The sequence below is a fragment of the Balaenoptera musculus genome, chromosome 3, assembly GCF_009873245.2.
Source record: "Balaenoptera musculus isolate JJ_BM4_2016_0621 chromosome 3, mBalMus1.pri.v3, whole genome shotgun sequence".
Lineage (NCBI taxonomy): Eukaryota > Metazoa > Chordata > Mammalia > Artiodactyla > Balaenopteridae > Balaenoptera > Balaenoptera musculus.
This window is the reverse complement of record NC_045787.1, coordinates 37,244,138-37,532,495: the sequence shown is the minus strand read 5'-3', so window position 1 is coordinate 37,532,495 and position 288,358 is coordinate 37,244,138. Positions and strand designations below refer to the sequence as shown.

The 288,358-nt window shown below is 37.7% G+C and overlaps 2 protein-coding genes across 5 annotated transcripts; one reads left to right on the top strand and one right to left on the bottom strand.

Moving 5' to 3' along the window:
• The first annotated feature begins 65,566 nt into the window (after positions 1 to 65,566).
• LOC118892938 (RNA-binding protein 4B-like) lies at positions 65,567 to 66,637 on the top strand. The gene has a single exon (XM_036848007.1). It carries the CDS (start codon positions 65,567 to 65,569, stop codon positions 66,620 to 66,622), a length of 1,056 nt encoding a protein of 351 aa, XP_036703902.1. The 3' UTR covers positions 66,623 to 66,637.
• Positions 66,638 to 86,295: 19,658 nt separating this feature from the next.
• On the bottom strand, positions 86,296 to 262,015 carry PARP8 (poly(ADP-ribose) polymerase family member 8). Of its 4 annotated transcripts, none has more exons than XM_036848604.1 (27): positions 261,940 to 262,015; positions 261,291 to 261,392; positions 260,273 to 260,327; positions 169,388 to 169,425; positions 162,119 to 162,208; positions 161,480 to 161,550; positions 159,908 to 159,985; positions 158,201 to 158,295; positions 148,763 to 148,823; positions 148,236 to 148,326; positions 135,377 to 135,443; positions 133,288 to 133,413; positions 132,197 to 132,761; positions 130,509 to 130,559; positions 130,308 to 130,403; positions 118,103 to 118,195; positions 111,594 to 111,719; positions 110,263 to 110,328; positions 107,384 to 107,451; positions 105,426 to 105,474; positions 104,193 to 104,305; positions 103,884 to 103,956; positions 102,186 to 102,255; positions 99,182 to 99,255; positions 97,979 to 98,048; positions 97,029 to 97,113; positions 86,296 to 87,292 (listed from the first exon to the last, which is right to left on the bottom strand). In XM_036848604.1, the coding sequence occupies exons 2-27, from the start codon at positions 261,379 to 261,381 to the stop codon at positions 87,190 to 87,192; spliced, it is 2,565 nt and encodes an 854-aa protein (XP_036704499.1). In that variant the 5' UTR covers positions 261,382 to 261,392; positions 261,940 to 262,015; the 3' UTR covers positions 86,296 to 87,189. The 4 variants fall into 4 exon arrangements, 3 of the variants coding, with proteins under 3 accessions (XP_036704499.1, XP_036704497.1, XP_036704498.1); XM_036848602.1 differs by lacking the exon at positions 261,940 to 262,015 and adding an exon at positions 261,479 to 261,755; XM_036848603.1 differs by lacking the exon at positions 261,940 to 262,015 and adding an exon at positions 261,479 to 261,755 and having other exon boundaries at positions 110,263 to 110,325.
• Positions 262,016 to 288,358: the final 26,343 nt, after the last annotated feature.

The following is a 288,358-nucleotide window of genomic DNA, read 5'->3' as shown; positions in this document are numbered from 1 at the left end:
TAAAACAATAATTCCAAAGACAAAAGAAAAGAGTGATTACATATGAATGAGCAAAAAATCAAAGAACAAAGAGCATTTTGAATCTCTCCACTCCCCCTAGAGTACCATTTCAGGTTGTAATTTATTTTAAAAGTACTGTGCTTCAAATGCATTTACTCTCTCAAAGGCATTTGTCTCATAATTCTTTAAAATCTGCAAGTAGATCTTGTAGTGTACCCATTCAGGCTTATATTAGGTGGCTTGAATTATATATTGTGGGACAAAGTGATCTTCACAAGTCAGGAACACTATAAATCCTCTCCACATTCAATATTCTTTATTATAAAACTTTTCTGGAAAAGCTGTCCCAAAAAATCTTAACTCCTTTATGGGCACCTACTCTTCTTTGTTACATGCTGTGTTCTTCAAGACTGACTCCAAGCTTTGTTCATCTTTATTCTCCCAGCTTCTACTCTGCTTTGCTCATTCATTCATACATATTAGGCAGCAAGTACCCAGGATGTGTTAGGCACTGCATAATGAACAAAGTATAACTGATCCTCACCCTTTAGAACCTGCGTTTTGATCAAGGAGGTAAACATAAAAATATAATTACACGAGTAATTATTTGATTTCAGAGCTGATAAATGCAACAAAGGAAGGAAGTAAAATAGAGAATTAACCAGATCTGGGTCGACAGAGGGCTGAGGTAGAAAAATTTAATTTGAAGCCTAAGGAAAAAGCTTTCAAGCAGAGGAAATGCATGTGTATGTGCTGTGAGTTGGACAGATGTTGGTGCATGTTAAATATTTGGCTGTTCCAATAATCATGGAGACTGAGAGTGGTACCTGACTACTTATCCTTGAGCATTCAATTTCAACTCATTTTTAAAATACCAGTTCAACCCCTTCTACACCATTCTTCTGGGATTTCTGGCATCCTTTAAATAATATTAAATGCAAAACACAGCCATTATTTCAGCATATTGTTTTCAACCATTTGTAATTTTCTGCATCAGTCTTCAGATTATATGTTCTTTGAGCACAAGAGCCATAGTTTAAAATCCTCCATGTCCCAGTCCAAGGTCTAACACGTTGTTGAACAATATATACTTGCAAATTGGGTCTTTGATTGATTTTTTTTCCTTGCATTTGTTTGTAGTTTCCAGTTATACTAGTTTGAAACTATCTCTGGAAGTTAAATAAATAGTAAAGTTTAATGTGTGGAAATTATATGTAGTTTCCAAATATGACTTGTGAAACTGTCTCATATCTATGAGAAAACTAAAAATATCATCATGGAATACAAAATCAACTTAGAAACTGGGACAAAAAGTGCTAAATCATTTCCAAGTGATCTCAGTAAACAATGGGGCACAGGCTTGTTCAGGGACCCCCAAGTGAGTTTTAGCAATCTTTCTTTTTTTAAAAAATTAATTCATTCATTCATTTATTTTTGGCTGTGCTGGGTCTTCCTTGCTGCACGCAGGGTTTCTCTAGTTGCGGCGAGCGGGGGCTACTCTTCATTGCGGTACATGGGTTTTTCATTGCGTTGGCTTCTCTTGTTGCAGAGCACAGGCTCTAGGCACACCGACTTCAGTAGTTGTGGCACTCGGGCTCAGTAGTTGTGGCTCGTGGGCTCTAGAGTGCAGGCTTAGTAGTTGTGGCAACAGGCTTAGTTGTTTGGCGGCATGTGTGATCTTCCTGGACTAGGGCTCGAACCCATGTCCCCTACATTGGCAGGCAGATTCTTAACCACCGTGCCACCAGGGAAGTCCCAAGTTTTAGCAATCTTGATGGTAATAAAACATACATAAAGAACTGTAATCGTGGGCTTCCCTGGTGGCACAGTGGTTGAGAATCTGCCTGCCAATGCAGGGGACACGGGCTCGAGCCCTGGTCTGGGAAGATCCCACATGCCGCGGAGCAACTAGGCCCGTGAGTCACAACTACTGAGCCTGCGCGTCTGGAGCCTGTGCTCCGCAACAAGAGAGGCCGCGATAGTGAGAGGTCCACACACCGCGATGAAGAGTGGCCCCCGCTCGCCGCAACTGGAGAAAGCCCTCGCACAGAAACGAAGACCCAACACAGCCAAAAATAAATAAATAAATAAATAAATTTATAAAAAAGTGAACTACATTTGAAATTTGTTTTAAAAAAAAAAAAAGAACTGTAATCGTGTGCATGAAGATAAAGTTAATACTTCTATTTCATTTACTATAAAACCAGTTTGAACAGTGGGGCAAAAGCAAAGGTGTATCTTGTCTCTGGCTAAAATAAACCATGCAAATCTATAGCCAGATCATTTGAGCTCTGTTTGATTTAAACTCAATTCTTTTCGTTGATAAAAGTCTATCACAATGAAATCTCTCCCCAGTCTGATAACTGTTCACATTCTCAAGATGAGGAATAAGAATAAGGTGGTCATGAAAGAGCACTTACTGCTGAATATTCAGGGACCAAACAACTTGAACAGTCTATGCATATACTAGATTCTTTCCTCAGAGGAGATAAGTTCACTAAAATCATCATTGATATACGAATATGCTTCCATTATCTGAGCAACTACTAAGTACAGCATCTTCTGTTAAACCCAAGAGATAACTTCAAGAAGTAACACACAGTGGTTCTGCCCTCAAAGATCGTACAGTCCTCTCCAAGAGAGGTTATTTATATAGAATACAACATGAATGATGTCACCTCACGCTTTGCAGCTGGGTGGCCCTAGATAGGACGTGGTCAGAAAAATGACAAATAACTATATAACATATGCTAAGAGCCAAGAAATACTAATGAGGTGTGTGGCACACAGTAGGAGCTCAATAACCATCTGCTGAGTGAACTGTGACACTGGAATTGTCAAAGAGACAGGTCAGCATGTGTTGGTGAGGTGAGGAGAGTCTTCAGAGAAAAACAGACTTCTATGTTCTTCAGCCAGGACACCTGACACCAACAATTAATGACGCAGTGAGACATCTTTGAGGAAGACTTGGGTATGAGAGCCTATGGCCAGGAGACTGAGTATCTCTTTGCTCTCTTATCCAGAAAAACTTTCTGCTATGAAGTCTCTTTCTTCCTATTCCTTCTCCGAATGAAGCACTTCCACTGATTGTATTAATTTTGAGGAGTCATTGATGCTAACCCAGAGGTCAGTAAATAGACTTTGAAATCTAGGTATCCTACAATTGACAGATGCTAAAAACAAAACCGTGGCCTCTGGGGAGTATTCATTCCCAACAGCACACTTCAGTGCTCAAGCTCTGAGATGGCTTGTATATATGTGTATTTTTCCCCTACAAAAAGACTGGGCCTTTTGTGGAACTAGGGCACCCCAGCCGTGGGTTCAGCTCTGAAGGCACCACACAAGCAAAACCTTGACCTTTTTCTCCTCGCTTGCCCAGAAGAGTCTCCACAGACACCATCAGACTTCACCTTGTGCAGCTGCTGTATTCTTCTTTAATTTTCTCTCTCAGCAGGCTGGCCCTGGCCGCTCGCCAGCCTGCACTGAGAGGCCAGTGTGCTGACTTGGTGCTACTGCACATTTGTTTTTGTAAAGAATCATCCATAGAAGATGGGTTTCAGTTTCCTTACATAAAGGCATTCTCTCCCACAGCTAGGCTATAGGTGTATTCAAACCAGAGCGGACATGCTTTAGCTGCTCCTGAGCGAAATAGGTCCCAAATTTTATTAGCTTGGAGTCACACGATTTCCACGTCAATTCCTTTGCATCCTTAATCAACTGAACTAAATAGATGTGTTTCTAATAAAATCTTTATTTTGATCTCATGTGCCATGGGCCTGAAAAAAATCAAAGTCTCTGCTCACAGATATATCATTTTCTTATCCAATATCAATACATCAACATCTAAAATATCTGGAGTAAGAAGGCGGGGGGAAACTGGTATTTTTTGCATCAGTTTAAATATCAGATGATCTGGATCTTTAAAATATCAAAACAACGATCTCTTGTTGAAATAGCAAATAATAATAATAACAACTAACCTTCATGGTTATTTGTTGTTAGTTGCTTGGCCATATTTCCATTATCAATTAGTTATATTGCAAAAATTAATTTTAAATGAATATTTAAATTTTTATTTAAAAAAATTAAAAATGAATATTTAAGAATTTATCATTGAATTAGTTTGGATTCCTCTCTGAAGTATGTGTTGGTGCATCATGTAAGATAACTAGTTTTGCTTGTCTACAATAATTGTGTCAATAAAATAATAATCATCTACATTAAGGAAGTTGGTTTCCCCTGTCAGATGCTGCAGGATATAAAAGCCCATTGGGCATTAAGGCTACTCATGTCCACCCCAGGTGACATACAGGCAGAAGTAGATGGGAGGTCGATAGCCCAGTAAAGAGAACAGTTAAAGAGACTCCTTCTCCCAGATGACCTGTAACTTTGCTCCAAGGGAAATGAAAAGCTTACTTTTGAAGAAGAAAAACTCGACTTAGACAAGATCTTGCTTTTTGATTCTTTTATTACAAGTTTATATATTATTCATTTTTGTTTATACTTGTCCTGGGGTCACTGTGGATAGCTCTGACTAGGTAGTAGACAGGGAAAGCACATAGATTATGTCAAGGTATAACACCTGCCACCCCCAGCAATGAACTTTTATATTCATGAAAGGTACTTTCACTTTCATCCACATGTTTCAGCTGACCATCCCTCAGCCCTTGAAATGGAGATGGGGATTGGGGAGGAAACCAGAATTCTGTCCAGAATTTATACCTCCAAGAGTTGCTCTGCATACCAGGGTACTTTTGGCTGTGAGACCCATACTATACTAGGTCCTCAAATGTGGACTAAGTGAGGTCATGGATATCAGATGACCTTTTCATTAATGTGGCCTCAGGGTCACTACTTGGCCCAAGGTTAACTGTGCAGTGAGGAGGTTCCTCTATACCTCATCTTCTTAACTCAACCAAAGTGGAACCCACGGCATTCCTGCCCAAACATCAAGAAAGAAGGAGAAAAAGCCAGTGCATCATTTCTTGTGAACTTTTTAGACATATGCTAGGAATGCTGCAAGTTGACTTCTCCATCATATGTTCTAATTAAAATTCCTCCAAAGTTTTTTTGAATTTTATTTTATACAGCAGTTTCTTTTTTCTTTTTCTTTTTTTAATGGGAATTATTTATTTATTTATTTATTTATTTTTGGCTGTGTTGGGTCTTCGTTTCTGTGCGAGGGCTTTCTCTAATCGCAGCAAGTGGGGGCCACTCTTCATCGTGGTGTGCGGGCCTCTCATTATCGCGGCCTCTCTTGTTGTGGAGCACAGGCTCCAGACGCGCAGGCTCAGTAATTGTGGCTCACGGGCCCAGCTGCTCTGCGGCATGTGGGATCTTCCCAAACCAGGGCTCGAACCCGTGTCCCCTGCATTGGCAGGCAGATTCTCAACCACTGCGCCACCAGGGAAGCCCCAGCAGTTTCTTATTACTTGTCTATTTTATACATATTAGTGTATATATGACAGTCCCAATCTCCCAATTCATCACACCACCCCCCGCTTTCCCCCTTGGTGTCCATATGTTTGTTCTCTACATCTGTGTCTCTATTTCTGCCTTGCAAACTGGTTCATCTGTACCATTTTTCTAGATTTCACAATATATGCATTAATATACAATATTTTCTTTCTCTTTCTGACTTACTTCACTCTGTATGACAGTCTCTACGTCCATCCACGTCTCTACAAATGACCTAATTCCGTTCCTTTTTATGGCTGAGTAATATTCCATTGTACATATGTACCACATCTTCTTTATCCATTCGTCTGTCAGTGGGCATTTAGGTTGCTTCCATGACCTGGCTATTGTAAATAGTGCTGCAATGAACATTGGGGTGCATGTGTCTTTTTGAATTACGGTTTTCTCTGGGTACATGCCCAGCAGTGGGATTGCTGGGTCATATGATAATTCTATTTTTAGCTTTTTAAGGAACCTCCATACTGTTCTCCATAGTGGCTGTATCAATTTACATTCCTTACAACAGTGCAAGAGGGTTCCCTTTTCTCCACACCCTCTCCAGCATTTGTTGTTTGTAGATTTTCTGATGATGCTCATTCTAACCGGTATGAGGTGATACCTCATTGTAGTTTTGATTTGCACTTCCCTAATAATTAGTGATGCTGAGCAACTTTTCATGTGCCTCTTGCCCATGTATGTCTTCTTTGAAGAAATGTCTATTTAGGTCTTCTGACCATTTTTTGATTGGGTTGTTTGTTTTTTTAATATTGAGCTGCCTGAGCTGTTTATATATTTTGGAGATTAATCCTTTGTCCGTTGATTCATTGGCAAATATTTTCTCCCATTCTGAGGGTTGTCTTTTCATCTTGTTTATAGTTTCCTTTGCTGTGCAAAAGCTTTTAAGTTTCATTAGGTCCCATTTGTTTATTTTTCTTTTTATTTCCATTACTCTAGGAGGTGGGTCAAAAAGATCTTGCTGAGATTTATGTCAAAGAGTGTTCCTCCTATGTTTTCCTCTAAGAGTTTTATAGTGTCTGGTCTTACATTTAGGTCTTTAATCCATTTTGAGTTTATTTTTGTGTATGGTGTTAGGGAGTGTTCTAATTTCATTCTTTTACATGTAGCTGTCCAGTTTTCCCAGCACCACTTATTGAAGAAACTGTCTTTTCCCCATTGTATATCCTTGCCTCCTTTGTCATAGATTAGTTGACCATAGGTGCATGAGTTTAACTCTGGGCTTTCTATCCTGTTCCATTGATCTATATTTCTGTTTTGTCCCAGTACCATATTGTCTTGATTACTGTAGCTTGGTAGTATAGTCTGAAGTCAGGGAGTCTGATTCCTCCAGCTCCATTTTTCTCCCTCAAGGTTGCTTTGGCTATTCGGGATCTTTTGTGTCTCCATACAAATTTTAAGATTTCTTGCTCTAGTTCTGTAAAATATGCCATTGCTAATTTGATAGGGATTACATTGAATCTGTAGACTGCTTTGGGTAGTATAGTCATTTTCACAATATTGATTCTTCTAATCCAAGAACATGGTATATATCGCCATCTGTTTGTGTCATCTTTGATTACTTTCATCAGTGTCTTACAGTTTTCTGAGTACATGTCTTTTACCTCCTTAGGTAGGTTTATTCCTAGGTATTTTATTCTTTTTGTTGCAATGGTGAATGGGATTGCTTCCTTAATTTCTCTTTCTGATCTTTCGTTGTTAGTGTAGAGGAATGCAAGAGACTTCTGTGCATTAATTTTGTATCCTGCAACTTTACCAAATTCACTGATTAGCTCTAGTATTTTTCTGGTGGCATCTTTAGGACTTTCCTTGTATAGTATCATGTCATCTGCAAACAGTGACAGTTTTACTTCTTCTTTTCCTATTTGTATTCCTTTTATTTCTTTTCCTTCTCTGATTGCCATGGCTAGGACTTCCAAAACTATGTTGAATAATAGTGGCGAGAGTGTGCAACATTGTCTTGTTCCTAATCTTAGAGGAAATGCTTTCAGTTTTTCACCATTGAGAATGATGTTTGCTGTGGGTTTGTCGTATATGGTCTTCATTATGTTGAGGTAGGTTCCCAAAATTCCTCCAAATTTTTAGAAGCTCTTGTTAAATTTCTCCGTCGGTTAGCTCCTTGGACTTTTGCAAATAACCTAAAGGGAGTATTCCTGTAGCAGGTAGCTCTCAGAACTCCATCCCTGAGCTGAGTGTATTTTCACTAGGAAACCAAATGTGGTGCTCATTTGTCCATGTACTAAACAACTATATTTGACTTTGACTCTCAAGTGTATACATTTGAACATAAGGGAAAAAACCAATGAGGGTGAGTAGGGAAGAAAAACTTAGTACCTGGGGAGAGGGCAGGGGACTGCAGAGTGGGTAAACTTGTCAAGATTGTTCTTTTAAAAAGATTTGTGTGCAGCAAAAATCTGCACTTTGGACTGATTTCACATCTATACTTAGTTATCTTGAGATCAGGACAGTAACTCTGCTTAAAAAAAAAAAATCTAATGCTCAGGTAGATACAAAATGGTCAGCTGAAGGCAGAAAGGGTAGGGCAATGAAAATTATCTTTAAGCTCTCTTCTTTGACTCAAGATAGAGAAGCCAAATTCTACCAGTGAAAACTTGGGACATAAAATTGAGACCAGTAAAAATTTAAAGAGACTTCTTAGGTAAGCCAGAAAGAAAACCCACAGTTTTCTGAAGCCAAGGCCAGTACCATGTGGTCTAGAGGAGCCAGCTCAGTTCAATGGCTCCTCTCTTAATCCAGAGATTGAGAGGGAAAGGAGGGCCTGGCAGGAGCTAAGAGCCATACTACAGTTCCCGCTGTCTTCAGGCAGAGGGAGACGCCACTCACCTCCTCTGTTGGTGATTCCCAACCTTCCAGGAGATTTCTTCCAGACTCTGCAGTTGCGCAGCTGGAAGAGGAATGGTCCCAGTGCTGGGAGAGAACCAAGATCTTGGGATACAGGGATCCCTAAGAGAGGGAACAGGACTTGCCTCATGATGTCCAGGATCATCTGGTCAAATTTGGAGAACTCCAGGATGAATAGAGAAAAATATGACTCTGATACCTAACATCTACGTTCTTAGAAATTTGGTGTCGGAAATGGGAAGAGAGTACAAGGTTTAACAGGAAGAGAGTAAAACAGGTATAGTATTTTAAAGTACCTCCAAATTTTGGTTCTCTTATCAGTAATTAAATCTCACTTTTATATCTACATCCAATCCAACATTAAACTTTAGTCATAAGGCTGAAGCTGAAGCTGTGACCAAGGAAGATAGGATCTAGAGGGATGAAAAAGAAGCCTATACTTTCTATCTTGGGAGATAACAGAGAGAAGGAAGACATGCAGGTGCTGATATCCCTTTTCTAGGTTTAAGCCCAGAAGTAATTTGACGGGGAGTGGGAGGGATCCAGAGTGCCAGTAACATCCAACAGAAGGCTGAGTCATTGGGATGCTTCACAGGGAACTAATGAAACCGAGAGAAAAACCAGTCAATGCCTGGACCTGAGCTGAGATGCCAGCAGGGCAAGCAGGGTAGAGAAAGTCATCACCATGGAGATGAGAGAAAAGTACAAGGATATCACATGGATCTCTGGATGCTTTCTTCCCTGATGCAGTGAGGACACAGTTAATTTCACCCACCCTTCGTGTATCTGATGCCATCTTAGAGAGCTGCACGGGAAGGGGGATGGAAATCTGGAAGACTGATTATTTTTATCTAAGAAGGCCAAGCATTACCTAAAGGGATTGTTTAAGTTGCAATGAACTAAAGTTACCAGGTTAGTTCCTGGGGTTCCTTTTTGGTTCATGAGGAAGACCAAAACAATTTTAGAAAGAAAAAAATCTATTTTTTCGCTACATCTGAGAGGAGTGTGGAAAAACTTACAACATTAAATTTTATGGACTGCTAACTATGCGTCAGGCATCCATAGCACCCATAAAAGATAGATTAATTATCATCCTCATTTAACACACAAGGTTACTAGGACCTGGGAAAATAAGTCCCTTGCCCAGAGTTACATAATCAGTAAGTGGAAGAAGCAGGATTTTAGTACAGGCTATTTTAATGTCAGAGCTCATACTCAATAGCTACCATGCTATATGGTCTTCCTTGAAGTATACCGTGGGGTACCCAGAGCTATTCCTAAGCCATGCCTTGTATTATTATTGAGTGATGTGAAGTAGAGGCTCTTGAAGAGATAATACCTAAGTGTCCTCTATGTTGAGTTAGGTCACTACCTGTAAGTTGTATAGATTCTGCCTTTTGAAGAATATTAATGATTAAGAATACTTGCCCTGAGTAAATTAATTTTAGGGCACAAATAAATATAATAGAAAGGAAAATCAAGAGAGTGACTGTGTAGCAATAGTTGAAAACTTTTTTTCTCCCTAACTCTAGGTTGATTTAAAATAACTTGGAAAGGCTTTTTTTGAGAGAATGCAACCATCAAAGCCACTTCAAGGGACTTCCCTGGTGGTGCAGTGGTTAAGAATCCGCCTGCCGGGCTTCCCTGGTGGTGCAGTGGTTGAGAATCTGCCTGCCAATGCAGGGGACACGGGTTCGAGCCCTGGTCTGGGAAGATCCCACATGCCACGGAGCAACTGGGCCCGTGAGCCACAATTGCTGAGCCTGCGCGTCTGGAGCCTGTGCTCCGCAGCAAGAGAGGCCGCGATGGTGAGAGGCCCGCGCACCGCGATGAAGAGTGGTCCCCACTTGCCGCAACTAGAGAAAGCCCTCGCACAGAAACGAAGACTCAACACAGTCATAAATAAATAAATAAATAAATAAATAAATAAATAAAAAAGAATAGTCTTTAAAAAAAAAAAAAAAAAAAAAAAGAATCCGCCTGCCAATGCAGGGGACACGGGTTCAAACCCTGGTCCAGGAAGATCCAACATGCCGCGAAGCAACTAAGCCCGTGCACCACAACTACTGAGTCTGCACTGTAGAGCCTGCGAACCACAACTACTGAGCCCACGTGCCACAACTACTGAAGCCCGCGCGCCTAGAGCCCGTGCCCCGCAACAAGAGAAGCCACTGCAATGAGAAGCCGGCGCACCACAACAAAGAGTAGCCCCCGCTCGCTGCAACTAGAGAAAGCCTGCGCACAGCAACGAAGACCCAACGCAGCCAAAAAATAATTAATTAATTTTTTTTAAAAGCCACTTCAAGAGCTCCAGAAGGACCTTTCTGTAATCACCTTCAGATATGACTGAGAGTGATTCACAGTTACAGAACTGGTTAAGGATTTAGCTAAGAATTGCCAAGAAAAGAACAAGGGATGCTGGAGACTCTGCACAGGCTGGCAGTAAAGAGGGGCTTCTGGTCACAAGCCAAGAACAGTAAACATTATAGGTTTAAACAGTTCCCCCTCCTAAGAGCTGCAGGAAGACGCCAGGAGTCAGGGTCATTGAATCTCACTGCTGAGAGAAGCTGATTCTGAGAGTAGACTACTAATTTGAGAAATCACTAAAAGCAGGGCAGCCGCTGCCACAGAGAGTTGTCGAGAGGCTCCTCTGGAAATAGTGGGAGGAAAAACTGCTGAGAGTACATAGGAGGAAGATACCACTTATGGGCGGAATCGAGGGAGCTCCTGAGAGAGAGTGGAGACTCCCAGAAGTGGGCCTCTCTGTCCTCTCAACCAAAGCTTCTTGGAGAGAGACTAGCAATGGGACAGAGGGAGGGGCAAAAAGCAACTCCATTATTTGCTTGTTAATCATAAAGCATGTACACGATGTGATGTTAAAGTATTGCTCAGTCGGAAGACAGAGTAATCATTTACTTATAAGGCTACCGGATTGAGCTGGAGATCCAGAAATTCTGGGAGTAGTTTGAACCATCCATAGAAAGAACAGCTAAAATCCAACCATCTAACACTGTGAGAGAAATGCAACCTGGGAAAGAGGATTATAGACAATTACATTTTAAGAAAGACTGCACTGTTACAACAGTTTGTATCTGACAATCAATATACCCACAGAACTCTGTAAGGAGATCAGTGCAAGTAACACATTTTATAGGCAGGGAAATGACAGCACAGAGCACAGTGGGAGCCATATTGTGAATCAGGCCTTGAATCGGTTACAGAGCTAAGAATAGACCCCAGTGTTGTTTAGCAGTGGAAGACAATCTCTGACAACACCCTAAAGGCTATTAGGATTTTCCCAGCTTTAGATAAATTTATCATCAGAGAAGTATCTTGCACTTCTGAGGAACTGTAATTTAGTACGGTGACTTGAATTTGATTATGTCCCATTGGTTTCCCAGATTAAGGAAAGAGTGAAGATATTTGAAATCAGTCTTGAGATTACAATTCCAACATTGTGTGAATTGCTGTGGAGAGGAAGTTCAGGAAGCAGCCCAGCTAAAGAGATTTTTATGAAAACAAGAAGAAAAGATATAAATATTTTCATTTTGATCTTTCAAAAGTTTTACACATTATTACACAAATTTGCACTGTATTTTCCCAAAATTTTCCTAAATTTAGAAAACATTTTTAAGGGGCCAGGTGAAGTACAAATCTCATTATAAAATAATTTAGAAATGTATTTTTCCATGACAAAAATTGGAAGAATCTTACAGCTGAAAGGAACCTTAGAATTTATCTCACCCAACAACCTATCTCATATATGAATCCCCTCTGCCTCCCCCTAAGGTCATGCATGAACTACATGTCTCTAAACTCAGTAGACATTACAGAGTCTTGACTTCTCAGATGCATGCAACATTGTTGACTTCTTGCAACTTCTTAAAATACTCTTTTCTCTTGGTTTCTGGTAAATAATAGGTTTCCCCTTTGTCTCTGATGGCTTCTCTTCAGATTTCTTAGCAAGCTTATACTCTTTTGCCCAGCCACAAAATAGTGAAGCTTCTCAAGACTCGGTCCTCTTCTCACTCCATAGACTGTATAATTCATTCCCAATGCTGTGATTACAATCTATATGATTTGATTCATAAATGTTAGCTTTGGTCTGTATTACTCCTCTCAGTTCCAGATGAGTATAAACAAATCCCTGGTTTATATCTCTTCTTTACTCCTTTAAAGGCACCTCAAAGCCAAGGTATCTGCATCCAAACTCATGATCTTCTCTCCCCCCCACACCCTCACATTTCATCTAACAGTCCCTCTATCTGAGTTGCAAGCACCTCAGTCACCCTGAAGTTCTCCCACACTGACACCAGAGCCTCCTGGTTGACTTCTCAAGTACTTTTCAATTCTATCCCCTTCTGTCCATCTCCACTGCCACCAGCTAAATCCAAGTAGGCAACACCTCTCTCTTTGATTATTTTATTATTCAAAATATTGTATCCACTCCCCACATCCACTCTTGCTCCAGTCCAATAAATTCTCTACCTCATCATTCACAGAGTGATCTTTTCAAAACCCAAATCTAATCATAGTACTCCCTTTAAAAAAAAAATTTTTTTTAAGTCTATCCCAGTGTTCTAGGGATAAAAAACAAAAACAAACACCAGATAATGCTTAACATAGCCTGCAAGATCATACCAAGTCTCACCACTGATTGCCCGCTTCACGCTGCACTCCCCCTCATTCTCCCTGCTCCTATATTGGCTTCTTTCAGTTTCTTGAATAGGCCATACTTGCTTCTACTTCTATTGCTTTGCCTCTATATCCAATATACCCAATTAGCTCTTTCTTAGCCTTGCATCTCAACTCAACTGTCACCTCCTTCCCTTGACATTCCAGACTAAGACGGCCCTTGAGTCACGTGCTCACCTAGTCCCACCTCTTTCTACTCCTGCAAAGCAGTAATTAGAACATCTATTCAATTTGGGTCTATCTCCTCCACTAGCTTGGATGTTCCATGAGGGCAGATATTTCATCTGGATTTATTCACCGTTTTATTCCAGTGCCCACACAGCATCTGACGCACAGGTTAGAGGCAGGCAATAAATATTTGTTGAGTACATAAAGGAATTCCTTCCTGTTCTTGAATATTCCCAGTGAGAGAGATAAATCACAGCCTCCTGAGTCAGTTCATCTTCTTTCTTTTTTCCTTTGGGACAGTTTTGATGGAAAATTCTTTCCTATATTTAGGCTCAATCTATCAGTTCATTCTTTCCTCTGTGAACGTATAAAATTATTCTATTCCTTTCTCCATATGATAGTTTTCAAATATATGATTTCAAAATCATGATGCTATACCCTTCCCTTCTCACTCTTATTTTTTCCTCCACATTTGCCATCTTCTTTATGCTCTTTAACATATAACTTTAGTCTTCTATTAAGATAAATAAATAGGTAATTTTATTAAACACCTAATAATTGGCTTATTTTTATGTAGACAAACTGTCTTACCTCAATACTCAGAGGCAAAGTTATTGGCTGGATTTCTAAACACTGTCAGTATCGAGAGTGTTCCCTAAAAATTTAAGGATGATTTTGAAGTTAATTGCCATATTAGTATGAATATTTTCTATTTGAATTTTATTCAAAATAACTTAGAAGTATAGATTAAAATATAGTCCTTGAAAACACCCATTCAATTGACCATGTCAACATTTATTTGAATTTAAAATATTCCACTTTTTATGCTCTGGCAATGAAATGAGAGCATTACTGAAAGGCCAAGTGTCTTGGCAAAATTCAGTGCACATATTTTGGTTTATTTGTATTTTATATTATGAAAATGGAGGATTTTGGTTCATTGCCATAAAGACTGATTTTGGTGCTTAGTATAAGATCAGCATATCAATCCTCAGTGAATGCTTTTTGGAGGGAGGAATGCACAATACAAAGATAAGATGGCTTTTTACTGTTGGAAAAGTTGGTGTATCTGAGGAGTTGCTCTGAGAAGCTAAGGACCATCTTCTTATTTGTGAGTTTCATTTGTAAGCAATATTTAGAAAATTATTGGGAAATAGTCATGACTTAATTTGTATGCAAACTGATCCTCTGTTATCAATTCCAGAGAATTTCATTTCTCAAGTTTAGAAAAAATGGCATTGAAGACATATTCAAATTCTGCCTTTAATTCTCCTTTGCTCAAAAAATTATCCTAAGCTCTATGGGTTTACTCCCTTACATTATGAATTTATGCTCAACATAGATTAGAATTTGGCCAGATCCAGAAATTATATATTTAGGATTAAAACGTTCAAATGGACTTTTAAGGGATCAATACTTTTCAGTTCTAAAACAACACAAAAAAATCATATACTTAGAAAAAAATTAAAGACCCCAAAATTTAGTTTTGCTGACTCCACTTCCTTCCTCAACTGATTCTCAAATCTAAGCTCCTTCCTTATCCCTACTTCCCACATATAAAAGTTCATGCTAGAAAAGAATTATTAGAAAGAAATATTAGTAAAGAAAGAAATACTATCTTTGTGTGTTTACCGGTTTGATTAAAATTGGAGTAAGAGTGTTCTCCATTTGTGAAATGTATGGTATTCATGAACAGAGAAAGTTGTGTGTTTGAGGGTGGGTCTGAAAGAAAGATTTCCAAGGAGGTGCTGACTTGAAATAATACAACTTATCCTGATTATGTGCGGAACATTGACTTTTAACAACAGCAAAAAAAAACTTTATTTATCTTAACTTTAAATTTATACTGTTTTTGAAAATATAATTGCCATATTATCTTTTTTTTCCCAAAAACTGTAGAAAACACAACCATTAATATTCTCATGTATCTTTTTTTTCTTAAAAAATCTTATTCAACACATTTAAATTGCTAAGAATATAAGGAGACTAGATTTAGACTGAACAAGGATTACTGCTGAGGACAGTCAAAGCTACATCTGCCATGTTCACTGATGTCTGTTTTAAGAAAAAAACCCAAACCCTTTTATGCTTCAGCTTGAACTGTGGTTATCATGGTCCTAATCATAGTGCTTATAATCAAGCCTTTTTTCCTCTAATTTTCTCTTTCCTTCAGGAAAGCACCCTCACTTCAAGTCGAGTTCATTCCACAATCTCAGATTTCAGATGCCTTGGCTGGAGGATGTGTCATGTTGTGTTGGAGCTGAGAAGAGGCGGTGCTCGCCAATCAGCATTTTCCGTGTGCTAATCCTCACCCCAGTTAGCTGATTTGGTCCTCTGGATTGTGACCACTGCAATGGTCAATCACACAGCTGCTCTATTCAGCCTCATCATCTCCCTATTCTTATAGATTATTCCATCATGGCCACCAAGACAAAAAGAGAGAAAGGGCATCGAAAATCATCAAAATCATGTGTCCTGAAAGAAATACTCAACGTGACCAGAATTTTTTATCTAATTGACAGGATGTAGAAGATGATTTCTACCAAATACTTGGCAGTCAAATGCATATGATTATAAGAAGTCAGAAGTTGAATGTTGCTGTTGTGGTGGTGGTGATTTGCTGTTTGCTTTGGTTTTCATTCGTAATAAATCCTAACCTCGCCTTTTTATTGTGAGGCCATTTCTCTAACCCTCAATAAATCCAGTATTTATTTAAACCTCATGCTAAGAAAGCAATGACTTCAGGAACAATCAGTGTTGCCCTACTTATAATATGCCCAACACATTTTTTCACTCTGAGGCTGACATTGATTTAATCATTCTGTGAAAAATTATTTATCACCTGCCAATTGATTTCTGCAGTAATGGGAATCATCTGGCATTTTGCTGTCTTATCAAATTGCAAAGAAATATAATGAGGAATCACTTATTATAAATATCTTCATTATATTTATGAAATATTTGTTAAACACTTTAATGTTTGTGACAATGTCAGGAGTAATTACTGCAAACATCTTACTGAACTGAGCTCATGACGATCAATTTTTATTACATAATATGTGAAACAGTATTTTCTGTGAAAGAATGGCAAAGTCTTTTGAAATAAGTTTCTATAAAGAGTTTACTTTTTATCTCCTTATCTTGATGAAAAGAAATTTCAGCGCTAGGTAGAAGTATTTGCTAAATCTTTCTCCTTAGTGATAAAATGATCCTTACAAAGACGGTTTTCAAACAAAAACAAAATTTCATTTTCTACCTCTTAACTTCTCAGCAGTGCATTTCATCATAAATGCAAATGATGATAAGATGTGGAAATCCCTCTCCTATAAAGAATATTAAAATAAAATAGTGTCAATTAAGATTGTAATTTATTCACAACGAGTCTTATTTGGTCTTTTCTTTACATCACTTTCTCCTGGAAGTCCAACTCCATATTCCAAAGGATTTGCTATGAGCACAAGATTTATAGACATACTGAATCTGCAAATCGAATGTTTCTTTTCTTTTCTTTCTTTTCTTTCAACAGATTTAAAATAAGTGACATTCTCTTAAGTGCATGTTACTTGAGGGGGTGAATGGCACATAATTCCAGCTATGAAATTCTTAGTGATGTAAAGAAGGTAGAAAACGACATTTGATCACATTTCCAACGACAACCCTCTGCCTTAGTAGAAAAGAACACATCAGATCTTCCTTGAGGATAAGGTTTGAAAGCTAATAAAATGGAGCAATCCAAAGGTCAGTCAGCACCTGTGGGGATGACATAGTTCACACTGGGAGAATATGTCTGTGGAATGAGTTAACTGCCGTTTCTAATTGTTACGTTTTTATACAAGGTGGACCATCCTAGGTGTTTCCTAAAATGGTGAAATTTGCTGACCTCTCTTTCAGTGTTTTCTCACTACGAATGATAACTCTGCTGCGGAATAGGCAGTGCTGTGTTCATTTACATCATTTCCTATGCCTGGGAGATACTTCCTCCTCCTCTTTGTAGTAAGGTAGACAGCGAGACTGAGTTCTGACCAACAGGATGTGCGTAGTGGTGGCGCACGCTGTGTCCTTTGGCAGAGATCATGGATGCCGCTTCTGAGAAGGCAAAACAAGGTGGAAGCAACCTGGATCCTTCTGTTACCACATGGACAAAAGGTGTCTCGAGAGTCACCTGATCTGCATTGGCAATCTTGTGAGTGAGAAATAAACCTTGTTGTGTAAAACCATTGAGTTCTCCAGCTATATCATTTACTCCAGTAAATGGAGTAATGGACAGTATTATTTAGACTGTCCTTTTAAAAGTCATATTTGGTTTCCATGTTTCTATAGTTGCTTTCTCCTAGTCAGTAAAGTGCTATTTTAGCAGGGAAAAATAGAAAAAGAAAGAATATCTTTTTGTCCAAACATTTTGAACAGTTATAATTCTATCAAAAGAAAAGATTATAAAGTGATTTATTCTAACAGGTGCATGCACCAAATAACTTAGCTTCTTAAAATAGTTCACAATGAAATCATTTAGATAATAGGCATTGTGTGAGTTCACTATTGTGCTGAGAATCCTTTTGTGCTTCTCTCTATGATACCTAGGTTCTTACAAACAAATTTCAGACAGCAGGTCACAGTTTTTGAGTTGTTTTCTCTATAGCTCCATCCATTTCAACTGCATCCACAAATTCCCAAGTCTGTTTATTTTGTCATTAGGGACTGTAAGAAATATTGACTCTGAAAGTGTGGCAGTTTGGAAAGAGCATGACTTTTAGCATCAAACCTTGGTTTAAATATCATTCTGTCATTTACTAGCCATATAAGTTTCATGGAGTAAACCTAGAGTTTCAATTTCTTTGTATGTTAAAATAAGGGGAAAAAAAACTATCCCATAAGGATTGTTAGATTTGTTTACAGATACTACTTATAAAGCCACTAGCACACTGCCTGGTAGATAATAGAAACTCAACATACAAGAATCCATTTGAGAATTATTCTCTATAGATAAATAATTAATGTCAAAAATGCACAGATTTTAAGATTGTGATAATCTATACATCCATGAAACCATCACCCAAAACAAGATCTAGAGCATTTCTATCACACCAGGATGTTCCTTCAAGGCCCTTTCCAGTCAGTCACATTCTCCTCCCTCCCTACCCCACCCCCATTTAGGCAACCACTTTCTGATTTCTGTCATCATACACTTGCCTGATTTTGGACTTCATATTAAGTTGAATCACAGAGTATATACTCTTCTGTGCCTGGAATCCTTTGCTTAATTTAATGCTTTTTGAGATTTAGTCATGCTGTTTCATGTAGTAGTTAGTGTTTTTCATTGCTGTATAGTGTTCCATTGCATTACTATACCACAATTTTTTTTATCCCCTCATGTGTAATGGACATTTGAGTTTTCATGGACTTACATTTTCATTTCTCTTTAGTGAATACCTAGAAGTAAAACTGCTGGGTCATAGGGTAGATGTATGTTTAACTTTAAAATAAATTACCAAACAGCTCTCTAAAATGGTTGGACCATTTTATACTCCTACTCGCAATGTATGAGAGTTTCAGATAGCCTACAGCTTTGCCAATATTTAGTGTTATCAATCTTTTTGATTGTATTCCTTCCAATGGTGTGAAATGGTATCTCATTGTAGTTTTACTTTGAATTTCCTTGATAACTGATAATAGTAAACACCTTCTTGTATGTTTATTGGCCTTTTGTATATTTTACTTTATGAAGTATTTATATTGCTATCTTTTTCCTGGGTTATTCATACTTTTGTTGTTGACTTTATATATTCCAGATGCAAGTCCTTTGTCATATATATACTTCAAATATTTTCCCCAATCTGTGGTTTGTATGTTTTCTTCATAAGATTTTTGATGAGCGCATTTAGTTTTGATGAAATCAAACTTGTCTTTTTTTTCTTCTATAGTTATTGATTTTAGTGTTCTGTTCAAGAAATCCCTATCTATCTACCCAAATTTTTCCTCTACGTGTTATGCGTTATGGTGCTGGGATTTACATTTGTTTGTGATCCACCTTCACTTAACTTTTGGGTATGGATTAAGAGATCAAGTTTTATTTTTTTTCCACACAACTAAGGATGATAGTGATTTAATGCTGGGTTTACAAGCTTAGGTCTCTTTTTTGTGTGTTTTGACTCTAGATACAGCAAGGAACATAACACTGTCTTCAGAGTCCCTAAGGTAATGTTAAAAGATTTCAACAGTTTTTGAACAAAGTTTAATTGTATTAGTAAAATCTCTTCTCAGAAATGTTATAAAATAACCATATTTAAGCAAAATTGTCAAGTTAGTGATGATTTCCATGGAATTTGCATTAACTCCCTCTTCATTCCCCAATTTGGTTTTCTATCGCCAACCTTTAAAGTCTTCCTCTCAAACTCTTGCCCTGTGTGGTCATCTATGTGGATTAGGTCTCCACAGGCAGGTCCTTATTCCAGACATTTCACACAGTGTATCCTCTTCTCTCCTGGCTCTTCTCTGTTGTAGATGAGAGCAAACTGATCTGATAACTAATAGAAACAAATGTGTTGATGTTTATTACCCCATTTAGCTAACTTATCTCTAGCTAAACAAACCATATCTTCTGGACGTGATGTCAACTCAAAATGGGAATTTAATGGTAGAAATTTCAGATGCTGTGTAAGTTGATGGGAAGATAAGTTTGGGGTCAGTCAGCTCTGTGATAGTTCTGAAACCCTTCTTTTTGGGGGGTACCCATTGTTTGACTTTGCTTCAGCCTGGTCCTTGTGTTCTAATATAGAATGACCTTTACTTTCATCTGTACATTCACCACGAAAGGTACTTATTCTTGATTTGATCAGAATGATACTAGTTTGATTACATATTACATTATTTACAGTCATTTTTTGAAAGGCCACAGTCTTGCAAAATGAAATAGCTGTTACTTTGGCTGAGTCTTTAAAGTTAAAAGTGAATTCAAGGACTGTTAATTATCTCCTGATTGCTTATTATGTGGTGAATGTGAATACATAGAAAGTCAATCTGGATGATTTTGTACCTGTGCCAGAAAAGAAATTTCCAAGGTTAGTGAACTTCAAAAAGTCACTGTGATGGGAGTATTTTCTCTAAAATGTTCACATTTATTGCCTATACAGTGTTGACTCACCTCGTTATTCATGACCCTACATAAATTTGGTGCTGCTAGAAGTCACTAAAATCAGCAATTCAATCCAAATGTTAATATTTTAATACTTAATACACCCCTTGTTAAATTTCCAATTTATCTTTCATTTTAGTTCACAAGCAATTTTATAATTTGGTGACATTTTTGCTGAGAACATTTTCTTCATAAGCCTAAAGTTCTCAAATTCTTTCTTTTCATGCACATTTTCTATTGCATTTTTATTACCCAAAAGACTAATCAGGCAGCCATTTCTTATCAACAGCTTCTTTTCCTGTTACAGAAGAGTTGAATGACTACATCCATTTGTTTCACTGTTTCTGAGGGAAGACACTCTCCCTTGAGCATTGCCCCCTGCGGCATTCTGAGGACATTTTTTATAAATCAAAACCTGCCACTAATTCCCTGCCCAAACCTTCCTGGAGCTGTGTTTGCACCCAGGGAAAAACAGGGACAAGAACAGCAGCTTCAATATCTTCAGTAATTTGGATAAAACCCATTCTAACTTTAAAGTAGCCGCGTTCCTCTTTGACAATTCTCACATGTTTGCTTTGCCTCATATTCTGATTTTATTCTGCCTATAGATCTACTCTACTACTTTGGGACTCCAAATGCTCTTGAATATTACCACGTTCTTGCTACCAAGAAGGAAAATGACATGATAAATTGTTCTATATTATAATTAGCTTTGGGTATTATTATTCTTCAAATAAAGATGTTTACATATTTTAAACTCCCTTCCAATTTAAAGGTGATCCATTGGAGAGGAGATTTCTAAACTCAGAGTCTCATGGCGGGTTTTAGTCACGGGGAACTCTATGGGAAAGGTATCAAGCAAGCCTAAAATCACACTCCATCTACACAAAGCTAGCCACACTTAATGTAAACCAATTGTAAATGAACCTAGCTAGAATCTCACTTTACTACTCTCACATTAATGAATAATGCTGCTGATCATGTTAATACTACTGATGATAACGATGATGATGATGACGGTGATAGAAGTTCATATTTATTAATCACCTTGTGTCAAGCACTGTTCTGAGTGCTTTCAAAATATTCTTTTTTTTTAAATCTTCACAACGGCTCTCTGAATCAGATAATATAATTATCCCCTTTTTTACAAATAAAGAAATTGAGGCACAGGGTAGTTAAGTCAGTTGTCTAAGGTCACACAGTTAATGATGAAAATATTTTGCTCTTCTTGTCCACTTTCTACAGGCACTAATGTTAGTGCTTTCCATGTCTTTTGCATCATGTCTTTTGTTCTCACAAACCTGATCAGAAAGCACTGGAGACTTAGGGAGATAAAATCATTTGTCCAACATCACCTTGTAAGTAGAAAAGACTGAAAGCAGACACCAGCTCTGTTTGGTACCTAAATTTATCCTACTAATTACTATGCTGTTTCACAATAATGTACAAAATTATTGCAGATGATTTTTGCTGATATAAGAGCAGGAAATGGCAGTTTCATCTTGAGCTCACAGAGGAATATGTTATGGGGCTGATATATGAATCACAGTCTTTCCATTTCTCAACACAAATAAGCTTTGTGGATCCCACTGCAATATGTTCCTGAAAATGTCAGTTGCCCCAGTGAGCAGTTTGCTTTGGGATAAGATAGCAATAGTACAACAAAGGAAGAGCCAGAGAGGAGGAGGACTGGAGCCCAGGAAAATGGCGCCTCCATGGCCACAGCTCTCTCCAGCTGCCTGACCTTTGAACTTTCCCCAGCCTAACAAAAAGACAAAGATACTTTCTGACAAGACAGAATGAAATTCAGCTAAGGTTATGGTCAAGAACTTAGCCATGTGAGGCCAATATAAACAGGCTCTCTTGAAGAATTGGACAGTAGGGAAATTTATCCATCAAAGCTGGAGCCTGTTATCTGATCCAGTGTGTTATTTTTCAAAAATACTTTTCTTTCACTAAGCATTGATCCATGTAAGATGCAGAAGATAAGGCAAAATGGCAATAAGCTAAACATTAAAACATATATACAGGTATATGGGACTGGTAGAGAGCCACAGATACTTTCTCTGGTTTTTCCACTTATCATTTAACAAAACATTTTCTCTTATAATTATATTTATTTTTTTCTATTTTCTTCAAATCACAAGCCTCTGACTTTGTAACAAAAGTCACAATATATATTATCTTTCCTCCATGTTTTAGGGTATAATTATTTCCAGATATTCTACTTAAGCCTGTTAAAAATCATGCTTCGCTTACTCATTTTTCATTGTTTATGTTCATTTATTCTAATTTTGACACATTTTGCATTTTCTTACTTGAGATGATACATTATAGTAAAGAACTCTGTCAGGTTTTTGTTTTCTTTCTTTGCTTGTTTGAGGTAGGGGCAAATTACTTTTATTCCTTTGAGCAACCTTACCAGAAATTATGGCATCTTTTTAAAAAATTCTTATTTTGAGAGTCACATAGTTACTTTTTATGTTAGCATCTGTTCATACAAGCCATGCACCATGGAGCACTTATTTGATGGTTCTATTGGTTGAATCTCTTTATCTTGAAATATATAAACCATGAAGCAAAAATTCTCATGTGTTAAAAACTGAAGTGTTAGGAAATTACAAACACAGAAGCTACATATTTTTTTTCATCTTCATAATTTTCCCATGTGTTATGTTCTTTGTAGCTTAATGGAAGGAAGGCATATAACAGTGAGGAAGGGCTCAGATCTGACAGAATCATTATTCTAACACCTTTAAGCTGCTGACTCCCCATCTGTAAAATTCTGGCTATGATACCTATGTTGCAGAAAGGCTACTTTAGAGATTTGGGATAATGTAGGTAAAGTGTCACATAGTCAATGCTTAATAGTAGTAATACTATGGATACTTCGTTTTGCATACTCACCCATAGCTGCCCCATTGCTACATTTAAAAAAAATATTTTTTTCAGAATGGAACCCAAACTCTAGGCAAGACTTTAAAGTTATAATTTCTTACAGGTGTCCCCCACTTATCTACAGAGGATATGCTCCAGGACCCCAAGGGGATGACTGAAACCACAGATGGTATTGAATCCTATATACACTATGATTTTTCCTATGTATACATACCTATGATAAAGTTTAATTTATAAATTAGGCACAGTAAGAGAATATCCGGGGGCTTCCCTGCTGGCGCAGTGGTTGAGAATCTGCCTGCTAATGCAGGGAACACGGGTTCGAGCCCTGGTCTGGGAAGATCCCACATGCCACGGAGCAACTAGGCCCATGAGCCACAATTACTGAGCCTGTGCGTCTGGAGCCTGTGCTCCTCAACAAGAGAGGCCGCGACAGTGAGAGGTCCGCGCACCACGATGAAGAGTGGCCCCCGCTCGCCGCAACTAGAGAAAGCCCTCGCACAGAAACGAAGACCCAACACAGCCAAAAATAAATAAATAAATAAAAGAGCCTTCCCTAAATTAAAAAAAAAAAAAAAAGAGAATATCCGAATTGCCAGCATCGCTTCTCTTGCTCTTTGGGGTCCTCAGTCTGATAACTAAGACGGCTGCTAAGTGACTAACATGACCAACAGGGGAATATACTGGACAAAGAGACGGTTCTCACATCCTGGGCAGGACAGAGCAGGATGGCTTGAGATTTCATCACCCTACTCAGAACAGCATGCAATTTAAAAGTTATGAATTGTTTATTTCTAGAATTTAATATTTTTGGACCGTGGTTGACCATAGGCAACTGAACCCACAGAAAGCAAAACCATGGAGAAGGGGGCAACTACTGTTTTGGGGAACAGACAGTGTGTTCATTTCCTAAGGCTGCCGTAATAGAACACCACAAACTGGGTGGCTTCAAACAACAGAAACTTACTGTCTCGCAGCTCTGGAGGCCAGAAGTCTGAAATCAAGGTGTCAGCAGAGCCATGATTCCTCTGAAACCTGGTGGGTGCCTGTAACCCTTGGTGCCCCTTGGCTTGTAACTGCAACACTTCGGTCTCCGCCTGTGTTGTCACATGGCTTTCTCCCCTTCGGTGTCTATGTTTCTGTGTCTCTTCTCCTCCTCTAAGGACACCATTTATAGAGGGTTAAGGGCCCAATCTACTCCATTAAGACTTCATCTTAAATAATTACCTCTGCAACAGCCTTATTTCCAAATAAGGTCACATTTTGAGATACTGGGAGTTATGATTTCACCGTATTTTGGGGGGAAATACAATTCAACCCATAATAGATAATAATAAACCCATTATATAAAATATTTAAGTTTTATGATACCTATCTCTTAAAGAATAATATACATATCCCTTTGTCCAATTCCTTCTGGAAAAACTTTCCTCCCATAAAGGGCATTATTTTCCCTAAAGTTCTAATTCCAATTTAAAGCAAAATCACATTATGACTTTGCAGTCTGTTGCCACTTCTCTTCTAATACAAAAGCCTCTTGCTAGTTGATTTTCTTATAAATTGTGTAGAATCACTTGACCCTTTCTGAGCACTATCAATTCATTACAATCAGTGCTTTTTCTTTACGCTCATAACAGCTGGAAAAATCATGTTCACTGGCCAGGTGAGCCTCTTAGGTATGAAGTCTCTTCGGTAATTGTCTTCCCTTTTCTACATCCCACTCAAACTGTGACCTCTTTGAGGTGCTACTTTCTTTAAGTAACAGTTATAATATGAATTATATGAGATGCTGTAATCAAAATGATGTAATAAGAAGTTCAAAAACATACTTTTCAAATATTATTTATAGTCATTTTTATAGTTATATTTTATATCTTTATTTCCATCTCCAGCTACCATCTTTTTTTTTTAATTAATTAATTTATTTATGGCTGTGTTGGGTCTTCGTTTCTGTGCGAGGGCTTTCTCTAGTTGCGGTGAGCGGGGGCCACTCTTCATCGCGGTGCGCGGACCTCTCACTATCGTGGCCTCTCTTGTTGCGGAGCACAGGCTCCAGACGCGCAGGCTCAGTAGTTGTGGCTCACGGGCCTAGTCGCTCCGCGGCATGTGGGATCTTCCCAGACCAGGGCTCGAACCTGTGTCCCCTGCATTGGCAGGCAGATTCTCAACCACTGCGCCACCAGGGAAGCCCTCCAGCTACCATCTTATTTCTCCTTCCCTTTACAACGAAACTCCTTGGGGAGTTGTCTATACTCAGTGTCTGCAACTTCTCATGCCCTCCACTCTTTTGAACCCACTCTAGGTTTATCCCCATCAAATGACCTTATCCCATCTCATGGCATTAAATATCATCTGTATGCTAGTGATGCTCAACTACTTCATGAGCCTGAATCTTTCACCATATAGTCTAACATCTTCACTCAAATGCCCAAAGACATCTCAAATTTAACACATATGAAACTGAATTACTAAACTCACCACCACTCCTAGGCGTGGGACAGGGGAGGGGAATCTTTCCCTGCTTTAGTTAAATATTCCCTACTTTAGTTCAATGAAAACTGTTACTCCAACACAATTAACCCAAAACCTTGGGGTCATTCTTGATGCCTGTATTTCTTACACACTCCATATGTATATATGGTCACACTATCTTGTTGACTCCAACTGCAAAAAAAGCTTGGCTGTTTACCACTTCACCAGCATCATACCTGACATATATCAGTCATTGGGACAGCCTCTCAACTAGTCTCCCTACACTTTCCCTTGCCATACTGCAGTATATTTTAAAGACAACAAAGTGATCCTATTGAGACACAAGTCATGTCATCTTGCTGCTCAAAAAATTCCAGTGACTTTCCATGTCTTTTAGTGTAAAAGCCCAAATTCTTACAATGACCTATAAGGCCATGTAAAATCAATTGCAAAGGTAATAGATGCCTCATTGCCCCTCTAATCTCTTTTATTCACTCCATCTTGTTCTCTCCACAACAGTCATATTGACCTCCTTGTTATTCCTGGAACACTTCAAAAACAACCCTACCTCAGGGTCTTTGCATTTTCTATTGCTTTTGCTTAGGATTCTACTTGTCAAGATATCAGCTATTTCCCAGATATAGTGGTCTGCTTTCTTCAGGTGCTTACTAAAATATCATGATCTCAGTTAATTTTACCCTGGCACCTTATCTAAAAGTTCACACACACTCCCCAACATTTCATACCCCCAATTCTGCTTTATTATACATCCTCTTAGCAATTATTACTGTGTGGCATGCTATATATTTTATTTATCTTACATATTTCTGTCTTTATCAGCTAAAATGAGGACAAGGAATGTTTTCTTTTTAGTTCATTACAATTTCCCAGCTCCAGAAATAATGTCTGGGACATAATAGTGTTAAAAAATTATTTTGAATGGTCTGTTTTATTCACCAACATATCCCCAGAATTTAGAATAGAGCCTGACACATAGTAGATGCCCAATAAATATTTTTGAATGAATAAATGAATATCCTAAAATACCCATTGCATTGTCTTGTACCTGGTAATAATTTGATAAATATTTCTTGAGTTATTAAAGGTTTCCAAAAATAAAATTTTGATTTTATTTAATTAAATAATTATTTCCTTAAAAAGTTGTCTGAATATTTTTAAAAAATTATTCTAGGTGGTTTTCCTCTCTATTATTTTGATTTGTCTCCAAAATTAGAATGATGGTATTTCTTTTTTCTAAGCAATCAATACCTTCAGAATTTAGCTATCAAGAAATTATTACAAAGTGAAGTAAGTCAGAGAAAGACAAATATCATATGATATCACTTATATGTGGAATCTAATTTAAAAAATGATACAAGTGAATTTATTTACACAACAGAAACCAACTCACAGATCTCAAAATCAAACTTATGGTCACCAAAGGGGAAACGTGGGGGAAGTGATAAACTGGGAGACTGGATTAACATATACATACTACTATATATAGAATAGATGACTAATAAGGACCTACTGTATAGCACAGGAACTCTACTCAATATTCTGTAATAACCTATATGAGAAGAGACTCTGAAAAGGAATGGATATATATATATATACATATGTATAACTGATTCACTTGGCTGTACACCTGAAACTAACACAACAATGTGAGTCAACTATACTCCAATAAAATTTTTTTTAAAAAAAGGATTATAAAAGCTAGAAGCTGTATTAAAATCACTTAGACATAGCAATGTTGTTATGTGAAATTAAAAGAAAAAAGGCTTCTTTTGCTGAAAAAATCGGTGGTTCTAGGGCCATCATCTAAAATAAAATAAATGAGATTTCTACCAGAAGACTGTCTTGAAATAAATAATATCTTAAGTTCTTCAGCAACACTCACTTCACCATTTCTAGACTTTTATTCAGTATGGTGGTATTTCAGACACAAATTTATAGGAGCTGATTTAAAGACATACAATGGCAAAAACTAAGATTAAATTAATAAAATAAGTAATCATGTGTTTTCTTCCTTAACTAAAAATTCTATTTATACAGAGCAGTGAGTGCCTCAGGACATTCATATTCCATTTTATTGTATTTTTTATTATAGGAATCGTGAAAAGCGAAATAAGCATTGATTGGATTTGTCATACTGTATACAAAACATGAATGCACAATCATCACACTGCTGAAATGCCTATTCTGGAAACATACTGCTCTAAACATTTACCAAAACAAATCCACTCACTCTACTAAAATAAGTTTATTTGCAGATGATATATAGATAAGATACACATAATCTATGATTAATAGATGCTACTGAATGTCTACCTTGAGAATTTAGTGCCATGACTGATTTTTATTTAATCCCAGTGTTCTATTGATCTCATTTTACAAATCTTTTCCACAGGAAAGGAAGGGAAAAAAACAAAAGCGTTCTATAGTCTAGTCAGAGAGCTATCTCTTTTAGTGTGTTTTAGATGCAAAACAGCAAACAGCCACGACCTAGAAAAGGGGAAAATGCATTCTAAAACCCAAAGTGAAGACTGTGCAAAAGAAGCCAGATGAGTTTCTCAAGGCACAGACATTTTTTCAATTACAAAGTTAATACCAGGTCATTGTTTAAAACCCAAAAAGAACAATACAGAATTATACATAGAAAAAATTAAAAATTTCCTTCTCAACCCCTGTCACCATCCCCATCTCTGCCACTCAACTTCTTTCTCCAGAGCTAAGTACTATATACAGTTTCTGTATACCCTTCTAGAACCTTTTCTATATATTATATATAAATATATATATACCCTTCTAGAACCTTCTAGAACTTTTTCTATGTATTTATATAGAACATCCTAGAATCTTCTAGAACTTTTTCTATATATATTTTTTAACAGATGATTTTATGCTATCTTACATGAAAGCTACTCCCAAACAATACTTAAGCCAAATAAAGAAAATGTTTTGGCAGACTTCAGAAACCAAGTCAGTCAAATAATTAAGCAACTTGTATATTATATCCATCATTTTTCAAAAGAAAGCAGCAGTAAATTATGAGCAATGCTACCTGATGGGATTAAATTATCAAAAATAACTTTTTTTCCCTACATGAACAAAATTTATCAAAATCTACACACTGAAGAATTACATAGAATAAGTTAATGCCACAGGAATCCATTCTAAGTGCTCATTACTTCAATAATCACAGAGGACATGGCTTGGCAATGCACCTTAAAACACATCAGGAACTCCCATTGCCCTGACAGTTTGAGGACATCAAGAGTCAAAAAAGACCTACTTTTGTCACTTGCCAAGTGAAATATCCACATAATGTTCTTAGATACATGTATGATGGAATAAACAAAAGAATTTTAAGGTAATTTGTACAAATTTTCAAAATCAGATTGGTTTTACAGATTGATAATTTGACAATAAGTAAGAGGATATAGGTGATCGTCCACAGTTGTTAATTTTATCCAACAATGATAGCCCCAGTCTTCTATCTCCTCTAATATGTTATCTGCACCATGCATGCTATTCTTTTTTAATTTAAAAAAAATGGCACTTTCTGGTAGAGGTGGGGTTTCTCATTTCAAGGTCACATGCAGAACCTCCTCTCACTAATTACGTTCTAACATCGGAGACGATGTGCAAATGAATTCTACTTTCTTTGGACAATACCCCGATCACCTTGTTTGGAGCCTACTTTTCAGGGTAACCACGAGAAGGTTTTCCTTGCACAATCAACGTTCAGTGCATCCTCGAATGGTCACTGAACCACGTACAAGCTGATGTGACTCCCACTGGGCTTCCTAGCATTGGCAAAGATGGTGCTTGACGCGGTAGCTCTTAGGCAGTCTCCCAGAACTGACTGGGGACCTTTGGATCTCTTCATATATTCTTCCTCTATGATATAAAGTTCAGACTTTTGGCACTCAAAATATCCAGGTTCATTTATTTGAAAGCTATAGGTTCTGTCGTCCTTGTCACTAGTTTATTTTGAGACTCACAGTGAGCAATTACTCAGTAGTTTTGCAATGTCAATAGTGCCCCGAGGGCAGGGCATATAACAAAGCCTTGGCTGTTTCCTGAATAGTCATAGGAAGTTCAGGAGGAAAATAGAAGCTTGGGAAAGTAAAGACTGGAACAAAAATGTATGACGGCTAGGCTGACTTCATAATATTTGCTAATCAAAGAACAATGACTGCCATAACTTTCTTATAAATGTTGTGTGGCATGGATACAGCCTTATTTTAAGGATGGCGATGATGGAAGTTTGGCTCACTCTTATGTGTATCAGAAAAACAAAACAAACAAGCAAACAAACAAACAAAAAACCCAACAACCTTGTAGAGACTTCTTCGAACAAGAATTTAATTTTAAAAGAAAGATTTAATAATACTACAGGAAATAGGAATTCTCCTCCAGTTTCTCCTCCTATTAGTATTCCACAAACCTTCCAGTGCTTTTATTTGTTCATCCATTAGATTTTGAGCTCCTGGTGAGTAACAGTACTCTTTTAGAGCCTGAATAATTATCACAGATGCTTAGACAGGATTCAGAAGACAGGGGCTGCTATTAAAGGTACTGCCTCATTAATTGATTAACCCAGGTCATAGAACAACTATAACAACAAACACTAAGCTCTGAATGAGCGCCTGTGTTTGCTTACTTATTGCACAAACTTCCTTTGGACTTCTTTGTAATTCAAATTTAAGCCAGGATCCTAAAGAAAAAGAACAGCTCTAAAGTCTTAGAAGACTACCTATGCTGTTAAATAAAAACTTTCTCATTTTCCATAGGACAAATAGTCACATTAAGTAATAAAAGCACAGCAGTAATAAATGACAGTGGTTCACTCCTTCACTGGATATTTCCTTCGGTATTTAAATCTTTCCTATTTTTAAACAAACAAGCAAAACAAATTTTAAAAATCTCATTGACCTCCTTTCTCCTGAAGCTAGAGTCCTTTCTTCATCCTCTTTTTCACAAACTTTCCAAAATGCTGTCTATATTACAATATTTCTATTTCCTCACCACCCTTATTATCTCACCCAAACAGTTCTTTGTAAGACCTTCAGAACACAGCTGACATCTTCAGAGCTCATATTTTTTGGCTTCTTATTATTTATTTATACTGTGAACCGTTCCCTTCTTTTCAAAATATTCTTTTCTTGGCCTCCTTGCCACACTTTTTTCTTTCAGTATCTCTGGCTACTAAAAGCCTTCTTTGCAATATTATCCTGCAGAACTAAGCACTGAAGAATCTGATATCTTAGATTGTTTCATACATACCCATGGCTTCAATTACCTTCTACAGGTCAATGAGTCTGTCTCTGTGTAGACCTACATTTTTAGCTTTGAATCAGTACATGCAACTCTCTACCTGATATCTCCACGTGGTTGTCTAAGGCTTTTCCTAACTCAAATTTGTTCACTTTTGGCCTCCACTGCTAATACTCAACTGTGTACTGCCCACTTCTCTCTCCAGGATTACGGCATTGCATTCCTAACTGGTTTCCACATTCACTGTTGCCCTCTCCAAGCCCAGCCTCCAAATTGCAGGTTGAATAAGCTTTCCAAAAAAGCAAATCTGATCACATCAGTCATTCCACCTCTTCTCCACCCTACAACACATTAAAAACCCTTCCTGAGGTCTCAGTGCTCTTAACAAAAAGACCAAACATTTACAGGGCCTGGTTACCTCTCCAGGCTCATCTCAGTTCATTCCCTTTCTGAATAGCTACACTCTAGCCAATCATATTCTTTCAGTTCCTTGAATCCTCCCCCTTTCCTTCCACCCCCAGGCATTTGAGAAGGATGCAACCTCTGTCAGCAATCTTCTTTCCTATTACCCCCGTAGCAGACTCTGATTTCTTCGTATGCTACTTCCTCATGGAAGCATTTCCTGACCTCTGCTATGTAACAAATTATGATAAACATAGAGGCTTAAAATAACCCAAACTTATTATCTCACTGTTCCCATGGGTCAGGAGTCTGGGTTCAGGTTAGCTGAGTCCTTTTTATAGAGTTTCTCTAGACTGAAATTAAAGTGTTGATATGTACAGCCTCACCTAAGGCTCAAGATCCTATTCCAAGATCATTCATGTTATTGGCAGAATTAATTTCCTTGTTGTTATAAGGCTGAGGTGCTCATTTTCTTGCTGGCTATCATCAATAAGTGAGTGGGTAAACATATCATGGTATATCTATACAGCTGAATACAATTCAGCAATAAAAGCAGTGAGCTATTAGTACACACAATATGAGTGAAACTCAAGCTATCTATTCTGAGAGAAAAAAAGCCAGACAAATAAAGAATACATACTATATGATTTTATTTATATAAACATCTAGAAAATGTAGTCTATCGTGGCAGAAAGCAGATTGGTGGTTGTTTGGGGATGGAGCTGGTGGAAATGGGAAGGAGAGTTACAGATGGGCAAGAGGAAACGTTTGGGAGTAATGATAGGTTCGTGATGAAATTGTAAGCTTTAAATATGTGCTGTTTATTATGTGTCAAGTATTCCTCAATAAGGCTATAAAAAAGAATCATCATCATCATCAGCACCACCATAGGATGTCTTTTATGCCTTAAATCACTTTGCTTTCTCTCATTTGATCTTGGTCAGGAACCTAGGTCTTCTTTGAGTATCTTTTGAGACATGGTCTTGGGGGTACTCAAGGCTACCAGATGACCAACCATTATATGAATTCCCAATTAGAACGCTGGCAAGTATGGAAGAAAGGAAGAACATGCTTTTAAACATGTCCGGCAAATTTTCATCCTTACCAAAGAGACCTTTTCATACCTCTAAGTCAAGAGGCACCTTGTGTTAAAATAGAGAGTATGCTATAAAACTTTGCTGAAGGTAGCAGTGAAATCAAACTCAATTTCTAAAATTTATTTTATAGTGACCAATAAATCAATTCAAACTAAGCTAAGAGCTTTCTAAGTATATACCCAATAAATTAATTTTAATTGATATAAAAGTTATGTGTTTTCTGAAACCACTGAGAAGAGCAGAACTAGAAATGTTAAAATGTTACCACAATACTGAACTTGAACTTAAGTTTATTTAGCTCAAGTGGTTCAAGTTCCTGCCCCTGACCTTGCTCCCCTTGTTACAGGTAAAATAATGCCCATGGTTTGTGGACATATCAGTGGAGCTCCAACAGGATGATATCTTGGTAGAGAAAAATTAGTATAATTCCCCAATGTGCATAGAATAATTCCCTAATAACTACAACTGATTAAATTCTAGTTAGAGCCATACTGGGCTTCCAATAACCACAATTAGTAGAGTGCAGTTTCACCTCCCAAATCTGAAGAAAAATACCTGTATTGAAGAAAACTCTAGTTACTGTCAACTACATAAATGAAAGTACTTGAATACCGCAGCATGTACACAATTAGCTAATAAACTTCAGCTCAATAATTATCTGAAATTAGGAAAGCATAAAAGAAAGGAACGTGCTGCTTACCAACTCTACGTTTTCCCCTAAAAGCACTGCTCTCCAGTGGTGACAGTCACAACATGTTTGGGAAAATGTTATTGGACCTTGTGGAGTTAACGATGTAGTGTGGCTTTCAGCTAGAAGGAGAGCTTTAGAGCAGAGTCATAAGAATATAGTGGTAATTGTGTTCAACACCAGGGAAAAGACGTAAAACAGCGAGATGCTGAGAATAATACGTTTTAATGGAAAGAAACATACAACAAACTTCACAATGGTGCCCTTTTAATGTGCTCAAGATAGCTGTTAATTTTGAAAAGGTAAGTAGACTGTTTATAGCATATTCAGAAGTAGAAGGTAAATGTTAAGAAGGGCTATTCGGGGAAAATAGAAAGTATGATACTAAATCTTAAAGTAGTAGCTGCTTAAAATCTTGCCCTTTTCCAAATTTAGTCTATGACCTAAAAAACTTTAACAGCCCAAAGCCTGTGAGCATCCTTAAGCAGATCGAAGAATCAGCCACGCATTTGGAATTTATAATCAGGATAATGAATTCTGCACAAATTAAAGATATCAAAAGGTGGAAACATAGAATTATTAAAATATGGAATGAATGGAATCATTAAAGTTATAGAAGTTTAGAGCTAGGAAGACCTTTACAGGTAATATCATACAATTCCCTTTTCATACAAATAGAGAAAACGTGGCTCAAGACATTACATGCCATGCTCAAAAGCACATAGCAGAAAACCTTTACAATCATGACTTTCTACAAGTGATTTAAATGCCTGGAACTCAGGAGATCATTAATAAATATTTGCTGACTGAATATATACAAAAGTGCTTTAGCCTTGTATTAAATATTTAATTATGCATAGCCAAATATTTAGCAAGTAATGCCAGTCTGTATATTAAGATTTTTTGAATACATAGTACTCTTTAATTATTAATTTCATAACATGGTATTTGTAACCATTATGGCCAAGATTAGGGTCTCTGACTCTGAGAGCAGCCACCTACCAGCTCTAAGATCACCAAGGGTTATACGCCCTGAGGATAAGGTGTTCTTTGGATTCAAACTCCACTGTAGTCTCCTTATGAAGTGTGCTGGACCATGCCCAAGTCCTGAGCATCCCTCATCCCTCTGGCCTGTCCTGTGCCCTCTATTGTCGGTCTTCATCTTGATTTCCACCAGTGAAATGCAAGAAGCCAAGAGTGGTATTCACAAAACAGGGACTACAGCCGGACAATGAAAATATAAGGAGGAAAAAGTGGAAAGGCTTCAGAGCGCACAGGATTGATAACTATTTGTGAGTAAATTGATGTCTGGTTTTTCTAAAAAGGGGTAGAACCAGAAAAACACTGATATTCTACCTTAAAGTTCTTAATGCACAGTTGATATGGCCTAGAAAACATGGTGTGTTAGTTTGCTAGGCTTGTTGTAGCAAAGTACCATAAGCTGGGTGACTTAAAAACAGAAATTTGTCTCACAGTTCTGGAGGCTGGAACTCTAAATTCAAGGTGTTGGTTTCTTCTGAGATTTGTGAGGGAAAGATCTGTTTCAGGCCTCTCTGTTCGGCTTTAGATGACCATTTTCTCCTTTCGTCTCTTCCCATCATCTTCCCTCTCTATGTATCTGTGTCTGTGACCAAATTTCCTCTTTTTATTTAAGGACACCAGTCATTTGCATTAGGGCCCACACTAATAACCTCATTTTAGTTTAATTACATCTGCAAAGACCCTGTCTCAAAATAAGGTCACATCTGAGGTACTGGGCATTTGGACTCCAACATACCATTTTGGGGGACATGATTCAACCCATAATACATGGGTTACATAAAAAGAAAGATTTAGCTTTTACATTTTTCACTTGAAAGGTACAAATGAAATTGTCAAGTGGCCATAACATCATTACTTTTGGAGCTAGATGTTACATTGAGTTAACAGTTTGCCTCATGAAAACTTGCTCACCTCTAACTTGCCATTGACTTTGGCAAGAAAGTCTTGTGTTAATTTTCTGCTTGTTTCACAAGATCTTGGATTTAAATAAAGCCTAAGAAGCCTCCTCTATGGTTAACATTTTCATTTATGCGTAAATGACACTTATTTTTTGTAATGGTGAGAATCTTGCTCAGCAAAAAAAAAAAAGTGATTTCCAACATTTTAAAGACTGACTAGAAATTGGAGAAAATTAAATAAATGTAGCACATTTATTTGCTAAAATATTTATGAAGAATTATAAACAAGGTACCACAGTGTCTAAGAGATGCCTTTGGAGTGTGATGGATCCAGATTTAAAAGTCTGTCATTTGTTAATTTATGACCTTGAACCTACCTCACTAGGCTTCAGTTTACTGCTCAGTACATTTGTATTATTATGTATTATTATGATAATACTAACCTTATATGCATACTGTGAGAATTAAATTAGAAAATGTGTATAAAATGCTCATAATAAATACCTAGCTCATAATAAGCCATCTGTCTGATAGCTCTTGTTATTAAGTAAAGGATGAGAGTTGGAAAATTAAATTACTATGTAAATATGAGCCCAATATTATGATATTAATAAAGAACTATAACATTCAAAACTTGTGATGTACTCAAAAAGAAAACAACAATTTGGAACTTTCATTTCACATTTCCTTCTGAATTAGAATAATTTGTTCAAGAAACACATACATCCTTTTTACCTAGATTATCAATTTGAAGCCAGTCACTTGTATTCACTCTTGAAGTAAAACTTCTCAACCTGTATTCTCTTATTTTTATTGGTAATTTTCTATCACAAAAATAGTAATTATAAAATTATATGTTCAAAAAAAAAAAAGCAATGAAAAGTAGCCCACACTCACCGCAACTAGAGAAAGGAAGCATGCGGCAACGAAGACCCAACGCAGACAAAAAAAGGAAAAAATCATGTGTTTCTAGAAATTGATATTAGAGATAATTTTGTTCAGCCCTTTCAATTTGCTGATGAGAACACTGATATCCAGAAAGGTTAAGGGGCTTTCTTATTATTACATATTTAGTTCATAACGAACCAAGGCTTTTTGATTACAGGCCGATAGTCATTGAAGGCAGTAACCCTTCAAAATAATACTAACATGTATTATATTGAACCACATAGTGTTGAACTTCCAAATTTTTTTTACTTAATTCTACCAAGAAAGAATATTTCACTGAATTTACCAATTGACAATTAAGTACAGCTCTAGCACCTGATACCGTTTAATGTGTCCCCATATGGCAAGAGTTTATAAATCCCTACCTTTTGGGTACATAAGCAGGTATAACTAATCCTATCCAATTGAAATCTAAAATAAAACCATACTAACCTTGATTTATTTAAAAAGTAAAGACACTTCTAAACTGACAGTATAACGAAATGAAATTAAATTGGTGGTGCAGCCTTTGGCTAAATTCACCTGATGGATCAACATGAAAAACTCACTTAAAGATAAGAGACACTGGTTTTTAAGATAATCTGATCTGTGCACATTAACTCCTCTTGGAGACAGAAAACCCACAATGCTTTGCATTATTTGTTTGCTTCTTCACTGATCAAGAGATTAAAAGAAACTGATGTAATTTCTATTGACAAGATTTCTAATCACTCTCACTTCTCTGCTTTCCCAAGGGTTTCGAGAATAATAGCTAGAAGAACTAGATGAAAATTTAAGTAGTGGTGCCAATTTGGGGGAGAATTTGTCTGTCTTCTTTGGGGAGAAGGGAGTAGGAGAGAATAGTCTGGTTCTTGTCAAAGACATGCTCCTAAGGATGGGTAAATTGTTGACATTCCAGGTACTTTTCCCAGGGCTAGAGGAATTGCAGAGGGCACATTTTAACAGAGGGAGAGGTCAGTGGACACTAATAGTAGGAGGAGCAGGAGAGAGTCAGAGACAGGACTTCAATGGAGAGACCATGTAAGTATGTGCCAAAGACCCACTGGGGTCATGTCACAGCATTAACTATGGGCCTACAATTGTGGACTGGATACACAGGCAAACCTGTTAGGGGAAACAAACAAATACAGTCTCTATGTTGGACTGAGGAAACTTGTATTTGTAACATCACCAACCTATATTGTTTGGTTTTTTTCTTGTGTTTAGAGTTTGCAATTGGCCACATTTTATTTATAGATGTGTTCACAGCGAGTGGGTAGACTCAGCCTAGTTTACAAAGCAATAGAAATAGAAGCTGGTTCTAGTTGTATGCATTTCATCTTTAAAAGTAAATATAGCCAGATGCATATTGGTCTTTAAATTTAAGATCTTCCTAAATAACCTTCTCATTACTTTGGTCTGGTTGCCTGGAAGGCCTGCTGGAACTGTCCTTCTGAGACACTATTCCATGTTTCTTAGATCTATTTTTGTCTCATTTTGGTTTATTTCCTTATTTTGTTGGAGAAACTCTTCCAATAGCTACCCATGAGAAAGGATCTTAAAATTTATTTCTTTAAATTTATACCTGACTGATAATTTAGTTGATTTTAGAATTTTAGGTTGCAATTCATTTTCTTTCAAAATTTTGATTCCTTTGCCCCATTATATTCTAGCTTCTAGTGTTGCTGCTGAAAAGTCTATTATCATTTTGATTCTTTATCCTTTCTGTGGGGAATATTTTTATTTTCTTTCAAAGCTTTTAATATTTTTTTTATTCCCATTATCTGAAATGTCACCATAACATGAGTTGGTGTGGGTCTTTTCTCACTTATGATGTTGGGTTCATTCAAGTTGGAAACTCATGCCTTTCAAATAAGAAATAATGATATTATTATCATCATCATCATTATTAAATTTTCCTTATTCTCTTTTATTTTGGAACTCCTATTATTTGAGAGTTGAATATCTCATATTGATCTATCTCATATTGATCAAATTTTCATTTATTTGGACTCTTCTATTTTCAATGTTTTTAGTTTTACTTTTTTTTTTTTTTTTTTTTTTTAACTTTTGGGTTTTATTTATTTATTTATGGCTGTGTTGGGTCTTCGTTTCTGTGCGAGGGCCTTCTCTAGTTGTGGCAAGTGGGGGCCACTCTTCATCGCAGTGCGCGGGCCTCTCATTATCGCGGCCTCTCTTGTTGCGGAGCACAGGCTCCAGAAGCGCAGGCTCAGTAGTTGTGACTCACGGGCCTAGTTGCTCCGCGGCACGTGGGATCCTCCCAGACCAGGGCTCGAACCCGTGTCCCCTGCATTGGCAGGCAGATTCTCAACCACTGCGCCACCAGGGAAGCCCTAGTTTTACTTTTTTGAAATATATCTTCAATATTATATTCCAAAATTATATTCAATTTGTTTACATGAGGAATCATTTTTATTTTTCAAAAGTTCTTTTTTACTGTTATTTGCTAATTTGTAATAGTCTTCTATCATTCCACAGATATAATACTTTCTTTTGTCTCCAAGGAAACTGATCAGAGTTCTGATGTTTCCTTGTATTCCCAGCATTACCTCTGTTTCCTTCAAATTCCTTTTCCTCTCTGTGCTTGTTTTCATCTCTGTCTCTCAAGGAGGGACTTTCCTAAAATTAATAAAACACTAATTCAGAATCTCTTGTGCTTTGGCAAAACTTTGCAGTTGGTAGACTTCAGCACAGAGGGACTGCGTAGAAATCTGACCATTTCATCAGAGGAATTTTCCAAATGCCAGTAGCATTCGATCTTTTTTTTCCTTTGAGAGTATTTGTTTTCTCCAGAGAAGAATCTTCCAGTCCTCTGGCTGGAATATGTGCCTGGTTCACAGTATTCTTGAAACTGAAGAGTGCAAGGTTGCTGAAGAGTTTCATTTCAGTTTGTAGAATTTCAATTAATTCTCCTCTTTCCAGGATAGTGTCTCTTCCTTCCCTTCAATGTCCCAGGTGTCCCCTCATGCTGAGCCCCTCTAGTTCGATTTTTTGCAGAATCCCAAATACCCTGCTGGGGTGGGGGAAGAATCACCTGGCTTTACAGCGTGGGACCCGCACGGAGCTCCAAGCAAACTGCCCAAGAAGGTCCCTGTGTTCTGCCGCCTGCCTGGCTCTACCTTCAGCCAAGTGTGATGAAACATCCTGAGCCTCTTCCTGAGTCTGCAGTGGGGATTGGCTTGCTTCTCTCTGTTAACTCCTTGCACAGTGTTTTCCTTCACTACCTACATGGGTTTAACACATCTGATAAGGTTTTATATAGGATGTGGGCCTTTAGCAAGACAGGAGCCTAAGTTCAACACTTAAAATAATGGAATGAGGAGAAAAAGAGCATTGCCTGCAGGGAAATATCTTGACTAGAGTCACGGAGCTGAAATGAACTGGGGTTATATGTATGCTTTGGGTGTGTAGGGGGCAGATGCAATGGGAAAACCAAAATGATGAAAAAGGAAGAGATCCTTTGAGGAACAGGGATGCAATGGGAGCCAGTTAATGGGGGCCTTGAAGGCTGAGCTGCAAGATTTGAAATAAGTACAAAAGGCGGGAAGGAGCCATTGTCAACTGATTTGGAGTGAATGTTTCATGTGATTGGACAGGGAGGCTAGAGGGAAGTGCCTTTTCTATAAACCATTTGAGAGCCAAAGTACAACTGGGAAATCCCAAATGAACTGGATATGAAAGGTGAAAGAATGCTATTGGGGGATGCTCTCAGGAACCCCAGTTCTAATTGCTACAGTGTAGGCATCACCCTGTTATTGTAAGGTCTCTTTAAAATGAAGAGTAAGATTGAAGGATCCAAGGTTTGGCTTTATGATTCTGGAATATTTGCATGAAAAGTAAAGTGTTATTCAATTATTCAAATATATCTGGGAACAAGCATCTAGGGAAGATCTGAAAGATGAACAAAAGATTACACACTTATGATAATAGTAGATTTATAAATATTTAAGCCAAAGTCCATGAGAAGAGAGAATACTTCATAGCTTTAGAAGAGAAATCTTTATAACCTAAAGGTCATCTTTCCATATGCAAAAAGAGTTCCTAAATGCATCCCATGTGCCTGGCATAGAAGTGATGCTGAAATGACTTTATTAGAAAAGTAGGTTTGGATGGCAAAGTTAATTCTTAAAATGCTACCTGATATAAGAGGATTGATTGCTAGTACAGTTTTAGACATGTAGTTATTATTATAATGCTTATTTGATTATGAATAAAATGAACTTGAGAATAATTATAGACTTATACTGGTTTTACAACAACAAAACAGATTTGAGGTTAGGCATATTCAAGTACAAAAAAGGGTGAACAGCTATAGAGAAGATTTTGTCTTCGGTTTTGTGCATTTGGAGACATTCAGGCAAAAGTCCTATTTCAGGTATAAACTTATGCTTCTTAAAATACATTTTTGCTCTGGTCAAACAGAAGCTTTTCTCCTGAAATTACAATGGCCATTTAGACAGACACAGTGTAATCACTAAGTTAGCATTTGGTAGGAATATTCAGAACAACGCCATCCCCAGGGCAAATAACTGTCAGTTATTTATGGAGCTAAGTTCAGGTGCTCAATTTTTTTCTCATCTGAAGGCAGCCACCTCAGCAATTCAGTGTCTCTTGCCACCACAGCAGGACCTTGATTAGTTTGATACTGAAAAAGAAAATGCCACCTATGGAATAATCAGTTCTATTTCTTTATTGGTGGCAAGAGGTTATCTGCTCCTCGCCTGGCTTCATGTGGAGAAGAAAGCCATCTCACGGTCTGTTCTTCCTGCTGGACCCACGTCACGCTCTTCCCCCACCTCCAGAAAGAACCAGTGGACTACAGCATCTGCTGCCTCCAGGGGGTCCTCACTGACCTCAGCTGCAGAGCCACTCAGAGTTTTATAGATGGGAGGGACCTGGGAGCAAGCTACGGGGAAGGCCAGTTCTGGGCAGACATGTTGGGTAGAGAAGTCAGGTATCAACATCCCCCCCAACTTCTTCGCCCACCAAACCTTCCTTCATTAAATTAAAGATGTATCGGGTCACTTTTTACATCAACTTCAAAACCATTTTTCCTGGGATTAATCCTTAAAAAAATAATCAATATAATCATTTCAGTTTTTAAAGCTTGTCATGATTGTCACTTTTTTTAGATTAAAATTCAAAATTATTATTTTGGGCTAAAAGAGCCACACAATCCAACCACTAAACCCCCGGGGCAGCCTCATCCCCCATCACTCCCCACGCTGGTCAGTCTGCTCTGGCCAGACCCCCGAGCTCCTGCCCACCCCGTTTCCACCTGGCTAATTCTGACTCACCTTTATATGCCAGCCTATGCCACTTCCCAGGGAGGATGCTTTTACTGCCAAGTTCGATTCAATTCTGTTAATATGCCCTCTATACCCTCTGTATTTTTCCTCCATGGCATTTAACAAAATTGTTGTGATACAGTGATTTGATATATAATTCTTTGTTTACTGTTTCTCTCTCCTACCTCATGTGAGCCCCATAAGAGCAGGAACAATATCTTCTCTGCCACACTGTACCCCCAAATCTTAGCACGGTGCTTCATACATAATCAAAGTGCACTAAGTATTTGGTGAATGTAGAATGGCACCAAATCTTTACATAGCCTAGTAGGTCCCCCCAAATAGAAATACTGTTAACATCCACACATCCTCTCCAAAGTAAGTACTGAGCTCCCTAGACCTTATTTCTAATGGCTATTATTCTCTGTCATTACAGGAGAGTGGAAAATTTAGACCGGACATTATTTAAATGGCATTCGTATTCTTCTTCTAACTTGCAGAATATATATGAGAAATTAAAGCAGTGTTATTTTGTAATCTTTTCACTGAGAATTTGAGCTGATGCTTTTTGTGTTGTTTAATTGTTCTTTTGGCCAAAAAAATCCAGATGTGAGAACGTCCACATTTTTGGTAGATTTTTCTACTCAATGTATAATTATGAAGTTTGTCAGGTCAACTCAGCCAACTCTGTTTTCAACCAGAATGACAGAAGCTAATTCTAACTATATTCTGGTTGTTTATAACCACCTAACAAACCACCTAAAGCTTAGTGGCTTAAAACAACAAGTATTCATTTTGATAAAAAATATGTCTGTGGACCACTCATCTCTGATCTTCAAAGCATAAGTTGGAAGTGGCCTGACCAGGGTTGGAGTTTCCACCTCTGTGATGGCTCATCTGCACGGAGGCAGTTGTGCTGGCTGCCATCTGGGAACTCTGCTGGGGCTCTCAGCCAGGGGTCTTCACTCCTCTCCTGTGGGCCTCTCCATGGGACTGCTTGGGCTTCTTCAAATAGGGTGGCTCAATCTCAGATGTGAATGTAAGAGGCAGTGGAAGCTGCCAGTCTCTTACAGCATCGGCCTGGAAAGTGGCACAGTGTTACTTCTGCTGGATTCCATTGGTCGGTGATAAAGACTGAATGTTTGTGTCTCCCAAAACTCATGTTGAAATCTGATCCCCCATGTGATGGTATTTGAAGGTGGGGCCCTTTGGAGATGATTAGGTCATAAGGGCAGAGTCCTCACCAATGAGATTAATGCCCTTATAAAAGAGACTCCAGAGAGCTCCCTCACTCCTGCCTTGTGAGCACACAGAGAAAAAATGGCAGTCTATGAACCAGGATGTGGCCTTTACCAAACACCCAATCTGCTGTCACCTTGGTCTTGAACTCTGCAGCCTCCAGAACTGTGAGAAATAAATCTCTGTTGTTTAAGACCTATAAAATTTTTGTTATAGCAGCGCAAATGGACTAAAACATCAAGGCAGTTACAGCATCCCCTAGATACAAGGGGAGGGATGTGTCAAATAATTTGATACATCCCTGGCCTTGTCCCTGAAAGGAAGCAGTTGAGTAATCCATACCCGTGTTGGTCTCCTAGGCACTGAAAGAAGCAGCAGAAGCCCAGCCATCACTTACTGCTGTTATTGCTTTTGCCTTATTTCCCACTCTCCTTGCTTAGGGTTTTGAAGAATCTTTTGAAGTAGTTGGGAAAAGAGTGTTGTCAGCAATTTGGAAATAGATCGTGACTCTATTTAGTCCATCACTTCATCGTCTCTAGGTCTGATTTTTAAAATTATCAATTAAGATAAAATTATTCTGTATTTTTACTCTGCCCAACCTTTTGTCCCAAGTAATACAGATTTCAGCTGGACTTTAAGAAAAAGAGTCCAAAACACTTATTTAAATGGTAGGATTTACAAAGTTTGTAGCAAGACTGAAGTTCTGCCTTTAAAAGTCATCTATGACAGTATTGCAGTGCCAGAAGCAGAGTACAAAAAATAAAAGTTATTGATGTTGAGAGAAAACAAGGCTACTGAGTCTCCATCAGGCCATAACGGAGGCTGCTTGGAGAGGGTGAGGTTTTGATTCAACCTTTCAAGATGGCAACATTTGAGATGTGTGGAAAGGTAAGAAAGGCAGAGATTATTCTAAGCGGGGAAGATGTGTTGGGTTAAAGAATAAATTTAGCCTGAACAAAACGTTCCCATGAGGAGAGGTAGGCAAACAAGCCTGGAGGAGATTGGGGTCAGACTCTTGACCTTGGATGGCAGCCCAGGACCTCGAGCATTGTGACTGCGGCCCCAACAGGAAAAAGAAGTGAGCGCCTGAGGCAGCAGAGGCAGAAGCAATGGGAGTGGGGGCTGGAGAAGGGACCTGATGACTCTTGGCAGCAGAAGCTGCACCAGCATGAGGTGGTCTGCCCTTCAGTGGAAGACAGACACAGACCGGCAATAGGAAGGGATCAGAAGCCCAGGCTGATCTGTCAGATCATTGCACAGCCTCATGGAAGTGCCTAAAGAAAGAGTGGAGAAAAAAGAGTGCAAAAGACTTTGGCGTACACAGTTGACGACCGCTGAGAGGCAGATGTTGAGTCTAAACAGTATCTATGACCTTGACCTTCAGACTACCTGTGTCAAGTAGTGGGAGCTATAGAAGGTTTTTGAGCAGGGACATGGCAAGCTAAGAGTGGTCCTTTAAGATTCACCCTGTGGGTAAGCCAGTGAGTGACATATATACTCTGAACCAATGAGATCTGTCATCACAAACTGCGCTATGACCACCACGTACCAGAGATGTTGAAAGTAGTTTTCTATCTGGGTACAGTGCAGGAGGTGTAGGGGTGTCTTCACAACAATCTGATGAAATGATTAGAATCAATATTATTCTTCCCTCTTGGCCAAGGGGGAAAATGTGAAATTGACAGTGTAAGTAGCTTGTCTAGAGTAATAATTCAAATTAGTGTCAGAGCAGGGAGTAAAACTCTTTAGTTCTCAATCTCTTTTCATTAAGCTGTGATTATGGTTAAGTGTAGTCTGGGGCCTGTCAGTTTAAGGGGTGTCTCACAGGCTGCTGGTGGAGCCAGATGATCCTTGGTCAGAGGGACCCACCTTTCAGTCCTTGTGTGTTGTGGAGCCCACAGGTGCCCCTTTACCTGCAGAGACCTGAAACTTCAAGTAAAGACCAGAGGTTGCACCTGCAGCCAAGTCCACACACCTGTCATGATGATAATTCAACTTTTTATTTTAAAATACCTTTTGTGGAGAGTGGCCCCAGGAGCTCATAATTATAGCTGAAAAAAGATCTTATAGGCACATAATTTCTCACACATGGTAGCCCCATCATTTCATAAAAAATGAAGATCTGAGATCCGGGGAGGTCAAGTGACTCGTGTAAGAGTACACAGCCACTCGCTGGTGGATCCAAGACTAGAATCTAGGTCTTCTATTTTAAGTTGTGGCTTCAATAATGAGCCTTTAAAAATTCAGATTATTCTGTGAGAAGGTTTGAAAAGTCAGAAAATGAATCCGGAATCATTCTTTATTGATATCTTAAATTTCCCTCAGTCTAATAGCATTCTATGTGGCTGCAAGTTCTAATACAAACAAAAAACATTATCATTTTCTGACTGATTGGCTCAAATCAGTCTCGTAGAAGAAGAGCTAGTTACACAGAGCAACAAACAGTAATAGATGGCCGGAAACAATCAACTGTCCCCTGACCTGACCTGACCTTCCTTAGGGTACTCTCAAAAGTCCTTGAGGTCAAATCATGGCATTTTATGTTTCTCTATGACCTTAATGCTGAGTTTATAGGAGATACTCAATAAACACGAACTTATCAATTGAGGAGGAGAAAACCACTCTGAGTAACCCAGTGCTGGAAAACAGTTATATAGAGTAATCCAGCCTGGTCCAAAGGCTGGCTTCCCAAAGCTATGAGCTGCAAACTGACAACAGCGGCGGTAAATGCAAGAGGTTGGGCTTCCCTGGTGGCGCAGTGGTTGAGAATCTGCCTGCTAATGCAGGGGACACGGGTTCGAGCCCTGGTCTAGGAAGATCCCACATGCCGCGGAGCAACTAGGCCCGTGAGCCACAACTACTGAGCCTGCGCGTCTGGAGCCTGTGCTCTGCAACAAGAGAGGCCGTGATAGTGAAGAGGCCCGCACACCGCGATGAAGAGTGGCCCCCGCTTGACACAACTAGAGGAAGCCCTCGCACAGAAACCAAGACCCAACACAGCCATAAATAAATTAATTAATTTTTTTTAAAAAAATGCAAGAGGTTAACCATCTCTCCTGATGACTGTGTGGTTTGGTAAATAAACTTGTGAGTGGAACGTGAGGATGCATCATGAGGATGCAAAACTTGGGAGTTTTCAAGAACTTCCAAATTCATTCTGAATCATTGTAATAGCCTGAGACAAAGCAGGGCTGGTGGTCCTCTAATCGTTATTATGGGATAGTGTCCGAACATAAAGTTCCTCTCCAAGTCTCCTTGAGAGACAGCATTCACGCACAGGTGAGTTTGAATGGAGCCAGAAGAAGAGCTTTTGTAACTTTAACATCTGTTAACAGGCGTGTTTGAGGTGAGCTTTGAGTTGCTAGTGAGGCCACATCTTAGAGAAGGTCAGTTCTTAAAGACAGAACTTCAGGTAAAGAGCATTTAAATGGGACTCTGCTGATTTAATTAACTTGGGGGAGAAAGTCACTGTGTTTGTTTTTGTGTTAGTGCTTACAGTGACCCTTGAGAAGGGTCACTCATGGGCCATTACCAAGGGGACAGTCCTGATACACGTCGGCCCCATGAGGACAATCAGACTTTAGAAGGGACGGTGAAGACAGGAGAGGTATAGCAGTGCCATGCCAATTTCATTCTGCTTCCTTGTGCTCTGGCTTCCCTGGTCAAAATCCCAGGTAAGTCAAAATGCTTTTAAAAAAAAAAAAAAAAAAAAATGCTTTAGACTTGGAGTCATAAAGCCTGGGTTTGCTGCCACTGGCCAGCTTTGACTTTTGGGGGAAAGTCCTAACCTTTCTGTCCATCAGGTACCTCCTCGGTAAAATGGGCATAATATCCATTTCAGATGTTAGTTGTAAGGATTAAATGAGATAATGGGTAAAGAATGCCTACTCGGGGACCAGCAGTGTAGGAAAACTTAAGCATTTATTATCACTAATTGTCACTGTAACCCTTCGAGGGTGGGCTCACTTTGGAGATAAGGAAACTGACGCTTAGAACAGCTAGCAAATGCAGCATCTCGGATTCAAACCCACATCTCCCAGACTCCTACATCCATGTCCTTAACTGGTATATAATATTGTCTCCTTGACACTTGATATGTTGTTTAAAACTCTCCATTCTTCCCCAGAGGAAGGACATTTATCCCACATGATTCTCAGCATTCAACATAGTCTCTTTCATGGTAAAAATTATATCACATTTATGAATATTCCAGCAGAGTGCCTGATATGTTTTGGCATTCTGAATTTTCCTTCCTTCCCCTTCTCTTTCCTTCTCTGTCTCCCCCTCTTTCTTCTTCTACTACTTTAATGCACCTAGCTCTTAAACTGTCATTATGTCTATTTATTTCTACAGAACACAGGGACATTGTGGCTCCAGCAAAGAGAGTAATTAAAAAATATGGAGGAACTCTCATCCTGCAGTAGAGGTGGTGATTTTGCAATTCATTTTCAAGTCATATCCATACATCCAGCTTGGTGCTTTAACACACACAGACACACACACACATTGTATCTTGGAAAAGAAGTCCTCTAGTTTTTAGAACAATGGAGCTATTCCCCAACACTCTTTGTCTCCTTCAAGGTTCTCCTAAGGCTAGTCCTAAGCTATCCTACTAATTCCATGTAAGGTAACCTTTTACACTATTTCTGATTCACTTTGTTTCTCCAGCGGAAATCTTTTGTTCTGCATCCTTGTGTCTCTGCCTTTTTCTTTTGACTCGTCTAGCAAGCTGGGATTTATGATCGATGTAACCTTGCACAGGCTATCAAAGAGGTAGGTGTATTTACCATCCTCTCTCTCCCAGTGCTCCTACACACCTTTCATTTCTCTGTGAGGGCACTTCCACCACTGGTAAGAACTTCAAGAAAGTCTCCATTCAAGGGACTCCTGGAACACTTCAGCAAACACAAATCAGATTTTCAACAGCTAAATTATGTCTTTCCAATGTTCAGTCACTGATATATACCAGAGGCAAGTTTGTAATAGATTTTGGGTCCCATACCTAGAGGAAAGATTCATTTCAGCACACTGTCTTTTTTTTTTTTAAATCCATAGTAAAAAACCTACTGTTTTGAAATCCTGTCTTAAGAAAACTGCCCATTTGCACTTCAGCTTATAAGAAAGATTGTTAACGAATGTTGATTTATAATAAAAAACATACAGACAATAAATTCTATGCATAGGGGAAAAACAAAATAAATGAATTAGCTACCACAATTTTTTTTGTGTGAATGCTTTTCAAGAAGGAAGAGAACAAATGTAAGATATTTCTAGCTTCACAGAAATATGTTTCACACCCAGAAACATTGCATCTTGTCCAGATGCCTCATTTTACAAATGCAGGTAAGGTCCTGAGAAGGTAACAGATATGACGAAAGCCACCTAGCCATTGAGTGACACTTCTTATTCAAGTGGACAAGTCCACCTGGGATGAAAAATAAACACCGTGGTTTATCCTTTGGTTACTATTTGCAAAGCGATTGCTCTGGAAATAGAGCCCTTGCTCATATGGTTGCAAGTTTTCTTACACCTAACCAATCATGGGTACTAAAGGGGTCACTTTAATGCTATTTACCCAAAGTTCAGTGAGTCACTACTCATCTCATGGATGTCAATCTTACACGGTTGTAGTTTGAGGTCTCCAGGTATTGCTCCTAAATTCATCTGCCTGCACCATTTTCCTTTTGGTAACTACTGACCTGACCCTCAAGGGTCAATTCCAAGTGTCCTTGCACTGCCATTGCTCATGGTCCCCTCCATCAGAGCCCTGCTGTCTATGCCAAGGATGCTTCCATGTTAATGTGTACATGCCTTTCTCCTCTCTGAGCTGCCCTTTGTCACTGAGAACCACTGGAGCACAACTTGTGAACTCAAGTTTCTGGTACATCTACTTTACTCTTCAGCTCTTTTTGCTTCCCTTTCACAAGACAGACTATATTGTTGTGATTACAATGGTTTATATGATTCAGTCCTGTCGAGAGACTTCCTGGTCATCCTGGAATTTCAATTCCAGATTCTCAAGAAAGAAAATCAGACTGACCTATCTTGAGTAGAATGTCCTATCCAGGTCCAATCAGCCATGGCTGGGATTATAGAATACAAGTATATCTGCAGGGCATCAGCCCCTAGGGGATGGCAGTAAATCTGAAAGAAGGGGAAAAGACCGGTGGACTGAACAGATAGCCAATGGGTCCACTATGGAACCCCCTACCTGAGTCAGATACCATGATGCCCATCCCAGTTCTTTTCCACTTTTTCTACACAAATATTTTTCTCCATGTGAATCAAAGAATGTGAGTGAATATATGTGTGCTGCCTATTTTACCAACTTATCAGACATTCCTCAACATTTCTGAATCCCAGGAATGAGCTGACCTTTGGCTCAAGCTTACATAAATTAGCCTCCCAATATTTAAAATAATAGCTGAATAGTTCACCCAGAAAGTCTCATCCAATATAATAACGGGTATTGGACTAACTTGCACTGTTTAGCTCTCTTGCTTATCAGAGAAAATATCCAAAGCCAATACACATTGTATGTTAGGTAATGAAAATTATCCTATAGTCATAGTTTCTCCACTCTGCAAAATCTACCCTGAGATTCTTAGTCTTTGAACCATACATTTGAACCACAGCTTCTCCTCATATCCAAATACTTCAAAAATCCAAGTATAATTTTAAACATCAGAGTGTAATTATCTCCAAATTAATTCTCCTGTGGGTTTACTGGGAGAACATCTTAACTTGTTTTCATAGTGCCAGAGAAGAGGAAATCTTTTATCTCAAAATTCAGATGTCCATAATAACTGTATATTTCACTTTTTATTTGAGGCAGAACTTTTTCAGTCTACCCAACCCAGAGAGTGTGTGTGGGGCTGTGTAGCTCCAGAACAAAAATGTTTTTGCCGCGGGTGCTGGGTTCTGGCTTTCAATGTGGACTATGCAGGCCAAATCGACTCTCCAAGAGAAGAACAATTTGGAGAGAAATTCATCTCATTTATTGTAAAACATGAAAATGCAATTATGTAATTTGCAATTAAAATGAGGCTTTCAGTCTTTAAATTTAAATTGCTTAATCACTTAGCTTGGTGCTTACACATTGCCTTACACATTTTGTATTTCCTGTGATTGTGTCTCTTCTTCCCAGCGATGGCAAAGACCCTGCATTAAACTTTGCAAATCTTCCACAGCTATTTTTGTGGTACCTTATACATAGTAACATCTATTGCCTATTGACTGAAACACAAAGCACTTAACATTTTAATTGCATTTTTTAGATTAAATTGAATCTTCCAACCAAACACTGAAGGGCACAAGCACAATGCTATTTACCATTCCTTATTTTGTGGGAGTCTAGTTTGAATTTTGAAAGATCTTTATAAAATGCTAAACCTCCATCTTTCTACAACATTTAAAATATTTTAAGTAAAATAGAAGACAAAATTATGCCATGCCTCAGGTAAAATTTGCCGTCAGCAATCATAGGTTCTGTCGCCAGCTTCACCTGAATTTATCCCTGCCTCTGAAACAATTTTCCCTAATCAGAACAATCTTCTAAGAGGATAAGTAGCATCTCCTGCTGAGAGATACTGATCAGGATTCTTCTGGTAAATGCTATTAAGGTAAACAGTTGGTAGAGACTATGTCACTGAAACTCTCGTTATCTGCTCAGGGACATTCTCGTCTTGGGTCTTTAATCATCACAGAGCAACCTGGACCAGGTCACAGTCTAAGGCAAGAGTCAGAAGGAAGAACCAGTGTCTTCCTGGTTGTACAACATCGTTGGAACATTCTTAGAAGTTACTGAGGATGCATCTACCTACTCAACTTCTCCCTTTTTTTTTTTCTTTTTTTTTTCTGAGCAGAAGAATGAATGCCAGGGAAGAGCCCAGCGTTCTTCTGCAAAGCAGAGGTGGGAAAGATGAGAGGGCCATTGCTACCAGGGCATATTTTGCACTGAATTTACCCCTGATACGTGAAGTAGATGTCAGCACAAGTAACTGATCATTATTTGGGTCATCAATGACTGCAGCCTACGTCACTTAACAGAGACCTCTGAAACTTGCTGCCTTTCTTCATCTATTACTAATCCTTTCCCAAGACAGCTATTTCTTTGTCCAGTCCTTCCTTATAGAATACTTTTAAAAAATATGCTTATAAAGAAATCTACCCTTCAAGCTCCAGTAAGCATCCCATCTTTTCCACAGCATTTTCATTAATTAAAAGAATTGAAAGAAATATGGAAACAAAGTGTCAGTCAACAGATGAATGGATTTTTTTAAATGTGGTATTTGTGTACAATGGAATATTATTTAGCCATGGAAAAGAAGGAAATCCTCCATTTGCAACCACGTGGATGAACTGGAGGACATTATGCCCCGTGAAATAAGCCAGACACAGAAAGACAAATTCTGCATGATCTCATACATAGAATCTAAAAAAAGATGAACTCAGAGAAACAGAGAGTAGAATGGTGGTTTCCAGGGCCTGGCAGGGGGGTGAGGGAAATGGGAAGGTGATGGTCAAAGGATACAAACTTTCAGACGTAATATGAGTTAGTTCTGGGGATCTAGTGTACAGCATGGTGACTATAGTTAGTAATCCTTGAAATTAGCTAAGAGAGTAGATCTTAGGTGTTCTCATCACACACACACACACACACACACACACACACAAAGGTAACTATGTGAGGGAATGGATGTGTTAATTAGCTTGATTGTGGTAATCACTTCACAATGCATACGTATATCAGAACATCATTTTGTACACCTTAAACATATGTGTTTTACTTGTCGATTAGGGTTTACTCTAGAGCTTTACCCCTAGTATTTAGGAAATAAATATTTACATACTTATAAAATGTCTAATTAATAGAGATACATACACATATGCTTTACTAAGACTAAAAACAATAAAACTAATAAAACACCTTAATACATAGAATGCAAATGCATGTTCTCTCAAAATCTTTTTCTTGTGGTTACAGTGTACCTTTGCACAAATTTCCCATCATTTCCAGGAACCAAATAAAGTTTTTTTCCTAGAATTTTGGACCATTTTTAATACAGTGGAAAGTTAGAGATAAGATTCATTTTTAGAAAACTGAAATATTGCTTTGCCACAAGCAGACATCCCAAGAAGTCTTGCTCCTGTGTTGTTCATATGAACAACATTACTTACTGGGACTTCTATAAAGAGAAAAGCCAGGGTAGAATTTTTAGCACAAAAAAAACAGTTGCTCAAGAAATCTCTTACATATGGTAATTACTCAAATCTTTTCAGATTTGAAAAGATTTAAAATAGCCATGTTCTTAACAGGAAAAAGAAAGAGTGATTCAAGAAAAACAATCTGAAATCTTTATTTGTACTTGCAAAGTTAGGGAATTTAGAGTTATTTAGGGGAAAGGGGGGCTCTGCTTCCTTGTTTGTGTGTGTAAATTTGTCTTCAGCTGGTACACTGTTGAATCACTTTAAATTCCATCTACAGATGATGCAGGGGCCAAGGGCAAGGAGACCAGACTAGATGGAATGGCCAGCAGAGTAGAAAAGATCAAGCAGACCAATCCCAGATCCCAACCCACACATCTGGTAGAATGGAGGGTATCCTCCCATTCATTCATGCATTCACTCATTCATTTATTCCCAATTATCACTGAGTACACAACCAGAGACACTGCTAGGTACTAGGTCTACACCGATAAGTACAAAGACCACCAGCTACTCTAGAAGAGCTTCTAGTTTAGTGAGGCCAGTCAGGCAATAAAATAATCAACAGACAACTGCAAATAAAAACCATATTCAGTTTAGGCCATGAGAAGGTTTCTCCTTATGAGATTATGTAGAGAGGTTTAACTTAGGGCAGTGTGGTTAGAGAACATTTTGCAGAGAAAGTCACAGTTTTTACTGAAAAACGAAAGGAGTCAGTAATATCGGTGGTGATGGTTGGGAGCGTTCCGGGCAGAGAGAGGCAAGAAAGCCTTGCGTTGGAGAAGATGTTAGTGCCTGGGAAACGGAAAGAAGCCAGTGCACTGGGGCATGGAGTCTGAGGGCATGACGTGGAGATGAGGTCAGAGAGGCAGAGGAGAGACAAATTATGAGAGACAAAGTATTTGTTTAAGTCATGTAAGGAGCTTTGATATATTTTTTTTCACAAAGTGAAATAAGAAGCTACTGAAGGTTTTAAGTAAGGGGGAATCATGATTCCATTTATATTTTCAAAAGATTATTGAAGCTCTTGTGCTGAGAACAGAGGGGAAGAGTGGAGGCAGGAAGACCTGTTGAGAGCTGTTGCCATCATCAAGGTCTATAGGGGGAAGGAGGGTGGTCTGCACAAGGGGGTGGCAATGAGGCCAGAGAGAAATGGATGGGCAGGAGCTATATGTCGAAGGTAGAAACAACAAAACTCAGTCATAAAGCCACTGTGGAGGGTAATAGAGAGGAAAGAATAAAGGATGCTGCTTAGGTTTCTGATTTGATGGTGACACCATTTTTGCCAAGGTGGGGCAAACTAGGTAAGGAATGGGCAGGAGATTTTTTTTTTTTATTAATTAATTTATTTTTGGTTGCATTGGGTCTTCGTTGCTGTGCGTGGGCTTTCTCTAGTTGCAGCCAGCGAGGGCTACTCTTCGTTGGGGTGCGTGGGCTTCTCATTACGGTGGCTTCTCTTGTTGCAGAGCACGGGCTCTGGGTGGGCGGGATTCAGTAGTTGTGGCTCGTGGGCTCAGTAGTTGTGGCTCGCCGGCTCTAGAGCACAGGCTCAGTAGTTGTGGCACACTGGCTTAGTTGCTCCACGGCATGTGGAGTCTTCCCACACCAGGGCTCGAACTCCTGTCCTCTGCATTGGCAGGCAGATTCTTAACCACTGCGCCACCAGGGAAGTCCTGAGCAGGAGATTAAATGTCACAATGCTTTTTTTTTTTTTTTTTTAATTTTTATTATTTATTTATTTATTTATTGGCTGTGTTGGGTCGTTTCTGTGCGAGGGCTTTCTCTAGTTGTGGCAAGCGGGAGGCCACTCTTCACTGCGGTGTGCGGGCCTCTCACTATCGCGGCCTCTCTTGTTGCGGAGCATAAACTCCAGACGCGCAGGCTCAGTAGTTGTGGTTCACGGGCCTAGTTGCTCCGTGGCATGTGGGATCTTCCCAGACTAGGGCTCGAACCCGTGTCCCCTGCATTGGCAGGCAGATCCTCAACCACTGCGACACCAGGGAAGCCCATAATGCTTTTTTTAAATGTTATTTTTATTTTATATTGGAGTATAGTTGATTTACAATGTTGTGTTAGGTTTAGGTGTATAGCAAAGTGATTCAGTTATACATATACATATACCCATTCTTTTTCAGATTCTTTTCCCATATAGGTTATTACAGAATATTGAGTAGAGTTCCCTATGCTATACAGTAGGTCCTTATTGATTATCTATTTTATATATAGCCCTTTTTTATAAACAGAAAAAGCATAATACAGACAAAATTCATGTAAAACTCCTCTCTCTCTCCTTTCCCTCTCTCCCATGCACTTTCTTTCTTTCATACACAATTACCTGTGAAAAACTACACATTTAGAATATTTTGAAACCTGTTCTTCAATTGGCAGCAGGTACCAATGCAGCCATAATCTCTAGCATAAAGGTTTGCAAACTTTCTCAGTTCATTGTGCCCTTGGTGTAATTTTTTCATGGCAGCAACAAGGCCAAAAGAACTACCTAATAGTTTTTTAAGTAGCTTAGTCCAAACAAATTAGTAAGTATTTTTGTTCCAGCAACTTAATAGTCACTTAAGTACACACACACACACACACACACACACACACACACATAAATACACACAAACATATACACATAAACTGGAAGAAAAACTTTATTTCATCCTTAAATGACTAGAATTATATACTAATGCATTGGATGTATGTGCCTCTTGGGTACTGCACTGCTCCTCAAACCCTGGAATCAGACTGAACACTGCCACTTTTATATCCTCTTTTATATTCATTCCTGCATGCTACTTGCTTTTTATCACAGCAACTTCAGAACACTCAGCTTCTTAGATATGACATCATTAAAAGGAATGCAGTACAATTTAATGTTGAAACTGTGAAAGTCCTTAAGTTAATAATTTGCTTGTGTCTGACAGATAGTAAGCATTGCTGTGTTTTCCTTGAAAATTTAAAATATCCTGCTATGACCCTGTGAGTTCCCTGAGGTGCCCTGGGGCCCTGTAGTAAATAGTGTGGGAAATGTGGCTTTCATGGGTTGCAAGAAATTTTATGTAAACCTTAACCCAGGTTCTCAGATTAGGGCAGGCACTAGCTCGGTCCTGATCTTTCCACAGATTATTGTAAAATAGTCATGTAAATAAATGCATTATTTAATCAGTATTCTCAGAGTTTTATGTAAATGAAGTTTTCTCAAAACTGACTTAAACCCATATGTATGCTGAAACTTAAAAGAAAAAGGAAATCAATCTATTTGGAAGTTTTCTAAAATATTCCTCTGAAGTATTTCTGAAATACTTTCTAAATATTTCTCTAAAATACTCCTCTGCTCTCTTAAAGAGAGGCTACCAAATATAAATTAAACTAGTTTGACTCAATATTACCAATACAGACACCACTCCCCACCTTTGTCTTGTCTGTCATTGTTTCTCCTTGGAACTCTCTCCCCTTAAATCACAGGGAGAAGACCTACAAGCTACCTAGTATATAGCCTCTCCTTTCAATTAAGAGTCTGTTCACCAACACAATATATTATGGCCTGAGAAGGCACATACGTGGGCTTAGTGAAGAGCAAAATAATAAATTAGGACAAATGAGGCCACACACAATGGCTGAAATCATAAAGCACCAGTTATAGGTCAGGGGATTTGCAATAGGTATCTCAAGTTATCAGAGAAAATATTAGCTTTTCTCATACTTTGGAGTGTATTCTGAAGATCTGATATCACCCATATGTGAACTACAGAGAAACAAGCCCTTTCCTTACACTTACAGTAAGATGTAAAATCGGCACAGGTAAGGGCCAGTAGTGAAGAATCCACTTGCACCCACATACTGTTGTTACTCCATTTCATTATTTGTTTATGCTTCCAAATTTCATTTGAAGGAAGGGTTCAAGAAGCTCCCACCTCCAAAATGTGAATCCCTTCCATAAAATGGCATTGGGATAGAATCATACATGGTACATGATGGATTCAAAACACCAAACTAATGGCAAGAGGTCATGTGGTATGGTTCTGTGCCTCCAAGAAGGCAAACTTTCACAGTACATAGCCACTCTCTGGGTGGCCTTCTTGCATGCGTTATATAGCTGGCACATGTGGAAGAGTTCATTATAACACGGACTATTCCCACATTAACATGGCTGTCTGGCAGATCAGCTGACAACACTACCTTCATTGGAGGCCTAAGAGTGGTTAACTTACAGCGAGAACATGAGCCATGCTCTTGGACATAGTGTCACAATGAGTTGTCACCACTGTATTTTAAAATCCACCTGTGATGGTTAATTCTATACGTCAATTTAGTTAGGCTATGGTACATAGTTGTTTGGTCAAACACCAGTTTAGGTGTTGCTGTGAAGGTACTTTTGGATGTGATTAACATTTAAATCAGTAGACTTTGAGTAAAACAGATTACCCTCCATAATGTGGATGGGCCTCATCCAATAGGCTGAAGGCCTTAAGTGCAAAGACTGAGGTCCCTGCAAGAGAAAGTAATTCTGTCTTAGACTGCCTTTGGATGCAATACTGCAACATCAACTCTTCTCTGGGTCACCAGCCAGCCAGGCTGCCATGCAGATTTTGGACCTGCCAGCACCCACAATCACATGAGCCAATTCTTTAAAATAGATAGATGATAGATAGATGGTAGATAGATAGATAGATAGATAGATAGATAGATAGATAGATAGATAGATAGATAGATAGATAGATAGATGATAGATAGATAGATAGATAGATAATAGATAGATATAGAGATAGAGATACATTTCCTCTTGGTTCTGTTTCTCTGGAGGGCCCTGACTACTTCTAATCTAGCTTCTCTCTCTGGTTAAGTGTGGATCTTCCTTTTCAAGTATAGAAGCTAGATGACCACAAGTCTTTAAAACTTGACCTTTAGCAGTCCTACCTCCTGGGTAACTCCATTCCAAAATAGCATAGTATTTATTTAAAGTAAATAAAAAAAAAATCAGAACAGTAACACTGCACCGACAGTGCCCTCTAGGATACATAAATATATTAATCCATCCTAAGACAAAGAAAAAAGCTCTTCCAATTTCCAATAATAATGCTACTCATTACATCTCAGATGTAATGAGAAGGCTAATGGACATTTTCATGTTTATGTGGATAGAAAACCAGATCATGCTAGAAAAGATCTACTGTGGCTACCTGAGGAGGGTTTTACCAAAACACAGGTGTTAGGGGCTGAACCGTGTTCCCCAAAAATTTATATATTGAAGCCATAACCCCCATTATTTCAGAATGTGACTGTATTTGGAGATAGGACCTTTAAAGAGGTGATTAAATTAAAAGGAGACCATTAGAAAGGGCCCTAATCTAATATGACTGATGTCCTTATAAGAAGAGGAAATTTGGACACACAGAGAAACATTAGGGGCGCATGCACCCAGAGGTGAGACCATGCATGAACTCGTGAGAAGGGGGCCGTCTGCAAGTCAAGGAGAGAGGCCTCAGAACAAACCAAACCTGCCAGCACCTTGAGCTCAGACTTCTAGTCTCCAGAACAGTAAGAAAATAAATTTCTGTTGTTTAAGCTACCTGGTCTGTGGTGTTTTTTTATGGCAGCCCAAGCAAACTAATACAATGGAAAATCAAAAGTCCTATTTAAAACTCTCCTTCTATAGAGCAAGAAATACTGCTCTTGCTTTTTTTTCCGCACAAAGACTTACGATGTTTTTTCTGATAGAGTCCTGACAGTCTTTTCAGATGGTAGACTATTGAGTCAGATAAATCTGGTCTTTTCATTCTTTGATTACATTTCTTCAGAATAACGAGGAAGAAGAGGAATGTGGAAAGAAGGGGATAATGCCCAGTTGCAAAAAGTTTTGAAGTCACCCACAGAAATGTAGTACATGACACATAGTAGCAGATTGACCAAAGGGAGATGGGGATTATATGGATGAAGAGGAGGGGTGGAAAGAAAAAGTAAAACTAAGAAATTAAGATAATGGTGGAAAAGGAAAGCAAAAACTCATCACCATTCTAAATCCAGAAGCCTATAAGCATTTGAAAACCTTGAAGTAATTTTGTTTGGTTTTGTGTCAGACCAAGCAGTTGAGGTCATATTTTTTCTTCCCAAAATATAACCATCAGTTTTGTTATGATCTTCAAACCATGCGAGTAAATGGTTGGGTGAAATTCATTTAATCATGTAAGAGTTTATGCTGAAATTTACTTCAGGCAGAAAAGTTAGAAGCACAAGGAATATGTCAAATTCTCCAGTGACTTATGATAAATTCTTAGAGTGTGAAACTACTCCTCTCTGTTGTTTGTAGATAAGGGCTGTTCAAAGTGGTCTGTGCATTTGATAAATAAAGTGAATGGAATACTTCTCTAAGTAGGGCATATTTCTGATGACTAAGATTAGTACATTATGTCTACTCCAAACTAAGTCAATAATGGATTGTTCCCAGATAAGCACACAAAAATGGGTCATATGTAACTTAGAGCTGAAATAGCAGACATAAATTTACTAATTTAGCTCCCTGCAGAACTGGTCCAAAGAAACACAAAAAACTCCCCAAAGACCCCCAAAATAACTGACTAAGATAGCATGACTTTCATCACGTGATCACATTAAGGTCATTTATAATTGCAGGATATGACTAACCCATTCATAACTTTTGTGGAACAGCGAAGAGTATAGTATCAAAATTGCAAAATGCTGTTTAACTTTCAAGTTTTTTTTCATGATCCAAGTGAAAAATTAAGTACTCATCACATGAGAAGAAAATCAAGCTAGAGAATGTCACAAATTTATAGAGAGCTATATTGGAAGATACATCTTGAAAGTGACACAGCTATGACTAATGAGAAAAATCTCTTATGTTTATAACAGTTCTTCATTAAAGATTTTAAACCTTGTGATTTTGTTTTAAACAAAAGTGCTACTGTGTTTTAAAAGGTCTCAGAGAAGTTTGAACAGCAATTTCCAAGTTCCAGAGAAATTGAATTCAAACACTATTTTATCTAGAATTGAAATGAGCATATTTTGCCTCCTTCCTAGGAGAACCTAAGACAGTAGGGCCATGCATTTCATTATGTTTTAAACTATAAACATTTGAAAATGCTAGAGCTTTTCTAAGTATATATAAAACTATAAGATGGAAGTTAAAAAAATCACAACCTCCCTCTCATGAAAATGATAATTATAGGTTACTTGAAACTCTTTCAATTAGAATGTATAAGATGCTTATACAGCAAAAGTTGGGGGTGGGCTAGATTCTTGGAGTGGAAGCTGGGCCAGAGATGAAAACAGAAGTTCTCTCTCCTCCCAAGAGAATTGTTCCTTCAGGAAATATTTTGTGTTGTAAAAACATATTCCTAGGGCACTTACTAGTATTGGTGTAGTCAGTAACAAAGAAGAAATCCATTCTCTGGAATGTAAACCCAAGAATTCAGGTGATGAATCAAAATCCTTGCATTGAAGCTCTGTCTCTTTTATTGTGCTCTTTGTTAGTATTCTCACACAGGTTGTTTCACACATCTATGCTTCAATATTTACATTGGCAAGGTAGAAAGTCTCTTGTCTAAATATTTATTAAGCTGAGAAAAAGAAAACCGGACATATAAGATCGCAAAGTTAAAACATGCTACTTTGTTGCAATATTTTAATGCTTTGATTCACCTATAAAATGTCCTCCACCTTATTTAGACCTTGCAGTTCTTCTTTTTTTTTTTTTTTTTCTTACCTCAATAGCAAGGCAAATGTTCCATAAACTCCGATGGAGTAAAGAAACTTCTCTGTCAGGTTCCTGGATTTTCTACTGAATCATGTTTTATCAGATCAAGGCAAACTTGCTTCTCTGGAGTTAGGGATCCCGTTAAAGAAAGTGTAACCAAGTGTTGGCTGGAGGGTTGTGTTCATATATCAAAGCCACAAGGACCACCCAGAGAACACAGGAAAATTCTCTTCACAACTTCTTCACTTAGGATAGGTGTACAGCTTTCATCTCAGATTCATTTGAGACAACCTCTTCAACTCATAAATTTTAGAACAAAAACCAAAATTATATTGTCTTAGTCGAAGTAGACATATTTTCCTGTCAGGATCCCTTTCTCTTCTGTCAAGTTAGGGCTGGAAAGGCCTTTAAATCATCTAGTCCAGTGGTTTCCAAACTTTTTCATGCAAAAGGGCTCTTTTATCAAATGAAGTCTTATCCCAAACTCTGATCTATAAGATGATCTAGAAGTGGCTCTGTCTTGGTTGAGACAGGGAAGGAGGAAGTCTACGCACCCTGTCTCTCATTCCACCTGGAACCACCGTCACGTCTTCAGAACCATAAAAGTCTGTGGAATGTATTTTGAAAACAACTGATCTCCTCTTTCATTTTCCAGACAAGGAACGTTAATTTGCTCCCATGGTGAGAGGATGAGAGCCCACATCTATTGAACACATCTATTAAACACCTGTGCTCTTTTTATTACACTATCCCTTTTGATTTTTTCCATTGTCCTCTAGTTTCTTATTTCCCACAGCATAATTGAGTTGGTTACCTCTGTGGGTCTGTTCCACACACCTGGGGAACCTGGGCGTAGGGGGAGAGTCACGGTTTGTGGACAAAGTAGAACAGAAAAATGTAAAGTGTAGCTCGTATATAAGAGTTAGCCACCCAAAGGTAAATTATAGAAAGAGGAGACTAAATTAGGGTAGAAGAAACTCAGAACAGCCGTTCTCAAACTTCTGGTTTCACTTCAAGATGTTCAAAGTCATTAAGGACTCCAAAAACTTGTAGTTCATGTAGTTAAACATCTCTTTGATGTTTACTGTTATAATAAGTAAAACTGAGAAGCGATAAATATCATTTCAAGTAAATAAGCAAAAACCAGGCAAAGAGGTAGAACTTACTGCCACCACTCTACTTGCAAAATACAAAAGAAGGTTGTTATTACATGAAAGAAAAACCAGCAGAAAGATTTCATAGCCTTTGCACATCTTAGTTCCCTAGAACAGGCAAAGTTTCTATGATTCCAACATGGAATTGCTGTGAACAAATACAGTATTGTAAGAAATCTATTTTACTTAGAGAGAAACTAAGCTCTTTAAAAGTTCTTGTAATTTGTTACAATCTGTGATTATTTGGGGTTCTAGGTACTTTCACCATAAGCATCTTTGCGGTAGATATCTTTGCTGGGATCATTTTCACTGCATAACTAATTGCCATAAGGCAATTTTACTGTAAAAGATAAAATAACTGTATGACACTTTGGTTTCCTTCCTCCATTGACCCAGTGCTCCCATTTTTGTATTACATAGATCTGGGACCTCATAATGGTCTCTACAGTGATGAGTAAAGATGGTGGTCTTAAAATAGTAGATAACAACCACGTATGTCAACTTGATAGGAAACACGGTGATAAAACTTACTGGAAGTGCGAAATAAGAGGGTAAAGCCAGATTGCATACCTTACAAGAAAATGATAACATACCAGTTCGCAAATCCTTCAGCTGATTTGAAGGTGCAGAGTTGAACCCACATTTCCCATAGGACTTTGGAACATCCATCAACGGACAGGTGACAACATGCCAAGAACAAACAATATGTAGAGGCTCTCACAATGCAACACCTCAGTTACAAATGTGCATCCTGGTGTTTGGAAACTGATACCTCTCTTAACGAAGAACTTTTAACAACAAAGAAAAAGTGTGATGCTGAACAAGGAGATGAATCAACAGCAAAAAAAAAAAAGTAGAAAATACTATAAATGAACAAAAAGACTTGGAAGACAAGTGCTTAGGTTCAACCCACAAAATAAAATCAGTTATTTGCACAGTATTGCCATTAGTCTACACACATTTTAAGTGTATTCAAATATTTTGTATTTTGCAGCAAAGTCTTTTTAACTTTGTTATTCACTTTTCATGTTCCAGTATGTCTTTTTTAATGTCCCTCTTTTATTTTTCGTTATTTTATCTTTTACAGCAAAAAATGTCTACAGCAAAGATGCTATGGCAAAAATAGCAGACCGGATCATTCCTATGTGCTCCATGCCAGGCATGTTAAATTCCATAGTCATCTTTAGAGTGACTTAGGAATCTGCCCACTGTAGTCTCTGAACGTCAAACCTTCTACCATTCTCTTTCCTTTCGAAAATGAGTTGCATGCTGAGCTGATCCACTTGCCACCATTCTCCTAATGTTTCCTTTGTGTGCTCCCCACAGCAAACTCTCAAAGCTGTACAAAGACAGGTGCCCGCAGAACAACCCAGGTCTCTGCAGGGCACAAGGATGAACAACTCAGCCCAGGAATGCTGGACCCATACACACACACACACACACACACACACACACACACACACTCACACACACCAGACTTAGCCTCAGGATGTTTTTGTTTTGTGAAAAGGATGCTTTCCAAAATTTCACTCTGTTCAGGAGAATAGCCGTAATGCAGTTTAAAATCTGAAATGTAGCCATATTTTTTTCTGCACTAATGCCTAAGAAAATGATAAATATAAGGAATGACACTGTATTAGAAATTCAACTCATACAACCCTAGGTAAGAAAAAATCAATCATGTGAAACCATACACATTTTTCAAATTTTCCTTTTCAATGCACTGCAAACAATACATCTTCAGTATATTACAAATAATACCTTGTTAGGGGAAATAAAAAGAAGAGAAGAAAAATAAAAGTAGGAGTAGGAGAAACTGAATACATAAAAACTTTTTAAGAATACAATCATTTCTCTTGCTTCTACCCTCTCTTTGTAAAACCCAATCAGCCAATAAAAAAAAATGATCTTAAAGTTGAAAGAAAGTTATGAGAAGTATCTCTATGATTACTTTTGAAGTTTCCAGCCTCCAGTACTCATTTCTATGATTTGAATGTTACTGTGACAGCTACAACATTAACATTTGCAGAATCTGATAGAGATACCAAGAGTGAAATAACGCAACTGTGCACAAATAGAATGTCCCCACAAGAGGAATGCGTCAGGTGAATAGTGACATATACCAGAATACTGCTGGCATTTCAGGACTCGTGTAATATGGAAAAACTAGTGAGGCATACAGGAAAAAAATAGGTTAGGTGAATGTGTCCTAGAGAAATGCTAGTCTGGAAAATTTACATTCCCCTTTTCATTTTTCTAAACTAACAATACACGGTGTGGTTTGACTGGAAAAAATGTGTGTGCATATTTTTAATAGGAGGCACTGGTCTGCCATGTAAATGGCCCATCAGGGAACACAGGACAAAGGATCAGCTATAGAGTTAAAATGACCTCATGGAGGCTGACACAAGACAGAGGTGAGAATTCGCTGTGTTCTGTTATTGGTGCCCACTGAGTACTAGCTGAACCCTCTCCCCTCCCTGGTTAGTGCCCACAGCAACGGCCCCTGAATGGTCTTTCTGGGGGCTATTTAAGCAACTGAGAAAATGTGAGTATAAATACATTAAACCTGATGGGAGGGCAGGGAGGCAAAGAACTTGTGTGCTAATCTCAAACTGAGTAGTTCTAGCCATGTGGCCTTGGGCAAGTCTATGAACCTCCTTATTTTATCTGTGATAATAATACACCCAGGAGCATCGAGATAAAGCACAGGATGTAAAGTCTTTCTTTCTGAGATGTCAATCTCCTAACGTCCCTTTCTTCTCTAAGGGCTATCTGGTCTTCTCTGGGCATCGATTCAGTGACATGTTTGTTTGCACACCAAGTTTCACAGGTTTTTATAGAATTTTATTAGAATCCTTAACCAAGACTTATAACAAATAAAAGGATCTGCTTCATAAATATAAAGCTAATATAGAGTCCTCATATTTAAGATTCACTCTAGTACATTTTCATGGGCTACTAGAAAAGTCTGAGTGTTTAGCTGTTTTTCAGAGAGAATTGATCAATGTTCTCTCTCCGGAGTCATGGGGACATGACTGGGACCTAAGGACCTAATTTCTCTTGACTTCCCATTCTGTTTTCTTTTTAGATAGTTTTTCCCTCTTCTGGCTCCAGAGGGCTTTCCTCTTCTCTTTGACAAATACTTTTAACAGCACTCAGCTCTTGAGGTGTGTGTGTGTGTGTGTGTGTGTTTGGGCCAGCAACTGTATTCTCTTTTATTTTTTCTGTATAGCTTATGAAGTTTCCATTTTTTATCTTGTAACCATTTATGTGAGTTTCTGTTCTCAGCTTGCAAATAACTCTTGCGCTTGGCTCACCGTTTCTATTGTGAAGCATGAAACTCACTTGCCCTGGAGTTATACACACAGTCATAGATCTGCCTCAATCTGCACCAAAACCTGCCCTCTGGAGAACGGAATGCTTCTGGGGTTTTCTTCCCAAGTAATTCTTGGCAGAGCTGAAGGCTCTAGTTGTCCCTAAAGAAATTCTGTTGTCTAGGCTTCCTGGCAAAGGGCCTCTGTGTAAAGCACACCCTCCAGGAAACAAACCTGCTCTGCTGGAACTTTCTGGTTTCATTGGTTTCAAACATCCCTCTCACAGCTCAGAGACAGAAGCAATAGGGCTACTTTGGGAAGCTGCTCTTTTTATCTCATACTCTCTCCTATCTGGGCATTGTTTATAAAATAACGCTGAAATTTATAAAATGCTGTAATATTTGAGTTATTTTTAATCTACCATTGGTTGTGTAGCAATAAAAATACAGGCAGTGATGAGGCAACATTCAATAAAACAGCATTTTATTGCTATAAAACTAGCCAATGGGAGCCTTCCTCTGAAGTCTGTAATTCTAGGGAACCAACAACAAAGTACACCAAGGAAACTCCGGTTTTTACACAATTCCTCTTCCTTAATTAATTAACATGTGATTTTTAGGCTGTCTGATAAATAGGCAACATTACATAAGACTGAGGGGAAAAAAACACCTGGAAGCTACTACTACCATAATTTGTATTTATTCCCTAATATTGTGAGCATACTATTTCTGGTCTTGCTTTTTTTTCCACTTAATTTACCCCCAAAATATTTTCCACGTTTCTATGAAGTCTTTACAATTGTCATGTTTAATAGTAACACAACTGTTTTTCTCACTTCAGGAATGGGATTCCCCTTTGTGACTCCATTTTTGAGTTACCCTAGTTAATATACAATTGTGAGTTGTCTCTCTGATGTATTAAGCAAAGAAGAATTGTTATTTTATTCAGTCTATGGCTTTGATGAAGACGTAGAAGCACAGACCAAAAAACAAACAAACAACAATGGAGCAATGGCAGAGAGCTCTAAAGGACTGATTTTAGCAGTATGCCCACTACCGCAGAATCCCTTCCTGGTGTTTCAAGACGGCAATACCACACTGACACATTTGTATTCTCGGAGATGATTACAGAGTTCCTGGCCTCCAAAAGAGTAGCAAAAAATGACCTTGGTTCAGCCCTAGAGTGCCTAACAAAGACTAACACTTGTGAGGGAAACTGAAGGAGCCATAGTGCACACTTGTTTGTCTTTCAAAACTTACCTAAATTCGAATCAAGACGCTTGAAGTATTAACTTCATTGATATTTCAGCAGAGCTGATTTCTGTTGCTAAGCTTCCAATGGTATGTTACATGATAGGAGACCTGGTAAGATGGTTCAACCAGTATCCTCTGACAGCCCAGTCGAGGAATCCATCGGTCCGGCTCCCGCGAGACTGAGGGGCGGGGCAGCGCGCATTCGCGCGTGCGTGAGCCGGCGCACGAGAAAGGGCCCGGTCGCGCTGAGGCTCGAGCGGCCGTCGCCATTTTGCAGGGTTCTCTCTGACGCGGGAGCCGCCGCCGCCGCCGCCGCCACCCGGAGGCTCTTGTCAGGATGGTGAAGCTTTTCGTTGGAAACCTGCCCTGGGAGGCCACAGAGCAGGAGATCCGCTCACTCTTCGAGCAGTATGGGAAGGTGCTGGAGTGTGACATCATTAAGAACTACGGCTTTGTGCACATAGAGGACAAGACGGCGGCCGAGGATGCCATACGCAACCTGCACCACTACAAGCTGCACGGGGTGAACATCAACGTGGAAGTCAGCAAGAGTAAGAGCAAAGCTTCAACCAAGTTGCATGTAGGCAACATCAGTCCTACTTGTACCAACCAAGAGCTTCGGGCCAAGTTTGAGGAGTATGGTCCAGTCATCGAATGTGACATCGTGAAAGATTATGCTTTCGTACACATGGAGCGGGCAGAGGACGCAGTGGAGGCCATCAGGGGCCTTGACAACACAGAGTTTCAAGGCAAACGCATGCACATGCAGTTATCCACCAGCCGGCTTCGGACTGCCCCTGAGATGGGAGACCAGAGTGGCTGCTATCGGTGTGGGAAGGAGGGGCACTGGTCCAAAGAGTGTCCGGTAGATCGTACGGCTCGTGTGGCGGACTTGACCGAGCAGTATAACGAACAGTATGGAGCAGTGCACACACCTTACACCATGGGCTACGGGGAATCCGTGTATTACAACGACGCGTATGGAGCGCTCGACTACTATAAGCCTTACCGAGTCCGTTCTTATGAGGCAGTGGCAGCAGCAGCAGCAGCTTCCGCGTACAACTACACAGAGCAGACCGGGTCCCATCTGCCTCAAGTCCAGAGCACAGCTGTGACCAGTCACCTCAACTCCACTTCTGTTGATCCCTACAACAGACACCTGTGGCCCAACTCAGGCGCTGCTGCCGCTGCCACCGCTTCCTCCTATTATGGAAGGGACAGGAGCCCCCTGCGTCGTGCTGCAGCTGTGCTCCCTACAGTTGGAGAGGGCTACGGTTATGGGCCAGAGAGTGAGCCGTCTCAGGCTTCAGCAGCTGCGCGGAACTCTCTGTATGACGTGGCCCGGTATGAGCGGAAGCAGTATGTGCACCGAGCACGGTACTCAGCCTTTTAAAAACTGGAGGTAGGATAACTGCGGACTGAACCCTCGGGCTGCGGTCGTATATGAGAACTTGCTCCGCGCGGTCCCCTTTGCCGGGATGTTTCCATTGCTTCATGTTTCAGTAAACAAAGGAGTTTGTGACCAACTATGTTTTCTTTCTTAGTTCTTCTAAGTTGACTTTTCTTTCCTCCTGATACTAGTCTCTGTAGCCTTTCACTCTATTCCTTATGTTCTCAGCCTCTGAGCAGCCCTAGGTAAGGATTATGCTGGCATCCCCTTTTTCCTGTACAGTGGAATCCCTCTTATCTTGCTGTCCTTAGGAGTTGAACCCTTCTCCCTGTCTACCTGCAACATCTCCTTTCCCTTTAAAATGACCATGTAGTGGCGAGCAGCCTTTTACTCTTCTCTGTTAACTCTGGACTCTAACATTGACGCTACTCTTCTGAAATTGCTAGGACCATTGGGGTTTTGGTGGTTGTTGTTTTGTTTGTTTTGTTTTGTTTTTTTATGTCTGACCTGTGATCATGGTACAGCATTAGCTGAAATTTAGCCTTGTTTTACTCCACTTCTCCCCCTTTTTTTTTTTATTTAATATTTTGACAAATAAACGTTTCTAACACTTAAGTAAAAAAAAAAAAGGAATCCATCATCACCCACATAAGTTTTTCAGCATGGCCATTTTCCTGGGTGTAACAGTGCAGGCAAAGTTCCCTTCCCATCATCCTCAACATGAACTGAGGTGAATGCAGACACATTGTTAGGAAGGCTGGTACTGCTAATCCATGGAGTAAATAAATGATACAGTCTGTCATTTTTGCCGCAAGATTTTGTACTGGCTTAGAGAATATTTGGAAACATTTTCAAGTCTTCAACACAGTCAAGAATTCTTCCCCTAAAAACATAGTTCCAAAAATTTCTCCTCTAAGTCTATAGAAAAACATTAAATCTAAATATTAATATCTAAAATATGACACAAATGAACTTATCTACAAAACAGAAACAGACTCACAGACATAGAGAACAGACGTATGGTTGCCAAGGTGGAGGAGGGGAGGGAGAGGGATGGACTGGGAGTGTGGTGTTAGCTGATGCAAACTAGTATATACAGAATGGATGAACAACAAGGTCCTACTGTGTAGCACAGGGAACAATATTCAATATCCTGTGATAAACCATAATGGAAAAATAATTGAAAAGAATATATGTATATATATAACTGAATCACTTTGCTGTACAGCAAAAATTAACACAACATTGTAAATCAACTATACATCAATAATAAAAGAAAAATATTAATTTGAGGTGGCTAAAAGAGTTAAAAGTAAAATAAAATGATAAAGTCATTTAAAAAATCTAAAAGGAATTATGTACAAATGTTTACCTGATATTTGGATAGAGAAAGACTGTTTATGTTTTACGTAAGGGAAAAAATCATATGGAAAAACTATCAATGGATTTAACTCCATAAATATTAAAACTTTTATATTTCAACCTTGTGGACAAAACTAAAAGTCCATCAAAAAGCTGGTAAGATATTTGCAACCAAATGACATTGTTAATAACCTTAACTATAAATAGGTAATGAAATAAAAATAGCAATGATAATTCAATAATTGAATACATAAAGATAATAAACAGAAAATTTATGAAAGAATAGGACCAAAAATCTCACCAAAAAAATGAGGATCAAATCAACTTCTATTTCCCAGGAGATGGAGTAGATAATATTTTCCCTATTCCTCGACTAAGTACAAATGAAAACACTGAACATTCTATATGAGACAAATATAAGAAGTCTATGGAAGGTGAACAGAAGAAAGACTCACTGGAGACCTGAGGCTCCAGGGGACAAAACAGTGGTGAGTTCTCTGGGGTTTTTTGTCTTTTTCCCTCATATATCACAGAGCTGAAGAAACTAGCAACCCAGAAATGTCAACAGATGCAGACAAATGAAGCCCCAACAAAAGCCCTCTCTCCCTAGCCAAAGGACCAAGAAAGGGGCAGCCTAACAAAAAAGAGAAGTTTTAGATAATAATCGTTCCATCGTAAGCATCACAGAAAACACACACACACACACACACACACACACACATACACACAAACATACAAAACCAAAAAAACAAAACCGTCTGGTTCCACCCTGCCCACACCAGCAAAGGCCTAGTGGAGAGTCTAGACTTCCATTCCCACCTGGCAGTCATGAAGTATCCCTTCCACTCCCCAGGTGGGGTGTTGTCTGAGGATACCCAGTTGTCAGAGCTTTCATCATTGCCCAGGGAGTGTGGACAGCCTCCCTGTGTGGGTTTAGTGGTGGTCTTATAAGGAGCAGTTGCAAGGCACTCCTACATCGGCCAGCCAGGGAGGCATTAGTGGAGGCCCAGTGTGGAGGCAGAACTCCCACTCCATCCAACAGCGAGGAGAAGTCCACTTGCTCAGGTGTCTATGAGGCTGAGTGGGGAACCTGCACTTCCACCCTCACCTGGTAGTAATGAGATGACAGTCCAACATTTTCATCACATTCTCAAGGGCCCCAGGACCCAAAGATGTTTAAACCATAGCAATATCTTCAATGATAAAATCACTCATATTAACCCCTTAAGCTGGCTTAACTTCTTCAAGGAGTTTCTTCTTCTGGTGGATAAACTCGAATAAAGAGGTAATCATTTAAGAAGACGAACATTTTATCATTTAAATTCCTTGTTAAGTATCCTGGTAAGAGAGCTGATATATAGTGGCTGGGTAGCTGGTGAAGAGCCAGTGAGAAAATCCCAATGACAAAGTGGCTGAAAGGATGGAAGAACTTGCTAATGTTGACATGGAAATCATTTGCATTGCAATGCAGCACCTGCCCCAATGCAAGTGTGGAAAATGAGGAAATGACTGAGTTCCATGTCTGAATGTAAGCATGTATGACACAGAAACAGTACATGTCAGGATCTAGGAGGTGAAGGTGACCTGCTCACATGAACAATCCACAGAAATCTTGAGTCAGGCTTTGGATTTCCATAAGGTTTTGACCTAGGCATTTAAGCCAATCATATTTAAAGTTCAAGGAGGGCTTCTCTGGTGGTGCAGTGGTTAAGAATCTGCCTGCCAATGCAGGGGACACGGGTTCGAGCCGTGGTCCGGGAAGATCCCACATGCCGCGGAGCTACTAAGCCTGTGCACCACAACTACTGAGCCTGAGTGCCACAACTACTGAAGCCCTCACTCCTAGAGCGCATGCTCCGCAACAAGAGAAGCCACCATGATGAGAAGCCCGCTCACCACAACGAAGAGTAGGCCCTGCTCGCTGCAACTAGAGAAAGCCCACGCGCAGCAATGAAGACCCAACGCAGCCAAAAAATAAATAAATAAATAAATAAAATTAATTTTAAGAAAAAGTTCAACGAGTATGGAGGAAATAAGATATTTGTAAAAATCCTTTCAAAGTAGGTGGGACCACAGAATCTTTGTGCTTCACAGACCCAAGTCATCATGATTTGCTTTTACTCTTCCAAATGCACAAGTAAAATGGCTCAGATGTTGCTTCCAGCAATTGGGGCTATAAGTATTAGTATTCCTAGCAAAGGTTCCAGATTAACATGGTTGTAAAACCACGGCTTCCTGATACCCTGCAGTTTCTTTTCCAATTTCTACGTGATTCTAGTCTGTACATGACATTTTTTTGTGGAGTTTTAGGCAATTGGCACATTGCGGCCATCTGGCAGGCAGTGGAGAAGCACACTTTTGACATTATAAGATGATGCATCAGTGATTAAAAACAAACCAAAAGGTGGTTGATGTTTATTGTAATGGAGCAGCACAAACCCTGAGGGGATTAACTAATCCGTATTCACAAAGGCACCTTCAGACTGAAGCACCCACTGTTACTGAAAATCATTTTTAACTAGATGAAATATTTCAGCAACAGTTGCTTTTTGAAACAAAAATAACAGACAAACAAAGAAGGTAGAAATTAAGTAATCATAAAATGCTCGCTTTGGTTTTGGAATAGATATATCACGGGTAGCAAATTTGTGTGTGTGTTTATGTAATTTCCTTGCTTGTAATTTTTCAGTAATTCTGCAGGATAAATCCAATTCCTTAGTTTGGCCGTGAGGCCCTTTGTAGTCTAAATCTCACCATCTTTTAATTCAATTTCCACAATTCTCAGGCAGTAATCTTATGTCCAACCCATGAAGAAATACTAAGTAGGTCCCTGTGCACTCATATCTTTCTCTTATCTTCTTGTCTTTACTCACGTGGTTTCTGATTCTTGGAAAGCACATTACCTACTGTTGACCTGAAAATTTCGCCTTCAAAATTCCATTTCCCTAAACTCTCAAATACACCAAGAACTTCTTTGTCTTTTGTATTCCTGTGGTATATATCCATTTTATCACCCCTAATGTATATGTTATAATCATCCATATATTTGTTTGTCTCCCTTTATTAATTTATTTGTTCATTTAACAAATATTGAGCAATAAATATGTGTGAGACTCGTTCTATGCATAGGGAATACACATCTGTAGTCAGGGTCTGGAATAGAAAGCACTTTGAGTATTTACAACAGAGGGGATTCAGTGCAGGATATTGGTTACTCGGGTGATGGAGGAGATTAGAATCCAAGCAGGGCATGAGGAAACGGTCCAGAGGTTAATAATATCAGTTAGCGTGCAGTGCAGGAGCTAGCTGGAGCCACGAAGGAGAAACAACTTCTGCTGGAGAGGCCGCCAGAGGAACAAATGGAGGGAGGAATACCCCACCTTCTCCCTTCTCCTGTTTGCCAATCTCCTGTTCTGCTTCCCACTGTCCAAGTCCACCTGGAAGGCGGCTGACGCGGGAGCATGAGAAACGAAGTAGGCTCAGCTCCCCCTGCAACGCAGGGCAGTGGAAGAGTGCAGAATGGATCTGAAGGCCAAGATGCCCAGGACTGGCACAGAGGTAAACAAATAAAAAGACATTTCCCTGTCCTCATGAACATATGAGCATATCATTGTATTTCACCTCTGTATTCCTAACTCCTCACATAGTAACTGCACATGATAGGTGGCCAATTTACATCTTGAATGCCTTAATTGATGAATGAAAAAATAATTCAGAACAAATCATCTTTATGATCCTATGATTCCCTCCACAACTGACCAACAACTTCATGAGAAAATATTGGGTGGCAGCTTTATCTGTTGATACCAGATTTACTTCCCGCGTGGGTATCTGTGATTCTTATTACAGACTGTATTTTCTGTGGTGTTTTGCTCTGGACCTCATAAATCTGATACCATTCCAAGGCTTTAGAGTCCTGAGGATTATCAAGGTTACTGTATTCCAGGAGATGTGAATTGCTGTGACAATTTTTGGGTTTTGTTCTGTTGTATTTTGCAGGACACAGTCTGTAACAACAGCTTTTCTGGCAGATACTGTACTCAGCATTCTGTGAGCGGAGCAATTAGATTTACCTTCAGCAGCCTGGTCAGGGGATAGGGCATTGGAACTGACCTCAAGCGCTTCTGGAGCAGACATACCCAGGATTCTACTCAACTTGTTGGCAAAACTCTGTAAGTGTTGTGCAAAGCATTTGTATTAGCAGCTGTACTTCTTACTCTATAAAGATCCTCTCAGTGGTGAAGGTCTTTTTCTGGGCCATTATAAATGCCAAAATTAGTTCAAAGGGCATAGATTTCATAAACATTTTGTAGAAAGAGATTTAGTTCAGCAAACACTTTGGCATGTTGAGCCTGTGCTTGGAATTGTGCTGATCAGTGGGTGAGAGAGACAAAATCACAGAGCAGTTAAGCATCTGAGCTCGAGTTGGATGGCCTTGGTTCCACCATTCACTGAAATGTGACCTTGGCCAAATTCCTGTACCTTTCTGCTTCAGTGTTCCAATATGTAAAATGCGGATAATAATGGTATCAACCTCAGAGGTTACTGTGAGTATTAAGTGAAGTGAGAACATTGCCTTGTATGTAGTGTTAGTAAACATCATCATCATCACCACTCTTACTAATAAGCACTCTTATTAATACATTCCTGCAGGACTGAGGCATCTTCCCCTTTGTATCCACCTAGTGCCCAGTGGAGAACCTGCAGCGCAGTAGCTACTTAACTTTTTTAGAGATATTAAAATGCAGTGAAATGCCTCAAGTTGCTTCCTCTATCCTATTAGAAATGCCCTAATTTCAACCCAGATTCATTCAATTGGGGAAAATCTGTACCATATACAGCATCTCAGCCTCTAGGGTGTCTCCTAGCTCTCACTCTCCGTCCACCCTCAGTTTGCATTTCAGGATAACAGGAGCTCAAAAGAAAGAGTGGAGAAGATAAGGGAGAAAACAGAGATAAGAAAGGGAAATTCAAAGTGGATGGAGCATGGCCAAAGCAAGACACAGAGCAAGGCCCCCAAGGGGAATAAAATTAACAGAAAACTATACTCTTCTCCTGCTTGTGCATTGTGCACTCTGTTTCCACTCTCATGGGGCCCTCACGAAGGTCCCCTTGCTTAGTAGAGGGCCTGCCTGCTCCTTCCTCCAGGCACTCAAATCTAACCATCTCTGTTGGTACAAGGATGTGCTCCTCCTGGGGCCCATAGGAAAATTTTCAACACAGAACATAATTCCCTGGGAAGCTTGAGTAGGTATTGCTTAGAGGCCCAAATGTGATCTTGCTGTTTTCACTCATTAATTCATCCCGCACTGGGTAACTTGCTCATTTACGGCATATGGAGCGTCTTACGCTGTAGCAGCCACTGGATTCAGGTGCACAAGACAGATGTATAAGTCTAGGGCTTTAGCGTCAGAAGACACAGAGAGACATCAGTGTAAATGAATAATTATGTTAGTGAGAGAACTTTAAACAAAAGTATATACTGGTGCCTTCCTCACACCCTAACTTTCTCATTCTCTTCTCTTCATGCTCAGTTAACTGGTCAATTCAGTTTGCCTATTCAATAATTTTTTATTGAGTACTTGCTATATGCTGAACGTTTCAGAAATTTGAAGTATAAATAATATTTTCTTTCTCCCTGGGTCTTTACAAAATGTTAGGGAGACAAAAAAACCTTAAGAAGCCCCTCTTAACATACATTGCAGTCTGGAAAGAGTTCATGGAGAAGGTGGAGCTTAGCTTGAGCCTACAGGTAGTGGATTGGAGATTGGTTGGTACCTGGAAGTCAGAAGAAGAGAAACTTCTAAGCAAAGGGAGAAATTTGGGGCCCTCAGGAGAGTGGACAGGCTCACGGTGTGTTGAAGGGACATGGGGAAAAACTAATGGCTGAATTCAGGGTGTTGGGAGGGGGAGGTAGTGGGAGATAAGGTTGGATTGATGGGAGAGGTCAAATTATGCAGGACCTAGAAATCCCAGGAAAAAAAACAGTCTAATTAATTAGGGTATGTAGTACATACTCTGCCCAAGACCCCATTCTCCACTTGGTGGGAAAACAAAGGGCTAATGAATGAATTACAGGTTTTCTTTGGCAAATTGAACACACTAGATAGTTCTGTTGTGAAGAGAAGTTGATATCTTCTAGCCTGGACTTAATATTTAACTTCTAGCCATGGCCATCTTTATCAAATGTCAGTCCCCACTGCTGCCTTTAAACCTGTTCACTTTGATATCTCTGTTGTTGTGAGATCTCTTTGTGGCTGCATAGAACATCGTGGTTACCTGGATTCCTAAATTGTGCTCACGTTGCTGCCTTTTGTCTGCAAGTCCTAAGAGGATGACAGCTCGTCAACAATGTCACAACCCAATATGGGCCAACCTTTCACCTTCTCACCTTCCAGAATGAGGCTTTTGAAAATATGTCAACACATATGCATTGGAGTGTGATTGTGGAGATAGAGTGTGGGTAAAAGTGCAGTTTCAGTCACGCTGAGGAAAATGCTTATTTACGTGGATAAATATGAAAAATAGCAGATGAATAGAAACATACATTTTTTTCACTGGAGTAGCTACACAACCTGAAAGAAATAATAGCAGCAGAGCTACAGAGAAAAACCCAGTGAGTTACTAAGCATTTAAACAAAAGTTGAATTTTGTTTATAAAAAGTAGCATGAGAAATGTGTGGGATAGAGTCAGGATTAATATGATTTCTCTAGCTAGAGGGCTGAGAAACAAATTTCTCTTGGAATTCTTCTTGGTTTCAGAAGGCTCCCACATTATGCCAGAGACCTTCTTGCCTTCCCACTTTCCCTGTCATTTTTCACCTGGGCTCCTTTCCTTTGTTGGCTGCGTAAGGAATGAAAGGCCTCATGCCCACCTCCTCACCCCACATTAATTAACAAAACAAAACAAAACAAAACACGTGGCTAATCTTTCCAGGTTTTCTGAGGGCTTTCCCAATTGTGTAAAAGGACTTTAGCTTATTAAAAACCCCCTTTTCAACACTTTTTGTTTGTTTGTTTGGCCTACAGAAAAAAAAGCAGTCCCCTAAATACTCAAAGGAATGAAGCAACCTCATCTAATATGTCAAAGGAGATTTTTTGTGTCCTGTGAGTTTCCTGGGAATTTGATACCGAGGGCGAAACAGGAGGTTTATGGCTAAGGAGGAGGGGAGGCACCAGTGGAAACTGGAGGCTACACAGCTATAAGGGAGAGACTGTTCAGGGTTTACTCCACTTTTCGTTTCCTTTCTGTAGCCAACAACTACGCTCATCCTGACCAGGCCTGGCCAGGCTTTGACATGAGCCCAGGAAATGCCTTTGGTGCGCTTAGGACCTCCCCTGCTGGCGCCTTCCCCCCCGACCCCCCCCCCCCGCCTCTTTCCCCAGCCACCCCACTGCCTGCTGGTCCTCCGCACTCTGTGGCCCCTCATCAGCCCCCTCCTGTCACCTGGACGGTGCTGTTGGAATCCTCACTCTACTATTTGATGTGAGAAACAGGTTGTGAGAAAAACGTTATCAAGGTAGGTATATTTTCAAGGCAAATTAGGAAATATAGAGAACAACCGGATCCCAAGTTGAGGTTCAACTATTTTCTCTTTTCCCAGAGGGGTTTTCTAATTGCTATTTTCGAACAGTCACCATTTTGTTATAGTGAATTTGCAAAACAAGATTTAGATATATGATTTTCCCTCAGTTTATAATTTGGTACCATTGGGGTAGAAGGGCAGAAATCACTGAAGGGAGTGTCTATAGCATACAGTAACACTGCTTTGCCTGCAGTATTCTCACATTATAGTTCTTAATTTATTCATCCAAAAATATTTGCTGCTCACTTACTCAGGGTGGTGGAGGATACCAAAAAACAAATATAAACAGGTTTTTATTTGGAGGCGGTTCCGTTCTAGTGGAAGAAAGGAGGCAAGCCTGGTGCTGTTACCTACAGCAGAATGTGATGGAAGCCACGAGAAATGTTCAAGTTAATGGCTATGAAATTGTACGGAAGAAAGAGATTGTATCTGGTGATGGACTTCGGGGAGGAGATAGGATTTCTTCTGAGATTTTTAAGAAAAGAGGATTAAGGCCAGCTGATCTGACAGTGGAAATGGGTAGAATGATTTGGATCAAAGAGAAACAGTGTGAGGAAGAACATAGAATTAACAATGTCCAAGGTTTAGTGGATCCAGGGATTAGTGGGGAAACTGGTTTAACAGAAAATAAGTCATGTGTAGTGATTTTATGATAAATAAAGACGGAAACTCTTTGGTTTCTTCATAGAGGGCTTGAATGCTGTGCTAGGATGTGTGGTTTATACAGTAATGAGAAACCACAGGATCGTTGAGCAGGATAGTACCCTGACAAAGAGGTCTTCAAGGCTCAGTGAGAGGTTTCCTTCCATGTACCCACCTATCACATCATGCAGCATCCTGGATTGTAACTACCTCTGTATGTACTCTCTTAAAGACTGTAGACACTTTTAAGGCAGGAACTACTTCTTGAAAGTGAAAGATGGGCATCTGGAGAACACCTGTCACAGAGTCTGGTACATACCATGGGCTAAAAAAAAAAAAAAAAAAGTGTTTTGAAGAGATAAATGAAAATATTAGTGCTGACAAATACTGTAGTAGTCCAGGGAAAGCAGAGATTTTTTGGATGGAGACTTGACAGTTCTTGGAGACTGAGTGGATGCAGTGGGGAAGAGAGATGGTTTTCAACCTGGTGAGTTTGAGAACGAAGGTTGTCTTGAACAGAAATAAGGTTGTCAGTGAGCCCTCAGCACTGCTATTTCAATGGGAAATGTGCTGGTGCACACTTCCAAACCCTCATCCTTAGAATTATGCAAGCTGAAATAGCATTCCCAATCCCTGAAAACAGATGTCAGTCAGACATTACAAAAGAAAATCAGTATGTGTATGAAAGTTCTTGTTTGCTTACACATATTTTTTAGAACTTTTGTATACTAAAAAATGAATCATGTATTTGTTGATGCTTTTTGAATGTCTCTATGCAGCTTAATATTTTGCCTTAGGTCCAATGTATGAACAGTCTCTTTCACTCTGAACAAATTAAGGAAACTTAAAGAGGATGGAAAGTGGTGGATCTCTTATTCATTGAATTGTTATATTACATATGGCAATAATTGTTATACTATTTATGGTAATAAATGATGACTCTGCCCTGTTACTTCCTCCAAATCATCCTGGTTGGGTAGCAGAAGTGGAGAAGGTATGAAAGAGGTGGAGAGAGACTGTGGTCACCTTCAGTCCAAAGTGGTTGTACTTACTCTTCATCACTTTTTTCAGTAATACTAATAAAAATTTAAATATTATTTAATTTCATGGTTTTAAAAAATTAAACACTTAAATGTTTAACAGGTTAAATTTATGAAATTAAGCACGTTAGCAAAGAAAGATTATTGGTGGTGGTAGGTAGAGTGTAATTTTGAGGAATGCAATTTTTTATACAAAAAAACCCAGAAGTAGTGGTAACTATAAGTCAGTTCCCCAAAACCACAAAGTATTGCAGGAATTTGGAGCAGGGAGACATCATTTATGGCTGAGTGATCCAGAAAGTATTCATGTACTTGAGGGTATGAGAATTATGGCCTTGAGTTATAGATAGATTTACAATAGGCAGGAATGCAAGGAAAAAGATTCCAAATAATAAATTGCAGAAAGCTATGCTGTTCCACGGCTGCTGCAGATTAGAACTAGAAAACTGGTTATGCTCTAAGCCTATAACTATTAAGAAATATGTATCCCTCATGTATATGTACGGCCGAGTCGCTTTGCTGTGCACCTGAAACTACCACAACATTATTAATCAGCTATACTCCAATATAAAAATAAAAAGTAAAAAAAAAAAAAAAAGAAGAAATATGTATCCCAGAAGTTAACCAGGAAACACATGAAGGTCATAATGTTCCCAATTACACAGCTGCAAAAATTAAGTTAGATGTCACAGAGTAGTAAGTATATATAATAAAATTCAGGTTCCTTGCAATTTATACCAAGTTAGAAGAATGTAGTTGCTTTGGAAAGAACCTTATTTCCTCACTGACATAATTATAGATGTACTTAATTCCATCACTGATTTATTTTTATTGGTAATGAATATTAGTACTTTAGCCTAAAATATCTCTCTTCCTTGTATGTCAAGTAGTTAACGACCTGTAAATTAACTCTTAAATATGCTAAGGAAGCTCATTATTTAAAGTAATTATTTAGCAAAGCAATGATACTTTGGTTTTGCAAATTACTGACATTAAATTATAAATTTGTAGGTATCCAGTTTTATGGTTCATTCTGGGCTCTCAAAATGACCTAACAATCCAGGTATTGCTTGCTCCAAAGTTAAGATAAATAATGGGAAGATGAAAAAACATAATTCAAGGGTGACAGAGAAAATGTTACCCACATCTAGGGATTCCTCCATTTTCTGCAGGTGATAGAGCTGGAGCCCAGGGTGATGATGATGACGCTAGCTTTGGCTTGTTATATTCCCCCTGCTGGGTAGTTGTTTAGATTTATGAATACATTATGTGCCAATTATAAGACATATTTTTGGCTTTAATGTCACTTTATTTGAAGACCATTTTCATCAGATGGACATTTAAAATTTACTTTTTTTGTGTGCCTACTTAGTGTCAAACACTTACTAAGTACTGGAAACAATCTGTGCCTGGTGGCATGGAGGAGGGTGACCAGGAGAAAGAAGCAGGCAAATCAATACACCTTTTCACTGTGTGCTGAGACAGATGAGTGATGGTCAGATGCTCTGAGACTTAGAAGAAACATCTGGTCCAGACTGAGAGTACAAGAGGAGGTTTTGAAAGAAGTGAAAACAGGTTGAGGGCCAAGAGGAGTAAAAATTGGAGACTGGGAGTGGGGCTGTCTTACGCAGAGAGAAAAAGCCTGTGAGAGGAGATGAGTAGCAACCGGCTGTCCTCTGGACTGCAAATCATTCAGGGTGGTTCCAAAGCTAAGTGTAAGGATCATTGTGGTGGTGGTGAACAACGAGGCTGGAGACGGAAGAGGGAAACAGGGGCCTGAAGTTTTTATTTTATTGAGTAATAAATTGGAAGACATTGAAGGATTTTAAGTAAGGGGTTTATAAAATGAGATTTGCATTTTAGGAAGATCACATTAGCTTCAGTATTATGTAAGGGGGTCAAGACAGTTGTGATATTAATGGATAAACAACAAGGTCCTACTGTATAGCACAGGGAACTATATTCAATATCCTGTAATAAACCATAATGGAAAAGATTATGAAAAAGAATATATATTATTAACTGAATCACTTGATGTACAGCAGAAATTAACACATTGTAAATCAACTATACTTCAACAAAATTAAAAAAAAAAACTAGTAGCTTATTTAGTGGGGACCAAAATGTAGGAGGGTCTGCTGTGTGCTGAGTTAACCCTTTAGTTGCTGCATCTGGGCATGTGGGACTGAGGCAGTGTCTCTTCACTAACATACAGAACTAACATTCAGAATCTTAACAGTCATAAGGCTGTACTCATATGTTCTAGCTGAATGTCTGTTTTGGGGAGAGGGTCCCGGATTCAGTTAAGGAGAATCACGGGAAGATATTGATATAACCCACATAAAAGTTAACAAAAGAAGTCACAGGAGACATCAAGAAAATTGAACGCACTCAAGACACTCACACAGAGGAATTAAAATGACCTGGCTATTGATTGGTGGGGATTGAATGACAAGGAGGCACTAGGGGATGACTTGCCTCCTGGCTTGAGTAAACGGGTGGATGGTGTTCATTGGTTTTTTGAGAGGAGTGCAAGAGGAGAGTCAAATGGTGGGGGGTTGGGGGCACTGGTTAGAGTTGATTTGAGGTATCCTAGGAGCACCGAGGAAGAGATGCTTGTGTGGCAGTATTTGATCATACGAATTTGAAGCTCAGGGGAGAGATAGGAATAACAGCTGCAAGTTTAGGAGTCATCAAACTACAGGTGGGATCTGGAGCCACGGTGGACAGTGTCTTCCAAGCAGAAGAGCAAGATGCCACCATCCTGGGTGATGAGTCTTCAGTGTCACCCAGGCTACAGCGCATCAAACACACACACACACACACACACACACACACACACACACAAGTTGACAATATGATGGATCTGGGAAATGATAAGTCACATCACAACAGACATGAAACTTACTAAACTACTACAACCATTCTCTTGCAGATCTCAGTACTGAGCAAGCCTGCTTTACAGGAGGAGGGTGAAGTGTGTTCACAAATGTCCCCTTAGGGTCCAGAACATCCCTCCTCTACCTTTCCCCTTCACTTGGCTAAATGTGTGCTTTTAGGCTTCTTGGTGTAGAGACAGCATCGTCAGGCCATCGTCTTCAGGTTGTCCTCTCTTTCCTGAATACTAAAAGGAATAGGAGAATTTTAATTGATCTCCAATACAAAGTCCAGGGGGAAATTCTCGATTTATATCAAGTTATCTCTAACACACAAATTGGGTCTCTTGTTTCCTAATATACTGCTTTTTCCGAAATCCTCTCCATCTCTTCTATCCACTCTTTCTCAGTTCCTCCTCTCCAGGCCTTTGTACCCGTCAGAATTACTAAAACCAATTTCTAACGTCTCTTGCTTTCTGCCTCCTCTGAAATCCTTCTGAATACAGCTGTCAGCATGCTTCCAAAACTCCACTTTCATGATGTCACTCACCCAAGGGCTGACAACGATTTTTCCACTGCAGTCAAGTGCAGACTTCTTTCCTTCCAGATTCTCCAGAATAAAACCACACCCAGCGTGTGCAATGGTATTTAATGACTCCTTGATAGAACTCTTCAAGGCAACCAGACTAACTCTTCCCTGACTCTTCCCATCAGTCTGCTGTAATTCTTACACTCGTTACCCATTTTGCCAAGCTAGGACCTCAACAGTGATAAATACGGTTTATTAGAAAGAGCACAAAGATGAGATTCAGAAACACTGACCCTAGGTTTGGAGCCTAGAGATCCCTTTGGCAAGGTGTTTAACTTCTCCTCTGCAAGAGATAAAGATATCTGCTAACACATTCCACAGTTATGTGGATGGGAGAATGAGACAATCTGTGTGAAAGTGCTGTCTAAATTATCAAGAGCTCATAAAGCAAATCCTATCTAATTAAAAATTTCTCTTATCTGAAACTCAAGAATACCCGGTTTTTAAACTATTGATATGTATATATATTTGGTATCTTTGAAAATTTCAGTCTTCTTAGATACAAGTTACAAATCACTATTATTTGAAATAATTTTTAAAAGGGACCCGGAAGTTAGGAGCAGAAATAGAGGCCAAATACTCAGCAAATTCTCAACATTGGCTTTGCAAAAAAGCAGCCTGTGTAACTTTTAAGTTAACCTGGAATGTAGAACTATACTCTTGCCAGTTATATTCCTATGAGGAGAACTATCATTCCCCATGAGAGGGAATGACAGCTCCACAAGTCTGTAAGATTGAGCCATGAAGTCAAAAAGATAATTATCAAAAATTTGGTTGAGGAATCAAAAACTAAAAACTCAAAAAAAGTGCTTTCTAATATATGTGTTATCTACAACAAAGCAAAAGCAGATATACAAACAAATAAAGCAAATCATTGTAACTTTGTTGCAAAAAGATTACAAAAAGTGCTGAATAAGTAAATGGAAATACTAGTAAGACACTACTCGTTAACACTAATTTAAGGCTTAAATGCCTTTTTAATAAAGGATTAAAGGATCAAAATGTCATTTGGATTGCAGCTTTTGTTTCAACAAATATAAAAGTATGAGTTTTTGTAGGTTCACTCAAGATTCTTTCATCTGTAAGCCTACTTTCCATCCTATCTTTGTTTTAAAGACCTTGTCCTCAGACTGGGGACAGTCTATTAAGTGTTCTGCTAATGCCCAAGGATCTCACATGGTATTTCCCCCATTGCTATGATGTAGATGATCTGTTCCTTCCCTAAGAAGTATTGTTGGTCTTTCCCATTCAGCATCACTGGCCTTGTGCTATTCATGAATTATTTATTTCCAAACGTGTGTGTTTTCCTTTCCCAAATAGATTGAAGGCTCCTTAAGGTCAACACAAAATCTAATACTCTCTATTCCTTATACTGAATGTCAAGATGCATATTAGACTCTAACAAGTATTTCTAGAGTAACTGAAATCAAGTCTAAAAACCAGAAGTTTGTTATCGATGGTTTTGCAGCTATAAATGTAACATGGGTAAAATATTTTATTACAAGAATATAAATTTAGCTCCTCATAAATATTTACTATTAAAGTGTTTAGAGAACCATATTTATTTATGGACTAATATCTTATTCAGTTAATGAAATGTATTTTATAAAGTGGTGCTTTAACAATTATTTTCCAATTACTAACCAAGTCAGAAATGCTTAGAAAATTCAAGACAGTTCATTTGAAATGCTCCAGTTGATATTATGCCAAAGTGTTTATAAATAGAGCATATATATAAAATGTACAAAAATCTTTTGTTTCAATCCTGTATTTCTTGACAGAACTTGAAACTAAAATGGTACTCACATGACCAATTAAATCTACTGCAACTACTTGGGGAATACTGGCAAGAAGAGTTTTTTCTTTTATTCCCTCTTATTTTAAAAGTATTTTTCAGTGAAAAGGGCAGCATCATTTTTAGAGTTTATTGAGAACTTCAAATATCTAGTCCCCAGAAGCAAGATTCATCATGAGGAGTATCTAAGGCCTAACCGAGTTTTCAAAATAGTGCCCACATATACCGTACTTGTTGAACAAATTCAGATTTATTGAAAGTAAACATTTACATCGGCTACAATGTTAGAACTATTACAAAGCTGGATAAAAGAGGCTTAAGTAGCAATAGAAAGCAAGTGCAGTAAAAAGTGAATAGAGAAAATATTTGGCCTTAGTGATCTTTTGGCAGTTATTTACATTATGTACATATTGTTAAATATTTATAATAACTCTAAGGCACCAAAGGCTAAAGAGCAGGTTGCAATACTATTTTGTGCACAAAAGTCAAGAAATTTATTGTCAAGAAGGCTGTAGAATTAAAGAAACATAGGCATATCTTAATGTTTACATAAAGGAGTGGCTGCGTTTTTTAAAATCTCAAATGACACATTAAATATCGAGCAGATTGAAGAAATTATTTTTAGAACATTAAATTATGTTGACTATGTAAATAAGCACTATTTTTTACTGACTTGCTGGTAAATGTGTAATGTAATCTATTCTTCAACACAGCTTCTTCACACTCATGGATATGATATGTTTTGTCTAAAAACTACTTGAAATTCCTTTGAACTACAAAAACTTATCCTAATATATCAGAGTGTATACAAAATTCCCAAGAAAAATTTACTGGGTAATAATATACATCAAATTTATATATAATCTGACAAAAATTTAGCAGGCATTCAAGAATATTTGAATATTCAGTCTGCCATTCTGGCACAGCAGTTGGGTATTTTAATCCTTTAACTGTTTAGGGTGGGCAATTCTTTGTGGCTTCAGGTGAAAGGACATAAAATTGGCCCACGAAGAAAACCAATCCTAAAGGGAACTAATTATTTTCAAATTTTGCAACTTGAAACCCCTTCACTTACTCATTGGGTGAGAACTATGTTATTCATCACTGGTGATTGAAATATCCATATCACTGTATTGTCAAGAGGTAATTGACAACATAGATGTAGCATGGTCTTGACTGTCATATTATTTGATGACTTCTATTTGTAAAATTTTATTTGATCCTTATACTGGAAACCCAAACTTATCTTGACAAACAGTCTATCATTTGTCTTGAGGTAGTGTAATAATGAAGAATTCAGCAGGACAATAGAATAACATCATAATATTTTAAAAATGTGCTTCAAGTGCCACCATGAAATCCATATATTTAGATGGTAGACAGTCCAAGGTTGAATGGCCCTTCATGACGTATTAAATCACTATCTGATGAAGTCATCCAGACTTTAACAAGGATGATGAGGTCTTCCTTAGAACTTTCTGAAACCCCATGCCCTAAGGCAAGTTATGGTATTATGGTACAAAGTACTGATAAAATTCTTTCAGTGATAATAAAGATTCATAGACTTACATATTAAAAGTTTCCTTTCTTTTAGCTAAGGGGAGAATAATTGAGGGATTTCTTCTCTAAACTCTTAAATTTTTCAATGAGAAATATTCATAGCATTAACAATAGCTTGAGTAGGTTTCTTATATCACACAGTATTTGAGAGTGAATTTAAGGATGTGGCACTCTTATATTTAAATTTTAAATTTAGAAACCACCTTCAAATCCAACATTTGACTGAGATTTGCTGAGCAACAAAATAAAAATCATTTTAACATAATGCAATCTAAGGCACCAAAGTACCTTACCATAATGTATTCTACAGCGCTAGGTTATATGTATATTATTACTTTTTCTCTTCTCGAATGTTCAATCATTTTCTTCTCTTTTTAAATACAGTGGACAATGAAAGAGGACAAATTATTCATAGTGAAATGTTTACAAAATCAGTAATGCAGGAAAAAAAGTAGAACTAATAAATTAAGGCTCTTCTTCTCCCACTTGAAGAATGAAAATAAATGATTGCCTTTGCTCAGTGGGTTAATATTAAGTAGTAATGACTACATAATTAGTATAACTATTACAAAGAATCAGTGAACAGACTTCGAATGATTATAGAAGTACAATACAATATCACATGTTTGGAATTATCAAATAAGTCAAACGATAATATCTTAACGAGGTAACTGAATCAAGGCATGATGATAATGTTTAAACTTCTAAATTTTAATGACCTGCTTGGATTCTGAAAGCATGATATTCATCTACTAATGGGTATTGAAATTAGATTCTTTAGAAATAAACATCAGTTTACTGTAGTATTCCCAATATCAAAAGTCCAATGAGAAGACTGGCTTTATTTTTAGAATACAGGCTTAAAAAGTTTTGACAATTTTTCAAAACAAACTAAAATCTGTCATTCTGCATTGCAAAAGCATTCAATTATCATGAGAAGACATCTTACTATCATAAAAGATGTTTATTATCTGTAATATTTAGTGGACATTAAAACTATCAATTACTTTCCTTGCTCTGATAAATGAATCTACTTTTATTCTTGAGTTGACAGTAGAAGTTTGTATTATAATGTTTTGTCTCCCCTAAATAGTCTCCCTTGAGTCCTCCAAGCTACCCTTCCAGTTCAGATTCTAATACTATACTCCTTACAGGTCACTCAACTGTTGAGTAAATCCTTAGTGGATTAGTGGTTTTTAAATTATGCTTGGAGGCACTTTAAAGAGTTTTTGGAGGTGCCTCCGTGGTCCTAGGGGCCAAACACATGGGGTTTCAAGATTTCAATCTCCAAATCCTACTATTACATCCTCATATTTATGTCATATATACATGAATGCCCCACAAAATTAATTTGAAAATGTAATTTTGTTGCTTTAAAATATTTTTAAAACACAGTAAAGGGATTTGGGAGACTTGAGAGTCTTGGCAGAAAGAAGCAAGGAGTCCTCTTGTCCCATGTAAAGTCTTCAAATATTTGGTCACAGAACTGAATAAGATACTGTATCTTGGCCCTACCACACCAATATTATCCCTCAGTCTGGCCTTGAGTTCAGAGGCACAAGTCAAAACAGATCAATGTTTTAGGTGGATCCTATCACAATGATGAATATCCCTTTAAGTCTATTTTTGCAGAAATAAGTGGCATATCAATTATTTACAATATAAGAAAACAAACAATTAGTAAATGCTTCCTAGATAGCAATCCTTAACAATGTGTATGACCTTTGTTCTCACCTTTTATACCAAAGGGAACAAGCACAGAATTTATATTACACTTGCAAATGAGTATACATTTTTATTTTTTCTTTCTAAATAAATTAGAGTCAGATATGAGCCTTGATTCAGGGTTTGAATAGAGTGGCAGACTTGCTAATTAAACTGCTCTCATGAATGGCCTTATTCCAAAAACATCATGTAGGAAAAGAAACACTGTCAATTAAAACTTGTAATGAATAAGAACTTAGGTCCCAAAGAAATAATAATGATTTTGATGCACACATGACTCTTGAAAAGAGAATGCTGAGAGCTGGTGTTATTGTTCTCTATATAAACTTATTCATGTTCTTTTAATATAAAAGAAACTTCAAAGTTTGTCTTCTTTCTCAATATGAAAAAAAAATAAGCAGAGGTATTAGATGAAAAATATAAAAATGCTGGTGTGGTACAAATAAATGTAAAAAACGTTCCACAGTAGGAAATAAAAATATATATACTGTTGTTTTAAATTCTGAGGCCTTTCTTTTAAACATATTGTCATTTGAATAAAGATGTTCCCCAAATTATAATATTATAAAGAGTTAAATTTTAACTGAAGGGAAAATTCTTTAAACAAATAGAAAACTTGTTTGCAAATATTTTCAGTGAATGAGCAGTGGTGAATTTGGCTCATATCTTGGTCTATGTCCAGAGAGAATATTATTTTCTTACTGAACATTATTTTCTTTCCATTGAATGAGAACAGAATTGTGGAGCTGTGCCATCTCTGTTGTTAAAATACATGTATGTGTACATACACACATATATGCACGATCATACATTTTGATGCATGAATCTATAAATATGTATATTACATACTTTTGGGCAACGCACTGTATCTAAGACCTAATTGTTTTTGTATATGGAAAAGTAACAGATTAGGAAACATCCCTCCCCAAAACATTCGAATGTTCATACCGCTAATTATATAGCACATCAGAATGTGCAAACATTACACTTATTGCAAAGTATCTTATAGATTTAGATGCCATTATAAAATGCTTTCAGTTCTATTTTTGTACCCTAAGATGTCGGTATATAATACCAAATTTCCAATTAAAGAGTTTAATATAAAAATATCAGCACGAAACTGTTTTTTCAATCTGTTTATTGTGTGAGGAACCCAAACTTCAGTTTAAGTGCTGTTGTAATTTTATTACTAGATTCCATAACCCTACAATTGATAAATTTTATACCATTTTAGGTATTTAATGAGAAACTTAGAAATACTAAGAAAAAAATCAGTATTCAAAGGGTTAATTTTGTTTATAATAACAATAAATTATTTTATCATCTTCTTCAGTTCAAAATCCAGCTTTGAACCCGAGGAAGGCTTTCAAATCATGTTAATTAAATGGTGGTCCTTTAACCAGTAGCAGTTTGATTACCAATTACTCGAAGGATCTCTTTGTGAATGCCTCCTTCTTGTGTGTTAATATTTGTGTCTCCCACTTGGCCATCTTCGTAGCTAAAACACAAGACACAGAAACATAAAACATTCGAAAAGAAGAAACATTCAAAAACATCCCCAAAGCATTTAAGACAGCTTAGAAATGCTGTCTGGTACCTAAAGTACAGCCCAAGGGAATCAAGAGCAAGAGACAGTTGCTTCTCAGTTGTGTTTAATAATGTGCTCACATTACTGAACACATGATTATTCTATGTCATGCCCTGATTTGACCCTTCCTTTTTAATTTTAACTTTTTAACCCCACATAAAGCATTGCCTGAGATGCGGGAAGCACCCCAGTGTCTTTGGCTCTGCAAACATTTTTCACAGCAGTTGTTACAAGAAGCCTGCTGAGAAAGAACATACTGACTTCAGTTTTATGTTCCTTGGGTTCTGGACTTCTTAACTCCACTCCTACTTCAATCATTTATTTTCGGATCAGTGACACTCTCAGAAAAATCACTTCACTTTCCACCATTGCTCCTTTGCCATTCCTGCCTTCTAATTATTATTCTGTTGTAATCAGTGCTGCATGTTTTTTTATCACTGGTTGCTCTATTTAGTCTGACTACAACAATATTCTTATTTATTCTGGTACTACACACAAGAATGCCAGTCTGCTAAGTTTAGCTAAGCAACAGAAGTGAAAATATAACATTAAAGGACAGCAATTACTAAGTCCTTTAGAAAGAAGTAATTACATTTTAGATGATAATTCATTTCCTCAAATAAACTTACTTGGGCAATAAGAATTTCCCAAGAATGAATTTTTAAACTGCCATGATAATATTCAGAGTAGAATAGGTGATGAATTAATTTTACTTCATAAAAATGACTTCAAGACAGAAGCTTTAGAGAAGTGGTAATTACTTCAAAATAGATAACCAGGGGTGTAAGCATAGTGTCTCAAAGATTAATGTGTGCCACTGTCTTTTCCTCACCATGCTTAAATTCTCCTGAAATAGCACAATACAGAAAAATGAAATAGATGACATATAACAATGAGAACTTAGGTCCTTACATAATCAACTGCTTAAAAATCTAGTGACAGTTGCATCTATATCGAGTTTAAACTCCTAAGAAATGGCCCAAGGTTGCCTACTTGGTTAATTTTTACCGTGAGAATACACACACACACATACGTATACATAAGGCACCCAATGGTGAGACAGACATTATTGTAAAAAAAAGAATGGGATATGTGGTACAAAGCCCAGTTGTAATTATTTTCTCAGGAGTTCAAACAGTAAGTGCTCTGTTACAAACTAGAGAATGTGTAAAGTGAAATGCCTTAGACCTAGATCTAATCGGGTGTTTTGTAGCAAACTGTGTAAAGATATATTTTATTGGGCAAGTAAAATATGTTAGCCTGGTTTTTGTATAAATCCAGGCTACTCACTGGACCAAGGGTAAGCTAAGCCATCCATAATTCTGAGCCAAGGCTGGGGAGGCAACCTGGCTTGCAGGCTCGGCCCAAATGAGATAACGGTGGTTTATCAAACCAACTGGCCTAGCTCCTCTAGGATACAGATTATGGAAAACAAAAGAGACTGACATAAAGAGAATGAACCAGACACAAAGGAAACCATAGTGCTTTGAGAGAAGTGGGAAGAGTGGCAGGTCTTAGAACTGCTTTGGTTCTTGATGGCCTCCCAATTTCTGATAGCAGCCCACCATGTATCTCCATCCTAAGTTTCCTAATAGGTGTTTATATAAGGTATTTTCAGCTTAATACCAGCTTACATATTACCATCTCTATTCTTTTGAATTTAAAGTTGACCTTGATTAAGGTTTGCCTGTAATACATTAAAACTTCTCATTTTTTCCTCAACCCACTGCAATCATTCTTCAGATCCTACTACTCTACTGAAAAGTACTGACAATGGTTGCCCATGGCCTCCTAGCTGATAAATTCAGGAGATTGTATCTACTATGTCTGCAGCATGTGATACAGCTGACTGCTCTTTTTCTTAAAGCTATATCATCTCTTCCCTCCCTAGTTGGCCCTTTGATTATTAATTCTCAGTCTCTTTCATTGCATTCTCTTCCCTGGCCTCCCATTTCAATGCTGGTTTTATCCACAATTCCCTCCTCAGTGTTCCCTCTTTTTATGATATGCAAACTCACTTTACTTTAGTCTGTCCCATTGTTGTAACTATCACCTACATGCTGATTCCTAAAACTGTATCTCCAGTCCTTACCTCTTTCCCTAACTATAAATTTCCTACAGAAATCACAGAGGTGGTATATTCAAAGCTGAACTTAACTTCTTAATTCAAAACTGACTGCTCTTTTCTACTCTGTCAGGATCTCAATTTGAAGTACCATCATCTACCCACCCTTCCAACAAGAAAACTTCAGTCATTCTTGGTTATTCCATGTGCCCAAATCCAATACATCATCAAGTTACGTTGCTTCCATTTCCCTAGTTATTCCCACTTGCATCTTCTCTCCATCTAATACCATCACCTTCGTTTAGGCATTCATTATCATTCATCTAAACGGGTGATTTTCAAGTGGCAGGTTGTGTACAGTTAGCAGGCTTTGAAATTAGGTTGTCCAGGCTAGCATTTTCCAATGAAATTAGAATAAAGTAGGACAGAGAGTATTGACTGCACCACACAAAGTAAGATTGTTCTTTCCCAAGTCACAATGTCAAATTCATTTCTTTCTGTAGTGAGAAACGCTGACCTAGACTATTGTAATAACATTATAACTGATCTTTCTATCTCTACACTTATCCCCCCATCCCTCCTACAAGACTATTCTCTGCCCTGCTAGAGTGATGCAAATGGCCTTCGCTTCACTTGCAGAACAAGATCCAATGTCACTGGCATGGCACACCTGGGTCCTTCATAATCCAAACCTAAACTTCTTCTCTAGTCATGACCCATCACTCCTCCCTCACTCTATTTCCCAGTCAAACGGAAGGGTTTGCTATATCCAAGTATTACACATTCATTGACACTTAAAAAGCATTTGAAGTTAATGGAGAGGAGATGAGACTCACATTCTTAAAATAAACTATAATAATTTATAGAAAGAACATAGGAGGAGGAGAGAATACAGAGCAAGAGTGAGAGATTGAGATTGAAAGTATTAAGAAAAATGCTTATTTTTCCATTGTCTATGAAGCCCGCAAGGAAACACAACAGCTGAGGGCTGAAGGATAAAATCAGTCAAAGGCATTCAGGTGTCTTAAATTATGAAGCATCTATAATAATAAAGGTAAAACCAACTACCATCTGAATTGGTCAACCAGCAGGGCTTAGATAAATGAATTACTAGTGACATTAAGACATTTATTACAATATAGCATACAGACTATTTTGCAGCTATTTATTAGTATTGCAGACAAACACTAAGTTGTTAATATAACACTGAAGTTCACTTACGTCCAGACAGCAACAAAATTAAAAAAAAGAAATACAGCAAGAATGATATCAATAGGGAAATGATACACTTGACTGGGGTTTTCTACAGAAGGAAAAATGAAACCATCTAAAAGAAGACAAAAATTACTTATGTTCCTAGGAGTATAAAAAGATTACTGACATTTTAATAAATAATAAACCAATTTGCTTTAAAAGCTATGAGAGGAAATAAGACAATAGATGGATATTGGCTATCTGGAACTCTCTTGGGTATGTTAGGAAATTTCATGGACAAAAACTTAAATGTATTGACAACCTTTATTTTCAAACTGATTATAGCAGCTCTGTGACAGTTTTAAGATTGGTTCACATACATTTGTTTTCTGACTCCCTAAATCTGGAAGCCAGAAATGATAGCACTGTTTTTCATTAGTCACAGAGAGGAGAAATTCACTGTGAACTGAATGATATCCAGAACTTCTCCAAAGTTCTTGTAAGAAATCTGATGCTGTAGTGTACTGTCTGCTTCATAGCCCATGTGTAAATCTCTCTATTAAGTTAGAACATTCAGTCTTTTGTCATTGCTTTCATTCAATATGTATTAAGGGTTTCTGCACAAGATGTAAGATTCCCAAACATGGACAGAATTTGCATTTTACTAGGGGAGATAATAGAGTTATGCAAATAACTGGAGGACAAGGCAGCCTGGGTGATACAAAGAAAGGGCAAGCAGAACTGAGAGTAGACAGATATCCTGTCTGAGTGGGACGCCGGGAGAGGCCCCACGGAAAAGACCATACAGTTAAGCCTGGAAAGATTGGCTAAAGGCTGAGCTGGTGAGAAAGCCAACCATTCCTACTGACTGAGCAAAGGCACATTAGTGGGGAAAAGAATTCCAAGTTTTTTTCAAGAAACAGCTTGGATAATAATTTTATTCAATCAGTGGTTTGTATGGGTAACTGAAGTCAAGTCAGATGGGCACTGTATTGCAGAATGCCATGTTTTTATTTGTTAATAACTATCAGCCTGTATGAGCAAGGAATAATCAAACTCTCCTTTTGGAAAAATAATGTGGTATAAATTGTATGATCTTATTAACCATAGTTAACTCTAAGTGGGAATATGATGGGTGATTGTCTCTCTTTTTGCTTACCTTTGATTTCAGTTTCTGTACATTGAACAGGTATCACTGGTGTAATGATGGTAATGTTTTAAAAATCTGGCATTTTAAAAAACAGATTAGGAGCAATGAAGAAATTAGAAACATGGAAAATAACTAGTAACCTTTTGGTGTACTCTAGGGGAGAGAACGATACACACAGAAACAAAGGTGTTTATAGAAGAAAACTGTGAAAAGATGTAATTGGGAACTGATGACTAGTGAGCAAGGAAAAAGAAATCGAAAACTACAGCAATAATGGGTTCCACTTTGTGCATATGATTTTAAGGTATTAGTGGACTTTGGGGGACAAAATATCCAGCAAGCAGTTATAAAATGGGCATTTTATTCATTCTTACGTATCTGCCAAGCACTATGCTAGGTACGCAAACACAAATAAGCTGTATAGTCCCTGACCTCAAGAGGTATACAGAGTAATGAAGAAGACAATACATAAAGAAGAACAAGCCAGTAATAAACACATGCCCAGGGTATTACATAGTAACAAAAGGGAGCAGCACAAAGGCATCAAGGGAAGTTTCTGGGAGGAGGGAAGACATACATTAAGATTTAAAAGAGGAGTGGGAATTAGATAAACAATACGAGGGAAGAAAATGGAAGAGAGAATCCAAGATTAATGGACAAAGGCAAGAGCAAGAGCATGGAGTGTGGAAATCCCAGCACACAGCTCAGGTTGTGCAGCATAACATCCTGGGGTGAGAAACAGCGGGCAATGAAAAATGGCGGGCCATGCAGCTGGAGATTGGATCTCCTCCACCTTCAACGCAGTGGTATTGAAGGAAGAACAAAGCACCAAGGAATCAGTTGGTTCCCTTTGTAAAGGAGACTGGACTTCATCTTATAAGTAGTAAGCAGCTATCAAAGACTTTTAAGCAGGGGAGTGATGTGGCAGTTTCAATCTTGGAAAGAGATCTGGGTTAGAGACAGAGAAATTGGATTCATTATAGACTTGGGATAAAGCAAAGCTCCCAGATCCTATCAGCTTGATGTCACACAGTTTATGTCACTGAGCCATGACTGAATGTCCTGTCTTTTAACTTCATAAATAAGCTGTCTCCTTGCTATGTTCCCATTCAAACCCTGTGTATCTTTTGCAAAATCATGATGCAAAGTATCTCTTATTTCATGTAACAGCCATGATACAATTATTTTATAAATTTTTCTTGTAGCTACCTTTTTAGATATATTTCAAACTTTGACCTAAAATTAAAACAATACATATTCCAAAATATTTTCCTTTTTGCCTTCTTCTGTTCATTCATTAAAAATTTGCTGACAAGCAGCTGTACGTCAGGTACCCTGCAAGGTGATGCAGGGCACGCAGGACAGTAAAAAAACAAGAGTAGGAGTCTGCCTTTTAGGAGTTCACAGTCTTGTGGAAGAGTCAGATACAATGAATAAACTGAATTTTAAATTGAAGTTCTGCACTGAGTTGTAGGAATACCAGGAAGAGAGATTAATTTTGATTAGGAGCTTCATAGAAGAGGTGGTATTTGAGCTAGACCTTAAAAGATAGAATAGACTTTAGATAGGAATTCCTGAAATTTATTTAGCACCGACATCTGCTTGACTCAAGAACCTGAAAATACCCCGCATCACTTTTCTGCAGATAGTCTTGTTTTATTTGGTCCTTCCTGCTTCTAAATTTCTGAACTTCTTGAAATATTTTGAGAAATATATACCTTAAATCGACGTTAGAGAAAATATGGAAACGATTCATTTGCAGATCTGCCTGCTCTAAATCAAAGAACCACTAAAGCATTAAACATGTAGGTTGTAACACCAGATAAGCAAGATACAAAAACCTGGCAGTTCTTAACCTTTCCTTGGTCCCAAACAGTTGAGGGAGAAGACACACTCCTATCTCTATGAGTTTTCACTATGGCAGTGGTGGGGGCAGTGTAGCATGGAGTGCCCATGGCACTAGATACACCTAATCTGTTAACCTGCCAAATCATCAATTACCTTCCTTTGGATTTTATTATTTATTCCTATTTATGGAAAATACCAATAGTAAGTTTTCCTCTCTAGCTTTAAAATCCCCATTTCATAACATTTTTGTTGTATATGACTACAGCACCATATGTCTATGTGGTTTTCACACCCCCTGTGAAACTTCTGGCCCTTTTTTTTTTTTTTTTTTTTTCTGGCCCTTTTTAAAATAGCTGCCTTATTTCTACATATTGACCTTAATGTCTTTGTACACATGTGTCTCAAGGTCAGCAACGAAATCAAGCTCTAGCAACAATTCCTAGACCCTCAGAACCGTCTGGAATCTGTTCTTAACATCTGAATTATTACCTTTTGCCTGAAGCACTTATATTTGATTAAGTTTATTCATTTTTGGAGTTTTCCAACAAATTTTTTTTCAAACTTCTTATTCTCTTATTTTTTCCTAACAGATATCTTCCTTTAAATTTTACTTTTAATTTTTTCTGATACCCTGTTCTAAAGTTTCCCCCATTTTTCTCTCATTCTCTTTATTGTTTCCTTATTGGGAAGAATGTGATTAGGATATTATATGACTGTTTTATTTATTTATTTATTTTTATACATTTTATTATCTCTACTCTGGAAATCAGATTAGCATAGAATTTATATAATTTTTAATATTTTCAGTTAGTAACAGATAAAAAGGAGGCCTCACCAATTTATATCCTAGTCATCAGGCAAAGCATCTAACTTTAGAGATCACATAATGTGTTAAAAAAAAGAAAGGATGAAATAAGAATAGAAATTGAGTTTCTGTCTGATTATGGTATATTTGTGATAACTCACTTCTTTCTCCTCAATTTATTCTTTTCCTAGATAGGGCCATTCACCAGGGAGGCACATCACTAGCAGAACTCTGTGATTACATCTTTTATAAAGAAGGAAAACTGATGGTTGTAATTAGAATGTACATTAGTGAATGGATTCTCCTTTTCATGTGTTTTGAATCTTATCAATTTTCCTTAATTAGTTCCTTCTCTCCTGAGGGAGCAGGAAAAAATGATGAAGTCTCATTTGTGTTTATGAAGGAATGAAAATCATTACCTTAATAGAATTTTTTCCTTTGCATTATTTGGAAAGTGTCTGAGTGTACTGAAGGCTTTTTCTTCTCTTTTCTTCAGATGGTCTTTCCTCACTTTTTTCTTATGAAATATAGAAATCCTTCTCTCCAGTCAACACACACATACCCAGACATATACCTCCACTGATTTAGTTTACATATAATTTATGTAAAACTGCAAAGAAATAATACTAGAAATGTTTACTGCCTACTTCCATATCTAATGTTATTTAGCTCAACAACTATGAATTTTAGCAAAACGCTAAAAGGAGCAGATTAACTGATTAACGACAAGCTAAGGAAAGGCCTCTGGAGTTACTTTTCCATGAAAATCTCCAGCTCACACAATGAAATAACTTTGTGATTGGAGGTGTTTTTTGGAAGGCTGACCTTCTAACAATGGATAAGAGTCAAGATGAGCAAGAAAGAAGAGGGGAAATGATATTCAATGAGTGCCTTTCAGTGGAGACCTGCACTGTGCTATACCTTAATCTGAATCATAACCTTAAAAAGCAGACAGCTATCCTGGGAGCCTCCAGAGCTATGGTTGTACACTTCTCTACCTTGCCTTCTGCCCCAGGAGGGCGACTTCTATGGACTTGGTCAATATGCTCCCTTGCCCTCTAGTTTCTGGTAGAGTTTGGCCAATGGGGAGGGCGAGGTCAAGGTTTTGCTTGGTTCCAGCCCCACAAGGTCACCTTGGGCTGCCTATGTCCCTGAACTGAAGGCCATGACTCCTGTCAAAGCTGATGAACTAGAAATGGCTCACCTACCAGGTTCTGATAACTGCTTCTTATTCTTATCATTTTCGACCTGAGGATGTATAATAGCTCTGGTGCTACTAGATCCAGGTTACTGTACTAGACCTATGATTCCCCTATAATCACACTTTTGTAAGTGATCTAACTGTGAATGATAGAAATTATCACGTTTCTTAAGGGCCAGTGGTTTCCTGTTGGGATTCTCACTGATACCGGTATATTGTTCTACTGTATCTATTGATGATGTTATATTGCGTCTACTGAGGAAGCTTAGAGAGGTTATGCAGCTTGGCTAATGTCACCTCACTAATAACTGGTGAGCCTAGACACAAACTGTCTGATCAAAAGCAGCAGGGTTCTTTTTACTATCCTCATTGCTGTCTTGCCACTAAGAATGAAATCTATAGGTATGTATATGTCTCATACTATGTAATCTATACATTAATATGTATCATAAACACAAAAGATAGATAAATACATAATATATAAATCTGGATCATAAGAAAGTCACACTTTTCAGACCAACCAAAAGAAAACCAGGCAGTTCCTAAAATTTTCATTGTGAACCGTCAGTCAATAAGCTCATAGACCAAATGCTGCAGATGTAGCACGCTCCAGCTATGCTATATATTGAAGTAATCATGATACCGTCATTTTGACATGGCTTATAAAACAAGTCAGTGCCTTTTTCCAGCTTCCTTTTAGAAAGCTACATAAACGTACAAAACAGATATACTCAACTCTTCCTTGAGGTCCTTTCTGTGACAGGACCGTGGATGAGGAAGGCTCAGGCATGGGAAAAAGTTGAGAGTTAAGCAAGGTGGGTAAAAATCAGACAGATCTACTGCACTCATTTACTTAGGGAAGAAAAATACCACTCTTGTATTTTAATGCAGCTCTTATGCTGTAGCTGTGTCAAAAAATCCACATTAACATGCCCTGCATTGCCAGCCTATTATCATATGGAATGCAGATCAACTTTTTATAGGAAGAAGACTTTCTCATTATTGTTTTCCTCATTCCCAGTTCTAATATTTTTTTAAATCTATAAATAATGTATGTGTATATTTATGTGTGTGTATATATCTATCTAGATACATATAAGATCTGTATGTATGTATATATACACTTATATACACATGTATACATACATACACACAGATAGTGGTTAAAGAGACCATGTTTTTCTTCAATTCTTCTAAGTTATTAATAGCATTTAAACACCCCCATTTTTCACAGCTTCTTAAAATAAAACAAAAACATTGAGTTGATGAGAAAATACCTGTCTGCTATATGTTGGCAGCTAAAGTGACCAAACAATAATGTAGTCACTACTACCTCATTTATGGAGAAGACAGTAACATAGGATTTTAAGTTTTTACACTTACACAAAAAAGAATCGTGTGCAGACATGATCAGTATTTGGGACGACCCATATCTCTCCATGTTTGTGCAGGTCAGGTGAGGTGATCACTGTGAATGGAAGAGAAAATTAAAGAACTATTTATTCTAAGTTACTATATCTCTTCTCTTAGAAATCTAAAAGCAAAAATGCATGCACAAATTAACATATGAAAAATGTTTCTTTCACCTTATTAAGCTATCAAGAAATGTAAATAAAAACAGTGAAATGCCAAGTAACAATTTTATGTCTGGAACACGATTAGCATAACAATAGGAAGGAAATCACTTTTGTGTTACAGTGGCAAATAGGTCCTGACTTGGGAACTATGTAGAAAGCAACTTAGCGTCCTCTATAACCATCAAACGTTGAAAACTTGAAAGACAGTAAACAGTGGCTACTGAAACTCCCAACACAAGAAGAAAAAAATGAACTTTTAGCCAAAGTCAGATTTTAAAGCAAGAACAAAGGAAAGTATATGATCTTGCAAATCGCCTATCAATTTTCTGTCCTAAGTTCAGAATCGAAGAATAATTTCAGTGTAGGAACGAGAAAGACCTACTGGGTTATCTACTCAGCACTTGGTTCATCTTTCAGATTTTTTACGGTATTATACATTCAGAAACCAACATAAAGAGGAAGGGGTATATTAACAAAAGAGATAAGCAATACTTGATCAGAAAGAGATAATTACCATTCTGAAATATCTGCCAAGAATAAAATATAGCACTATTTGAATTCTTGCCAATTCTGCTTTTTTGGTTTTAACCTTTATGGTCTCTGTTGTAAGTATTTTCCATTTGTGCCCTTAGAGATGGTCATAAGGAATAAAGCTTTCACTAGTCCATTGTGAGCATTTTGTAAACATACTTAAATTCTTAAATACAGATAAGAGAGAGAATTAACGCTATGAGAATTGTAAAACTTTCAACTTACCTTCACATAAGGCTATGCATTTTAAGTTACGGCTTTGCAGGAACTGGGATTGCTGTCCTTTTTTCTGTGACTAAAGTCCAAAAGAATTTAAAAATTAGAGTAAAAATGGGACAGTCACTCAAGTGAAAAAAAAGAATCATCATTAAAAAGTAATAGTCACTAAGATAGCTCCAGAGGTTTAAAAAAAGGCCTATCTCGACCAGCAGCAATATCCTTGAATTCTCTCTTAATGTCAATCTATATTTGTTATATCACTTAATTTCTGTACATAATCATAATTAAATCACTCTCAAAAATAAGCAAATTAAAAAATACTAAATTAAAGTTCAATAGCCTCACAACATAGAATTAGAACTCAAATTTATTTTTACCAGAAGTCTAGCATCTCTATTTAGAGGGAAACAAAATTAAAGTTGCATAATCATTTCAAACATTAAAATCAATTATTCTAGATCATCTAACTACCCAAAACCAACCCATTTTCATAGCATCATTAAGCCACAGAGGTTTCAGAAACATTTCATGTAGAAAATCTGGGGTTTTGTTTTTGTTTTCAGACACTAGACTAGCTATACTCTTTTTAAAAAAATATAAAGTCACATTATTCATCAGATGGATTTTAATTTGTCCAGAATGCTTGTTTTCTCTGAAACAACAAGGGATTTGTGCTTGCCCTTCTCTATGCCTGGAATGTTCTTTCTCCCAGAGAGCCATATGGCTCGTGCACCCACCACCTATAGGTCTTTACTCAAATAGAACCCTCTCAGAGCATCCTTTCCTGATCACCCCATTTAAAATTCATTCGAGTTCCATCTGGCATCTCATAGGCATTCAACATACCTTTCCCCTGATTTTTCTCTGTAAGATTTACCGCCATCTAGCATTCTTTCTATCTAAATATATATTTAATTTATTTATATCCACTCAGTAGAATGCAGGCACCAAGAGGATTTGTCTATCGCTGATGATCACTGTAGCCCAATATCTAGGAGATGTCCAGCACTCTCGTAGAAGAAGCGCAATACATACTTATTGAATATTTATTGAATAAAGGCATTTTAGGGTGAGTTTCATTCCTGTAGGAGTAATGGCCACTTAAAATAATTCCGCAGACTTAAAAAGCCTGAGTATTTATCGAAGTCCTGCCAGCTAAGGGAGCTAGAGTTCACTCATCAGAGGCAGTCACCCGATTCGCTACAACACCTGTGATGCGTTGCTGTTTTTACTGCTTGAAGCTGCCTCATCCTTGGCTGACACCTTCTGCTTCTTGTTCATCCCTAAAAACATCAGCAAAATAATAATTTAGGGACAAAGCTGTATGATGCAGCTCAAAATACAATCCATCTACACTGCAAAGTTCCACTCTAGGCAAAGGTTTGACAGCATCAGGACACAGACCATCACAAAGGGCTCCTGAAGGAGCAGCGGCTGTGCCCTGAGCAAGCAGGGTGGAAAGCTGGCGGCTTCTGGAAGTCCTGGTCAAGATACAAAGTAGAAAATACAGTTTGTTTTTCTTTGCATTGAAAAGAAGGCTAGAGGGGCTTCCTGGTGGCGCAGTAGTTGAGAATCTGCCTGCCAATGCAGGGGACACGGGTTCGAGCCCTGGTCTGGGAAGATCCCACATGCCGCGGAGCAACTGGGCCCGTGAGCCACAACTACTGAGCCTGCGCGTCTGGAGCCTGTGCTCCGCAACAAGAGAGGCCGCAACAGTGAGAGGCCCACGCACCGCGATGAAGAGTGGCCCCCGCTCGCCGCAACTAGAGAAAGCCCTCGCACAGAAACGAAGACCCAACACAGCCAAAAATAAAAAATTAATTAATTAATTAATTTTAAAAAAAAAAGAGGTATCTCTAAAAAAAAAAAAAAAAGAAAAGAAGACCAGGACCTTCCCTTGCATAAAATTGATATCATTAGAAAATTCTTAAAACTTGATTTTAAAAGGCGTTTAGGACCTAAATTTCATTCTTACCATCTGGTGACTAGAAGAAGATAAGGGGTGTAAAATATGAACAATTTCAGAAAAATATATTTATACAGCAACTTAACTTCATGCTCAATTCCTGTAGAATTTACTATTCCTCCTAATAAAGGAAAACTATTTAAGTCCTTTTGTCTATGATACTCACAAGTCTTACCTTACCCTGTTAATGCCATGGCTTTTCAATGTGAAATATTTCAGACAAAACAGAACTAAAATTCCTGTCTGTTTTAGAATAGGTAGATTTGTAGCTATAGTGTGTTTAAAAATGCTCATCTACTATCCTAAAGTTGAGAAGCCTGTTTGTTTGTTGCTGTTTCAATAAAAGGCTTAATGAAAATGGGCAAAGCCTATGGACCAAACTGCAAATGGTGCAGACGCAGGCATTTTCCAAGGCAGACATTCCCGCAAAGGGGCAGAAGTGGGTGCATTCAAGCTGAGGAACAGGCGAAGGCTATTACGTGCAGAAAGACTGTTCTGCTCTCTAACTCCTAGACCTGAAGCCCTCCAAACCAAGTATGAAGCCACTTCAACGTACTGTAGAGGTTCTTACACTTTTTCTTTCAGATCAAGGACACTGAAAGAATTGGATGAAAGCTATCGACCCTCTTTCCAGACAAACATTCACACAGACAAATTTTACATTCATCTGAATCCCTCACAAACCTTTCCACGAACCCATCTAAGGAGTCAGTACACCCGTATAAGAAGCAGAAAATCACAGGACTTGATGATGTGTTGTGTTGTCCTTATCTATGCTGAGATTGTATTTATTTATTAAAACTGGTTTGATATTACTTTTTTACTGTGTTCTGTTTTAGTAAGATTTAGAGTCTGATTTAAGCTGATTCTGATCATCTTTCCCATTGAACTACATTATTTTATTTCCTATACTATCTTATTCTTCTGATACTTATTTTCCTAGCTTTATTTTGGCATATTGTATTTTCAAAGATCACTGCAACAATATTTCTCAACAGTATGTTTTTCTACAATGTGACTGTGCCACTCTTTCATCAGGAGATGGAGTCTAATTCCCCAGCCCCTGGATATGGAGGGGCTTGTGACTGCTTTGACCAATACTGTACATGGGAAGTGGCGCCACGTGAGTTTTGAGGCTGGGTCAGAAGAGGCATACAGATCCCACCTGCTCTTCTTAGGACATGTGCTCTGGAAAAGGTCGGTGTGGAACACTGAGAAACCACTTGCTGTGGCTGAAAGAGCGTGAACTTGGGCAAAAGAATCAGACAGGTAAGCCTGCTCAATGTTCTCCTAGTTATTAGATCTCTCTAAGTCTCCTTTTCTATAATATATGGATCTTAAGACTTACCATCCAGGCACCATGTGAGCAACATCTCCTGAAGTTGTTTAATGGAATCATGTAACCCCACACAACACAAGCACATAAGCAAAACCAACTATATATGCAGGTATACGAATATAAAAGCCTTTAAGTCTAAAGGGGAACTCACCAAACCCTGAGGTTGTTAGGAAAGGAGGAAAATTTTTCATTTGTTATTTTATACAATTCTGTGTAGTTTCAATTTCTTTACAATGGGCATAATTATTTTATATTTAAACAGAATAAGTTTCTGTTCTAAGAAAAAAATCACACGGATCATTGTGAAATATTCCAAAAAATTTTTAAAGTGCAAAGAAAAAATCACCCTGAATTTTACTACCTCAGGATTACAAATGCTAACAATTTGGTAATCGTTCCTTCCATATTTTGAATTTATGAGGCTCCTCCTCGGCACATGGTTTCAGTTTATTCCAATATATTTTTCTCAAATAACCTCACCAAAATATTAACAAGAAGTTGTCAATAAGTAGGATGGTTCTGAGGGTGTTTTTCTAATACTAAATTTTCCATACTGCTTAAAACTTCTTTAATATAATATGTACATAAACTTTTTTCAGTGCTCTACATAATATTTTGTACATGCTATATTTTCAATGTTTACTGTAGACGGAATAAATGTAGAAACTATTGAAACAAAATTAAAATTAATTTTGAAACTGACAAAACATATGCTCTATCTTATATGCTAGGGGAAGTATTATAAATTCATCTTGACACGTGAGCTTTGTTTTTACTTCTGACATTTACCAAATGAATTTAATACAAATACATCAAATAAGCTTCATTTACTCAATAAAAAATTGTGCCTAGAATATACAACAACAAAAACCTAATATATTTGAGGTTGAAATGAAATACAAGCTTACCTGAGTAACCAAATGATATGCTTGACATTGGACTAAGATAGATTCCACTTCCATACATTGCACCGTGGAGCTAGAATGAGAGGAGGTGGGAAAGGAAACGGTCAGTTTATGGTTTCAAATGTTAATATTTCACAAAAAAGACCATTGGTCTTATGCTGGAACATTAGCTCTTAATAAAATGATAAAGCTCTGATTTCAAGGTCTAATTTGAAAAGAGTACTAATATCCTTGTTCTTAAAATTCAGAGTGCATTGATATATGGAAAATGACAGCCAGAAAAAATCCTTAGTAAAGATTTTCCACCCTGCTGATGACAAAGAGTCACTTAGTATCAAGTACTGGAGTAGGCTTTTTTTTTTTTAATTAATTAATTTATTTTTGGCTGCACTGGGTCTTCGTTGCTGTGCGCGGCTTTCTCTAGTTGTGGCGAGCAGGGGCTACTCCTCGTTGCGGTGCGTGGGCTTCTCATTGCGGTGGCTTCTCTTGTTGCGGAGCACGGGCTCTAGGCGCGTGGGCTCAGTAGTTGTGGCTCACGGGCTCTAGAGCACAGGCTCAGTAGTTATGGCACACAGGCTTGGTTGCTCTGCAGCATGTGGGATCTTTCCTGGACCAGTGATGGAACCTGTCTCCTGCATTGGCAGGCGGATTCTTAACCACTGTGCCACCAGGGAAGCCCTGGAGTAGGCTTTTATGTTAATGACTCTAAAATACTGAAAACAAACGTGGCTGAAACACATGTGACAGAAGGTTGATCAGGACTCATCTGCTAGTATATCAACAAAATATCTTATTCAGATTTTCACTACACGGCACTGTCATCCCATTCCTTACTTCCTCTAAATTTTTCAAGATACGGAGAGTTTCATTAACTGAAACTCTTCGACTAGTCTACTACTCAGAACAACTAAAATTCTCTCTTATTATCTCCGTGTTCTAGGGCCCTCATACCGTATTTAGTATGCACCAAATATTAATTCAATAAATGTGTATTTATGGACATTTATATTTATGGACATTTTATATATATGGCCATTTATATTTATATTAAATGTGTATTTATGAACATTTATATTTAGTTGTGTCATCCCAATTGTCAACAGAATATGAGATCTAGCACAGGTGACTGGGTTGAGGATTTCATCTCCCGACCTCCTTACATCATCAGATGAAAATCAGCTGAATGAGAGTGAGGTGGGATGCTGGAGATGAAGGGCATAAACAAAGATGAGGACCACACCCACAATATCCTGCCCGTGTGCTGCCCTGCGGGCTGAAAAGCACGAAGCCGATGGCTCTTGGGTGTCCAATCTCCATTTTGCTTATTCTTAGCCCTACCTTTTCTTCTGTTAAAGTATTCACACTGAGGTAGTGCTCAAAAAACTTGAGTTGGAGTAGCAGAGAGAATTTGTGTAAGGTTTTACCTCTTTTGTGATCATTTTTTTCTATTAAGTTTAAAGTGGTTTCACTATTTTCTCATAGGGGAACTCAGTTTTCTTTTTCTTTTCATCCCTATGTTGTGTATAGATCAATTCTGCTTGACTTATTTTGTGAAAATTACGTATGCCTATTAGAAAAGTCCACATAATTTTTTAAAGCACACATGCATCCCCTTTTGCAAGTGAAAACAACACCAGGACTGCTTACTGAACTCCAATACTGAAGAATAACGAGTCTCTTTAAAGCATGCAGAAAATTTACCTGCAGTCGTGTATTAGAAGCAACAACCAGACCATTTCTCAGGATGGAGTGCCAGTTTTCAATGTGCGAGCCACTAAAACACAGGGGAGGGGAAGGAAAAAGCAAAATCAAAAATCAATGACCTTTTTACGGGGTCTCAATATAACAAGTCTTGGTGCCTTCTCAGAGTTCTGGGTTTCCTAGTCAAGTATCGTGTAGTGAACTGTCCAGTGCTAACAGCCAACTACTAAAAGAGGATGCCTTCCTCCCCACACATTTCTGGAAGACTAAGTGGGGGACACAGCCCCCTAAACACTAAGCCATACTCACTGAAATGCAAAGGTGCTTCCGAAGAGTTTTTTAGCAGCTCTAAAATTGGATTCTTTGGCTGGTGGACTGCTGAGAAGAAGGAACTGATGGGGAGTGTGCATGAACTTCAGTTGCTGCCATTTAAAATAAGGATGCAGGAAAACATGTCAAATTTAACATACAATCAGGCTGATGACAATTTCAAACTTTACTGGTTTAAGAATTATCTAGTTTCAAACCATAATAATTTATATTAACAGGGTCATTCATTTAACAAAAACCCTGCATAAATGATACATCACATGGAATTGCTGATATGAAGGATAATTCTTTAGGCTAATGGAAAAGGAATAGGAGACAGACAATCCAAAGTCGTTTATATTTAGCTTTGGAATATGCTATGTAATCACATTCAAGCAGATCTGCCTTCCTAATTACATTTCTTTTTGAGACTTTTATTATTGAATTCCCTAAGTATCCACCAGCTATTCAACTGGGGAAATATCTGAATTTGCTAAGCAGAAAAGTTAGTTCAAGATTTTAAAATTGCAAAAATTATCATCATCATGCTTTATTTACATATATTTGTAAAATTAGAAATTGCCTACATTCAAATTACAGTTTCCCACTTTGCTCATGGAAAAAATTGAAACAAAATCTTTTGAATCAGTCGCTTAACAAAATTTTCTAATTGCTGCCCTTTCACCTAAGAATATATGTACTTATACAGGAATCCAATATATAGGAATCTCATAGTTTAGAGATTCATAGATGGGAGAGCTGAGATTTTAGATACTGCTCCCAGGTGACGATCAGAACTGAAATCAGAGTCCATTAGCTTTTTCTTTGTTTTGTAAGCGTATTAGGCCGATAAGCAAGATATCTGGAGGCAATATCTTCTCCAATATAGAAAAGTAAAGCTGTGCCAGTATTAAACTGACAATGATAAAAAAGCACACTACCTTTTCCTGGTCAATCTCTAGATAATGTTCTCTCTATCACATGTGGAATAACTAAATGATTTCACATTGACTCGTTTACTTAAAGGTTCAGGGCAGCAGCCTGAAACTGAATTTGATATCTTGGAGAAACTTAGAGCTGGGGCACATATGGTCATTTCTAACTGAAGAATTAGGCTTGGCCTGAGTTAACTTCAATTTCCTGGAGAGGCTGCCTAAAAATCACAGGGGTCAGTTCTCCCAACTAGTAAGTATTCCTCACATTTCTGTATGTATATGTGAAAAAACAACTTACCCTGTTAACTGGCAGTTTCACAATATGTGACCTATTACTTGAAATAACCCTGAAATTAATTAAAATAAGCCATCAGTCACAAATATATGCCACATATATTTAAAGTATTTAAATATTTAAATATATAAGTATATATATATACTTATAAATACTTAAATATAAGTATTTAAATACTTAAATATATAAGTATTTATTTATAAGTATAAGTATATATAAATATAAGTATATTTAAATATTCCCCTCAGTTGGCAAGTGATTAAAACTTATTTTTGCTGTGACATAAACTAAATTGAGTAATAATTTTATTTAATTACATCATTTTGCTTTGCTTCCTGAAACAATTTAAAGAACTGATATAATAAAAAAGATACTTTAATCTGAGAAAACACAGAAGTAGCTCTTGAAAACTTAAGAGATATAATTTTTAATAACCACAACCTCAGATATCAGCAAAGTGAACATTTATGAATATGATTTCAAATAATGGTAATCTAAATACAAAATTTAGGAGCTGATTCATACATCTGCTTCCTCTGCTTCTCCCTACACTGTCTAACTAAGAATGAGTTTTTATGAAGATATTTTTCCTTTCTTTAAATATTTGAGGATCTTTGTGCTGATACATACAATGGTTTATATACAAACTGTTGTTCACCGTATGTAGACAATGAAGTTGAAAAAAAATCAAAACCTCAGGTATCTGAAAGGACTAAGTGTTTTATGCTTTTCAGTATAGAAAATAATAACTAAAAAAATTGTAAAACATGTTGGTAAATTTTCTTCTCCTTGAAGAAAGAGTGACTAACAAGCTGAAGGAAATGATCACAAATAATTAAAAGTGAACAATCAGGCTAACTTCAGGGAAAAAAAGAAAGAGATTAGATATTTGAAATTTTTACCTTCATTTTGAATACGACTTAATATGAGAATTTTAAAAGTTAAAATAAAAACTATGTGTTATTTTACTCAATTCGTCAGAATTTTAAAAATAGATTATAAAAGATACAAAGAAGAAAGGCTTCTAAAACCGAACTTTTGTCATGGTTTTACTAGACTAAATTAAATGTGTTTTGTAAGGTTCTGCCTAAGTGAAAGTTAAGTAATTAGAGTCATGAGGTGGCCGGATTCTTCCTCCTTTGCCCATCTTTACATATTTTTTAAAAAACTTCCTGGTTGTAGCATGGAATAAGTACTCATTCAGACCAATCTCTTATAATCTTTACATTTGTATTACTGCCTGATAATCATGGTAAATTCCAGTCTTTGAGTTGTCAGTGATTTCAAAGAGACGCACCTAAAACCCCCATAGGTACGGTGAGTAGGTAAGTAGATACTACTGTTTTCTTTTTGCAGATGAGAAACCAGAGGGCAAATTATTTGAAGTAAGTGTTGTAGAGCAAGGGGAGCTCTCCATCCACCCCTCAACTATAGCCTAACCCTTCTTTTCTAGGGTTAGGCTGGACTAACGTTGTGTCCCTTACCAGACTTTCTCGGAAACAGTGCCTCATCTGCAGTCATCAAACACAGAGTTTATCAAATTTACACTATCTTTGTTAAGGGAGTAAATTATACAAAACACACATTATAGAGAGGTTTTCAGTAAGCGTTTGAAACAGTTTTATCACACAGTTAACTAGAAAATTAAATGAGCCAAAATGGCTTCACCACGTAATCTAACCAATTAAATTTTTAAAAATGATAGATAACAAACTGCTGTCGACTGCACTGTATATCCCTGTAGTGCATATGACAGCACTTTCTTCCCCTTGTGATGTCGAAATTTTAATTAAAGTGAGAGTCATTAAGGACTCTTGGACTGTAAAATCACCAGGCCTCATAGGCTTGTAGAACTGTAGCATTGCAGGTCTTGCAAAATAGGGTTTTGTTTTTTTTTTTTCCTTAAAGCAGGCAGTAGGAAATGATGCTGTTTTCATTAAGAGGAAAACTAAATTTTATACCATTGCAGTAAGGGATGAGCAAGGGGGTCTTGTTTATCCATCTGCTTCTTGATTTCCAGATACGGTGCCTGAAAAAAAAGTCATTATACGTTTTGATTTTTCTTAAAAATTCCTTTTTTTCTTTTTTTGCAAAAGGAAAATCAGATTGAACAGGTATGCCTAATCCAGTTAAACGTGAAGACCTGTGGTTGTGACATGATAATGGCAGCCATTACCCTAGTTGCTTCTCCCCAAGATGATATGAACTCTGACCTTCCATGCAGGACAAAGGACTTGCCGGAACATTTTGATAAGAGGCTCAATCAAATTTTAGCCTGGCTTCCATGCACTAGGCTAAGTCCCTGGACCACTGCTGAGTCTTTGCTCAAGAAAACCCAATGTTGCTAAAACACAAAAGGTACCAACCCATACAGTTAACCTTTCAGTAATTCTCTTATCCCCACTGAAATTTCCATTTCCCCAGATCCCCCCTATTTTCACTTCTCTGTAGCCCCTTTTTGTTCCCTCTCTGTTTTCACTTTAAAAACCTCAGTCACCTTGCCTTACTCGGAGGTGATCTCAGCTCACACTGCAAGTTTCTCTCCCCTACTGCAGTACTTGAATAAATCTGTCTTGTCACCTTTATCAAGTGTCTGGTTTCTCTTTGACATCTTTAACATTTAACTAACATTAAAGCGAAACTTGTAATAGCTACTACTCATGCTCATATCTGAGGGTACTGGCTTCGGGTAGATCTTTACATGAGAAAATTGGACAAAATTTACATAAGATGACGACCCCTTCTTTTAAAAGTATTGATGGAATTCACCCAGACAATTAACCTTTTCCTAGAATGAAAGGCAATCTGTCTGTGACAATTTAGGCCAGTATAATGTTATATTTATTTGGAGAGGTTTAAAGAATTTGACAGGATAAAACCTGACAGCATCCCTATGAAGTGTACGCTGAGGGAGAAGGCGGCATTACTATTTACCATCTTGGCAATGAAGAAACTGAGGCATCAAGCAATTAAGCAACTTGCCCAAGGTTGCAGGCCACGTCACTGATGAGCAAATTATACCACATGGGCCTCCAACTTCCCAAGCTGACACTCAATCATTTCCATTGCCTCCTATTAACATAGCTTACACATGACCCAGAATAAAGGATGCAATATTTGGCACAGAGCTGATCCCAGAGTCAGAGTTTGTAGCTATTTTTAGATGCAAGAATGGTCTGGATCTACAGTACAGTATAAATATCCTATACCAAAATCTTTGGTGACCAAAAATGTTTAATTGTATGTAAGGTACTGCAATAGGTTCTTTTTTCCCCCTAAGTGGAAATGCATTTATTGTTTTCTTTTCCTTATACAAATAATAAATGTTTGCTTGAAAAGGACTTCTGATAATGTAGAAAGGGCATAGAAAAACAGGTGGAAAGAATGACGGCTATTAAGCAAATAATATAACTTGTGAATTAAAGGATCTCTTGTTTACCACTGTCTGACACATACCATTTGTTGAATGGATGAATGAGTATTTGACCTCATAAATAAATAACTATCAAAAGAACCAAGAATCAAATTTGGGAATGTAAAAATGTACTTTGCGCTTCCCTGGTGGTGCAGTGGTTAAGAATCTGCCTGCCAATGCAGGAAACATGGGTTCGAGCCCTGGTCTGGGAAGATCCCACATGCTGCGGAGCAACTAAGACCGTGCGCCACAACTACTGAGCCTGCACACTAGAGCCCACGAGCCACAACTACTGAGCCCGTGTGATGCAACTACTGAAGCCTGCGTGCCTAGAGCCCGTGCTCTGCAACAAGAGAAGCCACCATGATGAGAAGCCCACGCACTGCAACGAAGAGTAGCCCCCGCTCGCGACAACTAGAGAAAAGCCCGCGCACAGCGATGAAGACCCAATGCAGCCAAAAAATAAATAAGTAAAATAAACAAATTTTAAAAAAGAATAAATCTTTAAAAAAACATGTACTTTGGATGCACATCTGCAAATGGAGTAGATGGGGTAGTGGGGGAGGGGGAGTGGCACAGAAGCTTTGTGGGCCCCGAGACTGGAAAAATCACTATTCCCTCCCTCCCCAGAGAAAGGCAATGACTCAGAGTAATACTTACCATAAACTTGCAAGGGCCTCTAGGGGCAGTGCAAGCCTTGAAACCACCATATGCAAACTCAACCCATAATGTGTGGTATTGTCAATTAGATTATTAATTTCTACTTATAATGATGAGCTTTAAACCTTTCTCCAAGTGTTTGGCAGTGGAAAGGCCTCAATAATTCAATAAGACGTGCTTTTCCAAGTGCTGGATTCCAGCCCAGGGATATATTGGGCTTTCATAATAAACCCTGATCCTTGCTCATCAAACTCTTCCAACAAAACCTCCCTAATGGCCAAAAATATAAACTCATGCTCTCAAGGAGTCTGGTGTCTTCCAAAGTTCTTTTGAGATTCTGTGTTACATCTGAACTATTTACGTGTAATTTACATTTGAAAGAATATTAGTTTTGATTTTAACATTAAAATGTTTTGAAATTACTACCATTAATTAAAATTGGCAGTCGAGGAAGATGGTACCAGATTTAACTTTTGCCTTAAGATATTCCAACAAATTCTTGTCTGAGTTTGAGAGCCGAGCATTCAGATTATGATTATGCAATTACCCTCCAAAGCCACAGTGGTAGCATGCCAAAACACTGATGTAATTTAATTAAAACATCCTAGTACAAAACAATTTTCATTTTTTTATGATTTTAATTATACTCTCATATAATAGAAAAGTCTACACTTCACCACATGGCCAGTACTCTCAGATATTTTAAAAATATCATTTCACTCAAGCAAAACTGAACTGTACAAGACCACAAGATGATATACTTACTTGTGTCATTTCTCTAATAGAAGTTATGCTGTCCAATGCTTTCATTACTCGATCATAGTTCTTCTTCTGTTTGAATGGGGGAAAAAATAGTATTCACCATAAGCCTTTGCAAGTCTGCACATTACTGGAGAGACGTATTATTTCTGTACCTGAGTTTTCCATCAGGGTCAATTTGAAAGCAATGACTGTGTTGTGTACACAAAAGGGAAGACTTTAATAAGATGGCTCAAGGACATAGGATTTATAACTGAGCCAGAGGGAAGAAAAAAGAAAATAATGCCAGTTTTAGTGTAAATACATAAAATGATGTTCAGCTTACAGGGGAAAAGCTATAAATACAAAAAAGATATTAGGCTCCTGATTCTTGTTGTCACCACTAAAAAATTAAGCCATGATGAATAAAGCAAGCACAGAATCCTTCTAAAACACAAAAATCCACTTTAAATCTTACAGTTTCATTTTGCTTTTAGTTTCTTTTGATTGGAAGATTGTTACCAAACAAGTATGATTAATAAGTGTGTAAATGACAGCAGACACTCAACTGATAACTCATTTTTAAGCACACTGAAAATATGTGCACTGTTGCCACTTATGAAGGAGGGAAAGTTTTTCCAAGAGAATTTTATATAGTCATTGTTTCCATAAAATGATTTCAAGATGAATAGTAATAGAAACTAAGGCAATTTTGGCTCTCATGTAATTTGAAAATCATGTTATTTCAGAAGAATTCTGCCAAACTTCTCTGAATATTTATAAAATTGTTTTCTCAAGAAATGTCAGTTGATCAACAATACGAAATAAACTTTCACTAACCTTCAGATAACTGGGGAGGGAGAGAGGGGAGGGCAAGAAAGGATGAAATAAAAATACAAAAGAAAAGGGAAAATTTGTCCCTTTACCCATGATCCTTAAAATTAAAATGAGATTACATAAGTTAGAATCTCAAAAAATATATGATGAAATTAAAATAATCATATTGACCATTATAAACCAATTTATTACAGTTATTTACCTACCTTCCAGGCAGATGGGATGTGTAAAGATCAGAATTTGAGGGGATTAAATGGGTCTAGTTTCATGAAGGCAAAGTTAGGAAAATGATTTTAAAGGAGAAAAGGAGAGGAGAAGTAACAGGATACATGAAAGACAAGGTGGAAGTAAATCAAATTGGTGGAAAAAGAATCATATTTGCTAAATGGATACAGAGTTCGTGACAGGTCATGGATATGATGAGACAGTAATTTAGCTAACACAGAAGAAAGCTAATGAGACTAAAATCTCAATTATTGTTAAAGGAAACTTGTGATTGATGTGCCAGGATAACTACTTACCCTTGGATTGAAGGCCAGCATCTGAGGATCGTTAGGATCTACCACAGAAGGATATGGCTCGAAAATGACAACTTTTCTAGGAGATTCCAATGCAGACCTACACATGGATACTAGTAGATCTACCACCTTGAAATACATACATAAGATAGTTACTATCCTTCAGGTTTTATCAAATGCTTTGCCATTGTCTCTCCCTCTCATGGTAGTTAATTAGGAAAGATTCAGGATGGCTAGCAATCTCTGAAATCTGTCATTTGTGGCTTTAGATCAAATTTGACGAAACCTGACTATTAATTTAAAGTAACTAATATTTAAAGTTACTTTAATATGTGTTATTTAAAGTAACATATATTAAAGTAACTAATATGTGTTGCTTCCAACTACTCACGTCTTCATATCTGTCTTTAACATGTCTTTGTCATTAACACATACTACGTGCTAACATTGTTGTAGGTTCTGTGGAAAGACAATGAACAAGACAGGTCCTTGAAAAGGTCTCATGAAATTTTCCTTTCAATGGAGAAGATGTGCTGAAAAATCAGTTAAATATATGCTTAAAGACATATAGTGTCTGGTAGTGTTAAATGCTATAAAAATAAAGCTGCCATTAGAGACTTAGGCAGTAGGGGGGACTATTTTAGCGTGGCCAGGAAACTTGGTGACGTTTCAACAGAGACCTGAACGAAGTGGGAGATGGAGACGTGACTATCTTGGGAGAAACCATTCCGGGTGAAGGAAACTGCAGAAAGTGAATCTGACATGCCCCAAGGACAGTAAATCTCCTGACACCATCTTACTTCTTCCTACTCTCCTCTGACAAAGGCTATTAATGTCCTCTGATTTGTTAAATAAGATGGCTTTATTCCTACGTGCGTCTATGACTCCTTCGCACAATTCACTAAGAGGCAAGGCGACATAGCAGTTAAGAGCGTGGCTCCCCTCCCTAGTTCCCACAAACAACACGCTCTAGCAACTGAATCAAGAAAGCCGATACCGTTTAAACGGAGAGAGCTCATCAGAACGGACCTACCTACAGCGTAAAGACAAGATACTTCCTAAGGAAGCAGCTGACTTAATCTTTATAGGGGAAGATATTTCCAGAAAGTTTTGAAACAGGCATTTAAAAAATGCACAGTAAGAGTAGGACAATTTTTGATTCTTATGGTTAACGAGGGGGTATTGTGACCTAATGACTGTAGGGCTCACTATGTTGTGTGTATACTCACAAAACACATCCACCCAATCACAGCATCCAGAATTTCCAGTGACCTAAAATAATTAGCAACACTCAAGCCATCGGGTATAGGATCTATAAATAACACATTCCAAAGTACACAGACATAGATACCCACAGGACTTACTCAGAGAACAGCAGAACTGAAACAGCTAATATGATTCTACCACACTATTCCATTTATGTGTGTGTGTGTGTGTGTGTGTGTGTTTGCAATAAATTGGATTCAAAGCAACAGATAATAATAATAAAGACAAATTAAAACCCTCCTTTTTGTTTTCCTCTCCCATACTCATACTCCTTCTACCCCAGAAAGATGCACCATAACCCAGATACAAATTGTTTTCAGCATTATCTGGTCTCCTAATATAGTAAAACCCAAGCAAGAATTTCTGAGAAAGAATCATCAGTAACATAAAAGAGCCTTTTTTGAAACTTTTGGGGCCATGAATTGGTACAATCTTATAAATACCTTAAAAAATTATATGTCATAGTATGCACTTGAAGCTTTGTAAAAATACATGCTCTTCATGTATGTATGATCAAATGATCTTTGACAAGGGTGCCAAGACCACTCAGTGGGGAAAAGACAGTCTTTTCTACAAATGAGGGTGGGAAAACTGGATATACGCATGCAGAAGAATGAAGCTGGACCCTTATCTTATACCACACACAAAAATTAAATCAAAATAGAATAAAAATCTAAACATAAAACCTTAAACTGTAAAAGTCCTAAAAGAAAACAGGGGGAAGCTTTATGACATTGGATCTGGCAGTGATTTTTTAGATATAGCACCAAAGCCATGGGCAAACAAAAACAAAAATTGGCAATAGGACTATATCAAACTTTTACGCATCAAAGGACAAAATCAAGAGAGTGAAAAAACAACATGGAATGGGAGAAAATATTTGCAAATAATTTATCTGATAAGAGGTTAATAACCAGAATACATAAAGAACTCCTATAACTCAACAATAAAAAATCATATAACTTAATTTTAAAATGGGCAAAAGAACTGAATAGACATTTCTTTTAAGAAGCCATACATACAAATGGCCAAAAAGCATATGAAAAGATACTCAACATCACTAGTCATCAGAGAAATGCAAATAAAAACCACAATGAGATATCACCTCACAACCATTAGGATGGCTACTATCAAAAAAACAGAAAATAAAAAGTGTTGGTGAGCACATGGAGAAATTTGTACCCTTGTGCATTGTTGATGGGATTGTAAATTGGTGTAACCACTATGGAAAACAGTATGGAGGTTCCTCTAAAAACCTAAAAATAGAAATTCCATATGATCCTGCTGTAAGTGACAATCCCACTTCCGGGTATATATCCAAAAGAATTGAAAGAAGGATCTTGAAGAGATGTTTGCACACCCATGTTCACAACAGCATTATCCACAACAGCCAAGAGGTGAAAACAACCAAAATATCCATTGATGGGTGAATGGATAAACAAAATGTGGTACACACATATAATGAAATACTATTCACCCTAAAGAAGGAAAAGTCTGTCACCTGTTACAAAATGGACATTGAGGACATTATGCTAAGTGAAATAAGCCAGTCACAAAAAGTCAAATACTATATGCCTACACTTGTGAAGAATCTAAAGTAATCAAATTCACAGAAACAGAAAGTAGAATGGTGGGTAGGGAGAAAATGGGAGTTTTTCAACAGGTATAGAGTTTCAGTTCTGCAAATGGAAAAGTTATGGAAATCTGTTTCACAACAATGTGAATATACTCAACACTACTGAACTGTGCACTTAAAAATGATTAATATAGTAAATTTTACGTTATGTGTTTTTTACCACAACAAGAAAGGCACAAATGGATACAAAATAACCTGAACAATGTTCTCCTTTCAATCAAATACTTTAATTAAAAATCTTGTGCCCAAAACTTCAAAGCAATCAAAACTACCAAAAAAAGCAAATGCATTGTTTTGCCAATAATTTCACTAGTGGACTTAAGTAAATTATAATGAAAATAATGGATGTAGGGGTAAAGAAGTTAATTAACAGAATATTTTTGTTAATGTATGTCTTAACCTAACTGAAAAGAAACAGTGTAACTACCCTGACAAAATTCCTTGCTGTCCACCGAAGTTTCATACTCCTTGCTTTCAAGGTATAGGGCTACTACTGCCTGGAAGCAACTGCACTGCAGGGGACATTTCTACCCCTTTTGTTTAAGTCAGGCCGTAAGACTAGTTTTAACCAATGGACAGAAAGTGGAAAGAGGCTGAGCTGATGAAAAAACAGGCGCTCCTTCTCCCTTTTTCTCCCTTCCCCTCTACTATATGCCAGTATTGAAGACAGCGGACTCATGTGATGGACGGAATCCGGTTCCCTCAGTGATCACACAGTTGCCCAACAAACATTCTAACCGAACAGTCGTGTGAGTTAGAAATAAAAGCCTACCATCTTAAGTCACTTTAATTTTATGGTTTATCTGTTATAGGAGTTAGCATTCAGAATCTTTGAACAAAGAAAGGTTTATATTACACTGTTAGGATTTGTACTCTATTTACATATGCTAATTTTTCCACAGAGTAAAATGATGTACAATGTATTCTGGAAAAGAAGTGAATTTAAAATTGTAGACTAATGGCTTTCAAACATTTCAAGAGTAATTCCTTTTATCTTTTCTTTTTTTAAAAGAAAATTGTATTTGAGAGCCCCAAAATATAAAAGAATAAAATGGAGCTGCTGTTCTGGTTACAGCAGTACTCGGAGGCCTGGAATCCCGGCTGCTGAGACACTCTGATCACAGCCCAGCCTCCTGCAGATCCCTCTAAAGAATGTTCTTGCAATCTCCAGAGCTCCACAGAGCACCACTAAAAATGCAGGAGTCAACTGATGCAACAAGGCTACAGAGATACAGTTCTTATTTAGAAAAGGAATCCATTTCCATGTAATCTCTAGGATTATAACCAGAATATTGGGGTATCTCCTTTAAAGTGGTGAAAAGAATATTCTGCATTGACTTTGGAGTAGAATCACTAAATTCTCTGAGTTTTTTGGATACTGATCTTTAGAGCTGAATCACTGAATTGATCTGATCGAGTATTTGTGCTTTGTTACTATCATTATATAATCCAAAAGTAATTTCACTTTAAGAACCATTTTTTTTAGAGATGTATCTATAATAAGAGGGAAAAAAGCACCTATTATTCTTTCAACCTAGCCTACTGTTAATATGTTAGTTTTCCTTCTAATCAATTATTCCCTATTTCTAGGCTTTACTTCCTTCCCTTTTCAAATTGTACGAGGGATACTTTACTTCCAGTAAAATGCATAAATATTAACTATACTACTTGAAAAATTATACATATATATATACACACATACATATCCATGTAAATATACACGTATGTGCGTATGTACACACACCTGTGTAAAGTTTATTTTTACATAGCTATAAATAGCATATATTAAAGTACCTTTCTTTGAGCAATATTAGTTTCAAGGTATGAGAAAAACGTTACCATTTTTAAAAAGAGATAAAGACTCACCATGGATAGATACGTTTGAGAAACCCTCTAAGTATAGGCTAGTCATTTTCTTCAGTTTTAGGCATTCTCAGAGCTTTTAGTATGCAAATTTGTACACATTAGGTATGGGGCAATATGAAGCTGCATTTTTGGAATTTATTTTAATCATGGAATCATTTTTCACATCGCATATGATCAATGTTCTGTTTGTGTTATTTTCATTTATAACTCATTACATCACAAATATGGTCCTTAAAATTTCATCAAGTGGATGCATCTCAGTTTAGTTAATCAGTGAAATAACGACGTTAAGGGAGGCTAAATCCATGAGGCATGGGTCGTCTGTGTTAACTGTTGTACCTTAGTCTAGTGTACGGCCTGTTACATCATAGGCATTTGACACTTACTGTAAGAATGACCAGATGTCTGTTGCATGATCATTCTTCCCACCCATCTTTGTGAATTTTATACAATTCTTTTACATTTAGCTTCCTTTGATTTTTAGTGAGGCTAAGTATTTTCTCATGTTTCTTTACTAACTATAGGTCCATATTTGTGAATTGTGCATTCATTTCCTCTATTAATTTGTGATGATCTTCATGTTTTTTGTCTCAATTTTCATGCGTTTCTATGTAATTAAGTTTGTAGCAAAACATACTTTTTCTTAAGTGTGTTAGCTCTTATTTTTTCAAGTAAAAAATGTGAAGTATGTATGGACTCAGATCTGTTGATATTTTTCTTTATGATTTTTTGTATCTGCATAAATGCATGAATCTGAGGCCCTACCTAGGCTGTGCATGCTCTAGTGTGGGTATAATACTTTTAAACAAAACTATTCTTTAAGCCATTTGGAATTTGTTTTTGCACACAGCATAAAGAGCTAACCTGTTTTCCCCCCCATGTTGCAGGTCATTTGTTCCCACCTTCACTAAACCATTTTTATTTTACAACATGATGTGATACCTCCTTTAATATGTATTAAATGTATTTATAACTTGACCTATTTTGGGGATAATCTGACTTTCTACTCTTTGCCAGTACTATATTTTTTCAAAATATCATAGGATTACATAATATGGTTTTGTATTTGGTTGGTCTAGTCTCACTTAATTAACACTCATTATTTTTTGTTTTCTGTAATTTTTTTCTCATCTGTTTATTAGTATTTCAGTCAGGTTCCATAAATGAACAAAAACTAGTTGAAATTTTAATGACATTGCATGAAGTAATAAATTTTGGCATCTTTACAACTGATTTTTTTCCTTTCCAGAAACATGGGATTCTTCTCTACTTTCAAGTTGTTTCTTTGTTTTTATATTTTTCTTCCTATGTCATAAACATTGTTATTGTAAAATTGAATGCTCTCTTTTTATTACATGTTCTGTCCATTATCTTTTCACCTAAGTTTTAAAAGTAAATTGGCTTCCATTTTATGGCACTATAACTTTACAAATAAACATTACATAATGCAAATGCAAGGGTTTCAGTATCTCAATTTCACCATATAAGAAAGGAACGTATTACTTTTCAAACAATTAAAGTCAGTTTAACTTCTCCTCTTGGCAATTGCAAAAGGACAAAAAACACACATTAGATAAAGCTGGCAAAATTTAGTTTCTATCTAGAAATATCAAATGCTGGTTTGCTTTCTTAATCTATCAAGAAACTATCAAAAATTCACCCCAAAGAAGGGTAAAGTTAGCTAGTGGATCAGAATAAACTTTTCAAATCAAAATATGGAATAGTTAGTATCACGTGTTACTACCTGAGCTCCAGTTGCTATTTCATCAGCAGCTTCGTTCATTACTCCCAGGGTTTGAAAAGCAAATACACACAGCTCTCGTTCACACACAGTAGGCTACAAAAGAAAGGGGAATCAATTCAACATTTTTTCCCCATCCTCCAATTCCTAAATTAAATGTATGACATTCTTTATAATAAATAGAAAATGCAAAGTTTTAGAATATTAAAAAGAAAGAAATATTATTTACAATAGCCTAGATGTGGAAGCTACCTAAGTGCCCATTGACAGATGAATGGATAACGATGTGGTATATGTATAAATACAATGGAATATTACTCAGCCATAAAAAAGAACAAAATATTGCCATTTGCAAGAACATGGATGGACCTCGAGGGCATTATGCTAACTGAAATAAATCAAACAGAGAAAGACAAATGCTGTATGATTTCACTTACATGCATCTAAAAAAAGAAACAAATGAACAAACATAACAAAATATAAACAGAGTCATAGATACAGAGAACAAACAGGTGGTTGCCAGAAGGGAGGTAGGTGGTAGGATGAGAGAAATAGGTGAGAGAGATTAGGAGGTACAAACTTCCAGTTACCAAATAAATGAGTCACAGGGATGAAATGTAGAGTGTGGGGAAGGTAGTCAATAATAATGCAGTATCTTTGTGTGGTGACAGACGGTAACTAGACTTACCATGGTGATCATTTTGTAATGTATAGAAATTTCAAATCACTATGTTGTGCACAAGGAACTAACGAAGTGTTGTATGTAGGTCAATTATACTTCAAAAACAAACAAATTCATAGTAAAAGAAATCAGATTTGCCGTTACCAGAGGTGGAGGGGTGGGGGGAAGTGGAATTGGAGGAAGGTGGTCAAAAGGTACAAACTTCCAATTATAAGATAAATAACTACTAGGAATATAACGTAAAACATAATTAATATAATTAACACTAGTGTATGTGAAAGTTAAGAGAGTAAATCGTAAGAGTTCTCATCACAAGGAAAAAATATTTTTCTCTTGTTATTTTATTTTCCATTAATATGAGATGATGCATATTCACTAACTTATTGTAGTAATCATTTCATGATGCATGTAAGACAAATCATTGTGCTGTACACCTTAAACTTATACAGTGCTGTATGTCACTTATATCTCAATAAAACTGGACGGGGGAAAAAGGAAGAAATATCACTTTAAAGAATTAAATTTCTAAATTTAGGTACAATTAGTAAATAATCATTTACTGATACAGAGTCACAAATATGATTTAAAAATTCATTTTAGTTAGTTTTAGGCACATGGAATGATTTAGCAATAGATGAAAATATCCTTTAATTGGAAAATCCATCTCGCCTGCTTAATACACATTTACACATGAGGTGTACTAAAAAAAAAACAGATACCTAAGCTGGTGATATACTAATTAAACCACAAAGCTGTGTAAAACAGATATAAAAAGGAGAATTCAGGGCTTCCCTAGTGGCGCAGTGGTTGAGAGTCTGCCTGCCAATGCAGGGGACACGGGTTCGAGCCCTGGTCTGGGAAGATCCCACATGCCGCGGAGCAGCTGGGCCCGTGAGCCACAATTGCTGAGCCTGTGCGTCTGGAGCCTGTGCTCCGCAACAAGAGAGGCCGCGATAGTGAGAGGCCCGCCCACCGTGATGAAGAGTGGCCCCCGCTTGCCACAACTGGAGAAAGCCCTCGCACAGAAACGAAGACCCAATACAGCCATAAAATAAAAAAAATAAATTAATTAATTAATTAAAAAAAAAAAAAAAAGGAGAATTCCATTTCTTCCTAGGTAATTTTCTCTGGAAGAAATAGCATGACCCTGCTTACTTGCTACCCAGCTCTTGAAAGATTGGTTTTATTGCAAAGACTTTTGACTTCAATAACCTCCTAGAGTCAACAGCACTGAAATATACACTCTGCAATTGCTTTGGAAGAGCTCTCATCTTTCAAATCTGATACAGTGTCATCTGTCTGATTTATCTTATCTCCCAAGTTACATTGCATTAGGTAGCTGATGAGGCCTAACACGATGCAGCCTGTGGTGCCCGGCACAGCAGACAGACGCATTTGTTAGTGCCAGTGCTCCTATGTTCACGCATTTCAGAGGACAGTTTCATCTACTGCTTAACTAGTGGGGAAGGATGGCCCCATTCTGAGCATCCTTTATGATCAGAATAGGCCCACATGGTAGCTTTGCAGACGAAAAGCATGACCAATCACACAAAGATTTCTGATTGACATTCCCCAAAGAGAATTTTCTAAACAAACTGATATATTTCCTTTGCCAGCCTTAAAAGGACAGTTTGATTCTATTTCAGAAACATCAGGAAAAACCACCTATGGTAGGAAACTCACTGGAAAAAGTTCTTCATCCAGCCTCAAGCGATATATACTGCTGCATATATTTGGATATACTTAGAGCAGACTGTTCAATTTCTACCACTTTTTCTTCTACTTTAGCATTTAACCTATTCTTAATCTATTTTTTCATGTGTATGTGCATGTATGTTTCTTCCTCAACTTCCCCCGCTGACATTGGGTTGTTTCTTTTGTTTACTTTAGGGGAGCACGGTATGGTCTGAAATAATAACATGAACCGTTTTATTGCATATTTACTATAGTGTCAAACACTGTATTGGTGTCTGAGGATAGTGAAACTATACACAAACAAGAACCCAGGGAACATAAACCTTGGAAATCATAAAGGGCCATAGGAATTAATACGTGTACTCTACCAGACACCCAAAGTTCACTGAGGAAGTAAACAGAGACACAGAAGGTACTTTGTTTTTGAGAATACTACTGCCAAATAACCATACACTTTTTTATGACTAAAATCCATCAATCCCAAAGCTGAATATCAGGATAAGGCTCATTTAGTATATACGAGTAATGATTGGTTTTTATTTTTTTATTTGAACCCTGGATAATTAATTATACTTACTTTGTGATCATCCTAAAATATATGTATGTATGTATGTGTGTTCACACACATATTCAGGGAATATAAGTAGAAACCACCATTTTGGTACCAAATTGTTGCCTTAAGCAATATAAATGAAAATGAAATAAAATACTCTGCTAAACTAGATTGGAAGATAATTTTTTTGGAAGATAATTTTTTGAAATTTGAATATTCTATCACCACACTTTGTAGCCAATCCTAGGTATTCATGTGCCACCCTGACTTTGTCTCAAATGATTTTTTACCAATTTCACCCAGACCTCGTGGTCTTTATCTTGGGTAACAAATGCGCAACAACAGTTCAATGTTTTCTGCTGAATTACTATTTCATGCCCCTCCCACATCTGTTTATACTCAAACCTCTAAATCTCCAAATTACATGGACTTACCAGCTGACCCATTATTTTAAATAATAAACCTACGTTCCTAATGTAAAGCTATGGATTAATTACTTTATAGACACTCCTTTTCTTTTCCGCATTTTTTTTTCACTGAAAAGTGGCCTTTCTTCCCATACTCAAATTTGTAAGGCTGATTTCTAGGAATATCCTGTTACTGCAACTGTTTGAAGAAGGAAATCAGGTATGATAGAAAACTTGCTTTTGGGGGGGAGAAAAGAAAGTTTGCTATCATACTGAAAAATTTGAAGTAGAACTATGCATTACATTCTTATAAAAATAATTTTATCTTCCTTTTTTTTTTGGTAAGGAAAGTGCTTTATTATGAATTTCTTTGATTATTCGTGGAATAACCTTTTTAGACATGTTCATTAGCATTTGGAATTTCCTCTTATAACGGTTCTTTTTTTTTTTAATATCTTTATTGGAGTATAACTGCTTTACTATGGTGTGTTAGTTTCTGCTTTATAACAAAGTGAATCAGCTATACATATACATATATCCCCATATCTCCTCCCTCTTGCATCTCCCTCCCACCCTCCCTATCCCACCCCTCTAGGTGGTCACAAAGCACAGAGCTGATCTCCCTGTGCTATGCGGTTGCTTCCCACTAGCTATCTATTTTACATTTGGTAGTGTATATATGTCCATGCCACTCTCTCACTTCATCCCAGCTTACTCTTCCCCCTCCCCGTGTCCTCAGGTCCATTCTCTACGACTGCGTCTTTATTCCTGTCCTGCCCCTAGGTTCTTTAGAACCATGTTTTTTTTTTTTTAGATTCCATATATATGTGTTAGCATACTGTATTTGTTTTTCTCTTTCTGATTTACTTCACTCTGTATGACAGACTCTAGGTCCATCTACCTCACTGCCAATAACTCAATTTCATTTCTTTTAATGGCCGAGTAATATTCCATTGTATATATGTGCCACATCTTCTTTATCCATTTGTCTGTCGATGGACACTTCCATGTCCTGGCTATTGTAAATAGTGCTGCAATGAATATTGTGGTACATGACTCTTTTGGAATTATGGTCTTCTCAGGGTATATGCCCAGTAGTGGGATTGCTGGGTCGTATGGTAGTTCTATTTGTAGTTTTTTAAGGAACCTCCATACTGTTCTCCATAGTGGCTGTATCAATTTATATTCCTCCAACAGCGCAAGAGGGTTCCCTTTTCTCCACACCCTCTCCAGCATTTCTTGTTTGTAGATTTTTTGATGATGGCCATTCTGACTGGTATGAGGTGATACCTCACTGTAGTTTTGATTTGCATTTCTCTAATGATTAGTGATGTTGAGCATCCTTTCATGTGTTTGTTGGCAATCTGTATACCTTCTTTGGAGAAATGTCTATTTAGGTCTTCTGCCCATTTCTGGATTGGGTTGTTTGTTTTTTTGATATTGAGCTGCATGAGCTGCTTGTAAATTTTGGAGATTAATCCTTTGTCAGTTGCTTCATTTGCAAATATTTTCTCCCATTCTGAGGGTTGTCTTTTCATCTTGTTTATGTTTTCCTTTTCATTAGGTCCCATTTGTTTACTTTCGTTTTTATTTCCATTTCTCTAGGAGGTGCGTCAAAAAGGATCTTGCTGTGATTCATGTCATAGAGTGTTCTGCCTATGTTTCTTCCTTTCTTTTTAAAATAGCAACTATGGAGGTAGTAATATTGTGAATAATTTATGTACTATACTAACACCATACTAAGTAAATGCCAGTGAATTTTTAAAGTAACAATGTTATATCTATCAATCATTTTTTATTAGAACATTCTATAGAGTATTCAAGATATAAATGAGTTTAATTTTGAGATAACAATTTGTCAACTAGTTTTTGTAGAGCACTGATCCTCTCCCAGATCCTCTCCCATGTTTATCCACATTTTATTTGAAAGGAGTTCAAAATGTCAACACAAGATGGCGTACTAAAAGAAAGTTCTCAAATTGTAAGTAATCAAGATTAGATGTCTCACAGAAAGGACATCCTATTCAAGGAAAGAAACTGATTCATTTTTCCTTAATAAAATATGCAGTTATACTGTAATTAGCATTCTCCCGCCTTGAGCCGACTGCCAGCCAATAGCGTGCTCCCAACAAATTCTGCTATAACTATATCATTTGCACAGAAAACTACAGCATCAATTCAAAATAAAATGTAGTCATTGAATAGCTATCGCTGGATAAGTGAAATTGTGTGTTTTATTAAACATACTTTAATACAAAGTATGTATGCCTAAATATCACCCAAAATGTACATTATTTACTAATTCGAGTTTACAATAAATCTATTAGTTTCAATTTATAAAATATTATCTATTCTTAATGTTATACTATTATATTGCCTTCAAACAATTAGTCCCTATAACGTAAACTGCAAAACCATGGCAAGTCAGTCCCTCCTGCCATTACACATAACATACATAATATATCTGCAATATAATATTCATTATGCACCATTTAAAAACATGGGGAACTTTATATGTCCCTAAGTTAAGATTCATTTTAGAAATTTTTAAGCTAAGATGAATACATTTTTAATTTTATTTGAATCAAAGCAATTTAAATGTGAGCAGTAAAAACATGTTTCCAAAAAATGGCTTTAAGCCCTAAAGAATATTTTAGAACCTAACTGCACTTTAGAAACTTTGTGTTTTCAATGAATTTAAATTACTTCCTACTGAAAATAGAAATGACATAACTCAAGAGAATCTAGCTATGTATTTATATATAGCACAGTGTAGGTGAGTGGTTTTCAAACCTTTTTTTGCCATGGTCTTTTTTTTCAAACAAAATATTTCATGTAAGCCCAATATATAAAACAGATAAAAGTGGATACTGTTCCAGTTGGAGCATATGTGCACAGTTCAGTTCTCCTAGCTATAAACAGGGATAAAATCAGATCTAGTTCACCAGGTTGATAAAAGGACTAAGTGAGAAAGAGAACCAAGTGAGATATGTTTTATAAAATCTCCTTGAGGTATAGAGAGCTGTTTAAATATTAACAGTATTAGGTAACCTGGATAAGCTGTCTCTTCTACTTGTTTCAACCCAACGTATATACAAAAATTAGTGTTTAATAAGAATTTTCATTGAGGCATATCATGAAGTGGTATTTTTTTTTCATACCCGTGGTTTATCAAAACTCTTAATTTGTTGCTACACTATTTCTTGCTAAAAAAGAAATGAACAATGTAAATACAACTTCATAATTTAAAAACAAGTGTTGAAAACATATGAGAATAATTAAGAGTATCTAGTGGAAACACAAAACCTACATGACTTTAATTCTCTGTGTTTCCAGTTTTATAGTCAGTACTTTGGGTGCTTTTCATGGTTTGGAAGAGAGACACATTTGGGGTAGGGAAAGATTTACTGTCCATTAAGAAAGACAGGAATCCCACAGAGGTCGAGACAGATCCACAATAAGATAGGATCAGGCCTGGTTAGGCCCCAATATACATGGTGATCCCTATTGTCCTATAAAACTAAAGTTGTTTGAACATCAAAACCAATTTCTGCTCAATTTGGATGTAAAAATAATTATATTTTTGAACTGAAAGTTTTTTGGCATAATTATTTAGTTTAGCCTGTATTTCAGAACCTGAAATGTTAACTTCTATGAAATGCATTGAGGGGGAGCAGGGAGAAAATAGGCTATGCTTTTTCATCCATTTTGTAACATCAGACCTAAATACAAGAAGACCTACCTGTTTTCCTCAAGGTAAAATGGGACATATCCAGGTTGACCCACACACTCAGTTTCCCAAAAAATGGTCATGCGAGTGCCTTATACTATGACCAAATTATAGCTGGGTATTGTTAATTTTCACTCTGAAAATAAGAACCTTAGTTACAGACATTTGTCTATGGTCCACAGCAAGGTTTCTCTGACCTTGCTTTAGTAGGAAAGAGCATTATTCTCAAGAGGTGACAGTAGAATCTCAGGCCTGATAATCCAGAGCAAGTAATGTGGGACATTTTCACACAGCAGGAGAAGAAAATGAAATCATAATTCCCACATCACATATTGATGCGAGAAACAGGAAAGTCTGTTAACCAGGGACACAGAGAATGAGCCTCCAGTATCACTGACAAAGTTCCAACTTTGTAGGGATACTAAGCCACACAACCACATGAGTGGTTTTATCCAACAGGATTCAGCAGCTCATGTACAGGGTTCAAAGAAGAAGACAAACACCTGCATTGATCCAAGAATTGGGTGTTTAAGGTGACTCTAACAAAAAGACAAGGGCACTAGGAATTTATAGGCTGATGAAAGCAGTGGTGATTTTGGCAGTAAATCCTTGTTTTCTTGTTTTGCAAACACTCTTGAAGACCAAAATCAACATTTTAAAGCATCTCCAAAACAGTCTAGTGCATTAACACTCTAGCTGATTCCAAAACAGAGAACCAGTGGTTTGGTTTTCTGATCACAATGCAGACTGTACTGCCGAACTGAAATTCTGGGACTCTGAACAACCCTCCTGATAATGTGAGTTTTATGCAGATCCACAGTATTACATGTCAGGACTCACACCTGAGAGTGATATTTATAACCTTTATAAATAAAAGACAAAATCAGAGCATTGTGGTATTTCTAAATAAGTAGTTTAGTTCTTCATGTTGCGAAAGTGTGACATGCTTACCTAGACCTCTGAGTAAAGTGGCAGAACAGGAAAGCAGTGAGTAAAATTTTAGGACTTTTGGGAAATAGGGGTAAAAGGGGACTTATGTCATTTAAAAAACAATCAGGCTTGAAGAAAAGAGACAAAACATAAGAAACAATTTGAATTTTGACAGAGAAAGATCTAACAAACGTAATAAACATTAGGCAGAGAAATCTATAGAAATAGAGTTTTATCTAACCTATTTAATCATCCTATGGGGCTATGACTTATCCTCTTTATAGCTCGAGGATTTATTGCAGCTTTTAATGTGTTATATGGGCTGAATATTATATTTGTAATAATTGTTATACCTTATTGAAATTATAGTAAAACATATTGTGATGTAAATATAAGAGAGAGAGAGAGAAAATGAATATATACCTGATTTAGGTGAAATATCTGTTTAACAGAACCAGGAGGTAGTTTTGTTTACTTTTCTTCCTTTGAATATGAGATGTTTCTCTATTTTCATTTCCCAATCTGATTTCATAGGTCACTTATCTTACTATTTAAGAAACCAAAGTAAGTTTTCTGATTTCCTTAGATATCAGTCTGAACTGAAGCAACATAAAACCACCTGATAACTAGATATATTTATTTAGAAAACGTTTTCTCTCTTGTTTACAAAAGCATTTCCATTTCTAGAAAGAGACAGCAAATTTCACTGGTGCAGAAAGATAAAGTAAAACAGAACTTGAAGCAAGGTAAAGAGAATACTAACATCAACTATGATATTTCTATCACCTATTATAGGAATGAACTGCCAGTAATTAAACCGTAAAGAGCAAACTCCCAACAACATGTGTGGTAAATTTCCAGGACATAAAAGTAGTCAATTCAAGCACATGAGTCAAGAGTAGCATCATGATTAAGAACTGTGGCCTTGGTGCCATTCTGCCAGGGTTTGAATCCTGTCCCTATTACCTACTAGCGGTGTGACATAAAAAAAATTACTGTTTTCCTCATCTATAGAGCAGGGACAGTATTAATACCTGTCTAATAGGGTTATTATGAGGATTAAATAAGATAATCCATATAAGGCACTTCAAAAACATGATTACATAAAAAGCACTCAAAAAGCTTATGCCATTAATAACATTACTATTATCTACGGCAAGGAAAATGTCATTGCCATGGATCAAGAAATAAATCAAGATCCACAGATGCACAATGACAAAGTAACAATAGGCCTCCTTAATGGGATAAATTGACATGGTTAAAGGATCCTCTCTCCTCTCATCACAACTATACCTTTCCCTGTATTGACTAAAAAATAACAATCTTGCACAAATATTTAGTAAATTCTGATTTAGTTAAGTTGGGTTTCAGAATAATAATATATCTCTTTGAGAGGAATAACTGACTGTCAAAAAACAGCATATGGGTGGCAAGAAAAATCTCTTTTATATGTTTCCCATAAACAAATAAAATGAAACAAATATATCATAAAGCCTGACAGTGGTTATGGCCATAAATGGATATTACATATGTTTTTTAAAGTATAAGTCTTGAAATACAAAAAAGTTCTAATAAAATTACCTGTTTCTAGGCTTTGCAATTCATCTTTTCAAACATATATTTCTAAGGACAGGACAAATCTCTCTTAAAAAGTGCAACAGATTCTAGTATGGTGCGTTATACTCATAAAGCCTTCAATAAATGTTTGTGATGCAGTTTTGAAGTCAGACAAAACCAGGTTCAAAGTTCAGCTTCCACTCATACAGCTGGGTGATGCTAAATAAATTACCTAACTTCTTTGAATCTTAACCCCCTTATTTGCACCATGGGCACAAAAATACCTAAACCACAGAGTTTTGTGAAAATCAAACAAGGAAGCAGTATGCAAAATGTCTACACAGGGTGCCTGGCACACAGTGCTCAAGTCATCTGCAAACAGATTGCTTCAGTTTTTCCTGTCCAATACGGATACATTCTATTATTCTTCTCTTCTTAATTGCCTGGCTAGAACCTCCAGTACAATGTTGATTAGAAGTGGCAACAGCATCAAAAAGAATAAACTACATAAAGATAAATTTATCCAAGGATGTGCAAGACTTGAACACTGAAACTAAAAAACAGTGTAAAAAGAAATTTTAAAAGATCTAGATAAATGGAAGGATACTCTGCATTCGTGGATTGGAAGGATTAATATTAAGATGGCAATACTTCCCAAACTGACCTACAGACCCAAAGCAAACCCTATCAAAATTCCACCTGCCTTTTTGGCAGATAAGCTGACCCTAGAATTCATATGGAAATGCAAGGGATCCAAACAGTGAAAGCAATATTATACAAAAAAAAGTTGGAGGACTCACACTTCTTGATTTCAAACTCACTACAAAGCTACAGTTAATCAAGACAGTATAGTACAGGTATAAGGACTGACATACGAATCAGTGGAGTCAAATCAAGAGTTGACCAGTGAATCAAAACATCTATGGTCAAATCATTTTCAACAAGAGAGAGACAAGATCATTTAATTGGGGAAGAAGAGTCTTTTCAACAAATGGTGCTTAGACAACTAGATATCTACATGCAAGAGAATGAATTTGGACAACAACCTCACACCATAAGCAAAAATTAACTCAAAAAGGATCAATGTCTTAAATGTAAGATATAAACTATAAACTCTTAGAAGGAAACATAGGTGCAAATCTTTGTGACCTTGGATTAGGCAATGGTTCAACTGAAATTTGAATTCCATTAGAATTAAAAACTTGTGTGTCACAGGACACTATCAAGAAAAAGAAAATAGGAGAAAATATTTGCAAATCATATCTCTAACAATGATCTAGTATTCAGAATATATAAAGAACTCTTACAACTCACTAAAGACAAATAACCCAAATAAAAAATGGGCAAAGGATTTAAACAGACATTTCTCCAAAGAAGATATACAAATAGCCAATAAGCACATGAAGAGATGCTCAAATCATTAGTCATTAGGGAAGGGCAAATCAAAATCACAATGAGATACCACTTCATGAATGCTAGGATGGCTATAACTGGGGGAAAAAAGAGGCAAATAACAAGCGCTGGTGAAGACGTGGACAAACTGGAACCATCATACACTGCTGGTAGGAATATACAGTGGTACAGCCACTGTCAAAAATAGTTCGGTAGTTCCTGAAACAGTTAAGTAGCGTTAACATATGTCCCAGCAATTCCATTAACTGAAGAATGGATGAACAAAAGCCACATATCCATATAATGTAGTCTTATTCCACCATAAAAAGGAATAAAGTTCTGAGACATGCTACACAGATGAACCTCGAAAACATTTTACTAAGTGAAAGAAGCCAAAAACAAATGGCCACATAATGTATAACTTATATGTAATGTCCCTTTATATGAAATGTCTAAAACAGGCAAATTCATAGAGACAGAAAATGTATTAGTGGTTGCCAGGAGATGAGGTGAGGGGAAAATTGGGAGTGATTACTAACATGCATAGGGTTTCTTTTTTGGGGTAATAGAAATGTTCTGGAATTAGTAGTAACAGTTGCACAACATTGTGAATGTAATAAAAACCACTGAATTATACACATTCAAATAGTGAATTGTATATTTATACAAATTTTATCTCAATTAAAAAATTGCAAAAAAAACTTTTGAATTGGATAATTCTCCCCAAAAATACCACTTACACTTTGATTCTTATTTCCGTACTCCCTTAATAATGTCACAAATGTGTCAGTAAGCTGGCATTTTTTTGAAATCTTTACTCTAATTCTCCAGATTCTACTATATACCTCTTCCAACTGGAACAAGGACTACCCTCTACTCTCTGTATTAACTATCTTTAAATTGTGCTGTTTTGAAAAAACAGTGTTTACAAGTTTACATATATATATATATATATATACATATATATATATATATACATATCGATATGGATGGATATAGAGATAGATAGATGAATAGACACTGAAGTGATAAATAAGCACAGGTGAGAAATAAGAAACATTTTGCTAATATGAAACAGCTTGATTTTTCACAGACTCCTTCAGAAATAGTGACTCATTTGTCAAAATTATATGACTTTGTGTATTTCGTAATTGGCTCAATAGAGAGTATTTACTGTAAATGCAGTTATTTACTTATTTATTTTTATATCTTAACCCTCTTCATTTATATTCTAAACTGACATTCCACCAATGAGAACTTACCCTAAGCATGGGGCCATTTTGAAACACATGTGGCTCGTCACAAACCACACAGTATTCATTCAACACAGGGATCCGCTGTTCAGCAAACTCAATTGTCTGAATAAGACAATAAAGAGAAAGAATTAAGTCAAGTTCATGCAGGATTTGAAAACCCACTAAAGGCTAAACTATTTCTACAACGGATGGAGGCTTGGCTCATACCTGCACTAGGAAGCCACGGTCTCGTATTGGAATACATTTGGCACCATTTGGCTATAAAAAGCAAAGTAGAAGAAAATAATTTTTTCATTAGGAAAATAAGTAAACTATAGCCTTTTACTTTTGCAACAGTGAATACAGATGTGATCTAAGATCACCTGTAATGTGAATTAAATCACTGATCATGACATCGAGATTTTAGAATTTCTTATAATGCCCTTTCCTCCATTACTATTGCAATCTTTGTTTAAACTAAATGAGCAGCATTCTTAATTTCTGATCTTCTAATAAAAATGAGTGGCATCTTTAAACGATCACAAAAACTCGTTGCCTCTATTACTCATCACTGATTGCTCCCACTTCCTCATTTAGATGATTTCAATCTCATTTTACAATCAGATAGAATTATTTCTCCAAGGACGTACTAGACAGCTGCTTGCTGTAAGGGGTACAATACTAAACTACTGTATTAGGCTTAACCATACAGGAGGACATTAAGACATTTTCTTTTACAGAATATCGGAAATTACCTTTCTTAGGTGAAACTAACCATGGGAAACTTTCTACTATGTAACTCTGACAAAATTACTTTTCTATATGTCTTTAATACTTAGTTTTGAGAAGAAATGGGCTTTGGGGATATCCACCTAAAATTACCAACATACTCATATACATTTTCTTAACACAAATAAAATTTCATGGTATAATTTACAATGTAATTTTAGAAATAAATCTATATAAGAACACCACAACTTTCTGAAAATGTATCCTCTTATTTTTTTTCAGTTTCATCTATTGCTTGGTATATCTGTATTAATAGTTAAACAGTTAAATATGTTCCTCCCTAACACACACACACACAAATTTACTAAAAGCAAACAAAACTTTTGGTCAATTATTTTATGTAATTAATATACATAAGATAGGTCTGTTTCTTTATCTGAAACTGGCTATAATGCTGATTACTCTAGAGGTAAACTTTGTGTAAGACTGACTCCCAATAAATACCACCCAAAGTACTTAAGCTTTAATACAGTCACCTCCCAGGCCCATCTCCCCACGCAAAACAGCTTCAGGACAAAGTGACTTCAGTTTCATAAAGTAGACACTGAGAGCAGCTTTAAGTGAGGCTCTGGGATACAGCTGTAACTGTCACTTCTCTCCACAAGTTCACGGGCAAAGTTGTCCTCTTACATACAACAGGAAGGACACCACTCTTAATTATTAGAAATAAATAAATAAATAAAATAAAACATCAACAATTTTTATTCTAAAAAAAAATTATTAGACAAACTCTGAGCTCCACTACTTTTGTGAGAAAACTAGAGATTAGATAAACCTACTTAATAAAACATTAAAAATGCTATGCTTGCTTAAAAGGACAGGCTTTGTGAATCCAATGGACTTCCTTCCACTTTTAGTAGCATTCATTCCCGTGACAGGACTCTGGACTAGACCTCAAATTGACGGCCACATTTATTTTTTCAGAATCAAAATGAACATTCCAGTACCAGTTGCAAACGTCTGATATGCAAAATAACATCCAAAAGAAGAAAATTGTAAATTTTAAAAAACAAAAACAAAATTGTGCTTCTTTCCTTTACCAGATCTTACAAAACAAACAAACTAACGAAACCCTCTACTGCCCCTTAGCTGACATTTAAGAACTCAAGATGAAAATATGTACGCACAGCAGGCTGGGAAGATGAAGATGATGATGGTGTTAAGATACCAATGAGCCCTGAGGTAAGAGAGAGCCTCCGGCCCTCTGCGTTGGGTTCCTTGAAAAGCTCCGTTTTGGATGACTTGGGGGCGCTGGAGTAAGACTTGCTGAGCAACTTGTGATTCTTGAGTCCATATAATTCTTCCATTCTGAGGTTACTGGAATAAGACCTGCTTAACAGTTTGTGAGGCTTCAGGCTGGCGTTGTGCTCACAGCGCGGGTCTCCAGAACAAGAGCGAGTCAAGAGTTTGTGCGACTTGAGAGCGAGGCAGTCCTCCTGCTTGACGGCTGCAGGGCAGGGACGGTTCAAGAGTTTGTGCGACTTAATGGTCGTCACCGCCTGCTCAGCCCGGGGGTCGCTGGACAGCGAGCGACCGAAGGTCCTGTGTGGCTTCGGGGCGCACACGTCCTCCGTCTTGACTGTGCTGGAGCAAGTCCTCCGCAGCAGCTTATGCGTCTTGGAGATCCCGTCTTGCTCCGATTTCAGTTTGGATTTGCTTTTTCCACAACCAGGGGGGGGATAACTTGGCGACCTTCAAAATGCAACAATTAACAGGGCAAATCGTGAGCGCAACAGACCATGCAGAACACTTGTCGGGCTCAATCAACTCAGCTCTGCTGCAGATACCATGTCTTTTTAAGCCAGCTTATTCAGCCAAAATTGAAACCAAATATGTATGGAAAGATCACAGGGACTGAATGCTATGTTTCCTGGAAAGCAAAGAAGGTTTGTCCAGTTTGTTTGTGTTTTTTTTCCCCCTCCTACCTATCCCAGAGCCCTATAAACGACTAATTTTGGTAGGGAAAACTCTATGTGATTAGAAACCAAAAAATGTAATTTTAGTAAATTTATCCCATGTAAAGGAAACACAAACTCAAAACACAGAAATGAGTATCTGTGTTTTTTGATGGAATGGATGTAACTTGGTCTGTTCTTTAAAGTCATAAAGAAAATAAACAGATGCCAACACTGTAGCAGGAATGCTTTGAATTAAATAACCATGGAATATCACAGGTGCAGCGTTTAGTAAGACGATGGAAAGACGTCTGGTTACCCACCTGCGCAAGGTAGAAAATAGATGCAGGGGAGACTTCACTTTCTTCTCTGACAGCTTCTTATTGTGCAGGCAACTGGATTTTTCTTTGCTCTGTTTCCACTGCTGTGTAACAAATGTCTGCATGATTCTGTCAAACCAGAGGTAAGTTTGTTATCACAGTTCCAAGGTAATTTAATATCAGATTTCTGTATGGATTATGTAGAGAATGCATTTATCAAAGGAAAATAAATGCATGGTAATTAGGCGGAGTTTAATTTTGAACCATACAAGATGTCTTCTTGTGTAGGAAAGCATCCTATAGAAAATTTCTATGATTTTACTGTGTTACAATTAATAATTAATTAATTACTGTGACATAATTAAAAATACAAACGATTAAGAAGTTGATAAAAGAATAAGGATATAAAGAGATTTATAAGGACGGCCTTTAGGATCAATACCTTTAGCTGAGGTGGCAAAATAAAAGTCTGAATTATTTTGTTGGTGCCAGCAACACAGGTTTTAAAAAATGTTTTGTTAGTAATTATGATTTATTAAGATACAAGTAAAGTTCTTTTCCTTCTCCTTAATTTGCTTAGTATTTTTCTTCATGAAAAAGAAAACAAAATGAAACTACAAAATCGTAAACAAAAATAAGCCATGCAAAATTGACTCTATGGAGAATTAGGAGGTCAGCAAGTTTTACATTCAGCACAGCTGCCATTCACTTTAAAATGTGCTGGTTTTTTAAAAGATGGTGAGCCTCTAAGAAGTTTTAGTTCCTTTCCTAAGGCAGGAATTTGGTAACTTCTGATCTCAATATTTTCTAAGTCAAGACCATGGCATCACTGTTTTGTGATAAAGAATTCTAGAACGTCAACTGTGGATTTAAGACACAGCCTTGTTTTCTGAGAAGGGTCTCAGGCTGTGACAGCTTCTCTGAATCCCATCCCTCCAGTGACAATGGAGGAGAGTCCCCTAAGGCTGATATTTAAGCAGAGGCAAAATTTTACAATTAAACATTGTACGCAATAAATTAAACATTTTGATTTTCTTTCCCATGTCAATTCAGCAGGTCCTGCTTTCCTGCTCTTCTCAGTTGTTTCTAACATAGACTGCTTTTGGACCGGGAAGATGGTACCAATATCTACTATTTACAATACAGCAGGGTGTGAAAGAGGAACTTTATACACAGATTTTTTTTCTCCTTCCACACATTTCACAAATAAGGTAAGGAAATGAAATCTCTCCAAGTTAGCCTGGATAGTAAGCAGCAGAGCTGTAACACCTATGTTATGAAAAAAATCATAGGGGGAAAAAAATCATAGGGGAAAAAAAAAAAAGATGTGCTAAGATGAGGTGGTGGCCAACTTGAATGGCTTAACATAGAAGGCAGGCTCCATGCTTAGTTCCAAGACCTGTAAGATACTGGCTTGAAAAACAAAATCCAATTGAAAAAACAAAGCCAATTGCACTGGAAAAGGATACCTAATCCAGTACAGGAAACTGAGAAAATTTCCCCTGTGATTTTTTTCCCTCACCCAATTTTCTCCCTCATTTAAAAAATTATTTTTAATTTAATGACTTTATTTTTTTAGAGCAGTTTTAGGTGCACAGCAAAATTGAGAGGAAGGTACTGAGATTTCGCATATGCCCCCTGCCCATAGCTTCCCTATTACCAACATCTCCTGCCAGAGCCGTGCATTTGCTACAACTGATGAATCTATATTGAGTCCTTAAAAAGAAAACACTGCATAATATAATGTGCTAAATATATGTTGCAAATTGAATTTAGTTTCAAAGATGTGGAATTCTAAACATTAAGGGTTTATTTTCTAATTTTTATATGCCCACCTCCTCAGGTGGAAGGCAGGATGTTAGAGGGAGGAGAGTGAATCCAGGGGGGCAGATGGAAGGAATCTGGCTCAGTTCTAAAGTGAGCTCTGCCAACTAAATTATTGATGCAGCTCTTAGCATCAGGATGACTTCCGCTCCTGCGGCATTTACTTCAAAAAGCTTTGTTGAATAAAAATGGGGCGGGGAGTGGTGAGCAAAATGAGAACTCAGTTCTCTTCAATAGAAATTTGTTTTTTATTCATTGGAAAACTTACTTTTTCAGCTGATGTCCCAGTCCAAATCTCTCTTTTGTGGAAATCTGAAAGACATCAACAGTGGGCACTGCAAAGGAAAAAAAATCAGCCTAAATGTTGAGTTGAAACTCAACCATCAGCCAGGAAAAAGTCTGAAAAGTAATATATATATTACTATGTATATGTAATATGTATGTATATACATACATACACGTCTTAAAATAGTCTACACACAATCCTACACATGGCTATTTATGCTTTATAGAGAGATTTTGGAGATCATTCTAGGTTAGTATATATTATATATACTAATGTATAATATATGCATATGTAAATGCACTATATATAATAATGAAGAACGATCTCCAAAAATATATGTTAAGTGTAAACAGCAATGTGTAGGATAGTTTGCACACTATTCCTTAGGTGGAAGAGAGACACGTTTGTATACACATAGACCTTTTTTTAAGAATAAAACAATGGAGGATGACAGTAGGCATAGGATACTCACTTTGCACTGCACACGCTCTTGTGTGCTTCATATTTGTATCAGATACATATATTTCTATAAGTTAATAACTATGCTGCTTATGAAATTGATAACCTCCAAAAGAGGCACTCACCATTCATTATTCACTGGTTTAAAGGGTATTTATTGTTTTCTCACTGTGCCAGCCACTATAGACAGAGTAGCAAAAACACACACAAATATCCCTGCCCTCATGAGCCTTAGGAAAGAGAAGGAGACAGACAGAAAATAGATAAAATGTCACGTGGTGATAAAGGCTCTGGATAAAAATAAAGACGGAAAAGGGTGGGGGGGGGGGCTGAAGGTTATGTGGGCATAAACAGACTTCAACATTAGATAATATGGCAGGAAGAAAAGGGTCCCAGCCAGAGGAAACACAGGGCAGTGTCCCTGAGGTAGAAATGTGCTTCAGTATTCTAGGACCAGCAGGGAGAGCTGGAGAGGAGTGAACAAGGTATCCCGTTAGGAGATGAGATGAGAGAAGGACCACAAACAGTGTAGGTTCCATGTAAAGAGCAAGGATAGAAATAGGAAAATCAGTCTGGAACTCATTACAGTAATTAAGGGAAGAGTATAGTGGCTTGGATGAGCAGAGGTGGTGAACATTTTGGATTCACACTCTCTGGGAGAGCTGACAGATTTTGCTGATGGACTGAATTTAAAGTGTCAGAAAAAGGGGCTTCCCTGGTGGCGCAGTGGTTGAGAATCTGCCTGCTAGTGCAGGGGACACGGGTTCGAGCCCTGGTCTGGGAAGATCCCACATGCCGCGGAGCAGCTGGGCCCGTGAGCCACAACTACTGAGCCTGCGCGTCTGGAGCCTGTGCCCCGCAACGGGAGGGGCCGCGATAGTGAAAGGCCCGCGCACCGCGATGAAGAGCGGTCCCCGCACCGCGATGAGGAGTGGCCCCCGCTTGCCGCAACTAGAGAAAGCCCTCGCACGAACCGAAGACCCAACACAGCCAAAAATAAATAAATAAATAAATAAAGTAGCTATAAAATTAAAAAAAAAAAAAAGTGTCAGAAAAAGAAAGGATTCAGGGATGAATCAAAGGATTTTTGGCCTGAGCAACCAGAAGGATGAAACTTACCAATTCCTGGTACGTGAAAGACTGCAAGAGAATCAGGTTTGGAGCAGTGGGGAAGACTGGCAACTTGACTCTGGCTATTGTAAATTTGAGATGCTTATTTGTCACTCAAGTGGAAAAGTTAAGTAGGCAACTGGATAAAGAAATCCGGTGTTTATGCATTCGGATGAGAGGACTGTGCTAAAGACATAAATGTGGGGGGAATTCCCTGGCGGTCCAGTGGTTAGGACTCCGAGCTCTCACTGCCGAGGGTCCGGGTTCAACCCCTGGTCGGGAAACTAAGATCCCACCAGTCCCACGGCACAGCCAAAAAAAAAAAAAAAGACTTCTATGTGGAAGAGCAAAAATACATATGTACTTAAAGGTACGAGGCTGGATGAGAAACTATGAGTGAGTGTAGATGGTGGAGAGAAGTCTAAGGATTCAGCCTGAGCCATTCAGTATCTAGAGGCTCAGCAAACAAGGCTGAAGAGGAATGGCTGGGAGGACGGAAAATTCCAGAATGCTGTTAATCTGGACACATATTCAAAAAAAGTTTCCAAGGAGGGGGTAAACAACTGTTATCAAATGCTGCTAAGTTAATTAAGATGAGGATTCAAAATTGGTCATGGGGTCATTAAGCAATATTCTAGTCACTGGTGACATTGACAAGAGCAGCGTTTGTGAAATGATGCATCCAAAACACATCTACAGCGTATTCAAGGAGAAAAAAAGAGGAAAGAAAATGAAGGAAGCTAGAGGGCAGACAGCAGAAGCAAGAACTACAATCCTGCAGCCTGTGGAATGAAAACGACATTCACAGAACGATAGACCAAATGAAAGGCAGAGGACTATGTACCAGAAGAAGGAACAAGATAAAACCCCAGAAAAACAACTAAATATATATGCTGTCTACAAGAGACCCACTTCAGACCTAGGGACACATACAGACTGAAAGTGAGGGGATGGAAAAAGATATTCCATGCAAATGGAAATCAAAAGAAAGCTGGAGTAGCAATACTCATAACAGATAAAATAGACTTCAAAATAAAGAATGTTACAGGAGACAAGGAAGGACACTACATAATAATCAAGGGATCAATCCAAGAAGAAGATACAACAATTATAAATATATCTGCACCCAACATAGGAGCACCTCAATGCATAAGGCAAATGCAAAAAGCTATAAAAGAGGAAATCGACAGTAACACAATAATAGTGGGGGACTTTAACACCTCACTTACACCAATGGACAGATCATCCAGAAAGAAAATTAAGAAGGAAACACAAGCTTTAAATGACACAATAGACCAGACAGATTTAATTGATATTTATAAGACATTCCATCCAAAACCAGCAGATTACACTTTCTTCTCAAGTGCACATGGAACATTCTCCAGGAGAGATCACATCTTGGGTCACAAATCAAGCCTTGGTAAACTTAAGAAAACTGAAATCATATCAAGCATCTTTTCCGACCACAACGCTATGAGATTAGAAATAAATTACAGGGAAAAAACCGCAAAAAACACAAACACATGAAGGCTAAACAATACGTTACTAACCAAAAGATCACTGAAGAAATCAAAAAGGAAATCAAAAAAACCTAGAGAAAAATGACAACAAAACACGATGGTCCAAAATCTATGGGATGCAGAAAAGCAGTTCTAAGAGGGAAGTTTATAGTAATACAAGCCTACCTCAAGACTCAAACAAACAATCTAACCTTGCCCCTAAAGGAACTAGAGAAAGAAGAACAAACAAAACCCAAAGTTAGTAGAAGGAAAGAAATCATAAAGATCAGAGCAGAAATAAATGAAATAGAAACAAAGAAAATAATAGCAAAGATCAATAAAACTAAAAGCTGGTTCTTTGAGAAGATGAACAAAACTGATAACCCATTAGCCAGACTCATCAAGAAAAAGAGGGAGAGGACTCAAATCAATAAAATCAGAAATGAAAAAGGAGAAGTTACAACAGACACTGCAGAAATACAAAGCTCATAAAAGGCTATTACAAGCAACTCTATTCCAATAAAATGGACAACCTGCAAGAAACAGACAAATTCTTAGAAAGGTATAACCTTCCAAGACTGAACCAGGAAGAAATAGATAATATGAACAGACCAATCACAAGTAATGAAATTGAAACTGTGATTAAAAATCTTCCAACAAACAAAAGTCCAGGACCAGATGGCTTCACAGGTGAATTCTATAAACATTTAGAGAAGAGCTAACACCCATCCTTCTCTAACTCTTCCAAAAAAATTGCAGAGGAAGGAACACTCCCAAACTCATTCTATGAGGCTACCATCACCCTGATACCAAAACCAGACAAAGATACTACAAAAAAAGAAAATTACAGACCAGTATCACTGATGAATATAGATGCAAAAATCCTCAACAAAATACTAGCAAACAGAATCCAACAACACATTAAAAGGATCATACACCATGATCAAGTGGGATTTATCCCAGGGATGCAAGGATTCTTCAATATACACAAATCAATCAATGTGATACACTATACTAACAAATAAAGAAGAATAAAAACCATATGATCATCTCAATAGATGCAGAAAAATCTTTTGACAAAATTCAACGCCATTTATGATAAAAAATTCTCCAGAAAGTGGGCATAGAGGGAACCTACCTCAACATAATAAAGGCCATATACGACAAACCCACAGCAAACATCATTCTCAATGGTGAAAACCTGAAAGCATTTCCTCTAAGATCAGGAACAAGACAAGGTTGCCCACTCTTGCCACTATTATTCAACATAGTTTTGGAAGTCCTAGCCATGGCAATCAGAGAAGAAAAAGAAATAAAAGGAATACAAATTGGAAAAGAAGACGTAAAACTGTCCCTGTTTACAGATGACATGATACTATATATAGATAATCCTAAAGATGCTACCAGAAAACTGCTAGAGCTAATCAATGAATTTGGTAAAGTTGCAGGATACAAAATTGATGCACAGAAGTCTCTTGGATTCCTATACACTAACAATGAAAGATCAGAAAGAGAAATTAAGGAAACAATCCCATTCACCACTGCAACAAAAAGAATAAAATACCTAGGAATAAACCTATCTAAGGAGGTAAAAGACCTCTACTCAGAAAACTATAAGACACTGATGAAAGAAATCAAAGATGACACAACCAGAGGAAGAGGTATACCATGTTCTTGAATTGGAAGAATCAATATCGTGAAAATGACTAAAGTACCCAAAGCACTCTACAGATTCAGTGCAATCCCTATTAAATTACCAATGGCATTCTTTACAGAACTAGAACAAAAATCTTAAAATTTGTATGGAGCCACAAAGACCCCAAATAGCCAAAGCAATCTTGAGGGGAAAAAAAGGAGCTGGAGGAATCAGGCTCCCTGACTTCAGACTATACTACAAAGCTACAGTAATCAAGACAATATGGTACTGGCACAAAAACAGAAATACAGATCAATGGAACAGGATAGAAAGCCTAGAGTTAAACCCATGCACCTATGGTCAACTAATCTATGACAAAGGAGGCAAGGATATACAATGGAGATAAGACAGTCTCTTCAATAAGTGGTGCTGGGAAAACTGGACAGCTACATGTAAAAGAGTGAAATTAGAACACTCCCTAACACCATACACAAAAATAAACTCAAAATGGATTAAAGACCTAAACATAAGACCAGACACTATAAAACTCATAGAGGAAAACATAAGAAGAACACTCCCTGACATAAATCACAGCAAGATCTTTTTTGACCCACCTCCTAGAGTAATGGTAATAAAAACAAAAATAAACAAATGGGACCTAATGAAACTTAAAAGCTTTTGCACAGCAAAGGAAACTATAAACAAGACGAAAAGACAACCCTCAGAATGGGAGAAAATATTTGCAAATGAGTCAAAAGACAAAGGATTAATCTCCAAAATATGTAAACAGCTTATGCAGCTCAATATTAAAAAAACAAACAACCCAATTAAAAAATGGGCAGAAGACCTAAATAGACATTTCTACAAGGAAGACATACAGATGGCCAAGAGGCACATGAAAAGCTGCTCAACATCACTAATTATTAGAGAAATGCAAATCGAAAGTACAATGAGGTATCACCTCACACTGGTTAGAATGGGCATCATCAGAAAATCTACAAACAACAAATGCTGGAGAGGGTGTGGAGAAAAGGGAACCCTCTTGCACTGTTGGTGGGAATGTAAATTGATATAGCCACTACGGAGAACAGTATGGAGGTTCCTTAAAAAACTGAAAATAGAATTACCATATGACCCAGCAATCCCTCTACTGGGCATATACCCAGAGAAAAACATAATTCAAAAAGACACATGCACCCCAATGTTCACTGCAGCACTATTTACAGTAGCCAGGTCATGGAAGCAACCTAAATGCCCATCGACAGATGAACGGATAAAGAAGATGTGGTACATGTATACAATGGAATATTACACTGCCATAAAAAGGAACGAATTTGGGTCATTTGTAGAGATGTGGATGGACCTAGAGACTGTCATACAGAGTGAAGTAAGTCAGAAAGAGAAAAACAATATCATATATTAATGCATATATGTGGAATCTAGAAAAATGGTACAGATGAACCGGTTTGCAAGGCAGAAATAGAGACACAGATGTAGGGAACAAAGGTATGGACACCAAGGGGGGGAAAGCAGGGGGGAGGTGGTGGTGGTGGGATGAATTGGGAGATTGGGATTGACATATATACACTAATATGTATAAAATGGATAACTAATAAGAACCTGCTGTAGAAAAAATAAATAGAATTTCAAAAAAAAACTGAAGTAAGCTAATAGAGACAACTCTAATGAAGATATTTAACAGTCATGGGAAGCAGAGTGTTAGGGACTAAGTTAAGAATGATTTGAGGTCTAAAGGTGTTTGTTTTAAAGATGAGAGGAATTTTTTTTTTTTCTGAAGGAAATCTTTTAGAAGAAAGAGACATGAACAGTACAAGAAGGAGAGAGAGAATGGCTGAAGGGTATCTTAATTAGGTGAAAGGAGATGGACGCTAGCACGCAAATGCAAGGATGATATTGCACAGGAGCATGGGTAGCACCATTCATACTAACAGTTGGGATAACTGTTAGTTATTAATAAGACAGAGCAAAGACTGTCTTATTAATAGGACATTCTCAGACCACACATGCTCCACATAGTAAACCAGGCTGGTATCCCCAATTGCCTCACCATCTTGGCCATTAGTCTGAGATACAAACACTCCACTGATCAAAGAAAATGGGTGTTATATCACCCATCAGTTTCTTTCCTGAAAACATTCTAATCCTTAACATAGAGAGTACATCACTCCAATCCCACGTGTCCCAAACCCAAGGCTATAGAAAAGTGAATAAAAAATCCTAACTTGAAAACTCAGGGGAATTATTTTTTAAAGAAAAAGATGACAAAGCTAGAACACAGTGTGTTCTCTCTAAGATTTAAGAAGACACAGTCTCTTCTCAGGCAGATGGAAAAAGTAACTGGGAAGATGGAGGCAAAGAAACAAAAGGGACCTGGTTTAAAAAATTGCAGAAAAATCCGAAACACACTAGAACTGAAATCTTCACTGAAGAAAATTGTATAAGACACATAGAGAGAGGAAGAAGAGATATAATAGACACAACTGTTTATCCAGAATATATTAATTATCCTATAAATTAATAATACAAAGGCCAAAACTTATTCATACTATGAATGGCTAGAAAATAAATGTCACCAACATTGACTCAATTAGTAGTATAAAATCTGAATGACCCCAAATTTTGGAATACACTGAAAGAGCTAACAAGATGTTACTTCTAAAAATATTCCAAAATTCAAGTGACAAAATTCTTATTACTATTAAAATTAATGCAATTAATTATTGTAATTTATTGTATTTAATGTATTCATATAAGATGTTAGTAATCAGTGAAATTGGATGTACAGTGTATGAGGACTCTGCACTACCTCTGCAGTTTTCTGTAAACCTAAAAATGTTTTAGATTAATTTTTTTAAATGTTTGTAAAGGTAATAGATTTTTTTTTAAGTACAGCAATTTATTAAACAAATACCTTTTATTTTTCTGATTTTTGTCCTGGAACAGGAAGAAATACCAAAAACATTTCAATGCTGAGGACTAAAACTCCAAATTGCAATGTACAAGATGGTTGGTGAGAAGTAAACAAAAGTAATTGTATGTCATCATATGAAAAGCAAGTCACATACAGAATAAAATTTGTTCCTGTACTATATCTACTAATTTAAATCATGATGCTAATAATTATCAAATTACTACTAAGTATTTTCTAAGGGTATATTATATGCATAGGACTATATTCTAGTTCCTGATGGGGTTCACAAGAGATATAAAACCTAGGTCTACCATATATTCTTTTCTTCCTTCGAAGTGAAAGAGTGCCATGGACATATATACACTACCAAATGCAAAACAGATAGTTAGTGGGAAGCAGCCGCATAGCACAGGGAGATCAGCTCGGTGCTTTGTGAACACCTAGAGGGGTGGGATAGGGAGGGTGGGAGGGAGACACAAGAGGGAGGGGATATGGGGATATATGTATATGTATAGCTGATGCACTTTGTTATACAGCAGAAACTAACACAACACTGTAAAGCAATTATACTCCAATAAAGATGTTAAACAGGGCTTCCCTGGTGGCGCAGTGGTTGAGAATCTGCCTGCCAATGCAGGAGACACAGGTTCGAGCCCTGGTCTGGGAGGATCCCACATGCCGCGGAGCAACTAAGCCCGTGAGCCACAGCTACTGAGCCTGCGCGTCTGGAGCCTGTGCTCCGCAACAAGAGAGGCCACGATGGCGGGAGGCCCGCGCACCGCGATGAAGAGTGGCCCCCGCTTGCCGCAACTAGAGAAAGCCCTCGCACAGAAACGAAGACCCAACACAGCCAAAAATAAATAAATTAATTAATTAAATTAAAAAAAAAAGATGTTAAACAAACAAAAAAAAGAACACATGGTGTTATGGGGATGTATGGTGGTGATGGCTGCACAACAATGTGAAAGTATTTAATACCACTGAACCGTGCACTTAAAAATGGTACATTTTATATTATGTTTACCACAATTTAAAAAAGGAAGGTAATAGATTTTTGATAGCCAAAACGATCAGTTAGAAAATAAACTGGAATATAAAAGTGCCATTAAGCAAACAAGTAAGTAGTACACAAATATTCAGGAATAAATTTAGCTAAAATCAGTCATTTAAGGCAAAAACAAAACCAAAAACCAAAAACACAGAACTGTACAACATTTAAAAGTAGAATCTACAAATAAATGCTCCTTTATAGGAAAAGTAATAAATATTATAGAAATGTCTATTCTTCCAAAATTAAAAGTTTACCTCAACCAAATTCCCCACAGCATTCAGTTTTGGGGGCAATAGAATGAGAAAGATATACTAGTAAAATATTTTCTGTTTTACAAAAGGTAAAAGTTCAATTTTTCCTTGTCTCATAATTTAGGTTGGCAATAAGTGAGGGTCGCTCAAGATATGTGAAAATTAGTCCCACACTGTGATCATGTAAATGTAGAGGTATCAATAATGAGATGATCTGCACAGGCAAACATTTTTAATAACATCAGCTATTTATCACTTTAAACTAAAAGCAGTCCTGTCCTTGAGATCATAAACTAGACTTATATACCAGCAATTCTGGAAAAAATATATAGTACCATAAGAATCATAACAACCTTGTCTTTTTAAAGTATATTTCCCGGGCTTCCCTGGTGGCGCAGTGGTTGAGAATCTGCCTACCAATGCAGGGGACACGGGTTCGAGCCCTGGTCCGGGAAGATCCCACATGCCGCGTACCAACTAGGCCCGTGAGCCACAATTACTGAGCCTGCGCGTCTGGAGCCTGTGCTCCGCAACAAGAGAGGCCGCGATAATGAGAGGCCTGTGCACCGCGATGAAGAGTGGCCCCCACTTGCCGCAACTAGAGAAAGCCTTCACACAGAAACGAAGACCCAACACAGCCATAAATAAACAAACAAACAAACAAACAAACAAACCCAAAAGTTAAAAAATAAATAAATAAAGTATATTTCCCCATGTACAATAAAAATAATCTTTATTTTTAACTTCAAATTGGATAAGGAGGTGTATTTCTTCAATTCTTATCAGAACTAACTCTAGAGTACAGTAAATGAGTAAATGTGGAATTCTCTTTTTGTTTTAAAGAAGTTTTAATATTTTTTTATTTTTTATTTTTTTGGCCGCGTACCATGTGGGATCTTAGTTCCCCGACCACGGATCGAACCCGCACCCCCTGCACTGGAAGCGCGGAGTCTTAACCACTGGACGGCCAGGGAAGTCCCTGGAATTCTCTTTCTTTACTATCCTTTTCTTTTTCCCCACACTGTCTCTGTATTTCCTGTTTTCATTATAAAGGGTCTTTACTCTTCTTATCACAAGAAATTATACACAAATCACACTAATTTCTGAAAGAAGTGCATTTCGACACTGCTTGAATTCTGAGGAAAACAGAACTCACATCTATAGGAACAAAATTATAATTCTTGGACGATTATTGATTTTGTGAACAAAATTCAAAATGATGCATAAATAAAATGAAAGCAATTGATAATAAAGAGGGGAAAATATGGTATCAGCAGAGATTGTAGTAAAATAAAAAATAGAAGGGGAACATTATATCAAAGCCTAAATTATGAAAAAAATTCACTCAATGGAGTAGAAGACAAATGAAAAAAACTTGGAAAATCAGAGGTGACGGATGAAAGACTAAGAGAAATGATAAACAGCATGGAGGATATGGGAATTAGATCCAATCTACATATATTGGGGCAAGCAGATAAAGAAGGTAAGCATACCAATCAAAAACAAATATATAAAGAGTAATATCAAGGAGAAAGGGAAAAAAATACCTCGAGAAGTACACATAACAAAACATAAACAAAACCAAGATAGATTTCTTACAAATGAACAAAGTTAAACACTTCAGACACAGACTAGCAGAAGATTTTAAAGCACTTTTGCCTTTTTGGGGGGAACTGTTATGAGCCCATAAATTTATAGTTGGTCAAGTTTGTCTCGTTCACAAAACAAAGAGTTCACTCTTAGGTATGAACAATGAAGCATAACCCTCACATTTCTTTGGCTAGCAAACTATTAAACATGTAAATCAACTAACAAAGATGGAAAAATAAGAAATTACAGATGAATTGTGATACTAAATAAATAGTATTGAGCAATAAAATGATCTAAACGTGAACTAAAATATAATTGTTGAAATATTTATAAAGCCATGCAAATGTGACAAATCTTTAAAGAGATACTGTGAATGGAAAATCTCTGCCTAAAATTCAAGATTACATAAACACATGAGTAACAGTGGTAAGATTACATAAAAGCATGCCACATAGTCATCTCGCACAGATGGAATTGGGGTGAGTAGAGATTAAATGACCCAATTTTCTTCCTAACCCCATTAATTAAAAAAAAGTCCAGACATGAGGGCTTCTTTTGCTTTTAACCACCATCAGAATAAAATAGAATAAGTACATTTCAAATCACTAAAGAAAGAAAAATATTAGCGATACAGCAGAATACGTGGGGAAACAGCAAAAACACATACACCTATAGGCTGGAATATTGTGCAGATATTACAAATCATTCCATTTTAGAATATTTAACGACTGGAGGACAGGCTCATGACATAACATTAAAGCACACAGATATCTATACAATTTGATGTCAACTTTATAAAAATAAACCACATGTGCACAGAAAACAGAAACAACACCAAGCGGTTTACAGGTTTCTCAGGATAGAGGGATTATGAGGAATTATTTTTCTTCTTTATTACATTTCTGTATATTTGAAGTAATCAAAATAAAGATATGTAACATCTATTTGTCTTTGCCTAGCATCAAATCACATCAGTTACTATGTGTTACTGTATGTTGATTATTTAAGTAGAATACATTATCCAAAAATTTAAAAATGGTGACAACAGAGACATTTTCAAAATGAGAGACTTTCCTATATATTTCATAAACTTGAAAGGGCAAATATTCTTCTTATGTGAAAACTAACAGTAGATATAAGTTCCCTGATATGCCTAAAGAAAAATGTGCAGAGACCACGGTAATGTGCGCACAGCAGATTAAAAATGGCCACAATTTCGAGAGGTGCCGTCTATGTCCTGATCCCTTGATTCTGGGTGGGTTCATTGACAATTTTGATCAACAGAATACAATGAAAGAGCCGTTGAGCCTTTTAGCACACCCTGTCTCCTGGAACACTTGCTTTCAGATCCCTGCCACCATACTACAAGAAGCCCAAAGCACACGAAGAAGCCGTGTGTAAGGAGACATTCTAGTTAATAGCCCCAGCTGAGCCCTGCGTGGTCCCGAAATGACACCTGTATCAATTGCTAGCCATCTGAAGTCCAACCATCTTGAGCATCCAACCTAGTGGAGCCATTAATGACATAAACCCCACCCACCATCTGACTGCAAAGGCACGGGAGACCCCAAGCAGGAGCTGCCCAGTTGAGCCCCAAAGAATGGTGAGAGAGAAGTTGTTTTAAGCCACTTCGTTTTGAAGTGGTTTGTTCTGCAGCAGTAGATAACTGCAATAATATGAGTAGATGCAGTTGTGTGTGTGTGTGTGTGTGTGTGTGTGTGTGTGTGAGAGAGAGAGAGAGAGAGAGAGAGAGAGTGTTAGTAGGCAGAGAAAACATTTAAACCCAATAAGTCTTAGCAAGATTTATAATAGGGTCCTGTGTTATAAAAAACTATTCCTTGAGATAAAGCAAAATCATCCCTTCAGGTATTGGAAATCAAAAATATTATTATGATCTCCATTTTCAAAAACAGAAATATGTTACACTTAGGCTAAATTCATCAGTAATCAAAGGTGAGATAAGTAAACATTAAAATTAAATCTCAGGTTCAGAGACACAAATAATTAAACTTAAGGGCAACCCTAAGTATACTTACTGAGAATCTATTATATGCAAAATTCTCTTTTAGGTTTTATTATGTTTGTTTCACAGCAACTTGTCAACTTCTGAAAACTCTAAAACTAAATGTTATATGTTTCTGCTTCCAATAGTTATATTGGTCATAAAGCACCTCTGTTAGGATGCAAGTATATTTAAGTATCATTATGAAGATGGCTGCATTTATGCTCAGAATTACCAAATGAACAGTCATTTTACTTAATGCACAATGCACAACTAATGAACATTCAAAATAATAGAGAAATAAAACTAACCTGGGCCATTTAAATACTGTGTAAGTGAACAGTGTAGTCGGACAATTATAGGTTCTGTTCGAATCACTTCCCATGCCACAGCAATCTCCTCCTGTGCAAATATTTGAAAGATGAATTAGTCATCTTTTAGAGTCTTGATTTTTTTTCCAGATAAAATTTTTTAAACTTATTTTAAATCATTAAGGCCTATAAGTTATTTCAAAACATATTCGCTTGTGAAAAGAAAGCCAAAGTACTCTTAACTTTTGCCTTCTAAATCTGAAAATTAAAGTGAAAACTTAAGAAATAATGATATACTACAAGCCCATAAGTTTCAGAATATATTACAAGAACTGATGGAAAAAATATACATGTATATAAAATCTCTGCTTTTTTGACAACTCATAGAATTTCTTCATAAATCACTTTAACAAAGTCATTATGTTACTTATAGTATTATGTACAAGAGAAACTAAAAGTAAATTTCTTCCAAGAATAAAAGTGTGTTTTTTAAATGTACCAATCATATTGCTTCAACTGATACTTACATCAAGAAAGCTAACATCAATATGCAGATCAATATCTACATCATCAATGGCTCCATATTCCCTGAAAGCAAAGATTAACATTATTTTTTTCATTTTCCTTAAAAGATAGTGTGTCCTAGCTTATTTTAAATTAAAATTTAATCATGAATTTTCATCTCTGATTTCCACAGATAGCTCAGAAATGACTGTGGACGTGAATTAACTAACTCAATTTAGTTGGATTGTGGTCTTATGTGACCTCTTTATACCATATAGATATCTTTCCATCTTCATGTTCAGGCAAATGCATACATAAATTCAAGAGTTATTTGGTTCATAGTTTCAAACATTCCCAGTTCTCTGTGACAAATTAAACAATCTTCTTATGTGACCACTCACTTTTCACTGTACTCTCTGAAGATGAAGAGCTGCCTCTAAGGGCAAGAAAGGAGTTTCTGACACGAGGAAGGGGTGGAGGGGTAAGTGACTGCCACAATAATGTGCCCATAAATTTTCCTGTCACGTTAGATGGTGGTTCTGAAACTGGTCCAGGTGCTCTGCCACTTAAATGTCACTATGTTTTGACAGGCAGCTCTAAAGCTCTGATGTATCAAAATTAAAACAAGTAACAACAGTATATTCCACATAAAGACATTATGGAGACCAACTTTTCTCCAGCCAACACAGTGCCACAAACTAGCATACAGTTAACAAAGATCATAAAAACAGCAATTTTTGTATTCTCCATACACACATCCCTATTTTTGATATTTTAATAAATTTCTTAAGTTACAAATACAAATCATAGTGAAGGAGAAAACTATAGAGATAACAGAAATTACAAAAGTTAATGGCCAATATTTATTGAGCACTTTCATGCCAGAAATCGTTCTAAGGATTTTGCATACATGCAATCATAGTGCACTATAGGTACTACTACCATTTATATTTATATAAATACAATTTATATGTCCATTAACTGAGGCTCAGAGTAATAAAGTAACTCACCTGTCATCACTTCGTAGCAGAGCTGGGATGTGAATACACGTATCCTATTTACTTATGCAAGTGCTTAGCCGATTCAATATTCAATAAACTATCACTTTGTGTTGGAAACCAGGTCAAACATTAATGGATGATCTCATTAGGTCCTCATCATAGCCTTCTGACAGGGATACTATAATTATCCTCATTAGCAAATGAGGAAACTGAGGTTTAGGAAAGCGAAACAAGTTGTCAAAGGGCAGATAAGAAGTCAGTGGGAAGCCAGGCATTGAACTCATATTCAACTTCAAAATTGTACAGTACAGTATCTGGCACATAGTAAGTACTCAATGAAAATTTCTGTGTATGATATATGAAAATAATGCTAACAGAGTACAAAACTATGGCACTTTTATAGGGTTTAGAGAAGGCATTTTTAATGATTAAATGGCTTTATGTAATTTGACGAATAAAGGAATCTAGAGGGTCCTTTTGCTTTTTGATATCAATGACCAAAAAAATGCAGCACGTTAGAAAATAATAACTCAGCCTCTATGCTTTCTCCATCCTCTCCTTAAAAATATATCAAAACACTGAGCACATTTTCACTATTTATGAAATTACTTTTTGTTTTTTCATGGTCATATTTTTAAAGGTTACATAAAGAAGGGATAAAATTATTCACATAGGAATTCTTTAATTGCCTGCATCAAAACATCTGTGCTATTCATAAAGAATAAAAACCTGTATAACCCTTTACAAATTTAGACATATATGCAAATTTAGATACAAAAGTATGCCAACTTAGTTACGAAATTATACAGAAACTAAGACAAGAAGAAGGACCAAGCACAAGAACCATTTCTTTTATGCCTCTACTTCAGGGTTCAGAAAACTTTTCCTATAAAGGTCAAAAGAGTAAATATTTTAGGTTTTTCAGGCCACATAGAGTCTCTGTTGCATATTTCTCTTTCTTTGGGTTTTTTAACAACCCTTTAAAAAAGCAAACACCATGAGCTGTTCAAAACAGGCCCCACGGCCCAGTGGTCATAATTTGCTGACCCTGAACACCAGCAAATTATTCATAATATAAGAAGTCAAATACCTACAGCCAGGCATGTTAAAAGAGAGCCATTAAATACAATGATGAGGATAGATCACTAATGATGTGCAAAAGACATTTTGGTGAGGCAAAGAGGCCTTGACAACAACCATTCCCAAGAAAATTATAACAAATACGTGCAAACTTTTACCTAGAAGGATGTATGTAAGAGTAAAAATTAGAAAAAAAAAGAATATTGAATAATAAGGAAATACTTAAACGATGGCCCATTGATATAATTTTTTTAAATTACCCATTATTATAAATATTGATATAAAAACATTTAGTATCCTGAGGGAAATGTTCCAAATATACTGTTCACTGAGCAAGCATATATATCACCAAACACTATGGAAACTAAAACACTTTATTTAGATAAAATAGAAATAGGAAAACCAAAAAAGTAGAAAGAGTACTTTTATATTAACTATAGGTTGTGGATAAAATTTATTTTATTAAAAAATGTTATGTATTTCCTAAAAAAATCTACTTTTTCTGATTACAATGGTAATATAGACTCATTATATAAAATGTGAGAAAAAGAAAAATGGACAATAGATAACTTGTAACACAGTCACTCAGAAACAATTCTTCTTGCTTATACCTCACTCCAGTCTCTTTCATATATTAATATATCATGTAATACACATGATTATTATTAAGGATAATAAGGTATGCAAAGATTTTTGTTCTGCTCTTTCACTTTTTCTATAATGAGTATTTTCTTATATTGTGGAATACTCTTCAAAACCATAAATTTAAATGTCTGTATTTATATGAATAAAATTATGTAATACAACATTAGGTTGCTTTCAATTTTTTTACACTATAAATATTGATAAATAGCTCTCTGGATAAAAATCAATGTGCAGCTGTCTTCCCAGAGAATAATTTCTAGAATTACTGAGTAAAATAAATAGTATAACTATATTTGGGAGTCTTAATATATACTGTTTAGTTACTATTTTAAAAGGTTAAAACAACTTATAATCGCACCAGCAAGGATCCCCCAGTGACCATTTTCCACATCCTCATCATCACCAGGCATTTTTTTCTCCCATCTTTGCCAATTTCAGAGGGGAGAATAATTTTGGATTTATTTATGATGGCAAGACTTTGGTATGTTTAGAGGCAGAGAAAAAGGAATCAGAGATAACAAAAGTCAGCACAAACCTTACCCACAGCTGTTTTCTTCAAAAATAGATTTCCAGATCATTTCAACAGAATTTATCATAACGTTATGATCAGAATGTGATATACGTTCCTTATAAAACCTTTAATATGTGAATTCTGAAGTATTCTTTATATGATTTTTTTCAACATTTTTTTTGGTTAAAAGTTAGTATTTTCCCAGTTCCCAATACTATCAATTTCTTTGAAAAAAAAAGTAACTAAAGGGTTACAAGTGTTCTTCTTCACCATAGCAGAGCATATATACAGAATTTTAAGGAGGCAGAGGCATTAAAGGTTTGCAATTAACTGGATTCTGCAGGTGTAGATCTGTAAATAGTTACACTTTTGTTTTTATGCCACACTTCAAAGAACTCACAACAACACTGTGTATATGCAAACCAGTTTCCCTTGTGATGCCCTTTTTATACAATGCCAGTAATTTCACGTTTCCTACTGCGAGATTACAAAGCGTGATTACAGTCCGTCCAGATGCAGCGGCCCAGTCATCAGGATTGCTTCTGTATCTGAGTATCTTTCAGTAGCTCTGGATCTCATGATTAGCAAATGCAGAATCAAGGCGAATGCTTGAAATACGAATGCAACTTGAACTGTGAATCTTGATATCTGATTGTGTACTGAATGCTGTATCGGGTTTATAATAATTCAAAACAATTCCGTGCACTGCCTATATTTATTCACTATGAAAAGATCACATCAAATTGAACTTGAATACTTTTTTAAGAGAAGGGAGACTACACAGAAATGATCTGATGCAGTTGTTTCACTCTGGGACTGAGGGTTTGAGAAGAACTGCTCCACAAATTTCTTTCTAGCATCTGAGTTATTAGTCTTTGAATTGACATATCTTGAAATCTAGCCATCTGATTTGGACTACTTACATGTGACCTAGTTCATTTAAGAACATATGTGTGAAATATATTTTTCTATGAACATGCATTTTTGAGGGCACTATGTGTTAGAATTCTTAGCAATTCATTCTCCTGTTTTTTAGTGGAACTAATCAAGACAACATCCTCATTAATGATACCACATACATACTTACAATATATTAAATGTTAGACCATCTATGTTGGTCCTCCTTTCTCTATAAAACCACAGCTTATTTATTATACTGTTGTGATGTTTTATAATACTATCTGATCAAAATTAGCAGGACTGTGCTGGTTACAAAAATATATTTCAGATAGATAGCCTTCCCTTATCAACTGTCAAGGAAATTATATGCGTACACACACATACATGAAACTCTATCACAAGTTCTTGGGAAATAAACCTCTATTGCTATTTAGTTATTTCTGCTTTCAACAATTAGTCAGTTATATTTTGAGAAGAAATATATTTTGTGAAGAAACATACACCTTCCTATGACATCTGAAACTCAACAGCTTGTGTGTCTATCTCTGCATGCCTACTCAGTGTGTGTTTCATGCTCAGTGTGGGAGAGATGTTTGTGAATGGGCCAAGAAATATGCAAACTCAGTAGTTGGGAAGAAGTCTTGGCAGATTAAAGCATTTGCAAGACTGTATTCATGGTAGCTATAAATTTCGCTAAAGGACAACAGGGCTAAGAAGAATTTAAAAATTAGATCCAGATAAGAAAGGAAACCCATATAAAATAACAGTGTATAAGAGGTACAGTGTAAACACTTGCTACAACTCTGCCCTCCGTTTAAAAGTCCTTGGTTTTGCTTGAGGAAAGCACAGGCATTGGAAGTAGAGGTGACTGTCTGGGATCTCACATTCTGAAGCTTGCATCTAGATTTTATGCCAGTGTTTTTGAAAAATAGTCTTCTCTTTGTTTCTTTCTTCTGTGTGCCTCCTACCATCACTTTCCCCTGGTTTTCAATTCAGACTGCTTTTCCGTAGGCTCCAGAGGCAGAAGCGGGAGAATCAGTATGCTGCAAAGGACATTACAAACATCCAACGCAAGATCTTTTGACGAATGACATACTTCAGTGTAGGTTAAGTTATGCTGTAGTAACAAACATCCTCAAAATCTCACTGGTTTAACACACAAAAAAAGGATTTATATCTCACTCACACTTCCTGCTTACTATGAAATCAGAGGACTAGAAAGAATGCTATTCATTGTAGTCGCCAAGGGGCCCAGAGTGGTGGAGTACTGAAGATGTGGGAACTCACACACTAGCACTTTGGTTCACATTTCACTGGCCAACACTAGTTGTGTGTCCACTGCTGATATTATAAGAGGTAAGGACGGGACTTCCCTGGTGGTGCAGCGGTTAAGAATCCGCCTGCCAATGCAGGGGACACGGGTTTGAGCCCTGCTCCAGGAAGATCCCACATGCTGCAGAGCAACTAAGCCCGTGCGAAGCCACAGCTGCTGAGCTTGCGCTCTAGAGCCCGTGAGCCACAACTACTGAGCCTGTGCGCCACAACTACCAAAGCCCACGCACCTAGCGCCCGTGCTCCGCAACAAAAGAAGCCACTGCAAGGAGAAGCCTGCACACCGCAATGCAGAGTAGCCCCCGCTCACCGCAAAAGCCCACGCACATCAATGAAGACCCAACGCAGTGAAAAAATTAATAAATTAATTAATTAAAAAAAAAAAAAGAGGTAGGGTAATACAATCCTGCCATCTGCCAGAAGAGGAGAACCAGAGATTTGTTAAGTAGTCCTACTGGCCCACTACTAATGGAAATCCAGAGAAATTAAAGTGGTCCACCCTGATTTATGTGGCTTTTTCTTTCCTTTTCTTTCTCTCTCTCTCTCAACCTCTCTCTCTCTCTCTCTTTTCCATGAGATATATATTTGGATGGTGGGCCTGAATATAGTGGTATAGCTTCCTCAAACCTTAAAAAAATCCTCTGCATGCCCTGTCCTCCAAAACATCAACTCCAAAATTACAATCATCCAACCACAAAAAGTGATCAAAATGCAGAATAGTCACAATCTTGCAATCTTCCGACCTACTTTAAGATTAGCCACAATAAAAAGATTAGAATATTACTCAGATGCCTTCACTTCTTTAAATGGATGATGGATGATCATAAAGCAAAGGATATTTTATTTGGGGTAAAAGTTTGAAACACCATCAGCAAATTATCAGAATCATTTCATTCCCAATCAAATAAGAATTTTGTGATTTGTAATTCCCTGCTTTCTAAAAATATTAATCTCAAATTGTTTTCAATAGCACTGATCATTTTTTAAATGAATACATGACTATACGAGTAAATTTATAATAAAAACATAAAATAACCTCATTTTGTTGCATGATTCAAGAGGAGACACATGCAGACTGATCGGGGGGGCTAACCATGCTTCCCCAGAGACCTAACTCACTTCCTGAGCAAGAGCCTGTCAATCAGAATGGTCATCAATGTTTCCAAGCACGGTTCAACCCAGCCAGACTGCTGCTTTTGAATGATTTGGCCAGGTAGAGCTAAAATTCCCTACTTAAGTAATAAATTCATCATCAGTCACTTTTTCTATAGCCTCCCTCAACCTACTAAAAGAGAGTTTTGCCTCAATTGAGGCAATCTCTGTTATTTTCATCTCTTAAAGAGAACTTAGATGTGGTTAGCTGCCTTTCTCATTAGATGTCACATTAAAAAAAATGACAGCAAATAGCATATTATGCATATTGAGGTACTTTTGCTCTTCAAACTCCATTAAGTTCTTATAAACCTCAATTAAGTAAAAGAACAGCTAATTAGAACAGTCTGTTTTCAACAGACTTAAAACTTTGCAAAGAAGGTGACTCCAAGATCTTAGGCCTAACTACTCCTTTCTCCCATGTGTCCAAGCCACAGTATTTGAGACCAGACAGTAAATTCATTCTTATTTATTTTAAGTAAATCAGACTAGTCCTGCTGTGGTTTCCCTTTATATCATGAGGCCTCTGGGAGGTTATTTATTCTGGAAACATCCTCTGTAGTTAGAGAAAATCTAGAGCAGGCAAGAACATGGCTTACGTTCATTTAGAGTTAAATGGGATCAAAACTCGTAAGTGAAAGAGGCAAGGGGAAAATAATCGAAACCATTTATGACTTTAGATACTTCACTTGAATGAAATTCCAGATATTTATCTAATTTCAACAGTCCATAAATTATCAATATTTTACTAATAATGGAAGATACTAATAGAAATTATAAGTATTTATCTTATGATAGTGATATCATAAGAAATTATCAAATGCTTGCTGGAGAAACAAAAATATTCATATGTATATACAAATATATATATGATATGATTGAGGCCTAGATAGCATGGAAATATATGTAAAAAAACTTTATAAACGCAATCAATGTGTGGAAGTGATTCTCTAAACAAAAATACATATTTCAAATGAAAAGCAGCTAAATTCTATGTTGTGTTGAATTAATCATACACAGACGTTTTCCTTTCGTGGGGGAGAGGGTTAAACTACTGCGATTAGAGTTTTAAGTTTTCAACCAAAGTTTGACTAAAGTTAAAAGATTAGTCATTGTTTTGGACAATTTATTTATTTATTTAGGCCGAGCCACACAGCTTGGGGGATCTTACTTCCCCTACCAGGGATCGAACCCAGGTTCTCGGCAGTGAGAGCACAGAGTCTTAACCACTGGACCACCAGGGAATCCCTGGACAATTTATTGATAGTCCCTGTTGCCTTCTTCATTTATTCATTCTATAATACTTATTGAATCTCCATATTCCTTATCCTGGAGCCAGAGCGTAGATCAATTGTGAAATGATCACAGCTAATTTGCTAAAACTTTGGAAATTGCAAAGATTTGTTTTTCCAAGTATAATTCCAATCATTCTCACTCAGTTGTAGCCTAATATCCCTCCATGAGCAGGAGGGAGAGGGTCCGGGTGTACAATCCCAGCTTATTTAGGCCACAGGTGGTTGTGAGTTTCTGCAGGTAAAATGAAACAGTTAGCAATTATAAATTACAGCTGTGTTATACTCCCTTAAGTATTCATCTGCTCTCTCAAAATCTGCGTATGTTCACTGAAAAGAATATAACCAGATAATATGAACATTTTTCACAGACGTTCCACTGAAAACAGTCAAGAAGCCCCCAGCTTATATTTCATATATGCCCTGCGCTAGGCTAAGTACTGGAGTACAAGCAGGATTGAAAACCAAACCAACACAAAATAAAGGCAAATAACAAAAAACTGTGCTGCCCCAGCACTCACAGAATTCAGAGTCTAGAGGGGGAGAAGTAAACCCATAATGACAAGACGTGAAGAGACTAATAAGTGAGATTAAGAGCCAAATGTGATGGGAGTGCAGACGGCAGAATAACCAATCTGCATCAGAGATTCAAGGAAGGCTCAAAGAAAAGCTGACCTTTAGGCTGGGGCTTGAATAAAGAGAGCAACGGGGTTTGAGAGGGAAGCACTGCTTGGGCAAATGGACAAAGTCAAGGGGAAATATAGCATGTTTCGAGAACAGAAACAATCCTGGTTTGGGTGGATGAGGCTGGAACTGAGGTCGGGCTGTGAGAGGAGTCTGGAGACTTGGAGAAGATAGGAAGACTTGGAGACTTTAGGAAGATAACAAAAATCTGAAAAATCAGATCTGACTCATGGAAGGAAACAAGTATGATGGCAGAAAAGGGTTTTTCTTAAATTAGGGAGAGAAAAGAAAGTCTAAATAGGGATGGTGGGGGTCTTCTGAATGATTAAAGTAATAGAAAATGGCCTGGAAATTTATCACCAAATAATATATTAAGTAACTGCAACAAAAAGAATAATTATCATTCAAACACACATTGCACAAACTTATGTCTTTTTTTCCTTTCTTTTTTTAGGGGCCAGATTACATATCACAATGTGACTTGGATACCAGCGGTTATGCATTATTTATTTTTATTGTTCACACAAATACGTCCTCAATTTATGATAACAACATGGGCTCAGCTGGCCAAATCTATTACAGGAATTGATTATGATGCCACTCAAGACTGATATTTTATCAGACTAACTCTCCAAAAATAACTAGTTTTTTTAATGAAATCAATGTGATCTTATTAAACCATGTGTACACACAAAAAAATCATAGCCATAAATATGCCATTTTGTATAAGCAGAAACATAATAGACTCTCTCATGTACTTTCAAATATAATTAAGCCCAAGAAAATTTCCACTTAACTCCAACAGAAAATTCCAATGACTTTCCAAATAATTTTAAGTTGTATTCACCAGAGGTATTTATTTACCTGAGAGAAACTGCGTGTGGCCCATATATCTCTCTCACTGCCGACAAATCAGCTTCGAGTTGGGGGTGCTTGTGCAGCTCCCCGTCATAGTTCACCTGATGAAAAGGGATAACTTAGAAATGACTTAGGGTAAAGAGAATCCAAAAAATCAAAATACAAACAATCGCTTGGACAGGTGACCCTGTAGTTCTGCCATGGGCATTCTCTCGGTCGCCTTCATGAAAAAAGTATAGACAGTTCAGCAATATATTCACTAAAGTTCTTAGGTTCACATACACCTAGTATAATTTATTATGCTTAAAAAGTAATATATGACAACTTTGATACGAAGACAATGCCAATGTTAAAAGGAGTGAAGTGGCAGATAATCTGCAAAACTTCTAGACTGAAAAAAAACCATTTACTTCCCCCTGTAAGAATTAGCAGTGTAAACAAAAATCGAAACAGGAAGAATTATTTTGCAGAATGTTAAGAGTGTTATATCGGTTAAAGAATCATTAGGAAAAGTACCCCATTCCTAGTAAGGCATTCCTGGAGAAAGGAAACCTAGTTTTACTTATGTCCATCCATATGTCTACTGCCTTGCGTACACTTGATTGACAAATTACTAATTTCTGATTCTGAATGAATAAATTGACTTGCATTCTTTACATAATAATAACTGGCTTTAAAGCATCTCTTTAACATATTACCTTTCCCTTAAACTATCCAAGTTACAAAGCATATTGGATCAAGAAGTTTACAGAAACAGAACAAGACACCTTATATAGCCATATCCTAAAATCAAATGCTCAGTTTAAAATTTTAACATTATTCTGGAAAAATATAATGAATTCTTTCATATATATGCATATGTGGCTATGCCATTTTCATATATATAAATTACGATGTTTCTTCATAACAATTTTTCAACAAACACTTTAGTATAGAAGGAAAAGGAAGACAATGAATACAAATAATGAGGATGCTCGATAATTAGGGCCCATCAGTTTTTATAAAGGTTAATCACCTTCTATTTAAAACTAACAATTTGGGCTTCCCTGGTGGTGCAGTGGTTGAGAATCTGTCTGCTACTGCAGGGGACACGGGTTCGAGCCCTGGTCTGGGAAGATCCCAAATGCCGCGGAGCAACTGGGCCCGTGAGCCACAACTACTGAGCCTGCGCGTCTGGAGCCTGTGCTCCGCAACAAGAGAGGCCGCGATAGTGAGAGGCCGCGATAGTGAGAGGCCCGCGCACCGTGATGAAGAGTGGCCCCAGCTCGCCGCAACTAGAGAAAGCCCTCGCGCAGAAACGGAGACCCAACACAGCCAAAAATAAATAAATAAATAAGTTTAAAAAAAATAAAATAAAACTAACAATTCATGCTTTTATTAGTGTCACCGTTTCAAAATATTGACTGAGCACAATATGTTTAATAAATGTAAAAGTTAAAAGCATAATAAGATGCTGTCTGCAAAACATCTGTAATGAAGTTAAGACAACTTCAATGTAAATAAATGATTACAGTCAAATAATTGCAAAAGTAACCTTAATTTCTGAAAATATATAGAAAATGAGCGACAGACAAATTATAGGAATTTCCTTGTTAGTTACAGAACCCTGAACAACACACAGGTCTTTTAGATGACAAGCACAGATTTCCAGTAGAACACATATGGCTATTGCTACCTTTGAGAGTGGCTATTTGGAGGAGCTGGTGTGCTTACCTGTCCTCCATAATAAAATTCTTCAGAATCATTATCTCCTTCAGAATCTTCTTCCACCGTACTATTTTGTCTTGACTCCTTAAAATAATAGTAAGAAGACAATTTTAATGGTCAAACTAGTTTTCCTCCTTCTGAAACGAAAGTAACAAATGGCCATAATAGGTAGGTCTTATGCGTATCACATGGATTTTAAATAAAAGAATTCTTGGTGCAGTACAAACCAAAAACAAAAAGGTAGTAAGAGACAATTTTGTGGGTGCATTAAGCTCTATGTACATTTCACTGGTCTTGAGTTGTACAATTTAATATTTGATGTATATAAAAAGCTATGTTCATCAATTACAATTTTGGGTTTGTTCTGATAAAACATCTGAGCAGCTCACACTGGTTCAATTTTTTATTAAAAAATTCCTCAGCGTTATTTATCCCAGACTGTTCTCACTTCCACTGCCAACTCCACATAATGGTATGAAAGAAAAGGCACTTTGAATCTAATAATATAAAACTCAAATTATGAAAATAAATACAAATCACATAATGAAGAGAACTTTGGAGAAATTATTTTAGATTTCAGATTTCAAAAGAATATTTAATTAAATATGCTTGAACTTGAAGTTTGAGCTTCTAATTAACTGAACCATATCTGTTATATGTCTAAAGTACAAACAACAAAAATTCATCTAAAGTAACTATTCCTATCCCTGACCTTGTCAAAATAATTAAGAGAAAGGTAGCTGCTTTTAGATACAGGAATCTATTAATTCAATGTTTTGTAATTATCCCTAAATTTCTAGATCAAATTTCAAATTACTAAGGCAAACAAAAAACCGAGGAAAGGGAATTTGGGTTTTATAAAATACAAACAGTTTTTGGTTTTAGCAGCAATAATGCTAAATCAGTGATTCTCAGTTTGGCTAAGAAGAGCAGGATGAATGGTACAACACTGAGAGGAAGGCAGGGTTGCATTCAGTGCATAGTTTTAAAACCAAAGAATTGTCGGGTCCCACCACATTCATTTTGTTTGTTTAATGTCCCAGTATTTACTTAAGAGATTGAAGTAAATTTCTTGAAGGTGAGGAAAAGGGATAAGTTTGTTGTTGTTGTTTTAACACTGGCCAAAAATAATAAGACTATACCCAAGTTCTGTGTTCCTTTAGCTAGAAAGATCATCTTTTACGGATGAAATTTTAAGGGTCTGATCAAAACTATGTATACCACATACAGTTATTCTAAACATACAGTTTAGAATAACATACGGTTATTCCAAATATGTTACGTAAGTGCTCTTCAATCAACTACATTATTTGATGAAAACACAGAGAACAAGTTAGGTTTTGTATGCACTTTATTTAGATTTTAAACCAGATGTTCTTTCTATTACTTTAAAGGTAGCTAATTTTAGGCCACCATCTTTCCCATACGTAAGTCCCTAAGCGAGGAGCGTGTACTTCATTCACTATATGCAATTTTAACCTAAATAATGATGATATTAACTACAGATACACAGTAAATTTCAAATATATCTATACTGTTTGAAGAAATATAATAAAACATAAAATGTAATTTACATACCTCCCCATTTTCCTTCTGTAATTTGGATTTTATGGATAAGCAACAGTTAATGTCATTTGTCTTTCTTAATTCTGAAAGTTATAATTAAAGAATCATTTTAGTTTTCAGTATACTATTTACCAAATATTCATAAGTTTCAGTATAAAAACCCCCCATAGATGATTCTTTCCTTTGCAAGAGAAATTAAGGGATAATTTGAAATTATATTATGTTGGAGAATTATATTACATACAAACTATTCTGATTTTTCATTGCCCATGAAAATGTGCTCAAACTGAAGTGGCCACAGTACAAATTCCTTCAGCTCTCACTATATATTTCATGGGATCTACATTGCCTTCAGTATGTTTTTTAAATATTCAGTTTGTCTGGCAGTATCATTATGAATGAAAATATTTTCACAAAAGCAAATATCTGCATAAGGCATTTAAATGGGACTTTTTAAATGTACTAATTTATGCATTTAAAAAACTGTTGAAAAACAAATTAATGACTTTAAATAGAAAACCTGTATGGAAAACCAGATTTATAGATGCCAAGGATAAATATTATATGGGTTAAAAGAAACCAAAAAACAGAGCTACCTACAATCAAGAAAATATTAACCTGGAATTTAAGAAAATAGTGTATTCCTATTACCTGTTGCTATTCGATGAAAAATTACTGGAATTGGCTCTGTAGTAACTAATACATCTTCATCATTTTCTGAACTTGACACATACGTATTATCTGCAAAAGAAATACAGACAACTAAAGGCATAGTAACTTGAAAAAGTACAACCTTTATTAAAAAAAATTAAGGTATAGCCACATCACTTCCAACACTCATAAGGCACACACTACTGTTCTGATTAATCTCAGAAAAAAAATGAAGTAAATTGCAGGTTTATGTGCGAATTAATTGTAAATGGCTTCTTTAAAGATGTTTGCATCTCCTAGAGAAATATGGACTTTGGATAGAGACTATCCAAACACATCTCTAACATCCCATGCAGTGATGGATCATTTGGACGCAACTGGTTGCCGCAACTCAGTGAAGAGCATCCTTCCCAATATCGGTACCAAGTATATGGTAATATTGACACACGACTGTTATTTTTTTTGCTCATTGATGATTACAGGGCATCTGCGACACAGCTATTCAACAAATATTTAACCAATTTTTAAATAACGGTCCTATAATACACTCATCAATGATGTATAAAAAATGTAAAAATAGATATAAAAAATAAAAGTATAAAATATACCTAACCCACAATAGAAGCCTGTATCAATTTCTGCTAGGAGAAATGAGCGTTCAGATGACTTACTGAACACATGATAAAAGATCTTGAGCCCAGTTTTCATAATATTGTGTCAGTACAGTGAGAACATGATTTTTAACTGATAGACAGCTAAGTCATTACTTTATTTCCAAAGAAACATCTGTACTGTTTTTAGACCTTGAGTAGTGAGTAAATGACAGTGATATGTATTCACAACGTAGCCACAAAACACTCTCAAAGTCACAAGGCTTTAAGTTATTCAGGAATCTGAGAGGAGATGGGGGTGGATTATTAGACCTGAAACAAAACAGGTTTGCCCCATTACTTTGATTTGTTCTAATTACAAATTTTGCCTTATTTCCTTTTCAAGTAGCATCTAGGAGGGTGTGAGGATTTTTGTGTTTATCAAGTGAGACCCCGGATTAAGAAACAGACTTAATATAACTTTTTAATTACTGTCTCATCATATTAGGTGAGCCTTTGACTGCTTATCTGGGGTCTCTTCTGTCAGTAAACTCATACCTTCAGGTGAGGGTCAACAGCTGCTCTGTTAAAACAGAGTTTTAAAATTTCTTAACCCTCATTCAGAGGGTTCAGTCCATTTTTAAACTTCTTAAACCCTCATTCAGAGCCTTACTGATTCACTGTGCATAGTTAGGTTTTCCCTATGAACAATGGATTCCTTGACGCAAACTTGAGAAGAAAAAGAGCAATGGAAGCAATAGCTGACCACCAACTAGAAGGGAAGATCCAGAAAAATCTGTACAGTGGACTCCTTATCATGGAATATCTCAGCATCATGGAATGAGGAGGATTCTACTAAAGCATCAAGAGGCAAATAAATTAGAACTTTCTATTTAAGAAAACAGGGAAATGAATAACTCAATTTAAAGGATCAAATGGGGGCTTCCCTGGTGGCGCAGTGGTTGAGAATCTGCCTGCCAATGCAGGGGACACGGGTTCGAGCCCTGGTCCGGGAAGATCCCATATGCCGCGGAGCAACTAGGCCCGTGAGCCACAACTACTGAGCCTGCGTGTCTGGAGCCTGTGCTCCGCAACAAGAGAGGCCGCGACAGTGAGAGGCCCGCGCACGGCGATGAAGAGTGGCCCCCGCTCGCCGCAACTAGAGAAAGCCCTCGCAAAGAAACGAAAACCCAGCACAACGAAAAATAAATAAATAAATAAATTTATTTATTTATATTAAAAAAAAAGATTAAAGGATCAAATGGCTTACACAAAGTGTTGACACTGGAAGGCAGTGAGGTGTGATTCAAGACAATATAATTTAGTAAATAAATGTTGCATAATACCGAAAGACAGGATTAGGCATTCGACATATCATTTTCTAAGAGATTTTTCTACCAGTCTGTATTTTGATTAGTATTTAAGCATTAGAACACTTTTAATTTCTGCTTTTGGCTTAATTTACCCAAACCAAAATGTTTTCAGTTTGCATGACAGTATCCATTAAATAACCATTACGATACAATAGGCCAGATCACAGAGGTGTATTCAAGTCGAGAACAGAAATGTAAGAGTAGACAAAGCACTTCAAATCTAGACTCTGCTACCAATTAGCTGTTGATCCCTTTAAATCTAAGCCACTGTCTGCTTAGTTATAAAATGAAGAGGTTTGCTGATGATCTTTGAGGAGCGTCCCAGCTGTCTGAATTGATTCTATGTTTTCTTTTGTTGTTGTTTAACTAATTATTTCTAAATCTTCCTCAACCTATTTTGACATCTGTAATAATACATTGTCTTTGTTTAGACATAGGAAAGTAGGACACAAAAAGGATAAAGAATGCATTTAAGGTAACAGAATGAGTCAGTGACAGAACAGAATGCTTTCAAACTCAAATTCCTTCATGGGAAGTCTCCCACTTGAGTCTAAGGCTGACAATTTTTTTTCTGAAAGCTTCCGGGGACAATTAGGTTCTTTAACGTGTATGTTTTGTAGACAACCTGTAGATTTTTGTTAAAGGCTGTTAACAGTATGAATATTTTCTCTTCCCTTCCCTACCAGACTATGCAAGCATTACTGGAACTTCTGTGGACAAGGGAGAGATGAGTAGAGAGCTATGGAAACTCATCCCTTAAACTACTGATTTTATTCTATTTCTAATTTAAGCCATCATTCCATTATTCATTACTATGTAACTTAATAGAAATAATTATAAATAATAACTATACTGGTTTTATAATATAGTCTGCATATTTCCCCTACATATGATATTCATGTCAACCACCAAGCCAATCAATTATTATCCCTATTTTAAAGATGAGGAAACCAAGGCTCAGAAAAATTAATTCACCCAAATTATTTAAGAAACTAAAGTAATTACACATAGCGTAGTAAGTGGTAAAACTGTCTGAATCCAAACATCAATGCTTTGCTATGTTTTTTTATATCAAAATATTGTCACTCAACAATTGCAGTATCTTGTAAAATATGTAAGAGAAATGAGAGAATTCATACCCTCCAGTAGGTAAGCCTCCTAATTAAAGGTGGTAACTGATGAGAAAGAATTCTGCTGGCCTGTCACAACAGAGTCAATTATCTGTGATTTGTAATATACTTACCTTTAAAAAACAGAAAACTGTCTACAGAATAAACTCCACAGGTAAACTAGAAGGCTGCTTTATTTCTTCATTTTATTTAAAGAGCCAATATATCTTTAGTATTTCATTTATATACATGTTATTATGTATACCTAAAACTTGAAGACCCTCTCAATTTTCATTTTCACAAAAACAAACTATGAGTTCCAATAGATGGCACAGGTAACTTAATAGATTAAAATTATAAAATGGCAAATCTGCTAAGGAAATAAATAGGATGGCATAATCCTGAATTTGGAGGATTATGCTGATACATGTTCATAGGGCCAAAAAAATTCCATACTGTATTTTCACACTTAGACGATGAGATAAGCACTGAACCGTATTATCCAGAAAAAGTAGGAAAAAAATCCTGAGGAACATTAGCAGAAGGAATTAATAAAAGTACTATCAAGATTACTGCATTTAGAAATTAAAAGCAACATAAAAGAGCTATTTGTTTGAAATAATTTTTAAAATAGGCAAACTTTTTGGAAGGAAAATCAAGGGGAGAAAAAGACAAGAATAAATATAAAATAACAGAAATGAGAAAGGAGAAATAACCACAGAGATGCAGAAGATTTTTAGACTTACAGACTGAATACTATTAAAAACACTTTCTGCTGAAAAATTTGGACATTCCTCCAACATAGTGGGCTTTCAAGAAGAACACATGTTAAACAATGACTAGAAATAGAAACAAAGAACAGGTTCACCAATCATGGCAGAAAAACATGACAACTGCTCTAGAACCATCCCTAAAAGGATACCAGGCTCAGATAGATTTGCTAGCAAGTTCTATCAAATGCCAAAGAACAGTTTAACTCCATCATCAATTTGATGTATTTAATAACAGAGTACATGACAAAATACACGTAGTTCTTATAGAGCAGCCTTAAGATATCTGCTAATATAACTTGTCACCTTCTATTCAAAGGAGAAAACATATACGATACCTCATCAGATGCCAAACAAGAATTCGATAAAGACTTAATACTCATTCTTAAAAGAAAAAAAAAGCTTTGTAAATGAGAAAAGGAATGATACTTGCTTTTCTGAAAGCGACTAGAAGCAAGCTCACTAATTTTGAGAAAAGGAACAAAGCTGCCAATTTTCATATCTATTATTAAAAATCATTCTGGAAGTTCTAGCCAGTACAAGAGGAGAAAAAAATACAGGTATGAATACTGGAAAGGAAGAACAAACATATAATTTTTATATAATATTATCTATATGAGAAATCAAGCGTATTAACTGAACTCCTAGTACAAATAACTATGGATTAAAATTTAATAATGGGGAACATATTATCATAGTAATATTCACTTTGAAGAAAGTTCCATAAAAATACTACTACTACTTCTTCCTCAGAAGTGATAGGAATCAGAACTGAATTATAGACTTGGTTACCACCAAACTACACATCCTTGGGGGATATTTAACCTCTCTCAGCACATTTCTTCAAGTATAAAATGTCATGATAGCACTTGTTCTGTCTATACACAGACTGGTATTTAGAATCAATTCAATCATGTATAAGAAGATACTTGGCATCAACCAATTCAAAATTCTATCCCCAAATGCACTAATCTCTCTCTCCATCTTTGTTTTATTTACACTTCTTTTTTATAAATTAAATTATATTGGAAATTCACTATGAACTTGCTTCATGATGTAAACTCAATTTTAAAAAGCACTAATGATAACCAATACTTTATTTTTTAATTTCAATTTTTGTATACTGTAGTTCCAGTGGGGCTCCCGTATGGCGAGAAAAACCAGAGTAATACTTCTTGGCCACAAGAGGGAGCTAAACATTTGGTTCACTTGGTTTATTAAAGGCATCTACCATATTTCTTGCGCTACAGAATAATTCACTTACTGTCTTCAGGGGGCTTTCATTTGTGGCATTATTTCTATCACCCTTACTTAAATGTCCTGCATCTCTCTTGGCTGACATCTCTAGGAGCTGCCTCAGATGAGAAGCATAATAATCATAATATTTACAATAAATAGTGGGGTTTTTATTTTCCTAACATACTTAAGCAAACATTCAGCATCAAAAACATACTATATCATAATAAGGGAGAGGGCTGATTGCAAAACCAGCTAAGAAAATTTTTTTCTTTATACATTTCATGTCTTGGTTCTTCCAATAATATCTGCCTAGAATACTTTTTATACTACTATTAAAAATAGGCATATTTTTAATAACAAATAACTCTCCTTGTAAAATTGCACAATAGTTTTATAGAATGCTATGCTTAAAACATATGGAGATCATAGCAAAACAATTGTAAGGGAACTTACGATATGTGAAAATTATTTTAAAATGTAACATTTGATCTTACAAAAAGGTTAAATGCATAATGCAAATTGCCACTGGAAATACTTAGCTTAAAGGCTAAAAAAATATTTTACAATATCCTCATACCACATTATTAACTAATTATTAAAAAAAATAGTCAAAGTATACACAATCAAAGTTACTTATAGCAATCTACTCATTTTAGATGCCACAGAAAACTATGATCCCAATCATGCATAGTAAGTAAATAAAATGGCTAGATTTGAATAGGAATTGGAATTATGATTTCAATTTATGACCCTGACAGATCAGAACAGTTAGTTTGGTAACCATCAGATTTTATTAAGTAAGAATGCTGGAGTAAAAAATATATATATGAAACATAGGCAGTTAAAATTTGCTAATCTTTGCCACAGAATATGATAAAAAATAGATTCTTGCATTATACTTTTTTCTTTGGGGTAAACTAATCAAGTCATATTTGATCTACACTAAGTCTACAGTGCTCATGCTCTACTCAAGATAAAATTACAGACATCATTAGTGAGAAAAATACTAAAGATCAAGTCCAAATTATCATGACTTAAATGTTGGCATACACATCCTGGGCTCTGGTGAGATTACAGTGAAGAAAGTAAGACTGAACATGGCCTAGAAGAAAGATACTGGTTTGATCTATAGAAAAACAGATCTGTAGTGACCTTACATTCAGTTTTCTATGGACAAGTGTGTGTGGATCTAGTGATCTATTTCAGGACACACAGTGAGGACAGCTGTGCATGTGCAAGAAGCCTAGTACAGTCTAGCGGTATGGTCCACGGGCTCTGGACTATTGGGTTCAAATTGCAGTTCTTCCTCATACTAGTAGTGTCATCATTCATCTGTAAAATGAGGATATTATAGTAACAACCTCAGAGAGTTGTTGTGAGATGTGTTCAATTATATATAACTTTAGAGAAATTAAGAAAGGCCTATTGGGCTTCCCCAGTGGCGCAGTGGTTGAGAATCCGCCTGCCAATGCAGGGGACACGGGTTCGATCCCTGGTCCGGGAAGATCCCACATGCCATGGAGCAACTAAGCTCGTGTGCCACAACTACTGAGCCTGTGCTCTAGAGCCCGTGAGCCACAACTACTGAGCCCGCGTGCTGCAACTACTGAAGCCCACGTGCCTAGAGCCCGTGCTCCACAATGAGAGAAGCCACTGCAATGAGAAGCCCGCGCACTGCAACGAAGAGTAGCCCCCGCTCGCTGCAACTAGAGAAAGCCCGCGTGCAGCAACGAAGACCCAACACAGCCAAAAATAAATAAATAAAATAAATCTAAAAAAAAAAAAAGGCCTATTATTTTCAAATATTACTATTATGTTTAGCTATTATTTTAGCTGTTACTCCTACCCATTATTTTTAGAGTATGAAAAGCTAAATAATGCTCCAAAGCCAACAACTAAACCAGTTTAGAGAATCTTTATTTTAATTGTAATGAGGTAAATATACAGGATGAAGCTATCATATGGACTCAAGGAAAGTAGTTTCATGGGAAAACTATTTTGATTCTGTACTGTGTCTCAGGGTGAGACATGTAACTCACAGGCAATCAACAGAATTCTTTTATATCTTTAAGTCTTCCCCTGCCAACCCTTCACCCCTAGATATATTTATATACATTTTACATCTCCAGAAGAAAAAAGTATTCAAAGAATCATGGCATGAATATTTGTAATAAAAAGAAAAACATACCTGGGTAATCTTCAGATACATGTACTGAATAGGACACACTGTCAAAACAGGAAAAAAAAAAAGAGAGAGAGAGAAAAGAAAGGCTCAAGTTACTGCTAAGGCAAACATGCTTTTACACAATAAAAACCAACCCCGTGTTACCCATTACTTTATATAGATATAAGTATAGATACCAAAATGGATTAGAAAACGTCTTTGATATTTGACACAGGAAACTTACAGATTTTTAACATATATGACATAGTAAGATATATCTTTTGTGATACTTTTTTTAGTATAGCTAGGTCTTTTATCTCAGCAACATCTAACATTCAGTTATTTATGATCATGTGCATTGTTTGCTCAGGTTTTATCAAATCATCTTTTCTTACCAAAAATGAAGTCTTTCTCCTGTTTAGTACGGCACCCAAGAATTTAAACATTTATAAATTTAAACATTTATTTTTAACATTGCTTCCTCACAATATGCTGTGCTTTTGAAACACTTCCTTTTCTTCAAAGAATTAACAAAAGTATGACAGTGTAACTAATAGCTATTCATCAGCCAATCTTTCATCATTACTATATATAATAAATAAAATACCTCCTGTTCTCAGAAGGATTGAGTGGTTTCAAAAATCATTTTTAACTACTCCTTTTTCAGTAACTCCACTGTCTCTATGTACCTATCTCATATGACATATGGGGATTTGTCATACTCTGCTTACTCTCCTCTCTGTGTCAAGTAGATTGCAAGGCTCTTGAGGTTAAGGTCCATGTCTATTCGTATTTTCAGCACAGTTACCTATGGTAGACACATAAGCATGATGCACAGCACGTATTCAATACTAGCTTTTTGGATGGATCAGTGGAGCTGCCACTTGTCACAGAAAAGTCAAAATTGAGCTCGAGTTCAGCCAAAATAACTGCCTGTTAAGACCGAAAAAATATCAATTCTCTTTGAAGAAACGTACAGAATACAGAGCCTATGTAACGTATCGTTCACAAAGTGAAAACAGTCCAAATTACTTGACATATGAACAAACAGGAACCTTGAACCAACATTCCAGAGAAAATTTGACCCAAGTGTTGGGATTAGCCCTCAATGATGTTAAAACAGTTAATAAGTATGGTTAAGTATGTAAAGGAAAATCCAATCTCAAGAAGAAACAAACAAACACAAAGACATCATCAGGGTCTTGTGGGACACTAGCAAAACAGCAAATAATTTATATAATTAGAGTTTTAGAAGGTGAAAAGAGAGAATAATGCAGGGGAAAAAAAGCTGAAAATCTCCTCATTTGGGTGAAAGACATAATGTATAGATTGAAGAAGCTCAGAAAATCCCAAACAGGATAAGTGCAAAGAAAATTAATTCTAGGTACACACAGTCAAACTGCTGAAAACCAAATATAAAGAAAAAAAATTTAGGGCTTCCCTGATGGCGCAGTGGTTGAGAGTCTGCCTGCCAATGCAGGGGACACGGGTTCGAGCCCTGGTCTGGGAGGATCCCACATGCCGCGGAGCAACCGGGCCCGTGAGCCACAACTGCTGAGCTTGCGCGTCTGGAGCCTGTGCTCCGCAACAGGAGAGGCCACGACAGTGAGAGGCCCGCGCACCGCGATGAAGAGCGGCCCCCGCTTGCCACAACTGGAGAAAGCCCTCGCACAGAAACAAAGACCCAACACAGCCAAAAATAATAAATAAATAAATTAAAAAAAAAAAAGTTCAAGTACAATTGGTGTCTTTAAAAAAAAAAAAAGAAAAAAAATTTAAAGAAGAGAAAAAAATGGCACATTACATATAGGGAAACAAGAATCAGTGTTAAGTTTTCATAAGAAACTATGGAGGACACGGGACAGTTGAACAGTAAAGAGCTGGGGTGGGAGGGGAACAGGGGGGAAACAAACAACTATGAAACCAGAATTCTTTATCCAGGCTATATATCTGTCAAGAATGAAGGCAAATAAAGAAGCTTTCAGATACAAGGAAATTGTGGAAACATGTCCCAGCAGACCTAAAGTACAAGAAATCCCACATGAAGTTCTTCAAGCTGAATGATATCAGAAATTCAAATACCCAGAAGGAATGAAGAGCACCAAAAATTGTAAACATAAAAGACTATTTTTCTCTTAATGTTTTTAAAATACACATAGCTGTTTAAAGTAAAAATTCTAACACTTCATTGTGTGATTTATAACATATGTAAATGTAGTACACATGACAGTTACAGCATAATGTCAGGGACGGGTTAAATGGTCACATACAGTTTCAAGGTCCTTAATCTTATGGGAAATGGTATAATATTAACCCTAAATAATAACTCTAAGAAAACTTAAGAATATATATTGTAATTCCTAGAGCAAGCACAAAATAAGATTAAAAACAATAATAAATTAAATGGAATTCTAAAAGCATTTTGGAATCTTTAATCCAAAAGAAAGCAGGAACAGAGGAACAGAAAACAAGGGACAAATAGAAAACAAAATAATAAATGGTGCCTGAATCCTACCACAGCAAGAATTGCCTTAAATGCTAATGGACTAAACACATTGAATAAAAGGCAAAGGTGGACAGATGGATTAAAAAAAAAGCTAGATCCAATTCTATGCTGTCTTTTAAGAGATCCACATTAAGTAAAAAGACACAAGTAGTTTGAAAATTTTTAAATGGAAAAGATATACCATGCAAAGTTAAGCATAAGAAGACTGAAGTGTTAAAGACCTCAAGACAAAGATACAAAGAGATCATTCATAATATAAAAGGGTCAATTCATCAGGATGAAGGCACAATAATCATGAATGTGCATGTACCTAATAACAGAGCTTCAAAAACCATGAGACAAAACCTGATAGAATTAAAGGGAATAACAGAGAACTCCACAGTCATAGTATGAGAAATTGACAGATCCAAACCCCCCTCCCCCCAAAAAACTCATTAAAGACACAGATGATATAAACTAGATTTTCACTGAAAACTACAACCACAAAAGATATTCAAAAGAATATCTTTTTCTTTTCAGGTACATATGGATACAATATTCACCAAGATAAATCATATACTGGTCTGTAAAACTAGTCTTAATAAATGTGAATGGATGGATGATCAGGGTTCAGTAGTTTATATCCTGGGTTTCCTGGCTCATCTTGTCCTATGACACTAAGTCGTTAAGTCCTCAAGAAGCCACTGTCTTTTAGAATTTGTGACTGGGCTTTGTGACTGTGGCCACAGGCGATGCAACCCTCCCACGCAAGCCCAAGTCTCCAGACTCCACCAGCCAAACCCCTGGCATGTTGCTTAGTCCTTGGAAAGAGATTAGGCAGAGACAAGAAAGACTAAATAAAGAAAAGAGTAGGAAAGAAAGATGGTTAGTAATGAGACCAAGTACTGATATACTGTTCTTTCATAAAGCATATTTAATTGTTCAATTAATTCAAGAAGCATTTCTTGGTAACCTGGTAGAAGCCAAACACTGTGTTAATGCCAAATAAGATTTAGGTAGAAAAAAAATCAGGAGATAACTGAATGATTAATTCAGAGGGAAACAAAGAATATGAAACATAATGAATATGCTAGACAAAGGAACTTGAATATTTTAAAGCACAACAGTCCTTTTTTTTTTTTTCACACACACACACTGTATTTTATTTTTACAAGAGATAAATAGACGACAGTCCTTTTTTTTTTAATAATTATAGAGTCACATGAAGTTACACGGTTAGTGCAGAGAGGTCGCATGGATGTTCACCAAGTTTCCCCCACTGATTATATCTTCTGTTCCTACAGCACAACATCAAAAGCAGGAAATCAACATTAGTGTAAAATCTGGGTACAGTTCTATGTCATTTGTTCACATTTGCTTCGTGTGCCCACTATCACAAATCCAGATACAGAACTATCTGATCACTCAGAGTTCCCTCATGCTGCCCTCTTCAGGGTCAAGGCTGTCTCCCTTCACTCCAGCATTCCTAAACCCAGGCAGCCACTAATCAATTCTCCACCTCTGTAATTCTGTCATTTCAAGAGTATTATATAAGTGAATCAGACTGTGAAGCATAATAGAATTTTAAGACAAAATAAGTATCTTGAAAAAATTACTGTGATTGGAAACATTTAGGATAGACTCAAGAGGAGAGAGATTGAATTAAGTAATAAAATGTGAGCAAATATCAGTGAGGAGGTGCCTATTGGGAAGGAGAAGGAGGAACAAATGGCAGATGTTGAACCCCAGCCAAGAGCCCAGCTTTGGGCCCTGAATCAAATGCCAAAACTTAGAAGATAAAATAACCATGCCAGTGGAGCCTCAAACAAGCTGGGGGAAATATACACCATGATCCCATGTGAATTTATTTTCCCACAATTCATTCCCTTCTACAATAGAACTGTACTATGCAGAAATGAAATCACTGATGATCAAGGCAACCCTTTATCTGGCAGTACTATGTGACAGAACCTGGGACCTTGCCAGAGATTATACTCAGTACTAAATGGGGTTAATTCTCAATAGCTTACCATCTCAACCAACAGCACTTGGCTTCATTTTTCATCCGAATCAATGTTTAAATCCAAAGCGAAGCCTTAATACATTCCCATGTCTAACTCCAATTAGGGAGACTGCTGTGATTAGGGCCAAACAAACAGGATCAAATTCCAGCTTTGAGCTGGGTGGCATAAGAAAACTCATTTCTATACACTCAGCTTCCATCCCTTTTCAGTAAAATGGGGGAATCCAGACCTACCCTACAAGCCTGCTGTGATGATTTGTCTTAACAGCTGTAAAGCCCCCAGGACAACGCCAGACACATAGCAGCAGGTGCCAAGTAATTTCAGGCAGCTTCCATTACAAGCAATGAAAATTTACAGAAGTGAAATTTTACATGAATGAATGTTCTCTGGGGAACTCGATTTGCTCAAAATCACAATATATTACATTTTTCAGAGACCAAAGCTAACATGGATGATTTTATTTTATGATTGTATTATCCTCATGATATTAAGAGACGTTCCCATGTTCATGATCATACCTAATTTTTCAAATACAAAATAGAAAACAAAAACCCTACAAAATAATTCATCAGCCCCTGTGATATATAGCATCTTCTTGGTGTACACCAGAAGGAAAATCACCAGAGCTGTAAAATCCAAATCAGTTTCACTAACAGAGTCCTTAGGGAAACAATCTAGTATCAATAGAAGCAGACATGGATGATTAAGCTAAAGGACCTAAAAGGGAGGGCCAAAAAAAGAGCAAAGGACCAAGCTTAAATAGATATGAGAGTAAGGGCAGCATATGCTGTACATAATAAATACTAAAGCAGGCAAAAATACTGAGAAGTGAAAGTGAAAGAGGGTGAACATGAGAAGGACGAAAAACCTGGTGCAAACTCTAAAATTCTGATTAAAAAAAAAAATGCCTTCAGATATTTGGAATTCGCTAAATTACAATTACATTGAGGTGCTTTGCCAGAGAAATTAAGGTCCGTCTATGTGTGTTTGGTGTATACTGTATGCACTGCACAGTACTAGGTTCTTAATATCACAAGTTTAAAACTAGAATCTGTAAGTTATTTCATAACCTCAATAATTTTTTAGATAAAATGGTTGCTTCCACCTCTTATTCCTCTGAAAGCATCTATCCCAGTTAAAGATACCTCCCAATAGCCAAGAGCCTCTGGAGAAGTTCCTGGGAGAGCCCTTAGATGTTCAGTATCTGCCTAATCTTGTATTTTGTTTATATATTTGTTTAGTCCTATAATTAAAATCATTCATAAGGTCATTCTTGTATCAATTCACCATTTGCTCCATTACCATCCTCTTCCTTTTGAAATGTCTGCAGAGAGCTGAAAGTAGATCGAGTTTAGATCTAGTTCTCAAGCTCACAGTTCTAAGAAAATTCTTTAAGAACAGGAAGGAGCTAAAGGAAGATGCCAGTTTTAACACAACAGAGAAGGGAACTCAGACTTGAAAGAATTTTAGACCAAGGACACCTGTCAGTGGTACTGAATTCAGTATCTGTATTCTACAAGTGGGTCCCCAAATGCTGTGACTTTCTGCCATCTCTAACTCAAAACTCCCGGATCCTGAACTCATACTTCACCCAGGGGTTTTGACAGAGCAAGCAAAAACCAGTATTTTATTGAGTAATACCTTTTACCTTACTCTCTAAAATCTAAAGCAATTTCTTCGATAAACCAAATCTTTTCCTATCTTTTCTCTCCCAGTTAGATCACTTTTAGAATTTATATGACATAAAGCAAAATGCAGAAACTAACACAAAATTGCAGGTAATGGCAAGCAGTCCTCCACCCTCCTTGCATCCAGAAAGAAGGAAATGTGTCTTTTTATCTAAGACTACTATCATCTACTTGATTTTATAGATCCCATAAACCCACACTCCATTTGGTACCTTTTTCTATTAATTTAATCTAACAATGCCACCATTTGAAATTAATCAAAAATGTGCTATTATGCAAATGAGAAAAGATTTGCCCACAAAGATATTAATGGTAGCACTATTTAAAATGAAAAAGTACCCCCCCAAAACCAAGAGTGCCAATAATAGGATTATACAAACTATTATATACACACAATGTGATGCTAGGCAACTGTGAAAAAGTAATGGTGTAAAATAATACATAATGAAAGAGATAATTGGGCTTCCCTGCTGGCGCAGTGGTTAAGAATCCGCCTGCCAATGCAGGGGACACCGGTTCGAGCCCTGGTCCGGGAAGATCCCACATGCCTCGAAGCAACTAAGTCCGTGTGCCACAACTACTGAGACTGCGCTCTAGAGCCCACGAGCCACAACTACTGAAGCCCGCGCACCTAGAGCTCGTGCTCCGCAACAAGAGAAGCCACCACAATGAGAAGCCTGTGCACCACAACAAAGAGTAGGCCCCGCTCGCCACAACTAGAGAAAGTCCATGTGCAGCAACGAAGACCCAATGCAGCCAAAAATAAATAAATAAAATAAATAAATTTATACAAAAAAAAAGAGATAAGTGTTTCTAATACAATAAGGTACATACAAAAATGTAGACTGCTGTAACATATTTTCATTTAAAATGTGTAAATGCATATCTACTACAAACATATACAGATAGAAACATGGCTTGAAAAATAATGACAAACTTCAACAGTTGCTATCTTTTGGTTATTGGATGAAACGGAACTCTATTCTTTGTTTATATCTGTATTGTTTCAATCCTTATAATAAATGTGAACTGTGTAAAAAGTAAAAAAGCTAGTAATGTTTAAGCTCTCCCTTTACCTTGTAGCCTTTTTTATCACCATACTTTTCTTCTTAAAGTTAAATTTCTACAAAGAATAATCTCACCTGTTCTCACTAGCCACCCACTTTACATGCACATTACAATCCGGCTTCCACTCCTAGTACTACTCCCCCAAAATTCTGCTTCTTCAGGTCACCATTGACCTTTTTTTTTTTTTCTAGTTCCTTTCTTACACAAGTTCTCAGATGCATTTAATAAAAACAAAGACGTCATGAAACCCTCCTTCCTTGGTTCCTGAACTCCACCTCTCCCTGGGTCCCGCTTGCTTTTGATGTCTTCTTAATCCCTTTCAATATTTCACGTTTCATGTTGTTTTCATATTTCAATGCTTTCCAGCCATGCTGACTGCTCTATTTTTTCACATGAGTAATCTCAACTATATCCATAAGTGTCTCCAACCAGCTATAAGCAGAAGACTCAAAAATTCCCTATCTCTAAATCAAGCAGGCAGCTTCTTTTTTTCCCTCACATTTCCCATCGGATATTCTGAAAGCATATTAAACCCAACACATACAAATCAGAACTCATAGCCTTCTTTATGTTAATTTTCAACGCAGCAAATTAAATACCAAGAAATTCGGTACAAATAAGAGCAGCGGCTGCTGTTAGGGGCTAGGGATCAACTTACCACTTGACCACTCAGGGCACAAGCCCCTTGGCCACTTTCTGGAGCAGGGGAATTCTGATACAGTAGATCTGAAGCGGAACCTGGGAGTGTGTATCTCTAAAAAGCACCCCAAGTGATACCGATGAAGGTAAGTTCTGGACCTTGTTTTCAAAAACATATAAATACTAATCCTGTAGAATAAAATTCTAACTCTTTAGCATGTCTTCCAAGGCTCTTCACGATCTGACCCTTAAGTACCTGACCAGCCAAAACCCTGATAAATACCCACAGACCTTAACTTCCAACCATTTCAGGTTCTACCATTCCCGAAACAGGTCAGCTTTTTCACACAAAGGAACGTGGCGGCGTCAGACTGTTGGGCTTTGAATCTGGCTCTGCCATTATTAACTGTGCGAACGAGGGCTAGATAACTAACTGTTCTCTGCCTCAGTTTCCTCGTCTGTAGTACCTATCTTTTGGGGTTGTTGTGAGGAGTAAACAAGTTAATATGGGTAAAGCACTGAGAAGAAAAAAATTGACACCAAAGTAGTCAATAAACATTAGCTGCTTCATTAATAATATTATTAATTGACTATTACTTCTGCACATAGACTTACTTTCCTAGAACACACGTCCCTCCACCCTCAAGATTCAGTCTGAAGAACAACTTCCTATGAAACTCCAATAACCCAGGCAGACTTGGGTGTTCTTTCCTTCATGTCCCACTTCACCTTGACCTTAACTGTCCTTAGACTGAAGGTACAGACCAAACATTTTCATCTTCAAATTCCCAGGGCTCTGACAGAGTAACTTATCAATAAAATAACTTCTGAATAAATGAACAGATCATATCTTTTTCTTAAACTACCTGAAGATATACCATGACAGTCCTGGACAGAATACCTACCAAGTAGTAGGCAAGTGCTCAAATATTTGATAAAAATCAATCAGCAAATGCAGGTACCCAGCAGTTCTCCCTGTGGGTACACACCACTGTTCACGTGAGTGTCGGGCCCTTTCATCACATTCTCTTCACAGGCTTTTTGTGATATACAGAAGTAGAATTGGTTCTGAACACCCAGGTCATGTGTGTTCTCTGTCTTTTTCATTTTCAAATCAACATAATGAGGATGATACTTGAATTACTACCAGATCTGATAGCATGAGCTGAAATTCAACGACACGATATAGAGGAAGATCTCTGAGATGCTCTAAAAAATGGAAGCACCAGTTATTTTCACAAAAAATAGACATGTTAGCATTTCAAACTGATCAGTAGTTTAATTAATTTACTTGTCAGGAGAGCAGTACACATGGAAGTCTTTATTTAATCTACTCCTATCCTGAAAGTATAGAAGAAAGAATGTCAGTTCTCCTAGACAGAAGAGGCAGTGGTATGCAAAATGTTTGAGCAGGAATTTGCTGCAACATCATATATTCCATGCAAGGAATAAGCATGCTTTGCTCAAGGCCTCCAGTGAAAACCCTGCGCATGTATCTGCCTCCCTTCCTCTGTTCCTCTCAACATGAAGACAAGAGCAGGAAGCTCTCACTCCAGAACAGAAAGTTCATCTTTCCTACCAAGGAAATAAATTGTTGACACAAGGCAATTTATACCACCCCTGACAAAGGTAAAGGGTGAAGACTCTTGCCCAATAAACACTGTTTCTCAATAATATACATGTTCCCATTTTCAAAGCTTATTTTGATAATTTTTGAAGTTATACTTGCAGCGTGTGAAGTAATAGAATCAAAAGCCATGGTGTTCTTTTGTTTGATTTTAGGGAAGTGGCTGAGTCAGCAACTTTCTATGCTTAAATATTACACTATAGGTCGAATGTTTAGACTTCTAAGTAAACCATCTTCTCAACAAGGATGAACTCGAAAAACCTCAGCCCAACTTTAATTAGTAACCTAGATGCATGCTTTATTTATGGTATTAATATACCATATGGTATGAGCAAAATCGTTCTTTTATACTGACTTAAGTCAAATGCAAAAGCCAACAGTATATTTAAATAAAGTTCTGCTTCTCTCTCTTTCTTTAATCATAACCAGAAATAAGAGGAGGTCCCAAGTGCAACTCCAACAGGACATGAATAGTGGACAACATGTCAAGTCACCACCATTAAGTTAATTGTATATAAATATTACCCAAAACCTACATTAAATTTATAGATATATAAATATGTATAATATATATATATAATTTCCATATTTCTTCCCTCTAAGTTTAATGTCTGGAGTTTTCTGCACAGTTTGCAACTACCACTAATTCAGTACTCTTTTGGTAAATATTCACTAAAATGTAGAGACCTTTGCCTTCACCATTTTACATCTAAGTTCAAGTTATAAGTGATTATAGAAAGTCTAAAGCTACTACAAATGATTTGAACAGCATGTCAAGGCTGAAATGCCGAATATGATGGAATCATTCTGTAACTGAAGTAAGGCTTTGTAGAGGCAAGAAAACATGTATTAAGAAAACATTATAAATATTCAGAGAGATAACTGCAATAAATACTCAGATATTATCTCACCAACTTTCTCCAATAGTTAAGGTACAATTTCTTGTGGAATACCAAGCACAATTCTTAATACTACCCGAAGACCCTGCAGGATCCAGCCTATCTCCTCGTCTCATCCTCTTGCTTCACTCTCTGTGCTCCGACAAAAAGGACGCTTTCAATTCTTAGCCATGCCTTGTTCCCGCTGCCTGGAATTCTCTCCCCCTCCTCCCGCTCCTTTTCGTCTTGTGAATTCATTCTCATCCTTCAGATCTCAACTCAAATGTCACCTCCCAGGAAAAAGCTTTCAGATCAACCTTCCCAGACTTGGACAGATCTTACGACAGGGCAGTCACACAGTTTGTAATTTTAAACTTAACTGCGTGACATTAACATTTGCTTCTCCCACGAAATCTGTGAGGTTAGAAGGCACCTATTTTCTTCACCACAGTATGCCAGCGCCTACCATACACTCAGCACATCGTAGGAACATTGTCATTATTTGCAGAATGAATGTTTATTTAAAATGTATGCATCCTTTGATCTTCCAACTTGGAACAACCTTCCTCACAAAATTACTTAGCAAATATGATCTAGTCTACAACCTGAAGAGTGCAGAAGAAAGAGCATGGGCTTTAGAATATGCCTTTATGAACCACGTGAACCTGAGAACATTAAATTGGCTAACTTTCTCCCGCTTATTTGTTAGGTGAGATAACATCTACTTCCTCATCTTGTAGAGAGTATTACACGGAGGATGTCATGTGGAAGAAAGCAGCTTGTGGCATGGGAGGCAATGATCAACGAAAACGATTTCTCAACTTTCTCCCCTCCCCAAATAGTCAAGCACGAGAAGATGTAAAATAATTCTGTAATGGACATCCACAAGGCCTCCTCACTCTCCATTCCCCTCCTTCCCCTCCCTGCTGCAGGAAAAAGCCCTTGAATTTGGGGGAGGAGAATCCCTTCTCTCAGGTGGAGACGTAAGCCAATCAGAATTGCCGATCCCTCTCCTAAAGTAGGAAAGAGAAGTCACCTAGCCTATACCTTGGCATCATCGGTAGTTGGTTCAGAGTGATTCGTTCAGAGTAAAGCTTGGAACTTTTATTTAATGGTTTTGGGAAATGACACTTGCTCCTCCTGTTTGTGGATGAGGAAGCATATAGCCACAGCTTCTGCTGGTAGCCTTCTAACACCCATGGTGAGCAGAGAAAGGCAGAACTTAGAAAATTTCAGAGACGGAGACAGAGGCAGAGCCCTGACCAAAGTAAACCTACATCGCTTTATCAATGAAGTTTTCATGGCAGGAACAAATAACTTTGCTTTTACAGTTTAAGTCAGCATAAAATATTTTTGTTTCTTAGAACCAAAATCATCCTAATTTGGACACGGACCTATTAAACTGCTTGAGTTATTTTAACGTAAACATCTACAAGCTATTTAAATTAAATACTAATAGACAACAAACAATAAGTGCTGGAGAGGGTGTGGAGAAAAGGGAACCCTCTTGCACTGTTGGTGAGAATGTAATTGATACAGCCACTATGGAGAACAGTATGGAGGTTCCCTAAAAAACTAAAAATAGAACTAACATATGACCCAGCAATTCCACTACTGGGCATATATCCTGAGAAAACCATAATTCAAAAAGAGTCATGTACCACAATGTTCATTGCAGCTCTATTTACAATAGCCAGGACATGGAAGCAACCTAAGTGCCCATCGACAGATGAATGGATAAAGAAGACGTGGCACATATATACAATGGAATATTACTCAGCCATAAAAAGAAACGGAATTGAGTTATTTGTAGTGAGGTGGATGGACCTAGAGTCTGTCATACAGAGTGAAGGCAGAAAGAGAAAAACAAATACCGTATGCTAACACATATATATGGAATCTAAAAAAAAAATGGTTTTGAAGAGCCTAGGGGCAGGACAGGAATAAAGACGCAGACGTAGAGAATGGACTTGAGGACACGGGACGTGGGAAGGGTAAGCTGGGATGAAGTGAGAGAGTGGCATGGACATATATACACTACCAAATGTAAAATAGATAGCTAGTGGGAAGCAGCCGCATAGCACAGGGAGATCAGCTTGGTGCTTTGTGACCACCTAGAGGGCTGGGATAGCGAGGATGGGAGGGAGACGCAAGAGGGAGGAGATATGGGGATATATGTATATGTATAGCTGATTCACTTTGTTATAAAGCAGAAACTAACACACTATTGTAAAGCAATTATACTCCAATAAAGATGTTAAAAAAACAAACAAAAAAATTAATAGACATTTACCCATGGTTTAATTTCATGATTTTTGCCTAATTATTTGAAAGTAGAGAATACACTAGTGATTTGGGGTTTTACGTACTATTCATAACTTTTACAGAACTCATGACCTGAAAGCAACTGTAATACATTAGATATTACACAATAAAAGTTGCAAGTTATTTATTATTTTTCTGTTTGTCAAAGATAAGTTCATTTTCTTTAGGGTATAACATTGTTTTCCTTGTGGTGAAATGATTTTTGTTAGTCCTTCATGGGCATTCGATTTACCATTTTATTTCAATACTGTATGTATGTAAAATTGGATTTGGAAAGCTGTAGTCCTATCTGCTGATTTTCTTGATTCTTTCTTTCTGGACTACAGCCTTTTGGGAGGTCAGCAATGAAACAGGAGACTTTCAGACTGTAGAATAGTATTTCCTAGTGCTTACTAAAATCAATTAGCCTTTCACTCTTCATTAAGCTTTTGAAAACTGATTTGTTCTCACAAGATTAATGTGGAAAGTATAATTATTTGAAAACAAGGGTAATGTACTTAAATCTGACATATTTTGACCACAAAGTTAATTGATTACTAGATATTCAATTAGCAAATGCAATTCATTCTTAAGCCAGTGAATATGTAACTAAAAGACAGCCTCAAAGTAACAAATATTTAACACAAAGAGAGCCATGTGGATGGTTTAACCAAGGAAAGGTGGCAGTTTAATGGTATGCTAACACATATACATGGAATCTAAAAAAAAAAAAAAAGGTTCTGAAGAACCTAGGGGCAGGACAGGAATAAAGACGCAGACGTACAGAATGTACTTGAGGACACGGGGAGGGGGAAGGGTAAGCTGGGACTAAGTGAGAGAGTGGCATGGACATATATACACTACCAAATATAAAATAGTTTGCTAGTGGGAAGCAGCTGCATAGCACAGGGAGATCAGCTCAGTGATTTGTGACCACCTAGAGGGGTGGGATAGGTAAGGTGGGAGGGAGACGCAAGAGGGAGGAGATATGGGGATATATGTATATGTATAGCTGATTCACTTTGTTATAAAGCAGAAACTAACACACCATTGTAAAGCAATTATACTCCAAAAATGATGTTAAAAAAAAAAAGAATTACATATAATTGAGTTAACTGATCAGCTATTTGTTGAGATACTGTTGTTCCTGTTTTAATATTCTATTTTCTAACAGACAGATGAGGAAGACTTTCATCTTTTTTCTTTATTTTTGAGCTGTAACTAACTTCAATTTTGTAGACACTGCTTTTGTAAACTAAAATGAAACATTTAGAAAGAGCATCTGATTCTTACTGATCCCTCCAAAATTCAGAAACTCCTAATGAGGCTCCTTATGTTTTATGGCCCTATAGTTATTTTCACAGGTTCAGTAAGAATCTGCCCTCTCTTTTTTACCAGTATATTATTGGACAAAGCAATTGTGTAACCAAAGCTATCCCTAGAATATATTTCAAAATGATTTTCATTTAATCAGAAATGACAAGCAACTACTGGGAAACAAGAATTGACTTTTATGTGGAACTAATGCCTACAAATCCCTGCCAGGAAAATTGTCAGGCTGGTCGGTTCCCAGAGTTACAGCAGGTGAGAAAGGTTGCTTTCTGGCGGGACTCAACCAAACAGCTATTCATCCAATTACATAGGTATTCAAGGTGAAATCTGTTGTAGAGTGTGTCTTGGTTTTGTTTTCCTAGCCTCAGAGAAGCAAATAATAGAGGCTTTTAAAACTCCAATCTAAGATTTCTAACGAAAAATTCTGGAGAGAAGTTAAATTCTATCACCTCAATAGGTCATGATTCTAGATTTGCAAACTCAAGGAGGCCTCTATAGCCAATTAACACTCTTGCTGAAGCTTTTTGTGATGAAGAATTACCTTTGGAAATTACTTATGATCACAGGAGGAAGACTACAAGGAAAAACTGTCAAAAACATGAAAATGGGCAAAAAGGATTCTGAGGGTTTTCTGTTGGAACAATGGGCCCCTGCAAATGAGTATCTGATTGTAAAGGGATTTCTGATCACCTCAGCTATTTTTATACTCTATAGGGATAAAAGCTAAGTTGTAAAAAAACTGATCATAATGCAAATGATTTCTGTTCATGGCATTACAAATGAGTTTTTTCTGATAAAGAATATGTATCTCAGTAAGTTAAATATCTGTATTCCCTATTCTCATTTGAATCATGCAAACACAAATAAAGAAGCTTTGGAATTTATAAATGAATGCTTCCTTATTTCAGATTAATTTTGGTGCTAAAATGATAAAGTCAACTTCATAAATACTTGTGCACTTTGCCTAAAATACTTTTGGGTTGTTGAAAAGTTAGAAGTAACTGAAAAGTTCACAAATAGGGAATGGTTAAATAAATAATGGTGCATCTATTACAAGGATGGTGCAGACAATAAAAGGATGTAAAACTGTAATCTAATGATGCTGTGACTCCATTTTTGTTAAAAATTCCAATTTTTATATATACTTATTAAAATATTGATTTATAGTTGTATAGGGCATTTTGGTGGGGAAGAAGGATCTAAGGTATCCTTTTTGGGAGAAGGTTTCCTGAATCATTGATTGTTGTTATTGCTGATGATGTCTGCTTTTCTCTTCTTCCTAACTTTTCTGGAATAAACTTTATAATAGTAATCAAGTATATTTATAGAGAAAAACTACTAGAATTTAAAAGTTATATTTCACAAATCAAATACTTGTGAGATACATTCATTAATAAAATGGGGCAAACTCCTCTATATCTCCTGGTTAGATCCTATGTGTCCTTTAGGAATTAGTTTACATTTTTACTTTCTCAGGTCCTCCCTCTCGGGTTCAACCCCGCTCTGTCCAACCTGACCCAGACAGGATTGTCCCTTTAATAAACACTTTCATAGGGCCCTATCCTAATGCCTCCTAAAACTTTCACAGCTATAATTTGGGTGAAAATCAGATCAATGCTTCTTTCCCACACTAGATCTAATGTATCTTATTCTACTAGATGTCTATGTAGCTCATTCACTGTTGTGTCCCAGAAGCTCAGTATTATGCATATTGTATCCTAAGAGGCACTCAAAATATACATATAGCTCTCTTCCCATGTACACTGAATGACTCTTAAAATATGGTAGAATAAGTATTTTATGTCTTATCAAAGATAAACAACCTAAATCCAATTAAATTAAGTCTGTTAATAAGTCTAATTTTAGGAGAGATGAATAACGCTGTCTTTCACTCATGGAACAGATTTTTCTTTACATATGAAATATTTTAAGGGATATAATTTGGCCTATAATGTGTCTGCATGAAACAAATCATTGTGATGGAATTTTACTGTACTGTATAATGTCCTGAATGAGAGAAGACAGGAGTCACATTGCCTGTGTTTATATATTAAGTGCAGAGGGTTCAAGTACATTCATCTATAATTCAACATGCTCAAAATCATGAAAACATTATACTTGATATTTGCAATATTGATTATAAAATCTGAACAAACAGCAAAAGGCACTTGAAGGTCTTGAAATTTCAGTATCTGCAAGCCATGCAAATATGTTTAAATAAATTACAGAAACTATTCTGCTCGGCCAGCTCCCCAGGAGCCACACAAATGTACACTGGAATCCTATTATAGCACTACCAAATGAGAGAAGCAACCATCAATCTGACTTATAAAAATGTTCTTCCAATCACTACAAACCCTCCTGCTCATGATGGATTTCTATTATAGTAATAGTAATGATATTGAGACTCTAGAATATAGTTTGTCTAATACGTGGTTCTGCATACCTAACCTTCTTCGGGTTTGAATTTAGGGTGGGCAAAAAGACCCCAATCTCTTAACTTCCCTTTCTAGGCAATGCATGGTTACAGAATAAATCCGTGTCTTGGCATCCTTGATTTTGGCACTGTGAATTCACTGAAGAAAATGGGAAAACTCCAGCACCCATGGAAAGTCACTTCTCTATTTATAAAAACTGATAAACCTCTTAACCCCAGATAAGTCAATGTAGAAATTTCTCAGGGCAAAGAATGCAGAGAAAAGCAAAGCAGAGAGGGAGAGAGAATAAGAGAAAGCGCATTAACTGTCTTTGTTCAGTCAATTTGAGATAGAAGATGTACACTAGCCATTCTGGGGACATTTGCGATTTGGTTGGGAAATATATAGTTCTAAGGACGTGAAATAGGAAAGGAGAATCAATGTTATATAACAGTAAGTACATTAGTGACAAATTGACTTGTTTGAAATGATTGTGATTACTTCTGCAAACAGTTCACCTACATGCCTCCCTCTGTTATCACGTAGAACTGACTATGTATAATTATGATTATTATGATTACTTTACTCATCCAGTGACAGCCCAAAGCAAATGAAGAACTGGATACTCTACTTCTGCACCATCACAAAGGTCTTTTCTTCTCTTTCTTTCCTTTCCTTTTCTTAAGAGGGCCAGAGAAAAAGGAAAATGATGAAATTTCCTTTATGAGATTTCCCAAGCCCCAACTCTACTCTCAAGAGATCCTTCATAAATTATTATAAAGTTCACATATACTAATAGAAAAAAAGATAAATGTCCATATGGGATCTGAAATAAAACCTCCATAAAAGAGAAAGATAAAGTTCAATGTTAAAAATTTCTGTACCACTCTTATCCATATGTTTGCATTTAACATCATTAGATCATAGACTCCCACAAGATTTTCCAACATTATTTTTCATAACAAAGTATGTCACTTAAGTTCCCCTTCCTCATTAGAAAAGTTATCAGTTACTGTACAGAGTGTGAGCAAAGTAAGGAAATGCTCTATATGGCACAAGGCCACTTATGGAAGGCTTTTGGAGGTAACTGTAATACCGGAGAATACACTGGAAATTGATGAGTCCTACAGATTTAAGGAAAAGATGAACAAGTGTGAGAACCAGATATGTAGGGAATTGTAGAGAATCTGACTTAGTAGGAAAATAAGTAATCATACTGAATATTAAAATGAAGCCTCACATGATAAGAGATTGAAAAAGATAATAAAGGCATTAGATTCTACTGTATTGACAAAAAGCCCCTTTTTATGTATAACAAATTGTGAGGTAGTGAGTCAATAATTGATAAGCCATTTCCTAAATTATTTTACAACTACCTTTTCTGACCCTGAGTATAGTTTAATTGAAACCTAAACATATATATATAGCTATTTACAGCTTAATATAATTTTTCAAAAAAGTCATAAAATAAGAATATTAAGTTAAAGTCAATCAATCAGGGAAACATTTTAAAGCTTTTTAAAAACTATTTCATAAAGAATTTTAAAATATAAAGCTTTTTAAGCAAAATAAAAATTTCAAAAAGTATTGGTACCACAACAAACTGGTGAACATAATGAAAAAGAAGCAGACTCACAGATGTAGAGAAAAAACTAGTGGTTACCAGGAGGTAGAGCAAGGTGGGAGGGGCAACAAAGAGGTAGAGGATTAAAAGGTATAAACTATTAGGTATAAAATAAGCTACAAGGATATATTGTACAATATGGGGAATATAGCCAATATTTTATAATAACTATAAATGGAGTATAACCCTTAAAAATTGTGAATCACTGTACTGTACACCTGTAAGTTATATAATGTTATACATCAACTATACCTCAATTTAAAAAAAAATGTTGGTACTAGCAACTGAATTTTCAGTTTTTTTTTTAAAGTCAAGTTGCCCATCAGACAGCCCAACAGACACCATCTGTTATGTCAGGAGCAAGTTTTTCATCAATTTTGAATGTCATCTATGAGCACAGATCAGAAGTTTAAAAGCACCATTATGTGAAAATTATTCACAATTTCATTCCTATAGTTACTGAAAGAAATACAATCTGCTGAGTCAAAACTATTTTATGTCATTTACATTTGTCAGTTAAGAAAACAATTTTTACTATTTTGTTTTCAAAGCCAAATTACTCAACAAAATATTGAATGTTTCCAAAGCGGTCCATTAATTAGCTTTTATGCAAATATCAGTCTGCATATCAACTATTTCTATTCAGAATTTCTTTTAACCATTTAGCAAATCTGTACAAAACACTATTTACATTTATAGCAAACAACACTGGTTTTAAAAGTCACAATTTTGATACATAAGTACTATCATATGTTCTGTGTTCTTTAAGATTCTCCCGCATATTGCATTTATTTTATTTTTCCAGATTCTAATTCCAACGTTTCTTAGGCACAAGCACTAAATTATTGCATTGTATTTCCACTACCAGCAATAGTGAGTAAGAAACCAATATCCTTATGCTCACATGCTAATCTTTTGGGAAAATTAATAATGATAAAGATATCAGTCTCTTATCTGAATCCCCAGTGGCCAGATGTGTTTTGAAATTCAGAGTTTTTCATATATTAGAAAGGTAACAGAGTGCATATTTTACACCTTACCATCAAAAACAATAATATATATGGAGGGAGATGCGTGAATGTTGCCACTATAATCTCATGTCAGTTCAGGTCAGTTTGCCACTAAACATGGGCCAAATTTACAAAATAATTCTGCTTCAATTCTCAGAGCATTTTAGATTTATAAATTCTGGATAATGAAGTTGGATAATTGAAATATTTCAACTTTTAATATTTAAATGGATGATTCATAGGCCACATTCTATAATTAAGCAAATACATAACTGATTCTAATAAGAAATCTACACATAAATACCTAAGCATTGAGTCCTATACCTTATGCTTTCCCAATAACTGTATCAACAAAAAAAGAAAAATATCTGAAAGAGATAATGAACATTTCCCTTCACAGTAAGATCAGGATGAATATATCTTCACAATGGAAAGGACAAAAAGCTGTCTAGCAGTCCTTTATTCAAAGTTCAACAAGTACATCTTTCTTTTTTAGCATATAGATAAATTTAAGATATCTACCAGACTTACCAGATTTACATGAGCCAGACCTGTACAAGCAAATGCACAATGCTGTGAATTTCCTATTTTACATTTTCATTTGACTCAAGTCCAACAGACGAACATGCTCATTCTTTTGGACAGAAGAGTGAAAGAGAAATCAATTGAACAAAGAAATTCAAAATGGAGAGAGGTTGTTTTGATTTCACGCTCTGAAGGCCAACCAAAGGATAAAAAAGGCTTTGGAAATGGAAAAAAAAATGTTCACAATATGATCTGGATTTCACAGTGTGTTAAAGTACAACAGAAGTCAGTAATTACCTCATGCACACCCTCATTTTACAGATGAAGAAACATAAATTTAAAGGGATTCATTCAATTCCATGTGGAACCAGAAGCAGAGCTAGGTTTTCTGACATTTTCCTGTAAGTCTTTTGGCCTCTTGTGAATTTTGCACACTGAGCTTTGTTACGGCAAGAAACTTCTGATTATTTTGTGACAAGATCTAATCTTCTTCTTCCTCAAAGTATTTCTGAACACAGAGTCAAAAGAATAAAGTTTCTGTCCCAAAGTAAGCCCAACCCCACCAGGTACCCTTTCCCTCACAGGTTACACCTTGGCTTCTAATCAACATGACTAAGTTTATGCAGTTATTTCTTCACCTGTTATATTTCACCTTTGATCATCATAACAAAAGAACTTATTGATATTCTAGAAGTATAAATTATTTCCAAAGGAAACCATTTAAAATGTAACAAAAAAATCTCAATGATTTTTGGCAATGAATAAATATTTCAACAGCTAATGTACTGCTTAATAATCCACACACAACTCAGTTCTGTCATATCAGCTTTTTCAAGACATAAAAGTAGGTTTGACATTTATAAAATGACAGAGACTAACAAAGAAAAAATTGATAAAACTAAGACTAAACAAAAGCCAGTTAAAATCCATCTACAATCTGTGCTGATGACTCTTATGTTTTTAAAAAACCTATTCCAATCTTAAAAGAGGAAATATAGCCAGGTGCTTGCCCTAATTAGGAGGAGACAAGCTAAAACACTTCTTCATACCTTAGTTAATACATTTCCATATGTGTTCGCTTTAAGAAAGTACTTGAAATGTTTATTTTACTATAAGTGCATTCTCAAATGCATCTAGCTCCTTTCTTCTCCCATTTTACATTTAAAATAAATTCTGTTCAGGTAACGAATATTTTTTAAAAAGGTAGGAAATTTTCGGGACTTCCCTGGTGGTCCAGTGGTAAAGAATCCGCCTTACAATGCAGGGGACGCGGGTTCAATCCCTGGTCAGGGAACTAAGATCCCACATGCCATGGGGCAACTAAACCCACGCGTCTGAACAAGAGAAGAGAAAACCCGCACGCCACAACTAGAGAGAAGCCCACACACGGCAATGAAGAGCCTGCGTGTTGCAACTAAAGACCCGACGCAGCCAAAAATAAATTAAATAAATAAATAAACAAAAATCTTAAAAAAAAAAAAAGAAAATATTAAAAAAAAAGAAAGGTATTTGATATTAAATTGTTAAAAATATTAAAATATTAGTTTTACTACTTTTTTAGAACTATTTCTGTATCAGGCATTCTCGGGAAAGAAAAGGCAACTAATAATGGAAGGGGTGTAACCAAAAGTCCCATATGGGTGCCAAAAAAAAAAAAAGAAAGAAAAATAAAAAACAAATCAATCTGTGTATTTCTTTACAAACTGAGGAAACTGTAGGACCTTAACTCTGAAAGTGTGATTCCTAAGAAAACAAGGGCCTAACATAAAAACAGATAGTTTGACAAATAGCAAAAGCGAAGCTGAGATAACCACCAATTAAATTTCACTCAGAATAACAGAGAGGAAAAAGAATACAAGAATAAGGTCAATTTTAAAAGATTGTATGAAAAAAATATATCAAAATGACAAAAGTTGATCAGAACTCAAAATGTTAAGATCAATAGAATCACTTTTACCATTTTAAATGAGTTGTTTCCTAGATAATTCAACATTCTGATAACTCTTTTACGTCAGCCTAATTCAATAGCATCCACTCGTCACCTACACCCACTCTGTTTTCTAAAATTGCAAGTATCAATGCAGTGTCTTCACTGAATGTTGTCATTTAACAAAGGAAACAAAATAATGGCTTAGAAATACTCATTAGAATTTAAAGGAAAATACTTAAGCCTTAACTTCCTTCCACCTAGAAAAATGGCACAGAACTAATGAATGCGGGCGATGATCATGTCTACCCAGCTCCAGTCCCAAAACTTTCCTTCTCAAATATGCACACACTTAAATATAAGGCACTCAAATATCTTAACACATCTACCAATCACAAACGTGACTCTGAGGAAGCAATTCAAAGTGATTATCCCATTATGACTAAAAATACTACAAAACAAAAGAGAGCTTTTAAAAGCACACATGAGAGTCTTTACCAAAACACTAGAAATATTAAGCCCTTGAGAGAAATGACATTCACATTCAGAGTGAAAAGAATGTAACAAGAAACTGAATTCAACAATCAGTTCTCACCAGTCCTTAATAGTCAGAACTCAGTATTCATTCAACCAAGTATGGAGTAAATGGTTGTTGAAGACCTACTCTGTGCCAACAGAGTTGAATTAAAATAGATAGGACTCCTGAACTCAGGAACTTCCTAGTCCATCGAAGGAAAACACAATGAAAATATCACCCGAACAAATGAAAATTACAGTTATGACAAATGCTCTGAAGGAAAGACTACACCATAAACTGGAGCACAAAACAAGGGCATGTGACTTTCCCACGGTGCGGGGGAAGGAAAGTTTCCCAGACAAAGTGATAATTGGGCAGAAATTTGCAGATGAGCAAAGGAAAAAGACTGGAGGAGTTTAAATGCACCATCTTCATTCTTCAAATTTTTCATTTTCTAGCCTTTATCTTCCAAACTAAGTGTAGAACCCAGACCCCTTCATGGGCAGAAACTGCATTTTATTCCTCTGTGTACCTGTAGTACCTATAGCCTGCAGCACAGCAGAAGGTGCAAATCATAATCAACCTTAAAACGTTTTGTTGAAAAGAACTGCACGCAAGCCTACAAGTAATGTAGATTACCTGATATATTTTACTTTTTAAAAATATTGTCCACATCTACCACTGCAATACATTCAATCAAAGCACTCGACACAGTATCTACACAAAGAAAAACAACACAAAAGGAGAGACACAGCTTGAGTGGATCAGTGTCCACGTTTTCCAAAGGAAGCCAAGCCCGGGGAGAGGCAGAAACAGTAGGCACAGCAACTGGGCAAACTTCAGCAGAAGCGGGTGTTTGGCACGTGAGAGCCAGGGCTGACTCACGTCGTGTCCACATGGGCCTACAGCTCTTTGTGCAAGGAAGTAGCTCAAATGTTCATTACAAAAGCGGGAAGTGGTCATAGAAATACTAGAGCCCTGCTGATAGGGAGCTAAGGATAAAATGATTACCAAAACCATTAACAGGGCAATGCCCTGTCACTCACAAAACACTACCACAAACGAAGTGCCTGTGTTTCTCTTACAAACATCAAAGGCCCTGAGATTTATGAGATGGTTTTGATTTATGACTATATACATCACCATAGCATGGGATTACCCTGTCCTTTTTTTTTTTCCACATGAACATATATCCACATTCTTTTTCAGATTCTTTTCCAATATAGGTTATTACAGAATATTGAGTAGAGCTCCCCGTGCTATAGAGTAGGTCCTTGTTGATTATCTGTTGTACATGAGTACTGTGTATATGTTAATCCCAAATTCTGAATTTATCCCCCCCCACAACTTCTCCCCTTTGGGGATTACCTTGTCCTTAAACTACCCATAGGAGAGGAGTTTCCAATGGCACACGCTTCTGTTTGCTTCCACAAGAAGAAATAATAAAGGAAACAGGGATGTATTTATTCTAAGATGTGAATTCCCTCCCCAGTGCACCTCCACCCTTTCCCTCTAAATAAAGGAGTCTTGCCCTTTGGGCAAATAGAGTGGCTTGGCTTCTGCCTTTTGGGACAGGTCTACAGCATGGGGACAGAGATGATCCAAGCACTGATCAGTGCCTCTTGCATTTGCCTGTGACCAGCCTGAACTGCCCTTCTCGGAGAATATTCAGGAGCCAGCAAGTCTCCAAGAGACCAGCATGCAAACAGCTCCCTTGTGGGTTTTCCTGCACTGGGCAAAGGGAACTTTCTCAACCATCACTGTGCCCAAGCCAACTTTATTAAATGGAGCTTTGTTCCCAGGGGATTTTTTAATTGGGACATCATTGGCAATACAAAATGTGCTCTATAGTAGTTAGTGATGCTAATTAATGTGCCTGCCCTCTCAGACTTTGAAATCAAATCTGAGGTACTCATATCAGGAAAAACATATTTATAAAATGGGAAAAGAAATAAAGCTTGGGGAGAGACCTTCACGATGGCTGAGGAGTAAGATGTGGAGATCACCTTCCTCCCCACAAATACATCAGAAATACATCTACATGTGGAGCAACTCCTACAGAACACCTACTGAACACTGGCAGAAGACCTCAGACCTCCCAAAAGGCAAGAAACTCCCCACGTACCTGGGTAGGGCAAAAGAAGAAAGAAAAAACAGAGACAAAAGAATAGGGACGGGACCTGCACCAGTGGGAGGGAGCTGTGAAGGAGGAAAAGTTTTCACACACTAGGAAGGCCCTTCACTGGTGGAGACAGTGGGTGGCGGAGGGGGGAAGCTTCAGAGCCACGGAGGAGAGCACAGCAACAGGGGTGCGGAGGGCAAAGTGGAGAGATTCCCGCACAGAGGATCGGTGCCGACCAGCACTCACCAGCCTGAGAGGCTTGTCTGCTCACCCGCCGGGGCGGGCGGGGGCTGGGAGCTGAGGATTGGGCTTCGGTCGGATCCCAGGGAGAGGACTGGGGTTTGCTGCGTGATCACAGCCTGAAGGGACTAGTGCGCCACAGCTAGCCGGGAGGGAGTCCGGGAAAAGGTCTGGAGCTGCCGAAGAGACAAGAGACTTTTTCTTGCCTCTTTGTTTCCTGGTGCGCGAGGAGAGGGGATTCAGAGCGCCGCCTAAACAAGCTCCAGAGACGGGTGCAAGCCGCGGCTATCAGCGCGGACCCCAGAGACGGGCATGAGGCGCTAAGGCTGCTGCTGCTGCAGCCACCAAGAAGCCTGTGTGCGAGCACAGGTCACTCTCCACACCGACCCTCCCGGGAGCCTGTGCAGCCCGCCACTGCCAGGGTCCCGTGATCCAGGGACAGCTTCCCCAGGAGAACACACGGCGCGTCTCAGGCTGGTGCAACATCACGCCGGCCTCTGCCGCCACAGGCTCACTCCGCATCTGTACCCCTCCCACTCTCTGGCCTGAGTGAGTCAGAGCCCACTAATCAGCTGCTACTTTAACTCCATCCTGTTGGATCGGGAAGAGACGCCCTCAGGTGACCTACACCCAGAGGCAGGGTCAAATCCAAAGCTGAACCACAGGAGCTGTGCGAACAAAGAAGACAAAGGGAAATTTCTCCCAGCAGCCTCAGGAGCAGTGGATTAAATCTCCAAAATCAACTTGATGTACCTTGCATCTGTGGAATACCTGAATAAACAACGAATCATCCCCAAATTGAGGCAGTGGACTTTGGGAGCAACTGTAGGCTTGGGGTTTCTTTCTGCATCTGATTTGTTTCTGGTTTTATGTTTATCTTAGTTTAGTATTTAGAGTTTATTATCAATGGTAGATTTGTTTATTGATTTGGTTGCTCTCTTCCTTTTTTTTTTTTAAACAAATTAATGTGTTTTTTTGTTTTTTTTTTTTTAGAGAGTATTAGTCATTTATAAATTTTTATTTATTTATTTATTTATGGCTGTGTTGGGTCTTCGTTTCTGTGCGAGGGCTTTCTCTAGTTGCGGCAAGCGGGGACCACTCTTCATCGCGGTGCGTGGGCCTCTCACTATCTTGGCCTCTCTTGTTGCGAAGCACAGGCTCCAGATGCGCAGGCTCAGTAATTGTGGCTCACAGGCCCAGTTGCTCCGCGGCATGTGGGATCTTCCCAGAACAGGGCTCGAACCCGTGTCCCCTGCATTGGCAGGCAGACTCTCAACCACTGCGCCACCAGGGAAGCCCCTCTCTTCCTTTTTTTAAAAATATAGATATATATATTTTTTTTTTCCGTTTTCTCTTTTTGTGAGTATGTGTAGGCTTCTTTGTGTGATTTTGTCTGTATAGCTTTGCTTTGACCATTTGTCCTAGGGTTCTGTCCGTTATTATTTTTTTTTTTAGTATAGTTTTTAATACTTGTTATAATTGGTGGATTTGTTTTTTGGTCTGGTTGCTCTCTTCTTTCATTATGTTTTTTTTACTATTTTTAAATTTTTTAAATTTTTAATAATTTAAAAAAATTTTATGTTAATAACTTTATTTTATTTTATTTTTCTTTCTTTCCTTTTTTTTCTCCCTTTTCTTCTGAGCCATGTGGGTGACAGGGTCTTGGTGCTCTGGCCAGGTGTCAGGCCTGTGCCTCTGAGGTGGGAGAGGCAACTTCTGGACATTGGTCCACCAGAGACCTCCCAGCTCCATATAATATCAAACAGCAAAAGCTCTCCCAGACAACACCATCTCAATGCTAAGACCCAGCCCCACTCAACGACCAGCAAGCTACAGTGCTGGACACCCTATGCCAAACAACTAGCAAGACAGGAACACAAACCCACCCATTAGCAGAGAGGCTGACTAAGATCATAATAAGGTCACAGACACCCCAAAACACACCACGGGATGCAGTCCTGCCCACCAGAAAGACAAGATCCAGTCTCATCCACAGAACACAGGTACTAGTCCCCTCCACCAGGAAGCCTACACAACCCATTGAACAAACCTTACCCACTGGGGGCAGACACCAAACACAAGGGGAACTACGAACTTGTAGCCTGTGAAAGAAGATGCCAAACACAGTAAGTTAAGCAAATTGAGAAGACAGAGAAACACAAAGCAGTTGAAGGAGCAAAGTAAAAACTTACCAGCCAAAACAAATGAAGAAGAAATAGGCAGTCTACCTGAAAAAGAATTCAGAGTAATAATAGTAAAGATGATCCAAAATCTTGGAAATAGAATGGAGAAAATACAAGAAACGTTTAACAAGGACCTAGAAGAACTAAATTGCAAACAAACAATGATGAACAACACAATAAATGAAATTAAAAATTCTCTAAAAGGAATCAATAGCAGAATAACAAAGGCAGAAGAACGGATAAGTGACCTGGAAGATAAAACAGTGGAAATAACTACTGCAGAGCAGAATAAAGAAAAAAGAAGGAAAAGAATTTAGGACAAGTCTCAGAGGCCTCTGGGACAACATTAAATGCACCAACATTTAAATTATAGGGATCCCAGAAGAAGAGAAAAAGAATGGGACTGAGAAAACATTTGAAGAGATTATAGTTGAAAATTTCCCTAATAGGGTAAAGGAAATAGTCATGAAGTCCAGGAAGCACAGAGAGTCCCATACAGGATAAATCCAAGGAGAAACACGCCAAGACACATATTAATCAAACTATCAAAAATTAAATACAAAGAAAAACTATTAAAAGCAGCAAGGGAAAAACAACAAATAACATACAAGGGAATCCCCATAAGGTTAACAGCTGATCTTTCAGCAGAAGCTCTGCAAGCCAGAAGGGAGTGGCAGGACATATTTAAACTGATGAAAGGGAAAAACCTACAACCAAGATTACTCTATCCAGCAAAGATCTCATTCAGATTCGATGGAGAAATTAAAACCTTTACAGACAAGCAAAAGCTAAGAGAATTCAGCACCACCAAACCAGCTTTACAACAAATGCTAAAGGAACTTCTCTAGGCAGGAAACACAGGAGAAGGAAAAGACCTACAATAACAAACCCAAAACAATTAAGAAAATGGTAATAGGAACTTACATATCGATAATTACCTTAAATGTAAATGGATTAAATTCTCCAACCAAAAGAAAAAGACTGGCTGAATGGATACAAAAACAAGACCCGTATATATGCTGTCTACAAGAGACTCACTTCAGACCTAGAGACCCACTTCAGACTGAAAGCGAAGGGATGGAAAAAGATATTCCATGCAAATGGAAGTCAAAAGAAAGCTGGAGTAGCAAGTCTCATATCAGACAAAATAGACTTTAGAATAAAGACTATTACAAGAGACAAAGAAGGACACTATATAATGATCAAGGGATCGATCCAAGAAGAAGATATAACAATTGTAAATATTTATGCACCCAACATAGGAGCACCTCAATATATAAGGCAAATGCTAAAAGCCATGAAAGGGGAAACTGACAGTAATACAATCATAGTAGGGGACTTTAACACCCCACTTTCACCAATGGACAGATCATCCAAAAAGAAAATAAATAAGGAAACACAAGCTTTAAGTGATACATTAAAGATGGACTTAATTGATATTTATATGACATTCCATCCTAAAACAACAGAATACACTTTCTTCTCAAGTGTTCATGGAACATCCTCCAGGAGAGATCATATTTTGGGTCACAATCAAGCCGTGGTAAATTTAACAAAATTGAAATCGTATCAAGTATCTTTTCCAACCACAATGCTATGAGACTAGATATCAATTACAGGAGAGAAATCTGTAAAAAAAAATACAAACATGGAGGCTAAACAATATGCTACTAAATAACCAAGAGGTCACTGAAGAAATCAAAGAGGAAATTAAAAGATTCCTAGAAACAAATGACAATGAAAACACGACGACCCAAAACCTATGGGATGCAGCAAAAGCAGTTCTAAGAGGGAAGTGTATAGCAATACAATCCTACCACAAGAAACAAGAAACATCTCAAATAAACAACCTAACCTTACACCTAAAGCAATTAGAGGAAGAACAACAAAAAAAAAAAAACCCAAGGTAGCAGAAGGAAAGAAATCATAAAGATCAGATCAGAAATAAATGAAAAAGAAGTGAAGGAAACAATAGCACAGATCAATAAAACTAAAAGCTGGTTCTTTGAGAAGATAAACAAAATTGATAAACCATTAGCCAGACTCATCAAGAAAAAAAGGGAGAAGACTCAAATCAACAGAATTAGAAATGAAAAAGGAGAAGTAACAACTGACACTGCAGAAATACAGAAAGGATCATGAGAGATTACTACAAGCAGCTCTATGCCAATAAAATGGACAACCTGAAAGAAATGGACACATTCTTAGAAAAGCACAACCTTCCGAGACTGAACCAGGAAGAAATAGAAAATATAAACAGACTGGTCACAAGCACTGAAATTGAGACTGTGATTAAAAATCTTCCAACAAACAAAAGCCCAGGACCAGAGGGCTTCACAGACAACTTCTATCAAACATTTAGAGAAGAGATAACACCTATCCTTCTCAAACTCTTCCAAAATATAGCAGAGGGAGGAACACTCTCAGACTCATTCTATGAGGCCACCATCACCCTGATACCAAAACCAGACAAAGATGTCACAAAAAAAGAAAACTACAGGCCAATATCACTGATGAACATAGATGCAAAAATCCTCTACAAAATACTAGCAAACAGAATCCAACACCACATTAAAAGGATCATACACCATGATCAAGTGGGGTTTATCCCAGGAATGCAAGGATTCTTCAATATATGCAAATCAATCAATGTGATACATCATATTAACAAATTGAAGGAGAAAAACCATATGATCACCTCAATAGATGCAGAAAAAGCTTCTGACAAAATTCAACACCCATTTATGATAAAAACCCTCCAGAAAGTAGGCATAGAGGGAACTTACCTCAACATAATAAAGGCCGTATATGACAAACCCACAGCCAACATCGTTCTCAATGGTGAAAAACTGAAACCATGTCCACTAAGGTCAGGAACAAGACAAGGTTGCCCACTCTCACCACTATTATTCAACACAGTATTGGAAGTTTTAGCCACAGCAATCAGAGAAGAAAAAGAAGTAAAAGGAATCCAAATCAGAAAGGAAGAAGTACAGCTGTCACTGTTTGCAGATGACATGATACTGTACACAGAGAATCCTAAAGATGCTACCAGAAAACTACTAGAGCTAATCAACAAATTTGGTAAAGTAGCAGGATACAAAATTAATGCACAGAAATCTCTCACATTCCTATATACTACTGATGAAAAATCTGAGAGACAAATTAAGGAAACACTCCTTAATGGAAACATTTACCATTGCAACAAAAAGAATAAAATACCTAGGAATAAACCTACCTAAGGAGACAAAAGACCTGTATGCAGAAAACTATAAGACATTGATGAAAGAAATTAAAGATCATACAAACAGATGGAGAGATATACCATGTTCTTGGATTGGAAGAATCAACATTGTGAAAATGACTATACTACCCAAAGTAATCTACAGATTCAATGCAATCCCTATCAAACTACCAATGGCATTTTTCACAGAACTAGTATGAAAAATTTCACAATTTGTATGGAAACACAAAAGACCCCGAATAGCCAAAGCAATCTTGAGAAAGAAAAATGGAGTTGGAGGAATCAGGCTCCTGGACTTCAGACTATACTACAAAGCCACAGTAATCAAGACAGTATGGTACTGGCACAAAAACAGAAATATAAATCAATGGAACAGGATAGAAAGCCCAGAGATAAACCCACGCACATATGGTCACCTTATTTTTGATAAAGGAGGCAGGAATATACAATGGAGAAAAGACAGCATCTTCAGTAAGTGGTGCTGGGAAAACTGGACAGCTACAAGTAAAAGAATGAAATTAGAACACTCCCTTACACCATACACAAAAATAACTCAAAATGGATTAAAGACCTAAATGTAAGGCTAGACACTATAAAACTCTTAGAGGAAAACATAGGCAGAGCACTCTATGACAGCAATCACAGCAAGATCCTGTTTGACCCACCTCTTAGAGAAATGGATATAAAAACAAAAATAAACAAATGGGTCCTAATGAAACTTAAAAGCTTCTGCACAGCAAAGGAAACCATAAACAAGACAAAAAGATAACCCTCAGAATGGGAGAAAATATCTGCAAATGAAGCAACTGACAAAGGATTAATCTCCAAAATTTACAAGCAGCTCATGCAGCTCAATATCAAAAAAAAAACACCCAATCCAAAAATGGGCAGAAGACCTAAAGACAGACTACAGATATACAGACTGCCAACAAACAAATGAAAGGATGCTCAACATCACTAATCATTAGAGAAATGCAAATCAAAACTACAATGAGATATCATCTCACACCAGTCAGAATGGCCATCATCAAAAAATCTACAAACAATAAATGCTGGAGAGGGTGTGGAGAAAAGGGAACCCTCTTGCACTGTTGGTGGGAATGTAAGTTGATACAGCCACTATGGAGAACAGTATGGAGGTTCCTTAAAAAACTAAAAACAGAACTACCATATGACCCAGCAATCCCACTACTGGGCATATACCTTGAGAAAACCATAATTCAAAGAGTCATGTACCACAGTGTTCACTGCAGCTGTATTTACAATAGCCAGGACATGGAAGCAACTTAAGTGTCCATCAACAGATGAATGCATAAAGAAGATGTGGCACATATATACAATGGAATATTACTCAGCCATAAAAAGAAACGGAAGTGAGTTTTTTGTAGTGAGGTGGAGGGACCTAGAGTCTGTCATACAGAGTGAAGTAAGTCAGAAAGAGAAAAACAAATACCATTGCTAACACATATTTATGGAATGTAAGAAAAAAAAAAGTTTCTGAAGAACCTAGGGGCAGTATAGGAATAAAGATGCAGACGTAGAGAATGGATTGAGGACATGGGGAGGGGGAAGGGTAAGCTGGGAGGAAGTGAGAGAGTGGCATGGAAATATATACAGTACCAAATGTAAAATAGCTAGCTATTTTGGGAAGCAGCCACATAGCACAGGGAGATCAGCTCGGTGATTTGTGACCACCTAGAGGGGTGGGATAGGGAGGGTCGGAGGGAGATGCAAGAGGGAGGAGATGTGGGGATATATGTATATGTATAGCTGATTCCCTTTGTTATAAAGCAGAAACTAACACACCATTGTAAAGCAATTATACTCCAATAAAGATGTTAAAAAAAAAAAAGAAAGAAAGAAAGCTTGGAAGACAGCTAATGAAACAGTTTACACATACTTCTTTCATTCAATGTATTTTCACTGAATATGTTTTATATGCCAAGCACTTAAATATGTCATTTAATAAAACACCCTAAATTCACTATTATTGTACAGTTTAGACGCCTAAGTTTAAAAACTTTCCCAAGGAGGCTTCCCTGGTGGCGCAGTGCTTAAGAATCCGCCTGCCAATGCAGGGGACATGGGTTCATGCCCTGGTCCGCGAAGATCCCACATGCCGCGAAGCAACTAAGCCCGTGAGCCACAGCTACTGATCCTGCACTCTAGAGCCCGCGAGCCACAACTACTGAGCTTGCATGACGCAACTACTGAAGCCCGCGTGCCTAGGTGCTCTGCAACAAGAGAAGCCACCGCAATGAGAAGCCTGCGCACCACAAAAAAGAGTAGCCCCCACTCGCCACAACTAGATAAAGCCCGCGTGCAGCAACAAAGACCCAACGCAGCCAAAAATAAATAAATTTAAAAAAAAAAAAAACAAAAACATTCCCAGGGACTTCCCTGGTGGTCCAGTGGTTAAGACTCCGTGTTCCCAATGCAGGGGCCTGGGTTCGATCCCTGGTCAGGGAACTAGATCCTGCATGCCACAACTAAGAGTCCACATGCAGCAACTGAAGGAGCCCGCATGCTGCAGCGCAAATCCTGCGTGCCACAACTAAGGCCCGGTGCAACCAAATAAATAAATATATGTGTGTGTGTGTATGTGTGTGTGTGTATATACACACACATGCACACACAAACTCCCAAAGTCACATCCTACTAAGGGAAAAAGTGAAGCTTCAAACCCAGATCTAACACACAGCTAAGTAACAGAATTTTTTTTTTTTAAGTTGGGAAGAGGACAACTTGAATCAACATGGTACAGCTGTGGAATAACCACATATAAAGCAAACAAACTGTCAGCTTTCTTAAAAGAGGCATGGAAATACCGGAGGAGTAGGTGCCATAGCCATAAACAGCTCAGGCTCTGAGGGAGGCTTCTACAGTCATGATTTGAAGGAAATCTCACTTACATGAACAGAATTAGAAAAACTAAGCAGAATTGCTTACAAACTGATAAGGCCAACATTAGCACTGCCATATTGAAATACAAACACCAATAGTAAAGAACATACTGATTATATTTTAGAAAGACTGGCTTAGGACCTAACAGATCTTCTACTGCTATGGCAACGTAACTAAACTGTAAATACTTCTTTTAGCACCAGTGTGGTGTACTGCATAAACAACTGAAAATGTCTGCCATGGAAAAAACAACTAGTGAAATTGACGCATTACCCTTTAATTTATGTTATTTAGCCCACTCATTTTGCTTTAGTTAACAGCCATTACTAGCATTAAACTCAGGAAATTATGTTTGAATTTCACAGACACGCCCTGATTGAACATGTACTTATGTTAGGAAGCAGTAGTTAGCCAATACTTTCTCGGATTAACTGTAATGATTAACAGTGAAATCAAATATAAGTCGGTTTTTTTTTGGCTGTGTTGGGTCTTCATTGCTGCGCACGGGCTTTCTCTAGTTGTGGCGAGCAGGGGCTACTCTTCGTTGTGGTGCATGGGCTTCTCATTATGGTGGCTTCTCTTGTTGCGGAGCATGGGCTCTAGGCATGCGGGCTTCAGTAGTTGTGGCACGTGGGCTCTAGGGCACGCAGGCTCAGTAGTTGTGGCTCACAGTCTTAGTTGTTTTGCTGCATGTGGGATCTTCCCGGACCAGGGATCGAACCCATGTTCCCTGCATTGGCGGGCGGATTCTTAACCACTGCGCCACCAGAGAAGTCCCCAAATACAAGATTTTTATTTGAACCTATGTATAAATATTTTATTAAAAGTATAAATAGGTAAATAATTTCTTAATTGTTTTTCTTACTTTAGATGTTAGTCAACATTCACTTCTAGCTAATACACACATACACAGGCATTAAGTAAAACGCTTTATGGAAAACAACTAAATTCATTTAACTGGTATTAGACTACTACTCCAATCAAAAAAGTTCAGACATTTTAACTCCAATTATATAAATAAAAATATAAAATAAAAGAGTATCATATACAGCCAAAATTGTATTGTATTATGTATTGCTTTCACAAAAAATTTTTAAAACAAATAACATAATTACATTATTTTCCACTAATAAACTACACACAGATGGGTAGAAGAGGGAAGAATTATCTAACATTTTACCATATATTCATGAGCAATCGTTTGTTTTTGAAAAACTGTGATTCCTACTCATCTACACATCAATTCATAAATATCAATTCATGTAGCTGCAAATTCATTTCTGAACCAATCAACTTCTGTCTTCAGTAAAGGATAACCAAACTGATTTCTTTCCTTTGCTGTGCTGGCACGTACACTGTGTCATTTAGAAGGAAACAAAGCGACACGTTTGATTAGCTATGATCTACTTTAAATGCATCTACTGAAACGTAGGCAATTTGCATGCTTAATAAGGTAGGTAAGAGTAAAGAATCAATTTCCACACATAATATAATTTCACTGAGCTATATATTTGTCTGTCCATTCCAAAAGCAGAAAGGAAAGGCATGTAATCTGAATAGACAATCATATTTTTAAGAATTTCTACAGCTGATCCTGAAGAATATTTATATGAATGTCACTGCACAGATGTACGTGGACCCAAACAGAATAATTTCTCCTGGAGGATTTCAAATTCTCTACTTAAACTGTAAAACAAAACTAAATTTCTCATAAATAAATGTTAGAAAAGTTTCAATGTTTCTAGGACATAACACTTTGAGAAGAACTTTTTAAAAATCTCCCTCCCCATTTCCTGAAAGATTTTTTTTTTCAATCTAATAAGGAATAGAAATGAACATCTTTGGGGAAATCTGAAAATAGTCCTCACTGATGTACATATATTTTTTATTTTTCTCATTCAGTTTTCTCTTTTGTTATTAACCTTCTTCAAGAACTTATTCGTACCTCTAGGATTACAATCACCAAGGATAATGGTACTACCTGACACGTGTAAATCATAAATTCAATGGATCACACTATCACAGAGTTTTAAAGGGCTTCCTAACTTTTCCTGTTATAGGTACGAACAAATGAATGAATGAGAAAGCATTGATATTGTATAGCAAGAAAGTTATAGAATTAGGCCCAGAATCTGGTATTCAAGCAAACCCAAACCACCTAAATGAAATTAAATGTAAACCAGCCCAAACCAAAAAACCAATTCTTTCAGAAAACACAGGCCACTGGCCTTTGATATCCAAACACTTAATCATATTATCATCATCTTCACCAAAGCCATAAGAAGGCAACTGTTTCATCCAGGAACTGAGAAAGAATGATCTATTCTGGTAGAAAATGTACTAGTTAAGCACTTGGGCAAGAGTATAAGAAGGAGAAATTTAATGTCCTTCCATTGCTTCCTGAGACGGCACAGACAGAACTTCATTCCAGGGGAAGTGAGTGAATTTTTAAAGCAAATCTAACTCTAAAACAAACATCTGTGAACCAAATGATAACATTTTTGAAAAAGTATCATCCATTAAAAGCATCTGAAAGTTGATTCTCAAGGGAAAGGAATTTTTAGTTTATAACAATTATTTGCATGTCAAGGAAAAACTACTATCGTATTTAAGAGGCAAAACTCTGCTTTAGCATTCATCGAGTAGAAAAGCTGGGCACGAATTAAGAACTTATCTCTAATCAGTAAATTATTTCAAATGGCTTCTGATAGCTGTTGACAGTTGCCAAGCTGCAGTACAGATCATTCCAGTAAGCTGGCTATGAAAAGGTGCAATTACCAATGTTAATTATTTGCTGCAGAAATATTCACGATTTAGACTGAACTGAAATGCCTTCTTGATGCTAGACTATCCCAAACATTCCTAGTGAGTATAAAACTCATATCACTTTGCAAGGTTAGGAAACATCTGAGATAATATAAGATGCATAGAATCTTTAAGCACATAAAACATCCATGCCTGAAAATTTTGGCAAGTTATCTGTGGCAGAGACAATGTCTTGTCTTCACTAAATCCTATTTCCTCCAGAGTACACAGCTCGATTCCATGGTCCCAAGAGGGCTGAGAAGCATATACTTTTTGGTATCAATTTTTACATGTGTTTTCAGCAGTTTAACACTGCAGACGTTGACTTCTCATCCATATCGCAGTACGTGGATAAGAGGGGGTAATTCTGCTCCGCACAGTCATTGAGGGCTCCAGGCTTATTGTCTGTCGTGTCCAACCATCTGCTAAGGCTTCATCCGCCTCAGCATTAAATCACATGCTCAGGAAACAAAACACGGAAGCCGTGGAGAAGAGTTTCACCGGCAAAGCCTTGAAATGTTATACATCATTTCCATCCATACTCCATTCCCTGGAACTCAAATGCATGATCATGATGAACTGCCAGGGAGGCTGGAAAATGTAGTCTGGCTGTGTCCTCAGGAAGAAAGGGAGCTGGTGAATACAAAGAAGTTTGTACCACAGCTTTTTGTACCACAGTTTTCCAGTGCCCTTAGTTAGAAATTAACAGCAGGGAAAAACAAATATAGGTAATTTTAAAGCAGATTTTAGTAATCTCCCAAAACTTTCACAAAAAAAAACAACTGTTTCAGTCCAGCTGTCCCTCATCCTTCAGATATTACACTGAAACATTCACTATGAAAACTGTAACATATTTTAATTGGACACATTGAAAAAGGAAACAGCTTGGGCATGAAAAATAAAATCTGATTCATCTACTCAGTCACGTTCTTAATACTATTACAAAGCTACAACATTTTTAGAGCATGATATAGATACACAGAAAACAAAATACATAAAAAAGAAAAGACTATATTATAAAAACTATCTGAAAAAAATCAGAATACAGTTCTAGTAGTTTTTTTAACTCATTTCATGTTGCATACAAAGGCATGATTTCTTACCAACCAAGAACTTTTTGTTTTTCACTAAGGAGAAAACATTTCTATGAACTCACTCACACTTTCATGCTAAATAAGACACTATTTCAGATGGTGTTCAAAAAACCATCTAAAAGTTACAGGAGAAAAAGATAGTTTCAGCCACCCAATATTATTAAACTCATTCCCAAATTAGTACTGACTGTTTCAGCTATAATCCACCCATGTGAACTAATCAACCACGGTCAGTGGTAAGCACGGAACAATACAACTGGTTATTTAAGTCGCAAGTACTTGACTTGGAATTCAGAGAAGATGGGAGGAGAGATCCAGTGAATTGAATATTCTGTCTCAACAATGTCAGCTCTGTATTCTGAGATAAATTACTGAATTGGTGGACTACAACACAAGCAAAATTAGCTTCATGTTTTTTAAACAACTGGCCAATTTTCTTCTTCCAATAAATCATCTACGGTATGACTGCATTACAAAAGCTAATGCTACCTCTAGAAAACAAACAAACAACTTAGAGTCTCCTGTACACACTGGTGTTTAAATTGCGTGCTTTCTGTAACACAGAGGCCAGCCACTGCTGCAACCTCTTAACTCCTATACTAAGTGAGACAGACTTCTCTTCAGAACAGGGAGACTGCTATTGGAAAGTTTTACACACAGGGATATTAAAGGGCTGAAAGGGTTTTATCCCAACTCAAAAATATTTCATAATAACCCCTGTTGGAAGGTAAAAAAAAATATTTTTACCTCCTGTGAATCACTTTAATTAGATAATTAGATTGCTCTTCTCCCCCAAAGTGGCAGAGGACACAGGAGAAAAAGATCTTAGAGCAGGGAAACAGCGCTGCCACATACAGCTGTGCAAAGTGTGCACCACACAAGGGCTCCAGGCTGAGAGCTCCCAAGAGAATGCTATCCAGCCTTCACTCTGCTCAGTAAGACTTGAACCCTAGGGCAGCATGGCTGGGAGGAAGGGCTGCCATTTTCTCATCGTCAAAGACCCATGGAAGGGAAGAAGAAAGATGATCAAGAGCATGTATATTTCAAGGAAATGCAGACCTCTGTGACGTCAGGGGTTGGATGCAGTGGCACAGCTCCTTGACCCCAATATGTATTCACGCCTTTTGCTATGGAAACCGGATGTTTACCCTGGAACATTGCTGCCCCGTATCAAGACTACATTCCCTAGCCTCCACTGCGCCCAGGAATTAGGATAGGATCACATCCTGGCCAATATGGTTCACACAAAGCTATCCTGCGGCAGCTTCTGGGAGCCTCCTCTAAGAGGCAGCTGGTAAATGTCCCTTTGCCTTCTTCCTCCTCCGTTCTTCCTTCTTGTTAGGACACACATACCATCCTGGCCCACAAGGAAGGGGCGAGCTGGAAGGGCCTGGGTCCCTGAGCACAGAGACCAGACCCTCCCTGAAAGACCAACATGAGAAGGAAAAAAACTTCTCATTTAAGCCAAAGTTATTATGGTTTTTTGTTAACTGCAGCCAAAGTGCTATGGGAAGACACTGGAGCTGAGAACACACAAGAGGGGAGAAGAGGGGTCCGAAAACACACACCTTCCCTTGACGTATAGTCTAGATCCCTACTGAATGCAAACTGCTGCCTGAGCCAGACCTTGACAGTGAAGGAGTCAACGTCTCTCACAATGTAAGCAATGCAAAGTACACTTTTGGAGCAATAACAGGAAGATTTCTAAAACACTATTTTTGAAAAGTTCTCCGTTAATGATAATATATGACTGTTGATGGGATCCATAACCAGGACAGAAATAGGTCAAATGTTTTCAAATAATTTGCCTGAGAATTGTATGGCTTATAACAGCTATACCTAACAAGACGCTACAGGTTCTGTTAAGCCTCTTAGGTTTCAATTATTGGCATGAAACTGATCTAGAGTCGACTTTGACTTTCCATGATGAAAATGATTTCTGAAAATGTACTGCATGTTTTGTTTCCAAGGGGTGTTCTTTCTCTGGGGACTCTGTGAAAATATTTTTTATAATTTCCCTCTTTATCTTTTAAACCACTTAACTTCTGAGAGGGGAGAAAGACAAATTTTAATATGGTTCTTCTTAAAACCTACTATAAAGGACCAAAATATTGATAATATTCTCTGGCCAAATTCCTGTTGGCACACTTTCAGAGATAAGATATACATATGCTTTCTCCATGGTTTTAAAAGCGCTTCCTATTTATTCAATAGTATGTTTACAATTTTTATCAAGAAGACATACAAGATTCCTTCTTCGAGAGAAAGTAGTTATTAAGATCAATTTACCTGTTTATCACTTTCAAAATTTGGTGTACAAAGATTCATTAAGTTTTATCAAACTTCTTACCAATGGTCAAATTCCCAGATTTTAACGTGAATTTCAATTGGTCACAACTGTATAATTCCTTGATGCTTATACTCTCAACTTCTCAACAACCTCACACATATAATTAGCCTGTTTGCCATCATCAAATTCTCCTTACCTCTTTCCATCAGCAACCAAACATACTCTAGTATAATCTAGGATAATTTTTCCGGGCTACCACCCTATTTCTCTGTTCCACTTCATACGAACATTTCTTGAAAGAGTTGCCAATACGCACTATCTCTGCTATTTTCTTAGCTCTTGTTTTTCCTTTAACCCAATCAAATTTTGGGCTTGTCTTGTTAATATAATCAACAGCCTCTTTGTTCCCCAATCCAATGGTCAGTTCTCTCTTCCTACAAGAGCTGAACTCTCATTAGCACTGGACAATTAAACATGTTCTCTTTCTTGTAACACTTCCTTTTCTTAGCTTCCATGACATCATCCTCTCTCTTAGTTTCTTGTCTATGGTCCCTCCTTACTTTCAACTGCTGAACCCATCTTCTTGCTTGACCACTAAATTATGGAATGTTCCAGGGCTCAGTCTTACAACTCCTTCTCTCTCCTCTCCTCTACCTGCTCTTCCCCAGACTTCTCTATCTTGACTATCTAAATACCTGCTCAGGCCCAAAACTATGGCATCATGATTAATTCCTTTCCTTCCCTCACCCACCCCTTCACATCTGTCTATTGCATCCTAAGTCTTACTGACACCACCTTCTGAAGCTATCCACTGCTCTGCATCTCCTCTTCTTTAACCCCAAGGCAAGCCACCGTCATCCTTCCCCTGAACTACTTTAATGCATGCACCCAGTCTTCCAACTCCCTCTTTGTTTCTCCAAATAATCCACTTTGTGCAGAGAAGCCACAGTGACCTATCGGGTTGGCCAAGAAGTTCGTTCGGGCTTTTCCGTAAGGTGATACAGAGAAATCTGAAAGAACTTTTTGGCTAACCCAATATTTATAAATTATATAACTTACATATTTGAAAATCATGTAACTTTCCCACAAAATCATCCAATGACCCCCACCCCTTGTAGTTAAAATAAAAATCAAATTTCTTAAAATGCCCTACATGATCTTCCTCCGCCTACTCCGCCTTGTTCACTGTTAACACGGCTCTAAGAACAGTTGCTGATACATAGTAGGTGTGTATTTGCTATTTGCTGAATGAATGAATGAATGAATGGAATAAATATTAAAAACATAGTAAACTTACAGTACGTTTGTTCAAACACAGTTTACGTTCACTAGTAGCAAGAAAATTTTACCAAATTCCTTTAATCTGAGAATCTCAATGTTATCCAGGCATTAGGCTCATTTAACCATCAAACCCTTTGATGAGCAAGTAAAAAAAAAATGATATGCACTATATTGACACAACTATTAAATCAGAACTATCCTGTATCATATAATTATTGCCTCATTTACAAAGCTCTGTGCCACACCATCAAGTCATCTTCCTTTGTAATTTAACAGAATTCTAGTATAAGGAATAACAGCATCTTCCTTTCTTTACAGGAGGCTCCAAGTTAGCAATTCTCGGCCTCCATGTGAGAGCACAAGAGTCTCAGAAGACCATTTTGAAGCACAGCAAAATTTTGGAAAGCATTACTCATTTCGACAAAGCATAATAAATTTGAGATTCTTGTTATAATGTCAGTTTCATCCATTCAGATGTGAGAGTGGAAGAGAAATGGAATTACAATTAGAAAGTTGGGAACTGAAAACTGAAAATAAAGCTCTAAAACAATGTTCATCTTTAAAGAACAAATGAAAAACTTTGAATTATTCTTGTACACTGCACAAGGATGAAAAAGCAGCTCGACATATCTGTTCTGTAAAGACCTAAGAGTTACAACTTCCAATTATATAGAGACACGAAAATTTGCTAATCTACGTTATAAGGTAAACATACCATGTATTACAATGTAAACACTAGGGTTTTTTAAAAATATTCTTTTAATTAATATTTACTTACTCCCCTTGTTACTACTGCCCATGATATGGTGGTCTGAATAATTGTTTAAAAATGAACATTTTAAAATTCTGATTAATCATATTGTCTTTTCCTTATTAAATGACCAATTTTGGTCGTCTCTTTGGCAGTACTTCATTTTTATTAAAGGTCTTTATGAATACTGGGACACGCTGACCCACACACGTCTAAAAAGTATGCATTGCAAGTCTCTTTCCTCCCCCAATATGGGGAAGGAGTTCATGAAAGTATGAGTAAACGCCCAGAATATCTGTAAAAAATATAAGTGAATTCATATAAATCTGTCCCCAAATATGAAATGTATCCATTGTGAGTATTTTGGCAGGCTGTGAAAAAGCACTGCCTACCACCTACTGGTCTACCACCAAGATTGTATGGAAAGATTACTAAAGAGTGCAAAACCCCGGGTGCTTTCATGATGACCACGTGAGACGTTTTTTCACTGTGGTCATCTGGCTGAAAATATGCTACTGTTCGCAATCTTTTGAGGGTACTGAAGTGACAGGAGGCACTGCTACAGGTCAGAAATTAGTATGCTGCTTGGGGTGAGCGTGGCTGGCTGACCACGGATTTCTGTTTCCTGATGAACTCTTACTAAAATGAGACTAAAAGCAGGGAAAAGGGGCGGGAGGGGCATAAATTCACAAGGGCAGGAAGGATGAGAGAGCCAACCATGGAAAAGAGATGTCTAACACTTTTGGAAAAAGAGAAGGGGCTAGAAAAGTGGTAAGTGATTTAACAGAGTGGAAAAGCCAGTGGTGGGCTACCTGCAAGAAAGCATCTCAGGGAGAAGAGAGGCAATTTGCTACCTTAAGAGCTGGAGAGGCTCAGGACCTGCAGGAAGGCTTAACTGCAGGCCTTGCACAGGGTTGTAGGCCCCGGGTCCACCGGTGACGATCCCCTCACACGGCCTACAAGCCCTGCTCACATCTCAGAGTTTCCAGTAACCTTACCAGTGATTTAACTTCCCAGAGCTCATTTCCTCATTTGAGAAAGGGGAATAATGCCTATCTGTATTTGTTTTCTATTGCTGCTCTAACCAATTGCCACAAACTCAGTGGCTTAAATTTACACAAATTTATTATCTTACAGTTCTGGAGGTCACAATTCCAAAATAGACTTGACCAGGCCAAAATCAAGTTGTCAGCAGGGCCATGTCTCATTCTCCCCACCAACCCCTACCCCAAAGCCTGAGAGGAAAATCTCTTTTGGGCATTTCCAGCTTCTAGAGGCTGCCTACGACATTCCTTGGCTCCTGGTGCTTTCTCCTCTCCATCTTCATAGCCAACAGCACAGCATCTGCAAATCTCTGACTACAACCCTCTGCTGCCTTCATTACATCTCCCACTCTGACTCTCCTGCCTCTAAGGGTCCCTGTCATTACACTGGGCTCACTATGATAATCCAGGATAATCTCCCCATCATGAAATGTTAACTTAACCCCATCTGCAAATTCCTCTGTGTCATTCAAGGGAACATATTCACAGGCTCTGGGATTAGCATGTGGACACTGTGGTGCCATTATTCTGTCTCCCACCTTACCTTGTCAGACTATTAAAAAGATGATGTGATATTATCAAAAGAATAACAATAACAGCTGAAGCTTATTGATCACTCTATATATGCCAAGCACTCTTCTAAATCCCTTGGAGATTTAACTCACTGAAACCTCACAGTAGCCCTGTGACATACAGACCACTATCATACCCATTTTACAGATGAGGAAAATATAGCTCAATAACTATGCCTAAAGTCACACAGCAAGTACTTGACAGAAGGGGGATTAAAATTCTCCTCTCCACTCCTTAACCACCAGGGTAAACACAGAGTAAATTTTAGTTATTATTATTATATTTAGTTGTTATATTACATTTAGTTATTATATCTCTGCATTGAGTTTATTATATAAATCTCATGCCACAAACATAAAAACATGATAAAGATCAATTCCAATATTAGCATTTGGAACTTTTTAAAATTAAAAACATTTTAAGTGCCTCCCACTTCCCTACATTAAATACTCCTTGTACCAAAACACCTCTCCTCTCCTCCCTACATATCTGTATTTGGTTACCAACCTATTATGCTCCCATAGCTCACAGCACTTGTCTATACTGTCACTTACAACATTAGAATGTACTGTAATGTCTGACTTTTTATCTGTCCCCTGACCTGTGAGTGTCATGAGGACAGGGACTTTTCTATACTCAGGGTGGCCTGTAGAGGCTGGTCCTCTGTGCTTACTGAATGAATGAGTGCAGAAGTAATAAACTGCAGTAATTTAAAAACCTGGTAGGTTGTTTTGCCAAGAATCTTTACCAATTGCTACCATTTTGTACCTTTCTTAGAATAAAACATTTCCTTATATTAACATAAAATCAATATGAAACTGAATAGATTCTAAAATGTTCCTGTTTCTTTTGTTTCTGCAATCAACAATACAGTGATTAAAACATAAAAAACATGAACATTCTGTAGCTTTATAGGTGCTTCACAAAACAGTATATATTCACTGTGGAGAAACAGAAAACCTTTTCCAGAAGTTTCTTTTTTTTTTAAATAAAATGCTAAATACCTATTTCTAAACATATAGCCCTGGGATAAATATACAAAATGGTAATCAATAACCAAAGGTCAGCATACACTGTTTGTTATCATTTTGGACATAATAAGTGTCATTCCACTTTGTAATCTATTTCAAACCATCTTGAATAAAGTGACGATTAATAAAACTTTAAATTGATAAAGAAGAAAATCACATTGTACCATAAATATTTCTCAGAGATAGAAGAAGTAATAAGATCCTTTGGGAAACAGGTAAATCAATTTTGCAGAAAAATCCTTTAGATTTTTGTTTCTCTGAAGGCTTATCATTATGGCAATAATACCAGACAAATAACCTGGCCTATCATTTACTCCACTGGCTTAAAAACAAAAAGAGGGTTAACAGGTGTATTAATAATCACCATGGAAAACGGAAGTAAAAGGTAAAGCAGTGATATGTTTCATTCATGATGTTTTTGGCTCAAGCTGACTTGACTTTCCAAAAAGACCTCAATTATCTCATATAAGAAAAAGCATAGAAATGTATGTTGGAGGGAGGGGCATGTGTGGAGGGGGAGTATGTGTGTGGGAGGGGCAGGGGGGTACTCCATGGTTGTTTAATTGTTTAACTCAGCAGTTCAACAATGCCATCAAGGACTCAAGTTTCTTCCATCTTTCCTTTCTGTCTCAGTTTATCGTTTCACCTTTGGGTTAACTTCCTATGTGGCCAAAAAGATGGTTGCTACAGTCCCAACATCACACCCAGACATGAGCATGTCCAAAGCAGAAGAGGCGTCCTGTGTGTATTTCCTTCTTAAGAGCAACTCTAACAGGAGTCAGGTCCAGAAGCTTCGCGGTAGGGAACTCCTCATATCTGAGAGGCCAGATGTGAGTCCTATAGCCACAGCCCTGAATCAATCAGGGTGGGAAGGTGGGCAAGAGAGGCCAGGCACACGACTGGATTAAACTACCTCCCTTTTACCCCTGACTGGAGAGAATGTCACTCATTTTCACTATGGGTGATTTCCTGAATGAAGCAGGTTTTCTCTTTGCAGAGAAAAAGGTAGGAACTGATGTCTGATAGATGATAATGTTTGAAACTTGGGAAATGAATGGTGTCGTAAGAGTTAGCTCTACAACAGGCCAAACTGCCAAGTTCCGAGGATGCAGGATGAGGGAGGTAGGTTCCGTTTACCAGAGGAGGAATCAAGATGCCATTTTACAGATGGCCAGTAACAAGAAACCATTCACATTCTAAAAAGTACTTAAACATACTACTATATGCTAAGGCTAGGAAAGCATTCAAATATATATATATTTGAGTGCATATACATACACATGTATGTATGTATGTACACATACCCACCTTCCATACCTTCTCAATCTATCAATTAAAATGAGGATCAGATCAAGATATTTGAGACATGCCCATCTGTGTGTATGAATATATAATATATAGATAGAAATAGAGATAGAGACAGAGATAGATACTCGGAGGCTAGGTTAAGTCATTCAAACCAGAACCTCTTAGATGTAATATTTTTCGTCATATATATAGGTTGCAGACATGGATAGAAAATTATGTTCTTTTTCAAGTCAGTAGTAGAGTTACACTGCTCATCTGTCACACTTACATATTGTTATTTTTAAAAAGGAGAATGAAATTCAAGAAAATCTGCACTATGAAGGAGCAAACACACACACACACACACACACACACACTGTTCTTTACCTTTCTCTAAAAGGTTCCTACCAGAACAAAGGAGTGGTACAGAAATGAGAATTAGCAGAATTCAGTGAGATTGGGTACCACTGGGTGTTCAACCCATTCTAGTCTCCGATTCTTCTAAATAGAAAGATTTCCTTTTGAAAAGGATATAGTTAAGAAGCATGTGAGTACTTCTCTTCTACTATTGCTGATAAAGTTCTAAGGCAACAGCAATCACTGCCTCATAAATCATCCCAAAATAAAGATAAAAATCATTAGAAGATAGCATCTAAGCAAAGACCCATGAAATTACAAAAAAACTCAATTTATACTTCAGGTTGAATCAGACATGCAAATAGATCTGAATAAATAATAAGCTGATGGAAGGTGCTCACTTTATCACCTTTAGATAACTGAGAAAGGACTATTTCAGGAGTAATCATGTAATAAAATAAAAATGTAATGATTAACCCCAGAAACTTATTAATGTGAATTTTTCTCTTCTCATTTTTTTTCTGGCCAAAATTAACACAAAGCTTCTCTCTATTGAAGGGTCATTAAGTTCACTTCACAAACATCTCTGAATATATATTCTCACTATCATCTATTCTCTCTTCTTTCTCCCTTCTCCCTTCCTCCTGCATTCACCCTTATCTATCCATCTACCCATCTTTGACTCTTAGTCCGTCTACAACTTTTTCTGTCTCTCTCTGTCTTTCTCTCTCTGGGGCTCTGGGTCTTTCCATTGCTCTTATTTTTCCCTTTCTTTCATGCTTTGCAACAGTAGCAGGTTTTAATGACACTGGGTACTTTTTGTGGGAGGAGTAAATTTCTGGATGAATCCTGAAATGAAACAGTCCTCTAAACCACATGGCTACTGCACTCTAGAGTTTCATTGATTACTGCCCCCTACTATAATGCTTACACATATTATTACTATATTTTACCCACTGCCTCACTCTTGAACATAAATAGGCAGTGAAGGATCACTAGACATTTGAGAAAAGCCTCCAACATGAATGTGAGAGACCAAAACAAACAGAAAAGGAAACTTGGAGAAAACAGAAACAATGAAGGAAGTAGAAGGAACTTAAGTTGATACAGAGAGACACAGATAGCCAGAAGATATTAAGTACATAAAATAAAACAAAATGTTTTAACAAAGTATTTTCAAAAGGAAAAAAATTAGGAAAAAAAAATGAAAGAACCAAGAAAGAGCCCTGGAAATAAAGAATATATATATACTGACAATTAAAATTTCAAAAGAAAGGGTTGGAAGATAAAATTGAAGAAATCTTGAAAAAGCAGAAAAAAGATAAAGACACGGAAAATATGAAAATAAACATAAGAAACATAGAGGATCATTTTAGAAAGTTCAACAATAGACTCAAAAAAAAAAAATGGAGTTGAAGGAGGTGAAGAAATATTATCAAAGATATAGTACAAGAAAATTTCTTAGAAGGACAGAAGCCTCTATACCAGAAGGCCTTCCTGTGAATGTCAAGTCTAATAGACTTTTTAAAAAAATCTACTCTAAACCACCTCATTGTGAAATGTCAAAACTTCAAGGATAAAGAAAGCTCTAAAATCAAGCTTCCAGACAAAGACAGGTTAAGTATATAGGAATCAGAATCAGCAAGGTACTGTATACTCAATAGCACCAGATAGTAGAAGACTGTCAAGCAATGTCTTCAAAATTATGAGGGACAATGAGTGCTAACCCAGATTTCCATACCTTCTCAATTTGTCAATTAAAATGAGGGTTAAATAAAAATATTTTAGACATCCCCAGACTCAAAAAAATGACTTCCAACATAACTTTTCTTTCGCAGCTAAAAGAGTACACTTTTCAACAAAAATGGGAAAGCATGGCATCCAGTAAACAGAGGATACAACACAAGGCTATGTTGAAGGATAACACACGTGCATCAGATGTACACAGAAAATGGGTCAGACTCAAGGAAAAAAAAAGAACTCAGGGAAGGTCACCAGGATGGGTAAGGAGTGGAGAGAGATGGGTCACTGATAATTTATTTTGATGTGTTTGACCATTTGGGAAAATTATTGAGAGCCATGGCAAATGTTCTGAAATAATTGAAAAAAAAATAGATATACAATCAAATAAAAGCTAATGAAAAAAATTCATAGACAATCTTTAATCCTAGGAAAAGTTATATAAGAAAAAATATACAGTTATAATACAATGATATAGTCAATGTAAATGTAATGCTGATTTACTGATGCAACCAAAAATGCATCAATGCATTGAAATGTCTATATGGAGATATTATGGGGTAAGGAGATGCAAGAGGGGATAAATACTACTATAACAGGCACTCAATAGATGCTGTCTAAAATTGACAAATCAATAAAGAGCAGTTAAAGCATATTATTCTAAATTATGGTAAATACAGTTGATATAAGCCCATACTGTCTGATTTTGCACTTATATATATGTTTATGTCATGAATATATAATTTTTTTTAACTCTCCATTGATAACAAGAGGAGATCACAGCAAGGCAGAAGCAGGAAAATACCAGCAGGCATTCAAATCCAAAAGAAGCAGTCAATATCATCAGCTTTTAAAAGACAATGTTGGCAAGTAGTATGGTCTCTACACCTGGCTACTGTTCCCTGAAAAGTAGCAGAACATGTCCCCTAATCAATGAATGGGTGAATCTCTCTCAGATACTCTCTGGAGTATCTCTTTGGAGATTTTTGATTTTACCTCAAAATCAAACATTATATTCAAATATTAAGAGGTTAGTTTTAATGGCCTAAGGATTTTAATCAAACCTTTAGAATTTGCCATATTGCTTTTGAGAAAAAGATTATTCATTCTATACTTGTCAAGTCTATTTAATTTTTATAGTGAAATGAGTTTTTAAAAATATCTAAATTTAAAATATCTGCAAAACACAAAAGCACCCTAGTAGAATCATCAAATGAGAAACAATTATAATTTCTATGTATCTAAGAAAGTTCCCTTCCTGCAGGATTTGGGCCATGGGAGGTAAATACTGACTGATCATATATTTATGCTAATTGAATGATGAATTACGTACTCTGTCTAAAGAACTATGCTCACACTATATACAAACAACAATTTACACTGATGCATGGTTGACAAGTGTCTGATTTAATAAATCAATACATGCTCTTATAACTGTATAAAAAGATTTTACGTCAGTTTACAAAGAACATATTGATTTAATGAACTACATAATTATATGCAAATCTAACACTTACTTAGACAAGACTACCCAATAAAAAAGTAGCTATATAGATTTTTGTGTAAATTATGAAGCTCTTGAGTGGTGATTTCATAAGCAAGATATATGTGTCTCAGTATATGAAAATGGCAGAAGTCAATCACCCGATGCTACCAGCATCACAATGGACTATTAAAATATGAATTAGGAAATGTTCAGATAACCAAGTTTTATTTAAGTAAAAGCACGCTGAAAGCATAAGCTATTTGGTGAAATGAAAATTGTCAGTGCTATTCTTTTCCTTATTAATAATAATAACGATAGTATTATTCCTTCCATTTATTGTGGGTATAGTTTTGAGCTCTGAGTTAAACATTTGTGTTTGTGTTTATTATCGCAAGTTATTATTCCTATGTAGAAATTAGAGAGATGAAGTAACTACCCAAAATCATGAAGAGCCTGGATTCAAACTGAAGCTTCTGGATTCAAAACCCTGATCTTAACTACTAAAATTATTGTTAAGTAGGCTTGTTTCTGACATTGACCGTCACAGGAAGTATACAATCAAAAGGTTCCAGATACAGTCAAATGGGACAGGAAGAGGATTACATGATTTCTCAGATAAAAGAAAATTGATAACACATTAAAAGTTTTGCCTCCCATAAACCAACTGTTCAGAATATATAAAGAATGCCTAAAAGTAACTAAGAAAAGTATTTAAGACCCAATAAAATATATGCAAAAGAATATAAAACCTCACAGAAATAAAGTTCCAAACTTTCAAGAAACTCAAAAAATACTCCAACTCGCTAATAATCAGTAGATGCAAATTAAAATAATGACGGGATATGATTTAACACCCTAATATTGATACGAATTTTAAAATGTAACATCAATTACAGCCAAGAATGGGGGGAAATGGTGATTTTCATGCATTTCTGCCTGCAGTCTAAATTGATACAACCAATTCGGAAAGTAATTTCTGAGCATGAGCCTATCTTAATCCAACAATTCCACTTTTAAAATATATCCAAGAGAGAATCTAGTTCAAGTAAATAAAGAGACATACAAAGATGCTCAATAAAATTAGTACCTACACTACCTTGAAACAACCACATAGTGGAGTATGATAATTCCACTACAATGAAATTGATATAAGGGAATCCCCTCACTCTTTCTGTTGAATCTGAACAAGGAAGTAAGCAAAGTGCTGATTATTAATGGCAGCCATCTTGGAAACAGGAGGAAAACCAGCCTTAGGATGAAGCCTAAATAACCAGTTCCTTAATGACATAACTTAGTCCCTGATGTATGCCCTGACTTCACCTTACTACAGCTCTGGTCTTTCAGTCATTTGAGATAATAAATTTCCTTCATGTTTAAGCCATTTTGAGTCCAGGCATTTTGTTATTTGCTGTCAAAATACCATAACCAAAGTAAAAGTAGTTTTTATGGTATTTATAACATAGGTACTTGGCTGAGACAAGGATATCATCCCTGATGTAATCGCAGCAGAACAACCCTGCCCCCCACTTAAAAGCACACTTTGTTTAGGCTTAATTCCCTATGTGCTGTCCACAACGTTGCAATTATAAAATGCCAACAAAGGACTTGCTTCCCCCTCCCTCCCTGAGAATTGGGAAATAAGGTCACTGACATCTTGCTACTGATACAGAAATGGCTGGTCCCCAACCACCACTATCAAAAAGCACTTTGTAAATCCCAATATTATGCTGTTCAGGGCTGGCTAGAATTGTATATTATATCAATACCAATGAATTTATAGTGCACATTCATTTTAGTTACTGCTGAGATACTTCACATGACATGAAAAATTTCACCAAATATACTCTGACATCTCAAAGAGATTCTCACACTTTAATGTGCTCAAGATTCCACTGGGGGTATATATATACAATGAAACATTACTCAGCCATAAAGAATAAAATACTACTATTTGCAGCAACCTGGATTGAACTAGAAAATATTATGCTTAGTGAAATAAGACAGGAAAAGACAAATACTGTACGATATCACTTATATGTGGAATCTAAAAAATAATACAAATGAATGTATATGCAAAACAAAAACAGACCCACAGATATAGAAAACAAAGTTATCTTTACCAAATGAGAGTAGAAAGGGAGGAGGGACAAACTAGGGGTATGGGAGTAACAGATACAAACTACTAAAAAATAGATAAGCAACAAGGATATACTGTATAGCACAGGGAATTATACCCATTAACTTGTAATAACCTACAATGGAGAATAATCTGCAAAAATACTGAATCACTATGCTGTACACCTGAAACTAACATAATTTTGTAAACCAATTAAACTTCAATTTAAAAGATTCCACTGAGATTCAAGTTAAAACACAGATTTCCAGGCATCACACTCAAAAACTGATACAATTATTCTGGGACTTAGGAATCTGCATTTTACATGCACTCCAATAATTCTGATGCAGAATTCTGAACCACATTTTAAGAAATACTGCCCGAGACCAAATTAAAAATACATATTAAAGAAATGCAGACAAATGGCAACAAATTAAATGGTACATGCAGCTAGCTTATGATGAAAATCAAGTCCTAGCTCCATCCCACCAATTCCTTTTAAACACATGAATTTTTAATTCCTAGACTGGTTATCTCCATGTTACTTATACCTTATTTTACCTCCTTTACAATGTTTACATTGTATCTATAAGAACTCTGCTATTATTTTTAGTTTTTCAGTTGGACCTTGGTGCTTTGAAATAATATACCTTATTATTCCATAATAATCCTTATTATTCCATTCTCTACCCTTCATAATTAAGCAGGTATTATAGAAAATAGTTCCTAGATATGTGACCAAAAGGCATCACCAATGTTATTTTCATCTTTTACTTCTGAAATCACACATTCTCCTGAGCCATGATGCCTGAGATAGAGCAACTGTCTGAATCAGTGAACTATTTTTGAAAGTAATAAAAGTAACTGGCTTTAAAAACTTCGTTTTCAATAATTTATCTCATACAAGTAATTACATTTCCAATTTTTATATCTTATATTGCAGCCTTCTGATTCTAAAAGAAAATGAGCCCAGTTAACTAAAATTAAGTCAGACATCTTTATCAAATTAGTATTTTTCTTTCCTCACCTGTGTGACACATTAGGAAGTGGCAATTAAAAAAGAAGCAAGCTAATTAGCTACTGTGGTTGTTCTCCTATAATCAAGTGACGCACATAAAACTCACATGAAGAAAACCCCTTGATTTACTTTGGTGTCTGGAAGCTCAACAAAGCATAACACAAATCCAAAGCCAATCTCTGACTAGTACTGCCTACAGTACTACTCAGGTCAATAATCTCAATTTTAAAATAATACACTTTAAAAATCTGAAACAACAATTTCCACCAAAACATTTTTCCTTGTGTACATGAGTCTCAATCTATATTGAGAAGAGAATCAAGATGGCAACGAAGACACTGCTGTGGCAGTTTGTAGTTTGTCTGTTTGTAAATGTCGCATCCATCCCATATGCAACATTAAAGCTCTCACTTGCTTTACAAGGAAGCAAATTATTGACCATGAAGTGGTTCTAAATTTAAAAATTACACTGCTCTAGACTGATTTTGCATCTCTGCAAATAGATTAACGAATCCAGCTTTCCAAAACCATTTTGAAACATTCTTCATGCATTCCTATTTTAAAGCAGCACTGTCCAAATGAAATATACTGCAAGCCACAGATGTAATTTTAAATTGTTACATTGAAAAGGTAAAAAGAAATAGATGAAATCTATTTCAAAGACGGTAGAAAAATAAGCAACATTTTCTGATTATGACTTGAAAAGAAGACAGATAAATGGCCTTTTGATGGTCAGTTGGTGATCAGGATCTACATACGCCAAGGAGAATTACCAGGATATCCAGAATGATAAGGACTTTGAGGCACCGCGAGTCTCAAAGGCTAAAAGTAGGAAAAGTAGGCCAGACTCTCCAGCCTGAGGCAGATTTGGCACCAGATTCCCTATAGAACGCACAGAGAAGACAACTTCTAACTACAGGAAAATATTTAATATGAGGGCAAGCTAAACAAATGTTAAATACAGCTCAAAAATAACAGCAACAACAGCAAAGTCAATCATTTCAATATGTTATCAATTAAATTTTAAATTTTGCTTTATACAGCAGGTACTTTCCCCTATAATTCATGTCTAAATATGGAAAATTAATGTTCAAAGAATGAATGTTCAGACTGTTATAAAACTGAGGGGCCTGGAGGACCCTTAAGTATCTAATACAGAACCTTTCATATAAGAAAAGCATAAGTTGTGAGATATTGAGGCATTAACCCATGGACATCAACAGACGTACTACAAAGCTGTTATTTGTTGCAAATTCATTGCAAATGTACTGCAAATTTACTCCTATCGTGACTGGATTCTTGTTTCTCACAGAGCTACATCCCTGGCACTGAGGCAGGGGCTGAAAAGCTTCAGTGTTGTCACCATGCCCACCTTCAGGTATACATCATCATAGCGAGCACTGTAATGTACATGGCAACATCCACCCAACCAAACAGGCTGAGTACCTAAAAGTTAACATACCCACTGCTGGAGAGCACTGCAAATGTGACCCTTTTTATCTGAGCACCAGTGGATATGATACCTTCTTTCCTCTTCTTCAGTACTCGCATTTTACTCAAAAACTAAACTAATTCAAATGGCTTGACCTAGATTTTTCTCAAATGTTAGTATTTTAATAAGTCTGAGTAAGATATGGAGAGAAAAAATAAGAATCATAATAAAACTACTCATTTTTTAAAAAAAACTGGGGAGTATGTGTGCAGGCAGAATCAAGACAATGCCATGGACAAGGTCAGACTCTCTAAATAGACAAATGGTGCTGAAAAACACAGAATTCCAAAGACGATGTCAAAGGCAACAGTGTGTGCAACTGGGAGGGCCATGGAAGAGAAGCTATAAATATAAGGTTAGGGCAGTTCATAGGCTTTTGGGGAAGCTGAAACCAAGTACAATATTAACTGGGAAGAAATTTTCTGAGCTGAAATAAAAAACCAAAATACAAGCTCTTCCTTATTTTATTTGTCAAGTGGTCCCTTAAGCAAAGCCTAAGCCCTCTGCGCAATTTTGCCACAGTGTGAGTTCTACCTTCACCAAGTGCACCAATATGAGAAAGCAGACTACAATTTTAGTTGACTCCCACCTTTTAATGGTCTCCAAGATGAAAGATTAATTATGAAACCTAAGTTCATGTATTCAGAGTTGTTTTCTTACAATAAGCAAACAGCTTGGTTTCTAAAACTTAAAAGAGGGGATAGGAGGGCTCGATTTTTAGATTTGTTTTCTCCAAGAAAAGTCACGTGTTGTGGAAAAAGTCCTGAAGTAAGAAAGTGTGGCTTTGCAGGCCATGCTGGGATGGCTGTGTGACCTGGGAGTAGTCATTCTCTCGCTCAATCTCGGGTTCCTCACCATCTAACACAGAGGACTGTTCCAGGTCAAATGCTGAATCTAGGAGATTTCTGCCTTCTCCTTAAGAATAAAAACTGAAATGAAAAAGGCAATAAATGCCTCACTTCCTTAGCATTGCAAACTTTCAAGGAGAAATGAAAAGTCAAAGCAGCACTTGGAACAATTAATAATTTAGGGGTTATCTAAAGTCAACGATCTTAAAATATCTACCAGGGGGACTTCCCTGGTGGCGCAGTGGTTAAGAATCCGCCTGCCAACGCAGGGGACGTGGGTTCGAGCCCTGGTCTGGGAAGATCCCACATGCCGCGGAGCAACTAAGCCCGTGCGGAGCAACTAAGCCTGTGCGCCGCAACTACTGAAGCCCGCGCGCCTAGAGCCCATGCTCCGCAATAAGAGAAGCCACCGCAATGAGTAGCCATGCACCGCAACGAAGAGTGGCTCCCGCTCACCTCAACTAGAGAAAAGCCCGCGCGCAGCAACAAAAACCCAACGCAGCCAAAAATAAATAAATAGATAAATAAATTTATTTTAAATATATATCTCTATATCTCTATATCTCTATATCTCTATCTATCTATCTATCTATCTATCTACCTACCTACCTACCTACCTACCTACCTACCTACCTACCTACCTACCTACCTACCTACCTACCTACCTACCAACCAGGGCTTCCCTGGTGACGCAGTGGTTAAGAATCTGCCTGCCAATGCAGGGGACATAGGTTCGAGCCCTGGTCCGGGAAGATCCCACATGCCTCGGAGCAACTAAGCCCATGCTCCAAAACTACTGAGCCTGTGCTCTAGAGCCTGCGAGCTCCAACTACTAAAGCCTGTGCGCCTAGAGCCCATGCTCCGCAACAGAAGCCACTGCAATGAGAAGCCCGCGCACCGCAAGAAGAGTAGCCCCCGCTCGCCGCATCTAGAGAAAGCCCGTGCGTGGCAACGAAGACCCAACGCAGCCAAAAAAGGAAAAAAAATCTACCAAAAGTTTTTTAAAAAGTTCATTCTTCTAAAGTCATTTTCTCTTTACTAACCGCTATTAAATTGGAATGTCCTTGTATTACACTAATTACACAAAAATTTCCTACAACAAGGCTTTGTCATGTTTATGTCATATATTTTCCTCTCTCATTTTCATTACATTTCTGATATAATTGAGGTGATAAGATAAAGGAAGAAAATATTCCCTACAAAGTTTTCAGTACTTAAACAATAACCATTTATTTAAAGAAGTTAAACCTCCAAAACTGAAAATGTCAACTCAAAGTATATGACAGGTTGTGTGTTCATGTGTGTGTGTGTGTGTAAAACTGTATGGATCACGTGAGTGCCCAATAAATGTAAACCAATTTTAATGTCACTGTTATCTTTCTTGATACTCTTTTGAATTATACTTATCTTTAAGAACCCAGTGCCTCACTCAAGGCAATGCAGTTGCTCCTTCCTTTGAACTACAACCATATACAGGTGTGTCGTCAGTATCATATGACACTCACCTTACTTTAATAAAATTTCTTCACCAAATTAAATTTTATGAACTCTGCCCCATTACAGTTTTCTTGAAAACAGGGATCTTGTTAAATGATTATCACATCACATTTTGTACAACAGTACTGAAAATATTTCATTGAGTATTTTTGCCTGATTGCATAATGAAATCAAGCACATTCACTGTGTCCGTCATCATATTCCCAGCAGCCAGCAAAGTGCCTGCCACATAGTGGATCCTAATAAAAACTTATAGAATCAATACATTTTGTAGTCCACTATTCTTTTCTAGTAAGCTCCCCCAAATGACATTTTTCTTACCTAAAATGTAAATTTAAAACAAACCTCCATCCCTACATTTTAAGAATATTTTGAAAGTTCAAGCTCTTAAGACTAAAAATAAATAAAAGCACTTTTTAAAGCATGAAAAAGTCTCAAGGCAAATATAAATTAATTAGGCAAATGTAAAAACAGAAATTTATTAATGGCCTTCCATATTTGACATAAAATCTCCAAAAGAAAATTCCATAAGGTCTCCAGATGAGTCTCTCTTTAATGAAGAGAGACTTGTTGAAGAAGGCTCTATTGTTCAAACCCTCGTGTCCGGCACATAGATAAAGGCCCTCAGAAGTCTGGAACACATACACATACGCCACTAGATCAGTGGTGTGAACACACAGGAAGTCAGTCATTAATATTCACCAGCATCTCACCTGTGAAAAGCAGTATGTGAGGTGCTACGAAAACAACTACCACTAAAAGGAAAGAGATAAGACAAGCATGATTAATTCCAAAATCTAACCCTCTGACTACATCTGTTTCACTTTCCCAAGCCTAATGGAGGGTACAAATGGAAAAGCAAGTTCCCTGGTGTGTCTTCCCCTTGAAACTTTCTTCGGAGAGGAAAGAGACTTCCAGTTGCTCCCAAGGTGGGTTATATCAAAGCAGAGAACAAATGGCAAGCTCATTGAGATCAGGGAATTTGACAGTTTTGTTCCCAAAGGCCAGACCAGGGCCTGAAATACAACAGGCACTCAATCAATATTGGTGGCTTGACGCATAAGCAGTGGCAGTGATAATATCATGACTCCTTCAAGGGCCAAATCAAACCCCCAAGTAAACCTCTGGAGAAATGAACTGACTTAGCTGGATAGTCCGAGTATCATACCTCGTCTCTACATAGAGGAAATAATTTAAAAAAGAAATTTTTTCCTTAATCAGAAATAGCATTTCCCAGGGATTATCACATCATCCTGTTAATTTGCTTTTGAAAAACCTCCTGTCATCTGTAATTATCTGGTTTATTTATATGTACATTTGTCTGTCTGCCCAGGAGGTCAGGGTCCCGGTCAGTAGGTCAGTACTGTCACTACTATATCCGCTGTGCCTGGCACAGAGAGAGGAAGCACTCATGGAACAATGACATGGAGGAAAGGCATATATTTTCCTTATTGTTTCCTCTTCTGTGTATTTGATGGATTCACCTAATCCTTGTTTTTGCACTTAACATTACTGGGTGCCTCAATTACTTCTACAGAAGGATTAAAGACATACATTAATAAAAGAAACAATTCCCACTACTGCTGTTGAATACAGTGGAGAGGGAAACTGGGTGAAGAAAAAGAACAGTGCTGTAGCAATGGGATTTGGAATTTTATGCATTTTTAAAATAGAGGTAAGAGTGAGAAGTCAAAAGCAAGGGTGTCATCTACTAGATTCTTAGTTTGGAATGAACTAGGGTTTTTTGACTTAGAATGAATTTTAAATACTTCATAGACAATAAAAATGTGTTAGAAAATCATATAACAAAGTGACAAGCCTTGAAAACTGTCATTTCAGAATACTTTCACTTCGATAGGAAGGTGTGAATTTTAAAGTTGGTATTGTTCTAGAGGCCACCAATAAAGTAGGAATTTATTTATCTACTTAAAAGATAATTTTACTTTCATGTTTTATCAGTGACCAAGATCAAGTTATTTATGATCACACAAGACTAGGTCTGATTATGGCAACTGTATGATTAAGGGTAGTATAATATCCACCTTTAAAAAAAACTTAATATTCTTGCTTAGGGAAATTAAATAAGATCTAATTAGAAGTTAAGGGAAGATGCTCCTTTTGTTTCTAAAAGAACCAAATTTAAGAACACTTACATAAATTGTACAACTAAAGATGAATACATTTTCATCAGGTTTCAAATTATATGTTCTGCAAATTAGTCCACAAAAGCAGGAAAACTGAATGCTGTTTTATTTAAAAGGTCAGCTGTAAAAACAAGAAAAAGGTATTCGTTTATGTTTACAAGCTAAAACAGTCACAACTCCACAATTACACCCATTATTTTCTTGAGTCAGAGCTGGAAGAATGAGGTCAAATTCTTGAATTTTTAAAAAATAAAATTATGACATAAAAGGTTCCAAGTTTCTAAATAATAAAGGAAGAAGTTCTAAATGCTGTGTATCACTGTGTTGCTGAACAAAAACAAAAAAAATTCTCAAAATGTACCCTTCTCTGTAGCCCCTTGAGCAAGGCAAGATCTTCCTTGGATGTGTGTGGTTATTATCTAAGCAGAAGAGTAACGATTTATTTTGGAATCATTAATCAACACATGCCTTAAATGGTCTTTTCAAGCAAACTTTATCTCTTTAACCACTTATACAGACTTCCAGATTTCAAAAGAGCCAATCTTGTTAACCAAAGTCACTTCAAACATGACTATTCAAAATGGAAAGGTAATTACTTAATTTGAATGTCATATATATTATATGCTACTTTTGAAAATTATGTGGAGAGCAAACTGATATTTATAAAAAGGATTCAGGTAAAAAGCATATTCTTTTCATTAGAAGAATTAAATAAAGGCTTTATCCCCAGGTAAACAAATTCACTATGCTTTGAAATTCGTTTTAATGAATTCCCCCAATTCATACCCCACATATGCAATCAACACACCCCACCCTACACATCCAATCAACGCCAAATTCTGCCATTTAATATCAATTCATCCACTTGTCCCCATCCTTATAGCCATACTATAAGTCTCCTCTTATTAAAGATAATTATATACAACGCTTTCGTTTTATCACTCTACTAAGAAAAAATGAGTGAGAAGGGGGGCAATGACTTAGGCTGTCAAATCTTTAATCTGTGTTAGGTTAACTGAACTCCAAAAATTAAAATCGGTGTTGATTTAATTCGTTGATTTAATTGATTGAATTCATGTCAGTCATCAAAAATAAATCACGTTTAAAATTAGAATTTGAGTATTCAAACAATGTGAGACTTAAATATAAATTCTAATATAAAAAATTCTCCATAGCATAACCTGGGGAATTTCTATTGTCTCAGAGATACAGAAATTCAGAAACTCCGATACCAACAATAAATGTTTTAATGAGTATGCAGATAGATCAGGAGTACTACTTGGAAGATTATCTATCAAGTATAATGATTATCTTGAGAGAAAGCTTTTGCCAGATTAAAAAAAAGACATGGAAGTTTATGGGACAGTAGCTGAATTATTAGCATTACCACGTTACCACATTAATTTAACATTGCATCCATAGGGGGAAAATATAATTTTGAGAAATGATGCCTGACACAAACATTCAGTTATTAAGTATAAGCAATAGTCAAGAGACTAAAATAAGTCTAAAGAGACTAAAATAAAATAGTTAAGAGAAAACCAAACATATACTCCAAGAATTTAAATACTTGCCTTAAAGCATTGTTTAGTAAATTTAGGTCATATTATGTTTATTTCCTTGTAGTTGATCAAATTGAGTCTCCATTTCAGTTCATTACAGAAAAGCAAAACAAAAATTTATGACGGAAACCACAGGCTACTTAAGAAGTTTTTATGTGCAAACTTATTATTTTTTCTCCCAACTGTGAATGAAGTTATCTACAGAATAATCAATAGTTAGTTGGAACTTAGTTTTTTCTCTGCAGAGCTTTATCCTCTCAGAGAATTTTAAAGAGGAAAATCATATAAAGATAAGTTCTTTTTTCAGCAAAGTGGCAACAGGTTAAAAATACCACCTCCTTTCACCCCTAAACCAGTGCAGTTCTTTTTTCTAGAAGCTGATTCTGGCACTTCTGGCCCTTGGTATAGTAGGAGAAGGACAAATGTTGATGATTTAAGACTTAAGTCCAATATTTTCTTGACCTTAATCCAGTAACACCACCTGAAAGCCTCATTTTTCTCACCAGAATGCCTCCAGTTGGCCTTTTAAAAATGGATATGTATTTAGTCTGGCTTAATTCACTAATTTTCAATGAAGACAGGTTCCATGAGTCATGCTGTCTGTCCTTTTGTGTGTTAATGGGACTTTTATCTAACCAATGGGTGATGTTATCCTATCAACAATGTATCAGCCAGAGAAAAACAATGGGAGACCTTAGCTGCACCCAAAGACCTCTAATGTCCTAGCAACTTGCTACTACTCAGGATATGGTCCACAGTCCAGCAACATCAGCTTATCTAGGAGCTTATTAGAAACAGTGCAACTTGGCCCATCTCAGACCCACTGAATCTGAATCTACATTTCAACAGGTGCTCAAGTGATCCCTATTACATTCAAGGCTGACATTCAGCACACTTGTTTTTTTCATCATATTGAATAATAGAGATGGCACTATAAATAATTTGGCTGATTCACAAGAGTCTCTCTAGGACCATTTTGGTAGGAATCCTAACCAGGTGATGATGGCTTACTGAAGATGGCTGAGTAAATGTACATTTCCTCTGATCCAACTACCTCTACACAGTGATGTGCTCTCAAGACGACTGAGAAACTGAGGCAGCTCTGGAAATGAGATTACATGGAAATGTATGTACAAAACACTTTGTAACTGGTAAGGTGTTAAATAACTGTTGGTCCTGTGATTTTTTTCTGAAGATCCCAATTCTGCCAAAGATCCATATTCTTTAGATCATGGACTTGGCAAGGGAGGAATTGAAAGGGTCAACAAACCAAGCAATCCTTTCCATGTTCCAGTGTGGGAGGCCCTTCACAATCTTGCATTCACTTGGTCAGTCATTTAACACTCACTCACGCAACATTACCTGTGTCCTGCCATGTTAAGGATAAGAATTACAGTCAGTGGAGAGTAAAACAGACACAACTCTGTATGGAAACGACATTATCATGGTTCTAGGTATCATACTCTTCCAACAAGACACACAAGATCCAATGACACCACAGTGCCCTCATTTCCTGAACAGAGGCATGTGGAAAAGTATCTTTCCACTATAGTTCCAAGAAGGCAAAGTTGAACTTTTTCCAAAGAATTTTTTTTTCCTGTGAAACTAAGCAAAATCCTGTTCTAAGTCTTCCCAGTGGGGGAAAGATATGTCTTGAATAGATTTACTCGGTACATTTTTAACTTACCGGTTAGAAGCTACAGATCATCTTGGCCAGCACATCTTATATAACACCTAATCTTCTAATCCTTTTCCTTCCCTGAACCCTTTTCAAGGAACCCCTGGCACCAGAGCCTCTTTTCAGATTTTTTTTGGTTTCCCATTTATTTCCTTCAATGGTTTTTCCTTCCATTCAGAGACAGGGTAAAGCAAAAATCTCATCAGGATAAGAGATTGATTATTCTTTGACTGAGTATGGTCTCCGGCCTTTTTCCTGCTCTTCAATGTGCTGGGGGCAGGGGTAGGGGCGGGGTTCTCATTTCCATTGAGATTCTGCTGCCTATCAAACTCAGGTATAATTTCTGGCTTCATATAAGGCATTTGACAAAGTGATAAGAAGTGAAAAGATGCTAAGGCATAAGAGGGGAATATGAAGAACCTGCTAGAAGGTATCATTTGAGAGTATTGCAATTACAACACTCATAGATGTTCTAGGATTCTCAGGAAGCCCTGGGAATAGGGATAGTTTTGGATTAATATGGACACCTGCAGTGCGAGGGGTCACATCGAGTTCATCTTTGTTTCCCTGATGCCTAAGTCTGCTGGAATGATAGGTGAGTAAACCAATTAGTAAATATTCTATGAATTTTGTTCTCAGACGTTTTCTTATCTATACCTTTAATTTAATCATGAAGCACCAACTCATTCATTTACTTACTTATGCACTCAATGGAGAAATAGTCATTGAGTACCTATTGTGCACCAGGCATTGTGCTAGGCCCTGGACAACATAACACCAAAAGCCCTTGTGGAGTTCACAGTCCAGAGAGAAATTAAACTTTGATCAAGTAATCACATATGAATGTGTAAAATTTCAGTTGCAATGCTAGGAAAGATGTCCAATGGGAGGATTTAACCTAATGAAAGAGAGGCTTTCCTGTGACAATTCAGCAGTGAAAGCTACAAAGGAGGTACAAAAGGGAAGTAGTGTTACTGATCCAACACAGTGATTATTTTCATTATTAGTGAAATTAGTTATAGTAAACAAATTGTTTATAAGCCACATGCTAAATTACATTATGGATGACAAATGAGAATATTATTTACTTAAAAGATACAGCTTTGCCAACATCTATCTGTTACCAACAACACATTTATCAAGAAAATGATACAAATAATTGTTTTTTTATTTTTTTATAGAATCAATAAGTCTTTTTAATTTATGTCTTGATTTAAGTACCAATTTTCTTCTTTCAAACACTGTTGGCCAGGATTTCAAATAAGAGACAGGATTTCCAGATAAGATTCTGGCAGCCTGTTCAATAACTTTCCGAAACCCTAGAGTTTTTGACTCAGAAGGGTATGACCATGGTTTCAGACCCATTCTTTTTAATGTCCTGAGTGACAGATGTGGCAGCAAGCCTGGGTCTCACTATCCTCAGTGAGAATAAGAACACCCAAGGCAAGCGCAATAAGTCCAAGGGCACAGAGGGAGATAAGACAGGTGAGGGGCTTCCCTGGTGGCGCAGTGGTTGAGAGTCTGCCTGCTAATGCAGGGGACACGGGTTCGAGCCCTGGTCTGGGAGGATCCCACATGCCGCGGAGCAACTAGGCCCGTGAGCCACAACTGCTGAGCCTGCGCGTCTGGAGCCTGTGCTCCACAAGAGAGGCCACGATAGTGAGAGGCCCGCGCACTGCGATGAAGAGTGGCCCCCACTTGCCGCAGCTGGAGAAAGCCCTCGCACAGAAACGAAGACCCAACGCAGCCAAAAATAATAAATAAATAAATAAATAAATAAATAAAATTAAAAAAAAAATTATTTCTGTAAGGCAGCCCAAACACTCTAAAAAGTGACTATAGATTAACCAGAAGCAGCTAAGGTATAGTTTGATTCTCCTCAATCTTTTGCTACATTGTCTATTTGAAATTAATTTGAAGTAATTGTTTTTCTTTTCCTCATTTAAAACAAAATCTTTTATCTCTCCTGTATAAGCATTAAATTATGTCCTCTAAGTGCTGATGTACAGGTTTAATTTATAAGATTTACATAATCCCTGATAATGAAGAACAAGTATTTCTTTCAACTAAATCATGCCTTTGTTCAAAAATAAACAGTAAATTCAACTGAAATATATCAAGATGCCATAGTGGAGAATGATTTTGAATTCACCCAAGTGAAAATTTTTGAAATTTATAAATCCCACAGCAACTCTAAATCACAAAAACGTTGCTCAAGTACACTAAAGCTTCTATTTTGCATATTCAAAAGTAAATCAACTTGTAGTGCTTCTGGAAGTAATAATTCCTTATCTGCTGAGTTATTTTTAAATCAAAATAATGTATTATTGGGGGAAAAGTTTAGAAATAATCCATTACTGTATTATACAATGAAGCAAGGCTATAGATATTAAAAAGAAGAAAACTGAACACTAACCAAAAGAAAAAAATGATTCACATTTATCTTTAAAAAGAGCCATAAAAGAAAGACATAAAAATATTTTGCTCTTTTATTGACAATAATAATAATTAATTAATTGGTACACATTATTAGTGCAGATTACAGAACCTACCCATCTGCTTTTATGAAGTGTGTCTAATAAATATTCAATTAGCTAAACTGCTCAGACTCCAACAATCATTAACAACCTAGTTCACTGCTTTAGGAAGTCTGGGTGACTAAGCAGGAACCTGGATTAGGCTGTTACTTTTTTCATTTTCTAAGCATCCTGGGTGCTGCATCAGGTCATGGTCCCCCTAAAGCTCAGTGCTACCTGAGCACTGACAATTCAGCATGATTGTCAAGGCACTCCATTTCTATACTTGGGAGCAGATTATTCCATAGAGAATATAAAGCCAGGTACACATGGCCCCAGTTTCTAGAAGCTGTACTGTCAGGCTCATAGTTAAAACCAAGGTTCCTGAAGCCACCGTAAAAAAATGCCTCAAGGACACCAAATTTATGTAAGCAGAGATGAAACCCGCTCTGCAGGAAATGTGGTACCAAAACCCTCCAAGGGGATTTTGATCAAATCTAGGAGAATAAACTAAACATGAAAGCATATTCAAACTGACTACCAATTAAATAAATGCAAATTAAAACTATAATGAGATTCAACTTTGTGTACATGGAACTGGCAAAAATTTAAAAGAATTCTAACATCCTGCATGAGCTAAGTCATGAGAGTGCTGGCAGGAGTGTAAGTAAATCGGTGTCACTTTCATAAGGGCAATTTCACAACATGTGTCAAAAGACTCAGAATTTTCACTCTAGGAATACATTATGAGTTAATAGACAAGTGCAAGCAAATATAAGTACAAGGATCCTTGTTCATTGCAGAATATTGAAAGCAACAAAAATATTCACAAATAGTTGCTTCAAGCATAAAGTGTGGTACTGTAGACAATTATTTATTGCTATTGTTATGTGAAAAAAAGGCTACTTACAAAACACCATTTAGGAATTTAGGATTATCTTACTTTACACATAATAAAAAAAAATATGAAAGAGCAAGAGAGAGAGCACAAATGTGTGTGTGTATAGAAAAATACACTGAAGATATCAAACTGTTAATCCATTATCTTTGGGTGCTGAAATTATAAGCAGCTTTCTTTCTTCTTCATACCCTTCTGCATTGTCAGGATTATAAGAACAAGTATGTGTAACTCTAAAGTCATGGGCAGTGTAGATGTGAATATAACAAACCAAAAAAGCTTAGAATTCTATAATGCTACCCTAGACTCTGAACATGTTCTTCTATAAAGTAGTTACGTTCTATCCTGAGGTAGGTTCTGACCTCCTAAGAAAATAACACAGTCAGCAACACCTGGACAGGCTTAATTTCCTAATGGCTGCAGAACATGGCTCAGATTCAGAATGCTGGCTAAATGTAATCCATCCTATGCCCGGGGATGCTTTCAACTGTAGTGTTAAATGAATGAATAAAGGGTAAGAAAACACCAGGCCAAGATAGCTACTTCCCATGCTTATTCAGATTTTATTTGAGACAGGCCATTTAACAATCAGTGGGGGGGCTTCCCTGGTGGCACAGTGGTTGAGAATCTGCCTGCCAATGCAGGGGACACAGGTTCGAGCCCTGGTCTGGGAAGATCCCACATGCCGCGGAGCAGCTAAGCCCGTGAGCCACAATTACTGAGCTTGCGCGTCTGGAGCCTGTGCTCCGCAACAAGAGAGGCCGTGATAATGAGAGGCCCGCGCACTGTGATGAAGAGTGGCCCCCACTTGCCACAACTAGAGAAAGCCCTCGCACAGAAATGAAGACCCAACACAGCCATAAATTAATTAATTAATTAATTTAAAAAAAAATCAGTGGGGGAAATCTATGGTCAGTTGTAATAAATACTGAAAAATAAGGGAAAACAGCATTTAAAATATCCCTTTCATTTACTGTCAACTGATAATTTCGCTTGAAATCTACCAATGGCATTTGAGTTTGGTAATCATCTGGAGAACTCCTATGTTTAACGTATATAAAGAATTCCTAAGGGCAGTCCCCAACATCCTTATAATAAAAATTTTAAGAGCTCCTCTTTTCCTGGGTCAGTCATCTAGAGACACAGGTAAGAACAATATACATTCTTGCTTTGAAGAATTTAAAGTCAAGAAGTAAACACAAGCAGGAAAGCCAATAATTATAAATCATTGCTTTAAGTGCTATAACAAACAAGCATGAGGTGTCATGGGGGTGCAAATTAAGTGCCTCTAAGACAAGGTAATGACTGACCAAGTGTGACTACTTAAGCTGAATCTTAGATGTTGATAGTAAGATCTAGTCAAACGGATTAGAGAGGTAAAGGTAATCTTTACCATCCTATGGAAGTAACAAAACGCAACCATGGGGGCGCTTCCCGGGGCTTCCCTGGTGGCGCAGTGGTTGAGAATCTGCCTGCCAATGCAGGGCACACGGGTTCGAGCCCTGGTCTGGGAGGATCCCACATGCTGCGGAGCGGCTGGGCCCGTGAGCCACAACTACTGAGTCTGCGCGTCTGGAGCCTGTGCTCCGCAACAAGATAAGTCGCGACAGTGAGAGGCCCGCGCACCGCGATTTAGAGTGGCCCCCGCTCGCCGCAACTAGAGAAAGCCCTCGCACAGAAACGAAGACCCAACACAGCCATAAATAAATAAATAAATTTATAAAAAAAAACAAAACCAAACCAAAAAACGCAATCATGGGGACAAAGAGAACTTCTCATCAATAGGTCTAATTAGGTTTCAATAGCATTCACTCCTTCATTCAAAAGTTCTGATTATCTACTTTCACACAGGCACCATGCTAAGAGAAAAAGAACTTTTTTTGCTTTTAAGGAGTGTAAAAGACAGAGTCATAAATAGGGAATTTTAATTATGAGGTTACTATACATATAGCTAAGTATTAGGGGCCACAGTAGCACCTGAGAGAGACATATACTCTAACCTTGAGGGTTTCAGGGAAAACTTAGAGGAAATGACATCTAAACTGAAATCAAAACAAACAGTAATAAAATAAAACACAAAATAAAAATAAAATATCAAAAGTAAATAAAGTGGTGAGGATTAATGATTAGCTAGGAAGATCAAGAGATGCCTGATCACAAGGTGGCTTTTGAATAACACGATGAAGATTTTTAGATTTACTCTGTAGTCAGTGGGTAAACTAGAATGGGCTTTAAGAGGACGAAGTAATATGATCAGATTTATACTTAAGATTATTTTGCTATGGTGGAATGGAATGGAATGAAGCAAGATGGGAAGAAGAAAGACCAATCTGGAAAATTAGAATAATCAAAGAAAGAAATGGTGGTGGTGGTCAGAACTAAGGTAGAGGGAGTTGGGATGGAAAGTAGCCACCATTCAATATCAGTCATTTGACTGATATTAAGGAGTCAAACTATCAAGAAGAATGTGGTGGTTAATTATAAATAGGGAGTGTGGGAGACAAAGGCATCTTGGATGCCACCCAAGTTTTTCACATGGGTAAATATGTGTGAGCAGTGGAGTCATTCAATGGCACAGAGCTTGGGAGGGCACAGAAGCTGAGTTTCATTTTTGACATATTTAGTTTGAAGAGTCTTTAAATGTCCAAGTTGGGGTGCCTAGTAGATAGGCAGATATACAGAACATCGATCGGGGCTGAAGAAAACAAGGGGGTCAGGAATTGGGGAGATCTGGGACACGACAATAATGAAATTAACTCAAAACAAGGGAGTTGATGGAGATTTCCCCGGATGTTTGGAGTAGGTAAAAATGAGGGAACAGAAGAGAATGTTAAGTTACACTGACATTTCCGAGACTGGAATAGGGAGTGGAGTCCATAAAAAGGATGTAGCAGTCAGAGATGTGGGGCAGAACCAGGAGTCCATCACAGAGGCCAAGGGAGAAGAGCATTTCCAAAAGGAAGCCTGATTAATCCTGTCAAAGGCTACATTCAAGCAAGTCAAGCAAAATAAGAGCTGTGTCAATGGAGCACAGGGGGAAACTACTGGACAGGATTGCTGTTCAGCTGAAGAGAAAAGCTGAGGATGTAAAGAAAAGAATACAAACACTTCTGTCAGAGAATTTGGCTTTGGAGGGGAGTAAAGCAGGAACAAAAGAATGAGGAAACAAGGGAGTTTTTATTTGTAAGCTTGTCTGCTTTTTTTTTTTTTTTTCTTTTTTAAGACAAAGGAACTAGTGAGAAGAAGGTGTGTGAAAGGGGAATAAATCATGGAAGGAATAGATGTGTTCCAGAGCACAAAGGGGGATGTTAACACATTAGCCACGGGCTCCTTTCCAACGAGATTGAATGACGGAAGAAAGGATCATCAAAAACAGGGTTGTGGGTACCTGGCAAAAAGTGAAAAGAGTTGCTACCTTTTGGTTACTGATTTTAATGAGAATTTTGATGGAATGTCATCTGGAAGAAAGTGGAGGAGTAAGAGGTTTGAGCAGGGTGGAGAAGGGAGGTAGAGAAAGAGCAACTACTGTGGAAAACAGGAGAGAGAGCTGAACAGGGAAGAGACTGTACTGGTGTCTCTCTATTCGGTATTCTTTCAACAGCTGATGTAGTACCTGGTATGTGAGGGCCCAGTTGAGGCTGGAGATCATACACTTAGGAACATTAATTGTCACTTCTGAGTTTCTACCTGCAGAAATGTGAATCAGCCTAGGAGTGGAGTAGGTAGGTAGACAAATCTCAAATGTAGTTTAGCTAAATGGGTCCAACAGAAAGCTAAAAGGACAAGTTTAGAGGATACTACCAAATGGGTCTCTGAGATGATAGAACAGGCTAAAAGGGGAAGGAGTAAAATTAGGAAGAAGTTAACAAAGAAAGTAAATGGGCCATGAGATCAAAGGTCTCAATGAAGTGGTAATAATAATATGAGAATTGGAAAGATGGCACATTGACAATGTCAGAGAGTCAGGTTATATGGGCTTAATATGCCAGAGTTTAAGCAGTTCCAGGAGAAGGTAAGTTCCAGAGAGTGACTAAGAGATGGGTGGTTAAAATGGCTGGACTGGGAAAATGCTTAAGACATTTAGTCAAAGAATTAAAGGCCTGTGCATAACAAGCAAGTCATCGAAGTGGCTGGATGTAGGGTTGACTGGAAAACTGCAAACCGGGTGTCAAAGTCCTCAGTCAGTGAGGGAGAATGACCTGGAGTTTGATACAGACAGCAAGAGGGAAGGGCAGGAGGTATAGTAAAATAGTCTGAGCTTTACAACAGCAGAGGATTTTGCATAGGATGGAAAAGAAAGTACTGGGGATCTCTCCTCCCTACTCCACATCTCTTCACAGTGGCTATTCCAACTTTCTTAATCTCTCTATTCGTCTACCTTCCTTAAGAAAGGAATGAAAGCCATCAAATGGGAATCCTTTTATCTACTTGCCATCTTACCTAAGAGCAGCTTTCTTAAGAGAGTTGCAGGAAGATGACCTCAGGGAAGGCCCAATCTCCACCTAAGGCTAGAAACTGACAAGCCTCAGTGTGATAGCAGCTAGAAGGATAAATAATGTTTCCAAAATAATCTTCCAATAGAAAGTGCCTGCAATAATCCAGGTACAAGGTGAGACATATGCCTCATTTAGGAATTGTCTAGATCTATGAATTCCAAGAGACCATTCTACCAAGTTAGGTAGGTGAGGGAATGAGTTAGTCCCCTGAGACCTCCCCAAGTGTTCAGAAATTGCAAGCTTTTCCAGGACAGAGAAGTATAGCAGGTGTAACCCTGTTCACCGACATTCCTTTTGCCCCCTTTCACTGTAACCCTCATAGTTGGGCAGGTCTACATCAGCAGTCCCCAACCATTTTGGCACCAGGGATTGGTTTCGTGGAAGACAATTTTTCCACGGACTGGTGGTTGGGGGGTGGTTCAGGCGGTAATGCCAGCGATGGGGGAGGGGCAGATGAAGCTTTGCGCGCTCGCCCGCCACTCACCTCCTGCTGCGCAGCCCGGTTCCTACCAGGTCGCGGCCCGGTACCGGTCCACGGCCTGGGGTTGGGGACCCCTGGTCTACATGACTGATGTGAGCCTGTGATACAGGAGAGGAAGTGCTGTGTGTCACGTCTGGACTGAGGTAATGAAAGGCCCATGTAGAATTCTCTAGCTTCTTTCTTTCCCTGAAATAGAGACTGAGCAGGGTGTGTTTCCAGATAATGAGCATACAAGATAGAGGCTCTCCAATCCTACTCCTTGAGTGATTATATGGAGCCCCCCATCAGCCAAGGATGGATGTAGACAGTAAGAGAGAACTAAGCCTTAGTATCAATAGAATGAAGTGGCTTGGATTTCAGAGTTACTTGGTTACTGCAGCATAACTAAGCTATACTCACTAAACATAGAAAACGTCCATGTTGGCCAAGAAAATCAAAAGCTGTGATCGCTGACAAGAGTGGATGGTGTGGAAAAAATTAGAGTAGTCGGTTTAAAGGTTCAGGCAGCCCAGCCTCCTGGAAAATCACATCTCGATAATTGGTGGACTAAAGTGTCTCTTCCTCGGAAGGCCAGAGGGTCAAACGGCAGCTTAAGAACCCCGAGGAACAGTGTAGCACCCCCTGGAGAACTCAGCAAGAAAAATTATTCATATTTAAACACCTTCCCCCAGCCTACCCGATTCCTTCGGCACAAACAAGGAAGTCGTTGTGAATATTTGTCCAAGATCACCAAAGCGATCATTTTCCTGTTTGAGTGCCTTGAGCCACAGCTCAACCCATAATATATCAAGATGCTCTTAATTTTCTGAATTGACAAAGCTATATAATAAAAGGAGTAAAATAACATAATGACTCATCTCATATTTTCTTTCAGTAAAGAATTTAAATGCTACTTGAAGAACACTTGAAGAGTCAAGCTAGAATTAACTTCTAGGCACTATATAAATATTAAGTTAGAACTTTCATAACTAGATTTTATACAGAAATGAGAATTATCTGATTTTTATTTCCCATCGTTATTAAAGTATTAATAATTTATGTCACACATGTGAGTTTGAAACTACATCAATAATATAAATTCAAATGAACTGTAGAATATTATCCAAAACAATAAAATATTTACCAATCATTACCTCCACTATCTGCACTGGAAGGGCGTGGTTCATGATAACATATTCTGATCTATTTCCCAATGAATCGCTATTTCCTGTGAATTCTCTTCTTCTGCAATGCCTGCTCACCAGGGATCTTTGAGGTTCGTGGCAAAAATTATGATAGTGGTTATAGAAGTCTGCCCCGAGCACACTCAAACCAAGGAGTGTATTTTGTTTGTTAGAGTTGTGTGTCAGAGTGAACTACTCTCACACGGCACAGTACAATTATTTGCTTAAGATAAATCCAATTGTTCTGTAGCTTTTCCAAGGCCAAACAGAAAAATACACTATGTAATGGAAATGGAAAAACTCTCTCTCTCTGGTGGACTTTGTGGTTGTCACGCCAACATCATCTATTCCCTTTTTCTTAGAAATGTTCCTACTGTCCATGACTATATCATATCTTCCGCAGGGTAGCTAATTTGAGGACATCTAATTTTACCCCCGACTCTAGCAATGGGACATGGAATGTAGGCCTAAAATAATCAGCTTCTGAAAGCATCTCCCCTCTTTGGATATGGGAAAGGAAAGACCACTGGAGTTGTCTGTAGCTATCTTGCAGTCCCTGGAGAAAGTGATACATACTAGCTGACATGGAAAGCAAGAGCCTACTTTTGGAAAGAAACTAAGTAGTTGAAGACATTGTTAAACTCTGAACTCATCAACCCAGAAACTCAATTTATCACCGAATCCAGAATTAGATAACCAAGAAAATCCTCTTTTATTCCAGCCAACTGAGTTGGGTATTCCGTCATTCTCAAATGAAGGCATCCTGACATACACAAATGTCAAGACACACAGCTTGTGTGTGTTCCATGCTCTGAGAATGATCTGCACATTCCAGAAATCCTGCTTGCTTCTCCGCATTCTCTAATCAACTACAAATAACACTTTAAACTAAATGCAAAAAAGATTAGAAATACCGTAAAATCTGCACTTCTGTAAAAGGAGCTTACAGTCGAGAGCAATTGTTATAAGTGGGACAGCTGAAGCCACAGAGATGTTGAATGATTTGATCTTCATGGGAATGGAGCTGCAGTAGAACCACAGGTCCTCTGATTGCCCTGCAAGCACACCACCTACAAAGAGACTTCACCCATATCCCGCTTCTGGGAAAGGAACAGGAGGCAGGAATAGAAAAATATGCCATTTGTGACACTTACTAAACTCCCTGCTTTCAAAGTAGCCAAACTGAAAAGATCATTTTTAAAAATCCATGTTATAAATATGGAAGTCAAGTGAGTCCTGGAAATCACTCCTGACACTGGTTCCAAATAACATTAGGTTAGCCCCAAAATATCGTCATTAAGGTTTCTGATAGGTTCACGTAATTTAAGCAGAAGTTGGATGCTGGCGCTCTATCAAGACTACATTTAGGCATTTTATCATTTTTATAACATTACATAAGATGAAGAGAAATAGAGCATATGAATATATATAAAACTTTAGCTGTCACTTATCATTATTCTTAATCCAGTATTTTTCAGCCCAGTCCAGGACAGCGACACATCTGTTATTTGGCAGTGACAAAGGCTACTGATTGCAGCACTATTTTCCTTCTCCAAAAACACAAACCTAAATTGAGAAATAATCAAGGAGAGAAATTCTCCTCTTTTCTATACTAATTTAGGAAGGAGAGTCTTTATTTCTTCTCAAATGCAAAGGAGAGAACCAGGCACACATTACAAATTTATCTACTTTCACTTGCTCAGACTGAAATGAATGATTAACATTTTCAGGCTGGTAGTCAAAATTGTTCACTCATTATTCAATGAACTTCAAGAACCAACGAGCTATAAAAGTCATCTAAGCTAGGAAACCTTCGCCAGTCTCCTTGGAAAATAGTGTGCATTTTTCTACTACAATAGATTACAAATGCTTACTGGAAATGTCTAAGTTTATGTCTTCGATAATTAACACATATTTTAATTCAAACTGTGGATTAGTTTATGCTTCTTTAATGCTAATTAAAGAATATGAATATTAGATACCTTTTTTTAAATTCTACTTCATATTTTCACAAATAAGTATGCAAGATTAAAATTATTCTCAGTGTGGCATCTAAAATAATACCTATGTATTTTAATGGAAGAAGTAATGTGTAAGGGGTTTATTTTGGTTTACTATTATAATTTGTGTTTATTTTTTTAGTAAGAAAAAATAGTTCATATAGCGCTGATTATAATATAGAACAAAATGAAGTTATGTTGTGCCTCTCTTACAGTAGAAGGTAGAGCAGTTCTAAATTTAGAAGAGAAAAATGAATTTACAGAAAAAAATGAATTTACAAAGTAAAAATATGTGTCAGTGATGTTAGCCAAAGATCAACTATTGCTGACACTGGCAATGTTATATCCCTGCACAATTACTCATATTATAATGGAAATTTTTAAAATAAAATATGAACACAATACATAATGAGGGCAGAAGCCACCCTAATTATTCATCTTTTTATTCCCAGTTAGAGCACCTGGAATAGTGTCTTCATTGTAATTGATATTCAACAAATATTTGTAAAATGAATGAACAAGGAATGAATGATGAGAAAATAATAAATAGCTCCTCTGTCTCCTGGGAGTTCAATGCACTACTTTCTTTTAAATTTAATTAATCCTCAACGTCCTTGTAAAACAGCCAAAGGGAAAATGTATTTGCATTACATCTGAAATTGATGGAATCTATAAGAAGGGTCAAAACATCTTCCTCAAAGTAAATAAAGTATTCACACTCTGGATAGGACCAGGGTATTTAAATCATTTCCTAGGTGGAAGGCTTTCAACTTGTTCCCCTGCTGCATTAATCACAGGAACTCTCCTCGGTCTCTTCAGGATAAATCCTTGGGATCCCCGAGATTGCTGCTAATCCATTCTCTTTACCATTCATTCTGTTGCTTTTAAAGTTCCTTTTCACTACCTCCCCCTCCTAATCCACAAATTTCCAGGTCAGCCCTAATTTGAAGCATTCTCTCTTGCCTTCCCCAAATGTACTCACACTTACCAGGCCATATGTTCCAGGGTTCAGGAACGAAAAAAAAAAAGTCATCACACTTGTATATAAGAGATCAAGAAAAACAGTTTACCAACATTTGAAAGTACCATTAGTGTTCTCTATTCACCTCTACTGATCCACAGCTAAGCAAGTAGTAGGATATAAATATATCCTATCTTCACTATTCATGAGGGTATTACTTATGAATTAGAAGTCTGACACAACGTTTACGTGACCTAATTTTGAAAATTTTAAATCGTATAAAGCCTCTAGGCTTAATTTTATAACAGAAAGATTAAAGGGACATAAGCAAGCATAGATTATGCTGTGGGACACTGGCAAGTTTTCTTTAACTTAAAACATCTGATATAAAAAAATGCCAAATTTCTACATGTCTGCAGTAACGAGGTGGTCATCACATTGAATACCATTTCTGTACTTTCTCTCCAGCAAGTAGAATTAATATGAACACATGAACTCAAAATGTTAAGTGACTATAAATAAGCCCAAATGATTTCATTAAAATTAAGCTTAGCCAAATGTTACTTTCATATTCTTGGTAGAAAACCTTTCCATTCATATTCAAATGCAATGAACAATACATAAGCAAAGGAAGTGGCATCAAATGTTATTCCCTGCTCTTGCTTGGTATGTATTCTATTATGCTTAGTTCAGATCTGGGTTTCTCCACTCGGAGAAGTAGAGAATGTACTGATACTTGGGAAAACAAGTTTTTAATGGCATAGCCTTGCCCAAACAGCAAAATTCCAACCATCTATCTATACACTGCCATCTGCCAATATGACAAATGGTAATATGTGCAACATTTACACTGCTTTGTAGCCAAAGCTCTAAGTCAGAGGATATGAAACAATAATAGCCATGAAATTAAGCACAGAAGAAAACAAAACATACAAAATGGTGTTAAACCATCAAAAAATATGTCACAGTCGTGTCCTCATGTTCCCTCTGGTCCCTGCACAAAGTCTGTGCCATTTTACACATGATTCTAACAAGCATGGTTATTTGGTTTCCAATCACATTATATTACAAGTAAATTGAAAAAGAAGAATGGGGTGTGGGGAGACAGAGGACAGAAAGTGGGAGATTCAAGGCTGGAATGTTCCTCAACCAGGTCCCAGTAACTACAGGAATAGTTCCCCCTTAATAATCACACTACATAGTTTGCTTTTTTACTTATTAGTCCTTGAACTCACAGACTTCCAACTTCAGGTTGAAAGAAACTCTGTTCTGATTCTTGCATCTCCTCCATAACTTCAAAACAAGGGCTTTAATTTTACTTTAAATAAACTGCTTCACAAGTAGCTGAAATTGGAATTAAATTTTATATGAAGCTCTCAATCTGACCTGTGAGAATAATGAATCTGTAAACTTGCTGCTCTAGGTATCAAAGAGGAATATTCACCCTCCTTTTCAGCTGCCCAAGGCGAATCCCTCTCATTTTAAGTAAACAGGATCTAAAAAATGCTTATAAGTGACTATCCACATCCAGGATGATTAAATGACTTTTGCCTCATAGGTCAGTGATCCAACAGCCCTTAAAGAATAAATGAACTGGATTCAAAGCCAAACTCACTTAATTTTTAGCCAAAAAATATCATAGGTATTGGGAAAACAAATCTCAATTGCTCAACTGTATTTTACTGAAAACATTTTTTAAAATGAAACAAGAGGTGACTTACATATGTCATTAAATTCCTGTCATTTAAAATTTCAAGAAAAAGTAATATTTTCTAATGGGATCGGATATATTTGATTCTTCTGTTCTTATATCTCTGGTAATATATATTCTTTTAAGTTGGAACTAAAACTCACTCATGCCCTATTAGTAGGGAAATTATCTATGCTAAATAATTAATTAATTAATTAATTACTATCTATAATTACACAGATATTATCTATGTGAATTAATTAATTATTGTTTTAGAAAACTAGGGTCTATCTTTCGGATTCATGAAAAAAGATAAAACTCAGCATTTTATAAAATTTCAACCAATTGCAAAATTTCTAATACACTTAAGTTATTCATGTTCTTTTCAGTAGGGTATCAAAAATAATTTTTGCTTGTTTATTTGAATGGCAATGAATGGCTTTTATGAAAATCAGGCATGCCCTCAGGTCCTAACAAAGGACATAGAACTGATGGATTTGTGCCAAATATATCAAGATTTTACTTTTTAATTTAAATATGATTTTGTAATTCTGTCCTCTTACCACATACATGGCTTCCAACATCACTTAGAAACTAACCCTTAGAAAGGGGAAGTCTGAGTTACTGGAATATGGAAGGCATATGAAAGCGAAACATACTTTATGAGACAGTGATGTTTTTCTTTACTGAGTGTGTTTCATCAATACACTTAAGCAAGTTTCAGGGGGAAAAAAATCAATTGATTTATTTGCCTATTGGTATTTCCTTAAAAAAAATCAATTTCCCCCAGTTTTAACTGTGATAATAGTTGCCCTTTAAAAACTGTAGATGTGTGCATGAAAAATACATATTGTAATAGACATGCACACAGACAGAGGCAGAGAGACAGAGTGAATGGAGGAGCAGTAAGAACACAGATGGTTTGCAAATGACCTCTATGTTCATTCACCCCTCCTGTTTCCCACCTTGCCTGGTGCAGCAGCTCCAATAGCCTTGAGAGTCACTGTCAAAAAAGAAAATGCATAGGGTATGAGAAGCAGGAGGGAGGGCGCTGTGAAAAATAAGAACGAGGGGCACTGATCCACGGTAATGGAAGAGGCAGAAGTAGTAAGCCTAGCAATAAATACCTGGTCCCAAAATAGCCTCTCTCACAAAATCTGAAGAGCTTTCCCTTCATTATATTGCTTCAAATTAATTTAAATTATCAAACAGATACTTTAATTAAACATGTAAATGTTGAGGCAATCCAGGCTATCAGAATGTATAAAGTTATTCCAGTCACCTGTTCCATCAGCTTCTCTAGCATGTAAAGGACATGGAATAAATGAGAAATCTGCTTGGGACCAAAATGTGAGGGGTAATTTAGAAGCAGAAATTAGGAATTATTTGCCTATCTCATATTACTAGCTCAGTAAGCCTTTGCTTGGTTATTGAATTTTCTTGATTATAAAACTCATGTTTTTAACTTGTTATCTCTAAAATATATATCAAAAGAAACTTCTTGACTACTATGCAGGAAGAAGTTGTGACATTTACCTACCAGTGTTAGCAAAAGTGATAGCTTAACCTCAACAGAGTATTTCACTTCATTTGATTGTCATTTGCGTTGGAATCACCACTTGTCTGTTGCATAAAGCTATGATACAACCCTGAAATAAAAGATTTTTTTTCCTACGGAGAGGGTCATTACATGTCAGACAACGTAAGAAACGTCAGGAGGAACTGCCAAATGTATCAGAATAACATGAAGACTTTCTAAGGATGGGGGGAGGCTGGTACAATAGGAGGGACCTGCCAAGAGAAGGGCTTTTATGGTGGCCTTAAAACACATTTTAGCTGATTTTCCAGAGAAACTACTTAATTTTCACTAATACATAATTCAGTGAAAGAAAGGGAAAAAATACAAGGTTAAGCAAATAAGAAATGCAGACAAAAACCTATAACTGTTCAAATTTTTTTTTTTAAAAGAAGGAGGCTTAACTATTCTAAAGTTATAGGTGAAGATCAGGAACCCAGAACTTGGGGAAGGAAAATTAGTATCACTGGAATGCTGCGGTGACCTGATAGTGGCCAAAAGTGAGTCTGAAGGATCTTTAGACTCTAAAAATGACGAAGGTTTAGACTTAGACTTTGTGACACTGAGAAAAAAAAAGAATAGCATGCAATTATACAAATGAACATATGCTATTGCTATCTTTTTAACGTTTGTGTACACTTACTATAGTTTTTATTAGAAGTTGTTATTCAATGACAGTGCATCTTGCAAATTTATGCCTTTTTAAATCGAGAAAATTTTGCATTTCCAAATCAATCAGAGCAATTGTCCTACCCAAAAAAGGGCATTTTCCCCCCTTATCCTGCTTGCTCCTGGGGCCCAGACTCCAGGAATTAGTCAGGCTAGTGCTATGAATAATTATATCAAGTATTGCCTTCTCTATTGTCCAGCACAAGTACTGTCCTGTGCAGGACACTGCAGAAAAGGATTAACTCAGGCCTTGGATGTTCAAACCCTGCACATTCCCAAGAAAGGTCTGTCTTTAAGACTGGCCCTTGGCCAGTTCCTAGGAAATGAGCTCTGAGCCCTTGGAATATTCTGCCTGATAAGGGTGTTTTTCTAGGCCTATGGTCTTGGATTTGCTCAGATAGTTGTGCTAACAACTGTGATTTATGGTAAACACCTGTTTGTTTGTTCTGTGGCTGGAGTCTGAGTAGCTGAGGTCAGTCATAAAGGTGCAGTACGGCTGTGACTGACCCCTAATGAAAGCCCTGGACACCAAGGCTCAGGGGAGCTTCCCTGGTTGGCAACACTCTGCACGTGTTATCACCAATCACTGCAGGGAAAATGAAGTGTGTCCATGTGACTCTACTGACCAGACACCTGGAAACTTGTGCTAGTGTCTCCTGGACTTTGCCCAATGAGCCTTTCTTTGCCCTTTGCTGATTTTAATCTGTATTTTTTTGTTATGATAAAATGTAACAGTGAGTTTAACAGCTTTCTGAGTCCTGTGACTCCTTCAGTCTTCAAGACCCCTTCCAAACATGTTACCTAGTTCAATCCTGAAAACCCTGCAATATGACTACTGCCATTTCACAGACAACAGAATTCAGACTCAGAGAGGTTAAGCCATTTGACTGGTTGGTTAAAAGAATCCGAATCAATTCTGCTATACCATGCTGTAATGTTACGGGCTATAAAGAACTGTTAAAATAATCTTATATATTTTCTTTGGAAAATATAAAATACAATTTCATAATCCTTGAAAAATATTTAGACTATAATTAATTTGTAAACACTGTCCAACTTACATTCATTAAGAATTTTATATATGTCTGTGGTGGTTCTAAAAGCAGTAATATGGTACCAGCACTTTTAAAAATTATATGATGTTCCTCGCCTACCTATCCCTCCACCCTAAAAAATTTTTTTCAGGGTAATTCTCAGTGCTTCCCATCTTTGAAAACCATATGGGTATGTGTGTGTGTGAGGGAAAGAAATAGATACATTATTTTCTTAACATCTACAAATGTACTTTAGAACGTTATCTTTGTATGTTGAGGGGGGAAAGCTTAAAATGCACTGTCATTTCAATGTTTTGCAGGTTTGTGCATATGCGTGTACGTGTGTGTACAAGAGAGAAATATTTCAAATATATTTTATGTTTAAGTTCAGTATTCAGCCACAGAAATATCTGATAGCACGAAGTCCTACTTGGTTTTATTTGAGCAGCGCACTGGCATTACTAAATATTGTGTTTCCGTGGTGACTAAAATTCTGGAGGCATAGAATTTTTGTATAGTTACTGATACTTCTTGGAATACGAAATACTTATTGTTTAGTACAGTTTTATGATCTATATTTGAATAAAATTTATAAATTTCTAATTTAAAATTGTGATTTTTCTTTTACATAATTAGCTAAATGCTAAAATCATAATACAGATTACCCATTTTAGTTTTGTGCCAAGACACTTTTATTTAATAATACAAAATAGCTAATGTTATACTTTCCTGATTTAAATTTATATGCCTGTGTAATGTGAAAAGAAATCCTGAAACTTTCTATAGATATGAATCTTAAGTTGGAAAAGCCTTGGCAAGCACCTGCCTTTTTTTTCTGGCTAATTTTTTAAATGGACTTTATCTTTTAGAGTGGTTTTAGGCTCGCAGCAAAATTGAGCAGAATATAGAGATTTCCCGTTTGTTCCCTCTACCCTCCCCACAAGCATAGCCTCCCCTATCACCAATTTTCCCCACCAGAGTGGTACATTTATTACTAATGATGAACCTACACCGACACATCATTATCACCCAGAGTCTGTAGTTTACTTTAAAGTTCACTCTTGGTGTTGTACATTTTATGGATTTACACAAATGTAAAATGACATGTATCTACCATTATAGTATCACACAGAACAGTTTCAATACCCTAAAAATTTTCTGTTCTGCCTATTTAGCCCTTCCCCCCCCCCGTTAACCCCTGACAACCCCTGATCTTTTCACAGCCTCCGTAGTTGTGCCATTTCCAGAATTCATATAGTTGGAACCATAGAGTGTGTAGCCCTTCAGATTGGCTTCTTTTACTTAGTAACATGCATTTAAGGTTCCTCCATGTCTTTTCATGGCCTGATAGCTAGTTCCTTTTTAGCGCTGAAAAATATTCCACTGTCTGGATGTACCACAGTTGATTTATCCATCCACCAACCTGAAGGACATGTTGGTGGCATCCAGGTTTTGGCAATTTTGAGTAAAACCGCTATAAACATCATGTGCAGGTTTCTGTGTGGACATTCAGTTTTCAACTCTTTTGTGTAACTACCAAGGAGTGTGATTGCTGGATCACAGGTAAGAGTAGGTTTAGTGGGCTTCCCTGGTGGCTCAGTGGTTAAGAATCCGCCTGCCAATGCAGGGGACACGGGTTTGAACCCTGGTCCAGGAAGGTCCCACATGCCGCAGAGCAGCTAAGCCTGTGCGTCACAACTACTGAGCCCGCGTGCCTAGAGTCCATGCTCTGCAACAAGAGAAGCCACCGCAATGAGAAGCCCGTGCACTGCAGCAAAGAGTAGGCCCCGCTCGCCACAACTAGATAAAGCCCGTGTGCAGCAAGGAAGACGCAATGCAGCCAAAAATAAATAAATAAAAATAAATAAATTTATTTAAAAAAAAAAGAGTAGGTTTAGCTTTATCAGAAAGTGTCCAAACTGTCTTCCAAAGTGACTGGACCTACATCTTGCCTTCCCATCAGGAACTCCTGTTGCTCCACATCCCCGCCAGCATCTGGTGTTTCCAGTGTTCTGGAATTTGGCCATTCTAATAGTTGTGTAGTGTTAAGCACCTGAATTCTGATTTCAAAGTACTTTTGAAATGTAACATTTCCCAGAATATAACTCAAAGGCTGAAAATGTCAACATGTCTCTGTTTTGAAAAAAAACCCTTTAGGAAACTATTGCCCTAAGTAGATTTTTCCCCACCAATTACTTTTGGCTAGAAAGAATTTTGTACATATTGGACATCAAGAATTGAGAATACTGGACTTCCCTGGTGGCGCAGTGGTTAAGAATCCGCCTGCCAATGCAGGGGACAAAGGTTCGATCGAGCCCTGGTCCGGGAAGATCCCACATGCCGCGGAGCAACTAAGCCTGTGCGCCACAACTAATGAACCTGAGCTCTAGAGCCCGCGAGCCACAGCTACTGAGCCCGCCTGCCATGACTACTGAAGCCTGCACGCCTAGAGCCCCGTGCTCCACAACGAGAAGCCACTGCAGTGAGAAGCCCAGGCACCGCAAGGAAGAGTAGCCCCCGCTCGCCGCAACTAGAGAAAGCCCGCATGCAGCAACGAAGACCCAATGTGGCCAAAAATAAATAAATAAATTTATTTTAAAAAAAAAAAGAATTGAGAATACTGGAAATTTTAAATTAATGACATAGGAAGTCAACACAGAAAGCTCATATGAAATCAAACTAGTATGATTTCAAAAAATTAAGTTTAAAATCTTTCTTGACCAAAGTTTCATCAATGGGGGGTCAAATTCAGCCAAGAATATGCAACTCTGATTGAAATCGCTTAACCGAAATTCACTGAAATCACCATTCTAGGCTGGTTTTCCCATACGGATGAAGTGATCCAAAAAGAATCAAGAAAGAATGTGGCTTGCAGTGAATTATTCAAACTTCTTTCTTAGTTAGCTAAAAATGAATATGACCAATCACTAGAGAAATCATATCAAATTCTGTAGTAGTAATAAAGCAATGACTGCTTTTCAGCTGGAGGGCCTTTTTTTTTGCTGCTGCGTATCTAGCTGTGGTGCATTTTAATGAGAAAGGATGACTGCATCAGCTTTTATCCATGAAGCAGATTTTAGCCTTCTGCTTAGGTCTCCCGCATGCCAATATCGAAGACTTTGTTCTGAAGAAGATCAATGACAAGAATACATGTAGATGGACAAATGTATTATCACAATCACAAATTCACTGTTAAGATTTTGCACATTGACTTCCAAATGAGAAACCTAGAACTAAGCAGATCTCGGTACGTGTGAGGTTCCACTGGTTCCCCTGAATCACAAAAATGTTCGTATAGACAAAACATCAACTGTTAACATGAATCCTTTTAAATATAAACCTGACCCTGTGTCCCCAGGAGTGCACTGTAAAGCAGATGATTCATCCTCTATTCATGTGTTACCAAAAGAAACGTGTGGCTGCCTAAAGTTTAACGACTGACACTGTCTAAAGAGGGAGTTTGCTTCCTGACTAATGTTGAAAACATTCTGAGAAATGCTGTAAAACTCCTTCAAGTAATTTTCTCTTGTGGTCACTGGGAGGAAAATGAGTTTACAAAATAGATGACCTCATTGATTTTTTAAATGTAATTTGTCAAAGAAATGAAACATTTAGATAAATTCTACATTTCTCTCGCCACCAACTTCTCCCAAAGTATATACTCCAACAAAGATGGCTCACTGGGCTTCCCTGGTAGCGCAGTGGTTGAGAATCTGCCTGCCGATGCAGGGGACACGGGTTCGAGCCCTGGTCTGGGAAGATCCCACATGCCGCGGAGCAACTAGGCCCGTGAGCCACAACTACTGAGCCTGCGCGTCTGGAGCCTGTGCTCCGCAACAAGAGAGGCCGCAATAGTGAGAGGCCCGCGCACCGCGATGAAGAGTGGCCCCCGCTTGCCGCAACTAGAGAAAGCCCTCGCACAGAAACGAAGACCCAACACAGCCATAAATAAATAAATAAAATTTAAAAAAAAAAAAAAAAGATGGCTCACTAAGAAACTCTACTGCAGTTACAGTGGCAGAATTTAAGAGGACATAATGAATCCTTCTGCTACACAGAATCATTATCTCTAATACTTCCTTATGAAGCTGACTTCTAATCATGTGCCAAACAGGGTCCTGCTAACTTGAGTGCTTTGATAAAGAAGAATAGTTGAGAACCCTCATCATAAGTGACTTCAATACAACTGAGGAGGGAGTGAGAGACCCAGAAAGATAAATCCTCATGTAGAAATGTTGGTGGCATGAAATGCCAAGTGCCTTTAACTGTCATAAAGCAAGGTCTGTAAAAATTACTGAAAATAAATTCTTCTGGGCTCAATGTGAATCGGCAATTTCCATTTATATTATACTGTTGTTTACTCAAAAACTATTTTTAATGAATAAGACAGAGTCTACCAAAGTGTTTTCCACAAAATGACTCTCTCGAGATGTTGCAGATCTGTAATCAAATAAGTCTGAAAAACCCTGAATACTTCATTCACCTCTTGGGTATGCATAATGCACACTAACATACAAAACTCTCTAAAAAGACAACCATTAAAATTGTTTCATATTATTTAACTAATCATTTCCCAGACATTATTTGGCCACATACCTAACATCTAATTAAACAGTTTGGGAAATGCTATCACATAGGAAAAATATTACTATCATTTAAGAAATATTCGGAAATACTATATTCTGGGCACTCTGCTAAAATAGTTCTAGTCTTTAAACAGACTACTGATTTTTTGTGTGTGACATTTTATTTGACTTATCATTGTTTCTTTTACACAGCTCTATCCTTAATAGTATTTTTGGTTTGTTGTTTTCCAATTTTGCCTGAACTTTTTTCTGCACAGATGTGAAAGCCTAACAAATGTAAAGTAGTTCTATTAGTCTCTGGCTCAATTCTATACTTCAAACACAGTAAATATTCTACAAACGATTCTTGGATAATAAAAACCCGTATTTGCTTTTTAAACAAAACAATGATGAAAATCCAAATAACTAACTACAGCACTTCAGGGTTGGCTGACAAATCCTAAGAACATTTTCAGGCCATTGGGAGGGTCTTTCCAACCTACATTTCAAAATGTTCAGAAAGAAACCATCTTGGTTGCTAATTTCGGTATAAGGAAAATTGATCTGACTTAAGTGGATGTCTCCCTTTTAAATTTAACACTGGAAAATTTGCATCCTCCATTTAATACTAAGAAGGTGTCAGCCACAAACAGGATGTCACCGATATGCAAATAAACTACACTTGAGACCTGCTGTTGTTGTTATTATGTAATGGATTGGGACTAATCTGTTTATAGTCTCATCCCACCCTCCTCAGATTTCATTTTGTCTTCTCAGTCTCACCTTGTTCCACTCAGGGCCTCACTCTATCCTCTTGTTGTACGTGAATACATTATACATTTTCACGGAGATGCTACTTGGGGTCAAAGAAAGATTAAATGAACCAGTCTTTGTGATAATAAAAAACATGATCTGGATAGCCAAACCAAGAATATTAGGCGACACGTTACAATCGATAAACCTTGAACAGCTGCTGTATATGCTTAATGCACTAAGTTAATACAAACTGCTGTTGAGTGGAGAGATGAGGTCAATAAACAAATAGTAGTGAGTCAGTGTTTAGAAGGCTGAGAAACATATGAATGGATGGGGAAGCTGGCTCTTGAAAGCCAAGAATGGGGATTAAATTTGATACGGAATAAACTTTGGTAGCGTTTGAAAGCTTCTGAGCATGTAAATGCTATGATTAAATTCACGCTTAAAGAATTCAAGTATAGGGCTTCCCTGGTGGCACAGTGGTTGAGAATCTGCCTGCCAATGCAGGAGACACGGGTTCGGGCCCTGGTTTGGGAAGATCCCACATGCCCCGGAGCAACTAAGCCCGTGAGCCACAACTACTGAGCCTGAGCGTCTGGAGCCTGTGTTCCGCAGCAAGAGAGGCCGCGATAGTGAGAGGCCGCGACAGTGAAAGGCCCGCGCACCGCGATTTAGAGTGGCCCCCGCTCGCCGCAACTAGAGAAAGCTCTCGCACAGAAACGAAGACCGAACACAGCCATAAATAAATAAATAAATAAATAAATAAAAATTTAAAAAAAAAAAAAGAATTCAATTATAAATGACCTGGATTGGTGAGTAGCTGTTAATCAAGTATTTTAAAGCACTTGGTTAAAGTGATTGACCTAAGTCAAGGTGATCAGGGCCCAGACCAAGTGTAAACAGGGGGAGGGATGAAGGTGCCAACCATGATTGCAGAGGAAGAGCTGGTGGAGCTTAGGAGGCAAAGAGGACGGTGGGACACATGAAACCTGAGACTGTGGTTCCCCACGCGAGGCTCAACTGATGTGATACCGCCCAGGGAAGGGCTGAGAAGAGAAGTTTATCTTAAGGAGAAAATGATGGGTTGTTTCCTGTGTTGGGTTGAAGTACCCAGCATTTAAGTGAGATGACTGAACAGAAAACCTAAAGTATGACACAATAAAATAGGAATGACAAGGCTTATTAAGAAAAACATATTCCTGATTAGTCTTTCCTGGGGGTACATGGAAAGTAGGATTTCAGAAATTCAGAGGATGAAAAAAAGAAAGATTACATATCAATAACTTGATTAAAATTCCATACAAAGTCAGTGGCAGCTGTCTTAAAGCAATACTTATCTACTATAGCACAATATCCATCCAAAAGCCAACGTGTGCAGAGAATTACAAAATATCTTTAAGGCTGATGGAATTTCACTTTTATTCATTTTTTTCCCCCAATGCTGCAGAAAGAAATGATGGGGAATTTAAATGGGTCGGCCGGATACCTGCATAAGGATTCCACAGCCAATGTACGTAAGTTTCCTACTATTAATGCTTAGCACTGGGCTCGGGCACTTCCCCTGCCAAGCAGTAGATTTTCAGTACTGCTCCTGGCAGACATTCCCTAGCAATAGTGATCCCTTCCCAGGCTCAAACATTCCCTACTATTCTAGTCTTGCCAGTTCAATCAATGCCCCTTAAAACCTCACAAAAACACTGACTTACTCTGCAATATATCCCTACTCTGCTTCTTACTAACTCTGTTATTTAAACTATCCAAGCCTCAGTTTCTTTAGCTATAAAATGTAAAACAGCTGACAAAATACCTACTGGTTCTTCCTTGTTGCAAATACAGGATGTAAGGTAGGCAAAAAGCATAGCAGAGGCTATGCCCATAAATATGATTAGTAGTATTATTTTAATCCATGAAATAAATGGATTTTAAATATGTTTTTAATATATAAGCTTCAATAACGTTAAACTTGTATTAAATTGGTGGTTATTTTAGGTCAGTGATTTTAAAACTCATTTACCAATGAAACGTTTTTCAAAGAAAATGTTATACGGAACAGAAAAGAGCTAGAGCAGCTGTGATTTACAAAGGGATGTGAAAGCCTGGCTCTCACACATTCAGCTTCCTTCACACTCCCTTCCACCGGTCACCCCAAACTTCTAAGGTAGGTTCCCAGGGCTCCAGGGCACACACTTTTAAAAAAAAAATCATCATTTTGGATAATAATTGGTAAAACCAAAAACTATGGAAAACAGGTCCCCATTTCTAACATTTTTTAATTTAAAAAAAAAAAAGATCATTCTTTTCATTCTGACACCTTCAGGGGCACTTGATGGTTTCAAAATAATTATATGTTTCAAGATTTTAGAATGAGCATGTACTTCTTTCATAATGAAAACTGATGAATCTTTTGGAGATGATGGAATTACTTCTCCACCCTCCCAATTCCCCACCTCCTGCACGCACGTACATGCCTCCTTTCTAAGAAAATCAAAAGAAAACAAATGCACTTTGGCAATCAAGTAGATTGTCTCTTTCCATAGTATTCCATGAGTAAGGAATTATACACTGGGAGTCCAGGTGGGTTAGGGTCCCCAGAAGATGTGCTTGATCACCAGAGTGGTGTTGATTTTTTTAACTGAATTAAATACTTTTAGAAACCAAACTCTCCAGTGTACCACAGTCCTTATAACTCTCTATTATCCTAAGCAATTGCACTATCTGTCTCCTGAAAGCATTTGAACAGGGCAGAGAATGGGGCTTATAACTTGGGTAAGCAACTTCTGGATTCATAAGAAATTCCATTCCAAGTGACGTCACCAGATTGGGGGCTTTTTGAACTATTTGAGTATCTCTATACCTGGTCATTTGGGTTAGGAAATTGTTTTTCACCTGCCAGAAGACCTTTTAGCATTCATTTAGTGATTCATTCAACATCAACTTACTGAGAAAATATATAGTACTAGGCAGTGCACGAGGGGCTGGGCAAATGGCAATGAATAAGACAGACCCTGCCTCAGAGAGGCTTATGGCCAGACAGATGATCAAGTAAACAGGAGCTAACAATACAATGTGACATGATTTTAGAAACACCTAACAAAATCAAACAGGGTAGAGGATGCCAGGAAAGGCTTCTCAGAGGGGAATTTGGGTTAGCAAAGATCTCGACAAGGAAAGCTGACTAGGGTTGAGAAGTGGGAGAGGTGGGAGGGCAGGATGTGGATGGATGTGCAAAGGCCCAGGAGAAAGAGGAGGTAGCACGTGATTTGAGAGATTGTGGAGTACTATTGTTAGTGTCACACAGAATGCTCCAAAACAGTTATGTGGACAGAAACTCCTAAAAGAGAAGAGTGCACTTCAAAGATGTCAATCTACCCATGACCACATGAAAAAGTGTCTATTCATTCAATACAGGGTGTACATTTACAGGCAACTCTGAACATTCCACTGAATATTAAATTTCTAATTTATTAATAATTTCTAATATAAATTTTAGATTTCTTATCATGCACACTCCTTGACTGGAAAACTCCTAATTCAATAAACATTTCTTTATTTTCATATTCTTTCTAAAGGAAAGACATTAATGTCATATTTTTAGGTGAAAAACTCTTGAGGTCTCAAGAGTATAATACAGTCTTTGGATGCATACATTTTATATGCATATAGACATAAAAATTCTGAAAGAATAAATTCTAGTATGTTAATAGAAGATGGAGAAGTCATGTTTTTTTTATTTTCTTCTTTTTGGCTTATCTTTTTTTCCTTTTTTTCCTTTTTTTTTTAACAATCAACACTTAAAACTTCAATTATATCTTCACAATACTTTTCTTGCTAGAAGCTCACAATCAGGGAATCCCACAGGGGTCCATGGCCAGGCTCATGTGGGGCTTTCTCCCTGCTCTCTCTTTGTCTTTGTTAACCTCTGGCCCCAGACACTCAGCCTGCTTCCCCAGCCTCTCAGTAGCTGTCACCACCCACTTTATCCCTTCTGTTTCTTCTACCACTAACTGCACAACTGACCGCAAGTGAGATGAAGGACCATAATCCCAAACCTTAGTGGTCTTGAGGAGTTTACTGCCAACCAAAAAAGGAGAAAGAAAGAGGCAGGAGATCACAGCATGACAAAGTACAAGGAAGGAATGACTTTTGCATAAACTTACAAATTGTATACAGTTGAGGCTTCCGGTTTTATAGTTCTTAGCACACCCCTGAAATGGGGGGCAGCATTCGGTAGGAGCCTACAGCAGGCCCTGGACCACTGATGACTGTGGAGTTCTTCCAAGAAGCCCAGGAGTCAGAAGCATTATAAGGACCATTGCTACAATGAGTCAATCTTGCCCTATGTATACCACAAGTTTTCAAGCATATGTAGATGGTATTATCAATTCTTAACATTTAACACTTTTCTCATTATTTCTCAGTCAAATGACACTAACGCTACAACTCTCAAGTAAACATCTGCATAATGTTTTTGATGTTCAAGTGTCTCAAAGAGGTCTCAAAGAGGTTGGGAACACTAGTGTAGAGGAAGGAGCACAGGTCTCTGAAGTGTGACATATGGCAGCTTCATCAGTAACTGAGTACATCTGAGCATGTTTTCTAAACTCTCTGAGCCTCAGTTTGCAAATCCAATCCAAAGCTGAGGATAATAATAATTCCATGAACCTTCCCATGAGGGAGAACTAAGTGAACCCACTCTTCCAGCTGACCGTCTGCTCCCCCTCAATCCTCACCTGAAGTCCACCCAGGCAGAAGAGCAAATGGTAAAAGGAACTCTGCCCCTCTCACAGCCTCTGAATGACAGGCCAATTTACTAGGACAGCAGCCAGTCCTGACACAGTGGCCTCTTGGCATTTCCTCTTAGCCACAGAAACACAAAAAAATTTACATGTAAAAAAAATCTCAATATTATTTCTTTTTTTGAAGGGTAACATGTAAGATCAACTTTTGTCCTAGAACAAAGTGTAATTGTTCTTGGAGAGTGTCAGAGACAAAATAGCAGATTGTTTTATCTACGACGTGAATTGAAAATTATTCTTGAAATCATTTCTCGAAACTAAATGTTTTCAATGGTTTAGATGAAATGATAGTACAATATAATTCATGATAAACATGTACTATCTCTCCATAAGATCCCCACCTTCCTTTAATCGAGAAATCAGTCTAGTTTTCCCGACATGACACTATTAATTGAATGTTACAAGTTGATAAGCATATTAAATCAAAACAGAGGAGGATTATTTGATTTTTAAATGCCCGACTGACACACAGCAATGAGAAATACATAATAAATATCAGATTCTAATGTAGATAATGTAGTTCATGAAAGCAATATTTTTTCTTCTGGAAAATTTATTTTCTGCCATTAGCTACAAACCCATAAAGGGACAATCATTAAGGGTACTATTATTACTGTACCAAAACAATCTTTTATATATTGGTTTATAGAATAAGCTTTTGGGAAGACAAAGCAATCACATCAACAATTCACAACACATCTTTAAAAAGCAGGCTGTTCCACATTAGATATGCAAGTTCCCCATTATTTAAATCAGGAACCAAAGGAAAAAACTATCTCTTAGTAGGATAACATAGAAAAGGAAACTTCTCTTACTTTAAGAGCAGCCATGGTGTTTGTTCCTACAGTGAAAACTGACGTTATCTCAATTAGTTAATTATTCATCCCAACCTGCAGGCCTTGCTCCTGGAGGCGTTCATACCTTCACCCCTTGCTGTGTTGAAACTAGTTCAGTAATTTGCTGATAAACAATCTTAGTGCAGTATCTAACAGATCTTAGAGATTAAGTGTAAGGTTCACCCCCTCCTTGTACAGATAAGTAAACTGAGGCCAAAACAACTCTACTATCTTATTGGAAATAGTAAAGCTAGTTAGTTAAAAAGCCTACCCAGGGCTTTCCCAGTCCGCACCTCTCATGAGATGAACCACAATTGTGAAACAGACAACTCAAGCAGGTATCAACCTGACTGCATGGGGAATGTTTTCAGTGGGCTACACAGCATATTTTAACTATAAAACAACTCAAGAGGTTATTAGTCATACACCAACATTCTCTGGATAGCAAGGGTAGGAGCAGCGTTAATTTAGTTGAATCTCTTCTAATTTATTCTTTTTATTCAAAAATTATGGTACTATAGGAAATTGAGAAATACTGTAATTTTATTCTCCCCCAATAAGTCCATATTACATATGTTATATTTTCAACCAGTAAATCAAATCAATATACCAATCCTGACACGTAGGTATACTGTGCATATGGGAAACCTGAATAACTATTTCAATGAAAGCTTTTTTGAGATGTACATTGCAACACAGATCCTAAGCATTTTTAAGATTCGTATCAATTCCAAGCTTGTAAAAAATGTATTTACAGAAGAGAGCTTCTTTTGCAATTTATATGATCATAAATGTTTCCACTAGCTAAGACATATTTTGGAATATGATCAAATGGTAGTGAATGTCAAGTCTGAACAGCAAGGCTAAAACTCTGACAGTTCTCATGTGTGGCCACTGCTCTTTTAAACCACTGTGTCCCCAAAGGGCTAACAGGGAGAAAATTCTACCTCCACAAGTGAAGACAGCAAGGCATATTTTAATGATTACTTTTCATTTAATCTCTAACTCTTAAACACAAAATTGGATTTGGGCTTCTTTCATACTGTTAACAACTTAGTATTAATATATGCACCTCTCATTCTTCCTCTTCAAGGAAGAAGTTATACACTCCAGCTACATATAACTCCCAAATTCTTTCCAACTATGAACACCAAAATAGGACTCCTTAAAAAAAAAAAGTATGGAGAATTGGCACACTGCATGTTTATGTCAACCTTCAGAAAACATGGAAACATGCAGCCCCAGCTCACCAGAAAAATCACCACATGTGATCAAGCTATTCTGTGACATGTTATGTCTTATGCCCAGTATTCAGATTTTGCACTCGCCTATGTCAACCCCTAAAGCCTCAAGAGCTGGCTACTACTGTAGAACAGATTTAACACGAAGAGTGTGAGAGCTCTGTTCATGGCCCGCGGCGTGATCTTAGAAACACTTGAATCAAACATATTTCCTTCCCCTCTGCTATTTAAAATCGAGGGACCTCAGGCTTGGCACGTGGCTAAAAGACAACAACAAGAGAAGAAGAAGAAGAAGAAATACCGGAACACGGAACACGCTAAGAACAAAGGAAACACAAGCCTGTGAACAGGAAATGAAGCAACTCTGTACACATAAGTACCTTTTGGGGCCGCCAACGTAGGTGAAAGTAAAGGTGGAGTCTGAGTATCTGAAATCTGAAACGAAAAGTCTTGTTAAAAGCTACCCCTGGAGTGGATTTTTCACCCTGGTCATGGCTCGGGCCCCCCATTTGATGGAGCCGAAGGGAAGCCTGGCGGGGCGGGGCGGGGCGGGAGGCCAGGGCTGGAGAGCCCCGAGGTCCGCTCTCCGAGTGGTGCGGGAGGGGATGCCGCGCACCCCGTGCCGGGTGCCGCGGGAGGCCGCCCCCCGCAACAAGTGCCGGGTGCCATGGCAACGGCGGGAATTTCCCGGTCCGCGCAGCCGGAAGCGGCCCCAGCCGAGGTCGCGGCTGCGAAAGCAAAATCCAGTCGCTTTCCCGGGGTAGCAAAATGGACGAAAGGCGACCCCCAGGCAGGGGCGGCGCGCGCCTCGGAACCTCGGGAATCCCTTCTCTTTCCGGGGCATCGCATTGCCAGTCGGAGGTACTAGAGGGAGCAGAAGGGGCGGGAGATCGGCCCAGCGCTGCCCCCCGGGGGGCCTCGGTGCCGGGCGCAGCCGGTCAGCGCCGCGCAGCGCAGCGCAGCGGGCTCCATTCCCGGCCGCCGCCGCCGCTGCTCTGCCCATTGCGCAAACCCGGCGGGTCCAACCCGCCGCCTGGGTCGCTGCTGCTGAAACCCCGGAGGCGGGCTCGGACGCTCCGGGCGTTCACCGGGGACTAAAAATACAATGCAAGGCTCCCCCGCCTAGACCCCCGCTCGGGCCATCAGGGTTCTGCCCCCAAAACTAGTGGCCGCCCCAGACGGGGGGAGGGGAGAAGGGGAGAGGCTGGCACCCCCTCCCCCTTTTGGCTCCCGCTACCGCTGCAGCAGCTGTTGCCAAATGAACCCGGGAATGGGGACGTGCAACCCACCCCCTATCCCCAGCCACACACGTCGCGGCCAGAAAACTAGGAAAGGGGGTGACGGGCAGGCAGAGGAAGCTGGCGCTGGGTCCGAGGCTCTGGAAAGGCGAGAACTCACCTGCAAACAGGCAGTCCTTCTCAGCTCTGGACTTCTGGATCACGACGTCGATATCCTTCTGAATTCGCTCTTGCCTTGAACACATCCCCATTAAATAAATCCCTGGAAAAGAAGCAGCCGCTATTTCCACCCCACCCCACCCCCTCGCACGCTTCCAGCTTTCGTAAATATTCAGTTAAAAATGAAACCTCTGGCCGAGGCAGGGGCTGAAGGCGAAGTGGTTTCGGAAGTGATCCTGGGTGAGAGAGGAGGAGGTGGTGGAGGAGGAGGAGGAGGGGGAGGTCGGCTTTGCATTCCCAGATGTGACCGCCCAGCTGCTGCTCGCCGCTGCTGGATTCCAATTTCTTCCCCTCCTGACAATGGATGCTGATGACACCGAGTCTCACTTTCTCCCTCCCCCGCCCGGACCAAAGGCCGTGCGGGTCCGGGGGTCCCGGAGACGGCCGGAGAGCGATCGCCCGCGGGGCGGCGGGCGCCGGCGAGGGGCGAGCCCCGCTCCGCCTCACGCGCGCACACCCCTCGCGGCCCGCACGCCGGCCTTCCACACCCGCGCACACTCGCGCCCGGGGGCGCGGCGACCGTGCCGAGGCTGCTGCAGCGCCGCCCGCCGCAGACCCTCCCGCGCCCGCCGCGCCCGCCGCTCAGTCACCCGGTCCCGGCCGCCGGGGCTCTGATAGTATCCGCCATCCGAGCGCAGGCTGGATTCCCCAGCCCTGCCGCCGCTCGCGCCGGGGGCTGGGAATGTCGGTAGTGAAGACTCCCTGGGGCTCCCAGCCCGTCCCCCACCCCGCGCACCACCACTTTTATGAATTCGACTCCACGTTCGGAAGGAATTATGAGTCATATGGAAAACCCAAACCTGAGTGGCTGGGAGGGGGGAAGAAGGGAAAAGCAAAAGCGTTCAAAATGGAAAATAAATAAATAAAACGAACAAATCTTTCCTTGTTGCCACATCAGGCAAGATGGAAAAAGCCTTGAAATGCCTCCAGACGTACACCCTCCCGTGCCCTGACTGCCAGAGTCTTTTCTCCCGGATGGAAGTAGTTCAGCCCCTTTGGAGCGCCGTTTAGGAAACACAGCTCCTTTTGAGGGACTTCTTCTACTTGCAGAGACTCACCACTTCTTCCCTCCTCGGTGTTTCCGTCCATGAAAAATTGGCAGAATCATCTGGCACGTGCCAGGGTCTCCCTAAAGGATGGATATCTGTTTGGCTTGTTTTAAAAAGCCACTTTTTTGCCAATCAAGGAAAAGCTTCTACCATCCTGTTGTCTTGTTTAGAAATGAGATACTGCTCTGAGCCTCACTTTCTGTTCTGCCTAAGGACACCTTGGGCTGATGTAGCTGCCCTGCCTCTATACTGCCATATGCCCTAGGACAGGCCTCTAACAGCGCTTTGCTTGTTGATCTTTTCTGCACTGAGACTGCTTCCCTGAGCAGACCACGTCTCACTTGATTCTGCATCCCCAGTGCCTAGTGCAGTGCCTGGAATATAGGAGCGAGGCTGAAATGTTGGCTGAATGCATGAATGGTCGTCCCTTCAACCTCTTTATGGATACTCCAGCTTCAGTCTGCTTCCTTATAAGTACCCAAGAGTTGTCAAACTGGCTCAGACCCTTAATCTGTCCAGTTCTAATACTGACAGTGACAATGTCTTTAGGAGAATTAGGAATGACTGTGAACCCCGATGGATTCTTAAGATTCTAGAGAGACAAAAGCAATGAGAAATCATATGCTCCAACTCCTCTATCTTGCAGAAAGAAAACACGAAATGATTTGTGGTATGCCCTGGAATACATCACATTCGTTGTGAATTATAGGAGGAAACATACCTCTGCATTACCTGGACCACTGCAGTCTTTGATGTAGTAGAGGCACAGTCACGGTACATCTGCTCACATCCTTCCTGAAATGCTTCTTGACTAGGGCAGGACGGGTTCAAGTCCTTCCTGAATATGCTGCTTTGTATAGGCCCCCTGGCTACCAAAAACACTTTCTTCTCTTCCACATAACACTGGGTATCATGCGTACTTCCTCCTTCCATTCTATGCCCTAACATCTCTAAAAACTTAAAATCTGTTAACTCACAAGAATTTATTTTATAGTTGTCTATCCATCAAGCTTGCATTCCCAAAGTAAATTTGAAATAGTTTTAAAGGTACCAAATGTTTTTGGTCTGGCTCACCTCCCGGTTTACCACTCACTCCATAAAATAGGCCTTGTGATTTGTCCTACATTTGATTTTTTCTTCAAGCTTCACAGGCTGCCCTGTTTTGGTTAAACAAAGCTAACCTCACTCTGTTCATGCCCTTAAGGTGTGATATATTTAAATATTTTTAAATTTTAAGGGATAAGAAAAAAATTAAAAACTAACTTTTCTATCTAGTATGCATTTCTACAAGATAAGTTTCTCTAATAAAAACTACCAAGGCATCAGTGTTCCTATGCGAGATCTTTATGGCATGATGCTTTCAAACTCTGCTCATAGCCAGCATCCCGTTTACCTTGACTCATCTCAGACTCTTATTTAAACGTTTAGATTATTCGTGGCCTTATTAAAAACTATATGTACCTTTGAGATGAGGAGGTTCTATCCCTGCCTTAAACACTTCTGTGCAAACACACACACTCGCATGCATTCAGGAACATAGTGCATACAGGCCCTTAATCACTTTGTTAAAAAAAAATCATTATTCTTGATGAGAGAGAACTTTGGTGGTATGCCGTAGTAATTGGAAATAATACTCTATGTGTTGGAATGATAGAGTCTAGCCAAAAAAAGTCCCACTAGTTTAGAAAAATGATCCCAAGCCAACAGGATTTACTAGAAAAAAAAATGTAAATTCCTCACCTATGCTAAAAGACTCAACTGCAGAAGTGTAAGGTAATGGAAATGTGGCATTAAGTTCAATGGTGTGATGTGGGTATTAATAACTCACACTTACCCAGAACTTAGTAGTGCAGCCTGACACTGCTCTAAATGCTTTACATATATTAACTCATTTAATTCACAATAACCCTATATGGAAGCTGTCCTATTATTCTTCACATTTTGCGAAAGAGGAGACTGAGGCACAAAAGGGTTAATTAGCTTGTCTAAGGTGGGACTAGATGGGAATGAACATTTTCCTTTCTCCAGACCTTTCAGCAGTTGAACTGAACTTTAAGGAAGATAAATGTTCAGAAGTCTCACTGTTGAGTAAACTGGCCCCGCTAATGGCAGCAGGCCAGGACTCAAGCCAACAAGAAGCCCCATAATGGATTCTGAGGGACGCCTGGAGCCTACAGCCTCTCAAAATAGCCTCTTCTAGTGGCAGTTATATTTCTCTTTCCTGCATTGAACTTCCTTTCCCAAATGAATCCCAGCCCTCAGTAAAGTCTTAGTAAAAGCCTGACCTCTGCTATTCCATGGGGATTAAGAAAAGAGGGTGGGAGACAGGATTAGCAAAGACAGCAGCCCTCTTTCCCAAATACGTGATGGTGTTATCAGTAGCAAATGCCATGGGAATGCCCAGCAGGCTTGGTCGACCTTGGAAACAGCGCTGTGATAATTTGTGGTAGAATCAGAGTGAAAAAGGGAGAGGTTGTGTCCGAAGGGTTGCTATGGGAAGGGGTCACCAAGGGCCTTTAAGCCAGAGTGAGGAAGTGAAATTTAATTTGAGAGAAATGGGAAGCCACTGGAAGGAAGGCAATCTCAAAGCTCTTGTCAATTATTAGATTTATATAACTTCTTCTTGCAAATGTTCTGTAATGGAAAGGAATCCACACAATTCAAAATCTCTGCTAGCCCCAGCTGGCCTCTTCTAAAACAAGTGGATTTGGGCAGTTTGTCCTAAAGCACCTAGTAGTTTTGCTTTGAGAGATACTAATCCTGCTATCTTGACCTCATCTGATTGGCCTAGCAATCAAAGTAGGGGCAAACCAAAGTCAACCTTGAAAATGGAGAATTTTAGGTGGTTTGATATGAAATTCATCTGAATTTGATCCTTACCACACCCCTAACCTAAGGTCAGATGGGGCAGCACAGTGGTTGTGGAGGTTTTACGGCACTTTCTAGCAATCTTAATGAACTTAACTAATATCAAAGCTATAGTGTGAAACCTGAACTGCTCTTTCTAGTTCCAAGTTTCTCTTTAATTTAGTCCCATTTGTCTCTCATTAAACTTTAATCCTCGTTTCTACCATAGATGAATCCTCGGCCCTAGTTAGATGAGATGCGTCACCATCCCATGCAAACAAACTCATTAAATTTCTCAGTTTGCACTCAATCATATTAATTCTACTTTCTTTTAAATACCTCTCCTTTGTTTATTTTTTAAAGTGCATAAATACTGCATGAATATATTCTCAGTGCAAACCATTTAAGACATGTATTTGTACAGAGAGTAAAATGTGAAAATTCCCATCTATCATAACCCCTAATTCCACTCCTCCTTCCAAAGGTAACTGGTATTAATAGTTATAAGAGAATCCTCCCGTTCTTGGTTCTTGCATTCATCTATCCACACACAAATGTACATATATTCATAGGTTTATACATATACATTCTAATTTAAAAGGAACCATGTAATACACATTGTTTTGCAGTTTGATTTTTCCACTGTCTTGGAGAACTTTCTCAGTCAGTACAAAGAGATCTAGCGCATTTCTTTTAGCTACTGCAGAGAATTTTATTGAATGAAATAAAATATATTTTATAGAATATATTTTAACCATGCCTCTGCAGTCATGATGGGCTTTTCAAAATGTTTTGTGATTAAAACAATTTGCAATAAATGCACACTTTATGCAAAGTTTCAGCTGTTTCTTTGGGATAGATTGTTAGAAGTGGATTGTCTGAATCACAGGGAACTGGCAATTTAAAAATTTGATAGGTACAAGCAAGTTGCTCTCAAAATTATTTTATACTCTGCCAACTGTTTTTTGCAAATACCTAATTCTCTGCAACATTTCCAACAATAGGCACTATCAATCTTTAAATCTTTTTCTAATTGGTTGGATGAAAAATATTTGCCTTGTTTTTATTTGTACTTCCCTGATTGTTAGTGAGGTTGGGCATTTTTTCAAGTGTTTATTGGCAATTTGTAGTCTTTTGAGTATACAAGTATAATTGAGTATGACTGCCTGTCATAGGCTTTCTCTATTTTCCTATTGGTTCTTCTGGATTTGTATTCTTTTTTCCTAGGAGGTTTTATATCTTCTGGATAGCAATACCTTTTCTTTCATAGATACTCTAGTCAGATAGAAGTTTTAAGTCTTTATTAAAAATAATAAAAAAAAATTTAAACTAACTCCTTTAGACCACATACTCTTTTCTTCAAAAAAATCTGTCCTGATTTTTCCAACTCACTAATATCTCCTCTTCTCCAAACTCCCCATTTCTAGACTGTAAGTTCCTTGAAGGCGGGAACTAGTTTTACTCATTTCAGTAACCACCGCAGAGCTTACAAAACAGCCTGTTTTAATATAATGCACAATAGTTTAATGGATAATTGTTGGATTGACTTGAAGCCTTGATTATTGTCTTTTATTGCTTTGTTTTAAATTCCTTGAAATTTAGATTTCCTCTGTTACTTACTCTGTTTCCACTGCCCATAAATAGCTCCTGGCACATTGCTGAGTATATTGGAGGTACTCAGTACATACGTATTGATTAATTGATTTCACTTTGTTATGACCTTCGACATTTCATGCTTTCTTCTGAAAGAGAGAAGCATTTCCCCAAGAGCTGCCATGGGATATTAATTTTATATTATATAATGAGATTTCCCCCAAAAGTGGTTCCAGATTCAAGTAAGTTTGAGGGAAAGTGGATTAAGTAAAGTTAAATAGGCTTGTCTCTAATTAATGTTGAGCCTGTAATACACCTAACTAAGAGGGATACGTGGCATATTCAAACAGCTTTAGATGACCAAGCACTTGGGGTTTGCGTTTGTTGGCCATGAATTGTGTTCCATGTAATTTCAATATTTTCTTAATTCAGGTTAAAAACTTCCATTATATGTTCTTTTTCTTCTTTATGATATTAACTGTGGAACAACTTTAACCCTCATCCCACTGGGCTTTGGAGTGAAAGAGTCAGGATCAAATTCTGACTCTCCAACTTACTAGAATTGGAAACTTGGGCAAGGTATCCAATATCAATTTGTCATTACATAAAATCTCAGTTTTCTTATCTGAAAAATGGGAAGAACAATGGCCCTTAGCCATTAACAGTTGAAGAGGTTTAAATGAGATAAGCCCATGTAAAGAGAAATATAGGAGTTGCTTAGTAAGAATTAATTGTTATTAAGGAACCACTTTAAAAAAATTCTCTCCCTCACCCCTATCTACAATTGACTAATCCCTTCTTGGCTTCCCCAGTTTGGTGGGTTTCTGTCATATTGTCTGGATGCATTTGTTATAAGTAAGTGGTAAGTCCCTGCACAGGGACTTCCTCTTATTCATATTTGTAGGCCCTGCCCACGTACTTGGTGCCATCTGGGAGCCCATACAGATTCTAGGTAGAGGAAGGAGCTCTAGGAACGTGGAACAAGTGCCTCCCTGGAGGTGCAGTTTTTATAACCCAGTCTTGCCCCCTTGAGGTCACATCCAGGGTCACTATATTTGTCAGGAAATGTTTTGTTGTATCACAGAACTCTAACTCAAACCAGCAAAAGCAACACTTGATTTGTTGGCTCTGACAACTGGGAAGGATGTTTGGGTGGCGTAGCAGACCAAAGCAAGAGCTGGTAGACCTAGCAGCTCAGGGAATTGAACTGAGGACTCAACTCAACCCATTGTCTCTCTCTTCCCATTTCCATTTCTGCGTGGCATTTTCATACTTTCAAATACCAGAGAAAATGGCCCTCTGGTAATCCCCTATAACATTCCAGCTTATTAAGCCCAGGCAGGGGGGAAAAGATAGCTTCTTTTCCCCACTCTGTATGAATCCCAGGATAAAAATAAAAAGATTAGCCACCGACCTCCGGTCAAGGGTCTATCTTTGGACAATCACTGTGGTCAAGTGCATGAAGTATTCTGATTTGTTAGGCCCAAGTCAGTTACTCATTCCACGTTTAGGGGCAGCATGTGAGAAAGAATGAAGGCAATATCTCTTACTGGTCTCTTACTGGTCTGATAAAAAATCATTTACTACACCACCAGTTTACTGCATTTCTCTAGACTGGGTCTGGGGTGTTCACTAATATTTGGGGGGTTGAAATATCTCAAAAAATGTATTATTTTATTCCTCCCAGTTTGGATTTCTTCTCATTTTATTCTTACAGTGAAGTAATGAGAATACTTGCATGCTATGCTCCATATTGGTGCCCCTCCTGTGCGCTTACCCCAGTAACAGCACGTACCACACATACTGTTTGTCCTCCTCTTTTACAAGGCTGAGCGAATGTGCCCAGAGCCTGAGTAATTTGCTCTGTTCAACAGTATTTCTCTTATACTTAAGCTAACGTGTGAAACACAGAAAACAATAAATGCTTGTTTAAAGAAGGAAGGAGAGTGTGAAACACTCATTGGGCACATTGGGCGCATAACTCAGATGACCTGGGGGGGAAGCGGGTATCAGTGATGCTGAGTATTGAAGGCAGAGTAGGAGTAAAGAAAGTGAAGAACATTCTCGGCTGTGGGAAGGTCTGGAGTCAGTGGTGTGCCCAAGCTGGCTCCCATAAGGTTGCAAGACAAATTGTACACAGCTCTTCCCCACTCCACATTCACTGATTTCACACTGGCAGCTTGAGATCAGCTAAAATGGGAATATTTACCACAGAAATCAGAATCACTGCAAAGCAGAGCCTCAACTTCCTTCTCCAGAGAGCTGACAGTTAAACATTTACCATGCCATTGCATGAAGCATGAGGAGGACAGAATATTACTACAGATGAAGCTAGAAAGCTACTCAAAAATCAAATCATGAAGGAACTTATGTGTGAAGCACAGACATCTGCATTTCTGAGCCACTGAAAGATTCTGAAAGGGAAAACACATGACATGACTTGCTCAGTATCTGCTGGCTAGAGTTCTTCAACAATAGCGTTGTATGGCAAACTGGGCAGAAGGTGACATAAACAGTCACCCTATATAAATGCTTACAGCTCTAGGGAAGTTATTGCCTGTCGTAGCAAATCAATCTTAGCCAACAGTTTAGCCTAGAGCTACGCCAGGCCCAACCTAAGCTTGATTCCGTCAAGACCAAGCCACGATAGCAGCACTACTTTGTCAGTGCCAGTAGCTCATATCTCCCATATAATACAAGTTCTATTTCCTCCTGCCACCTGGCACACCAGCCTCCTGAAATGTTGACATTAGCAAACTTCCAACTAAAAGGTTGCCAACTGTCACCAAGTTTTTCTTTTCTGTCCAGATTATTTTAGGTGTGGTCCAGTCTTAATAGCAGAGGTATACACTAAATGGGTTTTTACGTTGCTTTCAACTTTATGAATATGTATAGAAAAAAGTTTATTTAAGAGAGAAAGAGATTGAGAGCGAGAGGGAGGGAGGGAGTGGGGGGAGAGAGAGGAAGGAAGGAAGGAAGGAAGGAAGGCAGGCAAAGAGGGAGGGAGGAAGGAAAAAGGAATAGTGTTCTTTCCAGGGCTGTTGAGATGGAAACTTATAGTGAAAGCAGCAGCTGCACATGGGATTTGGATGAAATGAGGAGCTACCTTGGAGCACTCTTTTCAGAGTCACTTTGTTGGTTTTCATTTAGGGTTTTGCTTTTATGAAAGCATGAGATGTCATCAGTGGACAGGCTCTCAAAAACTTCTTACTTGAGTTCACGTCAGTCAAAGAGCCTTCTTCCCTTTCCCCTAGTTTCTGATCCCTAAAAGCAGTTTATAGGGTCTTAGTTCCTGAATCTGACCCTCTCTTCTCTTGGGGTCTTTAGCCTTTCTACTGCCCTGTGTAGGGAATACTTTGTGTTTAAAATGATTGTTCCGCCTGTTTAAACTTCTAGTTTAACAAGAGAAATTTAAAATAGAATCAGGAATTAGAATTAATATTGCTATTACTGGTTACTGTCATGGAAAAGTGGTTACAAAACAACCTAGTAATGATAAAGTCAATAAAAATGTATGTTTCTTCTCCTATCCATGGAAAGTTGTCATAAGAGAAATTTTTGTAAATCAAAATGTAAGTACCATTGACCTTAACAGCATACAATCACTTCAAGTATTGGCAAAGCAAACTTATGATACTCAATGTTTGTACTGAAATTTAATGGAATAGATTCCATTATTACTCAATAATTTTCCTGCCCTCTAATCCACATGAGCAAAGTCTACTAGTTGTTGCTGGATGCGTGACTCTCTTTGGTCTCCTGCCAGGTATAGTGTACATTGCTGCCCTTGCCTTTGGGCTGGTCCATCGACTTGTTTCGGCCCACAGGTTGTTCACAGGTGTGAAACAAGTAGAAGGTTGAAATGTGCGAGTGTGGTTAGACTTGCTCTCTTGCACCTGTGCCATCACCATGAGAAGAGCATAACCTAGGTAATCTGTTGGTTCCCAGAAGGATGACAGACATGTAAGGCAGATCTGGATTCAGTTTGCAACTTGGAGCCAAGCCCAGTCTACTCCAGCTTAGATCAGGCACAGACACATTAATAAGAATAAATGATTGCTGCTTTAAGCCACAGAGTTTGGAGTGGATTTGTTACTCAGCATTGTTGTGGTAATTGTTGACCGACACAAACAGTAAAGAAAAAATAAATCAGTAAAAACAATGCAAACAGTCCACCAGACTATTGCTGGTATACACCAGAAAACTGTGAGTTTCTTGAAAAGAAAACTTACTACAAAAGTCATGAACTTTATACCTACAAAGATGCCTTCATGCCCTCATGGTGGCTCCCATTTTGTCACGCTCAACATATGCCTTGTAAGATGAAAAAACAGTGTGTAATCAAACTTTTACAAAGTAAGATTCTTTACATCTGAATGGTTACATCTCATAGTGTCTTGGAAATTATACCAAAATGTTAAAAGTATTTATCTCTGAATGTTGGTATTATGAATGTTTTAATTTTTTTCTCCTTATTTTTATATTTTCAATAATTATGAGGTTTACTGGCATTTTAAAACATTTTATTTTAAACAAATTTAGCCTGATGTTCAAATTATAGATTTTGAAGTGATCATTTGTTTTCCCGTGGAAAGTTCAGAACTAACAACAACAAAAAGATGGAAAGCGAACATTGTTACACTTCCATAAATGAGGTGTTTATTTTACTTTTACTTTATTTTTCTCAACTCTAAAAGATTTCTTTTTAAAATGAACTTCTTCAGTAAACCCTACTTCTAGGGGCCATTTAGATACTGCTTATCTGACATTGGTGGAAGGCTCTGTAGTAGGGGTATATCTTACTAAAATTGAGCAGGTCCCTTTGGGGCCTTCCCAGGGACAGACCACCCCCCACACACAAAGTCCCCCACCTCTTATTTATAGAAAACTTTTAGCCTCCTAGGCCTTTCCTGAGTTCCAAAGAGCAAATTTAATTTTAAAAAGTGAGAAAATGCAGAAACAAAGGAAAGCAGTCAAGCAACATAAAATATTTTAGCCATAAAACAAAGTCAAAAGACATTTAGTTCCTCCTCAAGGGCTATAGATAATATCCTGAGCCATATCTTTCAGTTGTTTTGCAGATATGAAAGCCCCCATCAGGTGGAAGAAGTTAACTGCTGACCACCAGCATGTAGACCCCAGACTGGTTGGAACCAGAAAGCTGACAATGTTGACTCCCGATTACCTCACCATCAACCAATCAGAAGAGTGTTCACAAGCTGATCAGGCACCCTGCCACCCTCTCCCTCATCTTACCTTTAAAAACCCTTCCCTGAAATCCACCAGGGAGTTCAGATCTTTTGAGCATGAGCTGCCCATTCTCCTTGCTTGGCCCTACAATAAACACTGTACTTTCCTTCACCACAGCCTGGTGTCAATAAATTGTCTCTGCTGTGAATCAGGTGAAGGGACATAAGTTTGGTTCGGTAACATTACCAGGGTTCAGGAACAAGAACTTTCTCATCCATATAAAACTCCCCACCCCCTTTCATCCAATGGCATTTTAGGGCTGTTGTTATCTACCCCTGTGGGCACTGACAGGGGTCACTTGTGATCCTCAGGCACAATGCTATGGAGGAGGAATCTACACAAGGTTACAGAGGGGAAATTCAGTTAGCATTACCCCTTTGATGAGGCAGCACATTCTGCTTATACAAGTGCAAGCTTGTCAGCTCACTCAGGTCCAGCTCCTTGGACTCCCAGTTACACCTGTGGCTGCAGGTCTTTGCTGTTGCAACTTTCCTCCTTCCTTTCAGGGTGACTCTAAGGGTGGCTCTCTCTCCAGGTCTTACTTCTTCCCAAGTTCATCATCCTCTCTTCTCTCTCTTCTAATCTGAACCCAAAGTATTTTGGATTTTGTCTCATTTTGGTTTTGGTTTTGGTTTAATGAGAAGGTGGGGGAAAATTCTGCTCTGCCTCGAAATACCTTGGTAAGTCTAGAATCCTCTCTAGTTCCCTAAGGCTTAGAACCTTAGAAACCAAAGCCTGAAAAACATTTTCCTCTGCTTTATCTTTTCACATCCCTCCCCAGAGACAATGCATACTCAGTGGTCTGAAAAGTACTTGAAAATGTTGGGTGGGAAAGAGAGAGGAAAAAAAGTAAAATAAATTAATGGTGCTATAGATAGAGAAGCAGATAGAGCTATCTCTCTACATTTAATAAATTAATGGGCATATTAGCCCCCATAATTATTATTTTTCTGTACTAGTTTTTAAAAGACAGCGTTTTGCTTTCTTCTTCTAGAAAGGTCTAAACTTCATCCACTAGGCTGCTATTTCCTCAGCCAGGAAGGGTCAAGGGACTGCTGGAATTAACTATTTTAGAAAATGTGCAGCCAACACATTCCATCAAGCCTCACACCCTTACCTTTTACTGCAGCCTGAACTGATCAAAGCATCCACCTTCTTGTGTACTATCATTTCTTCATGACTCACAGGTTTTCTTTCCAGATCCCTCCTCTCACAGCTCTCCTCCCTCTGAAACAGTGGCCTCCCTCTCCCCTTTCTATGATAAAGAAATCCCCTTTTACTTTAATTTCTCCACTGAAGGAGACCTTCAGTGGAAAAGGACTTATCTCTTCACTGAGATTATCTTATCTTATTTTAACCCAATTCCAGCTTTCCTGGAAAGACACCACAGCCTTTCTGCAGCACCTAAAAATCTCCTCACACTCCAAGCCCAAATCCTCTTCCTTTTCCTGTTGCTTTTAGATCCACATTGATTAACACTCATCTAGAAAGCCCAGTTTCTTTGACTTGTTCTGTCTCTTCATATAATGTGAAACACTCATCTAGAAAGCCCAGTTTCTTTGACTTGTTCTGTCTCTTCATATAATGTGACTTTTACTTTTATTTAATAAATTATTGCAACTGTGTCAGACACTCTGAGGAAAAGAAACTCTTATGATGTCCTACCCATTACCCAGTCAGGAATTCTTTTTTTTTTTTAAATAAATTTATTTATTTATTTATTTTTGGCTGCATTGGGTCTTCGTTGCTGCAGGCAGGCTTTTTCTCTGGTTGTGGTGAGCGGGGGCTACTCTTCATTGCGGTGCGTGGGCTTCTCATTGCGGTGGCTTCTCTTGTTGCAGAGCACGGGCTCTAGGCGTGCGGGCTTCAGCAGTGTGGCTCGCGGGCTCTAGAGTGCAGGCTCAGTAGTTGTGGTGCACGGGCTTTGTTGCTCTGCAGCATGTGGGATCTTCCTGGACCAGGGCTCGAACCCGTGTCCCCTGCATTGGCAGGCGGATTCTCAACCACTGCGCCACCAGGGAAGCTCCCAGTCACAAATTCTTAACAAACAGATTTGAATATAAGATGTACCTATGTTCACGCTTTTGTTACATACTTCCTCACACTTCACACATCTCTCTCAGCACCGATTTTTAAGAAATAATCATTTTTCCCCTGAATATTGTTTGTCTTTTGTGGGCTACATCATATACCATTTGAAAGCATGATCAAAATAGTTACATTTATGAATACTTTTATTTGGGCTTGTTTGTTTGCTGAAGGAGTAATTAACAGTACATCTCTAAGTGTCCAATAACTGCCAAAGAAAACATTTTCCTAGTTGAATTCATCTAGAGTTCTCCATCTAGCATAAAATATTTTATAAAGAAATGTGCCAACAAAATACTGGCCATGTAGTCAATACAGTTAACCAAGGTCACTTACCATAACTCTATATGCTTGGGGTGTATATAATGAATTTTGAAAGAGATGGTCTCTGGAATTAAACAACTAAAAGAGAAATACTTGTGTCATACAAGTATGTGTACACGTAAGCAGGGAATAAAGACCAAGAATCAAACTGAAAGAGAAGTTCTTACATTTGGGGTGGTGAAATTGCAGCAATTTCTTTGGAGTGGAAGCAGGAGGACCTTCCACAGCAAGTGCAAAGCTCCGTGTGTTCAGTGAGGACACATGACCTAAGCTTTGAAGAGCTCTTCATTAATCATCAGTAAGCTTATCACATGTGCACTTACCGCCATCTCAGCAAGCAAACTTACAGTGACATCTGTGAGTTAAATTTCTCTATATACATCTGGTAATATCTTTTTTTAAAAATTAATTAATTAATTAATTTTTGGCTGCGTTGGGTTTTCATTGCTGCGCACGGGCTTTCTCTAGTTGCGTTGAGCATGGGCTACTCTTTGTTGCAGTGTGCGGGCTTCTCACTGCGGTGGCTTCTCTTGTTGTGGAGCACGGGCTCTAGGCACGCGGGCTTCAGCAGTTGTGGAGCGCAGACTCAGTAGTTGTGGTGCACGGGCTTAGTTGCTCTGCGGCATGTGGGATCTTCCCCGACCAGGGATCGAACCCGTTTCCCCTGCATTGGCAGGCAGACTCTTAATCACTGCACCACCAAGGAAGTCCTGGTAATATCTTTAATCCCTGTCCATTGAATGATGGTTTATTAGGCTGTAGAATTCTAGTTTGAGGGTTGTCAACTTGGAAGATGTTATTTCTCTCTTGCCTGTTCTCATGGCAGATGAAGAAAAGTCTGCAATAATCTAGTTGCCTTTCATTGCAGGTTATGTGCTTTTCCTCTCTGGTGGATTCCAAGATATTCTTTGTGTCTTTAGTATCTTGCAATTTCACTGTGGTGTACGTAGGTGTGCGTTTATTCTTATGGAGTTTGCTCAGCGTTTGGAGTACTTCCTGTATCTGAAAAGCCTAGGTGTGAAAATGTTACCCAAAAATATCTTTCTGTTTTTTAACTTAAAGATTTATTTGGAAACAATTCAAACTTAAGTTTGAAATTGAGCAAATGAAAAAAACAGTAGCACCCATAATACCCACACACCCTTTACCCTGATTGTTAATATTGTTATTATTTTATGAAATTTGCATTATCATTTTTTCTTTCTCTCAATATATATCCTAACTTTCAGTCCTTAGACCTAGGTCTTAAAGCAACCTGCAATGTGATGCTTGGCTCTGTGCTTGGTGGGGGCAGGGAATTACTTTCTATTATTCTAATTCAGCTGTGTATTTTTAAAGAATCCTCTATCATATTTTATCTATTATTTCTGTATGTTTGGAATAGGAGTGAGTTCTTCCACATTAATAAAACTTTAAACATCAACTTCTCAGTGTAAATAAAAAACATTGCAGTAATTTTAGAAAAGATTGCACAGGGGTCAAAATAGTATTATTTTCCTTTCTGTTTACTTTGTTAGCATTATTACTTTTTGTATTTACAAGAGGAGAGTCTGCAATCCAAAAAGAGCAGAAAGGAAGAGAGATGTGAGATTCTTTTCCCTCTTGTTCTCTACATACCAGGAAAGAATGTTTATATATATATATATATAAATATAAAAATCTACCTATCTATCTATCTATCTATCTATCTATCTATCTATCTATCTATCTATCTATCTATCTATCTATCTATCTATCTATCTATCTATACCCTGTATTAGTTCTTTAAGTTTACTAAAACAAACACCATAGACTGGGCAGCTTAAACAACAGAATTTATTTTCTCACAGTTCTGGAGGCTAGAAGTCCGAGATCAAGGCATCAGCAGGATTGATTTCATTCTGAGGCCTCTCTCCTTGACTTGTAGATGACCATCTTCTCCCTCTGTCCTCATGGGGTCTTTTCTCTGTGTGCACGCATAGCTGTGTCCAACGTTCCTCTTCGAATAGGAACATCGGTCCTATTAGTTCAGGTACCACCCATATGAGCTCATTTTCCTTAATTACATCTTTAATTAAAGTCCCTATCTCGGGCTTCCCTGGTGGCGCAGTGGTTGAGAATCTGCCTGCCAATGCAGGGGACACGGGTTCGAGCCCTGGTCTGGGAAGATCCCACATGCCGCGGAGCGACTAGGCCTGTGAGCCACAATTGCTGAGCCTGTGCGTCTGGAGCCTGTGCTCCACAACAAGAGAGGCCATGATAGTGAGAGGCCCGCGCACCGCGATGAAGAGTGGCCCCCACTTGCCGCAACTAGAGAAAGCCCTCGCACAGAAACGAAGACCCAACACAGCCATAAATAAATAAATAAATAAATAAAATTAAAAAAAAAAAAAGTCCCTATCTCCAAATACAGTCACATTCTGAGGTTCTGGGGGTTAGCATTTCAACACATGAATTGGGGAGGAGGGACATAATCCAGCCTATAACATACCCTATATATCCTACAACCTATCCATATTATTTATCTGATATATATAAATATACATAATCCCTTGATTAACTTTCTCACTCTAGTGATAACTGAAGGAAAAGCTTCAGGTGACTATCCCTTTTGCATGAGTAAGAATTCTGTCTGCCCTTAACATAAGAATGAAATAGAGAGAAATCCATTTAGGGAGCAATATGAAAAACTTCTAAGTCAAGATTTCAGTGTGATACCATCCTTTTTTCCAGGGGTCAAATGTTAGCATATGTGGCATGCCATAATGAGACAGAATTTTTCAAAGATGTATTTCAAAGCCAATTATCCTGGCTCACCTTCTCACACCTCCAGCACTCACCTGGCACTCAGTTGGAGAACAGCAGCATTGCATAGAATCTGACCTTAATCCTGAATTTCTACTCTGTAATACCTTGTTTCCAAACTGAGCCACACACTCATTTGTTTTCTTTTTAGAAGGTCAACTCGATACCTTTTTTTAAAATAATAAGATAAGAGTAGAGATCTTGGGAGGAAAAAATAACTGGCAAGGCAAAGCAAAACCATTCATTCATTCATTTATTCAGTTGTTTAGGAACAAACTTGTTTGCTTCATTATTAATACAGCCTCTTGGGGATTAAGTAAATATTCTTTTGTAAATATCCTTCAGTCTTTCACAAGTATATATAGTTTAACTTTCTGGTAGTAAACTATAAATTCTCCGAGAAAAGATCTGTAATTTCTTTCTTTTGACTCCCTTATAGCAATTGGTAAGCATGCACAACTAATTGAATGTTTATAACAACTATCACAGATTAATAATTCTTTCAGTAAATATTTTCCATCATTTTCTGATTTCCAGGCCCTGTTGTATGCTCTGGGGAATGCAGAGATTAACGCATTCCCTACCCTACAAAGGATTTCTTGGAGAGAGACGTAAAAAATCAGTGTTGTAAATGTTGCAGACACTGTAATAGAAATCTCAAAAGGAAACAGTTAATGTAGAGGCAAAGTGCTCAAGCTCAGATTCACATTGCCTAGATTTGAATTCTGGTCTCACCACTTACTTCTTTTATGAGTTTAAGCAAAGTTCTTAAATTCTTTAAACCAGTTTCCTCATCCTTAAGATGGGGATAATAAATAATACCTCACAGGATTATTATGAGGGTTAAAAGCAATTATGCACAGTTTAAATTTCCTCAGTGCCTCACATTGCCAATGTTATTCTTTCTCAACAATCAAATGGGAAAAAGGCGATTTATCTCTGAGGAAAATTTCCTGTAGGTGGTTTGCAGGGAGGTCTGGAAGATTTCAAACCCAGCGATATCAATGGCAAAGAATAAAATTAGTTTATATAAAATATTTTAAACAATCTTTCTAAATAGCAAGAAATTCCACAATCATTGATAAAAGATAAACAATTGAGAAAAATTATTAGACTAATATGCAGCAGATAAATAGGTCATTTTATAAACTTACAAATGATTAAGAAAACAGTGAAGAGCCCAATATGCAGAAGGGTAGATGGTATGAGTAAGTACACATATCCCCCACTTCTCTAAAGTTCACTTTTTGCCACTTCTCTTTTACAAAAGATTTACATTACTACCTGCTTTTTCCCTAACTGAAAGAAATCTAAAGAGGATTTTCACTTTTGTAAAAAAAAAAGGCAAAAAGAAAAAATAGGCTTCAGCGTTCGTTTTGCTGAGAGCCGTTATAGAGGCATAGCGCAGCCCAGCAGTGAGACTGGTATCACTAAGCTCCTTCCACACTCAACATCTCAGCATCAAGCCGCCAATAGCTTACAACTTTGTCAGTGAGCACCTGTGCTTTACCTCGATTTATTTTGTGTGTCCATTAGCAAGATCTGTCTTAAGGTAATTGCATTGCTTTATGCCATTTTGGCTTAGGAAAGGTTTCATTTTATTTTTGGAAAGCTTGGGAAACCTGTATAACATAGAAAAAGAGAGACAACAGAGAAAGAGAAGCAAATTACCAGTGAATGTGTGAAAAGATGCTCAGCCTCATTGATAACTCAAGGTATTCAAATCCAAATAGCATTGGACTCCCAGTTATCAACTATTAAATTGGCAAAGCTTGTATTTGGTAACACCTAGGGTTGTCAGCTACCTGGTTGGGAACCAGGGCTATGCTCACACATAATCTTACAGAGTGTGTATACCGATTAAATCTTTCTGGTGTACAATTTAGTGGCATCTACCAAAATTAGCAATGTATATTCTCTTTGATAGAGCAAACCCTATGATATATGTACAATAATATGTGTGTAAGGATTGTTCATTGCAGTGTTGTTTGCAAGGGCAAACTGGAAACAATCTAAATAACAACTGATAAGAGATTCGGTAAATAAATAATTGTACATCTAAATGATGCACTATGCAATAACTAAAATCATGAGTAGAGATATATGCTGTTATGAAAAGGGATCTAAGACATATTAAATGAGAAAATCAAAGTTCATGAATAGACAGTACGTATACTAGTATAGTACACTACTTTTTTTTTTAACATCTTTATTGGAGTATAATTGCTTTACAATGGTGTGTTAGTTTCTGCTTTATAACAAAGTGAATCAGCTATACCTATACATATATCCCCATATCCCCTCCCTCTTGTGTCTCCCTCCCACCCTCCTTATCCCACCCCTCTAGGGGGTCACAAAGCACCAAGCAGATCTCCCTGTGCTATGCGGCTGCTTCCCACTAGCTGTCTATTTTACATTTGGTAGTGTATATATGTCCATGCCACTCTCTCACTTCGTCCCAGCTTACTCTTCACCCTCTCCGTGCCCTCAAGTACATTCTCTACGTCTGCGTCTTTATTCTTGTCCTGCCCCTAGGTTCTTCAGAACCATTTTATTTTATTTTTTTTAGATTCCATATATATGTGTTAGCATACGGTATTTGTTTTTCTCTTTCTGACTTACTTCACTCTGTATGACACACTCTAGGTCCATCCACCTCACTACAAATAACTCCATTTCGTTTCTTTTTATGGCTGAGAAATACTACATTGTATATATGTGCCACATCTTCTTTATCCATTCATCTGTCAATGGACAGGTTAGGTTGCTTGCATGTCCTGGCTATTGTAAACAGAGCTGCAATGAACATTGTCGTACATGACTCTTTTTGAATTATGGTTTTCTCAGGGTATATGCCCAGTAGTGGGATTGCTGGGTCATATGGTAGTTCTATTTTTAGTTTTATAAGGAACCTCCACACTGTTCTCCATTGTGGCTGTATCAATTTACATTCCCACCAACAGTGCAAGAGGGTTCCCGTTTCTCCACACCCTCTCCAGCATTTGTTGTTTGTAGATTTTCTGATGATGCCCATTCTAACTGGTGTGAGGTGATACCTCATTATAGTTTTGATGTGCATTTCTCTAAAGATTAGTGATGTTGAGCATCCTTTCATGTGTTTGCTGGCAATCTGTATATCTTCTTTGGAGAAATGTCTATTTAGGTCTTCTGCCCATTTTTAGATTGGGTTGTTTGTTTTTTTGATATTGAGCTACATGAGCTGCTTGTAAATTTTGGAGATTAATCCTTTGTCAGTTGCTTCATTTGCAAATAATTTCTCCCATTCTGAGGGTTGTCTTTTCGTCTTGTTTATGGTTTCCTTTGCAAAAGCTTTTAAGTTTCATTAGGTCCCATTTGTTTATTTTTGTTTTTATTCCCATTTACCTAGGAGGTGGGTCAAAAAGGATCTTGCTGTGATTTATGTCATAGAATGTTCTGCCTATATTTTTGTCTAAGAGTTTTATAATGTCTGGCCTTACCTTTAGGTATTTAATCCATTTTGAGTTTATTTTTGTGTATGGTGTTAGGGAGTGTTCTAATTTCATTCTTTTACATGTAGCTGTCCAGCTTTCCCAGCACCACTTACTGAAGAGGCTGTCTTTTCTCCACTGTATATTCTTGCTTCCTTCATCAAAGATTAGGTGACCATATGTGCGTGGGTTTATCTCTGGGCTTTCTATACTGTTCCATTGATCTATATTTCTGTTTTTGTGCCAGTACCATACTGTCTTGATTACTGTAGCTTTGTAGTATAGTCTGCAGTCTGGGAGCCTGATTCCTCCAGCTCCATTTTTCTTTCTCAAGATTGCTTTGGCTATTCAGGGTCTTTTGTGTTTCCATACACATTGTGAAATTCTTCATTGTAGTTCTGTGAAAAATGCCATTGGTAGTTTGATAGGGATTGCACTGAATATGTAGATTGCTTTGGGTAGTAGAGTCATTTTCACAATGTTGATTCTTCCAATCCAAGAACATGGTATATCTCTCCATCTGTTTGTATCATCTTTAATTTCTTTCATCAGTGTCTTATAGTTTTCTGCATACAGGTCTTTTGTCTCCTTAGGTAGGTTTACTCCTAGGTATTTTATTCTTTTTGTTGCAATGGTAAATGGGAGTGTTTCCTTAATTTGTCTCTCAGATTTTTCATCATTAGTGCATAGGAATGCAAGACATTTCTGTGCATTAATTTTGTATCCTGCTACTTTACCAAATTCATTGATTAGCTCTAGTAGTTTTATGGTAGCATCTTTAGGATTCTCTATGTATAGTATCATGTCATCTGCAAACAGTGACAGCTTTATTTCTTCTTTTACAGTTTGGATACCTTTCATTTCTTTTACTTCTCTGACTGCTGTGGCTAAAACTTCCAAAACTATGTTGAATAATAGTGGTGAGAGTGGACAACCTTGTTTTGTTCCTGATCTTAGAGGAAATGGTTTCAGTTTTTCACCACTGAGAACGATGTTGGCTGTGGGTTTGTCATATATGGCCTTTATTATGTTGAGGCAAGTTCCCTCTATGCCTACTTTCTGGAGGGTTTTTTTTTTTTTAAAGAAATTCACGTTCTTTTATTTATTTATTTATTTTTTTATGACTGTGTTGAGTCTCCGTTTCTGTGCGAGGGCCTTCTCTAGTTGCGGCAAGTGGGGACAACTCTTCATCGCGGTGCGCGGGCCTCTCACCATCGCGGCCTCTTTTGTTGCGGAGCACAGGCTCCAGACGCGCAGGCTCAGTAATCGTGGCTCACGGGCCCAGCTGCTCCGCGGCATGTGGGATCCTACCAGACCAGGGCTCGAACCCGTGTCCCCTGCATTGGCAGGCAGATTCTCAACCACTGCGCCACCAGGGAAGCCCAAGGTTTTTTTTTTATTATTATTTATTTATTTATGGCTGTCTTGGGTCTTCGTTTCTGTGCGAGGGCTTTCTCTAGTTGCGGCAAGCGGGGGCCACTCTTCATCGCGGTGCACGGGCCTCTCACTATTGCGGCCTCTCTTGTTGCGGAGCACAGGCTCCAGACGCGCAGGCTCAGTAGTTGTGGCTCACGGGCATAGTTGCTCCGCAGCATGTGGGATCTTCCCAGACCAGGGCTCGAACCCGTGTCCCCTGCATTGACAGGCAGATTCTCAACCACTGCGCCACCAGGGAAGCCCTGGAGGGTTTTTATCGTGAATGGGTGTTGAATTTTGTCAAAAGCTTTTTCTGCATCTATTGAGATTATCATATGGTTTTTCTCCTTCAATTTGTTAATATGGTGTATCACATTGATTGATATGCGTATACTGAATAATCCTTGCATTCCTGGGATAAATCCCACTTGATCATGGTGTATGATCCTTTTAATGCACTGTTAGATTCTGTTTGCTAGTATTTTGTTGAGGATTTTTGCCTCTATGTTCATCAGTGATATTGGCCTGTAGTTTTCTTTCTTTGTGACATCTTTGTCTGGTTTTGGTATCAGGGTGATGGTGGCCTCGTAGAATGAGTTTGGGAGTATTCCTCTCTCTGCTATATTTTGCAAGAGTTTGAGAAGGATAGGTGTTAGCTCTTCTCTAAATGTTTGATAGAATTTGCCTGTGAAGCCATCTGGTCCTGGTCTTTTGTTTGTTGGAAGATTTTTAATCACAGTCTCAATTTCAGTGCTTGTGATTGGTCTGTTTATATTTTCTATTTCTTCCTGGTTCAGTCTTGGAAGGTTGTGCTTTTCTAAGAATTTGTCTGTTTCTTCCAGGTTGTCCATTTTATTGGCATATAGTTGCCTGTAGTAATCTCTCAAGATCCTTTGTATTTCTGTCATCTCAGTTGTTACTTCTCCTTTTTCATTTCTACTTCTATTGATTTGAGTCTTCTCCCTTTTTTTCTTGATGAGTCTGGCTAATGGTTTATCAATTTTGTTTATCTTCTCAAAGAACCAGCTTTTAGTTTTATTGATCTTTGCTATCATTTCCTTCATTTCTTTTTCATTTATTTCTGATCTGATCTTTATGATTTCTTTCTTTCTGCTAACTTTGGGGTTTTTTTGTTGTTCTTTCTCTAATTGCTTTAGGTGTAAGGTTAGGTTGTTTATTTGAGATTTTTCTTGTTTCTTGAGGTAGGATTGTATTGCTATAAACTTCCCTCTTAGAACTGCTTTTGTTGCATCCCATAGGTTTTGGGTTGTCATGTTTTCGTTGTCATTTGTTTCTAGGTATTTTTTGATTTCCTCTTTGATTTCTTCAGTGATCTCTTGGTCATTTCGTAGCATATTGTTTAACCTCCATGTGTTTGTATTTTTTACAGATTTCTTCTTGTAATTGATATCTAGTCTCATAGCATTGTGGTCGGAAAAGATAATTGATACCATTTCAATTTTCTTAATTTTACCACGGCTTGATTTGTGACCCAAGATATGATCTATCCTGGAGAATGTTCCATGAACACTTGAGAAGAAAGTGTATTCTATTGTTTTTGGATGGAATGTCCTATAAATATCAATTAAGTCCATTTGTTTAATGTGTCATTTAAAGCTTGTGTTTCCTTATTTATTTTCATTTTGGATGACGTGTCCATTGGTGAAAGTGGGGTGATAAAGTCCCCTACTATGACTGTGTTACTGTCGATTTCCCCTTTATGACTCTTAGTATTTGCCTTATGTATTGAGGCGCTCCTATGTTGGGTGCATAAATATTTACAATTGTTATATCTTTCTCTTGGATTGATCCCTTGATCATTATGTAATGTCCTTCTTTGTCTCTTGTAATAATCTTTATTTTAAAGAAGTCTATTTGTCTGATATGAGAATTGCTACTCCAGCTGTCTTTTTTTTTTTTCAATTATTTATTTATTTATTTATTTATGGCTGTGTTGGGTGTTCGTTTCTGTGAGAGGGCTTTCTCCAGTTGTGGCGAGCAGGGGCCACTCTTCATCGCGGTGCATGGGCCTCTCACCATCGCGGCCTCTCTTGCCGCGGAGCACGGACTCCAGATGCGCAGGCTCAGCAATTGTGGCTCACGGGCCCAGCCGCTTTGTGGCATGTGGGATCTTCCCAGACCAGGGCTCGAACCTGTGTCCCCTGCATTCGCAGGCAGACTCTCGACCACTGCGCTACCAGGGAAGCCCTACTCCAGCTGTCTTTTGATTTCTGTTTGCATGGAATATCTGTTTTCCATGCCCTCACTTTCAGTCTGTATGTGTCCCTAGGTCTGAAGTGGGTCTCTTGTAGACAGCATATATACAGGTCTTGTTTTTGTACCCATTCAGCCAGTCTATATCTTTTGGTTGGAGCACTTAATCCATTTACATTTAAGGTAGTTATTGATATGTGTGCTCCTATTACCATTTTCTTAGTTGTTTTGGATTTGTTATTGTAGGTCTTTTTCTTCTCTTGTGTTTTCTGCCTAGAGAAGTTCCTTTAGTATTTGTTGTAAAGCTGGTTTGGTGGTGCTGAATTCTCTTAGCTTTTGCTTGTCTGTAAAGGTTTTAATTTCTCCATCAAATCTGAATGAGATCCTTGCTGGGTAGAGTAATCTTGGTTGTATGTTTCTCCCTTTCATCACTTTAAATATGTCTTGCCACTCCCTTCTGGCTTGCAGAGTTTCAGCTGAAAGATCAGCTGTTGACCTTACGGGGATTCCCTTGTATGTTATTTGTTGTTTTTCCCTTGCTGCTTTTAATAGTTTTTCTTTGTATTTAATTTTTGATAGTTTGATTAATATGTGTCCTGGCATGCTTCTCCTTGGATTTATCCTGTATGGGACTCTCTGTGCTTCCTGGACTTGATTGACTATTTCCTTTCTCCTATTAGGGAAGTTTTCAACTATAATCTCTTCAAATATTTTGTCAGTCCCTTTTTTTTGTCTTCTTCTTCTGGGACCCCTATAATTTGAACGTTGGTGTGTTTAGTGTTGTCCCAGAGGTCTCTGAGACTGTCCTAAATTTTTTTCATTCTTTTTTCTTTATTCTGCTCTGCAGTAGTTATTTCCACTATTTTATCTTCCAGGTCACTTATCTGTTCTTCTGCCTCAGTTATTCTGCTATTGATTCCTTGTAGAGAATTTTTAATTTCATTTATTGTGCTGTTCATCATTGTTTGCTCTCTAGTTCTTCTAGGTCCTTGTTAAACGTTTCTTGTATTTTCTCCATTCTATTTCCAAGATTTTGGATCATCTTTATTATTATTACTCTGAATTCTTTATCAGGTACACTGCCTATTTCCTCTTTATTTGTTTGGTCTGGTAGGTTTTTACCTTGATCCTTCATCTGCTGTTTGTTTCTCTGTTTTCTCATTTTGCTTAACTTACTGTGTTTGGGGTCTCCTTTTCACAGGCTGCAGGTTCATAGTTTCTGTTGATTTTGGTGTCTGGCCCCAGTGGGTAAGGTTGGTTCAGTGGGTTGTGCAGGCTTCCTGGTGGAAGGGACTAGTGCCCATATTCTGATGGATGAGGCTGGCTCTTGTCTTTCTGGTGGGCAGGACCACGCCCAGTGGTGTGCTTTGGGGTGTTATGATTTTATTATGATTATGATTATGATCATTTTAGGCAGCCTCTCTGCTAATGGGTGGTGTTGTGTTCTTGTCTTGCCAGTTGTTTGGCATAGGGTGTCCAGCACTGTAGCTTGCTGGTTGTTGAGTGGAGCTGGGTCTTACTGTTGAGATGGAGATCTCTGGGAGAGCTCTCGCCATTTGATATTATGTGGAGCTGGGAGGTCTCTGGTGGACCAATGTCCTGAACTCAGCTCTCCCACCTCAGAGGCACAGGCCTGATACCTGGTTGGAGCATGAAGACCCTGTCACCCACATGGCTCAGAAGAAAAGGGAGAAAAAAAGAAAGAGAGAAAGAAAAAAATAAAATAAAAAGAAATAAAGTTATTAAAATAAAAATTTAAAAAATTATTAAAAATTCAAAAATTAAAAAGTATTAAAAAATAAAAGAAAAAAGAAAGAAAGAAAGAAGAGAGCAACCAAACCAAAAAACATATCCATGAATGCTAACAAGCTCTAAAAACTATACTTAAAAAACAAAACAAAACAAAACAAAAAAACGGACAGACTGAACCCTAGGATAAATGGTAAAAGCAAAGCTATACAGACAAAATCACGCAAAGAAGCATACACATACACACTCAAAAAAGAGAAAAAGGAAAAAAAAATCTATATATATTTAAAAAAAGGAAGAGAGCAACCAAATCAATAAACAAATCTACCAATGATAATAAACTCTAAATACTAAACTAAGATAAACATAAAACCAGAAACCAGTCAGTCGCATACAGCAAACCCTAAGTCTAAAGTTGCTCCCAACGTCCACTGCCTCAATTTGGGGATGATTCATTGTCTATTCAGGTATTCCACAGATGCAGGGTACATCAAGTTGATTGTGGAGATTTAATCTGCTGCTCCTGAGGCTGCTGGGAGAGATTCCCTTTCTCTTCTTTGTTCGCACAGCTCCTGCGGTTCAGCTTTGGATTTGGACCCGCCTCTGCGTGTAGGTCGCCTGAGGGCATCTGTTCTTTGCTCAGACAGGACGGGGTTAAAGGAGCAGCTGATTTGGGGGCTCTGGCTCACTCCGGCCGGGGGGAGGGTGGGGTACGGAACGTGGGGCGACCCTGCGGGGCAGAGGTTGGCGTGACGTTGCACCAGCCTGAGGCGCACCGTGCATTCTCCTGGGGAACTTGTCCCTGGATCACGGGACCCTGGCAGTGGCGGGCTGCACAGGCTCCCGGGAGGGGAGGTGTGGATAGTGTGACCTGTGCTTCCACACAGGCTTCTTGGTGGCTGCAGCGGCAGCCTTAGCGTCTCATGCCCGTCTCTGGCATCCGTGCCAATAGCCGCAGCTCGCGTCTGTCTCTGGAGCTCGTTTGGGCAGTGCTCTGAATACCCTCCTCTTGCGCACCCCGTAACAATGGTCTCTTGCCTCTTCGGCAGCTCCAGACTTTTTCCCGGACTCCCTCCTGGCTAGCTGTGGCGCACTAGCCCCTTCAGGCTGTGTTCACACCGCCAACCCCAGTCCTCTCCCTGGGATCTGACCTCCGAAGCCCGAGCCTCAGCTCCCAGCCCCCACCCGCCCCGGTGGGTGAGCAGACAAGCCTCTCGGGCTGGTGAGTGCTGGTCAGCACCGAGCCTCTGTGCGGGAATCTCTCCGCTTTGCCCTCCACACCCCTGTGGCTGTGCTCTCCTCCATGGCTCTGAAGCTCCCGCCTCCGCCACCCGCAGTCTCCGCACACGAAGGGGCTTCCTAGTGTGTGGAAACCTTTCCTCCTTCACAGCTCCCTCCCTGAGGTGCAGGTCCCTTCCCTATTCTTTTGTTTCTGTTTTTTCTTTTTTCTTTTGCCCTACCCAGGTACGTGGGGAGTTTCTTGTCTTTTGGGAGGTCTGAGGTCTTCTGCCAGGGTTCAGTGGGCGTTCTGTAGGAGTTGTTCCACATGTAGATGTATTTCTGGTGTATTTGTGGAGAGGAAGGTGATCTCCGTGTCCTACTCCTCCGCCATCTTGAGGGTCTCCCCGTACACTACTTTTTTAGAAAAGGAAATGTAACATACAAGGACAAAGAAATTATTAACAGCACCTTCCTCTGTGCAATACTGTAGGTAGGGGAGAGGGTCACATTTATTTCTCATTTTAAATCCAATGAGTTATTTAAATCTAATGCCATTGCATTTGTTATTTTTATGATAAAATGGATAAACAATGAAACACAATTTTTATGAATAAATTAAACATATAATACAATTCTAAAAAGTTAGAAATCATTGAGTTGAGATTAGACTATAAGAAACTCTTATGTCACAAATTTTAACTAAACTATATCCTTTAGCAACCCAATTCTTTTTGAGAAAATTTAAAGCTTCATCTTCTAGACTTCAAGTAATTCTTTGGTATTTGGCTGTTTTCCTGTCCAAACTGCTAACTCTTCCCTCTGGCAGGTTAAACCTTGTTTCTTAAAAAAAAAATTATTTTTTTCTAGGTGCATTTCATAGGGTTTTTGTATTATATCTGCTTCTTTTTTTATCTGATTTGTCTTTATCCTTTTGTAAAGATTAGTCCTGATTGACCTCTTTCTTCAAAATTTTTCTCAGTTCTTTTGCTTTTTGCTTTTTGGCT

Excerpts from the sequence above, each read along its gene's own strand:
- LOC118892938 (XM_036848007.1), top strand. The coding sequence starts at position 65,567 with ATGGTGAAGCTTTTCGTTGGAAACCTGCCCTGGGAGGCCACAGAGCAG.
- PARP8 (XM_036848602.1), bottom strand. The coding sequence starts at position 261,584 with ATGCAAAGCCGACCTCCCCCTCCTCCTCCTCCTCCACCACCTCCTCCT. Across the intron at positions 159,986-161,479 it reads TACAGAAGGAAAATGGGGAG|GAGTCAAGACAAAATAGTAC; the intron begins GTATGTAAATTA and ends TATTATTTTAAG. Across the intron at positions 103,957-104,192 it reads GGAAGCACCTTTGCATTTCA|TGGCTCGCACATTGAAAACT; the intron begins GTGAGTATGGCT and ends CCTGTGTTTTAG.